General features: G+C 40.4%; 3 protein-coding genes and 1 long non-coding RNA gene across 8 annotated transcripts; 2 read left to right on the top strand and 2 right to left on the bottom strand.

Annotated features, from left to right (window-relative positions):
* Positions 1–5892: 5892 nt before the first annotated feature.
* NHSL1 (NHS like 1) lies at positions 5893–206150 on the top strand. The gene is made up of 7 exons (XM_067293664.1): positions 5893–6259; positions 149759–149911; positions 164822–164949; positions 173908–174100; positions 188791–192222; positions 192782–192911; positions 196485–206150. Exons 1-7 carry the CDS (start codon positions 5893–5895, stop codon positions 197236–197238), a joined length of 5157 nt encoding a protein of 1718 aa, XP_067149765.1. The 3' UTR covers positions 197239–206150.
* LOC136991580 (uncharacterized) lies at positions 187166–196360 on the bottom strand. Its single transcript, XR_010883748.1, has 3 exons — positions 196290–196360; positions 191242–191376; positions 187166–187193 (listed from the first exon to the last, which is right to left on the bottom strand). It is a non-coding gene; the product is annotated as an uncharacterized lncRNA (long non-coding RNA).
* Positions 206151–210896: 4746 nt separating the features above from the next.
* On the top strand, positions 210897–215936 carry LOC106497971 (radial spoke head protein 3 homolog B-like). 5 transcript variants are annotated; one of them, XR_010883747.1, is made up of 6 exons: positions 211939–212015; positions 212702–213120; positions 213996–214141; positions 214712–214921; positions 215523–215682; positions 215818–215936. XR_010883747.1 is itself a non-coding variant. In XM_067293666.1 (5 exons), the coding sequence occupies exons 2-5, from the start codon at positions 213021–213023 to the stop codon at positions 215919–215921; spliced, it is 510 nt and encodes a 169-aa protein (XP_067149767.1). In that variant the 5' UTR covers positions 210897–210944; positions 212842–213020; the 3' UTR covers positions 215922–215936. The 5 variants fall into 5 exon arrangements, 3 of the variants coding, with proteins under 3 accessions (XP_067149767.1, XP_067149766.1, XP_067149769.1); XM_067293666.1 differs by lacking the exons at positions 211939–212015; positions 214712–214921 and adding an exon at positions 210897–210944 and having other exon boundaries at positions 212842–213120; XR_010883746.1 differs by having other exon boundaries at positions 214712–215682.
* Positions 215937–218441: 2505 nt separating this feature from the next.
* On the bottom strand, positions 218442–225349 carry SMIM28 (small integral membrane protein 28). Its single transcript, XM_067294771.1, is given in 3 exon segments — positions 218442–218467; positions 218470–218839; positions 225239–225349. Coding segments are annotated over 3 exon segments (507 nt in total).
* Between the last annotated feature and the right edge of the window lie 11388 nt (positions 225350–236737).

Here is a 236737-nt window from a genome sequence, read left to right on the forward strand (position 1 = left end):
GTGGCCAAGAAGGCCAATGGTATCCTGGGCTGCATCAGAAAGAGTGTTGCCAGCAGGTCGAGGGAGGTGATTCTCCCCCTCTACTCAGCCCTGGTGAGGCCACATCTGGAGTACTGCGTCCAGTTCTGGGCTCCCCAGTACAAGAGGGATGTGGCACTACTGGAGCAAGTCCAGCGAAGGGCCACAAAGATGATTAGGGGACTGGAGCATCTCTCTTATGAGGAAAGGCTGAGAGAGCTGGGCCTGTTTAGCCTGGAGAAGAGAAGGCTGAGAGGAGATCTTATCAATGTGTACAAGTATCTGAAGGGAGGGTGTCGAGAGGATGGGGCCAGACTCTTTTCAGTGGTGCCGAGCGACAGGACGCGAGGCAATGGGCACAAACTGAAACACAGACACTTCCATCTTAACATGAGGAAAAACTTTTTCACTGTGAGGGTGACAGAGCACTGGAACAGGTTGCCCTGAGAGGTGGTGGAGTCTCCTTCTCTGGAGATATTCAAAATGCGCCTGGATGCAATCCTGTGCAATGTGCTCTAGGTGACCCTGCTTGAGCAGGGGGGTTGGACTAGATGATCTCCAGAGGTCCCTTCCAACCTCAGTGATTCTGTGATTCTGTGATTCTGTATGAATACATTTGCTGAGGAGTTGGGTTGAAGGTGTTGGAGTTACATTGCTGGCTTTGTTTAATGGTGATGGTAATACAGTGAAGGAAATCAACAAAAGTACTGCAGAAGGAAGTAGAGAAGGGAGCTCAGCTCCAGGCTTCAAGCAGGTGTATGACCCTGGGATAAGCTGGAAAGGGAGAGCTTGGGGTTGACAGAAGTTTGAAACTCTGAACACGAAAACTGTCTCCAGACATCCTTTTCAGGGAAACAGGACTTTGTAACCAACCTGTTTCAGAGAAATGTCTATTATAATCCAAAAAATTCTGTTATTAGTTTCAAAGGAACATGTACAAGATTCCATTTTTGGACAAGGAGGGAGTCTTCTGAGTTATGTTGGATAAGGATTCCAGTAAACAAAATTACCAGTTACTGGCATTGGCAAACTGGAAGAAAAGTGCTAATCAGAAGTTCTACTGCATCATCAACCACAGTTGATCTTCAACCTAGCATGCTGGCATGTAGATTTAAAGAAACCAGCAAAACACTTAGCATTTTTCTGTGGTAATTGATTATTTGTTAATATTTATATATAGCAAAATAAGTAGACAGTCATGAGTGACAGATCACAAAAGAACATGGGTAAAATTCAGGTACCATTTAAATGGATAGCAACCTTCAATTGGACTTCCACAGATCCTCATACTAATAATGTAAAATTTGATTTTACTTAAATGAGCAATTCAGGGAAATTTTGCTAGGGAGTCAGATTTCCTCCCCATTTTCTGCATATCTTATGCAGGCTTCTCTGAAAAAGGGTTTTTGTTGAAGACAGAAATGTATCATAATTGAAAGAGCCCAGTGTCTCAACAAGACTGGGAGCATCCACATACTTTTGGTTAACCAGGAAGGAATAAAATGTCAGAAAACATCTTTGTCCTGCAGAATTGCCTCTGTTTTAAGTCTACACCAAACTTGTACAGCTCAACAGCCAAAGTAACTCAAAAATACAGAAGCTGACCATGTGCCCAGAACATTGAGCTTGCTTTCTAAATTACAAACCAGAGCTTATTAGTACTGCTCTGGGAGCAACTGAGAACTCAAAAAAAACCAAAAAAAAAAACAAAAAAAAAAAACAAAAAAAACCCCCCAAACCCAACTCCAACATACTGTTGTTTATGTCAAGGTGTCAACTCAGTTGTTTTTTCCTAGCATACATAGTCAGATAGTTTGAACCTGCGAGCTCACTTGAACCCAGTGATCCCAGGCAACCACATCTAAACCACCTGCTTGGCATGTAACTATAATTTCAGGAAGAGCTGATGTCTAATGTTTAGTGGTTGGCTAAATGACTCTCTGTACTACTGCTCCCCCTTTGCTTCTGACAGCCCAAATGGATTGCAGAAGCGAGTAGAGGGCAGGGCAGCATTACACCCGCAACAGGCAATGAGTAACTTCCACAAGACTCGTTTTCCCTTTCTTGAAATAGAACATGAAAGTTATTGCATGCTTAATTTGGTAATTTAACTTGAGACTTAAAAGCAAGCTTGAAGCAAGTAACCTATAATTCAGACCTAGCGAACTCGCCAGTGCTAGCATGGAAATCAATACTAAATTGAAGATCTTAGCAAAGTTTCCACTGTCCTTTCATCTGTTCTCCTCCTTTGCATCTCCTGTTTTCAAGACTCGGTTCCTGAGAACACCTGCCATTCCCGATAGAGGGGATTTGAGGGTATAAGGGGTGTAAGAGCCAGGACCCTGGTTCACAGCTCCACGGCGTTGAGTTGCCTCGGTGAAAGCCACTGCTGCCCTCTTGGCTAGTCGAGCTCCTTCAGGGGAGGCAGCTCAATGCAAAGCAGCCCACGGCTCCCCCGTTCCCGCACGGCGACCGCAGCCCGCGGTGCTGACACGCGTGTGCAGGGCCGTGGCCGTACGGAGCCTCCGCAGCCACCGCGGGCACCGACCGGCGGGAGAGCGGCGGCGGCGCGGCACGAACCGGCGGCCGCGGCCCCGGCCCCGCTTCGGCCTCTTCGCCCCGCGGGCGCAAGCCGCCGTCCCCGTTCCGGCAGAAAGGGGGAGCTCTGCAGGGGGAGTCTGCTAAAGCATCCTCAGCCCGGCCAAAATGCAAAAAGATTTCCCAGGGAAGCCGTTTGAAGCAGACAATATGCATGGGCATCCAGAGGTGTCCATAAGAAAGTCTGCGTTTCTGCTGAACTTTTAGAAATTTTAAATGTTTCCTTTCTAACATGATGAATACTTTAAATCTCCAACTGTAATGGTGTCCATAATCTCCTTTTCCCTTCTTATGCCCCATCCTTTTGCATGGGAGGGAACCAACTCTGAGACCATAATTTACTGGTTACAATTTATCAATATTCATATTTCATAATCATTCAATATTTACATTTTTCACACCTGTTTTCATGATTATTCTATACAATAACATCCTGTCCCAGAAAAACAGACCCGAACAAATTAATGAGAAAAAAGTATTGTTCTGGAATAAACATAGAAAGTTTGTTTTTTTCAATAATAGCAGTGCATTCTTCAATTCAGATTTCTTTCTTAACTTGGTTTAACTGTCAGTGTTGAAAAGACCTTATTTTTCTGAGATATTATTCCTACCAGAAGTACTCAGGATATCAGAGCAGTTCATTTTCCAGTCTGCAAACATAAGAACCAGTGAAATAGGTCCACTGCCAGTGAAATTAATCTAATTCACAATAGTTGAGGATCTTGACTGCATTTAAGTGTTGCCTAGAGTTTTGACTTAAGTAACTTTAAGTCAAAATTATCCCTTGGCCCCAAATATTGTCCTTTGGGCCCAAATCTGTATTAAGTACTGTCTTTTTCTTGCTTGCAGATAAGAACATGCAAAAATATTTGCAACATCACAATCTAGATCTGAACTTTTTCTAGCAAGAAAGGATATTAGAGTGCTAAATTCATCTTTTTAAACTACCTATTACTAAAGCTTCAAGCAAAACGAGTATTTTCCAATCAAACATACGTGCACATGGTTTTATGGTAAGCCTCAGTCCCAGCAGATAAGTTGTTGTGTTGGGTTTTTTTTTCAGCTGACACCTGAACTGTATTCTTTGCTTGTTTTCTTCATGGTGTGTTTTATATTTGAGTCTGCCTAGTATTTCCCCTTAATACTCATACAGTTTATACGTACAGATATAAAGCTACACTTCTCTTAATTCAAACATCCCAGGGCACAGGCTATAGTTTTTATTGAATGACTATGCCAGACAAACATGTCTAAGAACTAATGAAGACATTATGTCCCAAAATAAAAACAGAAGAATTTAATGTGAAAGAATGACTGCTTTCCATCTTCTGTTAATCAATACTGACAGCTTCCCTATAGCAAGACTATTGCTTAGGATTTCTTATGCGTTTAACCCCTGATTAAACACCATTTAGCCTGTTTGCACCATGTTCCCTCTCATCAATTTCTACAAATATTGCACATATGCACTCAATTTTACTATCTGTAACAGAAAATCAGAGGAAGTTTTCCAAGTTGTGAAGTTATCCAGTTGTTTGGACTGATGTCTGGAGAAAGGTGTTTTTGTTCTTTAACACTAGATTGTGTTGCTTTTTTAAAGTAAAACTTGAAGATAAAAGCCTCTTTTGCTTAATGTATGAGAAGAATTAGTGACTTGCAATTTTTGCATACAAGTATCGTCCTGAAAGTATCTCCTGTTAATTCTTGTGTGTGCCACTCAGTTGTTTGGTTTGGTTTCCATTGTCTGTGGTCTTGCCCTGAAACTCCTACAGGCACCAAGGAGCTTCAGAAAAACTACCAGTGGAATTGTTTTCTTCAAGTTTCCCTCAAGTAACCGAAGCTAAAGCTACATAGGAGAATTACTACAATTCACAATACTTTGTTACAAATTATGCTGCCCAAAGATGCCAGTGGGAGGGACAAACGGATCTGTCCTGGATCCTTCCTCCTCCAGCTGGTTCTGTTCCTTTCATCATGCAGAACTCATCAGCGGCAGCTGCAGAGGGCAAATAGAACTGGCTACGGAGTGAAAAGGGATCATACGACCACTTTTCCCCAGAGCATTTTTTTACAAGTCTGGGATTTTTGTTCCTCTTTTTGTCATACAACAGAAATGCAGTCAGTAGGCTGTTGCCTAATTAAAATCAAATAGTAGCTGTTGACATTTGCCAGTAGACTAAATTGGTTTTATGGGAAATAACCCCTTGGAGTAGCCACCTTGATGAAGTGCGTCTTGATTTTGTCTTACACAGGCAAAGGGCAGGGGACTGTAAGGACTAAACGGGTGATTCCAGTCTATACTAGAATTACGTATCGGGGTGATGTTTGGGACTGTGACCCTTGACATCGTGCTCTTCTTCCCCCGCCTTTGAGTAACATCTCCGGCTTGAAGGGCGGTGAGGCAGGGGAGGAGGCCGAGGCGAGAAGCTGGTGGTGGCTCGCTCCGTTTCGCGGAGAGGGCGAGGCAGCAGGGCTGGGGCCGGTGTCCCTCCGGCGCTGTTGGGCGCCGCGGGCCGGGACGCCGCGGGGCCGGGCTGGCAGGCAGGCACCGGCTACCTTTGCTGTTAGCTGGCCGGGAAGGGTGAGGCTCTGGCAGAGGCTCCAGTTCGGGGAGCCACAGGTAGGCGGCGGCCTCTTTTTCTTTTCCCAGGTTTGTGGAGGCTCCCCACCCCCCCAGCTCTCGCTTTCCGGGTTGGAAGTTTGGTGCGTTCAGAAAAGTGCCTGCCCCAGCGCGGGGTTCCCCAGGTGGGGTTGCTCTGGGCTTTTCTTTCTCCTCCTCCTCCCCCCCTTCTTTCCCTGGCTGCCTTCCCTTCTTTGTGGCTGTATCCAGGGCGCTTCAGCCCCCCTCCCACGCTTCCTCCTCCTTCTCTCCCCCCCCCCCCCATCTCCACTTCGGGGAGAGAAAGCCGGGCTCTTTCCTGCCTCCCGGCCGCCGGGAAGCGCCGCGCCGCCGCGGGCTCTCCCCGCGCCCGCCGAGCGGCGGTGCTGCCGCCGCGGCCGCCCCGCTCCCGGCTCCGGCTCCGGCCCGGGCCGCACCCGCACATGGGCGCCGCGCGGGGCTCCCCCTGCGCCCAGGCGGCGGCGGCGGCTCCCCCCCGGCCCCGGCGAGCTTAGCGCCCGTCTTGATTCATTTGTTGTTGTTCTCCCTCTCTCTTTCTGAACTTTTGTCACCGCCGCCGCTTTGCGAATGAAGACTCTCTGCACCGGGGACGCCTAGCTTCCCCCCCCCCCCGCCTGCCTTGCCTTGCTTGCCTTGCCCTCCTTCCCCCGGCCGCGATGCCTTTCCCCCTGCGGACCCTGGAGCCGCTGAAGCTGTGCAGGTTGGAGGAGGCCGGCGGGGATGGCGCCGCGGGCGCGGAGCGGGGCGGCCCGGCGCAGGGGGACAAAGCCGCTGCGGCGGAGGGGGGCGGCGGGCGCCGCCGCGGCGCGGTGCCGCTCTTCAGCGCGCTGGAGCAGGTCAGCTCGTACGCCCTGGTGTCGCTGCTCATGCAGCTCTCCGACCTCTCCCGCTGCGCCGGCGACATCTTCGGCGGGATCCTCAGCGAGGCGGACTCGCTGTGCCACCGCAACGCCCGGCTCCAGCGCCGCCTCGGCGCCCTGGAGGCGCTCCTCGCCCGCCTCGACCACCGCAAAGTCAAAATCCGTGAGTGGCTCCTGCACCCCCGCCCGGGCTCCCCGCGGCACGTGTCGGTGTGTGAGGGGGGCGGCGGGACCGCGGCGCACCGCGGGGGCGGCTCTCGGCGGCGCTCGCCCCGGCGCGGCGGGGCTCCGGCTGCGCTGTTCTTGCGCTGCCGCTGCCGGGCACCCAGCGATCCACCGGGGAGAGGGGGCTGCAGGGAGGGCCAGCGAGCTGACGCTAGGGCTGAGGGGAGCCGGTTGGCTTTCAGCACCTCCACCGCCAGGAGGTTTCGGCTGGGAGATAGCACACTAATCCCTAGGGGGAGGGGTGGGGCAGTTGTTTATATGTTTGTGCCAGGTTTATGCTAGATTTTGAATCAGCTGGGCTTCTGACAGTTCAGCCCACATGCCTGATTAGGTTTTTTTTTGTATGTACAGGGGAAAATCTTAGTAATAGAAACCTGGGTGTACTTTGCAGCTATTTCTGTATCCCTCAGTTCTCCTGCGCTGCTGCTCTTTCTTACAAGCCTCTGCTGTGTCCAGACTGATCCCAAGTTTGTAACTGTAACTTCATACAGAGCACAAACAGCTAGATCCAGATTTGGCCTTGGATACTTAACTAGCGGCAGTTTGGGGAAGTTTTTGTTAAGTTCCTTCTTGCAGTCTGTAAATCAGCCCTCAGAAGCGCCTAATTGTGGAAAGCTGTGCAGCTACACGGAGATATAGAACAAGTCTTTTCCAAGCTTTGTCCAACTTTGGAGGAAGGATCATGTAAAAATTGTATCTGCTACATGTAGTTTTATTTGTGTTTGTCTTGGCTCTCCCCAGAGTAAGTGAAAGATGGCTTTCAGCATCAGCTTAGCTTCCTTAGTGTTTGAAACATTCACAAATCTTAAGAATTGTGTTGCTACTTCTGTGGTAGCACTATATAGTGCAAGCCTATCCTAAACAGTATTGCTGCTCTAAGACCATTGATAGTTTTCTTCTAAGTGGAAGTAGAAAGCCTGCTTCACATTTGCTATACTTAAGAGCAAAATTGATTATGAAGGCCTTTCACAGATAGATCCAGTGAAAATGGATCCTGTACGGGTAACTTCTCCATTTTACTGCAGAATTATTCCTTATGGTATACTTCAGTGATTTTTTTCTTTTCTTTTTTTTTTCTTCCTCAAAGGAAGAAACTGTCATCACCTTTATTGAAAAGCTCCTTCTGTGGTTCATAAGTGTTAGGCTAATGTTTTGTGTTATCCCGTTTTTTTTTTTTTTCTGTTTGTAACACTGACAAACTGAAGTAACTTCTCTTCCTCACCAGAACAGGTATATCCTTTTTTTCCAATATAGTTATGTTAGTTTAAAGCCTGACTTGCACAGGCATGGGAATAGTAGAAATATTTGTGGTAGGGTGGTATGATGTCCTGATATACACTGATGTCTTGATGTAAAGCAGAATTTGTTTCTCTCTTTTAAAGAGGAAGCTCATTACCATACACTGATGCAACATATCTCAAGTGGAGATTGAAATGAGGCTAGCACTACACTCTGCAAACCCTGAAATTTTATGTATGTCAGACACTTGGTTGGACTGTATTCTCTCTTTGTCACCATTTGCCCCAAGTTATATATTTACTATTTAAAATTTTTTCATTATAACTCAGTTCTTTGAGCTAAGCCTGCTGTTTTTAATTTGATGGGTTTTGCTCTTGTCATTGCAATTCCCAAAACTGGACGCAGTTCTTGTGTTTGGCTTTCCCCATTTGATTTTAAATTCTTTGGTGATTAGCATCTCTGTTGTCAAATTTCATTTTGTTTTTTAGCAGTTGCATTGCTGCTGCTAATATTTAGTTTAATGTTTAAAAACAATCGTCTTTATTAAAGCCATTGAGTTCTAATGAATTGATGATATATTTCTGATCTTTTTTTAATTGTATGAAGGAGCCTTCTTGTAAAGCAAGATTATTTTACTTGGCTACCTGTCATAAAGAATTGATATTTAGGCTAACCATGTTGACACTAAGTTGCACCTTATGTCATGTCAATTCTCTTGTTACATGCTTTCTTCATATTGTAATCTGGCCAGTGAGATTGGGTGTGATGATCAGTTGTAGTTAACATCATGAACTCATCCATAATGGAAGCTGTCAAGGCTTGTCTGCAAGTTTAACCCTGTTGCTGGCATTGAAGGTAAATATGTGCAAAACAAAGAGAATGGTTTAATTATGCTGGCTTTGTTTTGGAACAGTGACAAGGGCTCCCCCCCCCCCCTTCCCATTTCTGAGATACAGAAGCTTCCTAGAGGAAACCATTGACTGGAGGGGACTCTGAGAGGAACAAGGATTGTAAACTATTTACATTTCTTTCTGATTTACCAGATTCCCATTGCTTGTAAACACTTTCTGGGGGAAAAATATTGCAAACTTGGGCATCTGTTGTGGTGCACAGGTCCTTCTTGAATGACATGGCACCTGATGAATTAAGTGTTTAGGTCTGGCTGTTGAGGGTATAGGACATTGTACACCTGCTTTTCAAACCATGGGTGATTTCTATGTGAAGAAATGGTTTCTGTGCACTTGGGGGGCCCAGACAGTAATTGCCTTTTGGAACTGAAGGTTCTAGGATGATTTTTGTGATTGCAGCATGATCTTACATGAGATGGACCAGAGGAGGACTGGCAAGCCTCTAATATGGGTCCCAGCCATTTTTTAGGAGGTAGCTGTGGACAGGCAGCTGATACATGAAACTATGCTTCATATATTCCTGGTGCTTGGAAAAGTATGTACTTTGAAAACGTGAGGTGTTTTGGTGTGAATTACCATTTTATTTCAAAATATAGTTTCTACATGGTGTCTTTCAGATACCTGGGGGTCTATTAAAGTTTGTTCATCACTGTACTAAGGTGCAAATGTGAAGGGGGAATGCAGACATTACAAAACTCTTTGCCTGCAATTAGTCATTCTTTACATGGTCATGAACTGTCTGGCCATGCAGTGTGTCCTTACATGTGTGCAGGACCCATATGCCCCTAGATGTTGCTATCATACATTTGTGCGTGTGTGTATATTATATATGATATAAATAAGAGTATTAGTAGTTAAATATATCTTGGAAGATTCCAGTTGTTTCTCTTCTGTTATATACTCTTTGTTATCATCTAGTGGATTGAATGTATTATTTAAAGTACATCCAGTCATTCCACCATGTACACAAGAACTTTCAGTTTTCACAAGCAGGTTAATAATGATCTGACTAAAATGACTTTACATGTTGCAATCCTTACAAGGGGGGATTTTTCTCCTTTATCAAGACTGGTTGGATTTCTGTAATGTCCTTCAACTGTGAGGCCTGCTTTCCTAGCGTGTTACACAAGCGTGCCTCACGTGCTCTGGTAGTTTACAGTTTCACGTGCGCTTCAGGATATTGAAGGTAGCCATCAGTTGTATGTGATCTTAGCAATCATTCCCAGCGCTCAGCAGTGATGGTGGGCTTCACTGGCATGGTTTGACTCTTGGTTTGGTTTGACTTAAGCTCCTTCTGTTTCTGGTGATAGAGTACCCACTGTTTATGTCCTCCAACTTAGAAACTTGCACCTGTTTTTTGGTTTGAATTTAAGGATATTTTAAGGCCCTTTGATAAAATGCTTTCTTAAGGCTTACTTGAGCTTTTCATGATGATCAGGGCGTTGTGCCATAAGAAGGGACATTAAAACATGAGGCATGTCCTTATGGGGCTGATGACTGGTTTATAACTCATGGTGGTGGGAGGCACTAATGGTTCAAGGTGATTTATAAAATTTAAGTACTGTATGTAGTACTTGTGAACTTAGTTTAACTGCAGTAGCCACTTCTAGAGAATTAATTAGATTCAGTAGATTTTTTAACACTCTTTCATCAGGTTTTCATTAAGCCTAGGTGCATTGCTGTGTTTTGTGTGGTGTGTTGTTATGTATTTCCAGCGCACAACTGCCGTAACATAGTTCACACTGTAGAACTTGCCTAACAGCTTTTCATTTCCTAGGCACTGTGCATCTGTATCTGTGACCTAGCATTAAGGGATGTCCTTTTCTTTGCTTTTAGCTCTTACACATCAGGGTGGGTGAGGCTAAATGCCTCTTTGAAGTGATCAGAGCTCATCAAAAGGTGTATGATGGCAGCAGAGCATCTTGCAGGGATTACAAGGCAGCTCTTGGAAATGCTGTGAGGCCCTGAACAGTCATTGTTTTTGTAGTGAGTAAAGGGAGTAAAAGTTCTTCCATTAATATTTCTCTTCCACAGTATTTGTGCAAAAACTAATATTACTGTTCTTTTCAGTGGATCCTAATGGTTTGACAGAGTGGAAGGCTGTCCCTGCTGTCTTCTATGCTATCGATTTTTGGTCTTTGTGAAGAGATGTTTGAGAAATGCTGGGAGGTGAACCTAATGACAATTTCTAATTCAGTTTCTCCAGTAGTAAGAAAGGGCTTGGTCTGTTGTACCTCCTACTATAACAAGAAACTGATCCTGGGGGAGGGAGGAAATGCTACCTCCTAATTATTGTTGTTGTTCAAAATCCTTCAGTGTTTGCTTTTAAAGGCACAGCATCATCATTTTATGTTCATGCAGAACATACGTATACATATGTATATATTTTTCCAAGTTCAAGCATGCTAATCAAAGCGAGCCTGGGGGATGGGGCGTATGGCTTTCTGTTTATCTGCATGATGTAAGGACAATCCAGTTTACACTTCATCTCCTGCTATTTTGTTTAGTAAGTATTTTCCACTCTTTGTGTGTGAGGCAGCGCTGGAGCACATTTCCTGCTTTAGCTGAACAGGAAGCTTTATTCAGCTTATTCCTAGGGAAACCCCTCCTCCATCCCTCACCACCAAAAGTGAACATTATTGAAGACAGTCTCAGCAGTGGGCAAGGGACAAACCAGCTGGCTCACTTTCTGGGCTTTCTCTAGCTTCTGGTGTAAGGAAAGATTGTTTGAGATATGTCATCTTGTAGTAACAAAAAGAAACCCTCTTTAAAAACAGAACAAAACAAAAAACCTCCACCAAGGCATGCAGTCTACGAAAAAATGAAAAATTCTGTTCTAACAGTATTTGGGAGCTACAGTCCAGCTATGGTACTTGCCAGCTGCTTCAGGTGACCACCTGCTATGGTACTTCTCTCCTCTCTGTTGCTGTGCAATCCAAAGATTCAGCAGCAAAGTTAAAACCATGTTAAACAGTTAATTGCTAAATTTCCCTAGGAAGAAAAAAAATAAATTTTCTCTTTTACCCTGTTTGTAATTATTCAGATTGCTGCTCAGGAGCAATATAACCCTTGTTTTATTTAGCTAGTGCAAGACTAATTATCTGTGGAAATTCAACCTGACCCAAAGGAGATTTCATTTGAAACGAGCAGGAAGAAAGCCTGAGTTAGAAAAAGATTTCCCATGGGCACAGTGGGCCAACTCACTGTCCTGCTGAATGGCAGTGCTCCAGTTGAATTCAGTTTGATGAGGATTTGGCTCACTGTTTTGAAAACAGTTGACACTCTTTGGCTCAAATTTAGAGCTGCTTTGTACATTGCTCAGAACCTATTATACAACACCTACGGACATTTATTTCCCTAGATCTTATGACTGGCTTGATCATTCAGGAAAACAGTGTTTAGGAGAGGTAGTTAATGAATTAAACATACTGTTTTTAGTTGTTTTTAATTAGGATCTATTTTGAACATTCTTAGATATTTTAGGATACAATAAAATGCCGTCAGAAGTTTCTCTTCCTATTAGTATTGGCACAGTCTCAGCTTGGTTCAGTGAGAGCTAGCAATCTTGGTCTTGCGGCCTTCTCTTCTAAGCTGCTAATATGAAGCTCCTGCAGAGGAGGCATTTTTGGGGTGAACCTATTAGCAAACATAAAACAACATACTGGAAGCCACTGAAATTCCTCAAAACCTCTGTCTTGGAGTTTAAACCAACCTCTAACTAGTGGAGATTGAAATAAGGTTTTCAAGGGGGACAGGGAGCAGATTACTCCACATGTGCATACTGATTCCTGCACCTTCCTCAGAAGCATTTGGCGCTGGCTGCCAGCGGCAGTGGGATGCTGCGACTTGCGTAGCCAGGGCCAGGTTCACCAGGGTAATGCTTGGGCTTTTCCACATCTCTGGGGGAATGAGGTGGAATCTCTGTTTCCTCCTTATCTCTTTCTTCCCTGCATATTTGAATAAATGATAGTATAATAAGGGCATGCGCTTTGGTTTGTGTTACCTGGAACAACCGCTGTAGTGTTGTGAATTGTGTAACAGGTAGCTAAAGTACTGTGATTTATTGAAGCTTGCTCTGTACTGTAGCAGGCTAGAGTGCTTAAAGCATTCAAATAAAGGATCTAGTTGTCCCAATAATCAGCCTTTATTTCCACCATGTCGCCTGGAGTATCTTTTTATACAAGTTTTGAGTGAGGTTACCCTCAGAGATCTGATAGTTGGGTCGCTGTGTGTGGGGTTTTTTTTGTGTGTGTGTGTGTTAGGTGATTATGGAGCCACCATGTATTTTTTACTGTGGGGAGAAAGTGTGGTGAGAGGTAGAAGTATGTTTATGCTTGATTTTTTTGAATTCCTGTATTTCCTAAACTGCTTTGACTGCCTCCTCTGAGGAGCTAATGTTAGTGCAATACAAATAGAAAAGGAAATTGAGAAATAGGGTGAATTAAAAAATGTACTTTGGAAGGCTTGGTAATTATGCAAAGTTCCTGCTTTTTTTGTAGTCCTAACTTAGTTATCAGAAGACAAGATCAAAGTTGTCCACCAAAACAGTTAACAAGATCAACTGAACATGGTAATTAAATGTTGTTCCTGGGTGTAGGTTTGATATGAAACCTGCTGATTGGATGACAGTTTCCTAAGAGACTGGATGACATGCCACGTAAAAAAGACTAGAAAAAATATCTCTGTACCTGTGGGTTAAGCATAGATTAATGTGGGTGGACTTTGCAAGTTGTTTGTGTTTATATAGTACGGTTTTAATTGGGCAGGGCTTCTTCTACCTTCAGGCTGTCTTGTTTTTTTTTTCTTTTTGTCGCCTGTGAATTATAGTGTTTTATGTTAGGTTGTATTTATTTATTTATTGGTCTCTTGTCCTTTGATCAGCATTGTACACATGAGATTTCACTACACTTTGAGAATTATGAAGAGTTGGAATATGAATGTTTAAGATCCTGCTTAATGTGGTTTAGCTTACGTCACTTTGAAATCCCAAAGCAGAATTGTTGTGCCTGCAAAGAGAGTCAGTGCAGAAGAATTATTTTGCCGTAACTCTTCTTGGTAATTTCCCCATGAGAGCCACTGGCTGTACACACTTTCTAAGTTAGGGTCTGATTTTTTTATTATTTTTTTTCCTCCTCCTCCTTTTCTTTAGTAGTTTGGGCTTCCCACCCCACGCGTACTGTACACTGTGGCCTGCCTCCTCTCCACTCCAAGTCCTTGTGCTTGCTCTGGCTGTGTAACAGTTCGTGCTGTCTGCTCTGCTCCTTACCGCCCGTATGATACCTGATAAAACTGGTCTTGCGCATCTCTCCTTCCTTATTTAAGTACAATACTGTGCATATCTGCTAGTTGGTAAAATTTGGGAGGGAGGAGGAGCAGCAAGTAGGATGAAGATTTACAGAGCGCCTTGCTTTCTCATGACAACTTTGCTTTCCTCTCGCCCCTTCGTTTCATATGCCCGAGCGTTAGCCCCAGTGTGAGGCCTTCCAGCTCGGGGCTGTGGCGCAGCAGGTAGCACTGCAGTTATACTCTTGATGCCATCTCAATTTGTCACTTGAATGAATAAAGCGGTCATTGTGCCAGTTTTCAAGCGTTTAAAAAATAAATGATCTGAAAGCTATATTCCAAAGAAGTTAATCTGTTCTAAAGTCTGAGTCTCCGCTCTCTGCAGCGAGCTTCGGGGCTTGGCAATTTACTATAGTACAGAGCCTGCAAAGATCTTGGTAATAACAAATAGATTTTGTTCATCTGTTGTTGCTTCTTCTCCTTTCAGGCTGCCACAAAAGTTGGTAACACCAAGAGCAAAAACATTTGCACTGGTTACAGTGATAGAAGTGAGAGTATCCAAGTATTACATGAAGTGTAAAACTCAAAGGAATTCATTTTAATTTAAATCTGTGACTCGGGTTTATAACTTTTGAACTTAAAGCACATTTAAACATTTTAGTAGGTTCAGTTTTCCTATTCTACATGTCAGCAGCAAGTCTATTTTAATCTGAAATTTACTGTCTTGAGAACTGGTAGATCTGTTAAGTTAGTTGATCGGATATGCATATCTTTCCTTTTACTGTAGGTAGGCTTGGACTAACTGGAGTCTAACTAAGCAAATTATGATTCAGCTAAGAGTTTAGGTTTTTTAATTGACTTAGATCCTACTTTTTAGAGATTATGACTATCATAGATGTCCCTGAAGTAAATTGGAACTATAGATGCTTACTGAATATGAAGAATTGAGCCACTGTATTTTTGTACTAGCAATAAATATTTACTTACTAACTTAAATCATAATTGAAAAACTATGAAGGGGAGATTCCAAGCATATATAGAAATAGTGACAGTGTGATTTTTTTTTTTCCTTTCTTTTTTTCACCTGGTTGAATTGTCAAGTAGAAAATGAAAACAAGTGACTTCTCCAGAATATTCTGAATGGTAATATGTTGTACTTGAACTCTCTTTTTTCTCCTTAGTGCTCCCACTTTTTTTTTTCCTTTTTATAATCAAACTGCTGGCTAAAGAAGAGCTCTCATCAACTTCTAAGTTGTGGGATAAGTATTGCTACTCACTGGTTTAAATATATTACTCTAGGCTTAGTTGTTCTTACATTGGTAAGCTTTCTCAACAGTTTCTTTGAAAAAGAGAGCAAGCTCAGTCTTTCTCCTGGCAATCTGACATCTGTCTTCTGTTTTCTCCTTTGGGTAGTTTTGGCTTTTGGCAACAGATGGAGTTCACTTATAGGAAGCTCAGCAGGACTTGAGAGAACTGCTTTGTAGGTTATGTCTGGTGGCACCTTTTGTTCCCGTTGTATAGGAGGAAGGAGCTCCCAAGTGAATGGTGTTGGCTTTCCCTTCCTGTTCAATATATAGATGAATTTGCTTGAATGCCTTGAAAAACCAAGTGATGTTTGGCTAATGGAATATCTTTAGATGTTAAAAATAAAACCTCAGAATATTGTTAGCCGTGTGCTCCTTAGAGATGCTTAAAATATTTTGAATTAGAAAAGAGAAGCCAACTACCAGGAAACAGGAACAACCTCTTACAAAATTTATGTAAAATATATTCCCTTTTTTTGTTAGCTGTGGTACTTGATTTTTAATGCAGAAGGAGTACAGGAACAGCAAAGTTTGATTATACAGCAAGATTTCCCCCCCCCCCCCCCAACTTGTTCTGGACATGTTGCAAAGAAAATACTTTTTTCTCAAGTTCCCATCCATCTTCCAATGTTTTCTTCTGCCAAAATATGTATTTCATACCAAAAATGTTTCTTTACAGAAGTCTAAGAATCCAATAATTTCTGGAAATAAGTATAAACTGTAAGATTGAAATATATAGTTAATATGTACATTAACATGTACTTCATTACATTATTGTTATAGTCACTTTTGTACTATTTTGATTTGTAATGCTGGAAAGGTAGAAGCCCTGTTTTGTGAAGTAGGAAAAAACATAGACTATCTAGAAATTTCAACATTTTAAATACAAGAAGAGATTTAACAAGTTTCTTCTACATTTGGTATGAGGAAGAAAGACAATTAAAGTATGGTAATGTTCATAACATGCCTTGGTGGGTTAGTTCAGACATAGCTTTCTTAAATCTTGTTCTTTACATTAAATCATTTCCTCATTCTTTCTAATAAAATTATAGTAGTTAGCTACTGTATGCTTCCTCCTGCTAGATTTTTTTCATAGCATGTGCATATAAAATCAAGAGTATTAATATGTAAACATAATATTTATCATGAAAAGGATGTTTACAAGGCTGAATGTACACTGTAGGGGAACAGATAGGGTGGGAAATAGAAGAGTGATACAATAGAAGGGTTTTGTGAAAGTTGTGTTCAGGAGTCTGATGAAAGGTGAGATAGATGAAACTGGTATAGCAACTGATCTTCAGAGGGCCAACACCCTTCCCTGTATCTCTGGGTTTTAACCTCGCAACAGGGAGTGTGTGCAGCCCTGTTGGGCAGGCTGCGACAGCGTGATCCCCGCTGGGAGCAGTCCTGGGGTCCTCTGACCCCGTCAGACTGCAGCTGCACCTGGTCTGGCTTGCGCAATGCGGACTGAAAGTGGCCCTGCCACTGTACTGGCCAAAATCCCGGGCAGCATTGTATCGGATTTGCTTAGAGCACTGGCCAGCCTTGTCCTGAGGAGGAGGAAAGCAGTGATCTTAACAATAGTTTGAATATAAATAGATTATTATAATCGATTTCATAATTATAGTCATAGTTATATAATAATTAGAATACATAATATGCAGTATTATCGTACTCTATAATCATAAACCTTGCGTTCAGGAAAGGTAGTAAAGCTGGAGAAAATGAGGTGAATGTGAGCCTGCCTTCTCATGGTATTCAGCAGTAGGACAAGGCTGCAGTTTAGCAAGAAGTCCAGGACACGGGCAGAAGGGAGGCTGCACTTGCTTATGCTGAAGGAAGCAGTAACTGCAGTGTTGGCCTGCCTATGATCACAGGTTTCCTTAAAACATGAGAAAGCATTTATTTAGTACAGCCACAGTACAAATTTAACCGAGCAATACGGCTCTGTTTGTAGGAGAGTCTAGTTTTAACACGCTCAAGACAAGCAAGAAGATGGCAGTTAAGTTTGGTTTGAAGAAATTTGTGTTGAATAAACCAAAGTTTCACAATAGTTATGGGCCTTCTTGAGGTCTACAGGAAGAGCAGGTAATTAGAAATCCACTGAGTGTTTTGCTGAGGGGAAGAATACCACAAAAACATAGAGCTCTTGGTGCTTTTTAGCTGTCATATTACAAAAGCCTCTGTTTCTTCCATATCTATTACAGAGACATTGTGTCTACTTGATGGTAATGGAGACTGAAACCATCTGTAATGCTTATTATTTTGCATGCTCCCACGCATTGCTGAGTTTGGCTTGCATTTTGTAGTTTGTGATGACCCCTCTGAGAAGCGTGGTGTACAGTATGGGAGGGAGTGCTTTTAGTGACATGTTGTTCTGACCCTGTTGTTCTAACAGAGATGTTTTCCTCTCCCTTCCCTTTTTTCCCAATGCCCAAAATATGGTAACTTTTTCCTTACTAATCATTTTGTTACTGTTAATAACCTTACTGACAAATTCTGAAACTTGCTGCAGTCAGAAAAGAGCTACAGCTGGCAAACAATAGGACGAAGGGTATGTAATCTGGCTTTGTGTGTGCAAACAATGTACTGCAGCTTAACACATCAAATATTTAAATGATTTAGATTCATTGAGTGGTACAACTGGTAGAAGGATGAATTAGCTTGTGATAGATGGAAGCTTGTCTTCATTTGAACTTATGCCAATTTCTCATATTTTGTGCTCAGGAGTATTTGTCACTAGCTGTGTCTATAAATATACATTTTTTTAAATTTATATTACTATGCATGGCTTATAAAAATAAAATATAAACTTAATTCTAAAGAAAAATGAAAGCATGGATATATTTCTAGTGAAAGTTTGAGCTTACCAGGGCAACTTGCAGAGTATCTGAACATTTAACAGAAATACCAAATCGCAAAAATGACTGACTGAGTAAGGGTAGATCCCACCAAATAGTTGGTTTGGCTAGGAAGCTTTGTAGGTACACCCAGAACTGACCAGAGTCTGTCTAACCACTCAACCTGAGAGTCCTGCATTATCTCAGTTAATGTTAGAGCAGTCTCTGTTTACTAGGTTTTATTAAACACGCTTGAACCATATGCCATTTGCTGTAGTGCTGTTTTTTTTTCCAGTGGCCACTCTTAAAACTGTGACTGTGTGAGTTTTGATGGAATAAAAATTTCCAAGGAAAAGTTCTTGAGGCTGCTTGACAGAGATCGTGTATTGAGAGCTCTGCAACTGAAAGGGTAGACCCTCTCAAGTGTTTTCATGGTCATGGAAATCACAGGGTCACTTAGGTGGGAAGGGGCCTCTGGAGATCATCTAGTCCAACCGCCTTGCTCACAGCAGGGTCACCTAGAGCAGGTTGCTCAGTGCCAGGTCCAGTTGGGTTTTGAATATCTCCAAGGAAGGAGACTCCACAGCCCTTCTGGAAAGCCTGCTCCAGTGTTTTACCACCTTTGCAGCAAAAATGGTTTATCTGATGTTTAAATAGAATTTCATGTATTTATGTGCTTATGCCCATTCTGTCTTGTCCTGGCACTGGATGCCACTAAGAAGAGTCTGGCTCTGACTTCTTTAGTCCCCCCATCATTCATACACATTGCTAAGATCCCCACTGAGCCTTCTCTCCTCCAGGCTAAACAGTCCCAGCTCTCTCAGCCTCTCCTTGTATGTCAGATTCTCCAATCTCATAATCATCTCTGTGGCCCTTTGCTGGACTTGCTCCAGTATGCCCATGTCTTTCTCATACTGGAAACCCAGAACTGGACTTATCAGTAGATAAGTCAAAGCATTATAAGCAGGAATGCTGATGTGCTCTCCCTTACTGGAAGGTTGTCCAAGAGGGATGCTAATTGCTTGGTACTGCACCCAAGATGGACAACCTGACCAGGAGAGCTGGGGTACTCTGTAGCCTTGGGTAAATGTTTTAGCACATTTATCTGAAAAAGGATAGATAAAGGAGGGTATTGGTTATCCAGGTAACAAAGTTGGCAACCAAAGATCACATAATTATTTACTTGAGGGCATCTGATCTTGAAAGATTTCTTTAGAAGAACTTTAATGGTCTCAACAAAAATATTTACTACTTCTGTCGGAAGACAATGCACTAAACTGATGATATCAGAAAGAGCGAAAGTGGAGACTATTTCCAGGATCTTACCTAAGAGATATTTCTGACAGTATCTCTAACAGGATGAAAAATATGCAGCATTTACAGGAAGAGTCCTGAACAACCCTTCTGAATGCTTAAGAATTTCAACACCAGCTTCCTTTTCAAAATTCTGACGAAGATTCTTGGCTAGTTTTTTGGAAACTGTCTAGGATCTAGGTTACGTTAATACAGTACCTTTTTTTTTTGCTAGTCTCTGGGAGCTTTATTAAGCAAGTTAGAAGAAGGATACCACATAGTTCTGTTCTTCATCTTGCTTGGGACAAGCAAGTGAACTCCAGTGAGAAATATGGGAAACATTTTTTTGTCATCCACAGCAGCATTTTGTCTGATAAAGTAGACCCTCGGTATCCTGACTTGCTGCTAATTAACACATTTCCCTATGCTTTCCCTAAGTAACTGTCCTTTTAGGCTAAATTAATTGGCAGCACTTTTTATACCTGATGGTGCTTTAAATGAAACCTATGATTTAAGGGCTAAATAAAAGCTATTGGAGAAAAATCACTTGTTTAAAAATGTTTTTGTTAGACTCCAGGATTATCTGGTATTTTTACACTATTGCTTACACACATGGATGGCAAACTATTATTATACATTTCTTTCCAAGGAAAGTTCATAAACTCTAGTTAAAGCATTCAAATTCACATGGAGAAAGCCAAACTGGCATTTGATAGAACCATATTTAAAGTTCTCAGAGGGGACTCTGTCCCCACATGGAAGATGTTATATGTACATTCTTGGGATAATGCCTTAAAAAGTTTAGAGATGTGAGTTCAAAAGACTACCAGATCATCCTAAAATTAAGAGATTTAAATCCTAGCTAACAGTTTTGTGTCAGAGTTCTCTTCTCTTGCAGGCTCTTTCTATTGCATATGTAAATTGCCTTGGTCACAGTACCTCTGGGAAATCTGCATTGGATAACCTCATAATTTAAGGTATTTGGCACCTCTGTTGCTTTCTGCTGTGGAACCTTGCAAGAACAGGGTTCATTGAAAAGTCTGGCCTTTAATGCATGAGCATAATGAATCTTTTTTTTTTCCTGTTGCATATCTAAGGAGAATAGTTACAGCCTGTGGAATACATCCCATTTTCTCTGCCACTATGAAACCCTTGCTTTTATGTTCATTATAGCTATTTTTTTTTCTTCTTCATTAAGGCCACCCACATCTGACCCAGGATTTCTCAAAGCCAAAGGCTAATAGACATGTGTTCCTTTTTTTCTTTCTTTCTTTCTTCTTTTTTTTTTTTGCCATAGAGGAGAAAGTTTTTTAAAGCAGTTAGTTTTCCCTGTGGTGTTTGCAGTCAAACATTTTGTCACTAGATAAGTACAGATGGAAACAACTAATTGACTTTAATTGTCCAAACTGTAAGAAAACCAGAGTATTCTATCCTAAGTGCATACATTCTGATTTTGTTTTTGTAATTTCTATCTTTGGTAGCGTAGTTCAAAAACTTAGTCTGCAGTCATTTTAAAGTTGATTATATTCCTTTATATACATTTTTATATAAAGAGACTCTGTGGCACAAATCTCTTTTTGAGAGTTTCTTGTTTGCGTTTAAGGTCAAGAAGACAAGGAGGGGTGAAAGTCTGGGTTGACTTACGATTTGCGTTTTCCAACATCAGTTTTGACCTTGAGTTGCTAAGCATGAACTTGAAACAAAAGAGCTTTATAGAAGTGGTTGATGGATGGGTTGTAATATTGAAGTTCCCCACCCCCATGCCCACATCCTGAGGGGTCAGTCCCTAGTTAGGTTTAAGCACTGTCTTCCTAGAAGAGCATGGCTACTTCTGAAGGAGTTAAAAATGCTGAGGTTGGCACTTCAGGAATGTGTTTATACTAGAGAGGAGGTGAGAGAGAGAAGAAAATTGTGTGGGTAAGGTTTTCATGTTTGTTTGGTTTTGGCGGGGGTGGGGGGGAGGCAGGAGGTGTTATTCTCGCCCAATGTTTCCTAATTAGGTGGTTGTTTTAGATTGCTGTTTTGCAAATATGTTGCATAGAAAATGATACCATATTCCTTCTACCTTCTCTTCACATAAAGCAGTACTTTCTTATTATATTGTAGTCATATATTTAAATGTAAAACAGGCCCAGTTTTAAGAAAGTTTACTGTCCCCCTTAAACCTTTTTGTGTGTGTGGATCATGTTGTGTTATTTTAATCACTCTTTTGTAAATGCATTTTGAACCCTGTCTCCCTCCACCTTTTCTCCTTTTATTTCAGTGGCTCTAACTCTCAGATGTTTGTCTTTGGCAAAACTGGCAGTCAGATCGCTCAGTTTACCCCTCACCCTTCTTCACTGAAATGCTATAAAAAGAGAGAGGGTGTGTTTGAGGAGGAGAGGGAATGATCTGCAGGGGAAGAAGCAGCCTGAGTAGTGGTGTATCCAATGCTTTGGAAGCCAAATTTTGGACTACTGAGCTTTGAAAACAGTTCCTCCTAACTAAGGATTGCTCTTGTGTTTTTAATCAAGCTTTATTAATATTCTGCAAGAGGTCCCTAATTACACCTGTCTCAGCAGTGGGAAAGGTGTAAGAGCAGGACTGCTGTATAACCGTGGTGGGATGAGCACTGGTGCGTCGGGACCCCCGGCTGGCCATGTGGGCCCCTGGGCTTCTGCCGGAGGTCTTGTGTGTCCGGAGATCAGACAGCAGGGAATCGCAGCGACCTGTGCTGTCATATCCAGTTGATGTTGTCTTTGCATTTAATTTTTTTTTTTTCCCTATGAGTGGAAAAAGGAGAGTGGTTAGATGAACAGAAGGCATTGGTGGAAAAGGATGGATTGAAAAGAAACAAAATTAGTATGTGAGACAGCCGTCAGTCCCACTGAACTAATGCAGTTTTGTCCTCTACAGCCATCGTGCAGCCAAGTTAGAATCTCATTGTGTAATAGGTCTTGCCATTGCCAATGTGGGTTTTTTGTATGTGAAACAACAACAAAAAAAAACAGATGAAGGGGAGGGGTAAAAGTGTCATTTGTTTTGCTGAAGGGAATTACAGAAAAAAATAAACATGAAAAATCAACAAAAGTTAAAATGTGGTGGATGAAATCCTATGAGTACTGCTAACACTTAGAGTGAGAGCTCGCAGTTGCCAGAAACCCGACAAAATCTCTAATAATGATCAGCACTCTTGTATAGTAAGCTTGCAGGATCTCTCCTTTAATATACTGATTTAAGGCTTACCTGAAAGCTAGACCTTCTTTCTTTTGAACCTTAAAGAGACAAATATAGAGTTTGGAAACTGGAAATACTCTTTTACTGAATTAGTGGATGCAAAAGAGTGGACTGATAATTTAATGCACAGAGAACTAAGAAACCTTTATATGAAAATATCTCCCTCTCCCTTAGAAAAAAAAAATCTCAAATGGAAGAGTGATGGCCCTTCTTTGGCTTCTGATGTTTCTCATGCTGAGCCATGGTATAGATCAGTATGTGGATATCATGATGTAGGTAGATATCTAAATATGTATCCAAATGCAGCTACAGCTAAAAGAACTTCTCATGGATAGATGTCAAAAGGACTTTGTAAGATGGCAGAATGTCCATTCTGCCAATGTACAGTTCAGAGAATGGAGATTCAGAAAAATCAAGTGACGTGTTCCAGTGAGTCAGTACCAGAGCATGCCTCTCTCTCCTGGGGAGGTGGGCTAGCCCATTAGATTAAGCGCCTCTCCAGATTGCAGACTGCACACACTTCATCTGAATCGAATTGGATTTCCTTCTTTTGAACTTTACTTCTGTAATTACTTCAGCATAATAGATTGATCATTTTGGCCTTAATGAATAGGACATCTGTTGTCAAACCTATCCATTGGGTCTTGGGGAATGGGGATAGGAATGTCTAGAATTTCACAGATTCTGGGTGATTGTGATGATTAAGACAACTTTAATGGTAAAGGAAAATAATGTAATGATTCGTTGCAGCATCCCATAGATTATAGTTATAAGGCATTGTTCTTCATCCCAGCATTATATGAAATCAGTATTTTTGTTATCATTATAACATTTCATTTTGATGCCTTGAAGGAGTTCACCACGTAAGTAACTTTTCTAGTGAGAAGTAGTGGAATGGTGCTAAACCTTCTCTTGGATTACCTGCTCATCTGCTTTGCTATGCTGTGCCCAGAGACACTCTCGCTAATACTGTGATTAATGCTAAACTCCTTCAAATCCAGCTTGCTCTCACAATCTTCTCAGTAGTCTGTGGATTAGTTCCCATGCTGAAATCTTTCCTTTTGCTTTAACAATCCTTAAAAGCCTTCCTCAAAAACCCTCACTTTGATTAATTCTAACGACCCCTTACAAACAAATCAAAGTTCGTTTTTACCACAGAAATTGGTTAAGGATTGTAATGTACACACACATACCAAAGTTAATTCATGAGGTATGTCTGAGGATTTCTGTTGAGAGAAAGGGTAAGATGCTTTTTTGACTTTAGTTAAGTAAATTGCATGAAAACGTGTATGTGATATTCCCTATGATTAATAGCTCTCAAATACCTATCCCAGCTGATCTGTGTAATATGAATCTCTGAAGAATTCCCAATAAAAAAGTGTGTGAATGGTAGATGTAAATGTCTGTAGTGGCTTTTGAAATTTTATATCTGGAAAGTGCTAATGGGAAAAATATCTTACATAGTTCCTAAGATAAAGACAGAGTCTAGAATTTTTTAAGGCCTTGGGTTTAACTCCCACTGATTTAAAAATTTAAGGCCTTGCTATAAATTGTTTCTCATGCTTCTGGCAGAACATAAGTTAAAGTTATTGGAAGAAAATACATTAAGGCTGAATAGTAAAAAATACCAAAATGAAAGGTGTGCACATATTTCTAACTGCTGCATGTGAAAATGTGCTACAATACATTTCAGATTATATGATATGATGCTATTTTTGAGTACCCTGATATAGATTTTTCTTTTTACTGTAGTAGGATGATAATGATCTTTTCCTGATTACATGTAGTCCTAAATTTTGCAGAGTGCTTTAGTTGGGTTGCTTGCAACCCAAAAATGGGAAATGATCACTGACTGAAAAAGTCTTTAGAATAGTATCTCTAAACTGAACGTGTAGAAATTTCTAGTATGTTTAGAAAATTCAAATGAAATTTCAAGGTTCATGATACCTCTACTAAGAACAAAGTCCTGAACATCACAGAAAAAGTTAGGATTTTTCTTTGTCTTCAGCTGGAAACAGAGGTTGCAAGTTCACAGTGTTTCTTAGGTGGCTGGAGGAATGAACTGGTTACTTTTTGTGCTGGGGCATCGAGACTGGTATTTTGACTTGGAAGACATTGCTTTGTGTGCCTGTTGTATGTATGAGATGAGCAGAATGAGCAGTTCCAGTAGTTAGGTATGAAGGAAATAAAGTAAAACATCTGTTGTGGTGAAGGAAAACATACCTGAACACATACAAGTGTGAGATCTCTAATCCAGATAGGCAAGATAAGCACAGGCTGTATGCCTGTGTTGTTCACGCTCATTATTACCTGCAAAAAAGCTTTTAATGATGAGGCTGTTGACAGTCTCAGATTATTCCATGTTACGTTCATTACCTTACGTTCATTACCGTAGTCTTGTTCCCTTGTGTTGGGCTCTCTGTTTGTCCATCACTTGTCAGTCCACTTCTTGAATGCTATAAGCCAGCTATGCTTTCTGGTCCATTTATATGGCAGTGGTGGCTTTCAGGTCATAACTGCCTGTGTCCAGCCGCAGTAGGAGAAATTGGGCCTTTGTAACGTTGTGCCAGTGGCAGTTCTGTACTAGATTACAGCAGTTCCCCTATCCCACCTCAAAAAAATGGCAATTCAGGCAGAATCAGCCAGTTGGCTACTGGTGGGACCACTCCAGCTTCAATTACTGACTGTTGTCTTCTCTGATCCTGGGAACTTGTTGGTGTGAAAAAAAACCCAGACCTAATTTGTTTGTGCTTAATGAGCTAGCATGACCAGTATTAAGTGAAAATGATTGATTTGCATGTATTATTTTGCCTATGGAACAAGTGAGTTTGCATAGTAGTACAAGATTTGCACTTGGTGTGAATATTACTGGCATATGAATTCTGTTATCGTAAAAGCTGTAACACAAACCTTGACTACTGGGATGCTGTAGTAATGGAGCTTGTATAGGTCTTAAAAGTATAGAAGACAATTTTTGTTAATGCGAGAATGTAGTGCAGTATTTTTTAGGATTCCCACCCCAGCTGTCCATCCTGCAAGGGATTGCTGTCCTTTCTGTTGCTGGGGAAAATGGGTGTTTTGACTGGTGACCAGAAGCTACTTGTAGTAGTGTTTTACTTGGTCTATGCTTGCTCTATATCAGAACCTGTTGATTAAATATACAGAAGAGTAATTGGAAGCGAGGAGGAAAATTCACAAAAGTTGAAACTATGAAGTAGTAGTGGTTCCACCAGTCTAGAGCTCTGTCTGAGACAGGACTTTAAAAGAGATGTGGACTTCAGTCTGTGACTTGATTTCCAAAAGGGGAAGCAAATGTCATACAGAACTAAGGTTTATAAAGCTCTGAAACTTGCACGTGATTTTTATGCAGATAAGAGAGACTTTAGTCCACACTTGCATTCATTAATCTCCATGTAGTTTTATATAGGTAGAAAGTAAATAATTAAAAAAATCCATCACTCACTTTTCACTGTTCTGTCTTGCTCTGTGTGTGTGCCCTAAAAAGGAGAAATGACCCAGAGGAACCGCTATCATGACTCTAGAGGAGGATAGGTAAAATCACTGGCTGGAGTGGAGGCAGCTCAGGACATGTGTAGGGCATCTGGCAGCTCCTAGCAAGCAAGTGGGTTGAATGATTTGAGCAAGCGTGGCCAGATGCTGCCATTTGGGGCTGTTACCAGTCCATATGAGTTAGAACAGCCCCTGGTTACAGTGGCATTTGAGAGAAAAGCATCAAATAGGAACCAGCTCTGGTACTTTCTTGGACAGTGGTCAATCTCTTTATGGCCACTTGGTGTTGGCAGTACCTTTTTCCCCTGCTCTTCAAAGCCAGTGGCAACATTTTGAAAAAGTATCCTGTTCCAAAATAAATGTCCACATGCAGATACGCTGAGAGTTAACATGAAGTGTGAAATGAAAGCAGATTTAGTTATTTTGGTGTGAGTTGGTACATAGTTCAACTTTCAATAACCATTCCCAAAGGATATAATAAATACTGAAGTGTTTAAATATAAGATATTATATTTTCTTTAATAAGTGTCTTTGAATAAAGTGTCCTGAACTATTGTTAACTCTGTGGAGTGCGGTTAATGGTATGAGTGTGTGTTCTTTTTTTCTTTTTTTTTTTCTGCTTAAGGGTTGATTGACCATTGTTATAAAATTCCTGTATGGCTACAAATGCATTAATCTAAAAAAATATATTTTTTTTGAGATACCTTAGATAGTCATTTATTGTTCTAAGATCATATCTCTAGTGGTATTGTTTTGGGGATGTATTTTTTTTTAATAAGTTTCCCCTGCCTCTCTCACAGTCCTTAAAATAAAGCACGATACTGTCTCCTTGTCCCTGTCTCCCTAAAAGAAAATACTTCAAAACACTATTTTTAGCTCAAAAGTAATTTGGAAACTACAAGTTGAGTTTTACTAACCTCCTTCCCAGCGCCCTGTTACCTAGGGGCATGTGTGGCCTCATCTCCTTTGGTAGGTAAACACCTGAAAAGCCTGAATAGTCCTGGTTTGTTTTATCTCAACACCATATCCCACTTAACAGGTGCCACTTTATACTGTTTTGCTGTGGGGGACGAGGGTGGACGCTGGCCTGCTCGCGCCCTTTTCTCACTCCCTGATGAGCAGCAAACAGCTCATCTAACTGTAGCTGGAAACAACTGTTGAACTTTCATCTGTTAATTACCCATTCATCGAGGCCTGTACTGCCATAGCATCTGTTAGTCATTATACCTTGTTTAAAAATAAGCCAGCAGGAAAAATATGCTAGGGAGAAAAACAGTGAGGCACTGGTTTAGCGTGCAGAACTGATAACAAATGCTGAATTTCTGGTTTCTTTGTTGCCATGGAACCCTTGCACGTTCATACAAATCATTTTAACTTCTTTCATCACCTGTTAAATAGAGTTTGTGCCTGCTGCTCACAGGTGCTTTGATTATTTTAGTTTATGTATTTATCGATGGAAAGCTCTGAAAATTGTTTTGCTTTTTTCTTTTTCCTCTGCCTGTGATGCCCTATTTCTCTTCAGGTTTTTCTTTTCTTCTCTTCCCTGCCCCCAAGACATGGTTATCTTGCTTTTTTTCTGGATGGCTTTTCACTTTGCTTTCTAAAGTTTAGTAGCATAGAGAATACGGAGATGGTCCAGCAAAGCAGAAGTTGCAGCCTGCACTGGGAAACCCTGGCAGGTAGCTCTAGGAAAGCCTGAGAGAAGTGTTACTGCAGTGGTGTCTGCGGCTTCTGCAAAGCTGCATACAAAGATCTAACAAAATAATAATACGATTGAGTTGGGATTTTTAGAACAACAAACAGATTTTGTGCTGTGATTGTGAGAGGGTTTTGTGTTGTAACCACATCGCTTATTGTTTTGACCTAACATAAAATGGATATGTTAGCTGCTTGTTCCCAGGCAGAATAATTATTTCACACCCTAATTTATGGAACAGGTCCTCCTTGTTGGATATGATGCAAGAGTGAAAGAGCCAGCTGAGGTATGTGTGCTTAGCTGTTGGAATGGTGCGCTGCATAAAACTACAAGGCACTTTAATCTAAGATGATTTTTACTTCTAGCTGGCTTCCGTGTTGTTTCAGTAAGTTTTATGCAGTGGAGTCTCTAATTTATGCCCTTGGTATGACCTGTCCAGTCATACCTTACCGGTCACACCTCACCAGAAGAGCTTGATGCAGTCTGTATGGGGAAAGTAGTAGGTATAATGCAGCATTAAAATATTTCAGAGCTTTTCCAAATATATTCTGACCCCCAAGAAAAGGGAGAGAAATGTGCATGCCCCCTTTGATGGTGGCAGCAAGCTGTCAGGTGAGTTCAGCCTGCCACACAGAAATTTGCCAACGGGTGACACCTGATGTGGTATAACTGCGGGTTGCTGCCACCCACTGTGGTTCTCTCTCTCTTCCTGCAGGCTCCCTGGATCAGATCTAGCAAAGATGCAGGAGGATGCGATGTCCGCTCAGCCTCCTGATCCAAGGGGAACCTTTGTGGCCGGAGTGGCAACTCAGTGTTTTACTAGACTAGCAGTAATATGTGTGCTGGGGGCATGATGGTGCATTCATTCCAGCAGTGCCCGCCTGAACAACTTCTGCCTTCTCTCCAGTGTGCTCGTTCCACACCAAAGTGAGCAGAGAGTTGATCCAAGTTGAGAAAACTATAGAGAAGAACCTGGTAGGAGCTTTTTAGCTGGCATCGCTTACTGTGAAAACATACATGTATAACCATGTCCTTGGGAGGGTGCTAAGAGCCTGAGTCAGGACTTGCCATCCAGTAACTTACCTTACAAGCTAACCCTGAATGCAAAATACCTCCTCCTTGATTTCTTAATTCTTTAAGCACCAGCTACAGGTACCTCTTATTGAGTGGTTTCTTCACACTGAAGCCTGGCAAGGTGACAAGCTTCAGCCACTCGGCTAGTGTGAGAGAACATCACTTTCTGTCCCTCCTGCTGAAGCTAACATCATGGGACTAAACAGGGAGAAATTAGGAAGGAAGCCTCCTAGGCTTTGTAGCTTAGGGGTTAGGGCACTTGGCTGGTTTGCATTAATATGGGTTTTGACCTGCTCTCCAAGACTGTTTCTGCTTTAGTCCTATGACTTTTTCATGTCTTTTATTAATACCAGTAATACCAAATATTATTAATAAAAAGTCCTGTGTATCCAATTCTGGGTTCTGGATTCCAAGTCATGTATAAATCTAATTCCTTTACCTAGTTTAGCCAAGTGTTTCTGGCATGGCAAAATGGAAAACTTTGTTTCCTGCGTTTCTCTAGGGTATACTTCCTCTCTCGCTTGCTGTCTCTCGTCTTTGTCAGTATGGGCTGCAGTTTTCACTTAGCTGAAATTCCTGTTTCTCTTGCATACCTTGAGTATTCATCAGTTTCACCTATTGAAATTGGTGCCAGACCTGTATGGCTTGATCTACTGCTGTAATTAAATGCAAATTAAACCAGTTTTGCTCAACGTTAGTCTGCGTTATAACTCAATAATTAAAAGTGTCTAATGATTTGAAAAATCTGAGTCACTGAACTTCTCAGCCTGATACAACAGACTGTGACTTACGTTGCAGTAGCAGAAAACAGCTGTTTTGGAGTTCAGAGCCCAGCAGCATATATGCTTCTTGGATACTAAATATATAGACAAGAGGATATTTCCTCATCCTGTTTGAGTGTACTTTCATAGGAATCAAAAAGTTTTTTTTGTTGTTTTTAGAAGATTATTCTAATAGTGTATTTCATTGGGCTAACGTCTGAACAGACTTCAGTCTATACATGTGTTTTTTGTTTTTTTAATCTGTTTTGTTTTGCTAGAAATACGGGGCTTTTACAATGTTCATAATCCTACTTCCCTAGTGTTTGGATGAGAGGACTGCTTTCTCCTTTGGCTGTGCCTTGTGTTTGTTTTGTTTGTTTGTTTGTTTTACATTCATTGGTTTCTCATCTCCTTTTGCACTAAGATCAAGTTTCCTCTTCCTGCTTGATTTTTTTTTTCCTTTTCCCCTTACACATCTGTACCTTGTTTTCACTTGTTCTATACTTTTGCCTGTAGTATTGATGATCCTCAAAAAGCTCTCCTGTTCAGGAAACATTCTGGTTATAATAAGGTTGCCCCTTAAAATTAGCTGTGTTTTATATAAGGTGCACATGGTGCCTCATTTTGTAATCCCTCTGGGGTGGGGAAATTGTTACTGCTTAGCATGCTTTCCCTTTACTGTGTTTGTATGCATGGCTATGTATACAGTTTATCTCTGAACACTGTAGGATACATAATGGACATGCTGGTAAGAGCAGTTTTATTGTTTTTGATAGTGGGTAGTTACTGCCCAGTGTACAATTATTGCTCACTTTTTTTAGTGTATTTTTTTGAATGGTTCCACCTGTATGGACTTCTATTTATTTTTTTAATGCTGTCTTGAATGTTTTGGGAAACCGTCTTAAGATTGTACAAGCCAGTGATGCTCCAAAGGCTGTAGATCTGGGATGTTTTGGTTTGTGATCTCTTTTTTGGAACTTTGTCTCTCTTCATGAAAAAGGCATTTCTCAAAATTAGCCCCCAAACACTATCCAAACTCTGTATTGAGTTTTTCCTTTGTCTTGGGTGTTACTAATAGAAAACTTTGTTCTAAGAAAATGTTTAAAGTTTGTGGCTGTTTTTTTCCTTTTCCTTAATGCTTAGTTACAACTAACATTGATCCTGACTGCTCAGACTGCTACAGAGACATTTGTTTTTTTCCCCCATACAGACAATCCTACTTCTTAATATTGAGGTGAATTTAAAAACCTGGCAAAATTATTCAACTTTCTTAACAGGATCCTCTTTTATGAAATGTAAGGCTGAGTCTAACTGAACTTTAGTGATTTGAGTGTGGTACTCCATCAAAACTTCTGTTTTTGCACCTGAGCCGGGTTAAACCTACATCAAGACTGAATCTAGATCTAGTAATGCTGTGAATTTTCAGCTTGTCATGTGAATTAGCAGCTGCTAATGCAGTTGCTCTGTAAAGATCAGATGGTATTTTGTAGTAGATGATTGCAGAATGATTAATCTTAAGTGAAGAAACCTGAAGTGTGCTACTGTGAGTTAACTAGAAAACAAGCCCAGTATGTCTTTATCAACGCCATCTCATGTGCTTGGAAATCGTCATCAATAAACATAATTGAGTGAACTTTGCCCTTTGTGACATGCATTTGATGGTTACCCATGACCATTACTATAGTAAGAAGAGTAGTATAGGTTTCACAGTGATAGTAATATTTTTGTCTTTTAATGTACGAGTAGAGAGTTTTGCGTGTGCGAGTAGTGAACCAAAAAGCAAAGCAGTTTTGCTGCTTTACATTGCCTTCTGTGGTTGCGCTTTTGACCTTGTCTGTAGCTTTCTGGGTACACTGAGAGCAAAACTGATGGCGTTTTATAGGCAGAAAAGCAGCATGCCTTCAAAAGCTACGCTCGTACACGTTAAGATTGTGTGTACAGACAAAGTAGGCTGGTTGCTTGAACACTGAAGCACACTCCCAAGGCTTGGGCTCTAGTTCCAGCTCTACCATTAATCCTCCATAGAAAGAGGGATAAACTCTTCCTGTGTCCCTGTATTTACTAGGAGTTTTAATTCAAGTAAGCTAATAGGAAGCAGCAAACAATTCAAATGAAGAGTGCATTTCTTCAGTTCTTCCTGCTGAAAACAAGGCCTCTCTGCATTTTGTCTTTTAGCCTCTGAGGAGAGATTTCAAATGCTGAGGTCCTACAATCCATTAATTCCTCCTAACTCAGTGCTGTGACTTGTTTTTTTTTCTGATCTGCCTGAAAACTAAGCTAGGAAAAGGAGGATGTTGGTAAGTCTTCAGCTGGGGCAGTTGCCTGATGTGCCCTCTGCTGTGGCTGCCTGAGCGCTGGAGTGAGATCGTGGGGGAGGAGGGAATGGCAGAGGACTGAGGCCACCTATTTTATCAGTAATGCTCAGTTTTGCTAATTGAGCTGAACTTGAGGGCTTCAGCTGCTTCTCTTGCCACTACGTACCTAATAGTGCCCCAAATCAGGGTTTAAATATGGTACTGCATAACAACTAGTAAACCAGAAGGCCATGTGTTAGTCAAACACGTGCAGGCGGCACTCCTCTTTGACCTTTAGCGTGTGAAAGTAGAGAGCAGGTGCTCGGAGTGGCGCACAGAAAGGGGTCTGATGGAGCAGCAGGAAGGCGGACGGGAAGGAAGAATCACGGTGCAAGAAGAGATAGCAGAGGAGATGACAGAGCAGTCAAGTACTAAAACACTCTGGAGTGCAGGGATCGCAGACGAAGGAATCAGTTGCAAATAGCAAAAGGGTGAGAAGGAAGGGGAGGTTGGTTTGGTTTGGTTTGGTTTTGTTTTATACAAACAACTTGTCATGAGATAGCATTTGTAGAGAGAGACCAACAGAAGTGTGGAGCCTGGTTAAGACTGTGCCCACATGTCAGTGACTGTGCTTGTAAGCGTGGGAATCAGTGTCTTTGTGCTTGTGTACAAACTCTGATGCTTAAAGAGAATATTCACAGATTTCTGATTTAGGCTTTGGAGTGTTGCATTTAAGAAAAAGCAAATGTTCTGCTGTCCATGAGCAAGTGTCTCTTACTCCTAGAGGACTTCTGGACCGCCCTCTCAGTTCGTTGTCCTACCTGAGGTTGTGCAAGATCTTTCAGAAGAAAGTAAATCCAGAATGTCGTCGGTTGGCAATGAGATGTTTGCTTCCTGATCCTTCTGATCGACTGTATTGCAAAGATTGAAATTTAATTATGGTTATTTTAGTGTTTCCAACCTTGTTTATTTTCCTTTTCCAGTAATTGTTGCTATGTTTTTTGAGAGGATTTTTTTTTTTTGAGGGATTTGAGTATTCATAGTGAAATACAGCTTTGATCTCTTCCACAAAATGATGAATGTGGTAGAAAATGGAAAAAAAAAAAATTCCCTGCTCTCCCTAGTGAAGTGTCTGTGGAAGTATGATACAGCTTTTTTTGCTTGAGGGTGTTTTTTCCCACTTTCATTGCTACATGAAATGCACTAACTCCATAAAATCATAATAAGTGATTTTAGGGGAGGTCAAATATAGAAATTATACTTAACCGTATAACATGAGCCTGCTTAAAAACTAACAGAAATAGAACTCAGCCACTAATAATATAATGCTGCAGTAATAATATATTACATTTTGGGTTTTTTCTTTTAGGTTCTTCCCTGTGTACAATCCCCAGTAGTTTGATTTTGGGCATCAACCCGGTATAGCTTCAGATGAAGCACGTTTTTACCACAACAGATTTCTGCTCAGTGTACTTAAAAGAACTCAAAGGTTCCTCTTTTCTCAAATCAAAAGCCCTGGTTGGGCAAAACTGATTGGAGACCAAGTCTTGTCAAGTAAATCTGATAGCAGTTGAAGCTTTCATTTCCAGAATTCAATTTCATTAATTAAAATCAATTAAAACTGGGATATTTTTCCAAGGATTGGACTAATAGCAGATGCTCAGCAAAACAGAGCAAACTCATGGATAAAGATCTAAAAATTAAAATTGCTTACTGTCATATTTCTCTTTACATATCTCAGTTGTGATCCTATGAACAGTATTTGTATGGTACTGACAAGCATGTTTCACCACAGTGTTATTAAAGGCAAGAGATTCAGGTTTGGAGATCATAGAAAGTGATTTGTCTTAGCCATCTAGGACAAATAAAGAATGCCTGTTTTTATACTTTATTCATCTCCTGACTTTCTGCCTCTGAGTCTTTTTGAGATCAGTATAAAGAGATCTTACTATCCATTTACAAAGTTATAGGCCCTCCTGTATGCAGAGAGTAATCTCTTGGAAACTATACTGTATGAGAGAGAACATGTATTCTGATTTTGTCATAAAATATAAACTGTTTGTTCTAGCAGGTAGATGTTGTAATTTTTTTCTATTGTGTTGCATTTTGCCTTGTTTCAAAAATATTGGTCAGAAAAGTCTGTAGTCTTGATGTTTCTTGGTGTCTATTGTGAAAAAGAGCTTTGCATAATGTAAGATTCCCTTTGAAATGGACTTGAAACCCTTTTTAAGGGTGCTGTGTTCTGTCTTGGGGGGATGGAGTTATAATTTGTAAAGGTTTACGAAGACATGTTGAAGAGCTGCAGAATATCAATATCTGGTTTCAAAATCTTTCCTCCTATACTTAAAGTTTCTGTGTAGTCATCGTGTAAGCAAAGAGAAGTGGAAAAGGTATGTTGTGTCTAGAGCGTTGAGGCAGACTGAAAGCTGAGAAGCTGCTGCTCGACAGTGAGGGCTTCCCTGGTTACTGTCAAATTGTCTATTTATTTACTTACCTTATTTTTTGCTCTCAGCCTGACAGTCGTGAATTTTGGTAACTCACAGTGGGAAATTGCCTGCCAAAGGAATCTTCTCTGAGCTCAGGGGGATCCGAAACGTGTGCATGACATGACAATTAAGTGAGTTTACTCATTGCAAACCTACTTTTATGTTAATTCTGTCAGACTGAAGAGTGTAAGGGTTGCAAGCACAAAACCCAGAAGGTACATTGCAAGTCTTCTAGGGTAGGGAAAGAGAAGGAGAGGCAGAAGTCCAGAAAATGGTAAGTTGTTGTGGGAACGTCGATGCTGTTTCCTGCTGTGAACTTTTGTACCTGCAGAACTCTTGGATGCAGCTTCCCCAGTGGGAGCAATCAGCTGCTGGTCAAGAACTGGTCAGTTCGAGCGAGCCATGCAAGGATTGTGGGGAAGAGCTAAAAAAGCAAGGAAAGCAAAAATAGGTTAGTGTCAGGGTGGTTTCTTGTCATGAAACTTAGTGAATTGGGAGGGAAAAATCGCAGAATAGTTTTACCTTCAAAAATCCTTTCTGAGATGAGCTAGTATTTTTGCAAGCTGGAAGGATCAGAGCTGTTTCTAAATTGCTGCTCAGTGTGAGAACAGAGTTAGGACTGGAGATTAAAAATGAGCAGAGTTTGTATTCCTACCAATCATCTAACAACTAATGCTTTACTGTTCTTCCAAAACTAGCATAAATAAGAGAGGAAGACCCGGTGAAAAATCAAGCACAGGTGAGGCAAAGCATCAACAAAATAATCTTGAGGTTAGATTTGTGGCAGAAGGCAGCATGGGCATGTGAAGTACTTGGGTTTTTTTCAAGTTCAATTGAAGCTTTAGTTTGTGGCAAAATGGTTTTTGAAACGCCAACATTATCAAGGATTGGCGCTACAAGCCAGTCAGATGCATAATGTGGATTGGAAATGAACAAAGCAGACAATAACTGTATTTTTGGAAAAGTGTCTTTAAATTCATCCTCTTGGTGAAATTCTGCATCTCTTTCAATTGGCATTTGAAGTTTACTGACTGAAAATCTCTGTGGCTTGACTGGTTACGAATGTTTTCATGCAAGCACATTAGTTTTTAAGTCGCTACATAAGCTGCTTTTTTTTAGAGAAAGTGAATAAGCTTGTAAAATAGTGTGTTGGAAACAAAAAAAAGTCTTTTTTTCATATAGACAGATCTGATTCATCAGAAAGCATCAAGATAATTGTCACGATTTTCATTTTAAAAGGAAACCAAGAAATCTTGGCACAAGTGTAAAACTTTCTGTTGCTATACTGGCCTGTTGCCTGGAGCTAAATATTTGCCTCATGAATTTTCCTTTCCCTATCAGGAACAGGAAGCAATGTAACAAATGAAATACGTTAAGGTTTGTAAGTGGTGCCTGTTATTCAAAAAAGGAAAGATGATATACTTAGATGATTAGCAAATGAGATGCAACGAGTAATAGATTTTTATTTTGTCATTTAAGTACTTCCTAATGTGGAGACTTGTACCTGCTTGTGTAGAGTCTCTTTCATGTAGATAACTAATAAACATTAATTTTAGTTATAAACTCAAAACATTTTGTCAAGCTGCCTAGATCCATTTTGCCCTTCTTTTCCATTTTGCCCTTCTTTTCCATTTTGCCCTTCTTTTCCATTTTGCCCTTCTTTTCCATTTTGCCCTTCTTTTCCATTTTGCCCTTCTTTTCCATTTTGCCCTTCTTTTCCATTTTGCCCTTCTTTTCCATTTTGCCCTTCTTTTCCATTTTGCCCTTCTTTTCCATTTTCTTCCTGTCTCTCGGTTCAAGACATAGGACCTTCTTGTGTGGTCAGGAAGCATAAGCTTCAACAATATTGGGATATGATGACATTTGTGCTACATGTAGTTTTCTACCTCTTAGTCTTCCCTTTGGTTTCTGTCCCTAGAGGAGCACCAGCAGTGGCTGACAGCGAGCAACCAAATCTGCTCTCCTGTATTACTCTGCAGAGGCTTAGGAGCTGTATGGTAGCTGCCTATTTTTTTTATCACAGCTTGTTACTTAGCATAAAAGAAAAGAGGAAACCAATCCTGCTGAGAGACCAGAAAACCACAGAGACCACAGAAATACAGAAAAGGCATTTCAAGGTTTTGTTCTTTTCAGAACCATCTGAAATGTTCTTGCTTGTTGGGAATACCTAACTCTGCCTATCTGACAGCAGGAGATTCTGCATCCTGGCTTTATACCTCAGACAGTTTTGTAAAAGTCACTAACCATGACAAGTAGTTCACCTTTTCCTACTGTTTAGGGTGAGGTAGAGGATGAGCAATTGATTCCTGTCCCTCTCTTAGTCATAAGGGAGTTCAAAGTCATGAAACTAAATGAGTACAGTTGTTAATATGCTGACTGGTTCTCTAAACCTACAATATCATCTTTTTTCTCCAGTTTGTTTTTCTGAGACAATAAAGGTGATATTGCTAACTTTTAATTGTTGCTAAGACTGGTGAAATACTTTTGCTTTAACTTAATATTTTACAAAATTATATTCCATATATGGAAAATTAGCATTAGTGATAGTTAACAATAATAAGCCGTTCAGGTTGTATTTTTGTTGCATCTGCAAGGACCTCACTTTTTTATTGTATTGTTCTGATTTATAAGTAACTGTTGCCATGTTTATGGTATTAAAGGATAAAATCTAGTAGCAAAATAGTTTAGCTAAAATGCAAAGTTTTGATTTTATTTATTGATTGATTGATTGCTACTTTCCACTTCTGTGTTTCTTATGTTAGAGAAGTTGTTTTTCCCTGGTCTCTTTTCAGGAGTATCATGTTGTCTGATGTTTAATCATTTCTCTCTATAATGTGTTATAAAGTAAAATTTCTGGTCTCCACTACAGACTTGCATATTTTATTCTCTTTATAGTGAATTCCCATAAATTTTCCTTTCATGCTGCCAATATTATACATCTGTGAAAGGGCTTCACTTCTTAGCTATGGATACCTAGCATTAACCTTTCACTGTGTATATCATTGCTACAGATTTATAGTTCTTGAGCTAGTTTGAATGAGAGCTGGGCACACAGTAGAGTTTTTCCATCTATTCTGGAAAAGCTTTACATGGTAATAAGGACTGCAGTAAGCTGAAGTACTCCATTATTTCTTAATGAATTCTGCTTTTTGTGGACCCTTGAGGAACTGCAGGAAGGCACTGTGGTGGCAGTAGCTTGTGTCTACCTGTGCATTATCATGTACCCTTGTAGGAATCGACCAGAGTAATTTTAGAAAACTGCTATACTCTTTTAAATCTGTATAGACTTCAGAGAATCTTAGGCAGTAATAAAAATTGTAATTCTGCAAGGGACTTATCCACTGGCTCTACAGTTTATTGACTTCACTGGGCAGGCATTTATTTTCATAAAATGTATTGAGATATATCATTCCAGCTCCTTATTCATAACAGAAACACTTTATTATGTTGGGGGTTTTACATTTAACTTTTTGAGTTTTTCATTGCATAAAAACACATAAGTCAAAGTATAAAATAGGTTTGTCACTCAGCTGTAGTGTTTGTACTTAAAAAAAAAAAAAAAAGATGAAGTCATTGATCTGCTCAAATCTTTAGTGTGTAAGAACTCTCTTTTATTTAGATTAATTCTAAAGAACAATGCAGAGAGAGGAATTTGAACCCAACTGATAGAGCTCAAACCAAAGAAATACCTGTGTCCATGCAAGAATTTGATTGACTTGAATTGCAGGCTTTGAATGGGAAGATGGAGGAGAGGGGGAAGAGAGACAGTGTGTTTAGGCAAGAATATAAGTAAGTGTAAAACGTGGAAGGAAAGATCAGGAAGGAAGTTTTAGCATCAGCCTGGACAAAGCTCAAGGTGCAGCTTTGGGATTGTGTTGCATGATTGTTTTTTGGGCAGGGAGCATTAAAAGTGTCTGCTTTTGCGTACAAGGACGCTGTGTGTTGCTATGAAAAATTTCAAGATCTCATTGCAGGTTCTCTCTAACTACAGCAAACTATCACATGCAGAGATTTTTGTCTGGTTGCTCTAATGTAAATGAACAACATTGATTCTTGTGCTGGAGATAAAGTGATATTGAATAAACCATCTGCATATTTACTGCATTGTACAAAGATGGGGAATGTAACTTTTTCACTCAGTTAAGGTTTTGTTTATAGTTGGTTTAAAAATATTTTTTATTTGTGCTTTTTAACTCAAATTATTGAAATAACAATTCCTTTGACTTACTGCTTAGTTTTAGAAGTAGGCTGTAAACTCTGAGATCTTTGACTCCTGGTTTGTTTCAAAAGATATTTAATAATGAGGGGTTGATGTAATCTGTTTTGGAGGCCAGGTACTTTTAGATACCCAGTGGTGTCATATAGATAGAGATAAAATCTCTGATCAATGTGGACTAGGTTAATGATTTTTAGTGAGTCACCAAAATTAAATTTATTGTTGCTAAGTTGTTTTAACTTGTAATGATCCATTGATGAACCAGTAGAATAGCATATTGTGATTTGTGTCACAGAATGCAGTTACTAGTGCTTTCCATGCACTATTCAGCTGGCTGTTGTTTTCTGTTTTAAAAAGAATTTTCATTGTAAAACTGCATCCAAACTAATTGGTTGGAGCAGCCCATTTGCTGGTGCTCTGAGACATTTTGTTTTTTTCCCAGCTGACACCTGATGATGGACACAGAATATTCTGAACCAAATGGTAAATATTAATCTATTACTGTCATTATTTTAAAATATATTGATTTTATATAAATTTAGTAAATGTTTAATTATTATGATTGAATGTGGAAGAGGTTAAGGTACTGTTCAGAATTCTGAATACCAGCAAAAATCCCGAGAATGCAAATATGTTAAAAAAACAACCCCCCCCCCCCAACCTGTTTATATTTCAGGTTAGAACGTAACTGTGATGACAAAGGACTGTGATGACAAATTACTGTTACTTCTGAAATTATAAAAAACAGATGAAAAAATAAATGGGAATATTATGGTTAATATTTAGGATTATACCAGTCTTTTAGTAGTTACTAAGGGGGTTTTATTAAATCCGACTATACTGGCTTTTCAAAGCTGAATAGCAAGAACTGTGAAGGAACTAGCCAGCAAAAGGAGTGTCTTTAGATTCTCTTTCTTGATGAAACAGGAAAAAATGTAAAAGAGCCTGAAACAATGGGTGTACCTTGAGTACTAGGTTTTGGGGGAAGATTGCACAAAAATCCAAAGGCAAAGATGGAATAGATGTAAAATGGTCTATGTACTGCATCTTGTGTTCTTCTCACTTTTAATAAAGAGTTTTCTGCTCAAATAGTGTAGTATCAAATACTGAAAATTAGGATGGATAGAACACTTCAAAGAAATCTTTCTGGTATGTTTTTTCGAGAATTCTTGTTTGTATTTAGGGAATCAGTGCAATTATTAGGGCAGGATCCTACTAACATGTACAATTTAAATTCTCTTGCATGACCTAAATGGAACTGCTCACATGGTCAATCAAATGTATAACACTTCACAGGATTAAGTTCTAAATTGTTTAAAAAAACCCAAGATGTTTAAAATATTTTTATGTTTTTAAATTTCTTTAAAGCATATATGTAGCAGATATTTGATTTCAGGTATGTGTTTCTGCCTAATTTCTTCAGTGGAAGACTCATGCTTCTCTCTCTTTCTCTCTCTCTCTTTTTTTTTAACTCAACAAACTAAAAGCTATTTTTAAAAATTACTCTTTTTCAAAAATCTTGAGGAGTCCCAATGAAGTCATACTATGTATTTTTTTTTTTAAGGTAGTTCTTTCATTTTGATTTTGGAGAGCTTTTGTTCCTCTTCCTGCTGTGAACGTATTTATATTTTACATTTTTAAGGAAATTAATCTTGAATTGATTCTGATTAGTAGCTTGGCCTTGCTTCATTGTCATGCTGACTTTCATATGGTTCTCTTGAAAACGAAGCATCAGAGAGGCAGGCATGGTCACCGGTGGGAAAAGCAGCAGTCCTAGATGTTTCTGGCTACCCTAAAGTGGGGAAAGCCTTTGAGGCAAGGGTAGAAATGGGGAGACAGATACGTAACTACATAATCGAGGCAGAGGGTAAGGTAAGGAGAGGCAGGAGGGGGAGGAAGAAGTCTGAGCAGCAGGGGGAGAGGTGACTGGAGACAGTGCAGTAAGAATATGCTTTTTTTCCTCTCCCAGATCAGAGAAATTAAACGTCCAATTTATAGGACTGCATAGTGGGCTAGGACAAAAGTTATTCTGGATTCTTCAGTCCTCTATTTCATCTCTCCAGGTGCAGGCCTTGTTTTGCTACTACATCCCAATAGGCAAGGTTTTAATTTATCAGATTCTGTCTTTGCAGAAATTATGGGAAGCTGGGTGGACTGGACGCCGCATGTTTTTATGTACGTGTGTGTGTGTATGTGTGTATATATATATATATATATTCTTTTCAATGCCCCTTTTAAGAGAGAGCAGTTCTCCACAAGGATTTTTGCTGAAGTGGCCAGGCTCTGAGCTGCCGGGGGCCGCGGCGAGGCTGGTGCTCCGAGTGCGGGGTGAAAATGCAAGGAAAACTGGGGCTGAGGGAAGCGCTGCGCTACGGGCGGCGTGCTGGTCAGCAGCGCAGTCGTGTGCCCCGTGGCACCGCTACCTACATATCCTGGGCATAAAGGCTGCGCGCATGTACCCCAGCAACGTGGTGTTAAAGCTGATTGCCTGGTGTCAGCTTTTTCTCCTCTTCCTAGGTTTTATACAGAGTGTTATTTTCTTATTACTTAATGAAGAATTTCCTGTGCTCTATTCCCAGCTGATGCACACGCTAAAATTATTTTATTTCACTGTTAATTTTGTAATCTTGTAGGAGTAAATAAAACCACGGAGTTTATAAAACCACGGAGAAGAATTTGGACTAAGAGAAGGCTTAAATCTTAAGTTGTTTTCATTTGTGTCCTGTGCTATACTATGCGTATGTACATACATGTGCTATACTATGTATATACACATACTGCTTTATGTAGCATGCATTGCTGTGGTTGCAGTGTAGATTCCAATTTTAAGCTAATGAGATGAGAAACAGGGTTGTTGCTCCTGTATCCGCTCTGGTGCCTGGGCAGCGCATGGGCATCCTGCGTGCTGGTGCCCAGCTCCTGGGAGCCCCTGGGCTGGCGCTCGAGCTGGTTATTTTAAGGCGAGCTCGGGTACGTGTCACAGTGACCACAGCGGGGACATACCAACAGATGGAACATCAAGGAGAGAGCTAGGGCAGAGATTAAATTTACTCTGGATTTTCAAATCGGTCCTCCGCTTAAATTTTTTTTCCCTGACAAAGTGACTGTACCTGCTCTGGTCTGGCAGAAGTGTATCAGCCTGGCGCTTTGATCCTAAACTTAGAAAGAAATGCTGGTTTTTCTGTTTGCTGAAGTTCGCAGTAGCTGCCTAAGAGGAATACAATCCCCTACTAACTCTGCTGTGTCAGTGTTGATTTAGTAATGACCTCAAAAACATCTTTGGCTCACTCCTAGTTTATAAAGCTTTTCCTAATTGTTTTTGAATGGGTATAACCCTTTGGGATAAATTCTAGGGGTTTTTTTTTTCTTTCTTCTTTTTTTTTTTTTTTTTTTTTTTGAGTATGAATGCACAAATAAGCCCCTCATCATTGTGTTTAGGCTTAAGTGAAATTTCAGAAATTTTGAGGGAGTGTACACTATTTTATGTTAACAGATTTGAAGGTAAGCCTTTTGTTTACAGAAGATCAGGAATTTGTTTATTATATATAGCCTGAAGGAGCTAAATTCACAGGCAACAGATGATAGAGGAACTAAAAGAACTGAAGTATTGAATGTAGATATGCTGCTTGTATGGTTGTAGAGCTCAAGTAAACTGCAGTCAAGTTGCTTTTGTATTTGTTTGTAGGCTTTTTAAATTAAATTAAATATTTAATAGTCTGGTATTTGGGAAGACTTAAACAATGCAACTTTTCATGTAGAATCCTTTTTCCATATTTTTGTCCCTTTGCTCAAAAAGGAAAGCATCATCAGGCCAAGGTAAGTACAAAGTGAAGCTGAACTTGAACTACGGAGATGTAACAGAAGTTTTTATAAATTATGTTCTTTCCATCCACATTTTTACAACCAGAAGGAAATGTTTGTATTCAGTATAGGATGGGCCAGAGCTAAGTCTTAAGATTTTCCTGACTATTTTCAGGCCCTGCTAATGTGCTTAGAGGGAATTTGGAAGCAGTAGCTTTTGAGGGCCTCATGCCTTCTGCGTGCCATGCAGACATGCACGATCCTTGCTGTGATTTATGTGAAACAACCTAACTTCCCTGTTGACAAAAATTAAGTTCTGGTTTTTGGTAACTTGCAAATTATTTTTGCTGCTTTATTTTTTTAAAAATTGTTTAAGAACTTGTGGGAGGCCCGAATGAAATTACCTTTTCTAGATATAGTTCTCTTTGTGTAAATCATTTGGGACTGAAGGTTATTGCAGTTTGATCTTTTTGTTAATACATGAAATCTTTGAGCTCGGTGGTGTTCCAAGTCATCCACATTTTCAAGTCGTTGCTGTAGTTAGCATAGATTTACAGACTTTTGACAGTCTTCCAGGAGAGACCAAAGTCAAGACATTAAAAAATAAATAAATAGAGCTTGAGTTTTAAACATGTGTTTAACCACTGACATATGTAGTTTGATGGTTTCCTCTTCTTTCCAGAAGTGAGGTAGGAAGAAGTGTATGTAATAATTGGTGCAACCATGCTAGACTTTTTGCCTGTAGTATAGTGCAGTACCATACCATCAATGGTATTATCTGTACCTGTTGCAGTACCGTATAGACATAGCCTGATGTGCATCTGCTCTGTTAGCTGCAAAAGAATAATAATTTTTAATTTGCTCAGTTTATTTTTTAATAATCTTATGCCTTGGGATGAATAAGGAGGGTTTGAAAGTCACTGTTGTCTTCTTTCTCTTACTCACCACTTTCTGTACAGCTAGAAATACCAGAAATGCTATTTCTGATCTTTTGTGTGTGTGTGAAGGATATATGGAAAGGCTTTAGGGATTTAACTTTAAAAGAAGCAAAGTTTTGCCTTACTCACTATATTAGTTTAGCCCTTGTGAAATTCAAAAGTTTTTTGCAAGAACTTTCTTGTATCCATTGTCTTGGTTGTGCTACTTCTGATTTTGTTACTCTTGCAGTGTCACCAAAGAGTTTTTGCAAACTCTTGATCTTCTAGGCTAGACAGGATCTGACTTTCTAATACGAAAAATTCAGAAGTTTTTATAGATCAAAGTGGAACAAAAGTAGACAAGTTTCTCCAGAGCTATTAACCTGGTGCCTTCTCATGAACACTAATTAATTTACTCAAAACTCCCAATAACACTTCAATTGCAGTGAATTTCCTTGAAACTTGAAATGTTGCAGTGTGCAGAAATGTTGAGATTTTTTTTAAATACTTCCAACAATGCCTGAAGATTAAATTTTGTACCTTTAATGTAAAATTTGCCTTTTGTAGAGTAGATGTAAGCCAAATATAAAATATACTTAAATGCAAAGGTTGTTCAGGAACTTGATTAAGGTCAGTAAGGTTATAGGGTGTTACAGTAGGAAAGAAAATATAGTATGATTTGATAACTGGTTATAAGGAAGCATGAAGAGTAACTAATGAAATATGATGTTCTTTTAGATAAGGTGCATTAAAAATATTTTAGGCAATGTGTATTTGCTGGAATGTTTTTTCTGATACTTCATTGTATGAAAAAATACAAGCATGCTAATATGTTGTCATTGTTTTTTTTCCATGGTCTCCAATTAAATTAGAGCCCAGTTCCATCAGGATTTTCTTTTCCCAGCCTCTCCTGCTTTATTCCTAGTCTGTGAAAGTATAATTTGAAAAACACACCTATCCCTTAGGCAAGAAACAATGAAGTTTGACAACCAAAATAAAGTGCTTCCAAGTTAGAGCTGGGGTTGGGCTGATGAAAACAATAAATCTGAAGATTGAGAGCTTGCTGATATTCACATTTCCCATCCAGGACCTAGTATAGTTTCATAATCATGTTTGTCACGTATGTCATCACCTGCCTTTCCATCGTTCATTGAACTAAATCCCACTGAAATCAGGGCAAGTTTGGCATAAATCTTGATAACAAATCCTGATTCTAAGTAACAATGAGTATAGGAAAATTGTGGCAATGTTTTTGGTAAATGCCAAATTTTGGTGTGGCATAGAAATTGTGGTAAAAGTTCTGTAAGATCACAATCAAGATTGACGTCCTTTTGTGCTTAGTAGTCTACCCAAACAGGTTGGCTTCTGAAGAAAACTGGAAATTGCTTTGGGGATAACAGATATTTTGGAAGTTGGTTTTGGCTCTAGGGCCATGTGTTTATAACTGGCTAATACTTTTGTGTTGTTCACAGCTCTTGTCTGTGTAGAGGTTTCCCTTTTATTTCTTTTACTCTTGGGTAAATTTCATTGTGCCAAGTTATAGCTGAAATCAAACATTAATGTTAATACAAAATATTCTTTGAATGTTACTCAGAGAGGTATTGAACAGGTATTTGAATAGAGTCAATGTGAATATTACTAGAATAGAAACAAATATAAGTAAATTTTAGCAGTAAGGGTGGTGTTGAAAGCAATGCAAGAGAAAATTGATAACAGAATATGCTTTAGGATTCTAGCTAAGGTTTCAATAAGCTGCTCTTCAACTCTAAAAATGGTCCGTTAGTTGGAGACTTCCTTGTGTTTCCTTGCAGGATATAGTGATATGGAGAATTTGGCCTTAATCTATGCTGCCAGAACCTGGTTTGACAAGTATGTTAAAACACAGTTCAATCATGGGTCTGTTGGAGCTATTTTCTAGGGCTGTTGGCTGGCTCTTGTGATGGGAAATTATATGAAAGTTGAAAACGGTGTTTCAAGGAGAGGCTGCAGTTGGCAAGCTGTTCCACTCGCGCTCGTGCAGAAGTCTACACTTTTCAACTGGGCATACACTAAGGTAAACAGACTCTGGTTTCTGGGAGGAATATTGCATTTGTTCAGGAGCTGATTCATGTGCAAATTAGGTACCTTTGCCTTGGGACAGGGTGGATGGTTAGAGATAGTAACAACTTCACTTGTCTGATTTTTACCAACTACTGCAAATCTGTTAGGACCCTGATGTGGGTTTTGGTGTCTCTGGGGAAGTGACTACCACAGAGTATAAGAAGTTCCTGCCTTGAGCCCTCTACCCTTTACTGCAGGTTAGTGGCCTGACAACAAGATTTTTCAAGACTTATCTATCAAGTGCTTTATTGTTAAGCTTTGTTTAAAAAAAAAAAAAAAAAAAAAAAAAAACCCCTTACCCTCAATCTACTTTGAGGTTTCAATATAACAGAGATGTAAATTAGGCAGAATATTTTCATGCTTATTTTATAAATTGAGAAATAGTTCACTTCTCTGTAACCTGTTCCCATTTTTACACAAATTCTTCTTAACCACAATTTATTATAATAAACAGCAAGAGGGTGAAAATTCAAAAGAGGCATTATTGTGACTCTTGGAAATTTGCCCTCTCCAGGAGGTGTCTGATTTCCATAAAAGCATTAAATCTGTCCATATTTATTATTTTGCTATTTTGCAATTAGCATGTGCCTAATCTTTTTCATCTTTGACCACTTTACTACATCAGGCAAGTCCTTAATATACTATGTGCTTGGGATTGTAGATGAACGTCCAGGAAGCTTTTGGTAATATTATAGAGTAAAGCATTTTAAAGATAATAAGCTTTGGCTGGATAAGCACGTTTCTTGTTCTGTCTTCTGTCCTAATGCCTTAAATTGCCTCTTGTCTGGACTGTATTCTTGCAAACCCGGCTGTTGAGCCCTCAGACCAAGGGGGCGCATAGCTGCTAGCTGTGGATCCTTGCGGAGCTGTGCTCTGGCTGTTCTTTCTTCTTCCAGCAGGAGACAGTAGATATTTTGGTCTTTCCAAATGTTTGCTATTATCCTGTTCTTCCAGGCTGTGTTGCCTTCTGCTGGTGCCCATGTGGTTTGGCCCATGTTCTCAATATTGTCTATTGACTTCACCTGTCAGTGAAGTTATTGCTTCATTGTTGTTGTCCTTGCCAATTCTAATGTTCGGTCATTGAATGTCTTTCCTTCATTTGCTTGTTGTTTTATTTTTCCTTCATGTTATACAGTGTGAATGAGCTTTTGCTGAGTGATATATGTGAAATTATTCATCATTTCAATATATGAAGGTTTAACGCATACCTGAATTTAATGACTAAGGAAATAGTTGTTTAAGATGCAATAATTTTATTTATATTTTTTAACTCAAAATAAACAGCACAAATCCATAGGCTCCATTCCAGCTAACTGTGCTTATAATCCTAATATGACAGTGCATGTGTTCTTTTCACTATTTCGATATCTTCTGTCCATCAACCCCACAATTTATTTGTTATCCACTTTCTTTTATTTTCTCTTCAGGCTGTAAGTGTCTTGGAGGAAACATTGTTTCTTACTGGGTGTTTGTACAGCTCAGACTGGAGTCTCTCACTGTAAACATTGGGAGTTTTTCATGGGAGTGGTGCAGGTGAAAGGCAGTAGTTCTGGCACCAACATTAAAGTAATAAAGAGGTGGTGCCAGTTTTAAAATGAACGTAGGCTCCAAATTATGATCTAGATGCAAAATTCAGGAGAGCTGCTTTTCTTTTCTGCTCAAGTCTGCAGTTTTACACTGAGTTTTTGCAAAGCAAAATGTCTGTGAGCACTTGGTCAGACTTCCTGCACAGGTTACAGAGTTTCATCCAGTAATTTCTACACCAGGTTCAATAACATGTCGCTGAGCTGATTATCTCTTTTAGAAAGGTGTTTGACAATTTGAAGTTATAAAACTGGTTTTCATCCTAAAAAATGAACATTCTTAAAGTACACTGCAAATCCTAGTCCTCTTCCCTGAGAGTTTGCACTTTGCAATATACATAAGAATTACTAATTTTTGTAATTTTCTGAAGCGAATAACTAACTATAAAATCCTTGACTTTAGGAATAACCTTTTTTTTTCTAGTGAGTCTATCCCATTGCATTATTTGCGTAATCCCACATTTTTGGAAATGTCATATTAAGGTTCCCATTTGTTTGCAGCATTTTAAGATAAGATACTGAAAGTACTAACAAAGGCCATATACTCAGCAAAAACTTCCTGCTGAAAGAAGCCAAAAAGCTAGCAATATGAAGATGGAAACAGTGACTTTATCTACATATATCTCTCTCAACTTTTGATCAAGCATATGAAGTTTGCATCCTCAAGTAGGAAATTTTCTAATGCTAACAATTTAGTAAAAATTGCCTGGCTTTATAGTAGCATGACATTGTGTTAGTCTGAGAAGCTGTCTTTGCTGAGAAGCAGGCAAAAAATCTGACTATATATTCTTTTAGAATTTCAACCACTACAGTCAATTAGTTTTGTTAGATTTACATAAAATACATCCTGCTCTTTTACCCCTTATTACATGTATCAGGTTGTTTTTTGTATTGATTTTGCAGAAATCACTGCAGATATATAGTTTGTGTACAGAACATAATTTACTCTGCAGTCTGAGAAATTTTCACAAGCAGCAGAAGTTTCCCTCGGCACCTGCAGTGTATTTAGGTGCTGGTGTGACGGCAAAGAGCCAGAGCTCCTCTCATTGTTATCAGAGCCTGGGTAGAAAGACAGACAAAGGGAAAGAAAGTATTAGAAACAGATAATCTCCTTGCTTTGGCACTTTCTATGGAATAGTTCAAATAAGAAGAAAATAGTTGTAAAATAGAAATAAATGTAAACTTTGGGAAACTGGAGGATTGGGTCAACTACACAACTGTGCAAGGTAGCTGGGAAAGTTGATAAAATAATTTTTTGCACAAGTTTGACTACTTGCACCTGTTTTCACACAAAGAAATATGATCAGGATGTGCTTCTGAATCTTGATGACTTTTTTTTTCATCTATGTACCATGGTGTAGTACCAGGACTTGACTTTAAGAGGTCCAAAGAGATAAAGGCGAAGCTTTGAAACTTATATTTTAAGTGAACTGAACTCTTCTACATATAAGTACTAGGCTTAGTTAGGACACTTCTTGGAGTTGCTGTTTGGTTAATATTTCGGTAAGCAGTATAGTGATCTAGATGTGCGTGTTCTAGGTTTTCTAAATTGCTAACTTCTAAGTAGAATATGGATTACAAAGATACTTAGGTGCATCTGGGAATGTTGCCTTTAGTTTGTATGCTAATAAAAGACATAGATTAGCTTTCCTTGCCTGAAGTATTTCTGAAGTTGGTTTAAAAAAAGGGCAAAAAGGACAAAAACAAGCCCTGTGAAAATTTTCAGATTATTTTCTCTGTGCACATGACTTTTGTACATGGTACTTAATTCTCCAAAATTTCCCTTTGCAAGAATTAATCAAACGGATGACTCTTGCTAATTTTCTCCACTTAGCTGTTGCAGACATGGTAGTGCATGTGAGGTTTCTTTAAAATTCCATAGAAGTCTGCCAATCTTCTTCTATTTCAAAGCAAAGAGTTAACATTTGAATGTTTTGCCACTCTTGTGGTGGAAAAGATCTGTCCAAGCTAGATGTAATAGCTCTGAAGAAGAGTTAAAACCCATGGGAACAGGAATCAAGCATTTGAGTAGATGGAAGGGCAGTTATATCCTTGTAAAAGTGATATTTTTTTTTCTTTAGACATGAACAGCATTTGCCTCACAATAAATAGTTTTCTCAGATCCATGTTCATTTAAACAGTTGTGTATGTATGAATGAAACAAAATGCAGAGATTGCAAAAATAATGTAAAGAAGTGGGGAATTTTATCTTTTTTTTTTTTTTTTTTTAAGTTGAAGTAAATTGGGTTCAGGGTATTTAGAGATGGTACGGAGTAAAAGAGACTGACTTCTAGCAGCAGGAAGAGGCTTCTAGCAGCAGGAACCCTGTTTATAACACCAACAAGTGTTTTAGCAACTTAATTTTTTCCCTGACTTTAAAGCTCTGTATGACTACAGGTGTTACAAGCACTACATCAGTAAAGCATTAAGTTTTGCAGGTGAAACTTTTCTGTGTGTGCTTGCTTGCAAGTTGATGTTCTTTGAGTGCAGGTGAGAGGTCTCCGGCAGGAGACAGCTGTCTCTCCTGGGATGCAGTTTCACAGTTTGTCTGTTCGCAGCCTAAGATGTGGATTACAGCACGCGAGTGCCAGCCACTGCTGGCTACTTCTGCAAGTAGCTGATGTTTTAGACTCCGTAGGGAATTCCCTTCTGCAGTCTTGTGGCAATGTATGTTGCCAGTGACAGAGGTGTTATTTATTCATCCCTCAAAAATTCATGTTGAATACTGTACTGTACAAGATGTAGCTTTGTCTCCAAGAAAGCTTATGTGGATAGGTTTTATTTGCTCATTTGTAAATTCCTCTAAGCCTAGATAAATCTGTTCCTGGCAGGGAGAACTGGCTTAAACTGTGTTTCACAAGATGAATTCCTATCTCTTGTTTCCACCCCATACTCACGTGCACACCTCTGGCAGTTGTTCCAGTGCAACTGTACAACTCTCCTATGACCCAGATTGGGGAACTGAGCTAACTTAAAAATGCAAAGGGAGAAAAGAACATCCATTGTGGTTTTTGTTTTGTTCTGGGAAGCCAGATCTGATTTGCAGCGTGGTTGTGTAAACAGTCATACGCATCCCTGTAAGGCAGGCAGCAGCATTTTAAACAAACACTGCCATGGAAGACTCCTGCTGGTGAAATCGTGTCTTTAGCTTACTTCTGAGTCTGAGAGTCAGACTGTTGTCTTGTAACTGGCACATTCATGCTAATTTTTTCCTACTTCATCCAGACCACTTCCCTTTGCTTGAGGTATTAAATATTCTTTGATTCATTTGTAAGCTTTGGGAAAACTATCACGTTCAAATACGGATGGAATTATGCAGGCAGTCTCTCCAGGTAATGGCATTGGTATTGTCAATTCCTTTTGAAGCTGTATCTTTGAGACACTTATCTGCTTATTTATTTTCCCTTTTTTCCTGCGTGGAATCTTAGCAACCTCTTTATAGCTTCCTTTGCTTTTTCTCTCTTCGTCTAGGAAGCAGTGGTACAAAATTGAACAGAGCATCTGACAACACTGATTAAACATTTTTCTACTTCTCTACAACCTCTACCCTTTACCCCCCTCAACAGTTAGTCTTTAAAGTCTTCTATGCAGTAGCTGACCAAAATAATTGAGAATCCTCTATCCTCCTCTGTCTGACTTTCATTCTTCTGTGGTCTGATCATACAGGTTCATTCTTTATTTTAGTTAGCTGCTGGGGTAGGTTGCAGATGCATTTCTAATGTGAGAAGGTGGCAGAAGCTGACTTGGTTATTACTGGGTTTTGAATACATTGTAGTCTAGTATTTTCCTGCTTCTAGAGCTCTTTGAAGAGCTTGAGAACCAGTTGTGTGTGCTTTTTGAAGTCGTCCATGAGCAAGGAAGGAATCTGAACTGGTTGTCCCTGTTGATGTATGAACCTGAGAGCTTTTTCTTAAGCCTATATCCTAAAAAACAGAGGCAATGACAGAATGGCCACATGTTTTTCCTTTTCATTTACTCCTTCCACCTGTCCCAACTCACTGAAGAGCACCAAACCAATCCATGCTTGAAACCATGTGGATATTTACAGCATTGTTAAGATTGGCTCGGAAAAAGAAATTTCTGATATCTGTGTGTTGAGGTTGCCTTAGCCTTAAGAATTGTTGGTGGTCTGATTCTTACTGTATTCAGTTTTTGATGCTACATACAGCTAAACTGTATAAAGTCATACCTATTAATTTGAATGAAGTGTGATAAAATCATGAGGAAAGGAAACAAGACCCAAGGGCCTTTAGCATGCCCTTATTAAGACTGTAACCAAAGTACATATGCAAATTATAATTAAAGATCCACCCAAGTCTGCTTTTACACCTCTAATCTGAAAATTATAGTTTGAAAGGGGAGAGATTAATTTGACCTCACAGTCACAGAGGGACGAGGGGGAGGTAAAAAATGTCTGATTCACTGGTTAGTGCTAATCCAGTATTGTCTTGTCATGTTAAGCTTTGCCTCTTTCTGAACATGTACAATTGCAGTTTCCCCTACTCTTAGGGCACGGAACAAAACAGTGTTTCAAGGGAACTGGCAAAAAGGATGGGATGTGCGCTGTGTATGGTGTTTTACTGTGCCTGCTTGCCATGGCTGTTGGGCTGCACCAGCCTGCCTTCCTGCTCCTCTCTGTCATATCTGGGCCGTGGGAGATGCAGGAAGCTTTAGCCCTTGGAGGGCAAAGCACGTGCACAGCCTACTGGCTTTTCTACTCTCACGAAATGACTTTAAAGGGATCTCAAAAGCTAGTGTTTTTGTAGTAGATCAAATCGTTATCATTGACTTTGTTTGAATTCTTGACCAGAGAGGCATAAGCTCTAATTTTTTGTTGGAAGGACATTACCATGTTCTACTCTCACCCGCCCTTCTCCTCCAATTGTGGGTTTTTTTTGGTTATTTTTCAAAAATAAGATACCCCTTAGGTATTTTAGGACTATACTAAAACTGGGATAAATCAACAATACAACTGCTGTGGATATTCTTTTTATCTAGGACACTGTTAGAACTGCTGCAACAGGTTACACATAGTTTGTTATGAATGTGACACAGATTTTCCCCTATAAATCACCAGCACTCAAATGCAGTCAGGTTCAACTTCACACATGAGCCTGTGCAATTTAAGAAAGTCTGGCTCTGTCTGATGGGCACCAGAGACATTGCATGTGGAATAACCAGACACTGAACTTGTATGTCTGTGTAACTGAGATTGTATTAATTGTGCTTACATTAGCTCTCTGCTGAATGGAGTCAGCCTGGAACAAAGCGGTGTGATGTTGGCAGCAGGGACCTTGCTGAATTTGATCCCTTCCAATTGGAGCGGAACGCATTTGCACTGAGGAGGAGGGTTGTTTGAAAGTGGAGGTGGAGAGGTAGTGTTTGGAAGCTGTGTACTGAACTGTTTAGAGCTGGGCAGTTACACCCCAGGTGGAAATGGGGGAAATGAAAGAAGGAAGAATGTAAATGACTCGTGAAACGTGAGTATGCTCAATCATAATACTCCAAATGCAAATATAAATATTTAAAATCTTTTGTTTGACATAATTGTGTAGCCACATTCTGCCATGTTCAGTCATAATGGGAATATAAATTCATATAAATACAGAACATAAGTTATTTAGAAAAAAAAACACATTTAGTCGGTTTGACATAATTTTCCCATGATGTTTCACTGTCTCCTCATCTCTACATTCGTAGTAGCATAGCTTTTTAACATGCTCTTCACAGAACAGCTTTATAATATTCAACTGTTTCAATTATGACATTCTGTAACAAAGTAGACTCTCAACCCCTTAGTTGTTTGACCTGATTTAATTAAGATGCTTTGAGCAGGGACTGCTTTGGGTTGATGGTAGGAGTAGTACGGACAATGCAGACTATATTTTGAAGAGTGAAGCAGAGACAGCCCCATGCAAAGACCAAGGGTTGATACTGCTACCATTGAATGTCCTATGCTTGCCAGTAGAGATATCAGTTTGATTGATAGGGTTGTTTTCTTTTTGTGTTGTAGTGTGCCAGGAAGATATGAAGAACTGATCTACTGCTTGGTATTTGGCTCATGATGAGAGGTGGAGCTTGAAAGCAACAGCTTTTTAACTCTAAGCCACCCTTCTTCCCCAGTTGGTTTTCCTTTATTCTCTTTCTGCACTTTATTACAGCTACAAAAAGTGTACATTCCTCCAATATATAACTCATGTCCCTGTGAAATCATTACTGTAGTAAGAATGGATGATTCAGTAACTTTTTGTCAAAACAACTGTAAACAAGCAGTATCATTGGAGGTCTCCTGAAGGTGATTATTTGTGATGTGGACATCTGATGGTTCTGTGCACAAATGTGAAAGATGAGAAGTTCCCAAATTCTAATTCTGGCTTTGACAATGACTGCTGTGATGTTGAGCAAGTTATGTAACTCCTGCTTTGCTTTCCACATTAAATAGTCTCCTCTATTAACTAGTTGAATGGTTACTTTCCTCTTTAGTACTTCATCAGGAAGCTGCTAAGCTTAACTTACAGTGGAGTCTTTCTTATTCTTTGACTAGTCTCCTTGAAGTTAATGGGTGTGCTCGTTAGGCTGTAATTAGACTTTGTTATGAGTAAGCAGCATCAGGCTATAAACATAATGTCCTTCTAAGATGAGTGTTACTCCAAGTAATAAGTAACCTTGTATTTCGTCTGACCAGTCTAGTTTAAATCCAGTAAGCCTTCAAAATGTAAGACTATATTGTATGGGTGTAGTAGTTTTCTGCAAATAGCAGCTATTTCATACTGTGTTTGTACTTACCTTATATTTGATAAAAATACATGTGCATGTTGCACTGCTGTGTTTCTTTACTTACTAATATACACTTTTTAAATCAAATTATTTTGTTCAAATATCTTTCTTTTGCAGATTAGCTCTTCCTGTTTGCTCCTGGCCTCAAGTAATTATTTTCATCTTGCATATTACTGTTCTTTCCAAAGCAATTATTTCTTACATTCTGCGCTATCCTTTGTATTTCTTACAAACATGTTCATATGTGATATAAAATAAAACAAATATTTCAAGCTTTGCATGAGCTAGACCAACTTAGGGCATACTGTATTATTTCTTCCTAAATTTTGCCTTCCTTTTGCTTTCCATTGTTATCTATGGCAACTGCTGTGTCTGAAAACCCTTCTCTATCTTTGTGCTTTTCAGAGGGCTTGGAAAAATCTGATAGGTTTGGGATGTGGATGGCTGCGATCACTAAGCCTCAGAGGCAGATGAACTTGGGAAATATGATTCTGTTTGTAGGAATACATTCTGGATTATTTAAAATGAGAAAGCTGTAGAAATTCCAGTTATCAAAATATGTTCCTTGAGCTATCTGGGCTCTGTAGAGCAGTGGCAACGTGCTAGAAGGAGGAAACTCCAACTCTGAGGCAGTGATTACGTGTTCAGCAGCGCTGCTGAGGTCACTTCCTCAAGGTGGCTGCCATGGGGCTACACAAGGGCTTGTGCTGGCACAGCAGGGAGGTGAAGAAGGTTTTTTGGAAAGGTTATGAATACATGAAGCTGCCTATATTGCCAAAAAGTTGTTGTGTGTTTACAGCCCAGAGGGAACACTGGCCTGAAAGATCCTGGTTGTCCTTCCCTTGCCACCTCCTTTCCCCGCACCTGCCGTGTCCTTTGTTTCGGGTCCTGCTGCACCACGGGCTCGGTCATGCTGTCACCCTTAGCTGTGAAGCTCTGATCAGTTCCCAGACCTGATCTGGCTTTAAAAAAGCAAAGAAAAGGGTCAGGCTTTTTTCATTGGTGTCAGGTCCTTGCTCCAGCCCCACTAGCAGTTGGGCTAGTATGACTTGAGGGGGAAGGGGAGGGGAGGGAACAAGCGGCAAGGCCATGGGAGTTGTTCAAGCTGCTCTGGCTTTGTCTTGTGAAACGGTGGTGTGAGGGTATGGCAGCCAGTCGTAAATGACTGACTTGCTGCAAGCTTAGGCATTTCTGCGCATAGCTTCAGAGTTTCCACTGTTTACATGTGCTTTTAGCCTATCCCAGTTGCAAAGTAAAAATTGTTAATTTATTGTATTTGCCTTATGTGGTTGGGATTGCGCAGGACAACGTACGGTCTGTTAGCCAGCTCTCTGCTAACAGGTTGTAACTCTTTAGGACGCACTAAATCAGCTGCTTTCGGCTCTGTGAACATTGCCTGAGTAGCTGTCATATCTTCTCCTTCTTGTGATGAGGCCTTCCAGGCCCAAGTTTGTTCCTTTAGGGAGAAATACGGGAATAAGTATGCAAGGGAAGGTCTCTGTGTATTGGTTTTCAAAAAGGGGGAATAAGGCATGCAGAGAATATCGCCTTCTCCTACAGCATTTGCTCTGTGCGCTTGAAGGCGCTTTGTTTATGGGTCAGTTCCATCATTTATTCCCCCGTGCTCTGGGGGAGAAACTCGCAGCAGGCTGTTCTGCCAAACGGAAACTTAAAAGGCGCAGAGAGAAAGGAAGGAACGGAGTGGTGTATTTTGGGTGCTTTTGGGCTTTCCCCTAAGGCCGTTTCTGAACAGAGCAAGAGGACCAACCTCCCCCCCCCCCAATGTTTTTTCGTAAAAAGTGTAAAAACAACTACTAAGCCTTCAGTGTTAGGCAGATCACTTAGAGGGCACCCTAAATACAAAATCCAGTTGTTTGAAGTTAGTTTTCATTAATGTTTTATGTGTCTCTCTAAGATTTCCAGGTGTTTAGATATTTGCTTAACAAAAAAGCTTGTTTTGTTTGAGCTAAACTAAATACCCAAGATTTGAAAGAATTCTTAGGGGAAGGAGACACCTTCTATTCCTGAAGACTAATTGCCGAAGCTCTCTGTTTTCTCAGGAGTCTCATCCTCTTAGAATAAATATTGCATTTTCAGAGAACATTTCCTCGCTTAGAATTTCAGTTGTTGGGATTAGCTATTGTAATGCTGTCATCTACCCTACGGGGTTGCTCCTGCTTGACTGCATGTGGGAGCGGGGGGGGGCGGATTATTGTAGCTTGCAGAGATGCTTTGTTCTAATTATTATTCTTCATAGAGGTGCAGTGGTCCACCTTAGTGCTGACTGCTGAAAAGCATGCGTTCGCGAAGTGTGCACTTCTGGAGATCCAGGAAGAGAAACAGCCCATATTCAGGTATAAGTTAGATATTTAATGCAGCTACTGTAGATATAAATTTTGTCCTTTTCTTTTTCCTGTTTTTTGCCGTTGCAAGTCTTCATGTTTCTTGAAGAGGAGGGGGGAAAAGAGATTAACATTATTTTTATTAGGTTAAATAAAAATACAATGGCAGTGCATGTACAGTCTACTTTTGGAACAATTGGTAGGACATCCAAAGGTGGCTTTGATTAGGCAGTTCTTAAGGGAACAGAAGCAGTCTGTTCTTTGTTTTCTAGAATTTAAGCACAGGAAAATACTGTCAAATAAAGTCTATCAGGATCCCTTAAGTCTGATGAGGCCCTTTTCTTGTGTTTTTTCTTCCTTAGTAAGCTGCTCAGTATTCCAGCGTCCTTCAAACTTTTGCATGCTGTGAAGTAACGAGGCAGAACATTAAATCTTTTAAATCCTAAGAGTGCCGGCAATCTACTGAGCATTTCACAGTGCTGTTGTCAGTGAAGAATGCGTGTGTATTCTCTACATTGTAATCCCCAGAGTGTGAAATTAGATCTGCTGCCAGTTTCTTTTTCTTTTTTTCTTTAATTCTTTTTCATATCAAATATAATATGTAGCTTAACCACCCTATCTGTTTCTGGGTATATAAAGCAAGGGATTACCCTTTTGGTAAGCAGATTTCCACTCTATTTTTTAGCAGTACAGCTTAATAGCACAATTTAAATAGAATGAATGGTAGTGTGACGAATTCAAGGCTTTTTTCCTTTATTTTTACATCCGTGAATATTCAAAAGGAGCCCCAATCTCAGTCCTATACATCCCTACTTAAAAAAAAAAAAAAAAAAAAGGTGTACAACTGCTTTAGTAGCCCATGGCCTTCCTGTGATGAAAATTGGACTTAATGAGTGCTTTCAAACCACTAGTTTCTTATACGTAAAGATAATTTTATATCAATTTCAAATTTCAGTAGCACAGCAGCATCAGTGTCTTAAATAGTTCTTTTCCTTTATTGGGTTTTTGTTGATAGTTAAGTTGCAAATCTCTCCCTCCTCCCAGTTTGAACAAGTCAGTGGACCTTTTTATATCTGTGTCTTCAGCACTGAAATGAGACTAATGCTTACCTGGCACATCATGGGGTACTATGAAGCTGCTTAATGTTTGTGCTCTGAAGCAGTTGAATAATAATACTTGAGATTTAGAAAGGGGCCAGGAGGAGCATGGAAAATTAGTGAGTGACTGACACTAGTAGCTGGCACAGATACACAGCTATCTGTGTGAGTGAAAATATACAGACAAGGATGGGGAGACATGAATTGCATTGAATTGGATTAGTTTGAACAAAGAGATCCAGCTGTGCAGATAGCCTAAATGGCTGAAAATATTCTGTACTTTCTAGCATTATGCAATATTTACTGTGAGATGTTGAAAGCCCCAATGTTATGGAGGATGAAGTAGGTTCAGATTCCTTAATGGAAGGTTGAACTGCTTGGAGAAATTCATCAGAGGAAGCAGCAGGTAGAGTTGGAAATGTTTTCTGAGTTGCTAAATCAATTGTAGTTTATCTGATGAGAGAGTTAGCGGAGGTGCAGGGGGGAGGCAGGTACATGTGAAAGTTAGAGCCGAGGTGGAAAGATGGCTTGATGGGCAGCTTTGGGAGTCGATTTATTAGAGCTGAGGAGGACAGAGGGGAAAGGTACTGATTTCTCTGTCAATGAGCACAGGTGCGAATAAGGCCATTTCTGAAAGTTTTTTGTTGAGGGGAAAGAAATAATTTTGGTTCTACATATATTAGATTTCTTGTTTGGAATTAGCATGGGCATATTTCTAGTCTGTGCATGCTACAGGTAGATTTAGATAGGGGTTTTTAATTTTGACATCTAGCTTACTAAACAGATGAAAGTGTGTGCTTTCAAGTTTGTGAAAGAGTAAGTTGTCTTTACTATTCAGAATAATTTAGCTTTTTCATCTGAAAATGAAGTCAGTTTAAAAAAAAAAACATTAAAGCATACATGATACACAAGGTTTGCTGCTGTAGGGAAACATGAGTATTCTTTGCTTTAAATGAATATCTTTATTCACTGATTTGTCTTCAGTAAAAATGTAGGAATGCAGTGAAGCTGTAAGAAAGGAATTTTGATGTAATGAATCCTGGAAGCACAGGCAAGAATATGAAAAACTGAAACTTCCTTATAGTGATAAACTCACAGAAACTGCAAACTAAGACTAGCAAAGAACAATGATTGTTTTTCTTTAAGGCTGATCTGCAAAAATATTTTCTGTGTCTTTTAAAATAATTAAAGAGTTTTGAGCAATGACAGATACCCTTGTTTAAGAGCCACCTAAGCTTCTGTTGTATTTGAAGGCTTCTGGGATCCTGTAATATTAATTTTGTGATTATGTGTAGGATAGAAAAAGCATTTGTTGAATCCATATACTTTTCCTTGCCATGGCCTTACACGTATTCAGTGAAGAGTGCACGTCTGGAATGTTGAAATTTCTTTTAAGCAGCTCTCTGGGCTTTCACTTCCATTATCTTTAATCTGGATGAATGCATCTAAACAACCACTCTGACATGGCAGTCATCACTCAAATGTTTACATAGTACTAACAAATAGAGGAAAGCTCATGGGGAAAAAAAAATCCATTACTTCAGTTTTATTTGGCATGCAGGTGTCTGTGTGGTTTCAGGATGCTGCTGCATCCCTTGTTTATGGAGAGTCCTATGTTTGATATAATAATTGTGGCATTTTTTTCTCCTTTGTGAATCTTGTTGCAGTTAGCTATGCTTTTTTTTGGCTTCCAGATGCATTTAACAAACCCTTTTCTTAAAAATTTTGTGAGCAATAGAGCAAAACCAGAAGGGAAAGGAGCTGTGTGTCTGTTGTTTGGCTTGCAGGGAGGGCTGTAGGTGCTGCACTGACTTCTTCCTCGCCTCCTGGGGTGGCTCACGGCATTGGTTGGCCTGCAAGCTTTTCTGTGAATGGCTGCCGTACTTGTGTGTGTTAGTGTAGTTCTTGGTCATACTTTATGCGGTTAGATTTTTGGGTGCAATTAGCAGGATTCTGTAGTTAAGGATCCTCAGCTGCATTAACCTGGTCACTGTTAAAGCGTGCTGCAGAAGTGCTTGTTTGTTTGCTCACTTGTTGCCTGAAAGATGTGGAGCTTAGAAAGAACTTGTGTATGCCTTTGCGTTAGGCATATCTAGTACTCAGGATATAACTTGTTTTAAAATTGAGCGAGCAAATGTAATGGATCCCCTAATTGACGATCTTTAGGAATATATTTCTGGTGGGATTCTATCTGTCTGGAGACAAGTTCATAATTATAGAAAGAAGCAAAGGTCAGCCAGGTGCAAGAAACTCCGTACATCCAGGGTGCTTTATAATCTAAACAATTTCATTTTAAGACGTTCATGTAAAAGCCTTTGAGAAGCTTTCCTTCCTCCATTTTGAGGTATTTCATGATTTTCCTGATGAATACAGCAATAAACTTGTTTGATTGGATGAATCTTCCATATCTCATTACATTTCCAATTAAAATGGTAAATGAATGGAAAGCTGGCTGTCATAACCAGGGGCAAAAACAGATATGAAAGAAGTAAGAATCCTCAGAGGGACTCAGTTACTTTCTGGAGTGGCCTTTGCTTTGCGCTTTAGCAACACATTTAAATTATTCACATCAAAAATTTTAATATGGATAAGACCTATTCAATGCCCATTCAGTGATGTTCTTTTTAAGAACAAGGACTTCTCAAAAGCTGATAACAGTTTTAAGACCATATTTTGATTACGTTATTTTAAGTTATCTTGCCTTTGAATGTTTTGAGTGCTTTAAAACAAGAGTTGCACTTAGATAGATGTAGTCTTATAGCTAAGAATATTGTGAACTTGGGAGTGCCTTCCAGTGATTGCAGTTGCTTTATAAATACTTGGTCTAGTCTTGTTTCTCTTCACATTAATGAGAGTTTTGCCACTGGCTCCAATGGAAGTAGGCTACGTTTCTTTAATTATTTGAGCTTCGCTTCACTGAAGTATGGTAGTAATTGTGAAGTTAAAGTACAGGCATAGAGTCAGAAAAGCAGACGTGAAATTCTGGCCCCACAGAAGTTACCAGACTTCTCTTGTGGGTTTCCTCACAGAGTTTTTAATAACCTACTCAATTGACTTAACTGCTGTTCTTTTGTTTTCTCTGTTTGTAATGCAGAGGAAATGATAACATAAATCACAGGGTGGTCATGGGGTTCAGCTTATTAATAATCTGCAAAGCAGTGCTTAGATTGTTTTGGCTGAAGGATGCTGTAGGTATGTAGGTAATTTATGGTGCCCAAAATAATAAACTTGTCTCTTCCTTAAATATTAATTCACCAGTGGAAACGCAGCAGAAAGAAAACTGCTTTGTTAAGAGAAGGCATATTTAAACAACTACCAATTAACGCTACTAAGATTTTTGTAACCAGCTGGCTACTTCAGACGACGGCATCTCCTTCCTTGATGAACCTAGTTGTGGCAAAAAAGAAGAAAATCACATACTGCAGGAAATTAAAGAATCATGGTCCTGCCTTCATAGTATGTATGTATATACTCTAGTATAGTACTCATACTCAGAGTATGTATAGTATGTACCCTGTGTACACATTGGAAAAGACATCACATTGTCACATGTTAACGATGACAGGCTATGCAGATTTTGTTGTATCCAGTCTCTTTTGGTAACAGAAGAAGAACAGAGGTCTACAAGTGGTTGCAGTGGCTATCTGGCACACTCAAGTGAATCTGAGAGATGCAAGTATGTAACCTAGACAGTTCCTAGTGTCTGACCTTCTCTAGCCAGGGAGCAATTCTGAGCTTAAAGGTTAGCTACTAGAGTTTGAGTGAAGCAACAGTTTATCTTCAGCAGAGACTGGGCCCTTTCTGCTGGTCGGGAGGGGGAATGGCATCTTACATAGCCTTTCTCAGAGTTTTTAAGAAGAGACCAGGCTAAGGGAAGCCATGACTGGTTTTGCTATGCAGGGCTATGAATTAGTGTGCACGTTATGAGATTCCTATGAATATCCAACAAAATCTTGCATGTCTTTGATTATTTGATGTGGCTTCAATGTGGACCAGTGCTATGGTGAGGCCTGTATATTCTGCAGTGCTGAAACACCTGAGAATTAGCTCTGTATGCTGCAAAATATCATTTCACTTAGGCTGTAGGTTCACAGCAGCCTAATGTAACCTATGTGTGGACCTCACCATTGCTGTGGTCCCACGGTCCCTTCTGTGCTGAGCCATTTTGGTAATCTGGCAGAACCAAAAGCCATGGTGTAACACAACAGCAAAACCTAATGATTTTCTGTTGGGTAAGTGGCTCAGCAGTGGGCGATTGGGATGCTGGCAGACGGCAATTAGATTGGCTTAAGCTGCCTGCAATTGCAGCCTTGGGGCTTGTCTCTGCATCACTTTTGAATTCAAGTTTTACATCTAAGTAGCTTCCATCACCCTAGCCATGCCTCTAGTTTGAGTTAAGTGGTGCTTGCAGCGTGAGCTTGCTAGCCTGAGGGACTTGGTAGGTGGGTTAAGCGCCAATGCAGCGGAAGTGCAGCAGCTGCTAATACATGCTCTTCAGCTAATCAGTGTTGCTCTGTTCTTGGCTAACTTATCTGGAGAGCAAAAATAAAACACTTGGGGCATATTTAGAGCAAAACCTTGGTGGCAGTGCCAGTTTAAGCAGTTGCTGCACCTTTGGTGCTTTGGCACAAGGGGTTGTGTGATTGCACAGTGAACCGCATGGGGCTGGAGGGGTTGATCAGGCTGAAAACCAACCCATATAGGGTTGGTTTTTATTTACTTGATATTGCTGGGTTATTTTTCAGCTGGATGAGTTTCTTGGTGTGGTTAGCTGCCTGGACTGCGCAGGTCCTTGCTCCAGTGATTTGCAGGGTGTAGGCAAGAGCAGCTGTGGGTGGTGGCTGTTCAAGTCAGTTTAAGCACCGCTGCCACCAAATGTCAAATCACGGCTTAAACATAGCTCACACTGCTCTAATATTTAGTTTAATTTATTTTGGCTTCCCTAGAGAAAGTCATTTGTTATGAAAACTTGAATGTAATAACATTGCTTGACTAATTCCTCCCTCGTTAATCACATGATGCGCAATAGGGAGCAGATGAACTGTTTGAACAGGGTGATTCCACTTTTTTCTAAGAATGTTGAATTTCATTAACCTGTGAGATTATGCTAGTGGTGCATCTGTGTTTGGGTAGTCTGCATGAAAGCATACATTAAAGTTGTTTTAAAAAAAAGTTCATTTACAGTTGATTTTTCATATTCTTATAGTAATATTTCAATGTTTTAAAATACTTTAAAAAGACATTTTTAGAACACAGCTTTATTGTTTCATTGAAGTTGAATGTCACCATCTGCTTTCTTGTGACGCAGCATAGTCATAAGTTTTTGCCATAGATGCAGCAAAGTTGGATAATGTTTTGAATCGGTATCTTTTAGTTGTCTTCAGTGTGGTGGTGAGTTTGGACAGTGCTACAATGTAATGTGTCACAGAATATAAGCAGCTTTACAAAAGGAGTGTCTCCTCTTTTTTTCAAAGCAAACGTCTCTTCATTTTCAATTGTAGAACAATGAAAGAATTTTTGTGATACAAAGCAGAAAAGAGGGGAGAAATACGTAGCTACTGTAGAGAAGGTCTGGTTTTGAAAATGCCTACTGCAAATAAATTGCCTTAGACACTAATAAGACACTTGATGCTGTTTAGGTGTCCTCCCTTTCAGAAAGTTCCTGATATTATCTATTCATTTTAAAATAGATGAGTCAGATTAGAGTTCAGTGGTAACTATATTAATTGGAAAAATTGAACAATACTGGTCTTCATGCTTCTCCTTGTAATTATGGGAAATACATGATCTTATTTGTGGTGGTGATTGCCAGTTACTAAATGTACTAATACATTTAGTAATTATAATTGTTACCAAGAAGCGAAGCAAACACATTTTTCTGATGATACTGTGAATTTCATTGGGAATCAGTAATGATTGCAACATGCATGCATTTTTGAAGAAGATTAAGTAAACAAAAAGATAAAAAGGTTGGTTGGCAGCCTGACAACTTGCTAGAGTTTCTGCTGACTCTCCTGTGTTTCCACTGTGATCTCTTTCCTTTGAAAACAGGATGAATGGGTTCAAAATTATCTAGCTGTGCTGTCTAAATCAACCACTTTTCACTGTCACAGTAAATGAATTTTGATTTAAAGAGATGCTTTGAGCAAAGGCAGTGACAGATTTATGCTCTGCAAAGCTTTACCTGATGACCTGAGTCTTTAGACCTGGAATTATTCTATATTTACAAAGGAACAATTAAATATAGCAGGAGCAGCTGAGTTTTTGTTTTTTTTTTTTAATTACAATTATGTAGCATTTATGATTATGCAGATAAAGGCCGCACTTTGGTTTATGGATGAAAGCTTTACACTTTTTTTGTGTATAAAAGTCAGGTCAGAGTCCAGTTGCACAGATTTTATAAGTCTGTGTCCTTTTGATTTTATAATATCTGTTTTAAATCAAGTGTAAAGAACAACACAGGATGCTGCCGTAAATGCAGTAAATGGTTGGAAAACTTGCTTTAGCAAAGGGAATAATAAAGCAAAGACTTTAACTGCTAGTTTGTTAAGCAGTACTAGTGAAGTGTACCTATAGACAGCAGTCTTGAGAATTCACGCTTACAGTGGAACCAAATCATTTGCAGTGCTCTTGCACTAATTCACTCCAGCTGGAGGAGATTTATCAATTGAAATATATGTAAGAACATTTTTAGAAATGAGATCAAATATTTCACATGTTCCTGAAGCACTGTATCTCCTTTTTGATGATTTTTTTTTTTTGTTAGCTGCTTTTTATATAGGACTTTATCTATTGTGTAAATTTAAATAGTCTGTAATAGTTAAAATGAATGGAAAGTGAGTCTATCTGTGCATATGTATAAATAGATATAAACAAATATCTGATGGAAGTAATTTCCTGTAGAGAGGAGATGCAGGCTGAATATACTCCAGTCTTGCATACTGATTTTGTGTGTGTGTGTGTGTCTATTTTATAGAACAGTAAGAGCTTTCAATGATGCCTTCTGGTCATTGACTGCTTTCATATTAATTTAAAGCATATTATAGAACTTACTATTGATGCTGAGAATGATGAACTATCAATAATATTTTCTTTTTTAGTAGCAGTTAAAACAATTTCATTAATATTAGTAAAAATATGCAGTTGTAGGTTCCTTATCTGTTGTTAGAACTCTTCCACTTAATGTTTGGGTTTGGGATAAACGTGAGTCTTGGGCTTTAATTTAGGCGCTCAAAATTAAATACTTCTCCCCTTCCCCACATTTCTTCAGCAGGCAGATTTTCAGATGTCTGATGGTTTATTTTAGCTGGCTTGGATCACTTTATATGTGAAGCCTGTTTTAAACCAGGAAATTACTGCATTTGTTTTTTGTTTTTTTTCTATTTGTATTTATTTCAGAAATAATCGCGGAATGGTTGAGGTTGGAAGGGACCTCTGGACATCATCTAGTCCAACCCTTCTGCTCAATCATCACAATATGCTGCTGGTGAAAGTTTTGATTAACATGTGGGTTAACATGCTGTAAGCATGTATAAGGAGTATATTACATTACATTGCTGTATAATTCACTGAGATACTTCATGTATTCGCTGTCTTGTTAGTGCCTATATCAGACCAAGTTATGGCAGGAGGAGATGACAGAGATGGAAGGAAAACAAGATATTTGCAAGTAATGAATCTAGCAGGGAATATGCCTTTTCCTATGCTGTCGAGAGCTCTGCTGTGGCTGGAAGGGGAGCTAAGTTGGCCATTCCATATGGAGACTGGCCTCTACGGTGCTAAAAGGTGTAGTTGCTTTCCCCTTAGAGTCCATCAACACAGTTGGCAGAATCCCATGCTTCTACTACAGTGTGTCCAAACTTTAAAAATCTGGACTTCTTGAGTTCCCTCATTTGGTAAGAGGACAAACTATTTTTACATGCAGTATGTAAAACTGGCCAAAATAACGCAGTCCAAGAGTATTACACAATGTCGTGGTATGTATAAATAAATAAATATTATATATATATATACATGACCAAGTTAGTATTAATGCATCTATGTGAAAAGTTGTTTTGAAAAAAGAGCTCATATTGCATCAAATCCAGGTTTAAATAATGAACTCCAAGATTCTCCAGTTACTGATGAGCTTCTTATACAGTGCTCTTGTAATTTTTGGAAGAGAAGCAGGAGTGACTTCATTCGAGTCAAGGAGTATGTTTTTTTTTTCCTCCGTGTCCTGCAACTAGTTGTGAGAGAGAAACGCATGTACTCAGTGCCCCTTCACAACAAAAGTTGTAAGAGTCCATATTTACAAAGCAGTCATTAAAATATGTTAGGCCTTTTCAAATAATTAAAAATGAAAAATGAATTGTCAAGTTGGTAAAACTGTATGTTCTGCTTGACAATACTTTCTTTTTCCTTAGCATGTTAGATTTTGAAAGTACAAAACCCAGTCTGTTTTACAGTTTCTGGGAATATTCATGGCCTTAGTCACCAGAATTCTGTTAATTTGAGTTAAGTGAGTTTCCCCAAAAGGGGAAAAAAATAAGCAGTGTAGTGCTATGTTTAGCATAGCCACACTTTCTAGCACTTCTGCAATTCACAATAGTACTATTACTGCTTCCTCTCCATGTAGAAAATGTGTTGATAACACGAATGATTATCTCTGAGAAAAGTAACAGGTGTGGGGGAATGGTGAAGGAAGGATGGGAGAAGTGGTCGTGGGGATGCTAGTTTGGAGAGAGAAGAGAAGATCCTACTGCATAATGAGCGGTGCATGGGAACCCTGTAAAGAGACTGTCCCATGGTAAACTGAGACCCGCTTTCAGGAATTTTCTGAAACACAGGCTGGGAGGTTGGTGCATAGGAAACTTCAGAGGGGTGGGAAGATGAAATGTGAAGAGCGTATGTTGGGGGACACAATGAAATTGGTGCAAGGAAGCTGTAAAAAGTATGACCTTAATTATTTTGTCTCAGGCATGCAGTTCCTTCCTTGTTGCATTAAGCGCATAAGATGCATTAAGACCAGGAGGCAATACCTGTCTAAGAACTTCAGCTTTGGTTGCTATGGCTCTCTAGTGGAAAGTAGATTTTACCTTCACAGGAAACTTGATTTTAAGGTCATGCTCCTCTGCATGAACATACATGTTTTCCTTGAAACTGATGGAGAATCAAGACATTTAAATTGAGGAAAAGGGTGATCTTTCATTTTGCAGGTGTTTGAAGGGATAGGAGGAGGGTTTTCAGGATGCTGCTAAGTTACCATACCAACTTTGGCTCTTTGGTTGCTGGAGACATGCTTCCTAAAAACAAACAAAAAACAACAACAGAAATCACCACGAGATCACAGGCACTGACCCTTGAGCCTTTATACACAAATTGGGTTTGCAATACTTAGTTGCTTTTATCATATGCTTAATGCGTAGTGCTTGTATCAGTGAGGATGTTTTGCTTGCACTGCTTGCAGTTCAGCTTGTGGCTGCATGAAGCAGCTGCCAGAGTGGCCTGGGACAGGCATGGTTTTATGCAAGTCGCACTTGATTTCCAACATAAACTTTCTTAGAGTGTCAGGGAAAGATGGCAGAGATTTGATTTTAATTAGATTTTGATTTCAATTTTTCCCCTCTAGTCACCATGCTAGATTTCAGCAAATCTTCAGGACACTGTGTCAAGCCCTTATGTTTTGTACAGGACTTAATAGGTTGTTTTTAATGGTTTTTTTTTTGGGGGGGGGGGGAAGTGAGGGGTGCTGAGTTTTGGCTTACAGAGTTTTCTTTTGTGAAGGCCAACTTCATTCAGTGAACGTGCAGGTGCAATAAAAAAAACAGTGGCAAGAGAAGGAGGATGACAAAATCCATATCACTTTAGATTCATTTACAGACAAGGTCTTGTTTGCAGCTGCAGCAACTAACTGAAATTGTGCTGCATCTTTTTAGCTCATGACAGGGAGCGTTTGCACCATGGGGCATTGCAAATGGTATGCTTTACTGCTGAGTTTCCCCTGTAAATTTTCCCAGAATTATGGTAAAGTAATGTTGGGCTGTTTCTTAGGCGTAGAGTTAGGTCTGTACTACCGAGAATTTGGAAAACAGAATATAATAAAAACCAGGCTGAAATGATGTCATCCTTTTCTGTTTCATAGGCTTGTGCTGCATGTGTGGACAGTGCACAGATGTTTTGCTTTGATAACTTGCTAGGTAGGTTTATGGCCTCAGAACGTTGATAATTAAAGAGATTGGTTGCATTTTGAACTGCAAGAAATTCTATGTAAGCATATATTGAATTTTAAGTTGCATCTCTCCACAATGTTTAGCGCGTTTCCATCATTCAAATATACTACTTAATGCTTAAACATTCACTACTTAAAATGTTATTCTCTCCCTGATTACTCTTCCTCTTTTAGTTGCTAATTGTTTCCAGATATTATTTTCACTATGATAATGGTCTCTGTTGTTAACTCTTCCTTTTATTTATTTACTTTTTAAATTTATTTTTCTTTATGTGTAATATGTACGGAGATGTTTTGGTTACATCCTCATTTTCCACTGGAAAGTCAGAGTATGCTTGGAACACATGTTTCTTGCTATCAGAATTTCCTGCCAACAGCATCTGATACAATAAAAGTTAAAAAAAAAAAAAAAAAAATTTAAAGGATGGGATCTCCAGAGAGCTTTCTAATAGTTTGTCTCTTGTATTCCAGACTAGACTTCTATTGTGTCTGAGTGCAAGATTGATATATGCTGCCTGAATCTGCTGATTGCTAGAGAACAGCTTTGCTAAATGAACATAACACATTCCATAGGTTTCTCCCTTTTATGGTCTCAGTTGCAAATAGTTTTCTAGCTCCTAGTATGGTTTAGTGAATGTATTCTGCTTTTAAATAGACATTCAACATGTGTGTGTCTGCTTTAACAAAAGGCCAACAAGCCATAGATCAGATCAAAAAATCATTTTTCAGTTTGACTATATAATCCTACTAAATGGAGTTTTTTCCTTAAATGTCTTTTCTCTTGTTTGCCAAAGTTCCTGTTCTTTAGTGTTATCCTATGTTTCCTGAGAACCTCCCGATCAAATAGCCAGGACCCTATTTTGCTCTTTTGTGCTGATGATTCAGAAATGCCATAAATCAATTAGAAGGGGGAATTAAACACCAATATAAGTATAGCAGAGATGATAGCTGCAGCAGACTGCTTCAGCTATGGACCAGCCATGATTTACAATACAGCAGAGCTGGTGTTTCTTTAGAGAATATTTGAGTTTGAGAGTAGTGAAAGGGATTGATAAAAGGGAAGAAATTTATTTTATATCTTATAAAGAAGGTTGTCTGAATCCCCCCAAATTGGTGCAAAATCTTGTCTCCTTAAAGAAGCCTTAGGACAGAAGGCTTATGTGGATGAGGGAAATACTTCCCTCTCTCATCCTCAAATCCTAAATAGGTTATGGTATACAACCTTTTGCATAGGGTCAGCTTCATCCTTGTGATAGGGACTTGTGGCTATCATTCTGCTGATAATCTTTTTCTTTAAAATCCCCAGTATAAGCTCTTGTGTTGTCCAGCGTTCTCATTGTTGTCTTCCTTTGCATGCCAGAAGCATGTGGCATTTTTAGTAAATGTTCTAAACTATTACTTAGTTCTTGTTCTAAAACATGTGGTTCTAAAATATTATGATTACTATTAAGTAACTGACTTTTGCACCATGTATCTTACTTTTTGTGAGCTGTCTGTTCATTTGATCATAAAAACATAAAAAACAATCTGGATTGACCACTCTTGTTTTCAAGGCAAATCTATCAATTGGTGGCTTTGTTTATTAAATTTGAATAAAAATGTTTTCAACGTGCTCTGGTTTATCTAATCAGTCAGCTTTGCTTCTTCTTTCTCACCCATCTTAATATGTTCATGTAATTTTCCTCTAACAAATGATGAAAGAAGAAAATGTCAATCTATAACACATACAGGTCACTTGGCTAACCTGTAGGCACATTTAATTGTTAGATCTTAAGTGTTAAATATTGGTTTGGTCCATTCTTACTCTTCTGAGAATAAAAGAAGCTTTTTTTGAAGCAAATCCGTAGTAAGCTGTCTTACTTAAAGGAAGTAATGACACATAAGCAAGAAATGTTCATTAAGAACTTGTGGTTTAATCTTTCATACTGTGCAATATAAAATTGTTAGGTGAATTTATTGGTGAACTGGCTTTAGGAGGAGGCAGTGATTGAATTCTCATGTTTTTTGTCCTAAATTCATTACTGGTGGAGAGAAAATGGGACAGGAGAGGAAGGGAAATCTTGGGACAGTGACTGACAGCCAAGTGGAAGTATCCACCTGGAGCTGCTTTCTCACCCCTGCGCACACCCAGCTTTGTGCAGTTCAGAGTGGATTCTTTTATACAGAGCTAGTTAAAGGGAGGGAGACATGCTAATGGGGATCCCATTCTGGTCATCTCAGACATGGTGCTTAAAAAACTTCTAAAAATCACCTTTTTCAGAATCAGAGCTTTTAAAATTTTGTTTTGTTTTTAAGTTTGAGTAAAATCTGAGTGTAATCAGTGAAAAGATTTTTTTAAGAATGAAGATCAGATTTCCAGTAACTATTTTTTGAAGAAAATATGCATTGTGGGGCAAGAAATCTCACTGATTTTTTTTTTTTTTGAGTGAAATAATTGTAATTGATTGTGCTTATGTTTGGTTGTGTATCTTCTGGGAGAAGAGTGTGTGCCACTGGTTTGTATTGGCTAAAATCTCGCCTATATAGAAAGCTTTCTTCTGTATTTTCATACAGGCAACCTGCTGCTGCTTCAGTTCTTGCTTCTGTTCTGACATTGTGGATCACAGAGTGTTTTTGTTGATATTCTTGTTCTAGCTCCTTGGTAGTGAGCAATTACTTAGTGAACTGCTTTTACTAGTAAGGGTGTGCCCCCAATTACCCAGTAATGAAAAGCCTGTAGTTTTCTTGTTTTCACCTTGATGGGCGTCAGCTTGACAGCAGTGACATTAAAATTAGTGTATGCAAACATTCAGTACCCCCCCCCCCCCAGGAAAGCATTACTTACCTTGCTTTGACTGCATTCCTGCAATGTAACTGCTTCCATTACAGAGAATTTGGCTAGAATTTTCCCACCTGTAGAACAGTGTTTAACCAAAGCATTCAGGATCATGAGCTTAGCTGAAAAATCATGTGATGTGCAAATAAAAAGGATTTTTTTTATAGCTCTTGAAGTTTGAACTTTTATGATACCTTTGGGTTGTGTAAATCCCCCCTACCCCCACCTCTCAAATTAAGTTTAGAAATTTTCTCTTTTCTTTAAAGATGAGACTCTTGCCCAAATATACGACTCCCAAGAACTGGTATGTGGGAAAAAGAAGTACAGATATGACTCACCATGAATTTTGCAAAAACTGACAAGGCTGTGAGAGACAGGGTGGAATCGGTGCAAATGCACGGTGTTTTTCTTTTTTTTCTTTTTTCTTTTCTTTTTTTTTTTTCCCCTGATACTTAGAGAAGCAATGTGGCTGCTCCCCGCTTCATGCTACCTTGCCTACCTCAGCCTAGTTTTTCACTTGCACTATTCTGGGAAGCTGTGCATAAAGTTGGACTGATACTGTAGAAAATGTCTGATGAGGTTAAAGATATTTTCTCATTTGTCAGTGTGTGGGTCTAATAGTGTCCGTCACTAGAGAAGAAAGTAGTCATTACAGAGAGGCTGTGGGATGAGAAAAGAAAGTAGGAAGGAGAGCAAGCCTCCAAGAGACAGTACACCCGGTTTTACAGGCAGAACCTGTAGGACTGCTGCAGATGAGCCTTTGCTGAAGACGTGCAAAGGCAACAGCTGTTTATGAGCCCCAAACTAGCTGATAGTGCCTAAAGGAAGCATGGGATGAGTGTCTGGCTAGTGGACCTGTTCCTGAAGGCAAGAAGGGTATTTCAGTCTACATCTTGAGCCATTCTTCTCAGAAGGCGTGCGTGTGTGTTTGTATGTTGGTCTAGGAGGGAGCTCGTGTCCTCACCTCAGCTGCAAGGCAGCGCCACCTCTTTTCCATCAGGGCAGGAGAGCCAAGGCTGCCTGTGTGCTGTGGAGAAGAGCAAACGTCTGTCTTAAGCTCCACTTACATGAGTGACTTGTCCTTTTTTCTCTATCCATGTTTGCTCTTCTACCACAGAAGTGTATTTTTTGCCTTGTGCTGTAGCGTCTTGTAGTTGCTTTCTGCAGTAAGCAGAAGGTGAGGGTTTCCTTGAAGAGGAGAAAAAAAAATAAAGTGTTGAAAGCCAAACAGCAGGCAACAGCATTGCCAAGAGGGCCTAGAGTTAAGGATTTGTAAAGGAAATAACGTTCCCTGGAATTAGAGTGGAAATACACTTCCACTTAATTTCAACAGGCAACTCTAACAAATTGTACGTCTAGTTGGCTGACAATGTAGAAATAACCTGTGAGCTAAAAGAAGAGTTTACTTCGGAAGAGGGCTCCCTTAAATTATTTACCTTGGCTTGGCCATCTTCTCAATTGGGGTGAGCGTAACAGTTTTCTTCTCTTGATCCCTGTCTTGGCTGGTCACTGAGATGCTTTTGGATATAATGAAACCTTCTTAGTACAGCACTTCCAAGGTTGCCAAACTGATTGCCAAGCTTAAAACAAGAGCAAAAATCCACTAATGAACGTCCTGTGATCTTAGATGCCATATCCCTTTTGTGCGGTGACAGTGACTTTTCCACACCTTTTCATAAAGTGTTTTGAAATGTTTTGGTGATATAATGCCTATAAATATTCTGCGTGTTCTCTTCTCCCAACCCTGATCTCACCCCACTAAGAAAGTTCGTTGATATTTTTTCCTCTGTTGAAAACTACCAAAGACTTCAGGCATTGTTTTCTCTCACACAGTGAAAATAAAGCACTATTAAAAAAAAAAAGAAAGGAAAAGAAAAAAAAGCCCCCTCCCTCCCCTGGCAGACAGATTTTCCTCCCAAAAGTTTCTCTGCAAAGCAAAGCATTTTCTGCAGCACATGTTTAGCTGGGACCAGGCAAAACATTCTGGTCAGACCTTCTTCTCCTTATCAATACCCTAAATTGTCTAGAAGAGAATTTGAGAGTTTGGCAGAAACCTCTGGAGAGAGGTAGCATATAGGGGTATAGTTACTTGATGGGCTCTGTTTCTTAAGAAATTCCTGTTGAGAGTTGGTTCCCACCCTCATCCTTCGGTTAACTGTCCTTTCAGTTGTGCTGACACAGCTGTTTTGGGGCTGGGTTGTAAATTGGCTTGCTGCAGTGATTTTGATTAAACAGCCCCATTTGTTAAAGGTTATTGCTGCAGTGGTCCAGTTCACCATGCAGTTCCCAAAGCAGTTGCGTTTGCACAACAGCAGGGATGTGGTGGTGGTGCAGGGCAGGAATGAGCAGGGAGGGAGACGGAAACTTTTCTTTTTTAAGCAAAGCCTCAAAATAAAGGTGCTTTGTAACTACTGCTCCTGACAGTAGATCCCATTACAGAGGCAGGCGTGTGTGCTCTAAGTAGACTCTGGGGGCTGCTTTAACTCTTCTCCAGACACTCCTAGTGATCCCTAGAGCAGTGCAGAATTTGGGAGCCGTAAAGTTGCTGGTTGGTTTATTTGCTTGGTTGCTTTGTAAGTATGTGTAAAACAGCACTTAGGTGACTGTTTTCTAAGAGAAATCAGACAGGATACTAACTTGGCAACTAACTGCATTTTGTCTTTGAAGATGACCCATTCACTGCTGAAGGATACTGGCAAATACTGTATATTTTAGCTTTTTTTTTTTTTTTTTTCCTTTCCTGGTTGAGTGATCTCTAGAGCTGTCAGCCTGTTGCCTTTTGCGGCCCTAAACCAAACAGAATAACTCAGGATCCTGTAACCAGAGCAGCCCTTCATAAACGAAGTGCTGCAACAACAGGCTGTAGAAACAGACTTAGACCACAGCATCTTTTGTTAAACAGAGAAATATTAACTACACTGGGAGTCCCTGAAAGTGGGTGGCTTCTATTGCCAAGCTCAGTAACACTCTGTTGTAATGACAAAACAATGCTGTCTGCAAGTAAAGATTTAAAGTGTCTCCTAACATGTTTGCCTAAGCTTGGGAAAAGGTGCCATTGGATGAGAGGAGCAAATCCACCTGCTGCGGCCTTGCTAGTGCTTGATGGAAATACTTTACGTGCCAGCGAATGCCAAGATGTCTTTCATGAAGCTAGTTTTAATTTATTTTTAGACTTGATTAATAGTTACTGCAATATTTGCCTTGCACATTTTTTAATGGAATGTTTTAAAAATTGTTTAATACACAATCCCTTCTGTGTAATTGTGCTCTCATACAATGTCTTTGGTGAGAATGAACTAGCCGAGTTTTACCCAGCATTGTTTGGAAGACACTAGTGGGAAAAGTAGAGATGACTCATGATGCCTTGGAGGAAGAAGAGACAGCAGTTAACCACAGAGCCTATTAGCTGTATGCCAAAGCTGGCTGAGAAAGTGTATTTTCTACTTTGGTATTTAAGGGGGGTGAGGGGGGGACCCTATAGAGGAAACATGGGCTCTTTAAGCAGTCTTGATAATCTTGTCAACTTGATGAATTTAGAACAAGTAGCATGGGTAGAGCAGAGAGGCATGTGAATCAAGGTGGTAGTTCCCATATATAAACCATTGTTATTTTTATTAGATGAATACATACATATGAAACATGCTCCTCATTTGTCAGCGGAATCCTCTGGGTGAATAAAATTGGTTGTATAACAAGAATTTGGTATGTGATAGAGCACATGATTAGATAAATATTTCTGCATATATTTCTTCTGTATGTAGTCTCATGTGTCTGTACTCATATTTCTTTAGAAATATCTATTTGGCATCAGTTTCTATTATTAGTAGTTTGTCAGATGCCTGTAAATAAGGGATGTTTATCACAAGTACAATAATAATTATACCTTTACTTCTTGGTGTCACTTCTTTTCTGTTTGAGCTCAGTGCAGTAGAGTTCATGTTGGCAAAGGTAGGCTGACTTTACAGGCAGAACTAGGTGAAAAATACACCAATTACATCTTCATTTTGATTTTACAGTAAAAGTCTTTCTTTAAAAAAAAATATGTCAAATATTAACTTTTCTCTCAGGATTTTTTTCATTTAAATTAGTTCAGGTGGACTATTATGTCATTTCCTTTTATGTCTAATGCCCTTTACTTTTGCTACACAGAGAATGCAATAAAAAACTAAGTCAATATTATATGGTTTGTTTTCTCCCCAAGGATCTAAAGTCACTGAGAAGCCTTGATGCTGCTCTTAATATATAAGCATCATATGTATTTGGGGAAGCAGTTTGGATGCCTGTACACCTATTACCAAAAGCATTTCCAGTGCTATGTGATATCTGAGGCCTTTCTCTGACAAGCAATAGTGCATGGACCCAGCAGTCTGCCTGCAAGTTCCCTGTTGCAGAGCTGGTATGTTTGTTCCTGAGAAACACAAGAAGCATCTTTGGATTGCGGAGAACGTTTATTGTGCTTGGGGTGTTCAGTCTGATCAGAGATGGGTTAGGCTCTGTTTTCGGTCCTTCTTCTCTTCTTCACCCCTCATCCCCCAAAAGACCTAAAAACATATTGCTGCTATGGTCCGCTGCTCTTGCACCTGGGTCTGTTCTCATGCACGCTCAGGAATAGCTCCTACTGCGCCACCTCTTCCTACCTAAGAGTGCAAGTTCAGTTATTATGCTTGTGCCTTGCTGCTTGTTTCCTTCAAAGAAAAGGTGTAGAACCTCATAAAATACTGGATTTGGCATGTGGGCTGCCAGTTGTACCCAGTTGCTTTACTTGATTTAGTAAAAGAAGGAAACACTACAAATAGAAGCAGTATTTTGTCATCAGCAATAGGAGGAGGCATCCTGAAGGAGGTGTTTTGGGGTTAGTGATGCATCAGGATTGATACTGTGTTTACAAGGGCATCTAAAGAGGAAGATTTTGAAAAACTTCAGTGATGAGGAGCCTGAAGTTGCTCTAAGGCCAACAGTCTATGGCAAGGAGATTGTACTGTGGGTAGGAAAAAGCCCAAGGTGAACATGAAGCCTGTAATTTAGTCCACCGTTTAAATTAAGTCTCTCTGGCAGTTCAATATTAAAAATTACTATCAAGGTGTGAATCTTCTTGCCTTGATGAAAGGGCCTGAAATAGTGATTGGTGGTTGGAATTAACTTGTAGAAGTCAGTAAGTCTGCTTTCTAAACTATTCCTTTCCTTCCTCAGAGAAGCTGACTTGGGGCATTACTATTAAGGGAGATATCCACTGTGCTCTCAACAGATTAGTATCTGATGAACAAACATTTTTTTTACACCTGTAATTTCAACAATATGTGATTCCTATTTCACTTTCTACCTCTCCCACCATGTATTTCAACAAGTGGTATGCTAGAAGATGGGCTGCCTTCATATGTGTGAACACAAAGTGGTGGTGCAAATCACAGAAGATTGCAAATCCTTGATTTGTTTTTCTCTGTGCAAAGGGCAACAGTTTAAGAATTGCCACACTTTTTTTTTAACTGCAACTGAACGGCTGTTCTGCTGAGGCTCATGATTTTGCATGTCAGAGGTTGAGAGGCACCGTAAGATTATTCTTGCTGCTGGTGTGAATGTCCTTATTTGTCCTGTGTTCTCTTCTATTTGGGGTTTTATTTTCCCTTCTGTCCTCACCTTGTTTTGGCAGCTGATCAGTGGGAACTCTTAATATGTGTCAGAATGTTTTATATAATGTCTGCTTGGGAGTAACCATAGGTTATATGAGAACAACTCTACTCTTCTGTATTCTGGGTTCTTTTCCCACCTAGAATCTGGTACTGGTTGGGGAAAAAAATATTTGAGGCGCAAAACAGAGTGCAAGTTGATTTCAGGCCTGTATACAGCAGAAGGGGAAATTGCAGGGGGGAGAAAAATGTTCTGGTGTCTCACGGTGCTTCCGCTCAATGCATGGGCAAATACATATGGAGTGAGCAGATATGCAGACATTCCATATATGTGAGTACACATATATAGGCCATATGTTCATTATTTTAGAAGCTTTGTTTTCTTTTGCATTTTTATCAAGCTATTTTATTTTATTTTATTTTATTTTATTTTATTTTATGCAGGGCTATTTTAATTTGGATTAGATGTAGCTATGTAGGACAGTAACTGACACAGACTCTGTGCTCTGCTTGCTTTCTGTGTGTCAGCAACATTCCTTATGCTCATCCTCCACCTAGCAATGAGTTTCTTTTAAGCTAGAGCCTGTCATGAGGAAGAGAGGAGATTGCAGCATTCCTCTGGGTGTGGCAGGGTTGGGTTTCATTTACAAATTCTGTCCAGAATTGCAACACTTCCTCCCTACTTACCATGAAAGATGGCATGCAGACTTAAAACTGAGCTAAGAAGCGCGGTAGCAATCCTATACCTGTACAAAAACATGCAAAACCAATTCCTCTCTTTCTTCTGAAGTTTAATATTAAGCATAGCTTACAGAAATAATACATTTTTAGCCTGGTTCCTAGGAGAGGAGTAAGTATTAATGCCCATGAGATCAAATAATTTGGCTGTTTTGACTGCAAAGTAGCTTTGAAATACATTTTAAAGATACAGGACTCTGGACAGAAAGATGCACACAACAGCATTCGTATCTGTATGCAAAAATTGTTTTCCATGTTGCTCCTGTTAAACAGTGAGACTTGGTTATAACATACAGGAGAACTACTTTTTCAGTTTGTCAATGATGGAGCCTGCCCATATATCTTATGAGGTTCTAAAGTTCCATTTTAGCATTTGATTATTGCAAATACCTAATAAGATTTACTAGGCTACATATTTTATAAGTCAAAGAATGCATAAAGTACAAACAGCAAAAAAATCTTCTTGCATTTATTGGGAATGCCTAGTGAATAAGATGAAGAATGAGAATTTTTGAGATAACTGCCATTTTTTTCTGCTTCTTTCTCAGCCATTCTTTACTTTTTCTTTTTTTTTTTGGTGGTTCTCTTATCTATAAAAACATTCAGATTAGTGTGTTAATTAGTTTATGTTAACCAGCACAGGGCTCTTCCACTTCAAAGCAAACAGACATACCCCCTCTGCAGTTTCCCTGGTATCCCCTTAATCAGGGAAGCAGGAGATAGAAAGATGTTTATTCAGTTGTCAGACATTCATTCAGTTGTCTAGGGTATTTTCCTGCTGGCAGAATGGACCTCAATTACACATTAATAATTGTGTTTATACAGTTTGTTTTTAATTAGCCTCCAGTTGTTTTTAATAAGGCTTCCCGTATTTCCACAGAAAACTTTGATCTCATAGAAGTTTCTTTTGCTTCACCAAAATCTTATTTCTAAATTTTTAATGTAACTTGTGTATTGCAATGCTTCATGTGCATATTCAGTTATTAAAAGTGATTCATGCCATTTTTTTCAGTGTGAACATAGCATATGCTAAAGTAGTAGCAGTGAGAAAACTGATCTTACAATTTAGATTAAAACAATGCAAGTTATATTTATAAAGGCAGAATATTGTTTAAACCCATGTTTTCACTGCTAAATTTTCAAGAGTGATAAGTAAATAAAAATGAGAATATATGTGAATTAGGGAAGGGATGTTACGAAAATGCAGAGCTTTCTTGGGAGGAAGGAGCCGGGCCAGAGGCAGAGGATGGTTTGATTCGGACTGCTTGCGTCTCAGCTAGGACAGCAGTGTGGAGTGGGCGAGTGCCTTGTGGAGCAGTGGCCGGTGCAATACCGGGGTAAGATGCGATGCTAGAAGTGGAGGAGCAGAAGCAAAAATGCATATGGTGTTTTCCCCACTTACTGGCTATGCTAAAACCTTGTCTCCCTTATTTAAAGGACTTCTTAAAATTGTAACTTGCATGCTTCTGAAGGAAAGGCTTTCTTTATTCCACCCCGCCTAAACTGACAATTATCTTCCGAAGACAGAAAACTTACCCCGTCCCCCAGAATGTTCCATTCTTAAAATAATTAATCTTCACAGGCTACCAACCTTTGGGATTTATTGGATAATAATTGTGAGTGGACTACTTTTCAACATTTTAAAAAGTTCTTTTTCTAGCCACACCTCAGTTTTAGACAGGAAGTGACCCTATGGTCAAGAGATTTTTTTGATGTTTTGTCCTTAAATATTTTGTGTTACAAAACCAGAGACATACAGTTTAGAAGAACATCTGTAGAAATGCAGGCAGTGGGTACAATTAAAGAGGGAGTTTTTAGCAGAGTTGTCTTAATTAGTAAATAGTCATGCCTTCGTCAAAACATGGTACAATTATTAGTTGCATTTTTAGCAGATGTAATAGCAGTTTTGTATAAGCCTATTCCTAAAAGCTAAATTACTAGTGTCTCATCTTAACTGTGTTGCTATTAACATCTCATTACTCCGGGATAATAAAGCTGAAGAGGTGTCTCATACTTCTTACGTTTTAATTTTCTGTTGGTTTGTAGGATTTTCCAGAGAGCTCTGGGTGTCATTGAAACACATTTTTTAGGAAGAAGGATTCTTCTTTCTAATGTACTTCATTCTGCTTCTTTCATGAAATTGGGCCAGGTGGGTCTGTTCCTAATTTTCAGTCTGATGCTGGTTCTGTGCATTGTGTTCAGTCTCTCTCTTGTTTTTCATAGATTTTTGGCTGTAACATGAATTGATCCATGCCGCCACCTCGTGGTTCACATGCCAGGCCTTTCCTCTGGATATTCAGAGGAATAAAAACAGTTTAAGTCAGGGGATTCCTGCTGTTCTTTATACAGATCTCTATGAGCTTCTTTTCAGTGAGTTGCAGTATTTTCCAGTTGCAGAGTGATTAAAACTACACTGTTGAATTATCTGAAATTTCAGATAATTTTCAAATATATTAAAATCCTATGACTAATTATCATAGATTGTATGCTGACATAAAACCTCATGTTGACTCTGGTATACTGGGAGATAAAAAAAAAAAAGTTATTTTAACAGTAAATATAACTTATTTTATTCGGGAAATTGTTATTGCCTGTTAGGAGGATTCCTGAAACCCCAACTTTGTATGGACAAGGCTGGATTAATGCTGTTAGAGTATTTTCCTTCTGTATTCTTTAGAATATGTATCATACTCTTACCAAGGAAATCTCACTACTTAGAACTTCTCTTGTGGTCATTGATTGCCAAATATCTTGTATGTTCAAAAATAGATTTTCTTTTAAATCATTGTTTTATATCAGTTCTGGAGTTATGTGGACTAACAAAACCAAAACATTGTGAATGCGTTTGTATCACGTTGACGTAGCTATTTTATGCGTAGTTAACTTGCTTGTTCTTTTGGCATCATACTACTCGAGAGAAAAGCGGCATTTATTTCTAGATGATTATGGCATGTGTTCTGCCTCTCTTACAAATATCTTTTTTTTTTTTTTTTTTTTTGCTAATAATCAGTTGTGAAAGCACCTGTTCATTGTTTTCCTTGCTCAATTCCCCTTTCACATTGAGTGATTTGGTTGGCCTCGAGGGGATTATACTCACATGCAGCTGGTGTAAGGAGGAGACTCATGCCCAGATTTTCCTAGATCTTTCTAAAAAAATCTATCCTATCCCACTGATTTTTATGAAACTTCCTCACTCAGGCAAGTAGACCTATTAAATCACAGGAAATATTGCCTGCCTTGACGTAGTGGATTCTTCCAGGAGAGCACGGGAATTGAAGAGAAGAGTGGTGACATGTGCATTGTAAAGGATTGTCCAAGAACTGTTTTAATATATGTGGTCACCTGCAGTCTGCTTCTCCATAGATCTAATGAAGTTTGAAATATGGATTGGATGCTCAAGGCAGTTCTACAGTGCAGAAGTCCTTTTAGATGTTCATTCATAGTGTTGTATATTTTTAAGTTTTTTTTAAAAAAGGATAAAATTAGTAACGAGGTAGAAACCAAACTTTCATTTGTAATTAGGTCCTTCAAAGACTGTATGTAATAGTTATGATAGAACAAATTAATAGGCATTTCTTTCCTTGTGAGACAGGGCCTATTTAAGTAGGTTATGAGGCTGGTAGCCAGGGGACCTAGTTTCTTTTCTTAGCTTTGCTGCTTATCCTTTCTGCGATCTTGGGCAAGTAACTCAATTTGTGATCTTTTCCTTCTTTACTGTTGTTCTTTTTTTCTCTCCAGTCTATTCAGCTTGGAAGGGAAAGAGTTTCTCACTGTGTGCTCTGTACAAAAAGGGACCCAGTCTTAACTGGGACTTTCAGGCCCCCTTGTAAGGCCAGAAAGTCCTCCGCATCTGCTTCGCTGTAAATAACCATGTAGGAATAGGAATTATTTTGTGGGTTTGTTACATGAGCATTTTATACGGTACCTGTAAGAACAGGTAGCTGTGCATCTGTGCTGTAGATAAAGACCTCTGCTGAAGGTCAGGTTGGGAAGCTTTTCATAGCTACCGGATTCCCCACGTGGCTTTGATTGGAGAGGACCAGCCACACTGGGGAGGCGACTGCCCTTAGCTGAGGTGACAGCGGTGGTTGCTGGGCCGGCAGGGACTGCGCCGCACTCCCCTCGGCCAGTTGCAGATGAAGTGGTTGGGGGCAAGATAATTTCAAATCATCTTGCCATGTACTTAATGGCTTTATGACAAATTGTTAGCACCTGAAGAAAAATACCCAGGAAGCTCCCTCGCCTTGGAGAGGGGGCGCTCTTTGAGCTGTCTGGGTTGAGTCATCCAAAAGGATAACTGAGGAAATGTAGCAATTCAATTAACATGTGAATTGTGCCAGAAACCACAGCCCAAGAAAAAACAGAAAATCTGAGGGGGTGGTTTGTTTGTTTGTTTTTTATACGCTAAGCTGAAACTTCTTCCTTGCAACAATTTTTTGTTTGCTGGCCTTACAGAAATGCACTGGCTTTGAGCCACATAGGTATGTTTGCTTAAGAACTTTTAGGGAATTCTTTGAAGAGCAAATTGCAATAGATGATAAAAGTCCTGATGGCATGTGATGCTATGAATGTTTGCTCTTGTTTGCCTTTTAAAAAATAGGAAACCTATTTAGCTTTCCAGTTCATACCCTGGTTTTTCTGTGGAGTAGTAAGAATTGACTCTCTCCTCTGTGACTCCTTCATGGCTTTTGCAGAGATGGGCCTGTATTAAGTGAATCAAAAATAGCATCTTAATTTTTCTATGTGTAACCTGGAAAATGTGAAACCTATTTACATGTTTAACAGCTTCATAAGGGAGAAAATTGTCCGGCTGGAGACTAATCTGAATTTATTAAAACTGTACCTTGTTTTTCTTAAATGGCTTTGTAAAGCATTCTACCAAATTAAATTTAATCCTTTAAAGTTTGTTGGATAGTAAAATTTTCAACACCTTGCCCTTGCATTTGGGTCCTGATTAAAGTGTGGATTAACCTATAGTTCCATTTGTGTTAATACCTCTGTAGGTGTTTTATTTCAAGTGGTAATCACTATTTTCTCTTGATCTTGGGAAATCTACTTTTCATCCAAATGTGCAATAACATACACTCATGCCCTTAGATTTGCATCTTGCACCCCAGAAAATAAATTACTGTGCTGTAATAACAAATGTTACATTTAAGATCACTGATTATTAATCTGGTTTCATCTACAAATAAAAAGCATTCTGTAGTAATGACAGTATCTCAGTGGACTGAAATATCTTTTCCTGCAACAAAATATAATGAGGCATAACACCAGAGTCTGAAAAAAGTGTTGCATGGCTTTGTATTTAAAGCAACAATGGGAATGTTATGGTCAATCACTGAAAGCCAAGTTTGCTCCCTTACATCAACAGGTTCTGACTCAGCGCCATGATATAAAGTCAAGAGCTCCAGACATGTCAGGAAAATTCTTAAAATCACATTGCTGCCAAGACTCTAGGCAGTTCTCTGGGATTTACCCTGGCATTTTGGGTTAACCTGAAATGGTTTCCTACTTGTTGCTTTTTCTAATCTCTGTTGCTGAGAATTACAGTGTAGTGGAGATGACTGTGTTTCTGCAGTTCTTACTAGGGATTTTATACATCTTTCTCTGTGTAATTTAGACAGTAATAGCGGTGGTAGCTTACAGTTCTCTGTATTTTGCAGTACTGGCAATTCCAAATGTTTGTTCTTTTTCAAAAGAAACAGTAAGTTGACTTAAAAACATGATCTTTGATATTTATTTATTTATTTATTTTTAATTAACCTCTGCCTATCTGAACAGGAACTGTCCTGAAATGGATATTCTAGTAGTTGAATCTAGGGGTGTGAAAGTCACATTTTCAAAATTTTATTCTAAGTGTACTTGATTCCTCCCCCCCGCCCCAGGTGAGACTTCTTAAGAAGAAAAACTGATAAGGAAAGACTGGATGATGACGCAGAAGAGCATGTGTTAGCAGTGTGTGCTCCTGCCCCCAATTCCTTACTTTGGGGAGTGGCGAGAGACCTGTGTATGTACATATGCATTACCTCGCTGGGCGAGCTCAATTTAAATGCAGCCTATTAAATTATTTACAGAAGACAGTTGGCCAACCCATTGTACTGGGTTGTAGGAGCCAAAGGTCGCTTTGGTGTGCCTGCTTGATTCATAGGGTAATCTGATACAGTACTTAGCTCTTTGCCTCCCAGTCAGTGGGTTAGACCTTATCCTCTTGTAATTATGAGTCAGAGAACCATAACTTTCAGAAAAAGCCAAAGCCTTTATTTTTAATGGTTTTTGAAGAGGTTGTGCAGCAGAACATAGGCTGCGAGAGCATCTGCCGAGAGGAGACCAGGCTGGGTTCTTCAGTAGTGTAAATCTGGCTGACAATTTGATAGCTAAAACACCATACCTTTGTTTTCTTAAGCTGCTTGTTCTTGTGATGACATCATTTGCAGCCACTAGGATGTTACGGCAGTAATGTTTATTTTTCAGACAGGAGGGGGTTTGTTTTAGGTTTTTGTTTGTTTTGGGAGGCTGTTGGAGGGGTTTTGGTTTTTGGGGGATTATTTTCTTTTTAAGATTGCCTGCTGCAAGCCTCTGCTTGAGTATTCACTGAGCTGTTTTTATTGGGTCTCTCATTTGAGTGTGTTCTGCTGCTGCAAGACAGAAACTTGCGTGTTTTTTCTTGGTGAAAAATCCCTGCCAAAATAAAAAAGAAAAGGTGTTGGGATTTCTTGGTTCCAGATATTGCCAGCTTCTGTCTGCTTTAAAACACTGCCTTTGCTTCTTCCCCTGCCAGGCTGGCTCCCTCCTTGAGGCAGGTTAGTGTCAGCACGCAGGGCGAGCAATTAGCATCAGGGGAGCTTTCAGCAGTGCCTGACTTTCTGCAACCTTGGCATCAGGGAGTGGTTTCACCAGTTGCTAATGTAAAGTGAAAGTGGCAGAACATAGCACAGCTGGGAGCAAAATGTGTTTTGAGAGCTGCAGTCACACCAGTGGGAGTCAAAAATAGCGGCTTGTGTACAGATGTACAGGTTTTGTTTATATGCCTTATGCACTTGTCTCTCTCTCTCTCTCTCTCTTTTTTTTTTTTAATGCTATCACTTGGTACATGGGAACAAATCTCTTCAACACAATCTGTTCAGGATGCTTGTAGAGTTTATGAGCTCCCATATTTTATCTTTCCTCTCTCTGAGTCCCCAGAGGTGCATGAGAGCTTTTCCTTTTCTGCGTGCAGGGGTCAGAAGTTTGCACTTCCACCGAGCTCCTGGCTGAGGAAAGGAGGAGTTTTGCTGCTGTGGTCGTGCTTTTTGGAGAGCGAGCCTATCGTATTTCACTCTAATCCTAAGCGATAGCCACACAGTCTGTTTTATTGTTAAGAGAGTCTTCCTGGAGCTCCTTAACTAGGCTTTTCATTAGGGGAGAGCAGGGCACACAGAACTGGGAGTCAGGACTGTGGCTGGGAAGCTTGTAAGGACTCCTGAGCTGCGCCGTGCCCCATGTGATCTCTGCCTGCCTTTTCTGGGCTGGGTGTTTTTGATGAGCTAGGACAGAGGACCGAATCGCATGCACCCTCCTGGAGAACGATGCCAGGGAGGAAAGCGGAGCTACGGTTCTGCTGTTGAGTGGGGAATAGGGAAAACATGTGCCTTAGTACTATTTTCTGCCTGGCCGTTACACACTTGTCTGAGCTGCTGCAAGGTGCCACTTTCTGTTGCTTTTCTCCCCTTTGTTTTCTTTGGCAGCTTTTGCTGTATCAAAACAGCTTCAGGGGAGCTGTGCTGGCACGGTGACCTACCTCCATACTGGTGCTGGTTTAAATGCAGCACGAAGAAACCTGGACGGAAGTCATATTGAAATTGCTTAGCCTTTCACAAAAGCCACAGAGAAGGGGACGGGAACAATTTCAGAAAGGTCTTTTTTGGAAGTGAGGACAGTAGCTGGCTTGAAAGAAAATGAAAAAGGAGTGTGTTTCGAGATCTTTCAAACTCAAACAAAACACAGGCTCCCTCTCACGTGCCGTAAGCTGGATAAATTTCTCCTCCTTGTCAAGGCAGACAAAGAAATTGTTTCGCAGCGATGGTGAACTCTCCTCCATGTGCATGCAGCAGGTAGATGAGGATGATGAGAACTGGACCTACAGAAGCCCGCACAGAAAAGGTGACTTGCTTTCTCTTTAACCCTTGCGATTGCCGCCACAGCGGCAGCCCTGGTGGCTCCGTGCCCTTTGTTAGTGCTGGTGTTGCGGGTCCCGCCGGGAGTCCCCAGCCCCTCGGGAGCTGCCTGTGGGGCATGACAAGGCGGGCGGCACAAAAGCCTAGGCTAGCACAGCCTTGCAAAGTGTTTCTGGGGGTAAATCTATGGAAGCTTATAGTAATCAACTGGAAGAACCTTTATTTATGTAGGTGAGTTTTGATTAAGCTTCTTGTAGCCAGTGGTCACTAGTGGCAGACCTTTGGGCAGGTGCTGAAAGAATGTCTCCTCTTTCTGTGCCATCAAAAGCCGTTTAAGACTCTGCTTGTAACAGGCTGGATGGTTTTTTTGGTTGACTGCCTCATGGTCCTGCTGGAAAATTTTAAGTGTCTTTTGTTTTATGAGGGCAGACTGAAAGGAGGTCCCAGATGCAAAATAAAAATGCCATGTATTTTCCCCAAGGAAACTTGCTGAGAACTGCAATCCTAGATCTCTCTTCTTCTCTATGGAGCAAGGTGAGCAGTTCTGAAGGAAGCATTGAAATATTCAAACCTGGAGTATATTTTATATGAAACTTCAAAAAAACAAAGCAGCCTTTGTGTTGCTTTTTTTGTTTATTTATTTTTGGAGTAGAGTTTGTAAGGTTCTTATTCAAGCATACCTCTTTTCTATAAGTCAAAATGCATTTTGGAAATTTGTACCTGTGAGGTGGTGAGCTACTGTTATCAGTGCATTCCATGGCTGGTAGACAGTAAGAGTGTTTGTATGGTTAAAAATACTCAGTAAAGTGATTTGATTGTAATTTTTCTAGTGGTGCCAGAGCACTAGTTTGTTAATGGAAAGTCTAAGGTTGACTCACTTCTGCTATAAGGTGACTTTTGTAAGAGCAGGCAGGCTCTCCAAGGACATTTGAACTTCAAAGCAGTTTTAATTTCTTTTCATTTCTGGGAGCAGTTAATAGATATTTGACCAGAAGTTCAGTTCCAAGTCAAAAATAAATTGTGGCTTTAGTAAATGGTTTGGATGTAAGAACACTAACACAGGATGTATACACTTGTGTTTGCTCCCCACAGTGTAGGAGAGGATTTTAATCCACGCTTTGAAGATTGTTTTTAACCCCTTTCACTGCTGAAAAGCTTCAACAAAAAGCACTTGCATCTGCAACTGGCTGCTAATTCTTATTTGGGCTTGTTAGCATGTTCATAGTGTACAGCAATGTCTGATAGGTTAGTAACACCTTTGGGACCTTGTCCTGTCAAGCAGAGCTGTGAGGTTCTGTTGTTATTTGCTATGTAACTTCGATGAAGTTTCTCATGCTGAATTCTTTAGCCAGTGTTCACACTACAAGACCAAGATGGGAAAGGAAACTTTACTGATGGATTAATGGTGTATTAATTTTTCTGAGAGCGTTATCGTACACTTGATTTATGGAACATAAGCCCATTGTATATTGTAGGGGGAGGGTGGGATGCCTTCTGTAGTTGGACAGCAAGCTATAAAAACTTCTATGCCTGGTCATAATGGAGATTACAATATCTGATTTTTGAAAGGAAAATGGAGGGAGGTATGAATTATGCAGAGCTTATATGTCCTCTATACAGAGATGTGGAGTTGAATTTGACTTGATAACTTGTAAATATCTGTCCAGATTGTAAACTATAAGCTTCATTCTGTCTGACTGGGTTTTTGTGTTTGGAAGAAGCTGATAAACTGGCAGGGGGTGCCAGGACTGTAGGGAGTTTTGGCTAGATAGTAGCAGAAAAACTTGCCATGGCTGCAGGTGGTTCGCCCAGTGCTGAGAGTCAGGCATGCCTATGTGGTGTCAGAGCACTTGGAGTTACCAGTACCTGAGTCGTTGTTTTGTTTTAGTAGTCAAAGGCAAAAATGTGTGATAAATGAATACTTGTGTTCTCCAATTAGCTTGCTCCATTGGACTGTTGCATTATTGCTTGCCAGCCTTTGTAAAACTGAGGCCTCAAAACAGTATGGACTTTAGTGCTTGAGCTCACCCACATAACTTAAAATTATAGCAGAACATTAGAAAGAAATGGAATGCTTAATAGGCTAGAAGGATGACTAGTTTTATATAGAAAATCAGAATTGTTTATTTTAAGCTTGTTTTAAAAACTACTAAAGCTTTATCTATCAGAATAATTTTGCCTCCAGGCAAATTAACTAAGCATGTAAGATCACAGGCTCTCCTTCCACCTTTTTCTTTGCCCAACTCTACATATAAAGGAAGAAGTGTTAATAGAAATTGGAAATAAATGAGTTGTTGTTTTTCTTTCTAAGCCGTTCCTCTTCCTGTCTTTTTAAACCTCTTATTCTTTTGCCGCTTCACTGCTCTGCCCATCTCATATTGCATTCCCATGAGGCTGCTAGGTGACAAGCATAAGGCAGCCTGTGTTGCTTGGTATTTCACCAGCAAAATGGCTAGTCTACACAGGCTGCAAACTGGAATTGCAAACAGTAGCAATCAGTGATATTGCTGGGATTCGTTAATTTAAAAATGAATAGAAAATTAAAAAGTAAATGTTAACTTGCAAACATATGGCAAATCCTGATGTCTTACTCAGGTGAGCTTTATTCATGTGGAAGTCAATTGGGGTTTGATGCTTCACTCTTCATTTTTAAAAGCCACAATACATTTTGGTATATTTTGGAACCTGTAGCACCAATTAGACTTCATGTCTGATAAAGCAGTTACTAAGAGAAATGTTAAAAGGTCATAGTAAAATGAAGAATTTAGGTTTGTTGTTTGAAATCTCTCTCACCAGACCCTCTTCCTCCCTATCAATCTGAAGGAGTTTGAAATGAGGCAAACTGTTACTGCTATGTTTCTATTCTTAAATCTGATTTTTAGTTCTGATTTTTTTTACCTTGAGGTAACAGCAGAGTTCTTTATTATGGGAGGAAGAAGAGTGGATGGGGTGAAATGTCATGCCCCCCATGTTTCATAGTTTTCAGTTGGAAAAAAGAATGATATGTTGAGAAATGTAGTTTTATTATAGCAGTAGAGTATGATTTGTCCTGTCAGAGACCACTTTTTTTTTTTTTTTCCCCTCTCTTGAGGGCTTAAGTTGAGTTGTAGGCCTATCCAAGGTGATAGGATCATTAGTGACTAGAAGAAGAGGTGATGAATCTGAATGCTGGGACCTCTGGTTCCAGTTGAACAAAGTATTAAACATGCACTTATTTAAAATATCTGAAAGTTGTAGTTTAGCTGAGTTCCTGGCATATTGTGGGATCGTATTCTCCATCATATAAAATGGAGTTGAAAATTCTTTTCCATCAGAAGTTACGTATGGTGTGGTGGGACACACGAAGGTATAGCTGAAGTGGATAAAGAGAGCAAATTGGGAATGTAGACCAAACGTTGATAACGTTTCTACCATGCAGTTGTTCTTTTGATTATTCCCTGCACCTGCTCTGTGTTCTGTTTTTCTCTTACTTGGGTGCTTTTTATCCCTTTCCATTGTTTATCGCTTTTCCATTGTTACAAGGGGAAGCTGCAGGCGATAGTGGCCAGAGTCCATCAGCATTTCGCCAGCTCATTGAAGATTATCAGGTTGAACTGATGGCACTTGCTGCGGCTGTGCATCGGGTTTCAGTGAAGTGGTGCTGCACCATCGCTGCTAGGTGTTGCTGGCTGTGATAACCAGTCTCCTGGCAGGGCACGAAGCACTGGAGCGGCAAATACCAACCTTTGATTGTATAACTGCTCTGCCATCTGGGTTCCTGTTGTTTCATAAGGTGTTTTTGTGAGCGTTCAGTAACTTCTATGTAGCAGGGATAAAAGGCTGATTTCTCTCAGAAAGTAGCTGTGCAATGACATCCAGTGCTTGTACCGCCACTTTTCAGAGGCAGCTATGGGATCAGTCAGACCTAGTTTTTTATTTAACCGTTTTGTTAGTAGAAGTTTTAGTTTTCCTTGTCTTTGGTCTTCTACTGGAATGGCTTACTTCTGGTATTTGCAATAGAAATGCAGAAGATAGCTTATTTTTTGCAGAGACAAGTGGCTGTACCTTATAGGTGGATTCTAAATAGCTGGGCCTAAAATTTCTTCAGCAAGCTGGACATCTCATAACACTGAGCAGCACGGACATCAACTGCCCCTTCAGTAAAACAAATAGGGTAGCTACCCCTGGGCTTGCTTAAAGTTCTTCTTAAGAGCACTGGAAAACTGAACAATTTTTGGTCTGGTGACTGTTCTGTGTTTTGGTGCTTTTCTGTGTATGCTGGAGGTACAGTGGTAGGCAAGTAAAATGGGCAGTGTGCTGCTCTTGCCTTCAGGCATTTTGAGACTGTAGCTCAGAGCTTTTTTTTTTTTTTCCCCCCTCCTTTAAAATATAAATTGCTGAAAAATACTGTCAGAAATGTTGTTTGAAACTTAAAGATGCTTGTGTGCATTAAGGAATATTTCTGATATATAAGAATATTTAAAAATCATTCATGTCGACTTTTTTCCCAGACCTGTACTGTAAGCAGTGGGTATGACATAGCAAGTTAACTTCAAAAGAGGTAACAAATGCGTCAATTTGTCGTATGAGTGTCACCATTACCTTGACTTTGCCAAAAATGAGATGAGTCACGTTCAGCATGAGAGCATCTTACCGCATTTTGTGGATTTTTATTTTTATTTCTTCATCAATTTCTCCAGTTTAAAAAGGAAAACTTGCGGCAGCAGCTCTCAACAGAGCTGCCTTCGCCACCAGTCTTGCTGATCCTGTGGTCATATCAGTAGGATTGCAGAGAAAGTGAGGATTTTCTCTGAAGCAGTTAAACACGCTTGAGCTCCTGACCTTGTTTCTTATGCTCTTTCCTCCTGATAGTGATCATCTCATCAGGTGTTGATAAAGCACAATTAGTAGCCAAATCCAGGAGGTGATACGTGAAAAGAAGCTGTTAACGGACAGAGCGACTTTTGCCCTCTTGTGCCTTATTCCGCCCTCTCCCCCAAGGCTTTGGTCTCTGCTTATTTCTCTGATTTTTCACCCACTGCCACCATTTCACTTGACTGGTTTCCAAACTTTCTGCATCATGAGAAAGTCAAAACACTTGGCTGCTTTTTGCTGCAGGCGGCACTACCTGAAAGACTTCTTTGGACTCGTCAGTCAGAGAAGCCCGATTGCTCAGTCAACTGCCTCCTTTGAAAGACTGGTTCAAACTGAGTTCAAAAGGTGGAAGCCACTGGTGTTTTGGGCCAAGTTTTATTCACTAATATAAAATTGTGTGTGGAATACCTTTTTTTTTCCCCCCTTGCAAAAACAGGCTAAACTTGAAATTCCTTTTAATGCTAAAAGTTCTCTTGAATTCATAAGTAAGTACTTGTGGGTTCAACCTTTGGTGTCATTGTAGCACGTCTGACATAGGTAATTATGATATGTTGATGACAAATCTTATCTTAGAAATATCAGAACTGTAAGTTAGCTTCCTGACCATTCACTGTGTGGTGTTGTCTGAGAACGTCAAAGTTATCAAGGAGTCAAATTTCCATAAACTAAACAACTAATTTCTTATGTCATAGGTAGCAATTATGTCATAGGTGCTGCCTTACTGTGTCAGTAAAAATTATGATCTTTTGCTTTGCCTTTACTGTCTGTAGTTGATGTAAATATTTGATACTATCAAACTTAATTGATACTATCAATAAGTGTTCTTTAGCAGCCCAGAGGCACGATCCACACTCCAGGCTTTGAATTTTTATAATACTGAGGATTTTTTATTGTTGGTGCTTCCTGCTGAACGTAAGTTAAGGGATTTACAACTCTGTTATTGCTGACCTGCAGCATAAAGCTTGGTTTTTGGTGTATCAGCTTGGTTTTTGTTTTTTGGTTTTTTTTGCCCTAAAGTCCAAACAAATTTTAAAACTTTTTTTTTTTTTTTTTTTTAAGTCATGAGCACAATTCTTCAGTATTTCAGTTCGGTTGAGGTGATTTCAGGGACAGAGCAGTAATCACATAGGTGTTCATAAATTTTGCCTTAGTAATGAGATGTGCAGCTGCAAAGTATGAGCAAGTTTCCATGAGTGAGACTACTGCATCCAGACCTTCTGTGCTATTCTAATGTAAAATTATCTAACAAGTTCTTTCTGTATGTTTTGTGCACAAGATTGTGTTCAAGGGGGGAAAAATTCACAACCATTTTTACACAGATAAGGGCCAATAAACCTGCGGGGAGTTGCTAGCATTTGTAGAAGCAGTAATATGTGATGCAGTGTCTCACGGTGGGGGGACAAGTTGTACAAATGTCTTGAAGCTTTGGGCAAGTTCATAAATAATAATTTACGGAAACCTCAGTAAGTGTTTACTTAAGAGACTGGAATAACTCCACGACAAATACTACATGTTTTATATAACTTTTTGTGGAAGACTTTTTGGGGGTGGTGGGGGGTGTGTGAGAGAAATTAATGGTTTTATAGACACATTTTTATATACATGAGCTCACATACACAAATCAAAATATAAAAGTGAAAAAACAGTGAGAAGTTTAATATGAAAGCCAGTTTTTGTCTTGTTATACCTTTTCCCTTTTGCATGTTTTTGTAAGGTCTGTATGCAAAGATAAATTGAATGTAGTATATGGATTTGCAACAACATTTGCAGCAATTTGCCTATATGATCAAGTTAACATGTTAATATTTAACTCTGAATGTTCTGCGGTTAAAACTATGGATGTTGTGCTTTCAGGGAAGTAGTTCTCAGCTAGGAGCAGACACACTAGTCTTAAATCATTGAGGCATGTAGTATTTATCATAGCATGTTTGTATCATTGCACAGCAGAGGGTTGTTTAAAAATTTAGTGATACACAGTGGCAATCAAAACTCTTCATGCTGATAAAACAGCTGGAGATATTTGAAAGTCCTGTATTTAACTACAGCTTGAAGTAGCAACTTTTGTATGTTGGTACATAATTGCAGATTTAATCAAAACTTTTCCATCTTTCCCATGTCTTCTGGTAAACACTGCCCACCATACATGGGAATCTGAAAGTGGGTTTGCCTGGTAAAAAAAAAAAAAAAATTAAGCTACAGAAACAAATTATGTTTACATAAGAAATTTTGATTATGTATCACAGACTCATTTATTCAAACCCACATCTCTATTTACATTTTATCACAAAACCATGGTCTAGCCATTGTTACTATTGCTTCCATAAAATCCTTGCAAAGTGTCAGTCCTCTGCTATTTTTGTATGAAAAATAACTTTTATTTAAAAAAAAAAAAAAGTTCTGCTTTGTTGTTATGATCAAAACCTTTCAGGTGAAAATAGAAACAAGAAGAAAATAATGTGCTAACCTTACACATATGGCAGATTCTTCCTTCTTTCCCAGCTGATACTGCAGCATCTGTTCATCTGCAGGAACTTGTGACCGGAGAACTACACTCTGTGCTAAAGGAAGTTTCAGCATACATTTTGACAAATACTTATGGCTGGTGTCACTATCTCTATGCTGTCACCTCCAAGAGCCATAACCTCTTAGTCTATTAAGCCCTATGGAGCAGAGTCCTAATCTCTTCAGGGATCAGGGGATTTTTGTTCCCATGAAAGAGTTAAAACGAATACTCTTGGTACTGCATGAGGGTGGGGAATCAACATTTTAGAGCTGTTGTCTGAGAAGTTTGCTTTTGTTAGATGAACAGGAAGAAAACTGCTGATATTTGTATAAAAAAACAACTGTAGTTGGTTTGAGAAGCCTGAAACCCCATGGTGACTGCTGCTCCCAGGAGAAGAGGCCAGTTTTTCTGTCCAGCTGTGCACTTCCAGTGTCACTCACAGGTGTTCATTTTCTGACACCCTTTATTTTAGGACCATATATTTGCCTCTGAAATGAGACACTGACTGTTTTTCTTTCATAGTACACCGTGAATTTCACTTGTAGAGTAGCTCCAGTAAGAGTTTCCTTGATTGGTCTGTGCAGAAGCATGCAATCTTGGGAAGTGCAAATCAAACAAATTCAGTATCACCTGACTTAACTTCATGTTTCCAAGGAGTACAAGGAGGACATTGTAACCCAATTTGTCCTAGACGTTAGCTATATTTGACAATTGGGTTAGCGTAGCCAGAGCAGTGCTCTACACAGCACACTTCTTGCTTCTTTGCAGCAGTGAAGGAATGAACAGGATGCTATAATTTTCATTTTGAAACTATATAGTTTTAATCTTTACAAATGATTTCAAATTATATTTCATAATTCATGTACAGCTTTTTTTCTTGTTCTCAGAACAATTGTACTTCCTTCCAAATTCCAGCTAATTCTTAGGTTGGAAATACTGTTTCAGTAGAGGCGCAACACTGTCTCCTGATCTTCACGTTTTACTTGCTTCACTTTATAAAGGGGACTGTATGTTTTCCAGCAAGACACTGCATGCAGTGTTTGAGACTAAACAATATGTTGTATGTACTTTCCTACTCACTGCCAATAAAGTAACAAAATATGAAAATTCTTGTTTTGACACAATTATTAGACAACTGTTATGAATTGTCCCCTAAAACTGAGGGAGCCTTTGTCTTTGGAGCGGTCATAGCTCACCATTCTGGCAGGACATTTGCAAATATGATAGAGACTAGAGAATAACAAGTAACTATTAAATATGCAAAACCCCCCTGAAGTTAAAAGTTAGGAATAAATTAATAAGTTTTGCAAGAGTGTATTTCTCTGTATTACAATATTTGAAGCTATTAAGAAGGAGAGGGTTAACCACTTGTAATTTAAATTGTGAAATACGTTTTCCTTCTTGTTTTTTAGCTGCAGAATCTCAATAAAAGTAAAGCAAATTACAGAAAATTTATTAAATTCTAGATTTTTCCATTCACTCATCCATTCACCTGTTTCTTTGCTGACATTATTAGTCTACCAATTTATCTGCTGGCCTATCTTTCCAACTTTTAGGTAGAAACCTCTTTACTGAATTTTTCTTCTTTCTAGGGAATTATAAATGGAAACTCCCATTATAACCTAACCATGCGTGGCTTATTGTTCAAAAGTCTGAACTGAAGAGTGTGCTGTTAAAATGAGGCAAGGTGCTTGTGACATATAGGCACGGTGTATTTTCAGTCTTGAGCGTGTATGTTGGACACGTTAGAGTACGGCGTATTTTCTGTTCCAAAGAAATGCAACTAATATGTACACCCTTAGCTCTTTCTAGAGCTTCCCTTACATATGGTACAGCAGCCTCTATTTGGCACTTTATCTTTGGGAAGCAGATGGTTTCCCTGGACACTGTGTCTAGATGAACTTGCAGTGTAGCAAAGGGGGCTGTGAGCTGTTTGCTCAGCACGAGAAGATGCGAGGCAGAGGAGAAGGCTTAGGGTAAAGTTGCTCAGAAGTTGTCAAATCAAAGAGCAAAGCAGAGGACTGCATGTTGACTGAGAGTGGCCCACGGGTTGTTAAATAGAAGTTATTGCAGGAACTGACAGCAGTTCCTCAAAGGTAACACAGATCATCTTTAATAAAGTACCCGCATGCGTACGCTAGAAGGGAGAAGGGGCAGGCAGAGACGTGACCCCTTTTCCCATTCCTTGCATGGACCACGTGTCCATTAGCCGTGGCGCAAGCCATGCCCGCAAATTGGCAGGTCTGATTTAATAAGGGCCGAGGTAAGCCCCGCTCCCTGCTGGCGGCCAGCGCCGCCCCACGCGCTAATGGGCTCTGCCTGCTAACTGCACCTGCCCACTGGCCCCGGGGAGAGCCCGAGGGAGGGGGGCCCACGCACATGGCTACAGGCAGCAAATCCCTCTCAGTTGGCTCCCTTTAGCCATAATCCCATCGCATGCTGCTTCTCTGCCTTTTACTTGCATGTGTAAGCTTTCTTTCTTTTCTGTGGTTTTATTTTATTTTGCACGTTCAGGCGTTCGCTCATTAATGCAGCGGGGAGGCTCACACAGTTTACTTTAGGTATTTGGCTTAATACTCTGAATCACACTCTTCCAGGCACCACTCTAATGGCTCTATTAATTAAAGAGGGACCTAGAGAAAAACCAGGCTCCTAACTTCTGTCAATCATGCCTAATTCCAGTGTCTAAAATAGGTATAGGGGCCTATGAATATTAGAAGCTGTTGCTTTTAGAAACTGAAATTTATTTGTACTCGCTTGTAATTTCCACAGTTTTTATTTTAATGTTTTCTCTGTTGTAAGCAAGACTGGCTGAGGAGCCAGCGAGTCAGGGTAACTGGCTATAGCATATTTTACACTTGCATGGCACCTCTCATCCAGAGAGTATTAATTCAATTTTATTAACCTTGAGTAATCCATGCAATGCCTGTGTATTATAAATATGGCTTTCAGAAAGAAAATGAGATAATTGTGACTTGCAATGGCAGAACTAGGTATGAAATTAAACGTTTGACTCCCAGTCAAATTGACCTGCTTTTGCAAAGGGAGAAACCCCTCCGTGCTCAGCTGGAAACACTGCATTTCCAGCACAGCTCCTCCTGCTGGGGTGCCAGGTGGATAAAACGGAGAGCTGAATCTAATGTAAAGTTGATTGCTGCCCTCCCCCACCTCCAGTAGACTCTGTTTCAGTTGGGACTGTGGAGAAGGCAGCAAATCTATTAAATTAATCAGGTCAAATGAGAAATAACTCATTTTGTTCTCCCTGCTCTGTGCTGACATGTCACACGCTGGTGACAGCCTCAGTGAAGAGGTGCTTGCTTTTCTACCCCGGGGTGATCACAGAAACTGGATCAGGTTTGCAGCTGGGAAAGAGCTGGAACAGGCAGATATTCAGAAATATTTCCCATTGTAATGCATAAGCAAAACCTGTAATAACTTATGAACCACTGTTTTATCCTGCCTAGTGCACAATTATTGATGAAAGCGCTGGTTCAGTTTGCTACCCAAGGACAGTGAATGCCGAAGTGCAAATTCTTTTACATCCATGTTTTTAAGGAATGGGATGTACTTTGTCCCATAGCTTCAAATCAAGAGAGAACTGCATGAAGGAGTGCTGTTTTTAGCTTTGTATTTCAGTGAACTATTTCTGCTTTGTTAGGTAAGTATTTTTTGACTGCCTGAAAATTCCTCCCAGCTAGTACTAATCATGTTTCTTGCACAGGGGCACTCCTTAAGCCAGAGGAGAAACTGCTTTTTCTCTTTGTTTCTTTGTGTTTGTCTTGAGAGTGTCAGCCCTGGGGAATTTTTAGATAAAAGATGACGGCTTTATATTTGACTACACTACATCCTTATTGTGCCTATTCAGGGATACAAACTGTTCTGTTGCCTCTTCGCTGTAAGGCGGTACATAAAGGTACTATTTTCTTCATTTCTCTGATCATTTTAAGTGTGATTTGCCTTCTGGTCTGTAAATGGGATGATGATGGATTAATTTCAGGTGTCTTTTCAGTCGCCCTTGACCCTGATATCCCATGTTACAGGCTCAGAGGATTCCTCAGAAACCTCTTGTTATCAGAGCTAGTAAAGTACTGCCTCGTTCTGAAAGAAAGACCCCAAATGTAATGGTGATACACCTGTGGTGAGGGTTTTTATTTTTGGTTTTTGGTTTTTTTGAGTGATGCACAAATGACTGTGCAGCTGAAGGTGCCTCTGGGTTTGTTTTGACAGTAAGCATCGTTGATATAGCTCTGCTGCATCAATTAATCAAAGATACTTTGATACATAATCCTTGCAAAACAGTGATTTTCTATTTAGGAGCAGATCTTTTAGCAGCGATTTGAAATTGTTGGATAGCACATTGTTTTTCCAGGCTCTTTCATCTGAATTTCTACTGTAGCCTCTCAAATTCAAGACTGTGTCAGTGACTGTTTTGGTATAAATAGTCGTCTCCTTGTCATATGGTAAGCTTTGATATACTTTCATCCTCCTTGCACAAGCAGGAATGCCCTCTCTGTTCAACTTCTGTGACAAAGAAACTCCTGAATGAATTTGAAGAAGCTGGTTACAGATTCCTTTCGTGACCTACAGCAACTCTTGAAAGATTTTGCCTTTTCTGTGCCCTTTGTCTGAAGAGTAAGGCAAACAAAAGCTAAGATAAACTTATTCATGACTTTTTATTTGTTTTCTTCCTCACTTAAGGCTGAAGATAGCCTATTCCTAAAACTTTTTATTTTCGTTTTATTTATTTTAATACCAAGCACTTAAACCTGAAGCAATTGTTGGACTTACTACACCACCCCATTTGGAAAAAAGTGTTAATATTCACAAAAACTTTTGTTTGTAATATTCAAAAGCTGTAACACAATTTCATAATTGCTGCATGTAGTTTCAAAGTGAAAACTCTGTCAATATAGCTATTGCAGGAATAGAAACAAAGTTCAGTTTCATTGAAAGTCTGCTTTTGATGAAAAGCACATACGTAAATAAAGGTTTTGACTTATGACTCCTGAATCCAGATATGACTGGAGAGGAACTAGGTGCCTCCTTCACGTAAGATGCCAGTGCTTTAGGGTTATTTCTCTATGAAAGCAATTTATAATCGTTTCGGAGGTTTTAGTGAAAGAAGGTTGTTTTAGACATCAGTGAGCAGCATTGTCAAATATTTATTTTGGTTCTCTTCTTCCCTGTTGTTTAAAACTACCTAAAATTCAATTCACTTGTATCTTTGAGTATTTGGAAAATGTTGTCTCTCACGCCAGTCTTAAAAGTGGCATAACAAGGCCCTGCCCCTGCACATCTTGGAGTATGTGAGTAGCTTTATGTTAGTTGTTTCACTGATAATTTGAGAAGGTGCATTGACCACAAGTCACCTACATGTGTTACTTTTTGCAGGAGAGGACACACATCATTTTATCTCCTGCTATGGTGGATATTTATTGGTTTGAGTTATTCAAAATTATCACTGGGATTATTCCTAATTAATCACTGTGGATTCTGCTTTAAAGAACATACTTCCAACCTGATCATTGGGGGGGGGGGGGGGGGGAGTTGCTTGTGTCATTAGGCCTGCTGCGATTTTCCCCAAACAAATTTCATCTCCTATAATAATTTTAAAATATTTCTTTCCTTCCTCATTGTATGAGGAAACTCCACCTTAACTGGTTAAAAAAAAAAAAAATCAAGTAGAACTAGCTATATAATTAGTACTATCAAATGCAAGAGATAAATAGCAAAGTATTTTCTTTTACTTTGTAGTTTGAATAATATTTGCTGTTACTTATCAAAATAATAGCTAATACATTTTCAGTTGGCAGGTGGTTTCCCACTTGATGCTGTCTCTTTAAACATAGTTGCACTGGGTATCCTATGCCTGACCTCTCTTTATCTCCCCCCTCCCCGTTATCACCGATGTGACCATTGTGCCTAGTATCCGTTTGGCTTTTCTTAGTACTTGAGCTGACTGGAGACAAATGGTGTTGGTTTGTGACAACTTTCAAGTTTAAAATTTTATTTTTATTTCAGCTATTTTATTTGGAGAGTTTTTCAGGGTTTTGTTTGTTTGTGTGTGTTATGCATGGTTCAAAAGGGAAATGTGCCAGAATGATTCAGGCTTTAGAAAATCTCTTTCAATAATTGGAGCCTGTCCACAATATCAGATGTGTATGTCTCCACAGGCCACTTGGGTTCTAAAGGAAAAAGTATTTAATTAAATGTTCCAACAGCCCTATTTTCTTGCAGTCAAATTGGGATGCATTTACTGCACAGCAGCATGTGAAGCAAGATGGAAACAGCCTAGATCCTTTTTCAGTAGTGAGTTTGGCAGGTCTGGGCTGTATTTTCTTCCATGCTCATTTTAGTATACTAGCATAATCTTTAGTATGAAAAAATGGTGCAAGTATATACATATTTCTCCCAAATTTATTTCCTTTCATGCAGTTGCGTTTTAAGGTTAGGGTGGCTAAAGAGTAATGGTGCTAATGGTGCTTTATGCTTTCAGCAGGGGAAGAATAACACTGCAGTATTTCTTTTGGTTGCTCTCAGAGTCGATGCAAATTTCAGTGACTTGAGTAAGAAAGAGAATGAAAGATGCACTTTGATGTGCCAAAATTCCTGATTTCATGTAATTAAAACTTTTCTGTTTACAAAGTCCATTACCAGTCATTTTAAAGGGTGGTTATATATGGAGAATGCACAATTAAAGATGTCAGTCATGGCCTTCTTATGGGGCCAATCTACTTAGCATCTAGATACTTGGAGCAATGCCTTCATGAGAGATGGCAATGGCAGATGGTGTTGTTTCCTGTTCTTCTCCCTTGATGTGCTGGATGTAGTGGGATATGGTCCTGGAGGCAGCACTTAGCACTTGTAGCTGTCTCCTCATATTCAGTTTGATGTGTAACGCTTTATACAATCAGTTGTGCTTTGTAATTTGCCAGTTGCTAGATATTTCCATATTATTTCCATAGAGTTCAGCACCCCAGTACAATGAGGAAACCTGTGTCTGAGTGTCACAGACAGCAAAACGAGACTTTGGTGGTCAGGGAACAGCTTCCCTGATGGCTTTTGGGTCAGGACCAGGTGTGATGGTCAGCAAGTGTCACCGGGGCCTGAGAGGACCTAGAGCCTGCCCAGATTGAGTCGACAGGCCATGTACGGCTCTTCCTTGGCAGGTTTAACCCCCAGGGGTTTTTGGGAGACCAAATAGGCGTCCCTAGATTCCCCCCCACAGGTGCTCTCGGGACGTACCTGATGTAGACCATCAGTGTGCAGGGCTGTCAAATTGGAACCCAAGTGGAAGGCACCAGTCCCTGCCAAGCAGGGAGCAAACTCTGCTGCCTGCACTGGGTTTGTGAACTCCACTGTTGGAGCCAGACACATGAAAGTCACCTGTGGTTATGACTGGAAAATCTCTTTTGTCGATCTGCTTCTAAGCAGCATGATTCAGGCTCAGGTCCCCAAAATATTTAGGTAGCTAGATCCCCATTGATTTTGCAGAGGGCAAGGAGTTAAAAACACCTTTTTGGCCGAGCACCTTAGGGACTTCTCCAGAGGAAGTCTATGATAGAGCGCAAGCGTCACAAGTCTGACTGTCCACATTGATACTTTCACATAACAGTGGTTGTTCACCGTCTCTCTGCATTTGTCCTTTGTGAGGGTCCTGTCATCTGCTTCGGGCTTCTGGTGCTCCCACGCCTTGTGAAGTATGGTAGTTTTTAATGGACAGAAATAGGAATTGCTTCTGTTTTAGAAGACCAAGTAAGGCTGAGGGGAATGCTGGACACAACCGCCAAATGCACAGGTGTCCCAGCAGATGCGGGGGGTCTTTCATGCCAGACTTGTTCTGTCTTCTGAGGCTGTTCTTAGTCTGATTTTCTGAGGAAATGGGGCCAATGTGACCATTCATGTGCTCTCTCCTCTTCATTTATGCCCTCCCAGGTTCCCCCCCTCCCAGGTCTTCCCCGCCCCCCCCCCCAAAAAAAAAAAAAAAAAAACCCCAACCAGCAGCCCCAAGCAAGACACTGGAAATTTTCAGGCAGCTCTGACTAAATTAGACAGCAGGGAGTGGTTTCAAAAATCCAGATTTCCTACACATCTCACAGAAATATGCAGCCTGGCAGGTGAGAGACTTTGTGCTAATGTTGCCTCTTAAAGGAAGACTGCAGCATGAGCTTGCCCCTTAGTCAGCGCATAATCCAAACAGAGGGCTGTAAATGCCCAGGCATGAGAAAAACTTCACGGGGGCCTCCCACTTTACTAGACGCCAAGGTCTGGCAACTTTGAGATGCTCTGCAGGAAACCAAGCTTTGTTAGTTCTGCTGCTGATAAAACTGTGCACGTGTCCTCTGGGTGCTTGTAGAGTCCTGGCACTCTGAAAAAGGGGGGGGAAATCAGTGCTTGACTGCTGTATGCCTAATCAGGGGTTGGTAATTATTGAACGTACTTTGATAAAAAACTGGAGTGAAGGGGTGAAAACAATGCTGTTTATTATGATTTACATGAAATATGGTCTTCCTCTCTCTACCCCTGTGAATGCTGCTCTCTACCCCTGTGATACCCTTAATTTGACAGGTCTGACAGGCAAACTAAGGGAAAGCAGTAACATTTGAAAGAAAGGAGCGAGCACAGGTTGCTACTTAGCTCTGTGGCTTACTCTCAGTATTGTTTATCTCAACAGGTAGGTCTCCATCTCTGTAGGTCCTTCTGCTCCCCTTCTCAAACCTGTTTTATTTATTTTATTTTTTATTTTATTTTAGCATTCCCCCTTTTTCAGTGGAAGTCAGGAAGGTGGAGATCCCATTCAGGCTTCTCTGTTCTCCTCTTAATGATAGTGGAAGAAGGAGCTGGTGAAGAGGACAGAGGTTGCCTTTGACAGAAGGTGTCGGAGAGGAGGTCTGAGGCAGCTGGGAGCATCCCTTGGAAAAGGGATGCTGGCCCAAACCCTCTGAGTGATACATGGCCTTGGTGTTTACAGCCCAAAGCAACTTTTGCCTTTTCAGCACTTCATAACCAAGTTGCATCGATTTGTGTCTAATTTCTGAGGCAATGTTATTGGTCCCCAGATCATTTCCTCTCCCTTTTTTTTTTTCGTTTTTCTCACTAGATAAGTGCAGAATTGATTTTTGGTTTTGTCTTTTTTTTTTTCTTTCCTATTTGTAATTTCCCCTAGAATCTGTCATGTTGTTTCTCAGTCCCCAGTGGTGTGTTCACAGCTGCTCTCAGTCCCCTGTGAATATCGTTGATGTGCTGCTTACTTCCCCTTCCAGGTAATTAATGAGTAGATTTAACAAGATTGGACCTTAAAATCCTGCTGGTATCCAAGTAACCTGCCTCCAACTGCAATATGTTTTTGTTTATTTAGCCTATATGAAGAGCCCTCTGAAGAGTTATAATTGGAAATAGCGCATGTGTGCCTGGAATGCCAGAAGATGGAATTAAGAACCTTTGCTTCTTAGAGCATAAGGAAATCCTGAAATTGGTCCATGCCCTTTCTATCTGGATATATTAAAAAAAAAGGGGGGGGGAGGGCAGATTAAGCTACATAAACACTATTTCTGAATCATGAATTACACCACTGTAATGTCTCCACTTTTCTGCCACAGCAGGCTGCTCTTAGCCCCCTCTAAAATGAAGTAACTTGTCTTACATGGTGACAGATACTTGAAATATGACAATTTAAAATCTAAGCTAATGGTACTCAGTGTCTCATTAATACTGCTTCTTCTGTGGTCTAAACTACACTTCAGTAAGAAAATGACAGTAGCAACACCAATTTTGAGGTGTCTGGACTTTTTTTTTTTTTCTTCTTCTCTATCTCCTTTGGAGCTTTGACCCAGGAATGTATGTGTTTGCATGCTGTCTGTATTTAATGTGGCTTTATGTGGAGGATTCTAGGACAACTAATGCTTTCGGAGACAGTTGTAATTCTCTGTTGTTCAGTTAGGCGGGTTACCCTGGTTCCCTAGTTCCTGTATTTCTTTGCTGTCTAAGGCCAGGTCCTCTATAAGCGTTAGTCAACACGACACACAATCTTAATGTACTGTATTTAGTCCCAAATATCAATAGTAGATATGGTGCTGGTGGTAGCCCTTTGCCCTTTGTAACCCCTAAAAGAAGAAAATACTTTTGAGATGGCGTGCTTCCTATTCCTGAAGGCATCTGTTGCAGGAACAGTGTGTATGTAAGAAATCTTCCTATCCTGAACATCTTTCACGTTGAGCTCAGGAACCGCTCTTAAGGTGCACAGAAAGGACTACACAGTATTCAAAAAAATAACCATTTTCCCATTTGGCCTGCGGAGAGTAACTGGCATGTTGTGGGAATTTGGTACCTGCAGTGCTGTGGTGTTAGTGAGAATACTCCCTCTGTATGGAGAGAATACACCTTTATGTGGTTTGTGCTGGCCCCAACTTTAGGCATTCACCCTAGTATTCATTTAAAATGGGAATTCAGTAAAGACACCTATTAACTTTGACATGTGAGCTGGGAAGTTCTAAATAAGGTTATTTACAGAGAAAATTTGGGAGCAGGGTGACTGTCTTTAGCTAGTATTCAGATAGAGATGAGCTGTCTCTATCTAGCATTTAAATACAAGATTTACAAGATTTTTGCCTATCTGTCAGGCATATATGTATAGCTGAAACAGAAAACTGCACGAACAAAGTGCTTTCTGGTGAGAGAAGAATAGCCATACATTCCAGAACAAAACAAAAAAAAACATTCACAAAGAGCAGAGTTAGTAATTCATAACAAACAGTTGAGTCGGATTAAAGTGATGTATTTTCCTAAGGCTGACCAATTGATGGATATAGGCTGAATCCACAGCAGTGAAAAATGCTGACAGATAAGCTAAAACAATTACCCTGAGGCCTGTGGACTGCTGGGATTGCCTGAAGATGACCAGTAGTCCCTTTTTAAAATTGTGTTTTATTTGAACGTGTTTGCTTTTGGACGGAGTGGGGAGAGGGGAGGTGAGAGATAGGGAGGTATCAGCCTGGCAGCTCAGAAACCAGCGGATTGGGTAGCCGCTTCCCGGAGCAGCGTGAGCTGGCTTGGTGACACGCTCCTCCAGCGCGCTGTGCCGCGCCGTGCGGGATGGGGGCGGCTGGCGCACAGCTGTACCTAGCAGCGGGGCGTGTGCGCGGGGCGCAAAACCCAGGCTCGCCGCTCCATGGGACTGCGGCAGGATGTTCTGCCTGAAAGGTGAGCGGGTGCCGTGGAAAACGCCACTCCACGCGGGCCGTTCCAGCCGGGCTGTGTTGTTTGGGAGAGGAGGGAGTTCTAGTATTGAGATGTAGTCCTTTTTTTTTTTTTTTTTTAAAGTTTATTCAGTGCATTAATGAGAGAGGGTATGGATTCATTGCTTCTTTTGTTGTGGCGAGCAGGGAGTAGGACCCTGGCTGCCCGGCCGCAGCCCTCGAGGAAGGCACGCGACTGCCAGGCAGACAAAAGGACGAGCTCGCTCTGTGTGTGCGCGTGTGTGTGTGCATGCGCGTGTCATGTATGTCAGGGGCTGTTCGCATAGGGATGTTTCAAAGCAGGGGAACTCCTGGAGTGGTTTATGATGTGAAGCATCTTTCCTGGTGATCCTGTGCTGTAAGTGTATTCAGACCATATCCTGATTCAGTTATGCTGCCGTTTGCAGGGGATGTTGTGGCGTACCCAGAGAAGAGAAAAAGATTGGTTATGTTGCAGTAATGCAGATGCTCAACAGAAACTCCGGTAGCTATGCTAGGTGATACTTGCTCTCCTTTAGAGAAGGTGCAGGGTCCTAGCGACTGTAAGAGTTGTCAAGGCAGAAGGGGAGTGCTTTATTTTGTTTTCAATTCGGACTTCCTAAAAATGCGTTTCTGAAACTAAAACACCAGGAAAAACTTATTATTTTTGTTTGACATCTGTATTTCTGTTTTTATTTGAAATTGGTGTTGCTGCTGTCATTTTCTTACTGAAGTGTAGTTGCTGAAAAGCTGACAGCAGAGAGCCAGTCTAAGGAACAGTTTAGGAGCTGTTTAAAAAAAAAAAAAAAAAAAAAAAAGGACTTTCCCTGGGAAAGGATAGCAATAAAGTTAAATACATGACTGGTTACCAGTGTCATCTTCAGAATGCTTTATTATTCTCTCAAAGTTGCTTCAAAATATTGACTACATTTACTCTACTAATGGTTGTTATTTGTGAAAAGATCACCCTAAAGATCTGGGTACAAGTTGCCAGCCATAAATTTAAAATGACAGGAAAAAAGATTCCTCTCCCCTAGATTTTAGTCTAATGAATCAGCGTTCCTAGATAAAGCCTTAATGAATTGCACAGCACAGTTTTGCTTTGTGTTGGTTGGTCTTAAATTGCTGCTGTGTACGCAGTCAAAAAACCCACCACATTTAAAAATTTTTAACTGCAGAGGAAGAGATTGTCAGTTTGTGACACATGCACTTCCAAGGATCACTGGAATTTAAAAACAAAGAAAAATAAAACTTTTTTAAGAGTTAACTTAGAGATACAGGATGGAAGTTGTTGTTTAAACAGAGTGTAACAGATAAAATTTTTCAAGTGATTTGAGTAGCTGGACAACAAATGAGACTTAGGCTCCTGTGATCATCTACAGCCGTCTTAGCACCTAATTCACCTTCAAATTTTTGGTGGGCTTTCTGTTCAGATAAGAGAAGCTGCTAGTTACAAGACAAAAACCCTTCTTAAGGCTGTGCTTCAAAGCGGTAGGGTTATTAGTTTTGTTGTATAGTGTATTTTGTGATTGTTGTGTTTGAATTTTTTTTCTTATGTTTATATGCACTTTTCACTGTCATTCACTGTGGTTTTGCACTATTTTATTATTTTGTAGGAGATCTCTCTCCACCTTAAGAAGCGAAAGTTATTGTATATGGCATTGTTAACTTCTCATATTTAAAATTATCCTGAAATATTCACTGGGGCTGGGGAGTATCTTCCCCCCCCCAATACCTTGAATGTGAGGAGGAGAGAAGTTCTTATGCACCAGTCCTTTTATTGACTTGACAGTAGCTTGTACGGAGGAGTTGTTTGTCTCTGAAATGGTAGAGCGCATTTGTCTGTTGCATATTGTTTTTGTTTTGGTTCTGCATGCTCTGGAAGAATGGCTGTAGTTACTTGTATGCTGTGTTGGCTGCCAGCCCCCAGGTAGTTGTGCAACGGGGGGGGTTCAGTCTGCCTATGCTCTTGCTGAGGTGAATCAGGCCCTTGTTTGCCTGGAGATGGAGTCGGCGTGTTTGGTGGGTGTGGATGCGTTGGGCATGTGTGATGAAATCCTGCTCTACCGCTTGGTCACCACGTGGCTTTGGGGGCCTGGCCGCGGAGCTGGCGCGTCTGGCATTTTTCTTTCCAGGCTGCCATTTGCGTTCTCTTTGTGCTGGTCCTTACCATCAGTGAGCATCCTCTTGTCGCGGTGCCCTTCTCCATTACCTTTGAAATGCTCGGGGAAAAGAGATGGTGCTAGGCACCTCTGCCCTCACGTAGCCAGCGGCCCCAAATATACTTGCTCCGAGGCTGATGTGAGGTCTCCAGCACTGAGGTACCCTGTGGCTCCCACGCTGAAACGTCCCAGCTGTGAGTGCTCAGCTCTACAGCATGGTCGCTGAGATTACCCCCCTTATATGAACCATAGCCTGTGTTGGTGTTTGATCCAAACTGGGCATCTGCAGGTATAGGGCAGAAGAGGCAATGCTGCTTAATTGTTCTAGGTATTTTGAATTGAAATGATGCAAATGAAAGACTTAGATCTATTTTATTCTATAAGAGTTAATTCCTAGAAGGATCATGAGCCCCAGTAGTTTGGCATGTGCTGACAAATGAGCTCATGTTTCTGTAATAATTGCCTGGAGTTTCTCTTTGGTTAGTAGTTTTTGTAGAAGGAAAACAGTGCCAAGAAATGCTGTAAAGCAAGCATGTGCACTTACTGCTTGGGAAGTATTTTCCATCATTCCTTGTCTTACAACTGTGGATTTGAGGGAAGTCTCTTATACTAATAATAGCAAGAAGTCATGATAGAAGCTATCCATGAAAAATCCCAGGCATGTGCTGCTTGTTCCCTAGAGAAGAGTTCCATGATAGAAATGCAGATTTTTTTTATTTATTTTTTTAAAAGATCACAGGCCTGCTCACCAGTTGTCTTGTGTGTTCTGTGCATGTAAGGACATTCCTTGGATTCTTTTCTTGGCAATGTTCTCGTAAAATATCCAATGTTTGGAATCAGAAACAGATTTTCTCTGATGTCTTAAAATAAATGCATTTTCCAAGCTGAGCTAGGCAAGCAAAAATTTGTACATTGAGATGCTTTTTTCATTTTTGTTTTATGTTTTACTTTTTTTTTTTTACATGCAACAAGCAGCCAAAATGAGGGAGGAGGAGACTTGTAGTAATTTAAATAAAGAAGTCTCTCAAAGTGAAGATTCTTTGCAGAATTTAAAATGTGTTTAGTTTAAGTCTGAGAAAGCAGCTGATTGATTGTGTGGTATTTGTTCCTCTGACTCCATTCAATTTTTTTTTATTTGTCTTAGAGTTCTGTGTAATCACGATTGGACTTGCGAGTCAACCCATTCTTTCTGTAGTTTATGTTGTCATGCACATTATTTCAATAGTGCAAGTAACTTTGAGGACATCTCATCTGAAATTCTTTAAAATATAAAGAAGTTTGAACAAATGCAGGAGGTTAGTTCACATTTTGATAACAGAAGATACAGATCTTGTGGTTATATATGAGTGGCCTGAACTTTACTTTACTTTTATCTTGAAATAAATGTATTGCCTTTTGTCTCTCTCGTGCCTCTTAGTCTCAGCTCTAAAGTTCTAGATGGAAACAGTAAGCAACAGTGGGTATAAGGTAAATTGGTTAACGTTCAACATTTATTTATAGCAGAATGGTGTGATACTTGACAAGATCAGCACAGTCCCTCAGAATTAAGAATGTGATTGTTTTAGTTAATAAATCTACTTCTGTAAGAATAGGTCTTGCTATTTTTCTTCCTTTTTTCCCTCTGTGTTTTACAGAGTCATTCTTTCTGTGTGCTTTTCCCAGCTGGTTTTCTTTACCTCTTCTTGTCCCCGTTCAAATTCATTGCCACTTGGTTAATCTCTGGTTTGGTCTGCCACTCTCTTTTTATACAGAGCAGAACTCTTCACATAGTTTGGTTCTAAAAGTTACATCTATGTGAATTCTTGAGATGGCAGCAGAATAATAGGTCTGTCAAACATGGTATGTCTATATGCTATGAAAAAAATCAGTGTTTACTTAATTACTGAAGAGATTTTAGTGTTTAAAATTCTTTAAAGTTTAAACTTGTTGGCTAAACAACAATGTTGTCATCTCCTGCTGAAAAGAAGAGAGGTATAGAGGCGATGAAAGATACGTATGTGGCTAAGCACTTTCATAGCATCTGGCACAGAGCTGTCCTCTTTATGGCAAAAGACAATGAATGCCAAAGGGAGAAGGAATTGCTTGTAACAGTACCCGGAATTATGGAATAAAATTGAACGTAATGAAATGAAGATTATAGGTTTAGATAATAAATTCTCACTGAAACTAGTCAGGTGCAGTAATTGTATTTTAACTAAAATGTTGAAGAGTATTTCTATTTTTTCTGTTAAGTAGCATTCAGATGTTCCGCCTAAGGTTGTGGTCATGTTGTGTAATGTGCACATGAGCACTAAGTAATACACAGTTTCTTTTTGGAAAAATTTACAATCTAAATATATTGGAAGGAAATATATTGGAAAGAGAGCAGCATATATAGAAGCAAAGTGCATTTCCAAAGGTAGCAGAGTAATTTGGTGGCTGAGCTGAGGCAGTGCCCACACTTCCTCTGCCCTTTCTTCCTTGAGTCCCTTTGTAGCAGATGGGGCAAACAGAAACTGCAGAGAGTACTTCTGCCATGACAACCGATTAGGGAGTTTCATTCCCCAGCTCCAGTTTCTGTGATTTAGAGATTGCCTGTAAATACATTTGCTCCCCAGGTTGTATAAGTGTGTTCTTACAGTCCTTGGAAGTGTTTTGTTTGCCTGCCCTCAAAGAGCCCACCAAATGGCACAGGCACAGAACCTGCAAAATGAATGCCTATTGTTTTGTACATTTTTCTTTTTCTTTTTTTGGTAATAGAACAGGGTGTAGGCACATATTTTTTCCGTTAAATTTTTAAGAACAGTAATGGCAGTGGGTGAAGCTGGGCAGAATATAATCAGGCACTAGATAAAAATCTCTTCCTGCAGGTATGCTGGCCTTTCTCAGGGCACATGGGTCTTTCACCCAGATACATGGGGTGAAATTCACCCTAAAATGATATGGCAACAAAGCAAGTTGTATAGATTTAGCTGTGAAATCAGTTAATATTGAATGTCTCCTTCAGTAAATCTTTAGTGTGGATCAGGAGAGACTTCTGTAAGGGCCTAGCTTTCTGTATTTGAATTCATCTTGTGCTTTCTAAATGCAGTCCAGTATAAATACACACAGACAAAAATATTTGATCCTTGTAGTCCATTAGTTTACTCAGGTGACGGTGTTCCCAGTCTTTAAGACTCTGTGAAAATTGACTTGCCTACTGTAACAACTGTATAATTAACACATAGCCTTTCCTTTGACTCCAATTTTACCTTCACATGAGCATTTAATGCGTTCTCTGCCTCCCTGCTGTACATCTAGGAACAGGTTCTTTACTGCAGGCAGCAGCAGGAGCCGTTTGCACAATTCCCACCGTATTGCAACCCTGAAGAGGAACTGTTGTTAAATGAACCACAGGTAGAAAGGTCTGCTGCTGTTTTCTTTGACCTGCTAATGTTTGGGTTTAAACAATATCTATTAACCTTCCCCCTACCCCATCTGAAGGATTGTGAGCACAATACAGATGGTGACTGTTGTGCCACTCGGTAGTAGAGGGCAGTGAATTTCTGTCAAGTTGCAGAGAGAAGTCGACACTTAATTTTAAAAGAGCAGAAGCATGCAGGCTGCAGAATATTAAGATGTATGAAATAGAAGTAGCATGCACAGCTGATTGGATTCATAAATATTGAAAGAATTTAGCACTGAAGTGGTCACTGAACAGCATGCACATACTTGGAACCTATAAATATTTTCGTGCGTTTTTCAATGGTTTAAGCTCTTAATAATTCACATTGCTGAAGTATAGCATTACCAGATTTGTACTCTCTATGCTAGTCACTCTTTTACACTGGCTTTTCTTTCACCTCCCCTGCCTCCCAGCAGCATTTGTGCAGAAGACTGGTGTTACTTCTGGGGAAATGCCATAAACTTTTATCAAATGGCAGACCTGTTTTCTGTGAAACCACATTGTCTTGTACTAAGAGATGGACGTATTTTCAATTCTTTCATTCACAGCTGTGATTTTGCCAGCAGTTAATGGCTGGCTAAACGTTCTATAATTATCTGAGGCATCTTGATCATCTTTTTTAATACTGTCCTGTTGTCTCACTTCCAGCCCACTAGAGCAAGGCACTTTTTCTTAGCTATATTAAAAAAAAAATTCGGAAAATGTTTCTGGCAGTTGAAGTTCTTATGTGAGTTAGCTGGACCTTCAGACTTTAAAATACTTTAATCACTGGTCTTATGCAAAGGAATTACAAGTGTGTGGCTTATTTAGTCTAGCTGGTAGCTTTGGAGGTAAATATCACAAGGAGGGAGGAAACCTGTTTAACTTAAAGGACAGTACTGGCACAAGATGAATGGTTATGAGTAAGTTCAGAATTAATTGAAGTTGACATTAAAAGGTTACAAACCACCAAGGAGGGAAGTTGTGGAAAAGACTTCCAAACAGGATAATGTGGACAAAGAAGTGTTTTTAAGATGCTTCTTGATAAGTTGTTAAGAGAGATTAAGTTAGAATTCCAGGAGCTGGGAAATGAAGGTTGTGACTGAGGTTGTTCAGGTTATATGGAGGTTTGGAGGCTGGATTGCATTGGTACTGTATTTATGTTGTATTGATCCCATGTTTAAGTGATTCTGTTTGGCCAACTGTGAGGACCAGGAAGAATTCTTCTTAAATTTAATATGTAGTAATGGCTTCTGAAGCTTCTTTTCATTCTGTTCTGAAGCATTGGAGACTGGCTGCAGGGGAAGACGGTGCAAGGGACAGGGTGCACTGCAGGTCCTCGTGGCATCAGCCTCCTGCGGGTGTGTCTTGCTCATCCCTATCCTTCCCATTAAACCCAGCCACACATACTGCTGAGGTGGAGAGTGTCGCACAAGCTCAGACTGGTCAGGACTGCTGGGCTTTTCCTGTGCTCTTCTAGCTTTGGGTGTGCTCCACCCTCCTTAGGAGTTTTATTTTATGATTTTCCTGCTCTTACAGGGACCTCAGATACTGCTGACATTCTTCAGTTTTCTCTTGCTCTTTTCCCGTGACACACTATAGTTGTATATGTAGTAAGAAACTGTGGTGTCTTACTGTAGGCTGCTTGTTATACAGTCTTTCTTGGCCTGCAAATCCTCCTAACCCAGATATCTATTTTAAAACTGTTCTTCACAGCACAGCATCCTATCCCCTTTCTACTTCTAATTTTTAATCCATCCCCATTCTAATTTAAACTGTTTAATAATTGCTGAAACCTTAAGATAAACAGGAATTTTAGCCAGATTTCATAGTGAAGTCAAGGACTAATACTTGGGGTGCTGAAGCGAAGCCTCCCTCAGTGCCGGTAGTGGGAACCTGCTCTTTAGGAGGGGAACGTGCTTTCCATCTGAGCCTCAGTCACAAAATCTTGGATTATTTTGTGCATGTTTTAGCCTTAAGAGAATTCCTTTGTCTTTAACATGCTTATGTGGGATAAAAAAAGCACGAAGCCTAAGTAATGAGGAAAACCCAGGTTTTTCCCCCATTCATTATTAAGGTCAACCAGTTGGATACTCTTGCCTGAAGGCTTAATTTGCAGGGAGGTTTGTGTTAAATAGATTGGAGGAAAGCTTTCCCCTCTCTGAATGCACAAACACATCCTTCTTTAGTCGGTCAGGTTTGCTTTTTGTTGTCACAGTTCCCTACCTCAGATGGGAATTCAGGATCACAATGAGGTTTTTGTTGCTGGCAACCAGGAGAACATAGTTTGTGCAGCACCCTGTGGAGAGATGTCCTTCCCCAGGCAAATCAGGTGCCTGCTGGAAAACACGCAGAGTGTGGAAACTCCAAGTCCTCATTGAGGAAGAAGGATGCGAGGCTTGGTTTTAAACTCTTTGCCTTACAGGGAGAGTGCTGGGAGGAAGGCTGAGGCTCAATGTGGGAGCATACATGGAGTAAAGTAAGCTGTGGAGTATGTGTGGAAGCATGTTAGTGCCTTAATTAGAATTTAAAAAATGAAGTACATTTTCCTCATGCTTGTTATATAGATGTGTTTTGAGAATTTTAGGTGGGGTCACTTTTGTTCACCTTTCCTTTGCAGAAAAGTAAATTTAAAAAAAAGAAAGAAAGAAAGCTCTCAAGTTGTCCAGATTTCTTTGTTGCTTTCTGAAGGTTTCAAAAGGAGCACCTTTCAGTGACATGGAGTTGCTCCTTACCAAACTCTGTTCCTGTGTGTGGATGTTGGGAGATTTCTTTGTGGGAGCGGCAATCCTTGGCAGGATTGAGGCCTAGAAAGTATTTAAGAATATATTTCAAAGTACAAAAAATGAAAAGGTGTTTTCCTGCATAACTGATATTTGGAAGCCAGTTTTTGATTTATTCAAAGCTGTATTTTCCTCAATCTTCTGCACATGCATTTGTATTGTTATGACTGTGTGCGCGCTCTGTGTGGGTGTGACTGGTGAGCGCAGTGCCATTGCCTAGTAGCTGTTCAGGCAATTGCTGTCATAAGATATAGTTGACCCTATTGGATCAAATAGTTTGTATCTCCAAGCAGAATAACTTTGATTTGTTGTTGTTGTTGTTGTTATTTTCCTAAAGCAGGGTGTTTTGATGAGAGGATTCTGCATAAGCACAAGCTTATTTGGGTATGTGTGCAAATCGTTGCATGTGGGCAAAAGATGTGTGCATTAGAAAATTTACAAATATTATTTTAAGTAATAAGAAAACTCCACAGTTGTATAATTTTAACAGAGAGAACTTGATTAGACAGTGTGACAGAAGCATCATGAAAATTCAGTGTCCTAAAAGTAGGATGCCTACATTGAAGTAAATAACCACTGTGTCCTGCCATTGCTTGAATAATTTTAAGAATCTTTTTTTAATGGACTAAAATTTCTCCTTTAGTTTCTTCTTAAAATGTTGCAACTGAAATATCTTTTCACTTTTAGATTTAACATATCAAAACACCCCAAATAATCCAAGTTTGCAGGCAAGGACCAGTGACAGAGCCAATTTTTCTGTGAGCAAGGACGCCAAATAGTCACCGTTTTATGCGAGTTCCTGCTAGTAACAAAGCTGAAATTATAGAAGGAGAATATCTAATGGCAAGGTGTTGGCGACGGGACATTGGCCATCCAAGACAGTAAAAGCTGAATAGTTTCAAAGTAGACTGTTTTAAATAACTGCAATGGCAACTGATTGCTGCTCTGCGGGCTGTTGTGCAATTTGCTATACTTCTGTACACTTGCCTAACTGAAAAAAAATCAAGATGTTTAATTTTATGCCCTTTTTTTATTTTATGCTTTTTTTTTTTTTTTTTTTTTTTTTTTTTTTTTTTTAAGTTCTCTGTCCCTGTTGTTTCTGTAAGCCCACGTTTGAGAAAGACTGACTGGTTTGGTTTTCAGGAAGCTACTGGCACAGATTGGTCTTACGTGTGAATTATTTGTGATTGTAGTGTTGTTGCAAGGATAGTAAAAGTATGTGTTTTTAATCTTTTTGAAATCTGAGTGCTTTGGGCTTGAAGAAAACTGCTGACGAGTTTCAGAGCAAGCTTTTTGTTCTGAAGAAAAGCAGCAAGTTGTTGTTGCTTTGTACTTCCTGGATTTTTAAAAACCACAGTTGGAAATCTTGGAAGGGGGCCAGCTATCTGTCAGCTTCCATCTTCTGGTAATACTGTTGTAGTGTTTGCGTTTAACCTGCTAGGGATTACATAGGAATGTATTCTGCCTCGAAACTTTATCCACAAAACTGCTAGAAAGAACAGCTTGAGTTAGCCCCCCTCACATTTCCAGCGTTTTTAATCTTTGTAGTAGTTACTGCAGAGAGGAATTTATCCTCATCTTCCACCAGTAAGCTAGTATCTGGGGTTTCAAAGAATAAAAACAGTTACTTGGTTTAATTTTAATTTGAAATATATCTGCAGTATAGTAGATTCACAGCTTTTGAAGCAGAGCTTTCTGATCTTGCTTTCTTGCATAATACGAAGTTGCATTCTGTTATTTTTTGAAAAAAAAAAATCCTTAATTCCATCTGTGTGAATGTGAATGACTGTAAGTGTATTTTGATTTCCTTATTGCTTCTCTTTTTAAAGAATTGCTTTCAAATCAGTTAAAGGTAGTTTTACTTTTCCACTAAAGTTTCTAAGCCTGTTCTTGAATTATCATTCGAATTTGTGTCCTTACTGTCATTCTTTTCTTAAAAAAAAAAAAGGGGGGGGGGAGGAGAAGAAGGGGTTTGGGCAAAATATGTGTAAAAGCTGAGTGACTCCAGAATAGAAAAAGGTTCAGAATGATCCATTCAGCTTCTAATTTATTTTAATCAAGAGTCTGAGTAAAATGGATCCTGTCAGAATATATGTCAGGGGAAATAAATAGAAGCATGGATTTGAAGAATTTCGTATGTTTTCTATATCCTGGCTTATGGTTTTGATATGGTCCATGTCATAACCAAGATGTTTTTGCATTACCCAGTCAGGATTTTTGAAGAGGAGATCTTTCCTGGACACAACAGCATAAATCAACATCTGGGGAGAGTAATCTAGAGGAGGACTTATTTTTTGAGACTATTATTTGGAATTCCAAGATTAATTTTACTACTTTTGCTAGTGAGCAGTCTAAAAATAATATCCATAGGCAACTGGATGTGTTAATTTGCATGCTCACTGTGGCAGGTCTATAGGTGGTTGCTCTTTCCAAATAATTTTGTGAAGCTCATTCATTTGACTTATATTTTTTACAAAGCAGTAGCTACAAATATTAGGAAAGAAGGGGACCGGTAGACTGTGTAGTGGCTGTAGCACCTCCAATGTAATTGTTTTGCTGGAAAATCAGATACTGTGGTTGTAGGAGCAGTTTAACTTCAAGCAGTAGCTTTGTATCTGTATGAAACAGCAGTCCAAAAAGTTTGTTGTTAAGGAACAAAAGTGACAGATCAGTAAGAGCTGAGAGAAGCAACTATATTAATATGAGTTTTCTTTAAAAAACTGTGAACGTACTATTGACACTGAAAATGTACATCTGTATATATTACTGATCCCTGGACTCAAGAAGAACATTCTTAGGGCGTGATTTTATTTTGCTGCTGTTGAAAAGCTGCTGTTTTGGACTGCTCCTCATTAGCTTAATCTTTCCATGGTAGTGGGTGCATTTTTCTGTCATTACTCTTTCCAGTGGAATTCGATGCATTCCTCTACCATGATCTGTCAATTCAAGAGTTTACTTACTCTTTTTAGAAAGCCTTTATGTGACCTGTTGTAAAGTATGTGGGCTGTATTTAGCTATAATTCTCAATAAGTTAATTCTAACTGGCTTATCTTGTATAAATATGATTCTCAAGTAACTGTGATGCTTCAGATTAAAAATTTTCTACTAAACCATCTGAGCTTAATGTGATGATATTTAATATAACATAGTGTTTTAGTTCTTTCAACATACTTCTCTTTGCTGAGGTATAAGATTTCCTCAGGCTGGTGGCAGAAGCGTGCCCTGAAGTTACTTTTCTCATTATTTTTAAATGGCCAACAAATAAAGTAATCTTAAATTAAGCATGCTGGAAGGATTATGAAAGATATGTCCACATTAGCAAGGTGCATGACACAAGAGGACTGGAGCCGTAGAGCGGAGCGGTGGTTGCCGAGGTCCCTGCCGTCGCAGCTGCGCCGACACGGAGGGGGTTCTTGGGGCTGATGCTGGGACGGGCGCGAATCACCGGCCCGGCCCTGCCTTACGCTTTCGTGCCACATGCTGGGTGCGCGTGGCTCCCGTGTGAGCCAAAGGCATGGGACATGGAGCTGAAAAATAATGTGCTAGTCGAGATGCAGCCAAAATGTGCACCTCAGCTGTGTGCACACAGTGAGCCTTTCCGGCCGCAACGTGAAAAACGTGGTTACTGAACTGCTTCTTTTAATGGCAGTTAGGTTCACCGTCCTAGTTCCTTCATCAGCGTTGCGCTATTATTACAGTATAAAAACATTTTAATGTATTTGTATGCAATGTATTTGCTGCCGCTCTGTGGTACGAGTGCAGCAGGTGACGGATGCTCTTAGATGCCGAGCATCGTATCCTCCCGAATGTGCCGTCTGGAAGTGGCGGGTTTCACCTAGCCATTTCTGCCCAAGATGGGCGAGCAACAGATCACATCATCTTTTTACCTTTTATTACTATTATTATTTTTTAATATATACCCAGGGAGTATTCTTAGTTCTTGTTTACATGAAGCTTAAAAGCAGTTAGTTCTTTGTTGAACTCATTGAAGCAATCTGACCATGTAAAAGGAAGTGTTTTTGGAAGTACCCGCTAAAAATCTGCAGCAACTCTCTCGATATGGATTTGAATTCTTTCAGTCTTTTTTTGTCGTTTAAATCTGGAACGTGCTCACTGTTCTCCGCCATGCAGCTCCCCTCCCTCCTCGGCACCTGGTGGGAGCAGGCCTTACAGGGCCGGGGCCGTCCAGAAGGTGGCACTGTGTTTTTTGTTACAAGGATGGTACAAATTAAGAAAAGACTGTCTCAGCAGAACCCCTAATTCAGAAGGACAAGGGATAGTGGGAGCTGTTTTCCAACTGAAGGTTGTTTTTTTTGATGGTGGCTTTTGTGAAGTAAAGTTGCTTTATTTTTATATTGAAAATCCCTGTGCACGTGGAGATTTAAATTCCAGTGACCCACTGGGATGGAAATGAGGTGGCTGCTGCACTGTATCAGAAAGGAACTCCCCCCTTTTCGGGCTTTTAAATCCATAAAGGAATTGCAAGAGAAAAGAGGAGTGGGGAAGACATCTTTTTTTTTTTTCTCTCCCTGTTACCATGGTAATGAGTTTAATAAGTAGGTCTGATGCTGGTAATCCAACCACAACTCTGAATCGCCATTTAATCCGAGTTGTCAAATGAGCACTTTTTGCAGATGTGAGCGTCTCGCTCGCCGACGCGGTGCTTGGGTGTACCAGTGCAAGCTGCACCGCACGCCGTTGTTGCTGCACGTTGGGAGAAGCCTTCCCTCCTGCTGCCCTTGGCAGAGCAGCTTTGCTCCGTGTTTGTGGCAGCCGCAGCAGCAGCTGCGCGGGACCCAGCCCCTGAAATAAGGCAGCAGTAATAGCTTCTGTTTTAACCACCACCAGTAATAACGCCTCATTAGAACAATTGTCAGATTGCTTCTGTCCCTGTAATAAGCCTGTCTTCTGTCCTGCGTGTATTTTGCCCCCCTCTGGTTCACAATCGAAATACTTTATCTTAGCGAAAGCCTTGTTTTTGCATGGCGACAGAGCTGAAACGGAAAAGCACGGAAAGATTTTTCTCATTTACCTGCTGCTTATACAGCTGGCTGTATTTGCTTTCTTGTTTAAATATTCCCAAGCAGTGAGCAGGATTTAATATCAAGCATATGACATTGTTGCTCCTAAGAAGACTTTCTAATTGGAAGTAAAGATGAATAATTGGAATACATAAGTGTATTTTTAAATGCCCGGGGACTGCCAATAATGTAATGCAAAGTGTTTTTTTTCTCCTCTGGTGTCTTACATATGTGCTGTGTATCAAAATACTTACTGGATTAAAAATAATTACAGAAAACAGTCACATAACAGCAAAGGAAAAATGAAATTCAGAGATAAAAGAGAGGGTAATGGGTATATTCAGAGTTGATGAAGTGGGAGATACGGAAAGGCTGTTCCAGATCATAAGAAAAGACTCTCTCACTGTAAGTACAGGCGATTTGTATATGAAGAGACTGAAAAGGCTGTTGATAGAAGCAAAGATACAAAAAGCATGTGCAGCAATCCCTGTACGGTTTTAATGGGAAGGTTGTCAATTTTGAACTTAAAGTGAATATGAAACCAGAGGAGTTGTTTTGGTAATGTGGATATAGTTATTAGGGAGTGCAAGAAACTTAATTTAGAAAGGTGTTTTTTGGGTTTTTTTTTTAGGTTTTTTGGTTTCCACCAAGGCGTTGATTCCTCACATTCCTTTTGGTTTGTTTTTACTTTGAATTTTTGTTATTTTTGTTGTGTCAAAGTTTTATGGGTGCCTGCTGTATTGATAGATTTGCAAATTCAGTCTTCCTGAAGGGGGCTGAGGTTTGCCAAAGAATGACACTTTGAATATACAGCTGACTATTTGGATACCAGGAATTAAGTTAACCAGGTGCCCTTACAGTCCCAGGTTTGTATCCTGTTTGTTATGCACACAACTGCCAGCAACAGGCTTTTTACAAAACATTCTTTTATTGCTGCTTTTGATTGTCATGCCATTCAAGGTCTTTTAGGTGTGCATACATTATTGCTCACTCCTTTAAAAAAAAAAAAATTAAAAGCTTGATGTATGTGATCATGAGCATGATAAAAATAATTCCATGAAAGTAGTAGGGGATGGAGCTAATGCTAGTGAATGTGAACGTGATCATGGGGAGAGGGTTTTTCTAAGCAGCGTGAGGCTTTGAGCGCATACTGGTTGCGGGGCCTGCAGCCGCTCCCTGGCCCCTTTCATCTTCCTTGCTGATTGATGCCTCCTGGCATTGGAGGAGCTAGTCGGCTGTTTGAGTTACTTGAAAAACTGTAAAGCTGATACATCCTGCTAGCTTCCTGTTTGAGATATTCATCTTTGGATAAAAAAATGAATTACAGTAACTTGAGGGTTTTTTCCTTGGTTTTGAAGTGTTTTAGCTTTTGTCTGCTGTTTGTTTCTTTAATGAATATGACTTAAGATGCATTAAAGCAATGCAAGAGGAAAAGGCAGGGTCCATGCTTGGGTCTGGAGGGCAGAAGCTCCCAAACGCAACCTGGCCATGCCCTACTCCTGGGGGTGCTGGGGTGCCCCAACCCTGGGTGCTTCTGCCTTCTTCCTACCCTGTTTCAAGCTGTCCCTCTGTAAAGTGAGGGTACTTTCTGCCCGAGAGTATTGCTGGAAGGCTTAGTTAATGTTATGTGGCTCTGAGAAAATATGCTTAGTGTATCAGGGATGCATGTGTGCGTGTGTGTGTATATATGTTTTAAAAATAACTGTAATTACCATTTACAACCTCCAGCTGATCAGCCAAAAAGCAAGAAACCCTTCCCAGAATGTATCAGCCCGCCACTGTTAAAAATAGAAGCACTGTCTAATGAGGGCAAAGTTTATCCCCATGGATTTCTATAAGCTCCCTTTAGTTTCAGATGTGGCTGTTGTGCTTGCAGCAGTAATTACTGCTTTTGGTGTTTTTGTCGTGTTGTGCATAAGTGTTCATACAAGTGCCATTATTTTATTACCTCGTGTATGTTTCCATTTTTCTTCTATCCAAAGGATGTACATGTTGTACGTAAAGCTTGATGGTAGAATTTCTTATTTAGCATATTCATAAAGATTATGCTGATAACAAAGTAGGACTGACATGGCCACAGTTTATGCTACTAAATCCCCTGTGTTTCCATAATGCATATTCCATATGCTTTGTATATGTGTCTACGTGCAATATGTCATTAGTATCGTTGCTATTTTTAGATCTCAGGAGCATATATGCACAGCAGGGACTGATGTTTTCTTTGGTTGCATTTTTATTTTGTTTCTTGTAATCACTGAGTTGGTCACAGTTTTGGGAGTCCGTCAAACTCTTAATGATCTTTTTTCTTTAGAACTAATGTTGTTTCCAGTATAATGTAATCAGTTTTCTCCCTAATTATTCAAGCTCTCCCTAACAGAGCCTGACTGTAAAGCAGAAATGATGTATGCTGATAAAAAGATGAATATACATGTCTAATTGTCTGCTCAGAACAGTCATACATGCATTACTAGTAGTTCAATTTTTTAAAGGGGTGAAAAAAGAGTAATAAAGGAAATAAAATGTTATCTTGGGGGAATCATTTATATAAAAGACAGCTCAAAGTTAAGACAAATGAACAGCCTCACTTTTGTGTGCTTAAGAAAATAAAACAGCTTTATAGCTGCAGTAGAACAATATGAAGTTTAATCAGAAGTTTTATGGTAAGACTTTGGGTGAAAATTTGGCTTTATCAAAGTTAGATTATTCCTTCATATAGACACAGAATAAAATAACTGTACCTTTTTACGGGAGTTTTGGGGAGACTGGAAGAGGGAAATGGATACAACTGGCAATGTATAAAAAGCCTTTCTTACATGAGATGGTACATCCTGTTCCTACCTCTTTATGTTTTTGCATTTGCTAGTAATTGATATCATAATCATCATTAAACCCTACATCATACATGTTAACCAAGGTCTTTCAGACTTCAGGGAAGAGCAGATTTATTCTTTCAGTAGAAAAATTGTGTGGACATTAATGCCTACTATATGGTAAGTATACTTGTTAAACTGGATTTCAGCCCTGATACCATTATTGTGTATCAGCCTTACTTCATGAGCACACATTGAAGACAGGGCTAATTGAATATGTGTGTAGTCCAGAAAAGTGTGTGCCAAATGTTATTGGGTCTCCAGGCCAGTATGTTATCCTGTGTGATCTTGTTAAGTGTTTGGGAACATCTGAGTTTACTAAACACTGAGTTTTGTCTGTTTCCCCTATCTCACTGCTTTTGTGTTTACGTTGCATGTTACATAGTATTATTTTGATGTGTATATCTGTACCTACGCTTTATATTATAATTGCATAGAGATATGACTGTAAGCAAATATCAGCTGATACCCTTTTGAAATATAACTTGATAACATAATTTGAGTCATTAAAATAAGAAGTATAATCTAAATCCAGATGTATTCTTGTCCAATAAAGGATATTTCCGTCTGCAAGTCTTCCAGGAGAGATGTGAAAACCAATACACTCTTTCTTAATAGACTGTTGATTTTCAGAAGTTTTGTGCTTTTTTTTTTTTTTTTTTTTTTTATAGATTGACTCTTCCTGAGACCCTCGTAATCCCAGGGAAGGAAGAGGGCGAGACAGCAGGCACAGTGGGTAGATCAGTGAGTTATAGAGATATTGTTCTCTCTGGGGTGCTTTAATATGGACTGCTTATGAACTGGTTAACTAACAGCATTCTCCAAGCTTTGTTCCACTTAGGAAAACTGTCTAGACATTAATTTATGCAGGCAGATGCAAGAATACCAGTGTGGTTGATGAGTGAGTTGAACTCAGCCAGTGTTAATCACAGTTTGTCTGTCTCATAGTCTGATGAGTAAATTTACTTGGCTTTGTGAATTTGTATTTGCCTCAAACACCACGGTACCAGCATTAGGTTTATTACTATGAGTTTCTTCTGTATGTACAGATGAACTAGCCGTGATGATAGCCATCACCATGCTATTGCTGCATTTTCTCTCTTCTGTCTGTATTTTTAAAGATGATCGAAATAGCCATTTGTCATAAAATGTTAAGCATGGACAGGCCTGGTTTCATACCTATTTATTAAAGTTATCTGACACTTTTCATTCTAAGACCTGTTTTCAGTTGTTTGCAGGTTTTCTGAGATTCTACCATGTGAGGTGTGTAGAAAACGCCATACAGTGAAAATTAATTGCTCAAATCTCTGTGCAAAGAAGTAGAAGGTTAAACGAAACGTAGACACCAAACATGCCAGTTTCTTGCTAACTTTCTAATTCTGCCAGCACTTAAAGGCAGTTTTTGCGGAGGGCTGTGCTTTGTCTTTCGCTTGTTTGACGCCTGATGCCGCGCTGGTGCGGTGCCCTGCAGGCCGCTGGTGTGTGTGCGGTTCCCCGGGCTCTGCCTGGAGGTGGGGCAGCACCCCAGCAGCAGCAGGGGCACGTGGGTGTCAGGGAGAAAGAACAAATGTGCATTTGAACTTTTCAGTGAGTTTCTGCCCAAAAGTTTATTCTAGAAATCAGCCAAATAGCAGAAAAAGCGTTTCCTAAAATATATAAATGCTTACCTGACCTTGTCGTGTTTCTGCTTATGGAGGAATTGCTTTCATGAATGGCAAGGCATGTGACCAAAGCATTTGAGGACAAGAGTTAAGGAAGCAGTCTAAGAATTGGGGCTGTGTTAGTTGTATTTTATTTAGGATTTTCGTAACTTCACGTTTTTAAAAGCAAATATCCCCTCATGTTACATTTCAAACAATATAAAGTGAAAAAGCAAACTCAAAAAAAAAAAAATGCTGAAGACGAACTTTTGTGTGGGATGCGTGTCTGTCAGTGCTGCTTTCCTTGCTGTCCCTATCTCAATGGGCCATTGCAGCCGATTCAAAATCCTGGGAAGGACACCCTTTCTTGAAGAAAAATAGTACAGGAGATGTGAGATTGGGGTTGATGCAGTTGCCAGTATGGAGACTTCCTTAGTATTGCAGTGTTTGGGAGAGGTGGCCTGAATTTATGGATTGAGCATGAGACTAAAACAGTGAAAACAGCTAAATTCTAATCCTGGCTGTTCCACTGTGTGGGCAAGTCACTAAGTCCCTTTGAGACGATATCTTTATCTTTAAATAGGAATAATACCTATCTTCTAGAGGCATTGAAAGGATCCATTTGTTTACATAGTACTAACGGATTGCAAACTGATATAAATGCTTGTTCTTAATATTCATTATAAATACAGCTGTGGTCTAAGATGAAAGGTATCTTCTTACTTTGGTAACAAATATTATGATTCTGACTTAGGAAGGGAATATCCGTACCACAACCAAATACTGGTATCTGAACACTTTGTTCTTTTTTCTTTATCCTGTATTTTTTTCTTTTTTCTGCTTTTGCTTTCTGGAAGAATTTAAATGTTCTTATTCGTGGCAGATTCCTGCCAAATTATGATTCTGTAGCTGTTAATGTCATAATGATTGTAGTAAGTTAGCTTTAAATAAGCTTCTCAGATATGACCATCTGTGTATGGCCATAGTACCTGTTGTTCCGAGGGTGGTGAATAATCAGGGATAAAGGATAAAGCTTAAGAGAAGCAACAGACTTCAGCAGGAGCAGGAAGGAAGAAGTTTGAAATCTGTGGCCGACGACTCTGTTTCACAGCTCTGTGCAGCCCATAATTGCCTGTTCTTCGCTGTGAGATGCAGGCTGGCAGCAGAGCAATCTAGCAGCTGGAGCGAACTGTTTAATTAGATTTTATTTTTTCCTCCCCCCCCCCCCCCCGATCCTCTCCGAAATGGTTTACAAAATAACCGAATAGCTAGCTTACCTAAGTACGGAGGAGGAGAAAATCTTTCCCTTCGTAATCTTTGACTGCGTCCGCTCGAGGGTTATAAGCAGGCCCCTCCCTTCTGTTCCCAAGTAGCTGCTGGGGGAGGACAGCAGGGCCATCCTTGGGAGCAGCATCCCACAATGATCGCCTGTGTGCGCTGCCTGCCCGTGGACCCCATGGTCGGGTGCCTGAGCAGGAGCAAGTGGCAGGCTGGTGGCAGCGATGACAAAGAGGAGCTCGCCCCGCTGTGCTCCAGCAACATGGGAAACGGGCATACCAAGCTGCCCGGGCGCCTCAGGAAAAAGTTGCTGAGCAAAGATGACAGCTCCCTCTGGCCAAGTAAGAAAGGTGGCATCAGTTTTGTAAATGGTTTCGGTAGTTTAGCGTTGTGTTTTCATTATTAAGGAAAAAATGACAGGCGGAAATTAGTATTTTTAAATATAAATCTAGTAAAACAGATTTATGAACGAGGAAAGTATTCATATTTTTCTTTATTCTCTTGGAGGATATAGAATTTTCTTATGAAAAAATACATTTCTACTTCAGAAGAGTGCACGTAAATATTGTGTGCGGTGGGACTAAGTTAATACAGTGTGACACTGTCTTTGTGCTTGTAATATGTCTGTGTTTGAGAGGTCTTGGGCTTTCAGTTCAATACTGCTTTTCAGCAAAATTATTGTTTTAGAGGAGCGGAGCTGTTGACATGGCACTCTAATTGAAAACCATAGAAACAATCAGTGGATGAAAAGGTCAGGAAAAGGTGGAAAAGGTCTAACAGACTCACAGATTTGTAATGCAATTGATGAGTACTTAATTTTAAAGAAATCTCCTTTTGGATAACCTTAAGTCTAAGGTTATTTTCGTTCTGAATTGTGATGAGTCTTTGTTTGTTTGTTTAAAATCTGTATTGTTTCAAGCTCCATTAGCAGATACAGATGGAGAAGAATAGGACAGACAGCGGTAATATTCAGCTGTTTTGTTTTCAGCCTCTCATTGCTTGCCTTCCCTTTTTTTTCCCTTAGCACCTAAGCAGAGGCACCTAGCTGTTTTTGGAATAGTTGTTCGGAAAAGTGTGTTGAAGGGCGGTGGGGGAGAAATTTCACAAGACAAAGAAAGCTTTTCCTGCAAAAGCCAGCTGCCTGTCTTGCACCAGACTTATTAAAAAAAAAAAAGCCTTAATAAATTTGCAACTGTATTGATTTTGTTTTCCTCATTGCTCTCATGTTGATCATCTGCTGATGTCTGGTTACCACCAGCAATGGAAAAACCACCTTTTATCCGCACAACGCTAACGCTGAGTAGTGAAACTACATGTATATCAATTGTCTGTGTTGTATTACTCTTCATCTAGTGCTAAGCAGGTTTTGTTTGATGTCCCACCCTGTAGAAGGAGTGTCATTTACCACAGGAGCCTTCTGGGCCTTTTCAAGAGGGGGCGATTTCTAAAAAAGCAGGGGAGGAAACACTACACTCACTCTCCTGGTCAGCTCATCTGCTGAATTTTTGTATTTTAGAGCACAGGGTCAATTCTGGTTCACACAGCAGGGGGTATTAAAATACTTCTTTTGTATAGAGGCTTATATAGCCTCTATAACAGGAACTGGGAGGAAAAAATCTGACAGGGCTGTGGCTCCTTAGAGCCCGTGTAGGTGCTTGAAAGTACCGGGAACCAGCTCCAGGGATGGTCTCATGTGCTGCAAGCAGCCTTGGGAAAACCTTTCTGTTGCTCTTTCTGTATGGCATTTTAGTTTGTTGCTAAAACTCGCAGGCTAAATTGTGAACTTCACCTTCAGAGTTGCTTCTTTTAGGGCCCTTGGAGGTGTTTCTCCTGCAGCTGGACTCAGGTATCTGGAATAGCTGTTCTGCTGAAGCCTGCTTGTGCCATATATGAAAAAAGGGATTAAAGAGCATATGTAGAGCACTCGGAAAGCCTTGGTCGCTACCTGCAGCCTGTCTCCTCTATTTGTGCTGTGTATGGGGAAAGGATTTTTTTCTTCCCCTTTCTAGCATCTGTTTGAATATAAATTATAAAACTCTTCAGAAGACAAGTAGGGAGAGAGAGAAATAAGGAATGGTGCCATATTTTGGAGAATATTTATGTTATTACAGTATTAGAAAGAGATATTAAATATATACAGATAGTCTTAGATCCTTTTTGCATTTAAAAAGTTTGAATGCTGTGAAACGTGATTTGGGGGATTTTTTGCTTTTAAACAACTGTGTCACTTGGAGGCACTGTTTAGTTTGTTCTTGTGATGGATGAGAACTTAATGAACTCTGAATTATGAGTTGAAATTATATAAAGAGCTGTGGAAAGAATTACCTGTAAAGTTTTAGCATATCTGAATTGTGCAGTTTAGCTCCCGTATATGCAGTGGGAGCATCAATTCTGTCTGTCCAGCTGCATTCATTTTCTGTTGTTGTTCAAAGATGCTCCTAGGGAAGAGAGAGTTACCTTCAATTAATATTTTTAAAAAAATTCCCATGGGTTTAATTCTGTTGAATTATGTCATAGCACGTATCCAAGCAATTGAATTGGTTGGCTTGTGATCTGCTAGATAGAGGTGGGTTTTTTTTTTTTTCCCTGAGTAATTCCTGCCCCCAGCAATAAACTTTCATGTTTCAGAGTGAATTTACTGTGGGTTCCTTTATGTTGAATTTCATTGATATCTGGTATGATCCTATTCATTTTATTTGCTCCTTTCAAATTTTGAACCATGGAAGCTTCTGTATTTTTGTGTTAATCCTTTAAATGGAAACATCAGTCAACCTTCTGTATCAGGTTACTGCCCCGACTTTTCTCAGTAAAACTGCTTGTACTTCAATGAGGATGTCCCACTGTGGTACAAAAGTGGGCATTTGGTACACCAGTTTAGCCCTGTTGGCTCCCTTTTCTTTTCATTGATTCCCAGTCCATAGAAAAGGAAGAATGGAAACACAATTAAGCCTTAAGTTAGAAGGGTTATTTGTTGGACAGGTACTATTCCTCTTTGAGGTGGGGAGACTTGTGTTGCTTTTACATTCTGTTAATGTTTATTTTAAGGAACAAAAGTGTTTAAGAGCTGAAGTGCTTTCTGGGGACAGGTTAAGTGATAACTGCAGAGCACAGCAGGTGATTGTTGGCTGAGCTTTATCTCTGCTGATAAAGGCCTCCCTTTGGGGTCCTTATCGAGCGGCATGAGAACTGCATTTCGAGGTGTTTCACAGTGCTGGTTTACTCTGTCAAAAATGCCTTCAGTGGTGTTATGGTTGTTTGACAACATAATACGGCCAGATGACTGAGCTTTCTCGCGGGCTGGGGGATATCCTTGCAGAGGGGAGCTAGGCGCTCTGCGACAGTAATCCCAGGCATTCCCGGTCACATTACCTCATTTCTACTGCAAAATAGTCAAGTACTCTTTTGTGTTGTGCTGTTGCAGCTGTAACAATCAAGTGACCATGTTAGGTTCCCACCCCTTCTTCAGCTGTATCGATTGGCCTAATAAAACTGTTAAATTAATGATACTGAGAAATGAGGGTTCTGTGTGACCAGCTTGGCCTCATCTCAGCATCCATGATGCTGTTCCATTGCCATTTTTCTCAGGCATATATCTTGTAAATACACTAGATAAGATTGAAATCAGACAGACTTCAGGAATACATCTTTTAACAGCCTTCCTGGCCTGGAAGAAAAACAATATTACAGTGTTGGAGACACTGTCATCATCATATGCTTATTTATGGTTACAGACTAACTCCAGTGTTGTTAAGTGGTTGGTAGCTGGTTTTCCTGCAGAAAAGTTAGGCTGAGGTCCTAACTGATAGGATTTGCCAGAAACAGGAGGGAGTTGTTGTTGTTGTTATTTTTTTAAACGTTCGCAGAATTGGTTTCTGAGCCTGTCAGTAATGACTGTTACCTTTGGAGGCTGTTAGCTCCTCCTATTTAGAGTATTGCCTGCCTCTTGTGCTTAGCATTGCTTTTTTGTGTTTTATCAAATCAGGAAAGGCTAAAGATGTAATATGCTATTGTTAACCCACCTAAGCTGTTGCATCCGTCTGGTTTTTGTGACAGTGAAGTTTTAGTGATGATTTTGGAGTTTTTTCCTTCCTTTGCAGATTTGGGAGGAAGCCAGCTGCACTATTGGATTACTTTTAATGTTTGTTAAACAGTAGCTGCTGTTATTGGGACTTTTCTCAGTGTTTTGTTGCCTGCTAGCTCATGAAAGAATGTTTTATTCCTTTTCATTCATTACCCTTTCTGAGGACAACAGCTCAGTCTTCACTGTAAAGCTCTCTTTTTGACCTCTCCTGTGACGTGCATTTTGTGAAAATATATAAAATTTGAAAGAATAATGACTAAATCTATTTCTAAACTAATAGGATGTTAGATCTTCTATTATTGGACATTTATTATTCACTCTTCAGAAATGTAGGCCTTTTTTTCCCCCCCAGGTTTCTGTTCCCATAGCTAGGAGATTTACATTTCCCCATTAAAGGATGTTATTTGGAAAAAATTCTGGAATACTTCTGACTCTAGAAGGATTCATTCTTTGCATACTCATTTAGCACTGTGAAACAAAGACTGAATCCGTTTGCATCTCTCTAAATCCTGGGTCTTGCTAAGCATTGAGCCAGCCTTTGTGGTGTTTATGTCACAAGTGCCAGAAGGCCTCAGTCTCTTTCAGTGGATAGCCATAATTACTACTTACAAAGCCTTATGCAAGCAACTAGCTATCCTAGTTCCCAGCTTTTTCGGATGGATCTAGCTTGTATCATAACAGCTGATGCATACTGTTTCGTTTTTAAATGAAGCTGGTAACTTGAATATGATTTTTTATGTGCTTAAAAAAAAAAATCCCTAGCACTTTCTGTCCATGTTCTAAATGAGGGCTTAGCTTATGCCTGAGTTTTCTTGGAAATTTTGTTCACTTGGCTGAAAAACCCTACCAAAACCTTGCAAAACAAAGGAACTTGTCCATTTGTCTGAAACGGCTTCAAGTCTTGGATTAATAACAACTGCGCATGTGCAGATGGGCATTTTAGTGTGTGCATGGCATTTTGGACTCATCTTGCTGTAAATTCACTGCACTTGCTGTGCGGAAGAAGCCTCCCCGCCTCTGTTTCTGTCATCTTCTGGACAGGTATGTGGAAGCCCTGCTCTTGGTCTCCCATGCACAATTTAGCTGCTGTGATACAACTCATAAGCCCTTTTGAAAGTCATGCCCAAATATATTTTGGGTGAAGGGAGGGAGGAAAGAAGCAGCGCAGCAGACATAAACTTGGAATATGCTGAGTAAGAAGAGATTGATGTTGGGATGTTGTTAAATAGTTAATGGAAAGTAAATCAGTCACATGAATAGGAAGGCCTTGGTGCATTGCCTGGCTGCTCACTGCTAGGTGTGAACATAGCAATTTGCGTTCGCTGTTACAATGAGGTGCTTGTTGTGGATGTTTTTTATGCATTCCTCTTTGCATGCTATTAAACAAGAAGCAGCGTGTGGCAGTCGTGGGCACAAGGAAGAGGCGGGGAGGTTTTGATACAGAACTCATTAACATCCCTCAAGTGCGTCTGGAGGAGTCCGGAAAAAATACAGAGGTCAGAGACATCTTTTGAGCAGTATTTTCAGCAATTTGAGCAGTGAGCATCTGCTGTAATTAAGAAGGTGGAGCAACATAACTGCAAATCCACATCTGAAACAGGTGAGATGGGAAAGCCTGTGACTGTGGATGGTGGTTAATGGTAGAATGAATTGGCTCTTTAGTGCTTAATTTGATTAAAACTTGTGGAATTTATGAACGATAGATACTGTATGTTTGCAGATCTTACTCAGAGTTGCTCTATCTAGAGGTCTGTAGTCAGTAAGTGGTTTTGAGTGCTATAAGAAAATTAGACTTAAATCAGATTAAAGCTGAAACACAATGAGGAGAATGTTAAACTCCACAGAAAAAACACAAGCATTTTAAGGATTGCCTTTATCAGTCTGGCTAATTGAGTCACACAGCAATCGGAAACAGATTATGGGAGCATAATCAAAATCCGTTTTACTGTGCCATCTTTCATATAGCCTTCCTCCCCCCCGGACCCCCCCCAAACAGGCCAGCTCTTTGAGATGAAGTGATAAAAGGCAGCCAGGTTTTATAGCTGAAGTGTGTTTTCTTGTACTGGAGGAGTATGAGTAGAAAATTCTCTAATTAGCAAGGCAGTTTTTCATATTGGCCCTTTTTGGAGCCCATTTTCCAGGACTGCAGACCACTGCATCCAAGCGCATGCTGCTGCTTGCTGAGCAGGGCTGTGCGCCTCTGCGCACCGTGTGGTGTCAGAGGGCTCCTGCAGCTTTTGGCACGCTCACAGCACTCCTGCAGCAGAAGTCCTGCTGGTTACTTGTCTTTTCTTGTTCACTAAAAGTAAAAATCTTCAAAGGCTTCCTCACCACTCCCTTATTTTTCCTGTGCCAACTGCGTCTCCTCCAGTTGCCTTTCCCTAGTTTTTTGTCGCGCTGTTAGGAAGGCAGAAGCTCCAACAGTGTCTCCTTGGAAGGATGCAGCGGTTTATTGCCTTACAGATACTCTCCTTTTCAAGTATTATGTTCAGTGCTTTGTGTATGGCACGTACTGTCCCAAACTGAATTTGAGTAATCCATCCTGCAATTTATGCAGAGCCCATGGTATGTAGTAAAGTGATGATTTGAATGATATAATAAAACTTAGGGGGTAAGTATGACAGCCAGTATGTTGTGCTCAAAAGGAACAACATGCAACTGTGCGCTACACTGCCGTGAAGAGCAAACAAAAAAGGGTGTACAGGCTCTCGAGGGGCATTGAGCTCTCTTTAGGAGACCCCAGGCAGTGAAGGCGTCCGGCTCTCCCAGCTGATCTCCAGGGAAGGCAGTGCCGAGCCGGTGCCATGAGATCTCGGGGCAGCCAGGACCCACGACAGGGCCTCCCCACTGCTTCAGGGAGGTGTTGGGTGCCAGCTGGGTGCCGGCGCTGGGTGCAGGCGGGAGGCCGGGCTGGCAGAGGCTCGGGCTTCACGGGAGGCTGGGCACTGGTGCCGTGTTGGCCCCCTGCTTCTCGGAGGCACCAAGTTTTGCTCCGGCGCTCAGCTCCTGAAGAGTTCAAGGCTCTTCCTGAAACTCCTTTTCCTTTGGGCACAGCTCCAGCATAAGTCATACAAGTGTCTTTTAAAGGAAATAGTATCCGTATTGGAAATTCAATAAATGACAAAGGATTTGTAATGCTCTGTTGTTTCCCTAAACTAATCTGATGACTAACCATTGAAAAATATGCATACTGTCTGATCCTTTACAGATCGCTTCAGGGTTTTCAAACCTTTCCTTGTACACAGTTACAGATCAAATCTGCTTTTGTCCCTAGTGCAAAGTCACTTGCTCTGTACAGCGATGCTCTGAGGCTGTGATACTTGGAGCATACCGAATCCTTGAGAAAGATCAGTTCTCTCATTAACTCTTGGTTGGCTTATGCAAACATTTTTGAGGTAAATCAGACTTGCACTTTTCTGTCACTACGGGCTGGCAGTGTATAAATCTGGTTCACTGATACCTTTAAGTGTTAATAAAAAAGATGTGCTTAAAAAAAAATCCCAAATGCCAATAGGCTTAGTGACATTTAAGCATGAGTGATGCTGTCAGTTCATCTGCAAACAAAAGTGGTACATCTTAATTTGTCTAATTACACTCTAACATGCAGACCAGCTGCTTCTATGAACAAAAGCAGTTGATCACACCATTTTATTTTTTGCATATTAATTACTGCATTCATTTTAAACATATTGGAGTCTGTGGAGAACGCAGTGAAGGCTACTTAGTGGTGATAAAGAGAAAATGAACTGGCAGAGTGGTATCTTCAAGGAACAAATATCACAATGAGAGGGTGCATGCACTTTGTGATCCAATTTTTAGAAGAAATTGCAACTTTTTCCTCCTAAATCAGTTGTGTTTAAAAGTGGGAGAAATTTGAGCAGAAAGGCTTGTGCCTTTAATGATGACTGTGTATTTGTGAAAGTACTACGCAAGCTAGCATTGAATTTTTTTGGTAATTTATTAAAGCTGGTCTTGTTGGCACATGGGTGTTTGCCTTTGTCTGCTTTTTGTACCAATGGATGCATCCGTTCTGCCCGGAACTGTTTGTCCTGGGAGCAGTGCTAGAAGAGCCTAAAGGAGGATGGAACTTGCCGATTTTTGTATTTTATCTGGTTTTTTGCACGTTTGTAGCAGTGTCCTTTTATGTAAAAGCAGTAAGTCTTGAGCAGAATTGTGCTTCTTATGGCAATGTTTCCCCTCTTGCTGAGTTAGACAGTGGAAAAATAAAAAGCTAGATATTGTTGGGTTAGTCTGTCCAAAATACCTACAGCAGAACCCAAACATTACTGAACTGGTCACTGCATGTACCTAGCATCAGATTGTGTTTTAGGATGCCGAATGTTCTCCCTGAAAATGAGACTTCGGAAAGCTGGCCTGTACTTAATTTTTTTTCATGCTGTGTGAATACAAGAGCCACTATCAGAGGGATACGCAGCAGTTTTGTCAGGCAGAAAATGTAGGTTATGAGTACACAAGCAGTGACTTCTCGCCTTTCACCCGCAGACTTGAATTATCATGGTCTAGTAGATCTTCCAGCGTGATGGTTTACTTGCAGGCAAATTGGGAGGTGCTGCAGTGGCTCCCTGTAGATGGCAGTCTTTTGCCTCTTGGCACGTACCTACTAGCAGACAGGCACCAGTAGCAGTAAATTCTCACTCTTTCTCTTTTCACCATGGCAACTATTTTCATTTCGAATTGCAAAGTTAAGTTAATAAAATGGAAGAAAGAACTATACTTAGCTCTTGTTGTCATTCAAATATTAATGTGTTTTACGCTTATTTAAATAGGATTTAACATGAAATGGTCAAATTCAGTTCCGTTACGCTTTTTATTGTAGAAAATGTTTTGCTTTGTGTTTTCTTTATAAGCTACGTTTTCTCCTCTGCAGTTTGCCTTTTGCATAGTTTTTAATGTTGTTGACGTGTCCTGTTGAATCATGAAATTATACCAGGCAATATTTAGTGCCTGATTTCTGTCTGCACCTGTTCACATTTTCACTACGTAGGTCCTGTGTGTTTGAATGTAATTGAAGTGAATGTGATCTCTCTTCCACTTTTTAAAGCTTAATTGTATTGCAGCCATGTTGCACAGATGAGCTTCAGGAATGAAAATCAGGGTAACGGTGTAATGCGGAATTGCTGAGTGTGATTTTGTAATCAGTAACCTCTGAAAAGGCACCTACAACTCTGCTTATTCTTGAACAGGAAACTTAAGCTCCTCTCGCTGCACACTCTGTGTTGGGTGCGCATGTACGTGCATACATGCACATGCGTGTGTGTGTATATATATACGTGTATATATATGAAAAAGCAACGTGATATGTACAAAGGGAACTTGCAAAAGCAAAAAAGCTGAGGTCTACCTTCAGTGCGTTTCCCCTGTCTCCTCCTGCACACCTCTTTAGGAAGATTAGCAAAGCCCAATTCTGGGATTTTTTTAAACTGATGAAGGGTCATCTATTTTGGTTGGGGGAAGAACTAAGTGGAGCTTATTCGTTTGTTAGAAAAGAAGCTGTGAGTTAATAGTGGATAAAATAGAAATACATCTATTTCTGTGAAAGGAGGCATGGGACTGGAACTGGAATATGCAATGATTTAGAAAACTTGAGATAGTTGGTTGATTAAATCTGTCTACTTGGATATTCTAAAGAGAGCCTAAGAATATTTTGATATTAAAGGCTTAGTCCCAGCTCATTGCCACAGATGGCATTTTGTTTGCTTTTCCTAAATCTCTCAGAAGAGTTGGGATTGGGAGAGTTTGCCTAATATTTGTTTTTAAAAAATGGGCATCCTTTTTTTAATTAATGCACAACACAAAATTAAAAAATGCAATTTGCAAAACTTTATTGGAAAGCACAAAAGAAGGCGCAAGGACTGCACAATTAAAAAATTAATAAAAGTTGAAAGCAGTCTGGATCAAACCTGTTCTAAGAATATGGGGTACAAAACAAAATAAGAATGCTGAAACTCTCATGCCTAAGCAGAAATCTTGGGGGTGGAGGGAAGTTTTTTGGTTTTTTTAATAAGAAAAGTGCTTTAAATGGCTCACCACAATTACATCTCAATTGATGCTATAATACACTGCAGTAGGATCTGGACTGTGGGGATGATACATGAATTGGAAAGACACAGCTTGAGTTTTGGATTGCAGACAGTGCCTGCAGTTACAGCGGTTACAAAAACAGCATCTTACTTGTAAACTGACCAGTTTTGACCTGGGGTCATTGAAGGAGAATAACTATGAAACCCCATGATGCCATTTCTACAGTCAGAACTGTACTTAATCAGCCTCCACATGTCTCCTGTACACTTACAGACATGCTGCAGTCTGAATATTATTAATTTAAAGGCAGAATTCCCCAAAGTGCTGCTCATAGCTGTTAGGTTGTAGCTCTTCTCTTTTGTTTGAAAACTGTTTGTCAGTATGCTGGCAAACATCTAGTTTAGTAGTGAGATCTTATCCCCATCAGATTAGTGTGAGTTGGTATTGCTCGAGACTAAATTTCTGGAAAAGAGAAAACAACTTGTAGCTGTTGTGGTTGAGAGGCAAATTATCCAAGTGTGATGTCTTCTTTTTGCTTTGAGTGCACAGGCAGCGTCTTGAGCGGGATCCGTGGCCATGCTCTTCTCATCCTGAATGTCTCATCCCACATTCACCTGACTACTGATCCAAACCACGATGCCTCCAGAATGACTTCCCCTACTCCACTTTAGCACTCTTCTTCGTTTGTCTGTTGTACTTTGGCTGTTTTGACAAGGAGTCTAAGAACAGTGAAGTTTTATGCACCACAGTTGTGGTATTCCTTCTTTGCTTTTTCACTGTTTTTCATGCTAGTTTCAGACTTGTCCCTGAGTATGTTTGCCAATGCCCAAAAATATGACCAGTTTCATAAAAGCATTTTCCTGCTGTTTTATGATCTGTTCCAGGGAGTTCTAATTAAACTTGTATTTGGATAGCATCTCCAAAGAAGTTTAACAGCCCTTCTAATTGAATGATCTCTCATGTTTTTTGTTTTTTGGCGTCTTTTTCAGCAACAATTTTTAATGTGCCTGGCTGTCCTTTTGTTTGTCAAACATTTTTCACAAACGTGATGGCATAGCTAGACCAGGGACAGTGAGCTTCTGTTTGGAAAGCGTGAGCAGGTCCCCAAGCAGATGGTGGTAGCAATGTTAGATTAAATAATTGAATAGCATCAAAGATACTTTTATGTCCAGTAGCTGAAGGCAAGTGCCACTTCTTTTCCTGTGTGTGATGCTACCTTGTCCTAGTTGGATTTAATTAATCAAAAGAGGAGCAGGATGCTAATTGTATGGCATAAAAAGAAAAGTTTTCAATGCTTATGTGAATACAGTGTTTTAATTTCTTTATTGCTGGAATAGGGTGTATGCTATTTATAGAATAGCAGAGATCGTGGAATGTTTCAGGTAGTTTTAATGGCTATAGTTTGAATTATTTTACTCAAACCAGCCATGGTTTTAAAAACAAAAATGTAAAGTTTTGGTGTATGTCAGCCTAGATAATTTCTGGCATGGTGGTAAAGTAGAGAGATATTGTTAGCTGACACTTTTATCGAACTCTAATGAACTGAGATTGAATTTTGTTTAGTGCTGTGCTGCAGTGTCCCTAAAAGATGCCAAAGACTACAACTGCTTTTATCATCATCCATGAAGATGGGCAAAAAGCAAGGGACTTTTCATGTATAATACATTTTGCAGAAAAAACTGGGGAAAATGGAGTTGTGGTGTTACTGATGTGCTTTCCTAAGGGTGTCAGCTCTGTTCACGTTGATCTCCCACCTCCTTCCTTACATTCAAATTAGATGTTCTCCACAGTCGGACCTTCTCGGGAGCTTGCTGGAAATGTCTCGCCAGGGCTTCTCACCTGACTCTTCCAGGTGGCCATGACCAAATTAGTTTTAAAACTAAGCCCCCTCTCTTGTCTACAATTTGTGATGCAAAATACTGTCTAGTTCCAATCTGTAAGAGTTCAAGCTGTCAGTAATTAACAACCCTCTGGACAAATTTGCAACTGCAAGTTTAGTTTGGATCATTGTGTATAGTTCAAAATAGAGCTGCTGAGTTTCACGATAGTTTAATAAACTATCCCGAGACACCAGGGTTTGTTTATAGTTCTTTGCTTAGTAGTAGTTAACTACTGATATTCCTTTGCCTTTTTTCTTACTGTCTTTTTAGTAAGAGATACTGGTATGCTTTAAAAAAGACTGAGCCTGTCAAGACAGTTCATTTTTTTTTAAGCTTACTGTGTAAGATGGAATAGCCACAGTATTCTGCACATAAATATATTTTTTAGACTCTGTGTAATTGTCTATGCATTTGTTTGTGTGGTGTCTCCAGTATCTAATCAAGAGTTGGAAGCCACAGAATTGCAGTGTATTGGCAAGATTATACATTCAGAAACTCTTTTAAAAATATCTTGGTAGGTTTAGTGTGAGCAGTGTTGACCTGAATTTTAAACTTGCATTTTCAGTTGGCTTCAAGTGAGAATTTACCACTTGGAAAAGATTACTGTGAAGAAGTAATGTCAGGTTATATCACATGTGATCCATTTAGTGCTGAAGTGGTGGTGATGATGCTAGAGTTGCACGCTTTCTATGGTTTTCAAATACAAATAGTAAAAGTAATGGAAGAAATATTTCTAAAATTAACAATACCCATGTCAAGTTTTAAACTTGCGCACCTCTTACAAACCCTTTAGTGTAGTTGACATTTTGTGCATAGTGGGTAAACCAGAGATTGCAGAAGAGAGATTTTTTGTGATTAAAAATGAGTATCTTTAAAGAATTTGTTCTAATTAAAATATGGAGCAAGTGCTCAGTCCTGTAAACTGTCTATTGGCAAAACAGATATTGAAGGTATTAGGAAGTTACATATGTAAGAATTAGGTTCTGGTTTTTTTTCCTTATTAACCTATGGTCTTGTGAGGAGTTTGTTGTTTTGGCCACATTGACAAAAACACCTTTCATTTTTAAATGGTGAATATTAAACTCCTCATCATGTTACAGCTTCACTGTTTGTTCTGTTTTCTTAAGTTCTCCAGCTAGAGCAGGGAATATATTTTTTCTAAAATAAGAAAGAAGGAGGAATCTTCTCCTTTCCCATCCTGGCAGGGAATGGAGGCAGAAATGTCAGACCAAATTAGGGAGGGAGAGAATCTCCCCCCGCCCTTTTTTCCTTTTTTTTTTTTTTTTTTTTTCTTACCAATTGATGAGGTAGATGGTGATGCCTGTATTTGTGTGATTACCCCCCCTTTCTTTTTTTTTCTTTCTTTCTTTTTTTTTTTTTTTACCAAAACCATTGCCACAGTATTAAAAATCTCAATAGTTGGTGTGCTCACAACTCCTTTCTGAAGATGTTTAGTGGCAGGGCACCTTCTTAGTTCCATTTAAACGTGTTAGATGCATTTCTCTAGCAATCAAAAGAATCACACTTTTTAAGCTGTTGATGTTAACTGAACACAGCACATTATGAGGTTTCGGCCGCTTATTATGTGTGACTAATAACAAGGATGTTTGCATCTCTGACTCTTTTAATGAAAGTTCAACCACTTAGCAGTATGAATTTATGAGACTAACCTTTCATTTTAGAGGCGTTAAGGGGAGATCATGCCTAACAAATCTGATGGCCTTCTATGACGGGATGACTGGCTGGGTAGATGAGGGGAGAGCAGTGGATGTTGTCTACCTTGACTTCAGCAAGGCTTTTGACACTGTCGCCCATAACATCGTCATAGACAAGCTCAGGAAGTGCGGGCTAGATGAGTGGACAGTGAGGTGGATTGAGAACTGGCTGAATGGCAGAGCTCAGAGGGTTGTGATCAGCGGCACAGAGTCTAGTTGGAGGCCTGTAGCTAGCGGTGTCCCCCATGTGCTGGATGCAGGACTCCTCAACTTCTTCCTCAGTGACCTGGATGAAGGGACAGAGTGCACCCTCAGAAAGTTTGCTGAGGATACAAAATGGGGAAAAGTGGCTGATTCACCAGAGGGCTGTGCCACCATTCAGAGGGACCTTGACAGGCTGAAGAGAGGGGCAGAGAGGAACCTCATGGCGTTCAACAAAGGCAAGGGCAGAGGGCTGCACCGAGGGAGCCATAACACCATGCCCCAGGACAGCCTGGGGGCTGACCTACTGGAAAGCAGCTCTGCCGAGAAGGACCTGGGAGTGCTGGTGGACACCAAGTTAACCATGAGGCAGCAATGTGCCCTGGTGGCCAAGAAGGCCAATGGGATCCTGGGCTGCCTTAGGAAGAGCATTGCCAGCAGGTCGAGGGAGGTGATCCTCCCCCTCTACTCGGCCCTGGTGAGGCCACATCTGGGCGACTGTGTCCAGTGCTGGGCTCCCCAGTACAAGAGAGACACAAGCTCCTGGAGCAAGTCCAATGAAGGACTAGGAAGATGATGAAGGGCCTGGAGCATGTCTCCTATGAGGAAAGGCTGAAAGAGCTGGGCCTGTTCAGCCTGGAGAGGAGAAGACAGAGGGGGGAATCTTATCACTGTGTGTAAGTATCTGAAGGAGGGTGTCAAGAGGATGGGGCCAGACTCTTTTCAGTGGAGCCAAGCAATAGGGTGAGAGGCAACTGGCACAAACTGAAACACAGAAAGTTCCACCTGAAAACGAGGTAAAATTTTCTTTACTGTGAGGGTGACCAAGCACTGGAACAGGTTGCCCAAAGAGGCTGTGGAGTCTCCATCCTTGGAGATATTCAAAAGCCGTCTGGACAGCGTCCTGTGCAACGTGCTGTAGGTGACCCTTCTTGAGCAGGAGGGTTGGACAAGATGGTCTCCAGAGGTCCCTTCCAACCTCAGCGATTCTGTGATATTGAGCAGTTCTAATAAGAAGGTGCTGACCACACGAAAGTGGTCTTAAAATTTGTTTTTAAAATCTATTGATATTTGATCATGCCTTAGATCAGTGCACCCTTGATCAGCCAAAGGCATTCTCTGGAGATGCTTTGGTACTGATGTTGGTTCAGTTGTTTCCTTAGGAGCTTAAAATTCATCACTGAATCCTCCAACACCACAATATTAGGTGGTTATTAAATGGACTCAATGCTTTAGTTTAGTTGAAGAGTATTGATTTTCAAGGCAGATTGTGCTATTTAACTGGAACATGCCCAGCTTTTCAGATTTTGTTAAAAGTCTTAGAGTTTTAGGGAAAATACAAAATGTCATAACTGCTGAAATTCATTTATTACTTATGAATTTTAGCTTTTACTTATCATTTTCCTATTGTATTGCACAGCTAATCTTTTAAGGGGATGTTTTTGGAAGTTTCTAACTAAGAAACAAAGCATTTTTTTCAACTCACTATGTGGGACATAGAGAGAGAACCTTGCATATGATTTTTGGCGCTAAGTTACGTAATTTTATGAAGTGTTTTTTGTTTTTGCAAGTATCTAAACATTTTTTGTTTATAGATTGCAAAATTCTTAGGAAACTAGAGGATATACTGGCTCAATTTTAAGAGCAGGTATCTCATATCAGAATTTAGAGAACTAAATGCAACTCATCCTTGAGTATATTAAGACAGTCAGCAGAAAGAAGAAAAAAATGTGAATCTGCTGACTCCTTATAGCAGGATAATCCGTATATGAATAAAAGTATCCCTAAGAGCAATGTTGGGAGGGGAGATTGAGATATGCTACAAAAATTCTTTCTATGATCTTTAAATAAGTGAAATGAGTGGGGAATGTATACCATAAAGAGAATGCAGAGTAAGATTAGTTTAAAACGGCTGTTGGATATTAGTGTGAATCAACAAATGCACAGCTGCCAAACATGGAATTGCAAATTGAACAAGGAGACTATATAGGACAGAAGTTTGGAAATAGCATTTTTGTAATCTGGTTTCATTGGTTTCACACTGAGTCCTACAGAATGAATAAATGAGAAGACTTATGTGAGCTTGTCTGCATGATAATTTTAAACATCACTGATTCAGAAAAGTATCATCTTCTCTATGATGTGCTATTGGGGCAAATAAAAGTCAAGTTTTTGTACAGACTGGCTTATTTGCTGCAGCCATTCTAGCTTTTGATCAGGTCTTCAGGGTAAGCCATAGCATAGGATCATTAAAGTTATTTTGGAATTTAAAATGAGAATATTTTTGGATGGAATTTTAAGAGTTTTCTCATGGACAGACAGCAGTATTCTTCTGTGAACTGATGTTGCCTTAGCTGAGGTGCTGCAATGGCCAAAGGAAAAGGTTTGTGCCCTGCAATTTGAAACAAAAAGCATTAAATAAAATTACACATTCAATAAATGCTATTGGTTCTACTGTTTGTAGTTAAAGTATTTGCCAGGAGATGCTCTAACCAAAAGAAATTGTGGTTTTATCTGCATGCAGCTCTGCCAAAATTCTTCCTTTTCTCTCTGGTGATCTGTTTGCATGAGAGAGGATCTGTGGAAAGATGTTTTGAATTGTCAAAGAAATGAATTAGCTTTATTGTGCTGTGACCTAAATAGGCTCATCAGATCAATCAAAGTCTGCTGCTTTTCTCTCCTGCCTTGCTTAGGTTGTGCTGCTTCTCCTTCTCATCTTCCTTATCCTTCCCCCTTCCCCCCACCATGCAAAACTCTTTCTCAGCATCTGCAGCCATAACCCCTTATGAGCATGAATAAATGAGGGAGCTGCTGGGGTACTCGCTTTAAAGCAATACCTGCTTGGTAATTGCCTGCGTGGAGACAGACTTTGTGCACAGTTCCCCTGCGAGTTCACCGGGGCACAGGTCCTTCTTTCCTTTTGTAGTGGCTTTGGGATAAAATACTTTTCCTCCTTTGTTCCCTCTCCCCCTTGCGCTCTCCTCCTCCTCTTCTTCCTCATCCCAGGTTTAATGAATTGTAATTTCGTAGTAGCCGGGGAAGTATCGTGCTTCACTGAGAGTGAGGTTGCCTTGAAAGAAGCCATTGTGAATGGCTTGGGTTCAAGACAGGAGGGCAGCAGGATGTATCGCCGCTCGGGAGTGCCTTTGTGGAGGGAGCACTTTTGTTCGCATGAAAAATGCCAGGAGATGGCCAGACATGATTGGCTCTGAAAGGATGAAGGAACCCCGTATAATCATAAATTATTTATTCCTGTTGTCTGCAGTGGTGGAGGGGTGTTCAAGTCCATTTCAGCAGTAGCAAATGGTTGACAGCATGGGTGAAGGTGGCTGCAACAAGAATAAAACTTGGGCACAGCCAGATTTGGGTTTTCTTATCTCAGGTGCTTAATATTTCTTTGTCTAACAACAAAAGTCTCAAGTAGGAGTTATGATACAATTTTTAAGATCCAGAGCCTTGTAACCCACAGGAAGTGCTTAACCCTAGTCTGGTTCGGGCTCCTGCTGCAGATACTTGGATGCATCTGCACAGCCCATGTGATGGAAGATGTTCTGCATTTAGCGCAATAGCTGCTGCCCTGTGGCAACAGCAGCTGTTTGGAGGGGACAGATGGGAGGTGACTGGGAGAGCAATCCTGAGTATGCCGTGCGCCAAATTGTCCCTGTAGACGTGCTGCGAACAAGTGCCCTGCCAACAGCTTCTTCCTGCTGCATTGTCCTGTGAGCTGCTGGAGAACAGCACAGATTAAACTTAATTTTGAGCTAGTGACTCCTATGTCTCCAGAAAGCAAACTAATTAAACTTGATTTGTTTGAGTATGTCTTCTTTCCAACATTTTTATTTTTCTTTTACCTTATTAAATGGAGACTCACTGCAATAGTTCTCACAGTGCAATTCCCAGTTGAGTTGTACGTTTTTACTTTTTTCTCATCACAAACATCACTAATGCTATAGATTTGTTTTATGGAGGCTTTTTCTGTTGTCTGAATAAAATGGCTAAGTCTTACAATATGAAGTTCAGTTTTTGAGCTGATGATACATCTGTTAGTTTAGTAGTTTGTCATTCCTTGTGTGAACTTAGGTCTTGGACTCATCTTTCCTTCATGAAAATAAATGGTAAAATTCCTGTTGACCTGTGTGGGGAGGAGGAATGGATTGTTTTAACTATTATTACATTTTATTTTTTTACTTTACTTTCAGAGTTTGATATTAAAAAATCTCCATAGGCCGATGAGCAGTAGTATTAAGGAAAACCATTGATTCACCGATTCATTAGTTGCACAGTGTTTTGTAACTTGTCTTACAGTTGCCACAGGTGCTGCTGCTGGGCACACTGGCAATGTGTGTTTATGAACAACCCGAGTATGTGTGTTTTCAACATTTGGTTTTCAAAGCCTCAGTTCCTTCAACAGATCGGCAGCGCGGGGGAGAGGTTCTGGGCATTAGGCTGTGAATGAGGGCTGAACAGAAGAATACCGCCCCAGTGGCCAACTTTAAATATTCCTGTGGAAGCTGAATATTTCCAGATTGCTGCCCAGGTGCCACCATTTTATGTCGCTGTGAATGTGAAGGGGTGGTTGTCCCAGATGGTTGTCACACAACAGGTCAGTTGGAAACCTCCCTCTAAAGAGGGCAGAGAAAGGAGAGGAGTGAAGGAATGGCTGCAGTGTTTCAAGCAGTCCATATGCAAGTTATCACTCATTTTCCATTCTCCTCTGCCTGTCAAGGCTGTACATGGTCTTTACTAGAAACTAAAATGCTGCTCTTGCAACATTACTGGTAGGCTTCTAAGCAAAACCAACGAAAGTAAGTTTGTCAGGGAAAAGGAGAAAAACGGTTTAACTAGTCAGGGATTAAAAGCTGTTGTAAAACAAAGTGAAAGGCAGACACAGTTTTGCTAATAATACTGTCTCCTAAATTCATGTCTTTGAGCGTGGTCTTTGGCACTGCATCTTGTGCCTCTTCTGTTTTCCTTGCTTCAGTCTCTGAATTGTTGTTAGTCAGGAAGGAGTTTGTTACAGGACCAAACATTTTTATTTAGCAATCCCATCCAGTAAGAAGTCAGAATCAGCATTTGCTGGCAGCATCTCAGTATTTTCTGTATTCTTTGTGATAGTGTCTGTGTGAGATGGCAAATAGTACCATCCCTGTTTTTAAGGATGTGGAAACTGAGGCTCTGGGTATCTTCACTTGTACAAGATAAAATCAGAAGTCTGCTGCAGAGCAAAGTCTCCCAAATCCATTACCAGTCTCAGTGTCATTTGTTTGTAAAGAACTAACATTACGGTACACGCGCATCTGCAGTTAATGCTGCTTTTAGGCAACTGTGGCAAACTTTTAAAATTTTTGTACTGAATAAATGTTAGGGTTTTTGTGGTTTTGACTGCTGGATTGGCAGTGTTGGAGGCTAAAGTCCTTTGATTGTTGAGTAGTGACACAATGTAGGTTTCCTCAATCTAGAGACACTAGGTGTGGAGAATTAGACTTATCTCATGTTTATTTCAGTTCTAAGAGAACTAACATCAAAGTCAGTAGAAATGATGGTTTTCTGTGATGTTGGAAGTGGATTGAGATGACATGCTGAATTTCACAGGAGCTACTGAATTTGCCTCTAGTGGGGAAGAGTTTCAGTTATTGTTGACCTAGTGCAGGCTCTGAGAAAGGCAGATACAAGTAGCCAACTGGTGTTTTCTTTGAGCCATCCCCTTATGGGACTGATTTTTAATGTTTGATCTCTTTATCGGCATGACTGCAGCGAAGGTAGGAGCAGAAGGGGAATGCTGAAAGGAAGACAATATCTTATGGATTGTTTGTTACCAGTTTGGAATAACTGTGCCTCCACATTGGAGAGTCGTGTCAGTACACAGGAGATCCTGAATTGGGGATGAAGTCCTGAATCCCGGGGCTTTGTGAGCCTTCTGCCTCTGTGAGAGTGCTCTAAAGGTCTCGGAGGGGATCTGTATTGCTTCCAGCAATGCAGATTTTGCTTGCACATCTCCCTTGTGTTTGCTCCCTGATGGCAGTGCTGCTGGAGCTAAAAACAGAGCAATTCTGGACTTGCCTCCCTAGTGTGTCCAGCAAGTAGGTGTCTAAAAATGTTGCTAATGAAGTATGGATAACGGCAAAATTCCAAACAGAATATTACTGTATAAGTGATTTTCTTTTAATACTAAGTAGCATTGTCAGGAGGTGCGCAGTGTTAAACATCACAGAATCACAGAATCACAGAATCACTGAGGTTGGAAGGGACCTCTGGAGATCATCTAGTCCAACCCCCCTGCTCAAGCAGGGTCACCTAGAGCACATTGCACAGGATTGCATCCAGGCGCATTTTGAATATCTCCAGAGAAGGAGACTCCACCACCTCTCGTGGCAACCTGTTCCAGTGCTCTGTCACCCTCACAGTGAAAAAGTTTTTCCTCATGTTAAGATGGAAGTGTCTGTGTTTCAGTTTGTGCCCATTGCCTCACGTCCTGTCGCTCGGCACCACTGAAAAGAGTCTGGCCCCATCCTCTCGACACCCTCCCTTCAGATACTTGTACACATTGATAAGATCTCCTCTCAGCCTTCTCTTCTCCAAGCTAAACAGGCCAAGCTCTCTCAGCCTTTCCTCATAAGAGAGATGCTCCAGTCCCCTAATCATCTTTGTGGCCCTTCGCTGGACTTGCTCCAGTAGTGCCACATCCCTCTTGTACTGGGGAGCCCAGAACTGGACGCAGTACTCCAGATGTGGCCTCACCAGGGCTGAGTAGAGGGGGAGAATCACTTCCCTCGACCTGCTGGCAACACTCTTTCTGATGCAGCCCAGGATACCATTGGCCTTCTTGGCCACAAGGGCACATTGCTGCCTCATACTTAACTTGGTGTCCACCAGCACTCCCAGGTCCTTCTCAGCAGAGCTGCTTTCCAGCAGGTCAACCCCCAGCCTGTACTGGTGCATGGGGTTATTCCTCCCCAGGTGCAGGACCCTGCACTTCCCTTTGTTGAATTTCATGAGGTTCCTCTCTGCCCACCTCTCCAGCCTGTCCAAGTCTCTTTGAATGGCAGCACAGCCCTCTGGGGTATCCGCCACTCCTCCCAGTTTTGTATCGTCAGCAAACTTGCTGAGTGTGCACTCTGTGCCTTCATCCAGGTCATTGATGAAGAAGTTGAACAAGACTGGACCCAGTACTGACCCCTGGGGGACACCGCTAGCTACAGGCCTCCAACTAGACTCTGTGCCACTGAGCACAACTCTCTGAGCTCTGCCATTCAGCCAGGTCTCAATCCACCTCACTGTCCACTCATCTAACCCACACTTCCTGAGCTTGTCTATGAGGATGCTATGGGAGACAGTGTCAAAAGCCTTGCTGAAGTCTAGGTAGACAACATCCACTGCTCTCCCCTCATCTACCCAGCCAGTCATTCCATCATAGAAGGCTATCAGATTGGTTAGGCATGATTTCCCCTTGGTGAAGCCATGCTGACTACTCCTGATCACCTTCTTTTCCTCCACATGCTTGGAGATGGCTTCCAGGATGAGCTGCTCCATCACCTTTCCAGGAATGCAGGTGAGGCTGACTGGCCTGTAGTTCCCTGGGTCCTCCTTCTTGCCCTTTTTGAAGACTGGGGTGACATTGGCTTTCTTCCAGTCCTCGGGCACCTCTCCTGTTCTCCATGACCTTTCAAAGATGATGGAGAGTGGCTTAGCAATAACATCCGCCAGCTCCCTCAGCACTCGTGGGTGCATCCCATCAGGGCCCATGGATTTGTGGGTGTCAAGTTTGCTTAAATGATCTCTAACCCACTCCTCCTCCACCAAGGGAAAGTCTTCCTCTCTCCAGACTTTCTCTCTTGCCTCCAGGGTCTGGGGTTCCTGAGGGCTGGCCTGACCAGTAAAGACTGAAGCAAAGAAGGCATTCAGTAACTCTGCCTTCTCTGCATCCTTCATCACCAGGGCACCCACTCCATTCAGCAAAGGGCCCACATTTTCCCTAGTCTTCCTCTTGCTGCTGATGTATTTGAAGAAGCCCTTCTTGTTGTCCTTGACATCTCTTGCCAGATTTAATTCCAAACGGGCCTTAGCCTTCCTCGTTGCATCCCTGCATACTCGGACAATGTTTCTATATTCCTCCCAAGTGGCCTGTCCCCCTTTCCACTTTCTGTATACTTCCTTCTTCTGGTTGAGTTTTGCCAGGAGCTCCTTGCTCATCCATGCAGGTCTCCTACCTCCTTTGCTTGACTTCCTACTCATAGGGATGCACCGCTCTTGAGCCTGGAGGAAGTGATGTTTGAATATTAACCAACTCTCTTGAACACTCCTTCCTTCCAGGGCCCTCACCCATGGGATTCCTCCAAGTAGGTCCCTGAAGAGGCCAAAGTTTGCTCTCCTGAAGTCCAGGGTTGCGATCCTACTTGGTGCCCTGCTGCCTCCTCGCAGGATCCTGAACTCCACCATCTCATGGTCACTGCAGCCAAGGCTGCCCCCGACCTTCACATCTTCCACCAGTCCTTCTTTGTTTGTTAGTACGAGGTCCAGCAGCACACCTCTCCTTGTTGGCTCCTCCACCACCTGGGTGGTCACAAAAGTCATTAAATGGAGCATAATTTTCCCAAGGGCTAATAATGACTCGAGTAACCCAGATGCTAGCACCTAAGGAAGATAGTTCAAGTTCCTTACTCGGAGATTTCTTTGGAAGGTGTGACTTAGACTGTATCACCTAAAAGTTTGTTTGTAATTTTTGCTGCACATTTCAAGCTCACTCCTCCTAAAAACCAGTACCCACCACCAACTAAAGAACTGCCAAGGGACTATGAAATATAAACTCCTCTCAGTGCAGTTTGCGTATGTTATAGTGAGTGGCATACTCCATGGACTTTTTTTTCTTAGCTATGACTTCAGGAGTAGTGTCTCTGGAAGATGTGTTCTAGAACTATGGAATTAAGTCTGTTAAAAAACATATTTACTCTTTCACAGTTGTTATTTTCCCTGCATTTTAGTCTGTAAATGCCAGTTAGGTGGATTGCTTTAAAATTTGACCTGACAGGCATTCTGCAAAAAGTTTGTTTTTTGTAGCATTGGTCAGTGCATTCACTCCTTCACCTGTGCAGGTTTGTTCTGTGCTAGGTGCCTGCCTAATCAGCCTCGTCTTTTATTATATTGGCAGGGGCCTTTTCTGTATGGCATTGACTTTTTTTTTTTTTTAGGAAGAGGGTGTGCCTTTCAGTTGGAAGAGGAACTACTGTGAATTTGCACAAAGGAAGGCGACAATTTCAAGTCTCTGATATGTGAAACAGAATAACATACTGAAGAATGATAATCTTGTTAGTAATTTGAGGCCATGGTAATTTTTTGTATAAACTGCTTGATGGAAATCAGTGCAAAAGCAGAGGTGCTTTCCCACGATTGCACCCATCCCTGTAACACTGGTGAGCCAGACAAAATGCCTTTTGAACCAGCAGCTGCTGCAAAATCCAGTTGCTTATGGCAGTTTTGGTATCAAACCCATGCTGTAACTGTGAAATCGCTGGATCTGCAAAATACTCACAAAATATTGATAATGTTGTGCTCAAACAGTGAGGGAGGAGTGATCTGTGTTTCTGTTCTGCACAGTGCTGAGTCTCAGCAATTTGGTGAAACTTGGAGTGAAGTGTTTCCGTGGAGCATCTGCTTTTTGCCTGCTGCTCTCCAGAGGCTGGAACCTGCCGCAGCTTTGAGGTCAGCCTAAGACCCCTGCTGCTGGCATTTTTCTTTTTCCCTAGGAAAAATCTTTTTCATTGTTAACCCGAGGCAGTCTCCTAGGTTTGCTTTGTGAGGGGAGGGCTTGCTTCTTGAGTTGTAACATTGTGTGAAGGGCATGCCCTGCTGAGCACATTGATTTGGTGCTTAGCATTTTCTCTTCAACTTCTGCAAAATTGCAGCTCGTTTCTAAGAAGGATGGCTATGGACCTCTGTACAGAATTTTTTAAAGGCATGAAGATCTAATGTGCATCTCAAAGTAGTGCTGTTTCATCTCTGCACAAGTTTCATTTGATGAATAACAGGTTCTTTATTAGACAGGAATAACTTGATTGTGTTTCCCATATAGCTAGTCTGAGTTGATGCTGATAAGAATAAATTAGGAGTGTTACAGACTGAAATTCAATATGTAAAATTGGTGGGCTGATTTAGTCCTTGTAATTTTCTGGAGCTGGGGGGAAAAGTGTATCTGGAAGGGGAGGCAATACAAAGAAAAGACTACATGTTGCAGCCAATTAAAAGGCAGCTCTTAGGTCATTAATAAAGTGGGAGTGAGAGCAAAAAAAAAAAAAGGGGGAGAGAAGAAAAAAGGGGGAGGATGGGAGTGGTGGGAAAGAAGGGCATCCTGATTTGCACGAAAATGCAACTCTCATTTACAACCCCAAGGAGGCTGTATTGTACTCATGGATCTTTCCTATAGTGCAGAGGGAGGGAGGGTTTGGGGGCGTGTTTGGAAAACAATAGTTGAAAGCTTCCCTGTCCCAGGCAGTTCCAATGCCGTAGACTGGCAATTAGCCTGGGAGGTACAAAGGATGGCCGGGAAGGTGCCTGCCTCTCTCTCCGCCCCGCAGTAAGGGGGGTGGAAGAGCCCCGTAGAGCAATGGGAAGAAAAGAAATCACCTGCAAAACTCTGTCTTTGTGGAGTAGTCAAACTTGGCGAGGGGAAGACAAGATGAGAAGAACCATTGAATAAATGCAGGATTAGCGAAAAAACCTGTCCTGTGCAAACGTGAATAACGATTAGCTTGCCTTTTTTCTCTTTTTCTTTTTTTTCTTTTTTTTTTTTCTTTCCTGTTCTGCACGTTGAAACTGGCTGCTTTCAGCCCACAAGACTACATCTGAAGAGAAGGAATTCAGGTTAAAGAATTGTAAATGGTTTCATGCATCAATACAATCTGGGCGGATTTAAAGTTGTGATTTAAGGAAAAAAGGAGGGGGGAGAAGCGTGAGAAAGTTAGTGTGCAGAGTCTGAGCAGGAACAGTCTGAAAACCAGTCACCTTTCTCAACTCCTGTTTTTTAATGGAATTTAAACTCCAGGACCGCAGTTAAACACCTTGGAAATGGTGGTTTTCATCAACACAAAGCTTAAATCTCTCATCAAACTTTTCAAGAGAAAGAGTAAGTAGTTTTGTGCGCTTGCTGTCTTTGGGGGAAGTAATAGAGTCCCGCAGGAAATTGCAATTCAGCCAGGCTTTTACGCTGCTTTATAGAAGCCTCTTTTTTTAGGATTTATGTCACTTTCTTTTTAATTGAATAATTTGTAATGTGGAGAGGCAGCATTGTGAAATGATTTGGGATGTCTGCCTTGGGATAGTGCGTTACTACCATCTTTTTTTGAAGCCCTTTGTCTTTGTGGCGTGGAAGAAGCAAAACTTTTCTGTGTAAAATTAGCAGCTCAGTGATAAGGTCGAGTGCGCTGGGTCGCTTGCTGTTGGGTGCGGGTCTCCCATGCCGTTGTGTGCGGGGCGTCCTCCTGACGTCTTGCGGAGGTGTCTGCTTGCGCAGCTGCGGAGCACATGGGTAGGTGGCCGTATCCATAAGGCTTGTTCGACAATTCTGGGGCTCGTGCACTTTTTTAAAAACGTTTCTCAAAATCACCGTGATTCATCTTTTAATTCTTTAAGGCGGTGATTCTTCATTTAATTCATTAATTGCGCTAGAGGTAGCAGTTTGTAAATAGGTGCAACGCTTCTTTTGACAGATTTTTGTTGACTACTGCTCTGATAAGTGGTAAACTTCTAGGTTTTGGTACGGCAGGATTGAAACTGGACAGTGAGGTAGAGGTTGGTGTTTCCCTGCTCTCCTCCCCCCCCCCCCCCCCCCAGTCTGCTCATGCTCCCCCAGGGGAACGAACGCAAAGAGTGCTTCTCGGGCAAGTCGTCAAATGTACCTGCCACTTTCTGAACAAGCGGGGATGATTGATGCTGTAACTGGGTTCTTGGTGACTTACTTTGCTATGATTTAGATTTGACCTCTGCTTGAAAAAGGACGGAAAAAGCAGTCTTGTACTGGATGTATATCTGCATTGGTGCAGCCAGCACCAAGGACTGGGTACAAGTGGGGAGGGGATGCAGGACCAAGCTGTTTTAAAGATGAAGAGGCCAACCAAGGCACTTTGAAAACCTTTTCTGAAGTCTGATAGTAACCTTTAAAAAAAAAAAAAAAAAAAAAAAAAAAAAGCAAGGAACCTCCCCTCCAAAAAAGTTCTTTCAGGACAAAACAAGGTTTGAGCATGTGTTGTAGATAAATTTTGAAGTTAAAGGCTTAGCTTATTTTCTGTAATGAGTACAGATTATTTCCATCTGAAGCAATCCCTGCAGATATGTAGTGTTACGGAAAGAGTCACTTACCGGCTGACAGGAGGCTGCTGTCCCCTTTTTGTTTCTCAGTTTCCACACCTACCTCCTGTGCAGCCACAGAGGCGTCAGGCGGATTTGGGGAGCTCCTGCTACAGCACTGCGGCGGCAGGCAGTGCCCAGGCTGTGCCGGAGGCAGGGCAAGATGCAGAGCCCTTGGCGAGGCCGGGGCGCTGTGGCCGAGCCAGCCTAGCAGGTGCTCGGGAGACAGCACAGCTGCAGTGTTTTTCCTGCTTCGGAGAGCTAAAAGCAAGGATATGCAGTGCGTTGGCTGAAGGCCAAGCGGTGCCTGGGGGATCATAAAATTTGACCCCCAACTGCCCTTTGCCTGTTATTACAGGGCAGAGGGATAAGGCTATTCAACTGTAAAAGTTTTTATTGATGGTAAACTTTAAACAAAATGTAACGGCTATCTCCTGGGAAACGTGAATGATAAACAAATCTTAGAATTATGTGCTTTGGCTGCTTCGTTACTAGACTGTCTGTAGGGAACTTTGAACTTGAGCAGTGTCAGTATTTTATTTTCCTGTGTATTTTGGCCGAGAAAAGCTGGCTGGTGCAATCCGCCTTCAGTGCTCTTGTGCTCTGCCCGGTATTTGCCTAGCGAGTTGCTGTTGCCAGAATCTGCTTTGCACTCATAGTGATGTAAAGTGGCTAATTTGTTGGCTTCGGTGTAATTTTTATCTCTGATTTATGCTAGTCGTGAGGTCAGAAAAGATTATTTTGTGATACAAATGAGTCGGTAGTAATCTTAATGGTGACTGTCATATTCTTGGGATCACCCTTGAGAAGGAGGAGGTCATCCTGAGCACTCAGCACCTGGCGTGATCAAGAGAGTGGAAAACTGGTTTCATCTGAGAAGTCTGGGAGTTAGAGGGTGGAAAACAGAATTGCAAGTTCACTCTAAATACTTCAGCAATGTAAACAAGGGAAGAGGGAAAAGTTTCATACATAACACAGAAGGCTAAATTTAGGCTAGAGATGAGAGGGTTTTTAACTATCACGGAAGTGAGGTTCTAGAGAGCTTTTTGGTAAGAGAATCAAAGCAAACAGCCTTTTTGGTTTTAAGATGATGCTTGACATGTTTATGGGTGGGGTTACATGGCATAGTTATCTACAATAGCATTTAATTTTCTAATTATTGTCTCTCTCTACAGCTGTTTCCAACCTAGATGACGAGAGTAGATGGACAGTCCACTACACTGCTCCATGGCACCAGCAGGAAAATGTGTTCCTGCCTTCCTCAAGACCACCTTGCGTGGAGGACCTGCACCGACAAGCCAAGTTGAACCTCAAGTCAGTACTGAGAGGTGAGATGCTGCTACTGATGCAAGTATCCTAAAGGAACAGTAGTTTTTGCCATGGTCTTTGGCAAACTTATCCAAATTCCTAGGCTTCAGAAGAAACTTCACATTCTTCTGCCTGCAACACATATTAGGAACACTGAATGAGGTTTACCAGTAGAGATGGGAAGGGAAAAAAGTGTGTTTTTTTTTTTTTTTTTTAACTATCAAGAGATGAAGAAATCTATTGCCTGATAGAGCACTCTAGAGCAGAAGGATAGAAAACATGGTGTCTTTGGGGCATTTGCATTTAGTCTTTGGAGTATTTAAAAAATGGCACCTTCAATTTCAGTAAGTTCTAAATTGTTCCATTTATATTGTGGAGCAAGAACCTAGTCAGAGGTGTTCATTCAGTTGATTTCCTTTGATGCTGTATGCTGTGGCTATGTGTGAGAAAGGCAGGAAGGGTATTGAAAGCAGAGAAGGGAAAATGGGAACAGGGGGCTTGCAAGGACTTTATCAGTAGCATAACTGCTGTTTACAGGACTGCAAAGTGTTTTTTTTAAGGACCAGTTTCTACCCTTAGTACCTGCACATTTCCCAGCCCATGTATTGAGAGCTCTATGTAGATAGCCAAATGCAGGCTGCTTCTAAGGTTATAGGTAAGAATTAAGAAATCTCCTGGAAGTTTGAATGAGTTCTGTGTTAGGATGGCACTGAAAAAGCAAGAATTTTGTTAATATATTTCTTTGAACTACCTATCTAGTGCTGACTCTTAACTTCGTTGGGGGTGTATCCAGGCCGTCTGGTATGGGATGCGTTGTGTTTTATTACTACAGCCATGGGGACATAGGCAGTGGAGAGGACTTCAGAACATCAGTCTGTGGGCCAAAAGTAAAGTTTGAAACTACAGCCTAATTCCTATGTTTTGGCAATTGTTAACATAGTTTTTTCTTTTAACTGATTATTAATAAAGGGGTTTGCCCTGCAAAGAGACAACTTGCTTTAAGCCCTTTTTGTTTTAGTAGGAATTGCAGGTACTTGGTACTTTACAGGGTGAAACCAGTCTAAGAGAACATGGTAGTTTTGTTTGCTTAACACTACATTTCTGCTTTGTAAGCATGCAGGAAACTTTTATGTGTCTGAATGGAGAAGTGTTTGACCACTGTGTTTTTTTTCTCTTGCCATTTCTCCAGTTAATTGATTTTCACCATCTCTTCCTAGGTGCCTTTTGCTGTAATTTAATAGGGCAGTCTTGACAGCCACTGTTATTAGCTCATGCATGGCTCAGCAGATAGCCTGTGTGTCCTCTATACTTACTGGAATAATGCATTTGTGCAGCACTTTAGCCTTAATGCTTACTGTTCCCTCACAGGCACACTTATCAGTTCTTTACAGAAAGAAAGGTATTTGCCTGCTTTAAATTAAAAAGAAAGCTGTTTGTTTGTGAAAAAGCTAACTGTAGTTAGCTTTTTTTTAAATCTTAACTACTTGTTCTTCTATTTTTCTGTTCTCTGTTTGGGACAATTATCAAAGAAAAATACACTAAAATGCTGCTTTGATTTTCTTGTGTTTTATTGGAATTATTGTGTGAAAGTGAGTATCATACGCTGCTTCCCCCAGTGTACACATTCAAAATTATTTATATCTGCTGGGATCTTTCTCTGCAGCTGCTCTTCTTTATAAAACAAAAACTATTCGATACTACTAAAGCTTGGCAATTAGACACTTGTGTAAAACAAACGAACCGGTTTGTGCACATGCTGCAGGACTCCTTGGTAATGAACTGAATATCAGTATCATACTTTCAGGGCCTGGTAGTAGTTGAGAGAGAAAGAGAGAGAGGAAACCATGATGCCTTCATCAAACCCCAACCTGCTGCCATGGTGAACAAAACTCTGCTTCCCCCCCCCCCCCCAAACCTCAAACTCTTCTCTTGGGCCATGTTTCTTGCCTTAACACAGTTCAGAAACAACTCCTTGCTGTGGCCTTTAGCTGCCCTGAGTAGCTACAGCACGAAGTTAACACCACTTTTGGTAATTTCATTATTGCCTCCAGGGGGGCCCTGAGTAGTAACAGATACACTGACTAAAGTTTTATCAGTTTTATTCTGTGGCTGCTTCAGCAAACACTGTGAGCTTAGGAAGACACCAGCACTTCTGGTCACATTTGGAGGATGAGGTTAAAAATTCTGTATCCAGAGTTGAATTTCATTTAGTATAAAAGTGCTGCAGAAATTATGACTTAATTGTGACTACTACTAACTACTTTTCCATCTGCTGCATTTGAAAAGACAGATTTTTCAAAGCTTCCCAATGAATAGAAAATAAATAGCCTAATACTATGCAATTATAGAATAGAAGACTTAAGGAAGTCATGTAAGCGCAGTTAGGCTAGTATAGGAATTTTAATTCTACATTTCTTGGCCTCGTGATGAAACTTGCATTTTGACATCTTTTTGGTGTTTCAAATGCATTCATTGAAATAAAGCGTGGGGCAGTAGAACAGCTCCATATGATCTGACCTACTGGATAAGTGGTAGGAATGACCAATGTCAAACGACAAAGTGCACGACACTCAGTGTGCCAGAAGCAGCAGAGATGATGCCCATGTTCTCCGTAAGTGTTTGCAGAGCGGAAGGGAGTAAAACAAAACAAAAAAAAGCAAAAAAACCTTTTCTTTTGGAGATGAACTAGTGGACTTGCATTGTAGTGAAGAAATATTTAGGTTTGATAATAGGAGAAGCTTCCTAACAGTAAAGCTATGGAAGCATGGAAATAGATTGTTGGAGCTGTGAAATCATTGGAGGTTTTGAAGAACAGGTTGGAAAAACATCATTCAGAAATCATTTGCATGAATTTGATCCTACCTTTAGAGAAGGGGGTGAAGAAAGAGAGAACCTTGTGAGGTCCCCTTCAGTCAGATGATGTAATTCTGAGAGCTGAACTACTGGTAGCTGTAGTTCAGACAATTAAAATTCATCTGTTTGAAATTTTTCCAGTCCTGTTTTTGTTTGGATTGTGAAATCTGACAATACCATTGCTGATACATAGCAGTGTGATTGCAAATTACTGATTATTTTGTTATTGCATTCATTGCTGCCCCAGGGTATGAGAGAAATAAGACTATAACTTAGTTACAAGTAATAGTTCACATGTAGAGCACAACAACTTTTAAGCTACCTGTTAAGATACTGAATTTATACAATATTTCAAAATAATTAAAGCAAGGTATTTGTAGGTGTCAAGGTGTTCTCTAACACTGACCCATCTAATATTGACCAGATAAAATCCTGACTAGCTTTTAAAATAATGCAAGGTCAAACCTATTTATTCTGGTACAATTTTAACAGCTTGGCAAATTTTTGACACTACGGGTCTAACTACAAAAGCTGGTGAAGTGAATAGGAATCTATCCATTGTCTAGAATAAGCTTTTGTTCTTAAGGGGCAAAAAATTATCACTGCTTATTCTTAGGTTTACTTAAGAAAAAAATTTAGGGGCAAAAGACGTTAGGAAGTATGATATCTAAACTTTGAAGAGTAATCAAGTACTCTGCCTGCTGATACCCTATACTCTACATATCTTTTCAGGAAGCAAAGTGCTGTGTTTGGAGGAGGAAGAGATTTTTCCTTATCTCTTGTTCAGTATATTATTTTACTATGTATATTATGTATTGAAATGTCCTCTGCTCATTGCACTGTGAAACTGCAAGCAACACATGACAGTAGATGTTATATAGGGGATTGTCCTATGAAGTAGACTTTCATCTTCTTGATATCAAGGGAAAATACTGCACTTTACAAAGCTACTTTCATGTACGAATGGTGAGATCTTGCATTCAAATTTGTTCATAACTGAGATAAAGCTATTTATGCTTACTTATGTATGCTTAGATGCCATCTGAAGTGTTAAAAAGCAATGTTTTCCAGTAATCTGAATTAGAAAATGAAGCATGTTGAAGTTGGAAAGTTTGTGATGCACAGTATTTATATCTGTTCTCAGCAACTGAGGTGGCTTTATGTAACTTTATTAAAATCTAAAATTGCTATTGACTAAAATCAGTGTTTGAAAATGTTTAGCCCAGACTGCATTACTTCTTAACTGTATTTTCAAAAGGAAGCTCTCAGTGGTTTCATCTGGTGGCTAGAGTAGGCGAGTGAGTTCAGCTGCACTTCATAATCATGATATCATTGCACTATGTTATAAATGTTTACAAAATGATGCAGTTCTCTACTTGTGCTGGTCGATACCATTATTTTAAATGTTTTGTTTCCAATGCATAAAATAGGCCCTCCCCTTCCTCTCGGGATCAGCAAGGATCTTGGAACGACCAGTGGAGCAGGTGGGGCAACACACTGGATATTAAACATTTGCTGTCCAAGACACCTGTTAGCCTGCCCTCGGGAGCCAAGCTGCTCTCACGGCCCCTTTCCGGAGAGCCCATGTTAAGTGGCATCTTATTCATGTTTCCGTAGTCACCTTATGTTTCTCAGCATTCAAACGTACAGATGGAAAGAAAGCAACATTGAAACTTCCCAAGTCTTGTGTGACTCTGTGCTTCATGTAACTGTTTCCTCCTGGGGAATAGTGGAAATGGGAGGATCAAAAAGGTGGGTGGGAGGAAGAGCAGAGGCTCTGCATGGAGTCGAGATGCCCAAATAAATCCTATCCCGTTGCACTGTGTGCTCTGCTCCAAGGCTCAGTGATTTGCTTGATTTGTTTATTCTCATCTTGCCAATGTCTGCTGAGTGGCTTGACCAGCTCTGAGTCCACTGCAGACAGTACCCGAGCATGGGAGGTTAATGTTGTTCTGAGCAGCATTAATTATTATTATTATTATTTAAGGCAGTTCATTATCTGACGTGGGGAAGTGCCACCTACTGCAGTGGTTCCCAAAGCTTTATAAGGTCTGTGGGACCCAGAGATTGAGCAGGTGTTTCTCCACAAACAAGAGGGTAGCACCGTAAAGTAGCCACCATCCCTGTCACCATGCATGGACACGCTCGGCTGGTTGCTCTGCAGCATGGTAGTGTTTAAAGGCTCATTGTCTGAAAAAGTGTCTAAAGCATGGTAGTCTTCAGCCAGGAGCACAGTACAACAGCAGCAGCAGATAACAGTTATGCAAATATTTAGATTAAAAAAAAGTAAATTGAGAGTAATCCTCATTTTGCTAACTGTAATCTGAAAATGTCAAGCAATAAGGCATTAAGTGAAGGTGTTGAGGAGACACCAGCATTGACATGGTGTTGCTTTGCTTAACTACTTAGTGTTTCTTATGTGCCTGTCTGTCTTCTGGGCAGGTTTGCAGTGTTAGCAGTGAGTTCATAGTTGCTGGTCCAGTGTCCTAAAAGGAAAGCTTAAAGTAACTTGAAATGCAGTGGCCTCTGAGAGTCTTGCAAAACGTGACCAAGTGAAGGAACAAGAAATTTTTTACTAGCCTTCATTTGAACTCTCTTCGCTTCTGTTTTTTTTTTGTTTGTTTGTTTTGTTTTGTTTTTTTCAAACTATGCTTGATTCTGAGTGTAAGCCAATTTGAGTGATGGGAGGCAGAGAAGGGCATGTATAGTCTGATTTCCAAGGGACAATTCTCTTCCAATTCGAGCAATTAGCAGTGTAACACACTTTTGATTAAACAAAAAACGTGTCGGGGGGGGGGGCAGGACAACCCCCACTGTTGCTTGTTGTCGCTTGCCCATGAGTTAGGAGAAAACAGAAGTAAGGGAGGGGACTACCCCAGTAAAACTGCACCAGATTTTGTGACTAGATTTGTGGCTAATGTAGACAAGACTTCCAAGGACCGAGCAACCATGTTAATGTTCAAGAGCAAGCATAGCCAGAAATTAAATAATCTCAGGCTTTCGGGTGACAGCCAGTACCTGAAGGATCTTGTGGAAGCTCTCTCTGCTCAGTTCAAGTTAAAATCAGTGATGATACTCTGTTGCGCGTAGCTATTTATTACCTAGCCTGGTTGTTGCTTCCAGAGGATTCTAAGGTGCCAGATTTGTAACGAGAACTGCATCCCTGTAAATAGTGTGAACAGTTCAATATGCTAACTTTGGTACTTTTTTTTCCAAACTGTAGCTGCAGAGACTTTCTGCACAATTGACTGTTCTTTGTGCCTTTTTTTTTTTTCCCCCAGTGCAGTGGTGTTGATTCAAACTCTGTACAAAGTATAGGGCTCATTGTTCCTGTGTCTGTGATAATTCATTTATTGTCTCATCTTCAGAAGAACTGAATTGGGCTGGCTGTAGCTTCTGTTTAGCTTTGTTGGCCAAGTTCAAGGAATGTGTTTAAGCAGCAGTGATTGAGACGCTTGGTTTGTTTTCCAGAAGACATCTGGTTAGCATTGTCAAATAAAAGCAAATTTAAGTAGTTACTCATAAAGCCTCTATTATTACCCTCCAGGCAGGTATGCGTTTACCTGTGTTTTCTCAGTGCCTCTGCCTGATCACTGTTCAGATGAGCAATATTAGGGTCAGCCCTACTAGTTGATAATCCTGCTGAGAAGATTACAAATTTAAAATGATCCTGTCTTTCATTAAAGAGGTGCAAAGTTGGGGGGAACCACTTCCTATTAACAATAGGTCCGGTTCAGGTTCAGAGAGATGTCAAGATGTGAGCTCCCCACCAACTGGAAAATGTAATGAAATAAAAGATCATTAAAGGCTCAGGATAGACCATATGTTCTGGAAAGGCCTTGTAGCTGCAAAATCAGAAAATAGAAGTCAACTTATTTCTCATTGTTTTAGTTTCAATAGTCGATTTAGTGCCAGTGGCTCTACCCATGTAGCCTGTCCTTTTCTTTTTGAATTAATTCATAGTATATCTGTTGATGGTTTTGGCAAAGTTCTGTTTTGCAACTGCCCTTTCTAATAAGGAATTATAAAAAGGGAATATTCAAATGAAACTAAACAGAATTTGTCTGGGAGTCTACACTTCATATGTTTGAATGCTGCTCTCATGCTAGGAAATTGAGCTACTGGGGAGCATTTCAATTCCATATTTTTAGGTTTAGTTACATAATGCAGTGCTGAGCGTGAAAATGTATAGTCTGACTAAGTGTAGACTGATTGCATATTCTTCATTTACACATGATAAAGTGAAAACATTGCCAGTGACAGGGTTAAAAGAAGTTTTTCTTAATGTGCTTAATATGTGTTTTCTTAGTATTTTATGATGTAAGTCAGAACCAGTAGCAAGATTTGGTTGAAAGGTTATTGAACCTCATCCCTTTTCAAATCTATGTCTTTGGAGAAAAGCAATTTGCATTATTATTACGTGTGATATAGTTGTTTCAGTGCTAGGCAAGCAACATCCATCATAAGGGATATCAGACTGTCAGTTGTTTTCCTTTTCTTTTTATCCCCACCTTACACTGTGTTGTTATACATGCTTGTCTGCAGTATTTTATATAATGTTAATGTTAAAACAAAGCTGTGTTCTAGGAGAAAAAACAATAGAAAACCCCTATGTATTTTTATGTCAGCTGCACTGAGTTGTCTAAGAAACAGCAAATATCCATAAAAATGCTAGAGAAAAAGTGGGGATAATTTGTTTTAAATGCCAGCATCAAACATGCTAACGAAAGCGAATAGAAAATAGAAACTGTTAAACTTATGACATCTTGTCACGAGTAAACGTAGTGGTATAACACTTCTGCAGAAATTTAAATTAACTCAGGACAAATGGTGTTAATTATTTTGAGCACTCCCCAGTGACAGCTTGTTAACAAATACAATTTGTAATGGCTGTTTCATTTTGGTGCCATTGGAAAGGTTTTCTGTATGGGTAAATTGTACAGATTACTTGGGGGATGTAGGGATGGAATTAAATTTATCTGTTTGAAAAGCTGCAAGGAAAGAAATAAAGAAATGATCAAAATGTATGCATTGGCTCATTTAACACTGTAAAAGGTATTTTCATGTTGCAGCAGTACTTGTCTGATTTGGCACCCTTGAAAATAAATCTAACTGTATGCTTGCTTTACTTCAACGGTGCAGTTTTATGATCAGTTTAAAGTGGTGTAAATTTGTACTCCTGCTTGTGTAAACCAGCAATGTGGTCCCCTTCACGGCTCCTGGTCCTGCCCCTTCCTAGTGTTAGTACAAGCATTTGTGTGGCCAGCTCTGAAGCACATGGGGGAAGCTGGTCTGGGTCCAATCTGTTTTAACTATTAAGTAAAAGTCATTTAGAAGGGGGGGGGGAAGGCAATTATGTATATTCTTGTTCTGGTCATTCAGCTACAGGCACTCTAACAATAAATTTCATGTTGTTATTTTTTTTAAGTCTGGCCATTTTGCTGGCTTTTTCTGGAAGGCTGGTCTTCCTAACCTAACTAGGAGGCCTGTTATCATTTTGGTGGGCCCTTCCCAATGAAAGAGAAAGCGCTTGTGGTTTGGAAAGAGTAGATCTAACATAAATAAATTTGGATACTTTCAATAAGACTTTTTTGAAGTATGAAGACATGCAAGAGTCTTCTCTTTTGTAGAGTCTGATAGCCCTCCGTTAGGGTTACCTTCATCCTGTGAAGCCCAAGGCATCTTTGTTTCTGGGAAACTTAGCACAGTTACCTGTCACTGAAAGCTATCTGTGCAGCTTGGCTTGGTTGCTTATTCCAGGCGGGGAATGCACTTAACAGTTTTTGACAGTCCTGGAGAAATTTGTTAGACCTTTTTTGTGTCAGGAAGTAAGAAGTCCTCACAGTAAAAGATTATGTTCCTGCTGGGGTGGGTGAAAAGCTCGCCACTTCTTATAGCATTTGCTTGTGAAAGCACTGTGTTGGGCACCAGTGTTGACTATCTCCAGGGTTGTCTTATGCCTTTCTATATGTACTGGATGTAAAAATAAAGATCTAGGTATAGCAATATAAAATCACGTTGTGGGAGGAGATAGGGAAATAAGAGGGAAGGCAGATGGATCAGTGAAAGCTGACAAGTATTAGCCAAAACATCTAGATAGAGCTGTTGAGCAAAAGATCTCTCGGCTAGGCCATTACTGTAGTACATCTGTTGAAATTCCTGACCCATAAAAATGGGAGTCTGAACAAAACGGCGCACTGGATGTATCATAGCTGAAGTTCATGAACTTGCTTTGCAGTCAGCATTGGTTACAGTTCAGTTGTTACACAAGTGCGTCATTGTTGTGGCTTTGCAACATATTTTAAGGCTTTGATATAGAAGCCCTCCCTGTGATAGTCAAGTTCTGGAGATGATATGGGGATTTATACATTTAAGGGAAATGGCATTTGATCCAAGCTGAATGAATTCTTGAGAGGAATATAGAGTGGTAGAGACAAGCTGCCTGCCTCGTATTTAGATCCAGGGACAAAAATAGATGCTATACTGGAATTAAATTGAACTCTTTCTTTCTTTCTTTCTTTCTTTTTAAGTCATATTTAGCATGAGATATTTGTCAAAAAACAGATTGCATTTGTACAGCCCTGCATTTGTTCAGCATGTTCCATCCACAGAAAGACAAGCATGCATTATTATCCTCAGTTTACAAATGAGGGAATCATAAAAGTCCCAGAGCTAGAGCCAATAATGTTAGTTAGTTTTACTAAGCAAAAGAGAACTTTGAACTAAGGCGTCAGTTTTAAATTACGATCCCAGTCCTGACCTCAGCAAGCTCTTTGTCTTAAGGTTACTCCCTGAAAGTTCCCCATTTAACTGCACTTCTGCATCACATCCGGTCTGGAATTGCCCTCTTGTTGCCCATTTCTCACTAGAGGTGAGAAACAGGCCAAGGGGCAGCCACGTCCCTCCATGGGGCATGGTTTGGTACCTGTGCTCAGAGCATGCCTGCATGCACAACTGTGTGATCAGGCCAACGCAAAATGCAATTGTGGCTCTTTTATTTTAAGGTGGCAACCTTTTTGCCTAATATTTAGAGCACAGTAGTAGAAAGTTGGAGATCTGGCTGGTGTTCTCATCCTCAAACAATTAAAATTCATGCCAACTTGAAAAATACTTTCTTAGCTTTTAGGCATTTTACTTTAAGCAACTACTAGATAAAAAGTACACAACCATCAGAAGAGGAGATGTTATAATCCCTGTTAGGTCCTTGTGCTCCTCCTGAGAGGAATGCTCTGGTGTGCTGGACCTGGCGCGCTGGTTGTTACTCATCTGAAGACGACAAGAGTTAAACCACCTCTGTTTTTCAGCTGGCTTTCTTCTAAAGTGCCTAGCTACACCCACGTGTTGCAGACAGAGTGTAGGTACCCACTTGGATTCTGAATTTAGCAGCCGTGTACATGAAATTTAGATAGTATAGTGTCTGCAGATGTACAGTCCTTGCCTGACACTAACCCTAAGTGTTTTGCTTGGAATTAGTGAGACCACAGCAATTCTGAACCTGGAGTCCAGGTCTTTTGACAAACCCACAAGATCTTAGTTGTCTCAGCTCAACAGGAAAAATAAATTCAAAATATGCATGAAGTAAATGAAAATTGGATGAGCTTATTCATCAGCTTTGAGATAAAAGTTTCTTCAAAAACAAATAAGCAGTGATAATATTATTGTGATTATTAAAATACATTGTGACCTGTAAAGTCACAAAAGTATCATTTAATCAGTTCACTTTTATGAGAAAAACATGTATGTTGTACTACAGTCTGATGTTTTTAGGTATAATTAGCACATTTTGAAAAGTTACTATACAATAGAGTATTTGTAGTTATGACTTAAAGAAGGATTTTCCTGAGTATTTACAGAAAAAGGGTTGACTACAATATTTAAAGTTAAAAAGAAAAACAAAAAAAGATTTCTGACCTCAGGCAGTAGAGCAGTTTTCCAGTGATATGTGTAGCGAGCGGATAAATGTGTTTTAATATACTAGTCAGCAGATTTATTTCTGTGGCTGACAGTTTAGCTGACTCGAGCAATTAATAGCCCCTCTCTAGTTAAAAAAAAAAAAAAACCCAAAAACCCACTCTACAAAATACAAGTTACAACATGAAAGGCTCTGCCAAGAAGTCACCCTGAATTTAGCTGAGATAATTTTTCAGGCATGTGGATCCAGCTGTCAGCTTGTCACTTGTCCATTTTTGCTTACAGTGAGACACCAGGGAGCTATACGAAGGCCAACAAAGCATGTTCTGGTCTTTCCCTTTCTCTCTTTGCACCGTGGAGTTTCTGTTTCTGCAACTTTGGGCATGCATCTGCTCCACCCTGAATACAGGCCTCATAGAAACTGCCCGTGATGGGGCTGGCATTTTGATTTTGGACCTTAACAGTTGGCTCGAGGTTCGAGGTTCTGTTTGCGGGATCCAAGGCAAACTCAGATGTTTCTGAGCCGTTGTATCTCTGCTTTCTGTCTTTCATTGCTTCACCCACCCAGTATTTAGTTAGGTGGCTACTTAGTTGAAACAAATCAGAACTTTTGGGGTGTCTAAATAACCTTGATGTCAAGTTTGTAGGTTTGTCCCTGTAGGTATCTTCTTGTTTTATTCTCAAGACAACAGTATTTTTACTGGTTGCTAATAACTACTTAGAAACACAGAGAAGCAGATTGCTTGTATTAAACTCTTTTGTCTCATAAATGCTTGTGGATGTCTCTTGAGTGTGTATGTATGGATGTAGACAGGTACTGAGCTTAAGGTCCAGCCTCCCTGCCATGGCACCACCCCGTGGCAATTTCTGAGCAGTGCCTCTCTCCCATATCTTCTGGGCAAATGGCCACTGGTTGTGTGAACAAAATGGGTTCATCTGGGGCACAGAAATATTACTGATCAGATCAGATACACTCAAGATCATGCAATACTTGGGGCATACTTTGAGCTTACTGTGCATGTGCTGCAGAGTTGATCTGTTTGATGTTTGCTTGGGAATGAGTGGTTGTGTCGTCTTGGTGCAGTCTCCTGTGTTTTGCCCTGGCAATTCTTGGGCAGAAATATGGAAATTCTTTGTATGTTTTTGTGAATTGACTAATGTGAGTAATGGCAGCTCTGCCATTGGGACCAGGACGGTTTATGTCCATGGCTCTGCTAGCATTAGTGTATTGTCACATTCTTAAAAAAGAAGATAGTAAATAACTGGAACTGGCTGTGTCCTTATGTTCCTCTTCAGCTTCAATACAGTCATCTCTGAAATAACATACTTAACTATAAGAACTTTTTCACTAACTCAGTGTATAGTGCTACTCTTTGGATAATGGGGTCATGGAAACAGGAAAAGGTACTGCTCTTCTGGGAAAAAGGATCCATGCCTAGAGTTTTTCCTTGAGTAAGTAGTTCTATCTCCTTGCTGGGTATTTTCCACATAAACAAATAAAAATATATCTGAAAAATACAAACCTGATTGCTTCCAGAAGACCATGTGCACCTTATAATAGTGATCAGATAGGTGTGTGTACTTTTGCTAGAACAGTCTTTAAACAGAAAAGTTTACCACCCTCAGTCTGGCAGCTATAGTAGCTTCAGCTGTATGCAATAGTTGACCTTGGTTATGCTTCTGGTCCATTGTAATGTGAAGGAAGTCTGCCTCAACCCTCTGCTGATGTTTGGCCTCTGGTGCTATCTAGAGTATTTGTTTTCTGCTGTGCTGTGAAATGTGCTGTGACATTAAAAAAAAAAAAAAAAAAAAGGGGCTGCTCTTCAGGACAAATAACCTTTTTGTTGGTGTGTTTCACGTGCTGATTTGTAGCGATTCTATTGGCTTCTCTGACAATGTCACTTCAAGAGCTTCTAATGTTACTTGGATCTTGAACATCTGTTTTGGGGACAAGTGAAGGTCATGAACTTGATAGACTGTCAGTTTTTTATTGTCAGTCTGCTTGTTGAACTTACTCTGGAATTGAGACCTTCAGTGTTGTGCTTCTCTAGTTTTTGGAACTCCTTTGGGCCTCATGAAGAGCATTCATCATCATCATCATCATCTCCTTGGTTAGGAGAATAAATAAGGTGAAGCTGTTCATCTTAGAACATACATATATCTAGTTCCATAAAATCACATTGCTTTGGGGACATTTTGTGATATCTGTGCATCACAAAAGTAGTCAGTAGGCTTTAGCCCCAGAATGAGAGGAAAAACAGTGCATTCTTACATACACCTTAAGCTGTCTTGTCTGTGGTGATTAGTGACTGGTCTGAAACTAAAACTTGTAGTGACTAAGTTGACAAGTTAGTTCATTAACCTGTGCTGCAAGCTGACACAAGTCCCAGTCTTTTTACTATCCCCTGAATCTTGTTCTGCTGCAGTCTGCTTACCACTTTTGCTTTGCATCTCAGACTGGCAAACCAGCAGATCAGTGTGTTTGCATTTGTGAGCTTTATGCACTGGAGTTGGCAGGATACAATGCCAGATTTTGAAGAGCGGTGCAGGAGTTTCTGTTTGACTGAGGTCGCTGGCAGTCTTTTTCTACCCCTGTTCTGAAGTGCAGCAGCTGCATGCCAGATGCCAGCAGTGAAATGCATGTTAACGCATGACAAACAGGTAAATGTGGTTATGAACCCGGTGGTTTTGGGATGTGGTAATTGATATGGATCTCAAAACCCACCACCGCTGTTGGTCTTTGAATTGAGAGAGAATTGAAAGGTTCATGCCATAGTGCCCTTTTTGACCTCATATGGAAGTGTGAGATAGGCCAGGACATGTGTCTGGCTCTGATAGGGGAGGCTAACTACCAAATCCTAAGCTTGCCTGCTTGATGTGGGTGCACACATACAGGGGAGTCCATATTGATGAAATCATCATGCAGAGCTGTGGTTGCTGTAGGTAAGTTAACCTGTCTGCACAGAGTCCTCAGATCTCAGTCTTGGAGGCATCTAAAATAACAGAGGAAGTGTGCTGTAGTTGCAAGTTATAACTCTGTTTACTCATCTGACAAGTAAAAGCCTCTCTAAAATCTTTCCCTCAATATAAACATTGCATATTTTCTATTTTCAGGGGTGTTAAAGAGATCAAAATAAGGAGACTGACATGTTACAATTGCAGAAAATCTTTCTGCAGCAAGCGATGACAAAAGCACTTTGTGTCATGATAATGCACATATACTGTGCAGAAACTTCAGTTTTTAGATAAAAATATATTAAATACTTAATTTTCCTTTTGGCTTTCCTTGTCTTTCAACAGATTCAGACTTCTGTCTCTGGAAATGTAAAGCTAACAGTTTGACTGGGCAAATCAGTTTGGTTGCCACATCTTGAACATTAATTTTTCCTTATGCTCCAGCGTCTGTTGTTCTTTAGCACAATCTCACTGAATATCAATTAGGAGACAGGAAGACACTTATGGCAAATTTGGATGGGGGGAAAGGGGTGCTGACTGGAATTGTGGCCGTTTTGACTGGGGATGCAGGTTTGCTCTGAATTTTTCTGAGCTCTGAAAACTCTTCAGTTATATGCTGCACGCACTTGAAGGATGACATGAGATTTTGAACTCCCTATAATTTGCTTTCCTCTCTCCAAGATAACAATACATGGTCTCTTCCTCAGGCTGGAAAGCAAGACAAGTGGTCAGTGCCAAAGTTACTTAGCAGATGGTGCTTGAGTAGTGAGCAACATCATCATTTCAAGTGTAAGGCACATAATGGATGTCTACTGGCCTGGCAAACAAGACCCCATGCTTCTCTCTCCCATCCTGCAAGATTCTGCCATCTGTCCAGACACTGAGCCAGACCTCACTTAAAAAATAAATAAATCATTTTCCCCCCTCTGCATAGTCTTTCTGAAGCTCTTGTCATCTCCTGAGTTAAATAAGTGATATGTATATACACAGTGTGTGAGCATATGTAGATTTTCCTCTCTCTTATATATTGTATAGAGACAAATATGAGAAATGCACCTTTGTGTTCTGTTGCTTGGGACAGACAATGCTAATGAATGGTAAATATATTCAATAAAACATAATGTACTTTTGTAGGTGTATTGTACACCAATTATAAACAGCTTTGGCTCTTGTAATAAATTAATCTCCTCTTCCCCTATCTCTTTCTGCAGAGTGTGACAAACTGCGGAGGGATGGCTATCGGAGCTCTCAGTATTACTCTCAGGGCCCAACCTTCTCCTCTTCCTCCAGTGCAATCTGTGGAAGTTACCAGGATGATTATGAAGAAATTGAACAAAAGGTAATGGTGGGGGGCAAAGTGCTGGAAGGAATATATGCATCGTACAGTTTAATTGGCTGCAGTATTCTTATTATTCAAATGGGGTATGATTTTTAAAAGATCATTTTAAGGATCATAAGATTGTTTTAAAGGATCATAAGGTGATAGGTAAGTGTTTATCCTTTGAATTTCAATGCTTTTAGATCATGTGACTTCTATAGACTCTTAAAAATCCCAGTCTTACCTGTGTATTTAACACTCCCATTGGCATGATAAAGATGTAAAAGTGAGGATGAGTGTGGTAACGTTGCAGAGAGAAGACACCAATGCAGGTAGCTGTTTTGAAACTTGTATGTATATATAATAAAGTACTGGGAAGAGCTGTTTAACCAGTCACCAGTGTACTCAAACAGCAACGTGTACGCACTTTGAACTGCTCTCTGATATGGTTATGCAGTTTCAGTAGTAGAGGTTTTGTCTTAATGCATCACAACCACTTGCGTAAGGGATTGCAGAAGAATGAAAGATTGCCTGTCGATGCTGTGTCTACTTGCTGTGTTTCAGTTTGCTTCATGTTTATATGCCTGCAGCTCAACTCGATTTGTGGTTAGCTTAGAATCTAAAAACTAATGAAACAAATGAAGAGAGAGAGAGAAGAAACAGATGAATAAAAATCCTAAGAAGGTTCTGAAGACATCTTGTGGATTTTTATCAAGGTTATATACGTTTCAACAAAAAAGCTGTTAATTGGTGTTAACATTCTGAAAAGCAGAAAAAGCAAGGGAGTTTCTCTCCTCTGTCCTTACCTTTTCCTGCTGTGCCTGTGGGCTCTGAGAGGCAAGCTGTGTCTAGTCTTGGTGCTATGAGTTAAGATACTAGTGCTAGGGTGGACAGCAAGTTGCACTAGAGCCTGCCTGTCCAAACCTGAAACGCTGGAGCTCCTGGGATTTTCAGGATAGATATTCTAGAATGCTTTGCCACAGAACGTTGCTTAGAGAGAGGTAGGGTATCCTTGATTGTAACACCATTTAATTTTTTTGAATAATTACTCAACTATACGTGTCTTTGTAGCATAGACCAAATAATTCTATTGCTGTACAGTGTGTGCAAATCCTGTGAACTCAGCTTAAAGGATACCATCATACAGTGTTTTCGATTCTATCCTCAATGTCTTTTAATCTTGTAATAAAAATTGTTGTGATATGTGTGCAGACTCTCATCCAGGTTTTGATTGCATTATATCTGTGTTTTGGCAGGGAATGTTGCAGCATCCTAGCTAGCTGCATGCAGTATACATTGTCAGTGAAGAGAGAATGTAAGGCACATTAATACCTTGGAATACATTATAATGATAATTTGCAAAGCCTTACTGAAATCAATGGAGTCATAATTTGCACTGGGGAAAATATCAACTGATTGCTTGTTGCTATTAATATAATATATACCTTCCACACATACTTACTTATTATCAACTTGTCCTAGCTAGTGCTATGCAGCTTGTGACCCAACTGCATATGTAAAACTAATGTGACATTTGAAAAATACAAATCCACTTTTTTTAAATCTATTTGAATGAGAGCATATTAGCATGGGTAAAGCCTCTTACAGACTCAGACCTGTCATTCTTATCTTGGTTAAGGTTTTCATGGAGTATAATCTTAACATAAGGTGTTACAAATGATTTCTGTGTATTCTGAAAAATTTAAATGCAACTAATTATGCCTCCTGGAAAGGATAGCCATTTCAAATTGGAATAGTTTCCTATAAATATTTTTTGCTGCAAGCATGGTTCAAAGCTGTGGAGAAAGATAATTGACATATTGAGTCTTCGATGTTACTGATTATCTTGGAACCTTAACCTTAACTCTTATTTAGAGCTCAGAAAGATGTTAATCCATTACAAAACTGCACTGTGATTCTCCCTTCATATTGTCAAATTCAGTGTTTTGTGGTGTCCTTTGACCGGTATCTTTTTTTTTAATTGGCTTTGCTTTATGTAATGGCTTACAATTTTATTCTGTTTTAAACAAACATGTACCATAAGCAGCTCTCTAAACTTGAATTATAATCCCACTGGTAAAACATCAAGTACTTCTAATAAGTCTTGTGCCTTGAGACAATCATTTTTCAGATGTCAGAAGAAGAGTTCTTGAGTAACAATGTGGAACTCAGGTCACCAAGAACCTCTGATTCAAAATGTGACCTCCTTACCACTGGATGAAAGCTTTGTAGTTATCTTTGTCTATTCAAGCCAAAAAAGCAAACATTTAAATTCTGAGCATGTACTACTTAATTGATGAAATTCGAGGATAGCAGAATAATAACAGATGAATGAATAGCTATTTACTGTTTGCAGACTTACTTCTAAGTTGACATAATTGCCAACTTGCAGAAAAACTGTATTTTAATACATGGTGATTTTGCAAAGGAAACCATCTTTCCCTACTTTTTTATTATCTACTTAAAAATATATATATTGTAGCCAGATACTCCACTTGTCTGTTTTCTCTGAAGATATAATATGAAACCATGGCTTAGGTCACACAAATAAAAGACCTAGATCCACAAACGTTCTCTTATTTTGTGGAGGTAAGTGTCTGCCACCAGAGGATAATATTCATGCTACAAACACATGGTTCAGCAAGATTCTTGGGGAAAGGTCTAAGAGAAGCTGAACATTTGCTGTTTGAAAGGAAAACTGCTGGGGGTAAATGGGCAAGTTAGCCCAACTTAAAAACAAGCAAACAAACAAAAGTAGAAGACAGAAACTTGAAGTCTCTGAATGATAGTTTATACAAAATGAAATATATGGAACTACCTTTTTACTCTTATGTTGATTCTTACAAGTTACATTAATGGAGCACAGACCAAATTACACTTCAGTGTATTTCTGCTGATGCTAATTGAGTTTGTTGGAGATTAAATTGGTTTATCTGGCTTTTACATCACAGTACTGTAACCAGTGTTCCTTTTCTCATCTCTTACATACCACTGTTGGTGACAGTACTTGGAAAGTTTTCCTGTTCTTCGCTATGGATGTGTTTTCCTAGTGTTAAGATCATCTTTGAAACTCTGGTTCCCCTTGTGTTCTGAAATGTATACATTATGTATTTTAAATGTATTTTGCCTTTTGTGTGTTTTTTTTCTCATTCTGTTTTCTTTCCCTTTTTGTCACTCACTCTCTTTGTTTCTTTTTCTCTCACTCAACAGTCTAGTCTGTTAGGTTGCATCTCTCAGTCTTGCATTAGTGCCTGTTGTAACTTGGTTCCCTGGAGCATCAAGGTACCTTGCCCACAAATGGGATCATCCAGCTGTCATACCTGCTTGTAGCATTAGCACATCTGCAATCTTATTATGCTCTTAGTCTTCAGTCATTACCTGCTTCTGTTTTCTGTCAAAAAGAAAAAAATCAACCACTCAACAAAAGAATGTCATGTGTTTCATGTCCTTTATTTTTTCTCATTACTGCTTTATATCTGCAATCTGGCATCCTTTATATACTTGGTAAACTGCATTTTTTTAAATTAATTTTGTTCTATTAACATTTTCCTCTTTTGAACACCCTCACCAGTGGAAGATTGTGTTTTATTATTTAGCTGCTTGATTTTTTTTTTTTTTAACTAGCCAAGAAAAACTTTCCTAATTTGGATCAATACATCATTTTTAAAATGATGGATGCCAGCTATACAAAGTACTTGGTCCCAGGCATGCGCTATATTACGTCTTTATTCCACCTGTGCAAACGTTTGTATGCCAAAAACTCATGGCATTTATCCCCTGGTCCTATCACTTGGCGTATGAACTTTACCTTGTTACAGTCTGTCAAACTTTGGATGACAAAATGTTTACTGTGCTTTTTTATGGGGAAAAAAAGTATGCTTTTGCCACTGTACTCAGCAAAACTCTTAGTTGTCTGTTCAGTATCTGCAAGAGACTGCTTAGTATCTTAAGTGGAAACAAATGTGTTAACCTGTCTTGGTTTACAGGGACTTGAGAAGGTCTGGTTGAAAATTTTGCTTGATGTGTTAAGAGGGGCTAAAGGAGTTTGTTACTCAAGTTTGGAGGTGCAACTGTCCTAGAGCTGTGCCGCAAGGGCTCTGGCAGAGCTGGAGGTACTTGAAGGTGGTGGTGCCCTCAGCTGGTCTCCCTATCCACCCACTGCAAATGAGTGTGCGTGCTTTTGTAATCACCAGGTGTATTTTATAATGCTTCACACTTTTTGAAAATTTACTGACTTGAAATGGCAATTTGAATGATAAAATGCCAAAGCATAAGGAAATGAATACGGAAACTCTTTGAACAAACAAAAGAGGATAATTCTTTGCTCAACACATGCTTAAACCATGCAATTACTGCAAGAATTGTGGATGGTAGAAGTCTGTGTGGGTTCAGAAAGCAACCTGATAAATTCTTGGGGGAAAATTCCATCCAATGCTGGGAGAATATGCAGGGGAAGGTGTCCACTGCATGCTTGCACTGATTTAGTTTCATCGGTATAGTTTCTGTTGGCCATTATCAAAAAGCAGATACTCCTACTAGATAGACTTGATCTGACACAAGATGGCTTTTCTTGTTTTCAATCCCATTGCAACAGAGTAAAAGAAGAAGAAAGGAGTAGTTCAGCAGTGCTGGTTAATGCTTGCTTGGTGGTCAGTAGTTTCTGCTGACAAATAAATCACTTCTGTAATGAGACAGTGAAGGCTACGAAGTGAATGATTTACTAGTACTAGCGAAGTTGCCTAGTGCAACTAGGGGTCTGTGCACAGAATTAATAAGAATATTCTACCAAAATCAGGGAGACTAGATTAGGGATCTTGGTCTAGAGGACACTAAGTAGTGCAGGATATGACTGATTCAAGTTAAATGTAATTTAACATGAATTTGTAATGTGGCAGTGTTCTAGAACACTGTTTAACCAAGAAAGAGGGATGCAACAGGGTTTGGACTTTTGGGACTTTTTTTTTTCTTTTTCCCTGTTACTGTTTGACTTGGTTCCTTTGCATTTGGAAAAAGGGCGCTTGATGCCATCAAACCTAATAAAAGGCTGGAGAAGAAATAGGAAGTTGGGATACATGAATAGCTGAATATACATGAATTCCACAGACAATTGCATTGCTGTGGCTCCTTTTCACAACAATGCATGGATTTTATTTTTTTTTGCTGAGAAGTTTTAATTTTAGAAATGATTGTGGTATACAGTGAGGTGAAAGACATGATTAGAAGTTTCAAGTTCCTTTGTTGAAAGGTAAAATTGTATCAATTGAATTTGCCTCCTGGAGGTCCCATCTTTTCAGACAGTGTAATGTAAACCACCAGCACATGGTCCTTCTCCTCCACAAGGAGATTCTGAGTAAACAGGGAATTTAGGCAGGACATGCTGTGAGATAAGCAAGGTAGAATCACTTATCAGCTGGGACCTTTCAAAATAGTGTGAATATGCTGGGATAGTGAAACTATTTTCTGTGCGAGGGACCTAGCAGACTTGGGGAACAGTGTGTCAACAAGGCAATGAAGACGCTCAGACTTATTGAGTTAAATAGTTTGTCTTTGTCCATGGTGTATTTATGGGCCATTTTTCTCCTGGATTCTCATTTCAATTCCCATTTGAAAGTTCATGCTTGTCCCCCCTGTATTGCGTGTTTATGAAAAACTGCAATGTCCAAGCCCATTCTTTTCACATACCACTTTTCACTCTTCCCATGGTCCATTAAAAAGAACAAATTCCAAAAAACTCTCCTCAGGAAATAAGTGCGACGTCCCAGTAGTTTGAACACAGAAGTTTGGCCATCTAAGTCCAAGAATAAAGTTACTATGAATCAGATATGCTTTAAAAATGGGAAAGGTGCTTTCTATTCTATTATGGACATAGTGTTTATAATCAGATTTGCTAAGCAGATAGCAAAATCTTGAAGCACTGCCCACTTCAGTGCTATTTCTAATATAACATACCTTGCTTGAAAAGGCATTCCTGTTTCTACAGCAGCAATTCATCGAATCTTCCTGCAAGCTTCTGTGTTGTAAATCTAGGAATGTTTTCTAAAAATGTGTAAATCATGTAAAGAAATGTAAAGTATGCAATACACCTGTTTTTTATTGTTGTGAATTTCTCTCCATTCTCCTGTTTTCAGCCTGGTTAGACGTAAATAATTTCTGCATGAAGAAAGCTGCAATATGAGCAGTTTTCTACCTTTGCACAGCTTTGTATCTGTAATGCCCTTTAAAAGTATCTTTACATCAAAAAGCCATGAAAACCATGGAAAAAATACCTGCAGATGAAGCATGAACATTTCCTCCTACGCTCAAAAACACCCTTCAGTTATTTTATGGACGTACACCACTGTCCTGTGGTAGAAAATCATTTTCATTGAAACAGTGGTTTGACCACAACTGCGCAATTGGGTTTCAGTTGCTTTTCATTCATTATATGTTCATTGGACTGATTAATTTCTGTCCTTCCTCCATCCTCCACCAAATTTGTGAACTTTAAGTCTTCAAAAGTTGTGATTGTTATTCCATATTTTTTTGGATAGGTAGGATTCCCTTGTAGTAGATGCTTCAATTTTTCTCTCTATCTAATCTCAGTATTTTAATAGATTCAGTCTGGGGGAAAAAAAAAAGAGTTCAGCTTTGTTTGGGTAATTTCCTTGGAAAGGAAACATAGCTTTGTAACTGAATGCCTCTGTCGCTTGAGGTGCTGGAGTAGCCCATGGTGACTGCTGTACGGCAGCTGAGACCTCACGCTGCAGTATGGTTTGAAGGTGATGATTATTGATGCTGACAGTATCAGTCAGCCGGACCAGCGGTAGGTTACTGGAGCTTCTCCTCACCCCCCCTAGAAACTGCAAAACTTGGCTTGCAATATCCCCTGTGGGGCCCAGATCCAAGTAGGAGAAAAGTGCATTGTAGGGGGGGATAATATTTCTCCCCCTCAAACCCTAATTAGTCCTTTAAGCACACACACGTGCACATGGTGATGCCAGTGACGTCCTGTAGCAACGGGGCTGCCCGCACCTGTGCCGCCGTCATTGCAAACCCTTGCGCTCAGAGCTGTTTTTAGACTGCGCTGTGGGAAGGCACAGCCCACAAGCTGCCTTCCCGTCTGTGATGGCGTTTCTCTCCCACACTGCTGAAGTTAGTGAAGGCTTTTATAAATCTGAGTGATTTGAGAGGGGAAGGTATTTGTGTTGGTGTGCAAGGCAGGTGTATGTATATGTACACATGTATTTTGTGTATATACACACATAAACATATAAACATTCACATAGATTTTATGGAAGTGGTTTCAGTGCCTTTTAAAAACAAGGTGGGTCACAAAACTGTTGGAGTCCTACAAGTGACTTGAACTGAAAGGACTCGCAGTGGCCGTCGTGGGGCTGAGCCCTTGTACGCAGAGCAGCCCCTGGCGGCGCAGGGTGCTTGCGGCCCAGCCCCCCGGGGGCAGGAGCACGACTGCCCCTCCTCGGTCTGCCTGGGAAAGATATGCAGGGCTGACCGAAATGGAGGAAATGTGGGAAACTCTCAAGTTTCAAAGTACAATTCCATACTACAGAATGGCATTACTAATAATTTTGTTGTGTGACAATTTTTTTTTCTTTTTATTATTTTCTGAAGAGGTCTTGTGGGGTGTTTTCTTTTTTCTTTTTTTTTTCTTCCCCTGGAAGCTTTTTTATTAGAATTTACAATCAAAGTATAATGCAATAAATAAATGGTTATTTATTTCTAAAGAGCAGGAGCGCCTCATGGCATCAGGTAGAAAATGAAAATCAGAAGTTATAAAGAGTGGTTGCAGCACACTGCAGCCTCTGCACAGCTCCCCTCGAGCGTTTTTGTTCTCTTGCATTTTGCCTGGGGGCAAGGAGGAGATCTTTCTCTAGGTTTTTCTTCCTCTTGTGCTTCTGGGTTTCCCCCCAGTACCTTGCTGGCACAAGCACAGGAGCAGAGAAATCGGTGTCTTTTGGGTTTTGAGTTTGTGACCACCTTCTCTAAGCCCACGAGGTGTTTTCCATGTGCCCTGAACCTGCTTGTCCTCAGGGTTTGCTGTGGGGTGATACTGTTGTATTAGTAAGAGACCATTACTGGCATCCAAATACGGACCTTGTAATGAAAACAGTTTTGCTACCCTAAAGCAAATGTCTTTTTTGGCACTGTAACTTTGCCTAGTAAAAGTATTTGTGCAAGCTGTTCCAGCCTCTCTTTCTGGTGCAGAAAGTTTTTTTTTTTTTAAAAAAAGAAACAAAAAACAAAGCACCAACCCACATTTTAAAATAAAGTGGCTTTTTATCACGGATGTGAATCCTAACGCTTTGATAAGGAATGACTTTAAAAATGACCATTCTGTGGCTGCTAACATTGTGAACTACTTCACCCTTTAAAAACAGAGCAAAATGAACTCTCCTCTGCGGCATGAGTTTCTCCAGGGCCAAAACGGTTTCCCTTGCTTGAGCCCTGGTTGACAGCTTTGCACAGCACCTTGGTTCTGTCTTTTACTGAGCTCTCTGAAAATCTCTTTCTTCATATCAGGGTTCTTGCAGAGGTTTTGCACATCCTCATACCTGAGGACAGCTAGCTCATGGCAGTGCTCAAATCTCATCTTCCTGCAGGGTGTTGTGAGGAGAGAGGGGAAGGGAGGCAAACAGTGCTCTCCTTGAACACTGAGCGAGGTTAACACTCTAGGCGTATGATGTAAATGTATAAGATAATTATTGTGCTTTGCTCTGCTCAAGACTACTCTGCTTTTCTCTCATTTGTCTGTGCTCCTTAGACTGGTCAGGTGTATTGGATAAATATAATCCAGTTTAAAAAAAAAAAAAAAAAAAGCTTGTATAGGTGAGTGTTGTGTTTGTGGGAGAATGGGAATGTAATGTGCTGCACTGTCAGTCACGCTGACTGCAGTGGCAACGCTTTAGTACCATCACAGTCCAGCGCTGATTTTTTTTTTTGGTAGTGAATTTATATTGTTGCATGTATTTCTGTTTGTAGTGTTCCCTCTCCTCCCCAGAAGAAGAAAAGTTCATTACCATCAAGAGGCCTAAAATGCCAGTTTCAAATGAGTTATCGGATATCAACACCCAAACCAACTGGACTAAGTCACTCCCACTGCCAACGCCAGAAGAGAAAATGCGACAACAAGCACAGGCAGTCCAAATGGATGTGGTTCCTATCAATGTGACTGGTAGGCTTTTAATCTCAGTAACTTCTCCGAATGCATGTTGGGGGAGGGATAAAAGAGGATTCATCCAATTGGATAGTATTTTGACACTTGTATATTTGATCTGTGAATTTTGTATTACTGACTGCACCTTTTTTCAAAACAGTGTTTTGCGTTTAATAGTCTGTCTCTGAGCTTAATGAGGAAAAAACTCAAAATTCCTTAAAATGAGCATTAGCGAGGATAATCTACACAACACTAGCTTGAAACAGCATTTAGAGGTGTATGGAATACTAGAGGTTTGGTACGCCACTATGTTTTGCTGTAGGCTGCGTTGAAGATATGTAAGAGAAAATTGCGTTTTGTGCAATGTTAACGGTTTTAGGCTTTTCTCCTAGAAGTTTTATGTAAAGAAGGTTATCGGAGACTTCTGTATTCCAAAGACTGTGTTCCAAAATTGGAGGAAAAGAATGCTAGGGTCTTATTTTATCAGTTATAAGAGGTCTAGGTGACAAGGAAAGCAGGGAAAGGACAGAAATAGTTAATGAGGCTGGGTCCTCAAGCAAGTCTCTTGGTAGGTCACTTAACTTGCATGAAAATAGTCCACATTTTATTGGTGTAAATTATATATTGACTTTCCATTTTCAAAGTAGTCTTTGATTTCACAGTTGCAGAACTCCCACTCAACTCTGTAGAGGTTAAATCATGTGAAAAGCCTGATGCTGAATAGATTTCCTGGTGTATGTAAATAGAATTTCTATGAAAGAGTGAATTATCACTTCCATTTAATAATCCCTCTTTCTCTGAACAGTATCGAGATTCTCTATTATTAGTTAATTCAAATAACTGACTGTTTTCCTGCCAAAACCAGGATGATATTCAATATCCAATTTATTTCAAATGCTACATGGCTCTGTTTGGCTCCATGCTCACTTTTATAATCTATTCAATAGCTTGTGATGTTTGGTTTTGTACTGCAAGTAAATTAGGTGATCCCTTTTCCTATGTGACTACTAAGAATTTTTTCAGGTATATTTTTATAAACTAGCTTTTGTAAGGGAAGGAGCAGTACTTCTTTTGCTGAAGATTTCTGCTGGTAAGGTTTTAAGTTATATTTTAATTTAAGGCCAGTGACAACCATCAGAGAGCTCTGAGCAGTCAACAAAAACAATTACTTAAATAAACAGCAGAAAATATTTGAAAATAACAGCATGAAAACAACAGAAAATTACCAACAGCCCACCTCTGGAAAATAATTAGCAGGAAAAAACAAATGCAATGCTGAAATATTACTAGGCCAGTTGGCATTGTTTAGTGAATGTGGGATACAGGTGCAGAAGGTAGAGATATGGGGACAAGGGATTGGATTAGCTGACATAATCAATAAGCCTGAGCATGGCTTAGATATTTTGACAGCAGGAACATGCTATACTTACAGAATGAGTAATCTGCGGTTCGATATAATGACCCTGTGTACTGAAAATATAAAGGGGAAGTAAACAGATGGAAAGAAAAATGGGGTAAAAGAGATCAAATAACAGTCATAGATTTAATTCAGTGTCATTGGAAATGTTTAATGGATTTGGATAAACTACACTTGGAATTTCAATCAGACTAATCCAACTGGTATAGCAAACCTTGTGCCCCTCAAATTGTTTGTTTTGCACTCTCCTACTCAACAGTTGTGGTTAAAAAAAACAAAAAAACCCTGCACATGCATATTATACTTCACCTTCCTAGAACTTGGTGTTTAGCATTTTCTCCCTATAAAAATGGCAATCAGAAGGTATGAAAAGGAGGAAAAGGTAAAAGTGCAGGAACAATCATCCATGTGAGCTGGTCTCCTGGAACCAGATAGTTTCCTTTCCCTGAAATAATTATATTGCTACTTTGAAACAAGACAAGCAAAAATAACAGACTGTGGGCCACCAAAAAAAAAGGACTCCTGTCCTTGTTCCCTTTAAAAAGTCACAATCTGCTCCCCTCCTCTGCCCTCCCACACTCAGTAATTTTATTTTGTGAGGTCCCTTATGTTACTACATGCGGAAGGAAAAAAGACAAAAAATTCTGTGCCGTTTCTTAGCTGTGGAACGAACCATAGCTGTATTTTTGTTTTGATTTGGCTTTTTCCTTTGCTTGCTCTTTTTCTTACTGGCCCAGAAGAGAGGTCAAAAAACTTCCATTTATTACTCCTGGCATGAAATAAAACGTTACCCTCAGAGAAGGATGCTGAAAATTGACAGCCTTTTCAACAGTGCATTAATAATGATTATGCTCCATGGCCCCTCACATGGCTGTAAATGTTTCCCTAGCTGGGCTTGTAGGGCTTTTTGGTGAACAGATTGCAACTAATACAGCAGTAGTAAAAATCTCTTGGATAGCCTGGAGGTGCAGGGGCATTGCTTTAGGTGGACAAGCTGCTGACTAGACATCCAGATTTGGAGGCAGTTTCCATCTTTGGGATTGGCTGGGCTGAGCTCATTCCGGAAGGGATTGGGGCTGTATTTTTAGTGGTGGCCAGTCTCTGCTTTTACGTATCCTATGGGTTAAAAGATGTATGTTAAAATGGTGTCTGCTTTAGTGGGTTTTCTGGAACTAACTTTCTTTACAGATGGAGGAAGCTGGTCTGGTGATGGTGGAGGTGATCAGTGCCAGGCTGGATTCTGCAAAACATTTAAGCATTTGCTTGAGTCCTCCTGGACTGACTTTAGTGAGATTTAAGCACATACTTAAATATTTTTGGTGAATCCAAGAAAACTTAGTAAACTGTGTGAGGAAAAACTGAATAAACTGCATGGGGAATGCTTAGATGATTTGTTACAAACCTGTAAAGGAACGAGAAAAGTATCTTTAAACCTGCAAAATATGTTTAATAGTAACATCAATTAAAAAATATGACAATGAAAAAGACCCGAAACATTCTGATTTTGCTTATTGACTTAGAATTTATTAAAGCTGCTATTTTGAAATTTTCTGAATTTGCGCAGTGGCTTTCAAAAAGCTGTATATCAAAAGGAATTCAAGATAGATTGGTTGAGTTAGGTCTTAGGCAGTACAGGGCAAGAAGTTACTGTGGATCAGCTGACACATAGTAGCTTTTTCCCATGGTCACCCTGTTTGTGTGTCTGAGACCTTATGTAAAGGACTCTCTCCTTGTTTGCACCCTTTCTGTGCCATTTACATATTATTTTATTCTAGGGCATTCAAAACTGTATTTAATTTCCTTGCAACTCACAGTCTCAGGCATAATTGTTGGTCTTTGAATGAGTAAAGATACATTCAGAGATGGAAAGATTTCTCTCTTGAATTCTTTGCTGCATTCGTTATAATGAGGCTAGAATTATTATCTGCTCAATGCATGGCAGGATTATCTAATAGTCCTGACCTTGACCCCAAAAGGGTCCTAACATCCTAATAGCAGTAATGCCCCAGACAGTGGATATTCTGTCTCAATATTTTAGGGCTTCTACTAAGCCCATGGGATGCATAGCTCTAAATTCGATAGATCTCATGGGATTCCTCCTCCCTTAAGCTGGCCTCACTTTGATTAATTAAAAACTCAGATGAAAATGGCACTTACTTGTAGTTGCAAGGATTTTGTTTAGCAGGAATGTTGTTCACGGGAGCACAAGGCTCCATTAAAACAGAGTCAGAGTCTTTATATTTGGTATACGGTGAATGAAACTGCTACATTTTTTGCTTGTATTTTCACAAGAAGTCTACATGCTATACTTTAATATATGAGTGTATCTTTAACTGTTGTAGAGATAATGAGGTTTTCTATGCTCTCTGCGTGACACTCATCATATTGATGTGTAGTCAGCCAGGGATAGTATTTATGACAGATATACTAGTTACTGTGCACATGCATTCATCACTTTTCAGAGGTAAATAATTTGGTCATCAATTTTTGAAAAAGTGTACAAGACAAAATGTGCATCAAGTTCTTTTCTGCATTTCAGTTTTAAATAGCTCATCTTACACTAAAATTAGGACTGTTTTAAAATGCTTCAACTTTTAAAAGGGGAACTTAAATGTGAGATTTGCAGTTTTCAAGATTTCTAGAAGGGATGGAGATTTGACTTGACTGACAATCTATAGGGCAAGTTTTACCTTGCTGCTAGTGAAATGGCCAAATTATAAACCTCTAAACAAAAGTGAATTTCCAAAGAAAAGCTGCTCAACCTTAATGATAGTGGTGCTTCTGGGTCCCGTTAAGATACAGCACATGGTCACTATAAGGCTTTGTCTGGCAATGTGCATTTACACACATTATTTTTTCAGCTCTTGGCATTGCATATGTGCTTTATCACTTAGAAGGTTTCAGTTTTAAACAGCTTCCACTCTGACTGGAATATTTGTGAAATCACAAGATCAATTTGATTTCTGCATGCTCCATAGTAATTACTTGTATTCGTGTTAAAAAATCACCACCAGAATATGGTGGGTACACTTGACAGGTTCAGAGCAATATGGAGTGAAAAAGGAAGCGTGATTTAATGATGGAGCTGCACAAGGAACTTGTAACAGCTCTTGCCAATAGCAGTGGCTGTTCCTGTATAAACTGTTGTGATCTTTCATTTTCACAAGCAGATTTGCTTTTTCTGAAGCTCATTACTTAAAACAAAACAAAACACAAAGGGCCAAATTTAATCAAGGATTCTGTTCACTTCAGTGGAATTACAGCTGCGTACACTGTGATCTGAATTGGGAAGTCAAAATTCTTTTTAAAACCTGCAGTTCTCTGTAATGCATAAGTGTGTCTAAAGCCTTACTGTGATGATATGCTCTATCTTTTCCTTCAGTGTAAACCTTCATTGTAAGACCAAGCTAACATCATTTATTAATGCCTTTTTTTCATTTCTACAACAAAACTAGTGGAAGAAAGTGCATGATGTCAGTGTGCTTGGAAGTAATGTTGCTTTGCTTGTTCTACCATGTATTAGGGGAGAATTTCGACCGCCAAGCCAGCATTCGGCGGTCTCTAATTTACACAGACACGGTGGTAAGACGGCCGAAGAAAGTCAAAAGGAGAAAGACTATTACAGGAATCCCTGACATCATACAAAAGGAGCTAGGTATGGCTCATCAGAACTGTATTCCGTCCACTGTTCATTGTCACTGCTTATCATTACCCAACTAATAACATTACCAGTGCTCATGAAACCGATACAGTCTGATAGCCTATTACAGTTCCAAATACATGCGTGCCTCCTTGCCACCTTGTGCATCCGGAAGCAAGGGCTTTTTATCTGTTGACTTCCATCTGTTGAAGGGGATGTGATATTTGGAAAGTGGTGTGTCGGTGCAATGGAAATCTGCAGGGACGTAAATTTGTGGACCTAATGCCTATCTGGAGATATGGGCCACTCCCAAAACGTTCACTTGAAGTAAAACTGAAGCGGGCAGGCATTTCGGCTTGTAACGAATTCCTCAGTGGAGTAAACCAATTTATTGATGCCTTCCTGAGTCTGCTGTGAGCCGCACTGACGGTGAAGTACCTGTAAAGCTTCCTACTTCTTCCAGTTCGGTTTAGACCTAATTGGCAGCCCCCTGAGTATCAACATTATTTGATTGGAAGTAGTTTACATGTGCTTATTATTTCATTCCAAAGAAAATATGCCTAGTCAGAATTATACTACCTAGGTCTGTCATCTTGTCACAGTTAGTAACATACATGATGTTTGAACGTGAGGTAACAGTCTGAATTTTGAAAGACCTTTCAAACACTGTTTGCAGAGCTCTGTGATTTAAATCTGGCATTTAAAATCTTTATTTAAAATAAAGATGTTTCAGTTTTTCCCAAATCATGATTTTACAGGTAAAATGATGCCCGTCCCTCCCTCCCTCTCACTTCCTTCTCTCTATTTTGTAGTGGAGAAAGAATGTCCTTAAAATACTCTGGCAGGACATAATTTTAGGTGCTTTACATGTGGAATCATCCCATATACTGACTCTTTCACTAAGTTTTAATCCCTTGCATTATATATCTTTTTTTTTTTTTTTTTTTTACATTTTCTATCCTTGGTTCTTTGTCTAGACTTTTCAGAAACACAAGCAAAAATTGTAACTTTCAAAAAGCAAGTCTTAGATGGGTTTGAAATGAGCTAAAACAAGTTCTTTTTTGTCATTTTGTGAAAAAGGAAGGGCCATGCATAGAGAAAGCTGAGAGACTTGGAACTACATGAAGAACAGTTTGTAACTGGAACTGTGATCCTGCAGTGTCTATAATGAAATAGTGACCTGCCGTGGGACTCCTCTTTCATGAAGAAAAAAATTCACATGTCCTAACACCATATTGACTCTTCATGTGGCAACTTGAAATTTCATTACCTTTGGATGTCACACAGTGATTTTGTGACTAACTGTAGCTTTGTGATTTGTGTAGAGCTGTGATGTGTCTCTCTCTGTCCATCTCTTCTTGTGGGATGGGTGCCCAGCTGTGCCTGCCATAGGGAACTCCTCAAAACATGGGTTCCCTTCCTTCCCCTCCACTGTCCATAGTGGGTCTTGCTACTTGGCAGGAGCCACTTTCCTGACCTGGACTGCTCCTGGGTGTTCTTTATTTGCTGGGAGAGAACCACAAACACGTCAGTCTTGCAATCAGCTATAAACAAGCTTGAGAGTTAAATAAAATAGATTTATTCTAGCCAAACAAAGATTAAAGCTGTAAACAAAACTAAGTAAATCATAATTTTGAATTATTCTTATAAACAAATCCCTTCTCCTCTTTTAAGCCTCCTGCTTGAGGTAATCCTTCAGATTCCATGTTTATAGCTGGTCTGAGGAACAGCAGCTTAATGAGACAAACCTCTTCTTCTCTTGCCTGTTCTGGATGGATGTTTTCTATGTTCCCTTCTTTCATTTTAAACTCAATCTCTTTGCTCTTCATCTAGAGCTGTGATTAAATTACTTTCTTTTTCTGCTTGTGCTCCTCAAAAATGCTTATGCCACTTAAATGCAAAATCAATACTGGGCATCACTTAAACTGTTCATTTTCAGGATTGTTATAGTGTTCTTAAGACTGGTATAGTATTCCTCTGAAAATGGCGTACATACTAAGGTCATTGTTTTCACCTTTCAACAGAGATTTTCTTTAGCATATATAGAACCTACCTTGAGGGCAGATAGCAGAAAAAAGCAGAACAAAGCAGCACACTTTGTTCCAAATTATCCTTTTTCAGTTTTAGGGGTTATTGACACTCTTTCAGGCATGTGAATTTTGAAATGAGTGGCAACTGTATGTGAGCAAATCTGTAGAAAATGCTTCCTGCTGACAACATTTCTAAAACTTTGAGGTTACATTTATGACCCCTTTAGGTAGATATGGTTTATGCTTGAAAACGTCAATTATAATTTACCTGGTGGAATAAACAGAGAATGCAGTTGGCAACCATGTTAGAAAGAAGTCTTCAGTGATTATCTTTAGAAGAACTTTGTGGCTTTTCCCAATCTCCTTGCTAAGGATGACAAGTTTTACAGTCTCGTTTTTGTTCTTTCATCTCTGTGCTGAACGCATTTCATCTTGCACTGTTTGAAGGATTTCCTTAGCTCCTATTTTACATTGCAGAAATTTCATGGCTGAAGTATCTCACTGTAGGAGCTCTCTCTGGACAGTTCACTAGTCCACAACAGGCGGGCATGTAGTGCTTTAGACGTTTGCCCTATGCTAGAAGTTGTCAGCATAACTTCATATTACTGCTGTGGTGGTGGTATCATCAAGAGAACAAACTCTATGCCAGGGAAATTCTCTGATGGCAGTCTCCATCCTGTTAGTGTATTGCTTTCCACTAAAAACACTAAAAATGAAAATCACTGAAACCAAAATGTTTGAAAAGAGAACAGTTATTGGTGTCTTCATCTTACAGATGGGGAAACTAGGCATGCTGCAGTGAAGTGACTTAGCCAGAGTCACCCACCAGGCCGCTGGCAAGGATAGGAATAAATTACATATTTCCTCCATCCTTGTTCATCCTTTTGTTCTTTCTGCCTTTTCTCGCCCGTCTCTCCCCAAATATTTCCATAGCTGTCCATTCCCTATTCGCTTACACTGTCCCAAAACAAACAACTGGTTGTTTTTAAACATTCCACAGTTCATTTGATCAGAACAAGGATCCGGACTGAACTCCAAATCAAGCAATTGCATCGTGCCTATTGACATTTTCCCTGCAGTTTCAGCTGAATAAATCTCTTTGTTTCTCCCCTAAAGCATTGCTGTGAATGGCTATAATATTTACACAAAGATTAAAATCCCTTGGTACACCAAAGTTGCTGTGCACAGGCTAAATAATCAACACATACAGCAGATGCTTGTTACCTCTTGTTTATTCTTCAGAAGGAAGCAGAAACTTGAGAGAACCTCAAAGCTTCAACCAAGCTTGAACTATTTTCATTTCTTGCTAGAGAGTTTGGAAGAGACTCTGCCAGGCCAGGCTGCTGGGGTTCTCGCCGGCTGCTTTGGTTTCTTTGGAACAATAAAGGCCAAACAGAAGAGAAATCGTATGCCATTTGCTGGCATCAGATCAGCGGTTGTGGCACCCGCTTAGAATTTAGCCAAACATACTAAAAGGTTCCTAAAGGTACATTAACTGTTCCCATGAGGCATGTGCTGAAAGTGTGTTTAAACATTCCTACTTTTGAGCATTGCAATACTGCCGTGTTTTCACAGGTGTGTTCCAATGATGAACCAGTCCGTGCATAGCCTGGAAACTTCAGCATAAAAAATGCTACATAAATACAACGTGATGTGAGAGAGAGGATTCTGAGCCAGCTCAAGAGCGCTAGATCCCTAACAGCTTAGAGATGTCGGTTCCTTTCTGAATGTCATTTTCTAACAGCAGAAGCATCAGTGCCATTTAGCAAGCGATACCAAAATAAGAGGAAAAGGTGAAGCATTTCTCTGCCAAACATAGCAAATCAAAAAATATTTTTGCATATCTCTGAATTACCTTCATTGTCTCACAGAATCTAAATGTTAATATATTTTTAATGGAGTCAGTGTTGGAACAAAACTTTAGAAAGGACAAGAGAAGTTACACTTTGAGATGTTTCAGTTTAAATTTTTGTACTGTCTCAGTTTCTCTGCTCTGTGCTGTCATTCTCCATCACCTGTAGCTCTCTTCTTCAGATGAGATCTTTTATGCAAACCAGGATTTTCCCCTTGGGCAAGAAGATGGTTCCCTTGCGTTTGGTACAGTTGAGCAGGTATCTGGGGGAACCTGTTGCAGGCCTTGCTCGTTTCTCAGCTCTTTAATCTTCAGCTTCCTTCCCATGCTTAAACTCCCTTGACTGGAGTGAGGGCAGCAAAATGCTTTCATGTTTTATGGTGCCTTCTCTGTGTTAGTGTTCTAGGATCTGGTTTAGACTAACTTTCCTTCCTTTCACAAAGCTACCAACTGGTCTGCCTTCAAGTGTTTCTGCAGAGGCCTGCACCAGTGCAGTTACTGACAAATGGCTTCTGGTGTTTCAGGCTCCCTATCTTGCAGGAGGAGCGGGTCTGAGACCTTGGTGCCAGTTCCACCGCAGGTGGTGCAGTTCATCTTCCAAGTATAAGTGTGTCTCACCAAAGCAGGGGAGAGGAAATCAAGTTTTGTGCCTTTTGATTTCTTCTGCCAGGCTTTTTGCTTCTCTTTAACCTAACAGAAAGTCTCTGGTCCCTTTTGGTCTTCAAAAAAAGTCTTCTAAGGTATGTACTCTTCTTGAATGATTTCATTGCTTTTTTTTGCCCTAAGGTCCAATGCAGACTCCTTAACCACTCTCAGTGATTTTTTCTTTTTCCCTGTCTGTGTTTTTTTACAAAAGGATTCAGAAGATCAGAATGACCTCATATGCTTTTCTTCAGCTTCTTTCCCTACCTCCCATTTTCAGTAGCTCACAATAGATCATCACCTATAGGACCTCCTGTCAGTCATCAGCATGAATGTGACTGACAGCTGAACAGTCACTCCAATATCTACTTTCTTGTGGCACAACTAAAACCCCCTGTTGGTACCAGCCAGTGTTGCTGGGGATTGTTGAAGCTTCTCCTTTGAAATTGCTCAGAGGAAACCATTCCATTGCACCTCCTCAGCAAAATGTGAGCATTTATGTCCTTGATGTTATTGATCTTTGAGAATGAAGCTTTAGATTTCTGTTAATTGATACTTCTTTTGCAATTACTCCATTAGGCACTAGCAGTCATTCAAGCTATAGGTCTCACAGGCAAGAGCCCCAGAAATCTCGGCATTCTGTAGATTTACCTGTAGGTTCCACACAAATACCCAGCTGTTCAAGCCAAGTAATTTTGCATCCTGGCAGTTGTTCCCCCCTTTGACAGATTACAGATGCTTCATGGAGCACAGTAACAATTCCTAAAATTAGCATGAACCTGATGTCTTGTCTGCATCTTGTTGTGTATCCATTATATATCAAGTGATTTCTAAGTACTAGGGTAGAAGAGGTGAAGAATCTCTGGTCCTTTTTCTAATGTTATGGAAGTCGGTGCCTGTGTGGAGACTTGGCCAGACCACCAGGGTTGGAGGAGGATTGGTACGAAAGGACATGAAAGGAACAAATCTTAGGAATGTGCCCATGGCACAAGGGAGAGGTGCTTATAGTAAAAATGATTAGTCAGAAAGAGGAAGTTTGGGAGGAGAGATCGTTCCTGTGTACTAGTCAAAACAAGCATGCTCTTTGTGGTATCAGCATGCGCACACTTTTTATCCTCTCAAATTCTTAGTTTTCTACCCTCCTTTTAATGCATAGGACCCCCTTCTGCTGATTCTCTGTAGCAAACTGCTGGTGCCACCAGATCAGCCAGAGCCTTAGGTGACAGGGAGTCTTTCAGCAGCTGGCACCCAGCCCTAGGGATTAGCTGTAAACGCCTGCTTTTTTCCATCAAATCTGCACAGTCAGTCTCAGTCCCTGTAATATCTACTGAGCAACATCAATAATCACCAGAGTAAGGGAAAACTGGTGTAACCTGTACAAGCCTATCTCGGGTCCAGCACCTGGAACTAAGGCATGTGTTTGAACCTCTTCTCTGTGCTCCCATGCAAGAGATGTTTAATATATTGTATATTTCCCTTGTTTCAGATACTGGCTGTTCTCTATTTGCTGCTGGAGTCTACACTGAACATGTGCCTTAGGGAAGAGTATTTGCCCTAACTAAGAGGTCAAATTACTTTTGCCTAATTATTTCATCATTTTCAGCATAGCAAGAAGTGGGGTAGTAGAGGAAAAAGGAGCCTAGATACAGGTCTCTTGTGGCAGACATAGTGCTAACTGCACGGCTAATGGACACAGGATAATATAAAAACTGCAGACAAGAATATTTTCAGCCATGTTTATTACCAAAGTACAACCACTTCTGACTTTATAATGCTGAGCATCTGTAACGCAGTTTCCATTTCTGAAATAATTTTTTTGCTCTTGCCTATTCAGACATTGTCCCTGCAACCAGATGGACCTTGTGGATGGTAGCCTATAAAAGGTCTGATTAAATTCCAGAATTTCACTATTGAAGCAGACTTTTTAAAAACTCTGACTGTTATTTAATTAGAGGTTTTCTAATAGACTTAGCATTTTCAATTTAATGTTCAATTAATGGTTTGAGTGCTCCCTTAGAAATTGCATTGTTCATGTTCCAGCTGCAGTACCAGCAAAAGCAGATTGATTTTAACAATTTTTAGCATCTGGAAACCACAAACAAAATACTCCTTGCTATTTTACTCTGAATTGTACCAAAATCCTAAAACCCTCAAGAGAGTACATGAATCATCAATGTTCTTGTTTGTTTGTTTTAAACAGTTTTCCTACAGATTTCTGTTTTTCCTCTACAGGAAACAGAGCTGTTAAAAGAGCAGCAATTGTTGTACTGTAAAGGGCAAGGAAATCCTCACAGCTTTTGAGAGGGTATGCATATATATATGAAGCCAAAATCCAAGCCAAAGTAATTTCAGAATATTCTGTATTTCTACAAAAATTATGTTAAACCTCAACGTTTGTTCTTAAAATAGCAGTAGCAACAACCATGAGAAGACTCTTTTTTGAACATATTCCACATAATGCCTGAAGGATCTAGCCCTATAGTTCACGTTTCTGAGATTGGGCCTTCCTGCCTCCTCTGAGCCTTGTGTTTATTTGGGCTCTGAACCAGTTTAACTACAAGAGGCCTCACACTGGTGCAGAGATCTGCCCTGATGGGCTTCACTGCACTATCAAGGTCTTCAGTTTTCCTGCTGTTGAGTCAATTTATGCAATTCCTGTGAGTACATAGGCTGGACCCAAAGTTATGTCTATTCTGGTAAGAAACGTAGGGCTAGGGCTCAGGCTTGACAGCATCCTGCAGTCATCCATGCTGCCTTCCTGCTAGTGGGCTTCTCCAGCATAGTGTTGGCCTGCGCCAGCCAGCAGACTCCCAGGCAGGGCCTGGGCAGGGGGCGAGGGGACGGTGCAGGAACTTCTCCCAGCTGGCATTTTGGGCACAGTCATCCTTGGGGGGGGGGGGGGGGAGCTTAGTCTGGATGCACATAAGAAGCACCCTTGGCCTCTTTTATTTAGTAGCATAGGTATTTTTGTATTTCAGAAATTTTAAAGCATCAATGTGCATTTGCAATAAGCAATATATCCCAATCATGTGTTCTACAACTCAGATTTTTGGAAGAAGGTTAGAGGAGTTTAGCAAGTTAAATGTTTTTCTGCTTTGTCATTTAGTTTCCCTAGCAGTAGCTTTTTAAACAAGCATAAACTCTGTCCATGTGTTTTAAGCTACTTGTGAAGTGGAATGCATTTAGTTTCCTTTGTGAATACAACTACATTGCATACTGAAATGAGGTTGTCTCAACCACAAGTCAGTATGTAAAAATGTTAGATACTTATTGTAGTGCTTACAACTTCATTCTTTACCAGCCCCATCATATTGTGTGTGTGTGTGTGCGCGCGCACGTGTGTGTTTTACAGTGGTAGATAGAGGTAAAAACCCATCTCTTTGGTTATTTATGTAACATAGTGCACACATTTTTATTACTGGATATTTTTAATTGGCTAACAGTTGTCATCATTGATGTCCCAGTTTCAGAAATATTTATAATGTTTACTTTGATATGTTTATCTCTCTTAACCAGAGGGGACATTGATTCTGTAGAAAGATACACATGGAAAGCAAAAATTAATTATTGTTCTTATTATACAGTTCTTAATAACCACATACAGAATATGCAAATATCTATTTTGATTGGCTGCAGTAGTTCATCTGTAGTACCTAGCTTTGCTCTAAATCTTTACCAGAAACAGAAAGAGCCTACGTTTTCATGAGAGCAAAAGAATCTACACAAAGCAAACTAAATAGACTTCAAGCTGCTAAAAGGCTACTTATGTGCCTGGAGATAGAAGTAAACAATCTTTTTGTGTGTGCTGCTTTCACCCTAGCCTTTTCAGAGCCCTCTTTTCCTTATCCTAAATGCTTCTTGCGGTTGCCAAGAATAAGGATAATTAAATGTCCTTTAAGTGGTGTTTAAATCTGAATGATAAGAACACCTATCCTCCTGATCCAGTTCCATGTAGTAAATAAGAAAGAGAACAGTGGTATCATGCATGCTGCTTCAGCGCTCCTGAGAGTAGCTTTAAGGTGGAGATTCAAAATAACCAATTTTTCCCCTGCAGTGACATATGCAGCATCCTTACAAGCATCTCCGTCAGCACGACTGCCTTTTATATCTGCTATTTCTATAGTAATGTAACTGAACTGAAAAGCAAGAGCCTTTTTCAGACACCAATTTTAAAGCAATACTCTAATTATTCATTTTAAAAGGCAGCTACCAGTAAAAATGTAAATTTGAAAGAACCTTAGAGTCCTTTCCACAGACCCAGCGATGACTATATTTTGAACTAAGACTGTTTTTCCATTGTCCTCAGTGTTTATGCCAATATATAGCTATCACTTCATATACAAAAGGACAGTTATTTTTGATTTCCTGATGAGCACAGCAAGATTTTGATGGTGTTGAGGATGAGACAATCATCAGTACTAGTTGTTTCTTTTTCCCACTCTTTGAAATTTTCCTGTTACAATCAATAGAAAGTAGTTGTATGGAGGAATGTTATAATGGCTTTCTTTGCAGAGCTGGATTATGTCTCTATATAAATGCTCTTTTAGTATATGTTTTACTTGTGGTACAACAATGCATCTTTCAGTCTGTTAGCCTTCTTTTACTAAAATTGCAGGACTTGGAGAGCTATCAATGTCTTTGAAATTTTTTTTTAAGTGGAATGCTTTTAAAAACAGATTTGCTCATTCATATTTGTCTTCAGATTTTCCTTCCCCTGTTCTTTATTGCATGAAGCATTAGCGTGGAAACACACATCACATTTTTCAGGCTTTTGTCTGTTCCTGCTGCTTTGCCTACTGGAATTTAGAGTGCTACTTGGTTTCTGACATAACTGATTACTATGGAAATTATTACCATGTCATAAACAGGATTTCACATGTAGAATGTGCGGTGGGAACACAGATGAGTCTGTCAGCAGAAGGTTCCTGGTAATAAGGAAAAAGGGAAGAGCAATGCAGAAAATACACAATGCCTGGGCAAAATCTATTGTTACTGATTCTTCTTAAAAAGGCATAACCTTCAAGAAAAAGGGGGATCAAGCAATTTGCAGGGTTTTTGTTTTTAAATGAATAGGAAGATAAATGTGAATTTGTGTTTCAAGGAATAATTATTTTATTTTGACTCCAGCAGTTGGCACTGGCCAAAGTGATTTCCGTGGACATTCGATGTATGTCCCTGATCACTGTTCCACGCTAGGGAGACTAGACAGCTATCGCTCTGCTATGCAGCGGTCTGAAACCAAGGACACCAGCTGCCAGACTGAGGACATGAAAGTTGTGCCCCCTTCAATGAGAAGAATACGAGCACAGAAAGGGCAAGGTATTGCCACCCAGATGTCTCAGCTTTCCAGCTCATCTGGAAACATGTCGGTGATGAGTGATTCTGCTGCAGTTATATTTGCTTCTCGACAAAATAGTGACATAGGTTTTCACAGCTTGCCTCGGGTTGGTGTGAGAGTATCTCTGCAGTCCCTAGAACAGCCGCAGAGCATCTCTCGGCAGACAGAAGATGTCACTGGCACTTTGCTGCACCAGATAAGTAAATTGAAAGTGGATGACAGTGTCGTGCATCTGAGGAATAATCCCACTACAGGGACCCTCTCGAGGCCAAAGTCTCAGGAAGTAAGAAGTTATGAGAGTGAAAAGTCCACAAGCCCAGCGTGTGTGGTCTCTCCTCATGCCACCTACTCAACAAGCATCATACCCAATGCAACACTGTCATCCTCCTCAGAAGTTATTGTTATTCACACTGCCCAGAGTGCTGGATCATTGGATAGTAAAATTACCAGCTCTGCTGCCTACCCGAAGCCAAGAGACAATCCTGTTGCCAGCAATGCAGTAAGTGGGAAAGAAGATCACCATTCTTCAAGTGGTAACTGGAGCGAGAGCAGCTCCACGCGCCACTCTCAGACTTCAGATACCATCCCATCTAATACTGTTGTGATGCTTTCTCTCGGTGACTCTGCTGTCTCCCTCAGCACTCCTGGAAATGTGGAGGCTGGGTCTCAGAGTGTGAGCTACAGCTGTAGGAACAATCTTGCTTTACCAAGCCAGTCCCAGGATAGTGATGGTAGGAGTGAATCTAGCTATTCGGGGGAGCGAACACAAGCAACGGTGAACAGCACAGAGCATTGGCTATACGAATCTGCGGAAAATAGTGAGACTCCTTCATGCAAGATGGCTTGTGCCACACCAGGCTGTGCCACTCCTGTGAGCAACCTGAGCAGCAGCAGCCTGGAAAGGACTTCAGTCAAAGAAGATTCTACTTCTCTCTATTCGGTGGACCATGATGGTTATTACACTTCCATGCATATGGATTCTGGACTGAAGTCAGACAAGCCATGCAATAGTACGAATGGTTTGGGGAACCCCAGGGACAGTGTGATTAACGTTTTTGATGGAAAAGAGAAAAAACCTCAGGAAGACCAGTCAGGCCAATCTGACAAATCTCTTGCAAGAAATATCTCTCTAAAAAAGGCAAAGAAGCCACCTTTGCCACCATCCAGAACAGACTCGCTTAGAAGGGTACCCAAGAAAAAAGCCCAGTCCAATGGACAGGTACTTGATGAAACCCTCATTGCTACCCTCCAGCATTCTCTACAGTTGAATCTCAAGTGCAAAAATGGCAGCTCCCCTTCCCAGAGCCCCTGCAGTGATTATGAGGATCCCTGGGTGTTGCGCTCCCGCAGCCAAAGCTCTGTCAGTGCAAGTAGCAGCATGATGTCCACCACTGCTCCAAATCTGTACTCCATGTGTACGGTCACACCCTCTCAGAGTGAAACAAGCAGCATCAAGTCAGAGTATGCTGACCAGTGGGGTTACTACAGCGACTATGCTGCAGTGGCAGACGACCAGGTAAAATCCCCGGTAACTCATTCAGCCAGTACGTCATCTGCTCTCAGTGATTACAGCATCAGCCACTTCAGTGATGGCTCAAGGGCTTCTGTGCCACAAGTGTCCAGTGGACTGGCCAAACCAAAGAATGTTTCTCCCGAGAAATCTCACCGAGTTACATCGCCATCGAGTGGGTACTCCAGTCAGTCCAATACACCCACTGCGCTCACTCCAGTGCCTGTATTATTAAAGTCCGCATCATCAGGAAATGGGAAATCCAAGCTGAAACCTAAAGTGCCTGAAAGGAAATCCTCTCTTCTGTCTTCAGTCTCCGTTTCTTCATCTTCCACTTCTCTTTCTTCAAATACATCTACTGAAGGGACCGTGAGTGTGAAGAAACTGGATCCCACCCCGAGCACTCCTCTGGATTCTAGTACACCTCCTCCACCACCTCTCCTTCCAACATCTCCTCCACATTGTCCTGATCTCTCTCCTCTCCCTCCCCCTCCTCCAGCAGAAATCATGGATCTGTCACCATTGCCAGCCTCTCCCACATTCCCCCCTCCTCCACCAGAAGCTGATGTAAATTCTTCCTATGCCCAGAGTGTCCCATGGTTTCCACAAGAAACCTCCATCAGTTCATTCTCTTCCACTGTTGCTCCTCCTCCTACTTTTCCCTCAGCTGTCCCACCACCAGCACCACCTCTTGATCCCAAACTGACAAAAGATGTAACAAAATACTCACAGTACTCTTTTAAGAAATGTAACCAGGAAGATTCTTGCTATAGTCCAGTGAAACAGCCATTCAATAAGCAAGATCCATCAAGGCCTGTGATGCCCTTAGTAACTACCAAAGCATTGCAAATGGTGCAGCTGAGATCTGTGAAAAAAGCAACAGAAGGTGAACTGTCACCTCAATCTGCTTCTGAAACCATATCTCAGGAAAAGAATGCTGTAAGTTCATCACCACAGTCTTCGCTAAAGCCATCTTTCTCACTAAGACTGAGTAACAGCTTAGGTGAAAAGGAGATGAAAACTCATGGTGCTTCATTTAAAAACTCAGTTCAAACACTGGCTCAGAGTTCTCTTCTGATTCTCTCTGACAATGTACCTGAGCTTGACAGTGATCAAAAATCTGCAAGTACAGTAGATCTAAGCAAATCTTTCGATGCTGATTTACTGGGAACAGCTACTGAAGATGCACCGGAGTCTTCAGTGCAGAATGAAGACTTCCATTCTGGCTGTATCAGCATGTCACTTCAGGGGTCACCAGCATCTCCAGACAAGACTCAGGTCATATTGCCAAACAAGAAACCCCCTCCTATTTCAAAGAAACCCAAACTGTTCCTTGTTGTACCACCTCCACAGTTAGATCTTACAGTGGAGAAAATAGCTGATATGAGTGATACTGTCAGAAGCACATCAAGCCCAACTAAGAGAGATGCTGTGCTTGCACACTGCGAGGAGGCGAGAAACTGTCTTACAGATGGACTCAGTTCTAGCGAGATGGACTCTGGCAGCCTGGTTCCTGAGGGAGGAGCTGCTGGATTCACCTTCTCTGAAACTGTGGAAGCTAATGCCTTTATGGTACAGCCTGCTGCATCACCAGTTCAAGAAGCTCCCAGGCAGGAGGAGCAGCCCACTTTCAATGAAGGAAGCAGTTCAGGCAGCAGCCAAGACAGCAGCAATAACACTGACAGGCACCTATCTCAGGAGAACGAAAGTGGTGAGTCTGACTTCTCTGACTCTTCTTCAGGTGTAGCAATAGCTATCTTAAAGAAGGTGGGGAGTGAGGGTAGCAGTTACAGCATTCAGGTCTTCTGTAGAGAAAAAAATGGATGCGATAATTTAAAATATAAAGCCTAAGGAAAGTTGCAGGATCAGATTAATACTTTATATGGTCTCTTTTAATTTCTTTCTGACTTCTTATTATTGCAGAAATAACAAAATGATGCTAGGAAATAGAAATAATGCCTTATTTAACTTTGCTAGGATTAAAAAATGCTGTGAAGACATGGTTAGCTTTGTAAATTTTAATTTTGCATTTTAATAGAAACCATAAAAATATCCTTCAGTATCATACTCTGCATATGTGTGAACAAGTGTAGGCATTTCATGCACTGCAGTTTCCTAAGCAAATGTTGATCTGAAATCACAATAATGACAACGGTATACTCACTAAATCTCTTGGATGTTTCGCCTTAGAAGCAATGAGGGCTGGTTTCAAGATTATATGGCTTTTGGGGTTCCCGTGATGGATTGTCCTATTTATTCTTTCTGCCTAGCTGAGGTGTTTGAATTGGATACAGCAAATAGTTCATTCCTTCCCAGCCATAGTTATGGGGAAGAAACGGATGGGGTGGCAACACCAGCAAGACCAAGGACTACTGAGGATCTTTTTGCAGCCATTCACAGGTACTGTGGAAATTGCCTTCCCCATACTGTCCAGTCAGTTAATTCTTTCAAAATTTAATTAACATTGTTTTCCTAAAACACCCAGTAAAAACAGTTGTTGCTTTAACTGAAAACACCCATTTATTGAGTTTGTACTAAGGCTAGATATGAAAAAAATAAGCAAAAGAACTTGTGTTTTACTGTTTTACAAATATGTTTAACCTATTTTGAACTAAAAGCTACCTGGTTAAAACAGAGTAGATTATATTATAAATATCCTGCCGCTTAAAATATAAAATTACATCTAGTATTTATTGTACTGTTCTCAATCTGCCATATTAACTCTACTGTTGCTTTCTCTGTGTATCTTTTTGTTTTCATTCCCGTTCTTCCCCATCTCTTTTATTCTCTTCGCTGCTTATATGGTGCAGTTTGGAACAGAGGCTCAACGCTAATGCTTCATGGCAAGCGTGGCTGAAACTGGCAAGTAACACAACATGTCAGTCATATGGCAAAACATATGGCAAATGCTGGATTATAGTTTGCCATAATCCAGCCTGAGGTCGGGTGTCTTGTGTCAAGCTGGTTCATGAATGAAATGTGTAATAGTGGCTCTATTATTAATGTCATTATTCATTTCCCTTAAAAACAAAATCACCCCAAATAGGCAGCTAGATTTTCATGCTGTTCACTTTAGGTTTTCCCAAAAAAGCTTAAAAACCACAAAATGAAACGTGCACCATTTAAACAGTACGCACAGAAGACCATTACCACTCTCTGAGCTTGCATTTAGACTAGCAGTGATGTAGTCGTGGTGCCATCTTGTGGCTCTGTCATTTACTTCAAAATTTACATGGGCCTTCTTTTAACTGGTCATGAAAAATGTCTAGTGGTATCTTATTTATTCATCTAGGTGTTTAGTCAGTTTGTGCATATGTGCCTGACTTTTACATCAGAGATACTGAGGGACAGGGGAAGTCTTGTGTATGAACATGGTAGGGAGTTGGGAGGCTGCACTTCAGATGCAAATGCTATTTTTTTGAAATGATTCTATTTCACATGTTAAAAAATTTCACAAATACATACTATATAATACTGACTTTTTATAACTTAGTGTTATCCCTTCAGACTTGGCGTGTAAGAGCCGTTCTAAAAATGGTCTTTTGCATTCTTAATATGCATGGCACTCACTAGGAGTGAGATGAATCTGTTTGCAGAATGAAATATTCTGGCCAGTAAGCATTTTCCATTATGTATGCAGATAGAGAGTGGATCTCTGTGTGTATGCACCTACATGGAATTCATAAGTTTATGGAGCTGGATGTGACGCAGTTAAAATTGTTTGTCACGTTTGCTATTACGACCTTGCTTTTGTTGGCTTTACATTTGAACCACCATCTTCCTTGGTTGTTAACTAATTAAAAAAAAAGGCTTTGTTTGTTGCCACTATTTTTAAAAAGCATTATTTCAATGATTGGCACTCTTGAATCAGTGCTTTTGGGTAAGACAAGAAATTTAGTGGTATGTTTGTTAAGGGCAGGAGAATAATGAGAAGGTCAATCTAAGTTTAGGTCACGGATCTGTTTGAATACGTATCCTCCCTCTGTTTCGGCAAAGCCACCAAACCTAAATTTGGCTTAATTTTAAGTCTCTGCTATGACTTATATTTGCCGAGAAGAGTTGGATAGATGCTGGCAGCAAAATTCTCCAGAATATTCTAGTTCTCTGACTGACTGTTCTGCACTACATTCACAGTGTTACTGAGTTAATTCAAACCAGGATTACTGGTCTTCCTCTGCAGATCTTTGAAATTGCAGTTTGCTTTATGTTTCTCTGGAGTTTCCTTTGTTTTTTGGCAGTGGTACAACCCCAGCGTTGGAGTGTTCAAAGATACCCAAAGGCAGCCAAAATCCTGTTGGAGGGAATCCTCCCTATAACTAATGAACACACATGCTTTCACATAGACGCACTGAGCATCTAAGCATCAAATTCACTTGCTGTCTACCATAGTGACATGCAGTTAAATCTAGATGGGGTTCCTACATTTGCCAATACTGAAGTCATTGTTTTATCCTTATGCTATCTTCTGTTGTCCATTCATCCTCCTGTTGAATGGATGTCAGTATTACATTCTTCTTTCAGCAAGGAAGGTGGAGGCAGCAGCAGCTGGAAATAACAGCTGTTATAGTTGCCTGTGGGTGTATCATAAGTTGTTTATGCATGGAATTACCAGCTAAAGAGAGACAAGATCACTCCTGAGTCTTGGCAGAGTTTATGGCAATGCCTATTGCTGCCACCCACTTAGCTGATGGATCCTGCTACTTTGTTTTATTCTGTTTTGGGGTTTTGGGTTTTTGGGGTTTTTTTTGGTAGGCTGCAATGCATAAAGACATTTGAGTTTGCCATGGCAAAATCTCAAACACTGTAAGAAAGTATAGCTAAAGATCACATTGGGAAGTAATCTGTTTTACAAGGTGAATGGTCTGTATTGCACACATGCTTGATAAAAATGAATATGGAATTACAAGATGTAAATCTTGTATTTATTTGTAACAAGTCTGCTGACTTGTTTTAAACTTTTTTGCAAATTTGTGTATGAAAAATTAGCATTTATACAATCTTTTGAATTCATTCTTCTTTAGCCCACAAAGAAGCAAAGCAACTTTGCTACAGATAACAGGCATGTAATACATCCATTTCTTTAAAATTTCTTATGACGTAAAAATGGGGCAACAAAGGTCCAGTTTCCATATATTCCCAGTCCCATCATTATTTCTTAATTTCATTTTTGTAATCACTGCACTTTAAATTAAAAACCACTTTTGTTTGGAAAGACAACTTTCATGTTGCAAGTCAGGAAGGTAGTCTCTCCTTCATTTAGTCAAAGAGCTACGATGATAGAGCACCAGCAAAACAGTGAATTTTGACTGTGCATCTTACTAGAAGCTAGAAAACTCAAATTTCACTACTCATTTCATGTTTGTTTTTTTTTTCTTTTTGAACCATTTAATCTAGAATGGTTGCATCTGGCTCACTTTACTCAATCTTAACTTTTGAAGTAGTGCATTGCAATATCGATTTCTAAAGGCAAACGCACTAAACTACATTTCTAATTCTCCATAGAGCATCAAGGACTTTGAATGAAACAGTACAAAAAGAAAAGAAAACAAAAAATGCAACATACTAGATGCCATATTTTTAATCAAATCTCCAAACTAACAGACAAACGGCATTAAGAATTATCTTTATAATGCATTAATCTTAGGCTCAGTTGGATAATGACTCTATAAAACCTAATTTGGTAAATATGTTCGAAATGTTTTGGGCATCAATATTGCCAGTTACAGCAGTTTCATTGTTCCAGATTTGCAGAAAAAGAATAATGAATTTAGTTAATACCTCCATTACTTGCATTAATTCCAACGCAGTTTTGGTGGTGTTCTTACTCGTACTTTAGATTGAGATTACTTTTCCCTCTTTCCTTCTCTTCCTTAGCTTAATTCATTGTCATTCTTCTAAGCTGAGATGAAAAAGGGGAGATGAAATTTTCATTTTTTGTTTCGTCTTGTCCATGTTTTTGTTTTTCAAACTCAGATCCAAAAGGAAAGTCCTTGGCCGTAAAGATTCTGAAGACGATCGTACCCACAACCATTCTCCATCACCCCCCGTAACGCCTACTGGTGCTTCCCCAACCTTAGCTACCCTCAAACAAGCAGGATCTATTCAGAGAAGCGTTCGCAAAAGCAGCACCAGCAATGACAACTTCAAGGCCCTGCTGCTGAAAAAAGGGAGCCGTGGTGACACCAGTTCCCGCATGTCAGCGGCAGAGATGTTGAAGAATACGGACCCACGGTTCCACCGGACAAAGACAGACGCTGCCCCTGACCTTTCTGACAGCCCTGCCAGTTGCTCACCCAGCAAGAGCAAACGGGCCCAGGAGGAGTGGGCCAAGAGTGAGGGCCTGATGCCAAGGAGCATGTCCTTCTCCGGCACTAGATACGGCCGATCACGAACGCCCCCCTCAGCTGCCAGTAGCAAGTACAATGTTCGCAACCGCATCCAGAGCAGTCCCATGACTGTGATTAGTGAAGGAGATGGGGAAGTGGTGGAACAGTCAGAGGGCAGGATCCGAAGGACTTTGGAAGAGCAGCAGGAGAGGCAGCTTGATGTGTTTAACAGTGATGAAATGGACACCAATGACTTTCTATATGCTGAGGAGCCTGACTGCAAAGAGACCTTGGATCCAACCCATGTAGACTTAATGACTCAACCAGGTACTTCAAGGAAGTATCTAAGCCCTTCAGCTGAAGAAAGTAAAGAGGCAGTGACAAAAGTCATTGGGTGTTAGTCTAGAAAATGACAGAGGACTAGATCCCAGAAGAAAGCCCGGACCAGAACAAGTTTTCTTTGCTAAGCATTTATTCCATGAACTGCATGTGTGTGTTTAAATGCTGAAGCAATGGTAGTTCTGCATGGTTGGGTTGGGGTGGGGAGGACTTGCTCTGAATGAGTGGTCTGTGGCTTAAAGAAAGTAACAGTTGAAATTTTTGTGTAAAGCCTTAGAAGTCCTCTTGGGGGGAAGTTTTCTCAGAGCCTGTAGGAGTGTGATGTTTTTCATTTTCTTGAGACCGCAATTGTGTGAGCAAAACTTAGGGACAAATCTGAAAAAGGAATGGGAAGGCTTCTGTGGCACAAGCTGGATGCTTGCTTCAAAAGCACTGTATTGGTGCAACACAGTGCATTCATTACACTACAGGCTAGTCAGCCTCACCTGCATCCCTGGAAAGGTGATGGAGCAGCTCATCCTGGAGCCATCTCTAAGCATGTGGAGGAAAAGAAGGTGATCAGGAGTAGTCAGCATGGCTTCACCAAGGGGAAATCATGCTTAACCAATCTGATAGCCTTCTATGATGGAATGACTGGCTGGGTAGATGAGGGGAGAGCAGTGGATGTTGTCTACCTTGACTTCAGCAAGGCTTTTGACACTGTCTCCCATAACATCCTCATAGACAAGCTCAGGAAGTGTGGGCTGGATGAGTGGACAGTGAGGTGGATTGAGAACTGGCTGAATGGCAGAGCTCAGAGGGTTGTGATCAGCAGCGCAGAGTCTAGTTGGAGGCCTGTAGCTAGCGGTGTCCCCCAGGGGTCAGGACTGGGTCCAGTCTTGTTCAACTACTTCATCAGTGACCTGGATGAAGACACAGAGTGCACCCTCAGCAAGTTTGCTGAGGACACAAAACTGGGAGGAGTGGCCGATACACCAGAGGGCTGTGCTGCCATTCAGAGAGACCTGAACAGGCTGGAGAGGTGGGCGGAGAGGAACCTCATGAAGTTCAACAAAGGCAAGTGCAGGGTCCTGCACCTGGGGAGGAATAACCCCATGCACCAGTACAGCCTGGGGGTTGACCTGCTGGAAAGCGGCTCTGCCGAGAAGGACTTGGGAGTGCTGGTGGACACCAAGTTAACCATGAGGCAGCAATGTGCCCTGGTGGCCAAGAAGGCCAGTGGAATCCTGGGGTGCATTAGGAAGTGTTGCCAGCAGGTCGAGGGAGGTGATCCTCTCCCTCTACTCAGCCCTGGTGAGGCCACATCTGGAGTACTGCGTCCAGTTCTGGGCTCCCCTGTACAAGAGAGACATGGCACTACTGGAGCAAGTCCAGCGGAGGGCTACAAAGATGATTAGGGGACTGGAGCATCTGTCATATGAGGAAAGGCTGAGAGCACTGGGCCTGTTTAGCCTAGAGAAGAGAAGGCTGAGAGGAGATCTTATCTGTGTATACAAATAGCTGAAGGGAGGGTGTCAAGAGGCTGGTGCCAGACTCTTTTCAGTGGTGCCCAGATACAGGACACGAGGCAACAGGCACAAACTGAAACACAGGAAGGTCCATCTGAACATGAGGAAAAACTTCTTCACTGTGAGGGTGACAGAGCACTGGAACAGGTTGCCCAGAGAGGTTGTGGAGTCTGCTTCTCTGGGGATATTCAAAACCCGCCTGGACGCGATCCTGTGCAATGTGCTCTAGGTGACCCTGCTTGAGCAGGGGGGTTGGACTAGATGATCTCCAGAGGTCCCTTCCAACCTCAACCATTCTGTGATTAAGCACAGAGAGATAGGATGAGGCACACTCACCTGTGAGAAGGTAGTAGGTTTGACGCTGGGGTTGCATGGCTTCTTACCAGGGTATGCACCCATGTTAGATGAAGTACATCCTGCTAATGCAGATAGGTCACCAGGTTATGAATTGGTTGAGGGTACTGTTATTTTCCTGAGGGAAAATGAAATACTTAGTTAACAGGGAAAAGGGAGCACAGATTTATAACACAGTACTAGCTGCTATGCAGCCACACATGCACACTTGGTGAAACATTAATTTCCAAGTGGACTGCTTCCTTGAATAGCGTATTCCCTTAGAGAACTGGAACAACTGGATGTGTGCAGAGGATGTAAGCCAACAACAGAAAAGCAGGACAGGACTTGAGCAATATACTGCCAGAGTTCGGAAGGGTTAGGTTTCTGAATTAAAAAACAAAATTTGACTTTGAGAACTTGCACTACAGAGCTGTAGATGGAGCCTATCTTTCAAAATTGAAACTTGGGAGTTACGTTTTTCCAGAAGTCTTTCTTCCATTTCTCAAAATGGAAAGATTATTGCTTTTCATCACTTGAAATATCAGATACTTGCTAACTTTTGGTTACCAAAGAATAAGTTACAGTTACTTTCCTTTTTGATTTGCCTGCAGTATTTCTTTTCTAACTGTAATAATTTAGTGAGGTTTGTTTTTATTGTATATTTTACAGATAATAAAAACATTTAACGGTTTTCCAATTGTAAAGAAAACCATTAATTTTGGTTCTTAGTAGGAATGAAGCTTTTAATTTTTAAGAAGAATTTTGCATCATTTGACGGCGTGCGCAGTTTTTGTATTGTTTGTAAATATTGGAAGTTGTTAAAATATCTTTTGATCTCCCTACTGTAGGATCTATACATTTTTAGATTGCTTTTAAGAAGAAAAAGCACTCCTTGTAGATTATTTATTTTAGAGAAATATGCTTGTAATCGCTTTCTTCAATTCTTGTTAGTAATGTAAACTTCAGGGGCCTTTGTTTAACTCTTGCTTTCACAAGACGGGAACAGTGATGAAAATGCTGTGACTTTGCTTCAATAAAGGAAAAGGCTGCCAGTTGCCATAGTCTTTTGAGCTGATTAAAATCTCATTCAAAAGATGTGTCCAACAGTGTATGGCAACAAATTGAATGCTGTAAACCATACATTTAGCTACTAATCTTCAATTTCTGCTGCAAAATTTACCAATTCAGTGTAGAGGCAACTAAACAGTACTTACATATCCATCCCATTTTGACATGTCAATGCTGAGTCTAAAAGACTTGAAATAATCCTAAGCTTTTTCCAGTATCATTTGTGTGCGTTTCTGCTACTTCTCTCTTACTGGCAACCTGTCCCACAGAACTAAAATTCTTGGAGAACCAGATTATAGGCAAAGTGAGTGAGGAGTAAGTGGAAGGTGAATCCAGCTGTACTCACTGGAACAAGAATGTGATAAAGTGGTGCACAGTAAAATTTCTACCATATTTACAGATAAAACATATGTAAAGAAGCATTTGATTATTGGAATTGAGTTGAAACCTAATTGGAGCATTTCAAGTATTATTAATATTGATCTGAACTACATACTGTTACAAGAAGCAATGCTAAACATTCTGCAACTGCTAAATTTCTAATGAGAGTTGGTGGTAATGTTTCTCCCACGTCTGATCACATTAAACTTAGAGCTGTATGTCATTTTAACATTAGATGCTTTCCTTTTCAAAGCTGTGTGTAAATATTAACTAATCCTCATAGCACTGTCCTCACAAGCAAGTACTCAGGCTTTATTTTTTTGTTTACAAATGGGGAAATTGTGTAAGTCAGTGAAAAACTGCAGTACTGGAGGAAATTACAGTTCTGTTGTCTGCAACTTCTATATTATTTTGCAGCATTTTGCATAATGTGCCTCTAGGAAGGAGCCCAGCCAATTTAATTGCCTGATGCTGGCCATATGATGCTGCCAGAAGTTTTTATGGGGTTGGTGGTGAACTCTTTGAACAGTCTTGTTCAAAGATGCTCACCATCTTGTCAATGCATGTAGGTGGGACTAAACTTAAGGGCAACATGGGCTGAGTTTCTTCTCAGACTGCAGGTAGCATTGATGCTCATCTAAAGCCCATTTCTGGTGCAAGGTGAGTTTGGGCTTAGGCTCAGGTTTTGGCTAGTGTGCAGAAGGAAGTGTTCATGTAACTGTACTGATGTTGCTACAGAACTACATTTTACAGAGTGTAAGATGTAGTATAATATGCAAAATGTGATGAAATATGTTTTAATAGTGCTTATAGTTGTATTTATGTTAGAGAATATCAGACTGAAGCTGTCTAGAATTAATTGCTTAGCATAACTTGCTTAGCATTAGTAGCTAAATTTGTTGAAGCCTTAGGCCTCAGGCTGTGAACTTTTACTTAGATAAGTAAAAGGGAGCCCCAGAGCCGGTTCAAGCTGGAGGGATAAAGAAGTTACATGGACAGCAGGAATAGCAGACCTTGAAGATAAGAAAAGCAGCAGCCTGCCTAGAGACAATGAAGGGGCCCAAGGAAGAAGGGGAAGAATCCAGACCTAACTATTACTATTGGTCCAAACTATCACTTAAGGGGTGGGGAATTTAGATTGTAAGGGTATAATTGCCCAGGGATTTCTTTGTTCGGGGTCCCTCTTCAGAGGCATCCAGCTCGAGCTGTAATTACCGCACATGCATCATTAAATTTTATTTCTCTCCAATCTGACTTCGAACTTCTGCCTCAGCAGGAACCTAGGGTCGGACCCTGTTATGAAGGCCGGCGAGCCTAATAGTTTCCATAACAATTTATTTAGATAACTGATATGATTTTCATATGGTGTTGTCACCATTAATCTACCCTCTGCCATATTCCTGTGTATCTGCCTTCAGAATTGTATAGTGGCTCAGTTTTTTCAGCCTTCAGAGCACAGCAGCTTTAGGGTGTGTTTTCTGAACTGGTGACAACTTTGGTGCAATGTAATTATGCTAAGAAAAACATGCTTAATTTTATGTCACACGTTCAACTTCAAAGTTACTTTCCTACATTATAAAATTTCCTTCTTAGGCAACTGTGGCTTTATTGGTCAACAAGCGTAGATTAAGTTTAGCAAATCTCCGCCAAAGACATCCAGAGCACTAGGAGGGGAGGAAAAATATGTGAACTTTGGCCACGCTGAGGAGAAAAAGGAGACTGTGGTTATCCTGATGCTTAATTTAACCATGCTGTTACAGGCCTTGTTCATAGTTTGCAGTTGGTTTACAGCTTGCCTCTAAGACAAAAATTGTTGTTGAAGCTATTTAGATGTGAGCTTAACTTCTGGTTTTCCTTTTATGAATGTTTTTTTTAACTTCAGCCTTTTTCTAAACTTTGCTCTGTATTAACTCATTTTACGCCTCCTTCACTATATTCATAGTTCTTTCCTACTGCTCTCAGATATATGTAGCCCCAATCCCCGTTGGAACTAGAGCTCTTAAATTATTAGAAGTTAATTCATCGACAAGGCTGTGTGGCACTTGCAAATCTTCAGTGTTTGTATATTGGAGAGAGAGGAATTTATTATCTAATTTAAACAGGACGGTTATGCAAGCAGCAATAGCTTGGTGAGAGGAGGTTGGGAAGGTTACTGGAAATAAGTTAAAAGAGAATTCAGGAAAAAGTGGATTTGATGAAGATGGGGTTTTGAGGACCTGGGACTGGCAGCTGGTTCATGCATATGGCTCAGCGTGAAAGAAGGCGCAGAATAATGGCAGAAAAGGTTAAGCAGGAAGATTACTGAGAAGAAGAGAAGCACAGCAAATGCAGAGAATGACAATAAGATATTAGGAGGGCAGGTTTATGCAGAACCTTGAGGATAAAGAAAAGAAGCTTCAGCACATGCAGCAAGAAACTAAAAGGCAAAGGAACAATTAGGTAGTTGCAGCAAAAGGGAAGAAAAATTTTAGCCTTTTGTGTTTCTTTGCAATCTGAAGGGGAATGTGTTCAGAAGGCCAAAGACAGCCAAACATTTTAGAAGAGGAATAAAAGGCAAAAATATGTTAGCTTAGAAGAGAAGAAATGATAAACTGAAATGAGAGTCTAGAAGTACTGGGGTGAGACAGGACAGTGAGGCTGTCCTGCATGTCCTTTGTGTCCTGAAGTAAGGTTGCTGTGATTAAAGTGAAAATGGGGGAATAGAGATCCATTCTAGGAGACATCAGGCAATGCTGGAGAGGCGACTTAGAGGCTCAAGCAGAAGAACACTTGGAATGGTTCTGTACATAAAGTTGTGCCTGAAATTTGGCAAGAATATGGGATCAGAGAGATGAAAGCTCAGATTCATCCTGCCTAATTTCTACCTACACCCATGTGTCCAGTGATTTCTACTGACTAGCTATGGTCCTCCAGAGATGCCTGTGTTCTGGTAACTTGCTAAACCTTTTCAGTCATTTCCTGGAGCGAAGAAAGGTGATTTGTGCATGCAGCACAGGGACAAATGCCTTCATAATTTTGCAAGCAAATACATCTTGTCAGGTGTTCTTTGGATCCTACAGAGTTCTGGAAGAGCTGTTGATAGCAGCAGTCACTCTTCCAACAAAGCTGGTGCTACAGTGCATTTATTTAAGTGGTTTGAAATGATGTATTGTCTGCTTCTATAAGAAAAGATAAAAAGGATGAACTTCAACAACAACAAAAAAGCTATATAAAGAAATTATAGTGCTTAGGAATTTTTATCTATTTCATTATTTTAAAAACTTTCAGTACTCACAAGAAAGAACATAAGGTGTACTTTTTTTTTTTGCATTCCCCTATTATACTTTATTTTCTGAATAATGGAACAATCTTTTCTCATAGTTAAGACTAGAAAAACCTTCTGAGACAAAATTTATGATTTTCTTGGCTCAAAAGAGGCATTATCAGACTAAATCAGACTGGAACATAACAAACTTGTAGGTATATGGTACTGGATCATGACTGTGGCCATACTGGTCTGAATTAATATGCATTGAATGGATTAAAAAAAGAGAGATGTTTAATAAAGAAGTGTCATGTCATATACTGTTTTGAAAGACTGGATAAAAACCTTAATAGTACTTCCACAGCAGAATGAGTACATTTTATCTTGCAAATTCAGCTCTTTGCAGTTAGATTATGCCACACAATGAGCAAACAACCTTTTAAGGGCCAATCAATTCTTCTCCCAATGATGCGAGCACAAAATGTCATTGATTTTTAGTAACAGATTGTCTGTTAATAATAAATCCAAATGTATGTTTATATGTATGTGTGCATATGTATATATACAGAAGAGAGAAAGAGACCAATCCCTATGTATAAGAGTTCCTTCTGTGTCTAGTGTATTGCTCTATTTGTGCACCAGACTTTGGTGTAAAAACAGAAATTCTAACTACTGAATAAGCAAAAAAGTAAAAATCCATCATAATATGTAGGTTCCAGAAGTTTCTGTAGATTAGCTACCTCTTGAAAAAATTTTAAAAAATAACTTCTTTAGATGGTAAAAACAAATTTAGGCAAAATCAAAACTTCTTTTCCATGGAAATAAAAATTAGAAAAGCAAACAGATAAAATCTGGCAATAAACAAGAAATACAGGGAGCAATAAGTTCTATCTGTTATCTGAAGGAGAATGCTTCTACATTAGCAGTATTTAAGAATTGTTTACTCCTGTGTTCCTCTTGTTCATCTTGGTGGAAACTAATGTCTTTTTTAAGTCAGTTCAATCTACATTGCAAGCTCCTGAGGACAGGGATTTTTGTGTCTATTTGTCTGCCACCAGGTGTGAGAACAGTGTTAGAAACATATCTGGTAATTTCATCTGGAAAAAGTAAATGGACTTCTAGACCAGTTTAAAGCCTGTGAAAGAGCACTGAAGTGATGTGAGCATTCTGTGACACTGTGCAGCATCACAAGTCGAGAAGCAGCCCTAATGGAGTCTGAAGTCAGTCCCATTCTCCTCTCCTTAATGAGGATATTGCTGTAATACACTGCCTGAAAAATGGTGGTGGTTGTAAATTACTGTGCCAACTGGAAGCTGTAGTATAGTTAAAAGGATTTAAAAAAAAAAAAAAAAAAAAAGCCCAGATTTATATGGTCAGTACAGCAGTTGCCGAATAGGGAGTGATAATGATTTCAATATATTGACCTTTTTATAGAGTTGTATTACAAAGCAAAAATATATTTGAGAAGGCAGATTTTAAGATATCAAACACGTGTGTGCCAGGGAGGGAGCATGAAGTTAAGGGCCAGGGTGGGGAGTGGAAATGCACGTCACACAGTTGCACAGATGTCAAAGTTGGGCTGGGAGGTAGCGTAACCCTAACTTGCAAGCTACAGACAGAATGTGCTATGCCAAAGTACAGGTGATCCCAGATGAGACTGGTATACTCCCATACACAGCACACGTTTTTTAGGGTAAAAGCCTGTGTTATCCAAGATGAACCAAACTTATTCTACGGAAAGGTTTCAGTGGTGTGACATACAGGGGAAAAAAGTGTATCTGAATGTAATGTTCAAGAGGGCAGCCCTTTATTTATTCCAAAATGCAACTTTGATAATATTGTTCTGATCTATTTAATGATGCAGCTTTTTGTAAAATTTGTCAGAAGCAAAGATAGGGATACGTGGGGTACAGGAAGAGGAGAGATGACAGGTTATTTCTCTGAGATGAAAACTCATGAAGATTACTTTGTTTCTAGGCTGTCAACCATGACCCTAGGCAAGAGAGTTCCTGAAAGACAAATAAAAGCTTTTTCTTAAGTGCAGCTCTGAAGTACAGGCTCATGCGACAAACTGGTCATCTAATGTATGGGATGAGTTTCGTGCATGATGTGACAACTTCTGTGGAGCCAGGCTGGATTTTTGGGAAAAAAGATGTTAGCTAGGGAAACTCAAAAATTACTTTCTGTTCCACAATCATGCTCTATCTCAAATGATAAAAGGTATGTGGGAAACTGCAGTGTCCTTCTAGAAGAAAAACTGTTAGTTCATTTTAGATGTTATCTAAAATGGTTACTGGGAAAAGTGGGAAGAAAGTGTCTTGACAATAATCTCAAATTGTCTTTGTCAAAAGTCATTCTGGTTGTTACTCGTTTGTGCGGCTTTTCTTTTCTTTGGATGAGCCACACCTCATGGCATCTATTAAACAATTTACATAGACTGCAGCGTTACATATTCTTTCAACACATGCTTCCACATCATGCTTCAAACATCCTGCTAGCATCAAGACTTCTTGTTGATTCTTTGTGATACTGGTATAGCCTCCAAAAGACCTGCCAGCAAGAATAAATATGAAGGGGGGCAACACTGGTCATCTAAGCTTGGTCATCCTTTATGCCCTAGTCTGTAGACCATGGGCCTCCAAAGTTTATCAGCAGCTCCTGGTTCTGTGCCAGTCAACGTGCAGACGTGACAGCATATGGGTCTCTGGCTTTGCTGGCTATTCAGTCACTCTCAGCAGTCGAAACCTTTTAGTTTAATGAACTGGACAGTGCATTCAGAGGAGAGTTTCCCACAGTTACATTTTTCTCTCCTCTTCTAACAGGACTTCCCAACCTTCTGACTCCACTACTTTTCCCCATCTCTTATTGCAACCCCTGCTTTCCTTAGATACAACCCCAAGTGCCTTCTTTCCATACTCCTTTAGCAGAACTCCAGAGACCAACCCTGAGCTCTTTCCCACCACCCTATTTCACACCCAGCTCCCACAAACTAGAAGCTCATCTCATGTCCTTAGCTAGTCCACCTCGTCCCCAAACCCATGAAACAATTGCAAACAGCTACAGCTAGTAATGACACCAGTTTATCAATGTTATGGACAGGCACTCATTGCACTTCCATGCACACTGGGAAGTGTCTCTACCACCACTGCTCACAATCAAATTGTTGTTTGCGCTCACAGTTTGGGAGCTTCTGTAGGCTATTAGCCTACCACTTTCAAGACTGTTGCTTACAGTCTATTTTATAGTGCTCTCTTCATGTGAAAATGTTGGGGCTTCCTTAATATCTCTGAAAAGATGTGGCCCTGGGACAAATGACAACATGTATTAAGTATCATTCCAATGATCAAAATGGTGAGATAGATGACTGCACATCTTGGTTTGCATTTCTTGAGTACTTGATGCCCTGAGAGATGCTACCTGGAAAAGTAAGATTCCAAGGAATACTGCCTAACTGGGAAGACTGAAACCAAGAACAGAGAAGACGTACGTTTTTTGCTGGTGGTCTTCAGTCAAACTTTTCAGCAGTCTGTAACTGAGAAGGTACTTGAATTTGGAAGTCAATTTGTTTCCTTAATATTTGCAAAGTACTCAAGAATTTCATCTCCTTCTCCCTAGCTCTGATTTGCAAAATGTTTTTATTGTGATACAGGAACAATCAAATAGAGAAAAAGTGTGACTCTAGAAAGTGTGGTATGATCTACATAAATTGTGGCCTTTGTAAGAAAAAAATGAACATATGGCTTTTGCATAAGAATCACCCCAGTGAACGCTGATGAAAAGGTAAGAGGGTAATGAATTTTGCTGTAATACAAGCTAATTCAGATCAGGTTCTGGCCCTAGGCAGTGCACAGTTCAGTTGATTGACATGAAAACTCAGTTGCCTAATGCAGGGAAACAGATAATAGTCTGCTAACTTTCTTCTTCTGGAGAGGTGAGGTCCCTTTGGATTATACAGGCACAAACCTATTATCTGCATTTGGCAGCACTGCGCAAATTAATCCACATCTGGCAAACACACTCATTTTTGCTCTCTCTTCAATGAAGATATCTAATTTCAACAGATTAATTGTATCAGCCTGGTGTTCAAGCGGAATTAACAGAGGATTGGAAAGGTGGACACACCAGAATGGACCTGCACAAGGCTTACTGGGGCATCATTTATATTTTCATCCCTATAGAAGACCAGATAAGAAAAAAACACAGGCACAGAAAAAACAAAGGTGCATACAAACTCAAGCAGGTCAGTTAAAGTATTCTTTAGAGATGGAGTTCAAGAAAGTATCTATCTTGGTGGCTTATTCAAACTCTGCATTTGCTCTTTTAATTTTGCGTAGAAAGCAATAATACAGCAAATAAATCTGAAATAACTTCATTGTTCTGCAGTAGTTTTGTGGGTAACAGAATGAATGAATGCCTGTACCTTCATATCTTCTTGTTTTCTCTGCTGTGCAGCACTGCACACTGCAATAATATACTCAGAATATTTATGGAGTCTTTCTTCCATATGGATTTTTTTAGTGTCTAACAAGAGGTAACCTCATACTATAGTCCTTCCCTTAGTGAGGTTGCTATTATGGTCCCTCTCCTTTACAAAAGATCTATTTCTATGAAACTCACAGAAACTTCATATTTTTATTAGCTAATTTAATTAGCTAAATTATCTAATTTCAACAGATTTGACAGAGAGGTCACAACAGAGTGGAAAAGCCACTAGGAGGAAAAAGAAGGACTCTGAGGTCATATGCAGCATAATCACATTGCATTAGACTAGTTTCCTGAGGAAGTCTTACTGAGTTCCACACGCTTTCTCCTCAGTTATGGCATAGACTCAGTACTGTGACTGGAGGGAGAGAGAGTCTGAAGGTATAGTTCTGGTCCTGAATATGGTTTGTTTCATAAGGAGCCTGTTAGGAAAGCATTTTACAGACCTAACAAAAAGAACGTTCCTGTCTGTAGAAGCTGTTTATTAGCCTCAGTTGCTATCTCCACTCTGAGGACTGGAAAGAGTTAAATTTACTTATAGATGGGCACAAGACCACAGCTGCCTGTGGGATGGGAAAGCTGAGGCTAGATGATAGCAGCTAAGTAATTCTCAAGGAAGTTAAGGAGAGCACTAGGATCTAATTGAAACCAGCCAGACTAGCCAAGAGAATTAAATTTTGGCTGCATAATGATTGCTTAAAGATTACTTTAAATTCTGGGAACTCCTTGATCACTCTGCAAAAACCAAGCCAGAGGTGAAATTTTTTTAAGAGTTAAAGCTCATTTTGACATGAACTTTGAAAAGGTTAATGAAGGTGGCAGTTGCATCTGAAGATACCTGTAATGCTGGACCAGAGCTGAACCTTTCTTTCCCATAGCTTCTTGGGTATTGTTTGTTACAAGTGTTCTGGTAAGTGCAGAGTGTTTGTTTACATTACAATATTTGCTACCGTTTTATTAGCTATGACGCAGAATAAAATTCTTTCCTTCTCTTGGAAGGTTCCTTGTTTTCATAATATTATGTCAGGGAAAATTTGTTGTTCAGCAAGCTAAATCAAAGCTGAAGAAAAAATAGCCATGGAAATCCTCTCAAAATGGTTGCAACCAAGTAGTTTCAGGTCAAAAGTTCTGGTTACTTTAAGTACTATAGGCATTGTCCTGTCAATGTTTGTTCTTAAAAACAACTTGCATTTAATCAAAAGTTATAATCTTCTGAGTGGCGTGAGCAGTGGAACCAGATGATGGAGTATTGAAAGACCCTAAAGAGGAAGAAATGGCAAAGTAGATTTAGAGGGATCTATGTGTTAAATGCTTCCTCTGGTGAACAGGGTGTGGCTTTAAAGAAAAGCCTTCTCTCTTAGTTCTTGCCTTTAAGCTGACTGCTAAAAGGATGTAATACTATCACTAAGTACTACTAAGCTTTTGCGGCCTTGATTCAACTAACAGGTAGATTAAGGGCCCCCTGACTGTCAGACGTGTGGAAGCTGTGGATTAAGACTGGACAGCTGTGAGTGTTATCCTTGCCAATTACCAGACTTTCTGGAAGACAGACTTCATACCCTCTTCAAAGCCAGACAGCTTCTGGATTGCTGCAGTTCTGTGATTAGTAAATTAAGATAACTGAAGTCAGTGCTGCTTTACCCTTGCAGCAAACTTCATGATTCAGCAGATGCTTTACAAGCCTTTGTAGGAAATTGTTAGGTTGTCCAATCTATCCCCACGGGGTAGTGTTAGGGAAAGCACCCCAGGTACCCCTAACCACAGAAGTAAATCAAGATGCACGTATGCTCAGAGCAACAACAGTCCTGCTCAGTCCTGCGGTGATCAGGTGCACAGCTGTTCTGCAGGTCCTCCCAACCAGTCCTGATCACATGATTTGTTGCCCCTTATACTCCCTTTTGCCCCCTCGAAGTTGTTCTTTATCTGCCTCATCCCCTCCCAAGTGAACAGCCTGCCCCTGTTTACTTTTTCCCATTTTGCTGACATTATACCTTCATCTTGTATTTGTGAAGTGGTTGCTCCAGCAACTTCTACTTTGCACAGCAGTTCTATTAAGACAGTACCCCCTCCCCCCTTTTTGTTATCTACAATGTTTCTCAATTCTGCTGTTTTTCACTATCTTGTCTTGCTAGTTACAAATCAAGTTTAACCATCTATGTATACATTACTCCCCTTTTCCTAGCTGTAACACCTTATAACTTCTCATGTTATCTTGTTGGTGTAACCACAGGTCAGAGCTGGCCATTTGCATGGGTACCTTTCAAGAAAGGTGTGAGAGTAGGGATTATAGGAGTAAAATTTATAGGTGTCTGAAAAAAGTCTATCCCCCTTAAGTTGGAGCACTTAGTGAGGAAATTTGAGACAAAAATTAGCAACAACTATTTTAATCAAAATGAAATACTTGATATTAAATATTTAGTACTATACCAATTTACCAAAAATTTAATTAATGATTCAATATAATGCTATTGTGTCACTTGATTTTTGGAGAAAGATACTGCTTTGTTCAGTACTACTGCATGACTTGCCAAAAGTTCCTTGTTTTGACAATTTGCTGTTCTCTTTCCCAGTAACTTGAAATACAAAGGAAAACATCTCCTAACGGCCTTAGCTAGAAGCCAGATGAAGATTCTTCTTAATGCTATTCCTTACTGCAAGCTGAAAGCTAAGACACTGTGTTGATGTGGTAGTCTCTGCAATGTGTGGGGTGGTCCTAGCAGGACATGTAAAGGCTACTTTAAAGATACAGGTACAAATCCATCTCTGCTCCATTCTTCATAGCAGAACTTTATTTAAGAAGTTATGTAGTTAGTTTATAACTAAAAGTACTAGTTTGTTTTGGAGCTTAATCATCGTGAAGATATTCTTTTGAATTTAAATAGTGCTTTCTTTATTTAATTGGTCGTTAACCTGAGGTGCCAATGAGGATTTAGCTGTCAGCAATTGTTTCACTACGTGGGGCACACAAGAAGGGAAAGGGAGTTCCACACCATCCTTTGCAAACCTGGGGTAAGACTATCTGTGGCTGCAAGAGTGGATTAAGAGGCTTACTTCTACATAACAAGAATCAAAGGAGTAAGAGTTATGTTATCCTCCTGAAGGAGAGGGACAACTTTCGAAGGGCTGAGGCACAACAGGTTAATGAAAGCATACTCTTTCTCATCTTACTTCTTCATTCTTGCCACGAATATAGTTTTAAAAGTTTCATGAAACCACTGTCTACAGTTGAACCATAATTTAAAAAGTAGATAGACGTACTACTTTGGCTGGCTCATACTGCCTTCTCATGGCCAAAAGTCTGTAAATAAAAGGTGCAGGCGGAGCTGACAGAAAGATACTGTCTCAAATTGCTCGGAGTTAAGCTCGTGTGGGGAAGCACCACATCCCTTTCCAGGAACCCTCGACCCTGTTCCAGTAGAAGCACGAACTCACCTAGTAACTTTATAGTTCTGTACCATATGTAGGCGAACTCGCTTGTCTAAGTACTTTCTTAGCTGCTTCGCAGACCACGCAATAGTCTGTAGCAAAGGTAAGTTGAACACAAACCTGCCGCCCGCCGCCATCTTGTATTCTCTTCAACGGCCGGCGCCGCCGCGGGCACCGCCCCGCTGCTATCGCTCTCTGCTGCTATTGGCTGACTGCGTGTCGGGCTGGCCTGCCATTGGCTTCTGGGTCGCGCGGTGGCGCCTTGCGCGCGGCGACCGTTGGCAGCGTGGGGGCCCTGGGGGAGGTGGAGGGGTCTGCCATGTTACTGCAGCCGCAGTGAAACACGGCCGTGAGTGCTCCCTGTTGGGGGTAACCGTGGTGTCGGTGAGCGCAGGTAAAGCGCGACAATGGATGGTGTCCCCTTTCCCTGGGCAGAGATTGGCTGCATTTACTGCTTGCCAGGTATTTTAAGCACTTGAGTGCAAGCTGCTGGTGATTTAGGAGATATGCCTCTACTGGTGATGTGCTTGAAAAGGCACACAACAAAATATAAAATAGTGAGTTTGAGCCAGCCTTACAGAATTGTAGCTTGGACCCTCCTTTGTTTCCAGCACCATCCTGTATTAAATTAAGAACGAAATATGTATTTTAGCGGGGAGGGCTTACAGCAGGAGAGGCACACGGGGGAGGTGAGCATTTTTACTGCTTTTGGACTGCTTTTGTTCGTGTCATCGCTAGTTCCAGCTAGCGTTTTGCTGAACGTGTGCCCTCATGTTTTTTCTTCTGAGAGTTCACTAAAACTCCGTATAAAATGTTCTCGCCCTGACCCCACAGGTTGCTCTGTTCCTCGTCCTTTTCTTGGTGGTGAGAAAGGCAACATCCGGGGTATCTTGTCTTGCTCTGCCCCCGGTGAAAGCTTTTTATACGCAGGGCTTTTTCAGTACAGTATTTGCTTTATAGCTAGGTTTCATGGTTTGTCAGGGGTATTTGTAAGAATACAGAGAACATAAATCTTATGTCAAAATTTATGCTTTAGGAATTTGGTATTGAATTCATTCTTTTGTATGTTTTTCTGTACAGTATGACACAGCCCGGATTTCCTGCGCACGGCCAATTTTGTCTCCAGGAGGAGACAGGCAGCTGGAAGAAAACTGCCTGCTTTCAGCATAGCTGGGGCATAGATGTACAGTGAGTGTCCCTTTTTGCCCTTGCTTTTCCAGGCTGGCTCTAGCAAGACGTGTTCCTGCTGCAAGGTGGGCTGAAATGGTCGCGACTCTCACTTGTGAAACCTTGGGAGAAGGAGCAGCCTCTGAGATGGAGCAGCCCAGAAGCAGGAGCACCAGTGTGAGCAGGAGATACCCAACATGCGTCTCTGCCCCTTCGCTGCCTCACTTTACAAATGCTGTCAGCACGATTGATGGGCAGGAGGCACTCAGAGCCACACCTGTCCTTCCGGAACCACTGGGAAGGCAGCGTGAGGCACCAGAAGCTAACCAAAGGTGCGCACAAGGTTCCTCTTCTACATTTATAGAGCAAGGCACGGGAGAAAGGGCTCACTATCTTGCCTTCACAAATTTCTTCTGGCTCTCTCCGCAAACCATCTTCCAGTTGCTCTCTGGAGAGCTCCTTTTCTCATCCTGAGGGCTCGGTCTTCACCAGCTCCCCATGAGTTTCCCCGTCTCATCCCCCAAAGCCTTTCTACATAGGCCCCAGTCTTTTTCCAGCAGTATCCTTGCCAGACCGAGGCGTCTCCTCAGCAGGGGTCTGATGACCTCTGGCTTTTCCTGGAGCCTCTCCCACATCACTGCCTTGCTGAAGCAGCTTGCTCGTGGCCCTTCCTGCCGAGTGGTGGCTCTGTAACCTGAACACGTTCCTTGCAGGCTGAGGCCAAGCAATACCCCACCTGGGTCCCACCAGCTATTGAAGAGGGACTTTGCCACTTGATGGGTGAGTTTGCAACAGACACTGCGGAGCTGCCTTCTGCCCTAGTAGATGCTTGGTAGCTGTGCTATCAATGTCCTTTTGTGCACTTGCCTAATAGCAGTTTGCCAAGAACTGTTTCTTCTTCAAGGTGAGCTGAAAGCTCCTGGTCTAGACTCTGGCTTCTAAAACCTGCTGCGGGAAATGTCTTTTCAGGAGCCGTTCCCCCAAAAGTGCTGCAGACAGCACCGAGACCTAGGGAGCAGGCCCCATCAGAGGGCCTACTCAGTAACCTGGGGTCTGCTTTCAGCTGGCTTTTCGGTTTGGGTTTTTTCCTTCACAGCAGTCACTTTTCTGCCCATTCTTTGGCTAGTGATCTCCCTAGAGAACTGTCAGGGTGAAAAATTGTGACTTCAAGCAGAACAGCAGCCAACCTGTAGCTTTTACTTTCTAGAGCTGCATTCAGAAGAGCTTAGTGACCAGGTAACAGAGCTGCAGGTGGAGAGCCAGGAAAGTGAACTTCTGGACAGCTCACCCTCTCTACTCAGCTTTGATACAGCAATAGACAGAGACGTGGCTGCACAAGCAGGACAAGGAGAGGTATGGGGCAAAGCCCGGGCCACAGGAACAGTCAGAAGATGTTTCCCATAGGAAACAGGTTTCCTATGCAAAATGGGGGCAGCAAGTACAGGGATTTCTACTGACAGGACAGATTTAAAAAAACCCAAACCTGTCTCTAGTGCCTGCTGTAAAATTAAGGAAGGTGCTTCTCTGAGTGCCCTGGTTCTGCTGCTTTCAGCTAAGAACTACCATGTTGAGAAATGTTCTCCCCTGTAGAAAGAGCCTCCAGGCCGAGAGGGGTTGGGAGGAGGGAGGTGAGCAGAAACCGGGTCCAGGGGAGTGCTCTGCCTCTCCCTGCCAGCCTCCAGAGTGTCTGCGAGGGGGGGTGTGGTGTTGCGGGGTCCATGCAAGAGGCCCAGTCTCCTGCCAGCCCACTCGTCATTTAGGCCCAGCTGTGCTTGTGCTTCCTGCCGGAGCTGGCAAGGGGCCCCCACCTGCACAGCTCAGCACTGCCTTGAGCACAAGTGCTTTGCTCATCCTCCTTGCCTGCTGTGCTGTTAAGAGGGATTGTGATCATGGATCATTTGTTTGTCTTTCCATGACTGCCAGCCTCAGGTGTTTGACTTTGACATGCAAGTCAAGCCATTGCTCAAAGTGCTGATTGGCAAGACTGTGGAGCAAGCTTTACTGGAAGTGGTGGTGGAAGAAGAGCTGGCCTACCAGTGGGAACAGCAGTGTGTGTATATAGACCAGTGTAATGCAGAGCTGGCTGACGTACAGCGCCTGAAAGAGCAGGGGAGGTGATACAGCGACGAGAAGGTAGGAGTGACTAAGAGCAGAATGAGCCTGTGTGAATGCTCATGCTAAGAGAGACCTTCCTAGCCTTTAAGGCATGCAATACCGAATGTGCACACCTACCTCTCAGGATCTTGAAGGATGAAAGGAACTGTATTAGGAGGACCCAGCAAATCATAAACAGAAAAGGCGAGTCCTTTTCCTGGACCATCCTCAGCTCACCCCAGTGCTCCCCATCGGCTTATCTGCAAGAATAAGAAAGCATTGTGTCTGGAGACCAGGACACGGTAAGAGAGCAGGGAAGGCCGTAGCTTGGTCGATCACAACATCATTGCTTTACAGAGCTAGCAAATGGAAAGAAAGGTCTATGAAAGGGAGGCGTTTCCCTCTAGTCTTCGTGGGTTTTGATTCTCCATAGGTGGAATACAAGCTTGCTTTCCAACACTTCTTCCTAGGAAGGGTTTTGGCAAAAATAGAGGCCCTAAAGACTGGGTGCTCCCCATACTTGTTCCCTTGGTTCTGTCTTTGCTGCATGGGTTTCACACTGTGATCACTCTTCAGACTCCAGAGGAAAGGAGGAATAGCTTAAGGCCTGCAAGTTTGATGTGCAACGTTGTCTTGGCAGGAATGCTGTCAACACCAGCAGGTGCAAGCGCAGCAGGAACAGGAGACCACAAAGAAAACTGCTTCTCAGGTGTTTGCTGAGTGTTACTTGGCTGATCCCACTCCATCAGTCTGGAGCAATCTTGATGAGCGCGGGGATTTCTGTGACTCAGCAGAGAGAGGTTTGTATGGGTGGTTTTTTTGCCTGTGTGAACTGACCAATAGAACAGGTAAAAGACAGCTCCCACGATCCTGTCCTTCATTGCTAATAAAAGATTCCTGTTTCCTGTTTTCTTTTTCCTCTCACATTCTTACAGATATTGAGACAGAATTCCTTCCCTGGTGGATGGTGGAAGTGGAAGAAGCAATGGAGAAGACGGTTCTGGGGAGGACAGTGCTTGACTGTAGCTTAAGCAAATGAAAACCAGCTCCCAAGATCCTGTCGTTCATCCTTAATAAAACAGTTACTTTGTCTTGTTTGCTTCCTGCCACACTGTTTTCCCTACTCTGGTCACTCTTATTGCTCATGTTGTGCAGCCAGCGCTGCTGTGCTCTTTTCCGTGGTGTTCCCGGTTGTGCCCAGTTGTGCCTGTGTCCTTGTTGCGGGAACAGAGAAGTCAATACTGTCTACAGCCACTTGTATACCATAACAGCCTTTTAACTCCTTTGTATGAGCTCCCTGAGCTGCAGAGTGCTATGTTCATCCCAAACAGAAGCAGAAGTGGCCGTGCTTGGCTGAACAGTCAGGTGACCGATTCCTTCCCTCAGAACAAGGGCTTACCTCCTCAGTGGTCAATACTCATGTCCTTGCTTTGGAAATAGATGAAAACACCCGTGTCTGCTTTCTTGCGGGCCAATTCAAGAGAAGCGTTTGGGTTCTTCTATTAGTCTTCAGAAGCTGCGATTGAAATACCTGCACAGTCTGAAATCCATCTAGTATAGAAACCACAACATTATGATGCGCACGTGTCCACCTTGGTGGTCCTCGATGAAACCACTTTTGAAACTCGCATTACATTTTCCTTCTGATGGTTCTCCTCCTGCTGTGGTTTCATTAGAGTTACAAGTGTACTCGTGTGTTCATTCCCTTTGTGTTTATTTTCCGTTTAGCCATGAAATGAATTTCCGGAATTCAGGTATCATTTGGAGAAGAGCAACTGGTCTGCGAGGTATTTGATGCTATCCATGTCCTGGCAGGTACACTCAAGGATGGCTTCTTAATGTAGCTCTTCTGTGGGGAGAGGGAGGGGGTATTTCTCTCCTTGGAAGTAAAAAAGTGTTATATCCACCTGCTGAAGAAACACACCAAGGAGACTGTTAGTGTCTGACAAAGAGCATGAGCGCCTGTTTTGCTCTTCCCCTGGCACGTTGCCTGCCTCTGCTGAGGCTGTTGGAGGCTTCTTCTCCCCTTACACAAAGGCAAAACCAAAGCCTTGGCAGATCCAGGTTAATCCACTTGAATGTTGTCACTTCCATTGAGGATCATTCCTTCTTTTTGTGCAAGACACAAGCCAAAAATTGCCAAGGGAGCTTTCTTTAGCCCCTCTCCGCTGTCCCCTTTTTCTGTGTCAAGCCCCTCCACCTTCACTGCTGCCCTTTTCAGTGTGTCCTGCCTATTGAACTATGTCCTTCAAAGTGAGAGTTGAAGTCTTGCCAGGTTCCTTCACTTGGAAAGGCTGTAAGGTTTGGAGAACTTTCAGAAGCGGTAGTAGCTAAAGGTAATACCAACAGGTTTTCATCAACCGCTTTTCAGAAATAGACGGCGTTTTGGTGGATTCCTTGCGTCCAGTGTTGCGTCCCACCACCAAAAGAAAAAAAACAACCAATCACGCTGTGTGCAGCCAGTCCCCTGGCTAGCCCTTGTTCCTGGCACGTTGCGCAGTCGGTATATGGTTTTGCCTGAAAGAACTGTACTTTACAATGTCCTTCAATGGGGATTAGCCATTGAAGCGCAGCCATAGCCTGTAAGAAGATTTAAGCTGAACTTCCCGTGCATTGCCACCAGATGTCACTGCTAACACTGAAGCAAGACGCATTTGCCTGTGGGGAAAGCCTTTTCTCTCACCTGCAGCCTTGCGCAGCCACCCGTTCTCCACGGCTTGCAGCATGGCCACAGGCGGCTGACGCCGCAAGTATTAATTTCGTGTTTGCCATGTGCAGCTTGTTTAGCGTAGAGCCTTTCCGAGCACTGCTCCTGCTTATCGCGCGTTGTGAGCTGTGCAAGGGTTTGGCCAGCATCTCCCCAGCTTGCACCGAGCCAGGCTCAGGCACCAGGCTTCTGCCCGTCTTATAGAGCCGTGGGAGCAGCTGCGAAACCGGTGTCAGACTGCCTGATGTAACCTGAGGAGGTATGAAAAAAAGAGCCTTTCCGTACCCTCGGCCCAAAACCAAAATCCTGAAAACAAAGATGGGAATGAAAATTCCACATGCCGCGTCCTAACTAATGGGGAGCGGCTGTGGCGGGAAGCAGAGCTTTAGGCTCAGCCTCTGGAGAGCTTCATGGGGCTCTCAGTTGCTGATGGGGTGGGACAAAACGCTGCCCTTGCCTCCCCGCCAGGGCACGGGAAGGGCCCGACGAGGTGGCCACAGCCCCTGGCATGGGAATGACGAAGGGGAAGCTGAGGGATTGTAGATGGACAGACTCTCAGCTGTCCTTAAGTTTAATCCTTCTCTTGCACACTTTTTTAACTTAAACACCTATGTTATCAGTTTGGCACCAATTTGACTTTATATCGTGTGTGTATGTTTGCTATGAATTGAAGCTAGAGGATCCTAGAATGAGGTGAAGAGACTCATTCCCTGTTGCTCCAATCTTCTTTCTTCATTAATTTATTGTTTTTTCCTCATTTGGAATCTTTTTGCTAACTTTAAAGGCCAGAGCAGTTCTATGTCTGTGCCTGGAGGAGCTGCATGCTTCAGCTAAGGTGCTTCTGTAGGAAGTTTATTTGGTACTGCTGGACTGCAATGGCTCTCTTCGTAAGGAGGCACTGGATCTGGACAGAGCTCAATGTGAGCCTCTTCCATGGAAGTCTTCATGGTGGCCTCCTCATAGGATGGAGGCAAACACACAGTGAGGAACGAGGCTTTGGGGAGCAAAGTGGAGTATTGGAAGCTCTGCTCCGTGTTCCAGGGCAGCACTGAAAGGAAATTGGACATCTCATGCTCAGGCAGGGCCTCAGGGAGGTCAGTGCTGAAGATCTGCCCCTGTGGGGTGGAGCACTGGCAACGGCGGTACAGGAAGAGAAGCAGGAATGCCAGGAAAAGCATCATGGTGGCAGGCAGTATGATGCACAAGAATGGTTCTATATCTTCTTTGGTTGAACTTATCTGTTGTCTGCTCTGTAATTAAAGCAAAGGTAGTTTATCAGACTCCTCTCCTTATAATGAGAGAGAAAATATATCCCCAGTCCCTCCACTATGACCCAGCTCCTGCATTTCACTGTGATTTTCTGTCTTTGCATTAGTGGCCCTCAAGTAATACATTTTACAGGCTAGTGTACTGCCAAATTCTTTCTGCTGGGCCGTAAAATAAAATACTTTGACAGCTAGGGACAAGAGAAATGAGAAGTTGGAAAGGGAAGTGGGTTTCTAGGAAAATCTGTCCAAAGGAAAAAAAAAACACCCTGGAATTTTATGTATTTATGTGTTTTTATTAGTCTTAAGTTTATGCTGTGACTAGTTGTGAGAGATGAGTTAAGCTTTTGAAACTTGACAAAATGCTGCATTCCAGAAGAGTAGAGCTAATGATCTGCCATAACCCATCTAGTGTTGCTTCTTTCTATCTGAAAATGTAAGACTCTTGTTTACTTTAAAGAACAAATATTATGACAACTGTCCCTTTCACAAGGACCCCACTGCCTAAAATATGTGTTCTTGGGCTGTTCTAACCTTACAGGACAACCCTAAATAAAACATGGTGTGTCAGTACAGCCTGAACTGGGGCTCGCTCTTCATATTGTTCTGCAAGCTATGCAAGAATCATTCACCCTTTTTAAAACTATGGACAAATAACTTCATAGCAGCTGTGACTATTCTGTCAGCTTAATCTTCTGCATAATATAGCACAGAAGACCCCAGTCCCATAGCTTTTGAATTATGCTGTAGTGTTAACAGAAGTTATAAGCTTGTCTTTTAAAATAACATTTGTGCTATTCTATTAGCTTCACATTTAAAATTTAATATATCTTATTTCACATCTGACTCTACCTCTAGCTTCTAGTAACTGGATCTCATCCAAAGTTTAGCCTAGAGAGGGGGAAAAAAACAAATCCTAAAATACCATTTATTATCAAATCAATCACCATGTAAGTATTTGAAGGCTGTAGTCAAATTGCTTTTTCACATTTTTATGGTCAGACTAAATAGATCAATTGATCAGATTTCTGTAATCTTGAGTGAAGGTAGATCTTCAGACTAAGAGAAATCTAATGGTTCTTTTCTCAGACTCTTTGGAAGCATGAATACAAATGAACTGCTTTCAGTAATGGCTTTGTAAAAAGGGTCTGTAGCTCAAACACCATCTTCTTAGTCCATGAAAACTTCCTCTGCTTGTTCTCATCCTGTTAGACAGAAGTTAGTTACACTGTAACCTGTGTTATCCCTCCACATTGTAGTAGTAGTAATAAATTAGTATTCTGTGATCATGCCCAAGAGGAAGAAGTAAATAGGTTTTGACCAACAAAACTAACAGTGTAGGGGAACTTTCTGCTCTTCTTTTTGAAGTATTGTGGGTCTGAGGCCAAAACCATTAAAGTAATTTTAAAATAACTTGAAACTATTATGAATTAGACATCTTTTTTTTTTTCCTCTGCTCTCTTTTACCACAGAAAAGCATACCAAAGCGTCTATCTCATTTTAGCCATCATTTCTTATTAAAGAGTTTTTGGCAGTACAGTCTGTTGTCTTACCTGACCATTAAATGAGCTAGAGGAAACAACAGAGTTAGGAGAAACAGTTCAGCTATTACTCTCCTGAAAATGTTGAGTTGCTTAAAAATGAAGGGATTTTCTTTAAAAAGCTTAATACTTCTTATTTTTTAATTATAATATGCTTTATCTTACAAGGTGAGTAGAACACTTCATCACAAGGAAAAATGAGAAAAAGCATACTGTATTATGTTTGTGCATGATGTATATTGAGACTGGTACTGCTATCTTATTAACACTTTTATAATTAGTATTTAAAAGAGCCAAGCTTATATTAGACAGAATTACTCATGATCAATGAAGAACACATCTGAGATCCAAATTTAAGTTTGGTTTAAATTTGTCTGAGGCAGGCTTTCAATCAGATTGAAGTGTTGTTCTTAGGATTTGTAAATGAGTCATGCAGTATAGTGGTAGTTCATGAGGATAGAAGATGTGACTGATGGTGTCTGATACATGACTAATAAGAGGTATACAAAGTCCTGATTCTCCTGTCTTTAAACTCAGTGTACCTTCCCTATGAATTTCACTGAAAGGAAATTCTTATTTTGAGTAAGGGCCAAGAACGGTGTATCCTTCATGTGCTGGTGGAAGCACAGCCTAGTACAGCACATCCAGTGTGGACGGAGAGTATCAGCCTGCAGGAAAGATGCACTAGATGCACAGCTATGGGGAGGAAAGGCAAAAAAAAAGGAGCTAAGAGTGAGGAAAATAAGATTGACTAGAACTGAGAAAAGGTCTGAGGAATAAATGCTGGGACTCCTCTCTCACTGTACCAGTCCCATTCTCTTTTGGAGAAAAAGAAAAAGGAAAGGGCTGGCAACAGACTGGAAGGCAGGGGAAGAAAAAGCTAAGCCTTAATGCATTAACAAAGGGTCTTGGAATACTCTGCTCTGAAGCGTAGACTGGAACCCAGCAGCCTTGGGTCTTGCAAAGAAACATCTATCAACAGAAATCTGTGAACTGTATTGGTGGAGGGTCCAGACTGCATCTAATGGTGAGAAAAAGGAAAAATAGAAACTGTTTGTGGCATAAGCTAACTCAGAGGTTCACAGTCTGAGATAGGTATAAAAGGACAACCCAGACTCATTTGGATGCCAGTGTAATTACTAGGTCAAAATTTTCCCTCTTTAAAAGCCCTACTGAAGTAAACTATGCAAATAGAAAATCAGAAAATTCAAGCCCTCAAAACTGAATAAAGCCAGCATTTTGGAAATATATGAATCCTTAATTTGACCAGTAGGGCATGTGATTTTCAATTATGCTATTGTGTACACAGTGCCTATTCTGGGATTGTAGTAGATTGCTTGGGGAAGAAGACTGTAGTGCCCCAGGGTCACGTGTTGCAGAATTTGTACAGTATGTAGCGAATAGTCAGGAGATTGGGGGAGAAAAAGGACTGTCTTGCAGTTAGGCAAACTGAATGCTCTTCCGGGGGAATGTATTTCTTGTTGCTGTTACTAAATTCTCTAATGTTAGCCAATGCAGTTCAGCTGAAGTGCTCAGTGGGGGTTATTAGTTAGGTATTCCTCATTTTGAGTGTCTGAGTTAAGGCAGATCTGCAGGAATTCTGCATCTGCATTGCTGTATATGAAGTTCAGAGTGGTGCTCTGAGCCTGTGAGTACTTTATTATGCTAAGGTATCTAAGCAAATATGTTTAAAAAAAAATGGTCACAACACCATGGAGAATTATAAAACAGTTCATATCCTCTTGTACTCAAAATAATGACACATAAGTACCTGGTGACTATGTATTCAGTAACGTTTGTAAAACATGGGGTTCTCTACTTATGGATATTACCAAAAAGACATGAGAAACACAAGGTTTGAAGAAGAGGCAATAGGTAAGACTCTGACCTGTATGCTGAACAATGAGGAGAGAATAGGATATTGAATAGTTGGTAATGAAGTGAATACCATTTTGTCCTGTGCAGCTGAGGAAAAAAAAAAAAAGTATGGGTTATGAGTCTCTGCAAAATACTAAAATGTGAAGCAGGTAGAATTAAGAGTTCATGTCTGATACAAGTTTTTGTATGCTGATAGGTGAGGTTAAGGACCAGTTTTTCTGAGTCTGTGTCTTAAAGTGTCCATAGCTTTTTAAATGCAGCTAATGTTCTACCCTACCATTCCTGTTTTGGTGAAATAATCTGTAGGCTACTTAGGGTATTATTTGAACTGAAATTGTTTATAAACTGTACTGTTAACACTGCCTCACAGTTGCCCAGAACTTGAAGCATAAATCATGAGTTACATATTCATTTTGTTATTGCATCCTGCCAAACATTTTTCACAGTCTGATTTTATACCGAGATGTAGTTCAAGAAATATTTACTACAGTTAATTTCTTGTAGATTTATCTGAATATGTATTGAAGAAAAGTATTGGGAGACAGTTGAGCAGTATTAATCGCTGATTTTCTGTTGTATTTTGTGTGCCTGTTTTGGGGATGAATGGCTAAGGGGCTACTGAGGAACGTTGCAAAGATCTTGACATAATGATTTGGATAATCTTATGCCCATAAAAACAGATTATACCAAAAATAGAAGTAATTTTAATGAAATTAAACAAAGATAACATTAAAAAAATCACTCTGAAGCTCTAAAAAATAAGTAAGAAACAGTTGGTCAGCATGTAGGTATCAAAAAATAGCTGCTGGAACTGAAAAATAAAATGTTCTAGAAATGAAACTGAATCCTGGATAATTGAAATGAAGGTGTAAGCAAATAAACTAACAACTGAAGAACATATATGAGTTCTCTACTGTTTAACACCTGGAAGTTTCCAAATGAAGTATATTAAGTGACATACTTAGGGAATCATTTGGTAGTGTTTTCTTGACTGGTTTGTTTCGGATACTGCTGTTTCACTTAAGGTGAGTGTGTTCTGCCTGTGTTATCACAAGTAGTTACTGTGGATTTTGTGGTTTACAAAAGTAGGACTCTGACTTCCAGCATGAAACAAGCTACTGACCATATTGTTTCCCATAAATGCAGGGAAAATGTCCTTTATAAAAACAGCAAGGAAGGAAAAGTACATGGAAGTAAAAGGTATTGTGTTTCCAAGAAGTACTCTATTTTCCCAGAACTGATTTTTAGCAGGACAGTTTGGCCATGGTAGATTATTTCCTGTTATATTTATTCTCTTTCTTTTAGTTTATATCTTTGTATGCATTGAAGCAATGGGTCAGTTTTCCAAATATTGAGCACAAAATAGAAGTAGTAAAGCCTTTCACTAGTAATTTGTCTGCCTACGTTTTTCAACATGTTGGGCATGTACAGTTGCTAGCTTACAGATTACATGACCCATATCAATTTAGCTGAGCTTTTACTCATGCCTGTTGGTAAAGAAATGAAATGCAGAAAGCAGATGAGTTGTGTGACATTTCCATAATGAGGAATTGAATGATTTTAGAACTGAACTCTTTATATCAACAAAAGAAACCAAGTACCTGGTTTAGAAGGGAATGACCTAATAAGGGAAAATATGAGTTTAAAGGAAGCTTTTGTGTAAGGATGGAAAGCTGAAAGTTTACTTGGCTTGCTTGAATTTCCACTGAAGTGATTGTTTGACTGGTTCTAGGATTTGTGTTGTTAATGATTTGCTAGGTAACCTAGAAGTTTATGAAAAAAATTTTTATTAATATAGACCATATTTACACTAATGTTTTTGAATATGGTTTTTGAAGTTGAAGCAGGAAACAGGTACTTCTGAAATGCTTTAAGGAGACTTGGAACAAAGTCTGAATTGAGAATCAATGGGTTGTGGTCCATCTATAGGTGCTTTTCTAAATTTCATCCTACTTCTTAAAGGTTGATTCATTATTGCATTTAAAAAGCAACAACATACAGCTATGTTGGCAGATAGGAAAATATTTTGATGTGTATTTATATATATTAATAATAACACACAATTTTAAACTGAGCCTAGATTTGCACTGAATTTTCAAATACCTTTTAAAATGTGATTCTGATGATGCCTGTAGCTGTTCGTTTCTAAGTGTCAGACAAAACCAGTTTCAAGGTGTGAAGATATTGCCGTTCAAACTCTGGCAATGTTACTCATGAGGTAGAATTTGTTAAAATTGTAAAGACATTTAAAAACTATGTTTTCTTCTGTTCCACCCACTCCAACCCCCTTTTTTCTTTTACAACAGTATGTTTGATATCTCAGCCAACAGCATTGCTAGTTTATTTGCTAATACTACTTAACTCGGACTTTTACTAGACTTTTACAATAGGTGCACCTTGAATTATTATCTCTCATCAGAGATACCCTTTCACTGTATCCCAGACAAAGACGGAAAAGCAGGCTGTTTTCATCTCCGATGGCTACTTCCCTTCCCCCACTTGCCTGCATGTGATCCTCCCTCTGAGAAGTAATCAGTGTACAGCTTAGAGAACAAGAGTTCATTGCTGCCTGCTACTGACTCTTAACATTTGCAGAAAGGCTTTGTGGGACCAGATCCAAAGCATAAACATGTATTTAAAAAAAAGGAAATCAAGGAATAGGAGATATATTATACTTAAAAGTAATAATTAAACTTTCCTACCTGCTGCTCCAGCAAGATTTGCCTTCTAATGTTTTTCTGTTACCACAAATGTGTTTAAAACAGCCGAACAGCAATAAATGCTTTGACTCTATGTAACCTTACTGCTTTGATATGTTTCAATACCCATGTATTCACTATGTGTTTGTACACTGAGGCATTATACAAACATGTGTGCACATGCACACACACACACACACGTACTCACACACACACACACACAAAAAGCCAAAGGATGTTACACAAAGACAAGGCAAGGTACAGACCTGAAGCTCTGTTTCCAGAAGTGGCCCAGTTGGTTCACTGGTTAACCAGTTGTAGTTTCCCCTGTCAGCATGTCCAAATTTTCTCCAGCTGCTGCCTAAGATCCACCTCATGCTTTCATTAACCTGGTCTTCTGTCTTCGTGCCTCCACCTTGCTTCACTGCTTGCAACTGTGCCCCCGCCTTCCAGCCTTGACCCAGCTGGGCTGCTCTCAGCTAATGATCAATTATAAATTATATTCCGTTTATAGTGGTAAGGAAAGAGAAAAATAAGTTAGACACCCCCCTACCATCAGGAAACCAAGCAAATAGATCTCATTCTCTCCCCACTTCCAACTCAGTCTCTGTGGATTTGCTTCAGTGGCCCACATTACCAGCAAAGCTGGCATCAGGTATCAGGGAGTCCATCTCTGATAGCGTTCTGATTGGAGAGTTCCCTGCATTAGGATTATTAAAAGGAGAATTTGCATGTGAATCTGAGACCACATGGTCATGACTCCATATGGATAAATAACGTTCTATATTTAGATATCTAATAAACACTTTTCCAAAAACAAAACAAAAAATCTTCCATGTCCAGAGTGAAAGTTCCCTTCTCAGCTACACAGAAGGCAAGGAGGAACCAGCAGTCCAGATTTTTCTTCCCTGTTGCTGGAACATACAGTAAATAGTGAGAGGGGTTTCTGAGTAGAGAGGCAAGGACATAAGGCTGAATGCTATGCTGAATTATTTAAAAGTATTAGACTGTTGATGTTAATGATAAATGCAGAGAGAGATCTCTGCCAGAAGAGATTTGGTCACTGAGAGTATATGACTCCTTTCAATAATGAGTTGTCAATTTTATTAAACATGTACTTGTTTACTACCTTTTAGGATACACATTGTTAGATGGAAACTGCTGCGAGTGAGAAGCTTTGGTGATTTTTTTTTAAAACAAAAAATATGTCAGTGATGTGTAATAACCTCTAAAGGGAAGATTATTTAATCTGTATCAGATGAAGGTTTGATACTCACAGAAAAATTGGAGGTGACTTTTTCTTTTTTGCTCTGAGCAGGGGGAGAGGCTGTTAGTAATACTCATTTCAACTGTAAAATAGTTTGCATGATTTCTTAAGATTACCCTGTTCAAGCAAAAACTCTTTTCTGGACTGATAATACAAAATTGGGGGTCAGGATTTTATTTCTTGCTTGGATTTCCTTTCTTCCACTTTTCTTTCAAACTCACTGCTCCCCAAAAATTGTAGGCCTTATTCAGAGTAGGCTGAATATTTACAATTCCAAAAAAGACAGTAAGAAGTGTCAGTGCTTGATATTTCTGACAAATGTGTACTCTGAACAAGAGTGTATTTCTGAAAGAGTGTATTCAAAAACAGGCTTTGATCCCTGCAAGTTCAGCATACAGGATGGATTTAACCTGTAGATGAATCTGGACTGTGAAAAAAGGGAAATCGCTTGATAAACCCATCCTAAACTGCAACTAGAGTGGTGAATGGAGAAGGATATTGAATGAAGGGTTGGTCTTGGTGCTAAAGCAGCTGCATCGTTCCTTCGGGAACTGGATTCTTGCTTCTGCTGAAGATTTCCTGTGTGATCCTAGAAAGGTCACCTAAGCCAAGCTTTTACACGATAGTCAAAATTTGATTCCTCCTTTTCTGGGTGCCTCACTTGTAATCTTAGAAAGCATTTTCAGAACTGCTGAGCACTTGCAGCTGCAACCAGAGTTAGAGGGAGTTATGGATGCTATTGCAATGTCCCCTGAGAAGCTGAGTCCTAAATGGGGCTTAGCAGGTTGCACCAAAATAATGAAATACTTCTGACAGGATCTCCTTATGTCTCACTACCTTGTATGGAAACAGGAATGACAATCATTTTCCCTAACTGTGGTGCTAAGAAAATTAATTCCTTAAGGAGTTTAGGACCATGTAGCTTAAATCTGACTGTTCACATGCAAGTAGGAAACATTCATGTACAATTTTCATCAGTGTCATAATACAGCACCTAAGTTTATTAATGCTATTTTACAAGGTTTGCTATAAATGTGGTTTTGGTGCTTGTGATGAGTAATGAGAAGTAAAAGATTTCTTCTGCTCACAATATGAACACACTGTGTGGCATCCTCAGTTTGTAGTTGGACGAATTTTAGCCAAAATTAAGGTGTGCACTTTTAAGACTGGGAATAATTGACCTGATTTACCAAGTGCTTTGCTGAATTCTCCATGTCTAGAAAATGTTTGTTTAAGAATGGTTTATTTTTGTCGAGCTGAGGTCAAATGGGAATTAACTGGGGAAATGCAGTGGCCTTTGTCATGCAGGCAGTTAGAATAGAAAATTACAATTATCTCTTTGGCTTCATAATCAGTGGGACCAGCAGGAAGATTACCAAGAACACTAGAGATAGTCTTCCTGCTGCCAATGGTCTGACGCTCATCTGATTTACTGTCACTGTAGAGAAGATCTGCTTTTGTGTAAAAACAGAAGCAGTCCCACTTCAGCAGAATTTGTGATGACAAATTTGTTGCAAACTTCTAGCAACTCTGTGGACATAAACTGTTATTTCTCCTCACAAATGGATCATAAATATGATCATAGCTTGGCCATGCTTTAGAGCGGAGGATAAAAGGAACATCGTTGAATCTAAGCCTCATGGCCAAATTTTAGGATTGCCGCTTTGAAGTGTGGGGGAGGTAGGACTTTGCAGGTCTTCAGACCTTAACATGGACAGAACAACAAACTTATTTCCTGACCTTGTTCTCTGAAGTAGTTGAACTACTGAGTCACTTTTTGATTGGCCCTGTCAAGTAGTCTGGAGAATAGAGCTGGCATAGACTAATACAACCAAGTTGATTAAAATTTGCTAAAGCTTTATAAAGCAATGAAAACATGATGTTTATAATTGTTAGGCAGTGTTGCTAATCTCACTTCTAGTGTTCCAGTGGGGAGCAGAGGGAGACTTTCTTAGGAAGCCTAGCACTGCAGAAAGTAAGCACCTTCACTGTTCTCAGTATGAAGCTCAAACCATCATCTGTCATAAATAATTAATATTTCTGATCTGCTGAGATGTTAGAAGCTAGCACTGTAATTCAATGCTGTATTGCCACTGATATTATTAGGGAACAGAATATCTGGAATGCCCGAGGTGCCTTTGAAATTTCTTGCTACTTTCTTCCTCTGGTTTCTTCTGCTGCTTTCCACAGACAATGGCAAACCTGCTTGGTTTTAATGACATCTCTGTTGGGAAGGTGTTTTGTGAGGGCTAACTTGAATAGTTCAATTATTATGCAATTAATTACATTTATATATAACACATTTACAATTTATATATATTATACAATATTGTATATAAGAATACAATATATAATACAATAATAATATGATACAATTACAGTTAATGGTGAATGAGTTGTTACCACTGTAAACTGTACTGTGCTATTCAATGTAGATTTATCAGCTGAAGTGCAGGGAGATCCTGCCTTCTGTCTATAATCAGCTGATGTGTGCTTCAGGCAGGAGCAATGTTTGCTCTGGTGCATTTCTTTTCCCTTGTATAATTAATCAAATCGTATGGATATATACACATTATTATATTAATATATTAATCAAATCATATGGATTTCATTGATCTTTTGGTAATTTCTTAACTATATTGAGATTTAGCCTTCTTTTTTGAAATGTCATTGTTTTGTTTTTCAAACTTTTTTGAAAAGAAGTAACTTCTGAAGAGCAATCCCTCTCCCCTCCCACCCAGAACTGAAAACACTGTCACTTCAAGGGGTAGACATAAATTGACATAAGCTCACTGAAAACACGACAGCTATCTCCGTATGCTGGAGAGCAATGTTTCTTGCCAAACTAAGCATCCTCACAGTCTGTAGAAATGGAGACAGGAAGAACCAATAGCAAAATGCTTCCAAGCTAGCAAGCTCATGTTACGTCCGGTGGCATAGACACAGCACTGGCAGTGGGAGCAGGAGGAGGTATTTCCGAGATATTGATTTGATGCTGCAGACAAGTAGCTGCAAGCAAAACATTTACAGAGAGTGCCTACGACAGAAGTGAGTTCATTTCTCTCCCAAAGCAGGACTGTCTTCTGCAGAATATTCCTTAATGTTTTGCCAGTGTAACAGTCTTTGAAGAACTCCATGGTTACGGCTGGGTGCTGGTGACTGACCACTTCCCTGCCTATCTGACAATTCTGTTTAGAGGTTTTGTAGGTTTTCCATTGTGGATTTTTTTTTTTTTTTTAATTTCTGTCAAGCCAGGTTTAATCCCCTTCACTTACAGCTCTTCATTCTTAACCTGAAGTTTTGTTTCCTCTTATTTAAGTCTGCCAGTATGTGCACCGTATGGTGCTGTACTCTTATATAGTCAAACTACATGAAATCATCATCATTATTCTTGTAGGAATAGAAAACAGCCATTAAATTATTTAGTCTTACTTCCAGCAGTTTCTCATCACTTGCCTAAATGTGTTGCTGAGTGCTGAGTCCAATTTACTTCTGAATGATTTGGAATCACTGTTCTGCTTGGGAATCCTGAGCTTAAACTGAAAACTGGGTATGATCTATAGGTTGTATTATGTCAGCAATAAACAACAGGAAGCAAAGATTAGCTAGACATTAGGAAGGAAGGTGGAGTGCCTTTCTTTTTCTCTTTTGATCTTTCTCAGAGTTGTAATCCCTTGGCTTCTGCATCTGTTTAATTTAACCTGAGTTTCCCAGAATAAGTGTCCCTCTCTCCCTCCTCTTTCTCAAAATGAAGCTACAAGCAGTTTATAGTCATCTTTTCTGAAAGACTGTTAGTAAAAAAGGTTAGAATTGCATATGCATTTAAGCACCTCAGGGTGAAGCGAAGCGTTTCTGAAGAGCCCAACGGCTGCCTATCCACATTTTTGGATGTATATGCTCTTTTAGAAGCATTGCCATAAAGTTAGTGAGAGATGTTTTGCTTCTTACATGTAAGGAAGATGATACACCAAAAAGAAAAAAATGGAATAAAAATGCTTCTGACAAAGGGAGCAAGGAGAAGAGGGGCAGAAGCACCATGGCAGCAGGTAGACTGAAGATGGGGACAAGGAGAGAGGAGGGGAGCTGTAATGTCTGTGTGCTCACGTTTGTGAACAACACGAAGAGGCAGATGTTGCTGGATGAAGAAGAGCTCATTCCATATTCTGAAAAAGCTTACTTTTTGCAGTATATCAGAATAAATGAAGTCCCCTTCAGTCAAAAACAGTAGTTCCTTAAATATCCCTGAAAAAAGCTCATTGAGGTTTCTTATACAAGATAGTAATTTAGTAGCAATAAAAAGTTTCCACTCTGTTTTCCATTTTTCCATGAACTATTGCTCTTTTCATTAAAAAATATATTCTAGGTCTGGGAGATGTATTCTCAATAGATTGTCTAATGCAACTCTAAAATTTGCCTATATTTAACTACCAACTATGGGCACCATTGCAAGCTGTATTATTTGTAGCATCTGTAATGATGATCATATCTCCACTTTTATGACATTTCAGGAAGAGGAGCACATGTGTTTATTATCACTGATATTATAGAGTGACACATGCTTTTTGTATCTTTTATCCATACTTTATTTCTTTTGCTGGTGTCTTCCAGTACTGCATGCCAATATTTGGAAATATATTTTTAAAGAGAAGATATAAATGTCTGGTCAACCTTCAACCGTGCTTTTTTAAGTAAGCTTTTGAGATTTGTCTGTATTTGACCAAACACTATTTGTTTTTATTATATGATATTGTTCATTGTATCTTATGTTATATGCCCTAATTGTTGACTTCATGTAATGCTGGTTATTGGCCTTAGGTATAGACCTTGCAAGTGATTTGTAGATTCTTGTGTTTATTCAGTAAGTTAGGAACTGATGAAATAATGAATTACAGCGGAAAAATCTACAAAACTTAGATTGTTCAGACTTCAATCTCTCTTGCAGCATGTTTGAAAGATTAAAAAAAATAAACAAAGCCACAGCAACCCACAATCTCTATTAGTACCATCATTGCAGAAAGAAGATTAGAAAGGGAGACTTCGCTGATGAATTCTCGTCTTTCCCAACCAGGAATGCTTAGGATGTGGCATGAAAGCCAATCATCCTGTTGGTTCCCCTGCCCCAATATCCCAGTAGCTCCAGGTATCTTTCATGAATATTGTTGAAGTTCTTGTTTCTTGCTCTGCAGCTGCCTTCTGTATTTGTTCTTATTTTTTGTTTTTTTTCCTTAGATGTATAAACTTGCATTTTTTTCAGGTTGAATCTCACTTTTTTAATCAATCACTGTCATTTTGATAAACTTTTAGTTCATTGAATTTTTTTTCTGTTTGTTCTCAGGTGCTTGCATCTTACTTTTGTACTGTGCAGGGATTTAGTTAATGATGTGCTTTATACTTCTTTCTTTGCCAAGATTGCTAATGACTGTGTCTGACAAAATATTATCTAATTCTGGCTATTGCGTGATCCTATTAAAACAATTCAGCCCAGCTAAGTGCAGTCAATAATGCTGTGATTTTTGCTTTGCCTACAATGACTGAGTTACAATCCATTTAACAATTCTGTGTTCAAAACAATATTATTTTCTGATAGAGTATTGTGAAACCCTGTACCAAATACCTTGATATTGTATCTAAATTCAACATTCTCTGTTTTGTTTCAGTATTTGTTGCTTACACAGTAAATCTGATACAAAACATGATTATATTTTCTTAGCATGATTTGGTCAATATGTCATTTACTGCCAAAAACTTGTCGCATCTAGATGCCAAATGAATTAGAGTCTTTCTAATATTGTTTGCTAGTAACTGACATTAAATGCTTAGAGCCATTACGGCCAAGAGAGCCCTATTTGAGACAGGAACCCCTGTATCCTCTTGTGTCTAATAAAACTAGTTCAGTTCTTCACGAGATGATTGGAAAAAATAGCTGCAAGTGACTTAAAGATTTACCTTTGCCATTGCTTTAAGGTTGGGTGCAGTTCTGGAGCAGCAGAACTGTAGATAGTAACATCCTGCTTTACAGAATTAGAGAAGCCCTGATATCCTGGTTGTTGTCATTAACAATGAATCTGTAAGTCTTTATTTGTCTTTGTTAAAATGGATGAAACATTTGAGAGCCTGAGGAATATGACTTTTGAAATATATTTTCTACATACATAATAATAATAGTAAGAAACAGTGAGTTGCTAACTATCTGTGTAAACTAAGCAGATGCCCGTGTGTGTGAGGAATAGTTGTATGACAAACATGACCGAAAATTATATTGGGGGTCTGCAAGCTCCTAGAATGATCTCTCTGAGAAGTGAGAGAAAAAAACATGAGGAGAAAAATGCAGTATACTGGAGGATACACTCAGGTAATAGAGGTTGCCCAGTTTTCATCGCCTGGCCTGTAACACTGAACAGACAGTTTACTTGCTTTTCCTTAACCCCTTTCTATTACTGGTTCAGTAGCTTTCCTGAAGCTGCAGAATACATCCATATCACACCTGGTGCTGTAAATCAGAAGACATTTGTCCAGTTTTGTGCTCAGTTGCCATGGAAAGGCCTCTGCAGGAAGGAGAAGGAAAGGCTCTCCTTCAGGAAGGAGAAAATTACTCTAATCCATGGGCTTCTGAATACAAATGAAACTTTCTGAATTGAAATGTGCATTATTTAACAGAGCATTGGCTGAGAGACTACTGGCAATTTTATGCCATTTTAATTTAGCTGAACTGGAACATCACTTTGCTTGAAATAATATGCATTCTGTGTAGTGTTTCAGTTCAGGGTTCACATTCTGAGATGATAGTCATAGCTTCAGTTAAGTGTAAAGATTCCTACTTACAATTTATGGAGAAGATGCACAGCCTCCTTCACCTGTAAAATAAAGTTTGCTATAGAAATGACATACATGAAGAAAATGTCGTGCACAAAAAAGGCCCCAGATCTGCAGTCACGGCAAGAGCTTTTTCTCAAGTGAACTTGTTATAGTTCATATTGTCAGCAAAATGGCAGCCAAGTTTAGATTCAAGGATATGACCCATATTGCCCAAAGAAAGGTGAGACAGCCTTACATGCATAAAGCTTTATTAGCAGAGCTCATGGCTGGTAGCATATGTTGACTTCAAAGTTACCTGAAGGGAGGGAAAAAAAAAAGGAAAAAAAAAGAAAAAAGAGAAGGGAAAAATCCCCACCAGCCAGCTGGGAAGAAAAAGAAGGGGTTTCCCAGATAAGCATCTTTCTTGAGGTGTTGTGGGATAATGGTCTGTGATTACCTGTGACCCTCCCTGCCGCGGGGCAAACAGCGGATACAAAGGGTGATTTGCGGCCTGACGCCCATGCCGGTGAGGGGTGAGGCAGCGCCCAGGGCGAGGCGGAGGTCTCGCCACTCGCCACTGCTCAGCCCAAAACGACACGACGCCTGGGGCGAGGCGGGAGGCTTGCAGCCTGCTGTTGTTGCTAAGGGCAAAAAGAAAAAGGCCGGCAGCCACGGACACCCTCTGCTGAGCTCGGCAAGGACCAAACATCCCGCAGCGTTTGACTCAGCCCCACCTCGCCAAGAGTCTAAATTCAGCGCGTAAACGAGCCTCCGTTTGGAGGACGAGAACACCAACCGACGGACGGGTCGACGGGCCTGGACCTCTCTCCTCCCCAAAACAGGGGCGCCTTTTTGGTAAGGTTTGCGCCTCCGACAACGTCGGACATTACCGCGGGAAAAATACCATTGTTGAAAGCGCTTAATTATCAGTTTGAGCTCAGAAAAAGTAGAATTTGCTGCAGTAAGTGCATTTATCACCGGCAGCCCTGAACCTGTTGATCTGTCGCTTTAATAAATAATTGTCTGTTTTGATCAACTTTGCGAACCTGACCCAGTGAAAGCCCTTTTGAGGAGGGCTCTGGCAGGCAAACGTTGATTACCCCTTGTCCTCCCTTCACGCGACAGTAGCAGGTGTCCCCTCACTGCAGCAGGTACCCCCAACACTTTTCTCAGGGCAACTATATCGTTTTCATCGGTCCTTGTTGGTTGTTCTAGCTTATAATGCTGTCAGTGTCGATGGCAGCACGCTTGATGCGGTGCAGGTGCTGCACACTGACTGGTTGTTAAATTTTGCCTGTGTATTACTGGGTAATATTTTTTGGATATGTAGATGACTGTTATTTACTATATATAAATAACTCTTATCTACGAGGCTTTAAGATTACAAACTAAAAGCTACAAGGGGAAGGGTGAAGAGATCTTAGTATGGAGCTATAGACTAAAAGCCAAAAGATGAAAGGTGCTGAGAAAGAGGAAGAAAAGAGTGATGTAAACATCAAAGGCAAACATTTTCCTTGAGAAGCCCAACATAACAGACATAAAAATGTTTCAGAATCAGCCAGTGCAAGGCTGTGAGGATAGGAGCGCCTGGGCCACCAGGGTACAGGCACTGCCTCAACCTCCTCGGCGTGGGTAGATGAAAAGTTACAGAGCTGTGAGTGAAAAGCAGGTTACAGAATTGAAAATGGAAAGCCCTCAGTACTAAAAAAGTTAAGGCACCATGCAATGCCCTAAAGAGGAAAAAAGTAAATAAAAAGGCAAAGTTTAGGTGTGAGGTTTTTTAAAATGACAGGCTTAAGCAATTCCTTGCTGCCAGTTGATTGTGGCATTGGAAACAAGATTGAGTGAAATGTATAGTCTGAGTGACGATCTGTGAATGACTGGAGGGGAGTTACAAATATCTGGAGAATGTAAGCTGTTGAGAATTATTCAGTGTGGATAATCTTATAACTAAGAGGCTAGGTTTTAGCCTAGGAAATTTAAGCTGCAGACCAAGAATGATTTTCTGATATTGAACTGTATTGAGTCATGTGATGTCTCCTGGAAGAAACTGCTAGTGAACTCAGGACTTGTAAAAGTATACTCTCTTAAGACGGGGCCATAGTTACTAACTGGGCTTAGCTGCAGAGGTCACACCTCCACGTGATCCTGCTGGATGCCCATTCGTGGGTAACCGAGTTGGCCTCTGCCCCAGTGTTTATTCAGTGCTATAGTTACTTCCTCCCTATCGACTGGCTTCACCGACCACTCGATAGTAATTCCAGGTGATCCCAAATTTATTTGACCGTGGACTAGTAAAGTAGCCGTGAGTCCAAAGCCCTTTGCCTGAGGGCTAATTTAAGGCATATCAGGTGAACTTGGGGGCTGGTTCATCTGGTTATATCCCGAACCCCCGCAGTCATGTTGTACAGCCTGGTAAGACCATGGGTTGTCAACTTTGTCTCGGTGGCCACCCAGACGGGAGAAGTTCTCCCAGAAATCGTAAGGGCTTGCCCTTCGAGAATAACATCTGAGGAGGTGGTTCACCTTTCCTGAAATTTGACTTTTTATAATTCGGACATGGCCGGTTGGGAAGGGACTTGTCCCGACCCGACCTGGGAGTGCATTAAAGATCTGCCAGAGGTTTATGAGGTCCTGGAACCCGTTGGATCACCTCTGATGACTAGAGCTGCAGAAGCACCACAGGAGGATGTGGTAGACGTGGAACCAGGATCTCCCTCTGGCCTTGCAATTCCAATTCCTGATGTTGTGAGTCCCATCCTTGGTGCTGTGGGGGGAACGACTGATGTGGGAACACCAGTCGTGAAGATCCCCGATCAACACCCAGCATGTCCTTGCTGTGGTACCAGGATGGGGAAAGTCGCGGCTTTAATTGAACATCTTAGGAGGGCCCATGGCCGGCGACGAATTCTCTTTCAGTGCTCCCGATGTGGGAGGACAAATGTGAAACATCATAGCATTGCCTGCCACTTTCCGAAGTGCCAGGGAGCCCCAGAAATCCACAGTCAGGAGGAAGCCCCGGAGGAACCTGGAATGTGGCGCTGTGGGGAATGTGACCGGCAATTTAAGACCAAGAGCGGCCTGTCTCAGCATAAGCGTCTTATGCACCCACTAGTTAGGAATCTGGAGAGGATTGAAGCAGCTTGGCCGAAGGGAAAGAGCCTGAGAGGAATGCATAGAAGCTGTTGGACAGAGGAAGAGACGGCTCTGCTGCTAGAGTTGGAGGAAAGGTTTAAGAACGAGCGCTTCATCAATAAACTGATCGGAGAGCATTTGCCCACAAAAACGGCAAAGCAGATCAGTGATAAAAGAAGACAGCTTGCAGCGGGTGCCAAGACAGCGGCAACGCCAAGAAGAACTGCGATGGAGCGCGGTGGGGAGTCCCCGGTGGAGAAGGAAAGGAAGGAAGTGATAAGAATGGAATACAGGAAGGTTATGGCAGAGAAGGTACAAGTGGGTTCCCTGCCAGCAAGCCACATGACTGCATGTAGGAGGATCTTGGAGGATGGCGAGGATGCCCGGAGAGTCATCGAAGCGTCAGCAGTAGAGTGGTTGTCACAGCTGGCAGGGCAGATTGCCGTAGGAAAATTGAAACAACAGAGGAAGCACCAAGCGAAACCCGCACCTGTGAGGGAGGAGAAAAGGTGGATGAAGAACAGGGCGGTGAGAAGAGGGTTGTATCTCCGATACCAGCGGCTCTTTG

The sequence above is a fragment of the Apteryx mantelli genome, chromosome 3, assembly GCF_036417845.1.
Source record: "Apteryx mantelli isolate bAptMan1 chromosome 3, bAptMan1.hap1, whole genome shotgun sequence".
Lineage (NCBI taxonomy): Eukaryota > Metazoa > Chordata > Aves > Apterygiformes > Apterygidae > Apteryx > Apteryx mantelli.

What these genes read in the sequence shown, in the direction of transcription:
- NHSL1 (XM_067293664.1), top strand. Translation starts at nt 5,893, where the DNA reads ATGCCTTTCCCCCTGCGGACCCTGGAGCCGCTGAAGCTGTGCAGGTTG. An exon ending in GGTTCCTATCAATGTGACTG is followed by an intron (nt 174,101 to 188,790) that starts GTAGGCTTTTAA and finishes TTTTGACTCCAG; the next exon opens with CAGTTGGCACTGGCCAAAGT. An exon ending in ATCTCAGGAGAACGAAAGTG is followed by an intron (nt 192,223 to 192,781) that starts GTGAGTCTGACT and finishes CTTTCTGCCTAG; the next exon opens with CTGAGGTGTTTGAATTGGAT.
- LOC106497971 (XM_067293666.1), top strand. Translation starts at nt 213,021, where the DNA reads ATGCTGTCAGCACGATTGATGGGCAGGAGGCACTCAGAGCCACACCTG. An exon ending in GCACCAGAAGCTAACCAAAG is followed by an intron (nt 213,121 to 213,995) that starts GTGCGCACAAGG and finishes TTTACTTTCTAG; the next exon opens with AGCTGCATTCAGAAGAGCTT. An exon ending in CTGTGACTCAGCAGAGAGAG is followed by an intron (nt 215,683 to 215,817) that starts GTTTGTATGGGT and finishes ACATTCTTACAG; the next exon opens with ATATTGAGACAGAATTCCTT.